Source organism: Rana temporaria, chromosome 1 (assembly GCF_905171775.1).
Source record: "Rana temporaria chromosome 1, aRanTem1.1, whole genome shotgun sequence".
Taxonomy (NCBI): Eukaryota; Metazoa; Chordata; class Amphibia; order Anura; family Ranidae; genus Rana; species Rana temporaria.
The window spans coordinates 258,579,845-258,868,202 of NC_053489.1; the positions used below are offsets into that span (position 1 = coordinate 258,579,845).

Sequence of the window (288,358 nt, forward strand, 5' to 3'; positions counted from 1 at the left end):
TTTGGTACGAATGAGAGAACACATCAGAAATATTAAAAAAGGGTTCATACACCACAGTGTGTCATTGCATTTTAAAAATAAACACAACAAAGACCCTAGTAAAATGACATTTTATGCCATAGACAAAATCGAACAGAACTGGAGGAATTTAAACCTAAGAAGGGAAGTATCGAGGAACGAATGGATCTTTAGATTGGACACGCTCAAACCCAGGGGAATGAATGTGGAACTAGACATAAATTGTTTCTTGGAAGATTATTAGCGGTTTGGGCATTTCACATTCTATTTCCCTGAGTATTTTGTGTTTAATTTGAAAATGCAGGCATGAGCACCATATGGGTGCATGTTGTCTGTGCAGTTCCCCTTTAAGAATTAATATTAGATTAATATTGGTTCCCTTTAGGTAATAATATTAAATTATCCATCACCAAGTATTTAATATAACACTAAATCTAGTGAGTATATGTATTGAGCTAATTGAAATAGCAGCATATGGACAAGACAGGCACCAGCAATAGTATACACTAAGAATTGTTCATGTATAGGAATGTTGCTGTATGAATAACCAAAACTGTATATTGTTCCCTGCTTTTATCTATAATATGGCTCTGGACTGATTTATAGTAAGAGATTCTGATTAATTTTTAGTAGGAGATCTTATTCCCATGTAAAGTGTCCCTGGCAGCGTCAACCAAAAAACGTTGACCGCTACTCAGGGATTAATGCCAGTAGTTGAAATGGTGAACGCCGCACTTCCGGTGGGGAAATGAATAGGAATAGGGAACACACATAGAATAATATAGAACGCCAGGGACCAAGATGGCGGCACGGGCATATCCGGTGATGCAGGCAAGATGGCGCCATGTGAACTTCCGGTTGTGGCGGTGTATGACAGTGGGTGGTACACAGGGCGATAAGCGCCCGTACATAGAGGGAGGGAAGCAGGCAGCAGCGCGCATAGCGCGAAAAATAACTCTGGCTGCTGGGAACACAAATAAACATTTGGCACACATAGTCGTAATGGTATACGACTGTAATGATATCAGGGATCCAGGAACCAAAATGGCGGGACTGGAACTTCCGGCGCCATTAGCCAGGGGACTTCCTGTATCCAGTGACCACAGTGCTAATTTACAGGTGATATGTAGGGGTATAAATACAGCCAAAGAATTTGTGTCCACAGCTTTCCTGATGACGCAATAGCGAAACGCGTAGAGGCTGTCTGGACACATACAAGGAGGGGGAAGCATACCAGGATCCCTTGTAGCAACGCATGAGGAGAGGAGGGGGGTATGCACACCTTCTAGGACGCTATTTAAATGCTGGTCAGCGGCTTTTAACGGTTGACACTGCCAAAGACACTCAGTGCCGGTCAGAGGCACTCCTTATTGTAAGTGCAACTTTTTATCTTTTCTAATAAATAAGTTTTAATATACTACACCATGATGAGCCCCTTGTTTTTGAGGATTTAAGGATATCTTGTAAAAGGGAGAAGGAGGCAACACCCACTGACGGACAAAGAAAAGACACCACTTTGGGGCCTATTATTATCTGGGGTCTGGTGAGTGTTGAGTTTAACCATTGGTGACCGTGTCACATCTTTGTCGGGTGGAAGAGACAGTTGCACTTTTTTGTATACAGCATTACCAACACTGAATTTTTTTAATACTGGAACCTATTGTATAAGAGCAAGATTGTCGGTCATTGGACTATTTTCAGTGCAGCTGGCACATTGCACATTTCACTGGTTTCTTGATTATTTTTTATATATATATCTTTTTGCATTGTTTGTCATTGGACTATTCACAGTGCAGCTGGCACATTACACATTGTTTGTTTTCTTGAATAGTTTTCAATTTTATATTTTATATTTTTTGCATTGTTTGTTTTCACTATTTAGTTGGCTAGTAGTAGCCACAGTAGCAATTTTTTCCTTCACAGGAGCACTATGGCATATTGATGTGTATGCCGATACACTAACCAAAACTTTTGATTTACGTTTAAAGTATTGAGACATATTGTTTGTAGGGTTGTCCCGATACCACTTTTTTAGGACCGAGTACAAGTACCGATACTTTTTTTCAAGTAGTCGCCGATACCGAATACCGATACTTTTTTTAAATGTGTCCCCAAATGCAGCCATGTCCCTCACATATGCAGCAATGTCCCTCTAGCCATGTCCCTCACATATGCAGCCATGTCCCTCCAGCCATGTCCCTCCATACCTTTGCCGCCAAAAGCCGCCGCATGGAGAAAATCACAGCATTCATTTGAATAGCTGTTTTGCCCGCGTGTATAGACACTCCCCCTTGCTCGGGATTGGACAGATCACGATCACCCATCCAATCCCGAGCAAGGGGGAGTGTCTATACGTGCGGGAACACTACAGCTATTCAAATGAAAGCTGTGATGTTCCCGCACGGCGTTTAACCCATGCGGCGGCTTTCGATGGGGCGGCAGCGGCGGGGGGGGGGCTAAGTATTCTATTTAGGTATCGGGGGTATTTGCGCGAGTACGAGTACTCCCGCAAATACTCGGTATCGGTACCGATACCGATACTGGTATCGGTATCTGGACAACCCTAATTGTTTGTATTTAGTTTATCCACACTGAATATTGGGTACACTGTGTCCCTGATATATTTTTTGTCATACATGGTGGATAGTGCACTATAACAGTCCACAGTTCACATTTCCAGAGATTCAATTATTAATTATATCAGCGCAGTAACATTTTCCTTTTATATACTTTAACATGGGCTGTCTATTTTTACACCACCTAAATAGCAGCCGTAACTTTGCGGCGACGTAAGAGAATGCGACGAACCCGCGTACCTTCGTGGATCGCCGTAAACAGCTAATTAGCATACCTGACGCGGAAAACGACGCGATCTCCACCCAGCGGGCGCCGAAGTATTGCATCCGAAGGCGTACGAAGCCGTACGCCTGTCGGATCTTAGCCAAATGCCGTCGTATCTTTGTTTGTGAATTTAAAATAAAGATACGACACGGAAAATTTGAAAGTACGCCGGAGTATCAGCAGATACTCCGGCGTACTTATTCTGTGAATCTGGCCCATATTAGCTATAATTCATTAGGAAATGTTCAAATCCAAAATGAAAGCGGTATTTAAGGATTTGTGAACCCAAGATTTTATATTTCTGATATGTGTCTGCTGTACCTTGTTCTCTTTGTATTGCTTCCTTTGTGTGAAATTTCTGGTGTTCCTTGCAGTCCCTCTGATTTCCTAAAAAAAACTGACCACACTAAGCAGGAGAACACACTGTGGTCAGTTTTCTATCTATGCCCCCGCACAGCCTTTTACTGGAAAAATCAGTGCTGTTTCTCCTCCCTGAGTTCTTATGCAGCTGAGAGCAGAGGGAGTATAATTACAAAATGATGGAAAAAAGGGTACAGTATATATAATATTTTTTCTACATATACACAAATGTTTTGCCTTTTATTTCTATTTTAAACTGAATTGTTTTTTTTAACAAAGTAATTGTTTACAATCACTTTAACGCCCAAACAAGGTGTAATATATTGCAACTTACCAATCATTAGATGTGGTGGCTGTATTCGTTTTCTTTTTTTAGGTTTTTCATTCTGTGTTTGCCTGGTGATCAGGCCAGTAACACACTTCCTGTATTAGAGTGCCCCCTCTCTAGACGAAGGAGCAAAGGGGCACCTTTGGACAGCGGCATTGTTAGTCTGGGGGGAGGGGAGTGCTAGATGGACTAGCAGATTTAGAAACGAAGAAATTCCAGTGGATCTGGTTATGAATAGATTGCTGGGAGTGAATGTGGGATAAATGATATAATTTGGGGGAAATGTGTACTATGGTGGGAGGGAGGAATGCCCAGTGATTGTAGTACCCGGGTGTGATCGGTCTATGAGAACTGTGGGCCAGATCCACAAAGAGCAGCCGTAACTTAAATATTCTGATTTAAGTTACACTGCCGCAAAATTTCTACCTAAGTGCCCGATCCACAAAGCACTTACCTAGAAATTTTAGGGGGTGTAACTTAAATTCCGCCGGCGCAAGGCGTTCCTATTGAAAAGGGGGTGAGTCCCATTTAAATTAGGCGCGCTCCCGCGCCGGACGTACTGCGCATGCTCGTGACGTCATTTTCCTGACGTGCATAGCGCGAAATTACGTTACGCCGAGCTTCGTGAATCGCGCCGGGTCAAAAAAATTGCGTCGGGAAAAAAAAAGATACGGCGGAAAAAAAATAAAAAATAACAGCGTCGCGGGTAAGAAGGGTCTACTTTTACAAGGTGTAAACAGTTTACACTTTGTAAAAGCAGCTCTAATTTTACACATGCAACTTAATACTTACGGAGAAAAAACAAAGCGTAAAAGCTTTGTGGATCTCCGTAAGTGCTAATTTGCATACCCGAAGCGGCATTTCGACAAGAAATGCCCTCAGCGGTGGATGCGGTACTGCATCCTAAGATCCGGCAGTGTAAGTCCCTTACACATGTCGGATCTTCTGTCTATCTTTTGGAAACTGATTCTGTGGATCAGTTCCAAAGATAGAAACAGGGATACGACGGCGTATCAGTAGATACGCCGGCGTATCCCTTTTGAGGATCTGGCCCTCTATTCTTGGTTTTGCTGTGAAATGTTGAATGTCATACGCTGTATACCACCTTTTCATCAATAAAAACTTTTTTGTTGGATTAAAAAAAGAAACAAAGAAATTGAAGCCAAACTCCAGATCACACTGCAGTTACACAATCAGTACAGCAACAGGTTTTTCTTTTGGGTTAAAGGTTGTACATGAATAAATAAATGCTGGTCATTGTAAGGACTCCTGTGAGTGGTAAATGATTTGTCTCAACACTATAATTGATACATTTGCAGGAAAGCCTGTTCTGTTGAAAAACAACAGACTTATGCCCCGTACACACGATCGGAATTTCAGACGGATTTTTCCAGTGGAAATTCCGACCGTGTGTATGCCCCATCGGAAATTCCGACGAATTCCACCAGATTTTACATAGAGAACATGTTCTCTTTTCCTCCGATGGAATTCCATCGGAATTCCAATATAAATTTGGTCGGACAAAGGTCCGATCGTGTGTACAGGGCTTTACTGGCCAAATCATCAGATGAAAAAAAAAGGACATAAAGTCTAACAAATAATGGAGCCATCACATCTAAGAATTGTTAAAGTGTAACTCCACTTTTGTCAAGAAAAAAACATTACCCTCTGGGTGATCTATGTACATTGCAAGGATTATAACAACCTTTGTTGCAGATTCCTACATTTTGTTATTCTGAAGAAATCCCTCTGTGTTTCTCTGTGCTTCTCTGTGCCTCTGTTCTGAGTGGGTCTAATGGGAGTGGTTTCATAAATAACTGTCAGGTGTGCAGCTGCAGAGCATGAATGAGGAAATCTGCTGTGCCTGCATCCCTTTAGCCTAGGTTCACATTGGAGTGATTTGTCATGCAATTTGAGATATCAGCCTATTGGAGGCAACGACACTGTTCCAATCAGTGCAACTCCGATTTTGCGGCGCCACACCGATTTGCAAAAGTAGTTCCTGCAATACTTTTGCTGATTTCAGGTGCGACTTCAATAGACATTTGTGCATGAAGCCACAAAGATGTCTATCAAGTAGCATCTGAAATCGAGTTGACCTTGCTACTTTGAAATCGCGCTACTTCAAGTGAAGTAACACGATTTAAAAGTAGCATCAATGTGAACCAGGGCTTAGACATATTCCTATTGAAAGTATCTCTCCGAAAATGTTGTTTCTGGGGAGTGGTCAGTACACACTCTGGGCCAGATTCAGGTAGACTTACGACGGGCGTATCAGTAGATATGCCGTCGTAAGTCCGAATCCCCGCCGTCGTATATTTAAGCGTATTCTCAAGCTGAGATACGCTTAAATATTGCTAAGATACGACCGGCGTAAGTCTCCTACGCCGTCGTATCTTAACTGCACATTTACGCTGGCCGCTAGGGGCGTGTACGCTGATTTACACCTAGAATATGTAAATCAGCTAGATACGCCTATTCACGAATGTACGCCCGACCGTCGCAGTACAGATACGCCATTTACGTAAGGCTTTTTCCGGCGTAAAGTTACCCCTGCTATATGAGGCGTAGCCAATGTTAAGTATGGACGTCAGGCCAGCGTCAAATTTTCCGTTGTTTGCGTAAGTCGTTCGCGAATAGGGCTGTGCATAATTTACGTTCACGTCGAAAGCATTGACTATTTGCGGGTTAATTTGGAGCATGCGCACTGGGCTACGTTCACGGACGGCGCATGCGCCGTTCGTAAAAATCGCCATTTACGTGGGGTCACGATGATTTTACATAAAACACGCCCACATCTTACACATTTGAATTAGGCGGGCTTACGCCGGCCAATTTACGCTACGCCGCCGCAACTTACGGAGCAAGTGCTTTGTGAATAATGCACTTGCCTGTCAAAGTTGCGGAGGCGTAGCGTAAATAGGATACGCTACGCCCGCACAGAGTTACGCGCTCCCTACCTGAATCTGGCCCTCTGTGTACAGAACAACTCCAGGTAGCCATATTGCAATGCATTCTCAGAAAATTACAGCGGCTGCAGATTGAAAAGAAAATGTAATTTTTAATAACATTCAATTACGATTGGTGTCGCAATTATATGCGCTAGATTATTTTTTCTTTATCTGCAATTTTTTTCCCCACGAAAGTGGCGTTACCCTTTAAGCTCTAATATAATAAATGTTTGCTTTTGGGTTTAATACTACTTGAGTGGTGGCAATTGTATTAAACGCATCAATAGTTGCACTGTTTCCTTCAATCCATACACTGCAGGAATAATAGAATGGACTAGGACAAAGCAATAGAAGTCTGCAATAGGAATGCAGGAGGAGGGGCACTCGTTTCCCAGTGGAACATTTGTAGAGAACTCTGCAGCAATAGGAAAGCCAAAAAATCGGCCTTATAACAGGGGAGGAGCTACTGGGCTTTAATAGAGGAGAGCAAAACAAAGCATTTGCTACACAATCATTCAACATTTCAATGTTTAAGTATATCAACATGAATCTATGCACCAGAATCAAATGTTTCATTGTTCAAAAAACTTCCTCTTTAATGAAAGCTGCAGTTTTAAAGTTTAAAATAATTTTTTTAATCATTTTAACATGTTAAAGCTTCTATAGGATTTAAGTAATTGGTTTACATATCTGTTGGTTATATGTTAAACAACAAGATACAATAGGATACCTTAAAATGTAAAGGTAACAACATTGTGAGTTCCTCTAAAGGTTTGCTGTAACAATTGTATTATTTCATTCTGTTTTCACTTTAATTATGCGTGTAAAAGACAGTTAAGTAAATGAGTAATTTCTTTGAAAGCACATATGTTTAACTGTAAGAATAAAGATGGCATAAAACCCCAGCAAGCAGAAAAGTATTAAAACTTGCTGCCATCATTATTATTATCACACCAGTGGCACTGGAAAGGCACAGTATGTTCAGTAATGTGTCCCAGAGGAAACAGCTTTTTACCATTTTCTTTTCCGGAAAATTGCATGTTGTTAAAGATTCAAGTCATTAAGTTTCATTGATTCTGAAATTAGTTCCAGAATTTTACAAATAAAGACAAATATTTATCTTTAATACAACAATCACACTGTGAATCCTCAGAGTTTTGCTGTTCACTTCTCTGTACATAAAATCGTTGTCTTGTTTAGTAAATAGAACATAAAACCTAAACGCTTTTAATAATTTTTGTGTGATCAGAATTTAAGTGAATAAAGAGCAGAACTTAAAAACGTTTACCTGAAGGACCCCTTTACAAATGTTCATATGTGCGTTAATAGTTGTACCCGTGCCCATTTATCTCCAAAGGGGTTCTCAATGAGTGCCCACGCACAAGAATTGTAGCTGGCCACTTTTCCAACTCACTGCATGTGTTTTCTGTATCTATGCTGGTGACCTAAAGGGTGAGGTACATAGGGCCAAATCCTCAGCCAGGCGGCGTAACTTAACTTTCAGCAGTTAAGTTACACTGACTTAAAGTTTTTACCTAAGTGCCTGATCCACAAAGCACTTACGTAAAAATTTCAAGCCGTGTAAGTTAAGTGCCGCCGTCGTAAGGCGTTCCTCCTCTCCGGGGGGCGTTTACAATTTAAATGAGGCGCGCTCCCGCGCCGGCCGTACTGCGCATGCGTGTGACGTCATTTTCCCGACGTGCATCGCGCGAACGTAATTGACGCCGGGCGGCTTTGTGGATTGCGACGGGACACTAAAGTTGCGACGGGTGAAAACAAAGACGCGCCGGGAAAACAAATAATTAAAAAAAAAAATGACAGCGTCGCTCAGCATGCATTCCTGAGAGGGAGAACTCCATGCCAATTTTCAAAGAAAAAACCGGCATGGGTTCCCCCCCCAGGAGCATACCAGGCCCTTAGGTCTGTTATGGGTTGTAAGGAGACCCCCCTCTGCCGAAAAATTGACGTAGGGGGTCCCCCTACAATCCATACCAGACCCGTATCCAAAGCACGCTACCCGGCCGGTCAGGAATGGGAGTGGGGACGAGCGAGCGTCCCCCCCCCTCCTGAGCCGTGCCAGGCCGCATGCCCTCAACATGGGGGGGTTGGGTGCTCTGGGGCAGGGGAGCGCACTGCGGGCCCCCCCACCCCAGAGCACCCTGTCCCCATGTTGATGAGGACAGGACCTCTTCCCGACAACCCTTGCCGTTGGTTGTCGGGGTATGCGGGCGGGGGCTTATCGGAATCTGGGAGTCCCCTTTAATAAGGGGGCCCCCAGATACCGGCCCCCCACCCTAAGTGAATGGATATGGGGTACATCGTACCCCTATCCATTCACCTGTAGGCAAAAAGTAAAATGTAGTAAACACACAACACAAGGGTTTTTAAAATAATTTATTATTCTGCTCCGGATGCCCCCCCTGTCTTCGTTATTAGCTCAATTACCAGGGGGGGCTTCTTCTTCCACTCTCCGGGGGTCTTCTTCCACTCTCCGGGGGTCTTCTCCGCTCTCCGGGGGGGGTTTCTTCTTCCGCTCTCCGGGGGGGGGGGCTTCTCCGGACTCCGGGGGGCTTCTTCCATCTTCTCCCCTCTTCCGCTGTTGACTCGGCGAACCCCGGTTCTTCTCCAGCTGTCCGCTGCCTTCTTCTTCAGCGCTGGCTGCCTGCTATGTTTGTGTGTTAGCTCAATTAGTAACAGGCAGCCGGCGCGGTCTTCTGTGACGTCAGGGTCTTCTGTTCTTCTCCCCTCTTCCGATGTTGCCTCGTCGCCTCTTGTCGCTGCAATGATGGAAGCGCGCCTTGCATCCCATTTATATAGGCATCACCGTCCCATCATGCTCCGGTAGGTACCCACGTGGTGGGTGCACGTGGGTAGGCACCCACCACGTGGGTACCTGCCGGAGCATGATGGGACGGTGATGCCTATATAAATGGGATGCAAGGCGCGCTTCCATCATTGCAGCGACAAGAGGCGACGAGGCAACATCGGAAGAGGGGAGAAGAACAGAAGAGGAGACCCTGACGTCACAGAAGACCGCGCCGGCTGCCTGTTAGAAATTGAGCTAACACACAAAGATAGCAGGCAGCCAGCGCTGAAGAAGAAGGCAACGGACATCTGCAGAAGAACCGGGGTTCGCCGAGTCAACAGCGGAAGAGGGGAGAAGATGGAAGAAGCCCCCCGGAGTCCGGAGAAGCCCCCCCCCCGGAGAGCGGAAGAAGAAACCCCCCCCGGAGAGCGGAGAAGACCCCCGGAGAGTGGAAGAAGAAGCCCCCCCTGGTAATTGAGCTAATAACGAAGACAGGGGGGGCATCCGGAGCAGAATAATAAGTTATTTTAAAAACCCTTGTGTTGTGTGTTTACTACATTTTACTTTTTGCCTACAGGTGAATGGATAGGGGTACGATGTACCCCATATCCATTCACTTAGGGTGGGGGGCCGGTATCTGGGGGCCCCCTTATTAAAGGGGACTCCCAGATTCCGATAAGCCCCCGCCCGCATACCCCGACAACCAACGGCAAGGGTTGTCGGGAAGAGGTCCTGTCCTCATCAACATGGGGACAGGGTGCTCTGGGGTGGGGGGGCCCGCAGTGCGCCCCCCTGCCCCAGAGCACCCAACCCCCCCATGTTGAGGGCATGCGGCCTGGCACGGCTCAGGAGGGGGGGGGACGCTCGCTCGTCCCCACTCCCATTCCTGACCGGCCGGGTAGCGTGCTTTGGATACGGGTCTGGTATGGATTGTAGGGGGACCCCCTACGTCAATTTTTCGGCGTAGGGGGGTCTCCTTACAACCCATAACAGACCTACGGGCCTGGTATGCTCCTGGGGGGGAACCCATGCCGGTTTGGATTTTACAAATTGCCGTGGAGTTCTCCCTCGGGAATGCATACCAAATGCCGTCGCTTGAATGGGCCTTTACAAGGTGTGACTAACTTTACACTTTGTAAAAGCAGCCCTAGTTTTACACCAGGCAAACTAACACTTACGGCGAAAAAACTAAGCACAAAAGCTTTGAGGATCGCCCTAAGTGCTAATTTGCATACTAGAAGAGGCATTTCGACTCGAAATGCCCCCAGTGGCGGATGCGGTACTGCATCCTAAGATCCGGCAGTGTAAGTCCCTTACAGATGTCGGATCTTCTGCCTAACTTAGGAAAACTGCTTCTGAGGATCAGTTCCAAAGTTAGAACCAGAGATACGACGGCTTACGCCGGAGTATCTCTTTTGTGGATATGGCCCATAGTTTATGCATTTATGTGGATCTGCATTTTTGGGCCCATTATAAATAAATGGCAGAATGCACCCTGTACAACAGAAACTGTCCTATAGTATTCTGTCATTAGATGATCATTGCCCGAACCAGCTACTAATTCTAGTCAGTGCTTGACTTTAAATCAAACAACAATCCTGTGAGATTTGGGGCAAAACTATGTCCCCCTTCTTCAAGGCTTAGGACGCTGTTATGATGGCTGCCAGAGTCTTTTTTTTTTTCAGGAAAATGTTTTCACCAGTTTAAAAGGCTAACTAGACAGAGTCCTGATTAATTATACATAGCATTCTAATCTCTGAAGAAGGTCAGAGCGTGTCCTGCCCACCAACTCCCCAACAGCCCCACCCCCCAAAAAATGCATTGGCGTGTTGTCTGTTTGAATAAAACTTTTTGGACTCAAAAGGTGTGGTACTTTTATTCATCCACTGGTTCCTTGCTTCCCCTCAAAACAAATAGTAAAGGAATAGGAATAGAACACACAGTATGGCATTGTGAAATGTGGGTGTGTATTAATGGAGATGGCTTTGCTTAATAGGGATAAATTAATAATGGCTTACAGTAAAACCTTGGTTTGCAAGCATAATTCGTTCCAGAAACATGCTTGTAATCCAAAGCACTTGTATATCAAAGCATTTTTTTTACAGGGTATACAAGAGAAGAGAGGCACCTCTAAGGCCCCGTACACACCATAGAATCTATCTGCAGATAAATCCCATCGAATGGGTTTCAGCGGATAGATTCTATGGTGTGTACACTCCGGCGGATATTTATCCACGGATATTTCCGAATTCCAGCAGATAAATATTTGTCGACATGCACAGAATATCTATCCGCTGGAATCGGATCCCACGGATGGATCCGCTCGTCTGTACAGACTCACCGGATCCATCCGTCCAAAGGGATTCCCCGCACGCATCGTAATGATTTGACGCATGCGTGGAATTCCTTATATGACAGCGTCGCCGCGTCATAATCGCGGCGAAGGGCGCGACACGTCATCGCCAGAGGATTTCCGCGCGGATTTCAATGCGATGGTGTGTACACGCCATCGCATAGAAATCTGCTGAAATCCTCGAGACGATTTATCTGCGGATACGGTCCGCTGGACCGTATCCGCGGATAAATCCTCTCGTGTGTATGGGGCCTAAGTGTAGCAATAAGTTGCTAAATGTGGTACCTTCATTAAATGTAACCATTTTGCTACACTTGGAGGCTCCTCTCTTCTTTTTTATACTCAGTTATGATATGACGCTACTCTTATATCAAAACACTACTTGTATATCAAGGCAAAATTTATAAAAACATATTGCTTGTCTTGCAAAACACTCTCAAACCAAGTTACTCTCAAACCAAGGTTTTACTGTATTTTGATTTTGATTTTGTAATGCTGATAAAGTCTTATTCCCTAGGGGTAACCCTGGCAGTTTGGTTGTCTGTTAAGCACATATATAAGAGCAGTTGTGTATTCTTAACTTGCATAAGATGCTTGAAATATGTACCTGTTACAATGTAATTTCAGCCAAATTGTTGTACTGAATGCAGGATAATCAGAACAGCATAACAATAGATTTTGTCTAGACATAGTTGAACATACAGGGCCAGATTCAGAAAGATCAGCGGATCTTTCTGCTGGCGTAACGTATCTCCGATACGTTACGCCGATGTAACTTTGGGCACAAGTTCAGTATTCAGAAAGAACTTGTGCCCTTAGTTATGGCGGCGTAACGTATGTTTTTGTATGTAATTTCAAAACTCGGCGCGGGAACGACGGCCATACTTAACATTAGCTACGCCTCATATAGCAGGGGTAACTATACGCCGAAAAAAGCCGAACGTAAACGACGTAAAAAAATGCGCCGGCGGGGCGTACGTTTCTGAATCGCTGTATCTACCTAATTAGCATATTCCTCGCGTAAACATACGGAAGCGCCACCTAGCGGCCAGCCTGAAAATGCAGCCTAAGATACGACGGTGTAAGACACTTACACCTGTCGGGTCTTAGGGATATCTATGCGTAACTGATTCTCTGAATCAGGCGCATAGATACGACCTCCCGCACTCAGAGATATGACGGCGTATCAGGAGATACATCGTCATATCTTGTATCTGAATCTGGCCCACAGTATATAGACTGTAGGTATGCATGTGTAATCTAACTATTTCCACTCTATTTAAAACTATAAAAAAATGGTATAATATACGAGTCTACAGCATTATGTCGCGTACACACGATCGGTCAATCCGATGAGAACGGTCTGATGGAGCGTTTTCATCAGACCAAACCGATCGTGTGTAGGCCTCATCGGTTATTTATCCATTGGTTAAAAAATGTGAAACTTGTTTTAAAGTTAACCGATGGATACCTAACTGATAGAAAAAAACCGATCGTTTGTAGGCACGTCCATCGGTTAAAAATCCACGCATGCTCAGAATGAAGTCGACACATGCTTGGAAGCATTGAACTTTTTTTCAGCACGTCGTTGTGTTTTACATCACGACGTTCTGACATGATCGGATTTTTAACTGATGGTGTGTAGGCACGACTGATCATCAATCAGCTTCATCGGTTAACTGATTGAAAAATCCATCAGACCGTTCTGATCGGATTGGCTGATCGTGTGTACAGGGCATTAGAGTGTATTTAAACCCAATACAAATATTTAATATGTTGAAGCTAGTCCTTAGTAAGGATGGGAGCCAAATGATTTCATTTAATGTTAGCTGTAAGCAACTGGAAATATAAATACACCTAACTTAAAGAAAGCAAATTTTCCAAGGATGAGGGCTACTCTCCAAGCCTTAGACAGGTAAGGAATATTGGCATCCACGAACACAGAACAGAAATGAGAATTCTTTAAAAAGACTGTATGCAAACTCACTGCAAATAATATTCCCATAGGCAATAAGTTTAAAACGGCCAAAGTTAAAAAAGCTATAAATAATAAGAAAAGAGCTTTAAAAAAATATAAAAAATAAAGGCACACTATCATCGTTTAAATGTTACAAAGAACATAACAGAATATGTAAAAAGGAAATCAAGGGCGCAAACATTCAAAACGAAGGACAGATTTCAAAAGATAGTAGGACAAACCCCAATTTTTTTTTCAAATATATTAATAGTAAAAAGGTCAGCCCTGAGCATGTAGGCCCTTTAGAAAATAATCTGGATTTGGGAACTAGGGACAAAGAGAAGGCAAATGTATTATATACTTTCTTCAGCTCTGTGTATACAAAAGAGCATGGGGGAGCTCATGTCCATAATGTCGAATGGCGATGGTATTAACACAGCCCCAAATGATCCACAATGGCTCAAAAGTGATATTGTCTAGAAATATTTAGACAGAAATAAGGTGGATAAAGCACCTGGACCAGATGGCATCCACCCATGGATCCTAAAAGAATTGAGCTCTGTCATTTCAAAGTTATCATTTCTAATTTTTTTGGGACACTTTAGTCACTGGAATAGTACCACTGTATGGGCATAGTGCTAATGCGGTGCCTATATTTAAAAAGGGATCGAAGTCTTTACCAAGTAACTATAGACCTGTTAGTTTAACTTCCTATAGTCAGGAAGATACTGGAGAGTTTAATAAAAGACTGCATAGATGAGTTCTTGCTAAAAAAAATATTTTAAGCAACAGACAGCATGGATTAATGAAAGACAGAAGTTGTCAAACAAATCTGAATTCTTTTTAGGAGGAGTTAAGTAAAATCTTGGACAGGGGGGTGGCTGTGGATGTGGTATACTTGGATTTTGCAAAAGCGTTTGACACAGTTCCCCACACACGGCTCATGTGTAAAGTAAAGTCTACAGGCTTGGAAAATCAGTTTGTAATTGGATAGAAAACTAGCTAAAAGGCTGAATTCAGAGAGTAGTGGTTAATGATTCTTACTCTAAATGGTCTAAGCCAGTGGCGGTGCATCCATAGTGGGTGCAGGAGCGCTGTCCCATCTCTCCTGCACCCTTCAATCAACAATAGATAGATTCATGCATTGCATAAGGGGTCCATATAGTGAACTTGGTCTTGGTTTTTCACTTTAAGGTAATCACAGAGGACAAGGGGGCACTCTTTAGGTCTAGATGAAAAGAGATTTAATCTCCAAATATGGAAAGGTTTCTTCACAGTAAGAGCTGTAAAAATGTGTAATAGATTCCCTCAAGAGCTGGTTCTGTCCAACTCAGAAGATTGTTTTAAAAAAGGCCTGGATTATTTCCTAAATATACATAATATAACTGGGTACTGACATGTATTGGTAAAGTTGATCCAGGGAATATTCGATTGCCTCTCGGGGAATCAGGAAATATTTTTTATATCCCTCTGTAGCAAATTGGATTATGTTTTGCTGGGGTTTTTCGCCTTTTTATGGATCAACTGTGGGTATAGGATTGTGTATATGGGGCTGTTTGCTTTTTTTTTGGTTGAACTAGATGAAGTTGTGTCTTTTTTCAACCTGACTAACTATGTAACTAAGTAACTACGTAAATGTTAGACAGCGATGACCATTTTCTTGGCTAATAGACAAATGGCATGAGGTCTGGGTGCTGCCCTGGGGAATATGTGCCAAAGCAAAAAATAATAAAAAATAATTTTCCACTTAAAAAATGCTTTAAGGGCAACATTACTATTGCAAAATTACTTTAAATAACATGCCTGGGAGGCATCCCTAACCTGCCTGTGAAGTGATCTATACAACCTACTGGAGCAAAACTGACATTTACAAGGAAAAGGAATGCTGTTTAAATTGCCAGCAAATGACAGCTCTGACTGCTTTATTTTTGCTTGTAAACAAACAGCTGGGATTCACTTTATTTATACCCTTATCTTAGATGAGGGTCTGATATAGATGTTAATAAAGGGCCCCCACAAAAAATATATATTTATACCCTAACAATACATATCAAACCCTTATCCTTGACTAGGGTCTGGTATGGATTTCAAGACAGAACCCCATGTGCAAAACAAAAAAAAGTGTGGGGTTCCCCCAAAAGATTCATACCAGAACCTTATGCGAGCACACAACCTGGCAGGACAGGAGAGTGGGGGGATACCAGGCCACATGTCACATACCACATGGCCACATGCCCTCAACATGGGTGGAGGGAGGACACTTTACCAGGGTGGATTAACACTGGCAAACCACCTTGTTCCCAATCCCCATGTTGATGAGGACAAGAGCTTCTTCCACACAACCCTGACCCATTGTTTTTTTGAGGGTCTGTGGGGAGGGACCTTTAACAAAAAACCTGGGACCCCAGATACTGTTTCTTCCCCTCTGTGAATAATAGGTTAGGGGTACAAATTACCCCTACTCATTCACATAAAAAAGTAAATAGATATACTTACTCAGTTTATGACAAGTGATTTATTTAATAGAAAAACCCTGAAAATGTCCTAAAATGTAAATCTATCATCAATAACCTTGTACAGCTATGCAGATCAACATCAGTCACAATGAACAATGCTTGATGCCTCCTGAAAGAAACTCTCAGCTAAAAAGGTCTCTTTCTATCTTGTCTCTAAAAGTTGAGAGGGATGGACAGAGAGAGAGCACAACTTTAAAGAGGTAGGGGCAGATCCTCGTACAATTGCATGGGCGCAGCGTATGTGAGATACGCTACGCCGCTGTAACTTACTTTTTAAATCTTTGAATCCACAAAGAATTTGCGCCGTAAGTTCCGGCGGCATAGTGTATCTCTCGCGGCATAACGGCGTGTAATTCAAATCGGGGGGCGTGTTTCATTTAAATGAAGCGCATCCCCGCGCCGAACAAACTGCGCATGCGCCGTCCCTAAATTTCCCGCCGTGCATTGCGCTAAATGACGTCGCAAGGACGTCATTGTTTTGACGTGGACGTAAATTACGTCCAGCCCCATTCACGGACGACTTACGCAAACAAAATAAAATATTTTCAAATTCGACGCGGCAACGACGGCCATACTTAACATTGCGTACGCCACCAAATAGCAGCTTTAACTATACGCCGAAAAAAGCCGAACGGAAACGACATAAAAGAATGCGACGGCTGCTCGTACGTTCGTGGATCGTCGGAAATAGCTAATTTGCATACTCAACGTGGAATACGATGGGAACGCCACCCAGCGGACGCCGAAGAATTGCATCTAAGATCCGAAGGCGTACAAAGACGTACGCCTATCGGATCTAACCCAGATGCCGTCGTATCTTGTTTTGAGGATTCAAAACAAAGATACGACGTGGGAAATTTGAAAGTACGCCGGTGTATCACTAGATACGCCGGCGTACTCTCTTTGTGGATCTGCCCCGTAATGTCATATTGCACCTTTATAAAGCTATCAGCTTCTTACCCACCTGCCCACACTGGCCCAGCTTCAGAAAGGAGATACAACGGCATATCTCCAGATACGCCGTCGTATCTCTGAGTCTGAGCGGTCGTATCTATGCACCTGATTCTTAGAGTCAGTTACGCATAGATTTCTATTAGATCCGACCGGCGTAAGTCTCTTACGCCGTCGGATCTTAACTGCATATTTACGCTGGCCGCTAGGGGCGTCTACGCTGATTTACACCTAGAAATATGTAAATCAGCTAGATACGCGAATTCACGAACGTACGCCCGGCCGACGCAGTACAGATACGCCATTTACGTTAGGCTTTTCCCGGCGTAAAGTTACCCCTGCTATATGGTGGCGTACATGCGGCGCACCAATGTTAAGTATATACGTCGTTTCCGCGTCGAATTTTGAAAAATTTACGTTGTTTGCGTAAGTCATCCGTGAATGGGGCTGGAAGTCATTTACGTTCACGTCTAAACCAATACGTCCTTGCGGCGTATTTGGAGCAATGCACACTGGGATATGTCCACAGACGGCGCATGCGCTGTTCGTTAAAAACGTCAATCACGTCGGGTCATGGTTAATTTACATAACACACGCCCACCTCTTCACAATTTGAATTAGGCGGGATTACGCCGGCCTATTTACGCTACGCCGCCGCAACTTCTTTTGAGAATATGGCACTTGCCTGTAAAAGTTGCGGAGGCGTAACGTAAATAGGATACGTTATGCCCGCACAAAGTTACGCGCATCTACATGAATCCGGGCCTCTCACTTTGTTCTGTTTGGGCAAAGTGACAGTGTTTTTTAAAAAAAAAATGGATATAACCTGATGATGATTTGTATGTAATGCCTTGTACACACGATCGGTTTTCCCAGACGGTAAAATGTCCGCGGGGAAAACCGAGCACCTGCTTGGTAGCTTTTTCCCCCTACACACGACCGGGTTTCCCAACAGGAAAACTGCCATGAGAGCTTTGGTCGGGAATCCCGGCCGTGTGTATGCTCCATCGGCACTGCCTCGCAGTGTTTACCATTAGAAAACTGCAGAGAAAAAAAACGATGGGAATCCCGGCAGGAAAATAGGGAACATGTTCTCTTTTCTCCTGCCGGGATTCCCGGCGGTTTTCCTGCTGAGAAAATTGCAATTTAGCATACACACGGCCGTTTTTCCTGGCGAAAAACTGTCATGGCAGTTTTCCTGCCAGGAAAATCAGTCGTGTGTACGAGGCTTTATTGTGCTTCTGTCCCAGTGACACCTTTTCTGCTCATTTTTTGTTGTCACAGGTATTATATGTGAAGGGAAATCCCTAATGTAGTCACAGTCAGCAATAAACACAAGACAGGCTCTAACTTTTTTTTTCCTCATTCTTTCCGGTACTTTAAAAGAAAAGAAATCACTTTAGTTGGGTATTTATTTCTCTGCAAAGAAACAATAATGTTTTGTACCGACCCATCACCTTAAAATGCCCATCTTTTTCTCATTACTATGTTCTTTGAAGATGAGCCCATGCCATCTACAAATTGTATTGCCTAATTGCCTGTTTTATCTGCCATGCCTTTGAAAGCAGTGCGGGACATTTTATTGGCACTGTAAATTTTATTTTGCCAGGTTAATAGCTATCTGCCTGTATGTTTTGTTTTATATCGGCAATCATTAAGAAAAACCTCTGTACTGTCTGTTGCATTTTGTAAAGTAATTTTGAGACTATGAAATAGCTTATAACATCCAGTGAAATTAATGTTTTCTTGTAGCACTCTCCGTAAAACTGAATTATAAAGACCTGCAGCTAGCATTGTCAATAAAGGGGTTAAACTGCCTATCCATAAATGTGAATATGTGCTGAAGTTGAAGAGAGCATACACATGTGTTTCACATTGGTGTTGCATATATAAAATACCTTTTAGAAGGGAAATATAGCCTGATTTTCTCATCTAGTCCAGCTCCTAATTGAGTGAATATCCCTGTCACGCAAGATCAAATGTGCGCAATAATATTCACTTTACTCCAGGCAACATCCTGCAACCATTACATTACCAAAACGTGAGTCCAGTATAGAACATAGCTTTTTTTTTTTTTGGTATAGACCTGCCTGAAATACTGTTTCCATTGTTAGAACACACTTATTCTTTAATATACAGTATATTCCCTTTTTCTTATAGAGAGAACTATTCATGCTGTCAATGGAAACCATATTTGTTTTTCACTCTCCCATGCTACAGTTGGGGAAGCAATGGAAGAGTCTGGTTTGTATAGTCAGCAAGCATACCAACAAAATACATAATACATTTAAAATCAGTTAAAGTGTGTAGCGCCCCCTTACTTTCAGTATGGGCACTACGCTAAAGTTAGTGGGGAATGGGAGAGTTATTTTGCTCCCATTCACAATTTGCTAAATTGGGACTTCTGTCGTTCCAGAAATGTCCACTGGGTCAGTCTGTGCTCCAGGGATGCGATGCCATCCCTGGCCGGCAGTTGGCACCAGAGGGGTTCTGGCAGAGCAAGTTTTCCCCAGCAGCCAATCAGAGGAGTTTTCCCTCGCGGGGCATGCTGGGGGAGAGTATATCTGTGACAGATGTCATGTGCTCTAAAATCTTTGCGGGGTCCCAGTTCCAGGTGCGGCATCCACCTTTAGGGTGCGCGCATCCATGGACCCCACCAGCGTGGCCCACCTGGCCAAATTTGCAGGCTACACAGAACCTCATCCAGTGACTTACTGGGTCCCCAGTTCTATTGAGAGGATCCCAGGCTGGGTGCCATTCGATTGGGGGGTCGGCTTGAGGAGAACCCGGAGGCAGATTGTCCAACAGGGCTTGAACGAACCAATCGGGGATCTGGTGACTGGAATGCTGACAGGTATGCTTTGCTGTCATCCGGTGACCTATGCTAAAACTTACTGGGAGGATTCGCTCCATTCATCTATTTAGCTCGCTTAAAGTAATAGGCCTGTGGCAGAGGCCCTAGAGCCAGGCCTGTGAGAGAGATCTGTTCCTCCCAGCAAATCTAAAGTGACACCTCGGCTGCCAGGCTTTTGATAGGTGTCTGCCCGGGGGCGCTTCACCCACTCTGGCTAGAGTGGCGACGAACCACAATCTGATACTACTGAGAGCAGGACTGCTCGGTTGATATCCAGGCCTGACACTGCAAGGTTTCTCTCTTTTCCTTCATCAAACTTTTTGTCAGGTCACCCGTAGCCAGGTGACAAGTGCACCCCGTAGGGGTCAGGGATGCACCACAGGGTGGTGAATCCTATGGCCGACTGCTGCTAGCAGAGACGAAGCGTGAACCTAAGATCACCCAGGGCGCGGAGTCTAAGACCCAGTTTTGTATTCACCAGGGCCCTTGATGGTAGGGATGGTCTTGGCCGCAACTGGGTCCAGGTCGCATCCCCGAGATTCCTCAAGTCACACTCCGCAGGGAGAAGGGGGAAGCAGTCAGCAGGACAAACAGTGGTGATGGACAGGCCGAGGTCAGGGCAACAGGCAGACAAGGATAACCGTGGAACATGCAAATAGTCAGGGGCACAGGCAGACAAGGAAGTCGGGGACAAGCCAAAACGGTACACGGAAGATGATCGTAGCACTCTGCAAACAGGAACTAGCGATTACACTGCAGACAGGAACTAAGCATAGGAACACTGTTGAACAGCACTGCAGACCTGTAGAGCAAAGGTTAATATAGGCTTCCTGGGATGGACTAGGGTGGAGCCATACAGGAAGAGGAAGTGATAAAAAGGGAAACCAGAACAGGATCTGCCTCTAAACAACACATGGAGATCAGGTAAGCGGACAGACTTGATGCATATTCATGACACTTTTCTTTTCCCATTTGATGTTGATGTTGGCCGTGTTGGCCTAGAAATAAAGCATTGGAAAACCTTTTTTTCACTGTCTGGACCTTCGCTCACTGCTCTGTTTCTCCAACTGCACCCCTAGACTGCATCAAGGTAACTTAAAAACTCAGATCCCAACAACGGATCAGTGGCTCCTTCGGGGATAGCGCTACAAGTGGAACTAAACCCTCCTCTCCTTTACAGTTAAGAAAGCTGCCATCTTAGCCTCTCTTTGATCTGTAGTTGCCATGGTGCTGCACATATGATCAGTTATGATTTATGGCATGCTTTAAATGTAACCGTTTTGGGAAACAGTTAAATCAATGAGTTTAGTTCTGCTTTAAAGCGGAGCTAAACTCTGCAATACTTACCTATCCTGCAAAGGTTTGATGTCCCTTGTCAGTGCCATTCTACCTGGCTTCTTCTGGGTGCAGGCTGTGGCCATCTACATCGGTTGGTGCGGGGTGACGTCAATCCTGTGCATGCACAGTCATCCTGGCGCACAGGCACTGTGCTGGAATATACACTGAGCTGTGCTTGTGCAGCATAGTGTACATTCCAAAGAAGAGTGTCAGCAGGCAGGTAAGTTTCTTTTACTGCAAAAGGAACGTTGCATGTCTCTTCTGCATAAAGAGCCTGCCTGCTCCCAGTTTTTAAGCGACTTAAAGCGGGGGTTCACCCTTAGAGGGCACTTTTCCCCCTTAGCTTCATGCTCGTTATTACTAGGGGAATCGGCTATTTATTTTAAAATATGTGCAGTACTTACCCGTTTACGAGACGCATCCTCTCCGTCGCTTCCGGGTATGGGCTTCGGGAATGGGCGTTCCTTCTTGATTGACAGGTTTCCGAGAGGCTTCCGACGGTCGCATCCATCGCGTCACGATTTTCCGAAAGAAGCCGAACGTCGGTGCGCAGGCGCAGTATAGAGCCGCACCAACGTTCGGCTTCTTTCGGCTACGAGTGACGCGATGGATGCGACCGTCGGAAGCCTCTCGGAAGAATGTCAATCAAGAAGGAACGCCCGCTCCCGAAGACCCATACCCGGAAGCGACGGAAGAAGATGCAGCTCGAAAACGGGTAAGTACTGCACATATTTTAATATAAATAGCCGATTCCCCTAGACCGAACGAGCAGGAAGCTAAGGGGAGATTTTTTTTTTTTTTTTAAATGGGTGAACTCCCGCTTTAAGTTCCACTTTAAGTTCAAACTAATATAATTCTAATGCTATTATAATATTGCATATATAGAGTGCACCAGCAGTGCTCCTTGCCACTAATGAGGTCATACTTGAGGTCAGAGATTTTATGTTTTTATTTATGTATAGGGAAACAAAAGACAAAATACAAAAGGCATTAGCAGCATGAGGAAAACTGGCACCAACAAACCCACCACCACTGGTCCAGAGTCAACAACAAACTATCCAAAAGAAGACCAAAAGGAAAAGAAAAATGTGTAATGTTTTAAAAAATACTGTGGGCCAACAAACAATAACAAAGCAAATTGTAGGACTTTGCCCCTGTAGAATTGACCTTTTTTCCAAATACTTAGGAAAATCTGGTTATAAAGGAACCCCCCCCCCCCCCCCCACACACACACCACAAAACATACCCCAGCACTGTACACCATCTATGGACAATAGATTTTGTCAGAGGAAAGTATTGTCCCATACACACTTGTAAAACGACAAGGGGTAAGTTCATTCATTCCTTAAGCACATTAGCCTTTTCGATGTACTACCCAAAACCATGGGGCTACCAGGGTGCACAGAACACTGTAATATAAGCACCTGGATGATTTTCAGTTTGTTAGCTTGTGGCACCACTTTACCCAGACACAGAGAGATTTCAAAGTGTAACTGCATGGGATACCTTGGTTAAGTAGATGATATCACTGATCACTTACAACAACTTTGATTATCTAAACCTCTGTTGCCCAACTTGCGGCCCAAGTGCCACATGCGCCCTTTACCACCTTTTGTGCTGCCCTCAGGCCCCCTGCAGACACTAATCTAGGTTTCACTGTAATGCCGCGTACACACAGTCGGAATTTCCGTCCGAAAAAGTCCGATGGGAGCTTTTCATCGGATATTCCGTCCGTGTGTATGCCCCTTTCGACTTTTTCTTCCGGAATTTCCGACGGACTTAGATATAGAGCAGGTTCTCTATTTTTACGTCGAAAGTTACGAGTTTTTTCCCGTTGGAAAGTCCGGCCATGTGTACGCGGCATTACTGTCACCTGAAGCATGTTCACAATCTCCAACAACTCCTATAGCATGTTCATAATCTCAGAGTCTCCTGCAGCATGTCCACAGTCTCTGACTATCTCCTGTAATATATTTGCAGTTTGTGCCCATCTCTTGTATCATGTCTGTAGTCTTTAACCATCTCTTGTATCATGTCTGTGGTCTCTAACCATCTCTTGTATCACGTTTGCAGTCTCTGACCATCTTGTTTGTAATGTCTACTGTCTTTGACCCTCTCTTGTATCATGTCTGCAGTCTTTGACCATCTCTTGTATCATATCTGCAGTCTCTGACCATCTTTTTATCTGTCTGCAGTTTCTGACCATCTCCTGTTTTATGTCTACATAACTCACCATTTCTTGTGTCATGCCCATAGTCTTTAACTATATCCTGTTGTGTGAATGTGTGTCTGACACTGAATATTTACTGAATTTTATGTTTGGCCCTTTGGTGTTCTAAAGGGCCGCACTTGAGGCTCCCTATATTAAAAAAACACCACTGATCTAAACCCTCATTGGATATCCTTTAGTCCAAGGCTTCGTCCAGATGGGTGTTGACATCCATTCTGCTAGCAGGCCACATTTGTTATTGCTCCTGCATCCACCCCAAGCTGCACGCAAGCAGCCTATAGAGGTGGATGCAGACGCAATGGCTGCACTGACACAGCTGGATGCAGCCACATGTAAAAATGTGACATGCATTCAGGAGAGGGTGCATTGATCAGAACACAGTAAGGCCCCATTTACACCTAAGCATAGCGTGTTCAGGCAGAAAGTCGTGCAATTTTTACAGCGATTTTGCCGCGATTTTTGCGGCGTTTTTTACCACGTTTTTGCTGCGATTTTGTACAGGTCAAAAGGTCACCAATGTAAAAAGCAGAAAAACGCCCAAATCTGCCTAAAAAAAGTCCCAGAACTTGTTTGAGCTTCAGGCGTTTTAGAGCTTCTGGCTTCAGGCGTTTTGGAGTGGAGATGTGAACCATTTCCATCGAGAATAATAGATTTTTTTTCCTCTGCAGCGTTTTGTAGCTTTAGGCTTCAAGCTACAAAACGCTCAGGTGTGAATGGGGTCTTAGGGTCCTTTCACACGTGCGGACCGTTTTTTAGATCACTTTTTTATCATCAGTTGATCCGTTTTTCATCCGTTTTACATCCGTTTTTCATCAGTTGTCATCCGTTTTTCATCCGCTTTTCATCCGGTTTTTCATCCGGTTTTTCATCCGGTTTTTCATCCGTTTTTTTTTTGTTAGAACTTTATTTTTATTACATATTTTGATGAAAAACGGATGTTAGCGGATCGGATGTTAAACGGATCGTCCGCTAACATCCGTTTTTCGTCCGTTCCGTTTTTTTAACAGAAGAAAAATAGGGTTTTCTTCAGTTCAAAAAAATGGAGCTTAACGGAGACGGATGTTAACAGACGTTAGCGGATGCTCATCCGCTAACGTACGCTATCCCATTGGAAAGCATTGCAGTCCGTAAACGGACGTATGAAAAAACGGACGAACGGTCCGCATGTGTGAAAGGACCCTAAGGGTGCACTTACTCCTGCATGCATGTTAAATTTTTACCTTTTCAAATTACCTTTGAAATTATATTAACCTCTTCCCATCCAACCTTGGTGTCCCTTTAACTTGTACTATTACGTCCCAGGGTCAAGAAGTTTTGCCTAATCATGGGACTGATATGATTGGCTGGTGGGACCGACTCCTGATCATTGATAGAGATCAAGAGCTGTCTTTGATAGCTTGTTCTCTGTGCTAGGAGCAAACTATGAGTGCACTCTCAGCACAGAAACCTCTGCCATCTATGGATGCATTCTGTATGTGCGGCCTAAGGGTATTAAATCTCACCCTCTTTGCCACCGCACATATAAGTTACATGGGCGGCAAGATGTTCGCATGTTAAAGAGAATGTGAGATTTAAGTGATTGGGTTTAATCTGTACACATACAGAGAAGAAACATTTCACATCTAATCTGTATTATACATTTCTGATATTTTGCTATATTGGGTGTGAGCACTGACCTTGCGTGGTCAAAAATATTAAGTGAGTGAGTGAATAATGAATATATAAGCATTATAATAAATGGACAATCAGAACAATGCTTTATTGAGTGCAAACACAGAGATTGTCCATTTGACTTTGTGGAGATGCAGGGTACACACTGAAAAGTTAATGAAAGGTGTAGTTATTCTTTAGCTTAATGCTTTCCAGGGGTAGGTCTTTTGGGCAAAGTTGTTTTTACTGTGACATGTTATACGGTAAAATTGAGCTCAGCACTCTCATTTCAGAGGCTTCCAGAGTATTTCTGAGCAATAAATAACACTCATTGTTCTGCCACTGTGTGTATACATAGATGGGGATTCATGGAGGGGTCCCATAGCTAAGAGTATCACCAGACTGTATCCATGGGTGGGCTGCACATGAAACATATTAGCATTTTTAGTACTTACCTTTTCTTTTCTATCCCTCTCACATGTACTTTATTTGGTTGCAATATGCACAAATACCTTTGTTTTTTACATTCCTGCTTTAAATCTAAGACCATACTTCAGTTTTGTACCCCCCCCTCCCCCCAAGGAGACAACTTTTATTGTGGAACCCCCATGATTACAGCTTTTCATGCTGCCTCAGTTCTTTTAATAAACATATACTACACAAGATTTAATGTAATTTTCCCAATCATTTTCTATGATGTATTACATATTAAATGACAGAATATGAGAAATAGTTTGAAGAATTAGTCTACTGCTCTAAAATGTGGCATCCGATCTGACAAGATCCGCTAAAAACAGACGTATGGCGATACGTTCACCATCCGTCCAGCGGGTGGGATCGGATGAAAACAGGCTGTCCGTGTTCATCCGATCTCCCCATAAAGGAAAGTGGGGCTCTGACAGGTTCATCTCAGCACAGTGGGTGGAGACGGACTTGTCATCCGCCTGCTCAGTAGGGATCAATGGAACAATCCCCGCTGAGCAAGTGGAATCAATCAAAATGAATCTGTGACGTGTGAAAGGGATCTAACTAACTATGCCGCACCAAATAATAGCCACAATATTTTAATGCCCACCATTTGCGACAGGTGTGTCCCAATGTGTCCTAAAATTTTCACAATCGTAGTAGTGCCCCTGGCTTCAGTTAAATTCCCCCATCCACTGCGTATATTCATCTTTCTTTTGCTTGCTTTGTTCACCTTCAGAACTTTCCCTACTCCTGCAAGGAGAGGGAATCAATCACCAGATACATTTGCTGGGGGGAGCTCTTAGCCCTGTTTAAGCTTGCACCACAAGACTTGTTCTCTTTGTTCATACATGCAAGGGGAGCAAAGGGAACGTGAGTATAAGCAGTATGTGTGGGGGAGGGGGGCATATAATTAGGGGAACCATTGCTCTGGGCAAAGTACAGATTCACCTGAGTTTACCTTCAATATAAAAATAAGAACTGAACCCCTAAAGATCATGCAAGAGTAGCAATAACATACTGCAAACTGCAAAATACTCTCCCTCTGTGTTTCAGATTACTTTATTTTCGCAGCCATCTGCCAGTAGCTCTTTGTTTTAGTTTGTACCGTAACTGGTAAGATATTAATTAAAGATGTTCTAGCATTGATGTTCACATGTAATATATGTAATCCCCCTGAATCTACCACAGATGTATGTATTTTGCACCTGTGTTTTTTTTTCAATTGGGCACCAGATTTAAAGTGCTATTAAAAGTTTTTTTTAATAACAAACCTGTTATACTTACCTGCTTTGTGCAGTGGTTTTGCACATAGCATTCCCGATCCTCGTCTTCTTAGGTCCCCCGCCAGAGCTCCTGGATTCTTCTCTTCTCTGAGTGCCCCCATAGCAATGCTTGCTATGGAACACTCATGTATGCTTGCTCCCAAGCCCCATTTTGTGGGTCTATAGAGGGTTGACTATCACCAACTAGAAGATGCATTGGACACATGTGGCTTACTGAGATAATATATGTGGTCCTAATACCGTGTACACACGATCATTTTTCATTTTTCAGCATGAAAAAAAAACATTTTTTTTTTAAAACGTCATTTAAAATGATCGTGTGTGGGCTTCACATTATTTTTCAGGTTCTGAAAAACGACAAAAAAAAATTCGAACATGCTGCATTTTTTAACGTCGTTTTAAACAATGTCGTTTTTCGGGTTGTAAAAAATTATCGTGTGTGGGCTAAAACGATGAAAAAAAAACACGCATGCTCAGAAGCAAGTTATGAGACGGGAGCGCTCGTTCTGGTAAAACTACCCTTCATAATGGAGTAAGCACATTCATCACGCTGTAACAGACAGAAAAGCGCGAATCGTCTTTTACTAACACGGAATCAGCTAAAGCAGCCCAAAGGCGAATGGAACTTCCCCTTTAAAGTGCCGTCGTACGTGTTGTACGTCACGCGCTTTGCTAGATCATTTTTTAAAAACGATGGTGTGTAGGCAACATCGTTGTAATGATGAAGTTGGGAAAACTTTGTTTTTTAGACATGCTGAAAAACAACGTTTTCTTTCATGCTGAAAAATTATCGTGTGTACGCGGCATTAGTTCTGACAAACCAGTGGCGGTTCGTCCATAGTTAGTTAGTTAGTTAGTTAGTTAGGTTGAAAAAAGACACAAGTCCATCCAGTTCAACCACAAAAAATAAAAAAAAACAAAATAAAAAACACAGTAAAATCCTATACACCCAACTCCATACCCACAGTTGATCCAGAGGAAGGCAAAAACCCCCAGCAGAGCATGATCCAATTTGCTACAGCAGGGGAAAAAATTCCTTCCTGATCCCCCGAGAGGCAATCGGATTTACCCTGGATCAACTTTACCTACAAATCTTAGTACTCAGTTATATTCTGTACATTTAGGAAAGAATCCAGGCCTTTCTTAAAGCAATCTACTGAGCTGGCCAGAACCACCTCTGGAGGGAGTCTGTTCCACATTTTCACAGCTCTTACTGTGAAAAAACCTTTCCGTATTTGGAGGTGAAATCTCTTTTCCTCTAGACGTAAAGAGTGCCCCCTTGTCCTCAGTGTTGACCGTAAAGTGAATAACTCAACACCAAGTTCACTGTATGGACCTCTTATATATTTGTACATGTTGATCATATCCCCCCTTATTCTCCTCTTCTCAAGAGTGAATAGATTTAGTTCTTCTAATCTTTCCTCATAGCTGAGCTCCTCCATGCCTCTTATCAGTTTGGTTGCCCTTCTCTGCACTTTCTCCAGTTCTCCGATGTCCTTTTTAAAAACTGGTGCCCAAAACTGAACTGCATATTCCAGATGAGGTCTTACTAATGATTTGTACAGGGGCAAAATTATATCTCTGTCTCTGGAGTCCATACCTCTCTTAATACAAGAAAGGACTTTGCTCGCTTTGGAAACCGCAGCTTGGCATTGCATGCCATTATTGAGCTTATGATCAACTAAAACCCCCAGAGGGGGCTGGAGCGCCGCCCCCTCTGGCTCTCACCGCCACTGAGTGGTGACAATGGATGGCACAGTGGCTGCGTTTAATGGCATGGCACAGTGGTGACAATGTATGGCACAGTGGCTGCGTTTAATGGCATGGCACAGTGGTGACAATGGATGGCACAGTGACTGCGTTTAATGGCATGGCACAGTGGTGACAATGGATGGCACAGTGACTGCATTTGATGGCATGGCACAGTGACTGCGTTTAATGGCATGGCACAGTGGTGCGAATTGATGGCACAGTGGCTGCATTTGATGGCATGGCACAGTGGTGCGAATTGATGGCACAGTGACTGCATTTGATGGCATGGCACAGTGACTGCGTTTAATGGCATGGCACAGTGGTGCGAATTGATGGCACGGTGGCTGCATTTGATGGCATGGCACAGTGGTGCAAATTGATGGCACAGTGGCTGCATTTGATGGCATGGCACAGTGGTGCAAATTGATGGCACAGTGGCTGCGTTTGATGGCATGTAACAGTGGCTGCGTTTGATGGCATGTAACAGTGGCTGCGTTTGGGCACAGTGAGACTGCAATTTTTTTTTTCCTTTGCGCCCCCCCAAAAATTTTGAGCACCAGCCGCCACTGATTAGGGTTTAAGCAGGTTACATGAGTGTAGTGATGTGTATGTGTATATGAGGGCTGCCACTTAGCTTACACTTCCATATGCCCTGCTGTCTAGCCAAAGGTCAATCAGCTGCTTTCAACACCTGTGGGGTAGCAGGTACTGAATAGCGGGCTGGATCCGGTGGAGTAGGGTTTGGCCAGTGGCCTCTCGCAATCTCCGGGGGGGTGACAACTGGTCTCCCTCTGTTTTTCAAGTCAACGGCAGGCCGGCAGCAGCATTCTCAACAACAATCAGGCGACAGCACCAGCCAGTGACAGTGGCATTCTCCCAAATGATCAGGCAGAAACACCAGTCAGCAACAGTGGTTTTCTCTCCAATGCTCAGATGACAGCACCAGTCAATGACCATGGCATTCTTACATAGGAGGAGATGTCTGCTACTCTGTCTCTCTGTGAACCTAATGCGGTGTAAAGGGAAAAGGGAAAAATATTGCGCTAATCTAAATACAATTAAAACTAAAGCTGCTACACTACAATATGACAAATATTGAACAGTGGTGTGAAGAAAAAATGTAGCGCTAAAATAACATAAAGACAATGATATCTCTAAGTGAATAATAAATAAATTAGAAATCACTGCACTGAAACAGTGATAAAGTGACAAAAACAAAAACAACAGTGAAGTGAATGAATGAACTGGTGCAATAAACAAACGCAACCAAAAATAACAGTGTAAAGTCCATCAAAAAACTTGTGAGTAAATGGATGGTGAAATGACCACGTAGATCCTCAAAGGCAAACAATAATTTTCTTAAACTCAAACAAGATATGAATGCACTTACCAGAAGGCGTGGATCTGCCTGTCAACGATAGCAGATCAATAAGGCATGAACACTCTCAGGGCACAATCTGCTCGGCTTCCTCGAACTGGATCAGCAAATGAGATGAATCTTCAGTGGAGGGCCAAGGATACACAGTGTCCTGGAATGGTGTCCCAAATATCCAAGATGTATAACCTCAAATAGATGAGGGGGGGGGGTGATAATACAACCCCTTGATGTATGGGACAAGGTGAAGATGGAAGGCTCCAAACAACATGTGGAGGAGAGAAGGAAAAAACACATCCCCTATGGTGCAGGTCAAAAATATAAAGGTTTTATTGTAATAAAACCACAGATATACATTAAAAGTGATCACAAATAATAAAAAGGGGCAATATGAGAAATGGTGAAAACCAAGCCCTACGCGTTTCGTCCTAGAGGGACGCCCCAGTTGAAGTCCCTCTAGGACGAAACGCGTAGGGCTTGGTTTTCACCATTTCTAATATTGCCCCTTTTTATTATTCGTGATCACTTTTAATGTATACAGTATCTGAGGTTTTATTACAATAAAACCTTTATATTTTTAACCTGCACCATTGGGGCTGTGTTTTTTCCTTCTCTCCCCCACATGTTGTTTGGAGCCCCTTAAGTTAACCCTTAAGTTACCCAAGCATCCTAAAAAATCTTACCGCTACTCACGGGTCTCATTTGTACTAAATGTGGAGGGTCTAACCTCCCTCTAAGGTTTTGCTAAACTAAAAGTAAAGCCTCCTACACACGCTCGGTTTACTCGGCAAAAACCAGCAAAAAAAATGCTGGCAGAATTTGCGAGTATACCGTGCGTGTGTATGAGGCTTTTTAGGTTTCTCATCAAGAAAACTGCCTAAAATCTTGACGAGAAAAATAGAGAGCCTGCTCTCTATTTTCTCGTCGTGATTCTCAGCAGGGTTTTCCTGCCGAGAAACCCGAGAGTGTGTATACTTACCTGTCGCATGCTCGAAATGACTTTGACTCATGCACGGTAGCGTGGTAGCTTCCTAGGCATAGGTAGGGTGCAGCAAGATGGCAAATGTGACTAACGCATGCTCGTCGTACGCAATGACGTCACCGCGTTCTTGCCATTCAAAAGAACCGCGGTTCTTTTGAATGGAGTGTCTTTACACTCGGGCGGCAAGAGATTCTTGCCAAGAATCTCCTCAGGAAAAACTAGGGTTTTTTCCTGACGAGATTCGGGCCCGTGTGTACAGGGCTTCATAGCTAAATGTTCATTGTTGTTGCCATGTGTGCCAGATCCCCTACCTCCGGGATATGCAATTAGTGGACCTCCAGCTGTTGCAGAACTACAAGTCCCATGAGGCATAGCAAGACTCTGACAGCCACAAACATGACACCCAGAGGCAGAGGCATGATGGGACTTGTAGTTTTGCAACAGCTGGAGGTCCGCTAATTGCATATCCCTGCCCTACCTGATCCATGCTTACCCACCCACACCCCTATCCTTGTCTTTTCCTGCCTTTCTCTCCTCTCCCCCTTCTTCCCCTCTTTCTTATCTCTTTTTAAAGTTGTTGTTTATTTTATTATACTTGGGTTACTCAAGCTGTTTTACTATGAACCTGGTTGTTTCTCTCAGTATGCTAACCCAACAAATTATTTTCCTTGTATCTTATTTTATTGTTGTATCTACATACCTTCTCAATAATAAAAATATATTAAACAAAAAAAATGTTGTAGTTCAGATGATTGTTTTTTTTTTTAGGGGATGTTGATGGTTTCATATCAAGTTGGTCCCTGGCCATTGCACAGGGTGGTGTGGTTCTAAATTGGGTTAAGACTACTGGCTGAATGATGTGTACTCCTACTTACTAGTTTGGCTTAACACAGTAAAGCTGTCCACGTATGTTACAATCTGGCTGTACAATTGCTGTACATTATCCTATATATTTCACAAAAACTGTATGATTGTAAGGCCTACACTACGTAGTTGTAGAAAGGATTGAGCCGGGAGTGTCCAGCTAATTTCCCTTTGACATGTACATTAGTCTGAACACTCTTCTATGTCCACAATCAGCATTAGAAAATAAATGACTTAACAGCCAATTTATAACCGGGGCCGCTAAGCCCATGAAGACAATTTTGTCTAATACGACTGTTAAAACTATGAAGTCAAGACAAGGGGATGACAGTTTCTGCCTATTCTCACAATACAACAAGGCTTTCTGAATCAAGTTTTGAAAGCTGAAACTAGAGCTCCAGGATATTTATCCAAACTGCAGCGAAGCTTCCCCATGGGCACAGACAGACACTTATTTCCTAGCTTAACAGGATGTCAGTGCAGCACCTCTGCTGTATGTTTTGGTGGGGATATTAAGCTAAATATGACAAGGACATAGTGGGCCTTTGTATGAGGAGAAATCGGCACAGCTAAATACAATGTAAACATTTTAACACTAGTGTATGAGTAAAAAAAATCAAAGAAGTTTCTCATTAAAAGAAAGTGTTATTGAAACTGTCTGTAAAATGAGTATGGGCTAAGCCTACCCCCAGCTTAAGGTCAAGGTTTTCATATGACGGAAGTGTCAAAGCCTACCAAAAACTGAAATCGAATTTAAAGTACAACTAAAGGAATCTGAATGGCAGTCTAAACAAATCCTACATCCAGTTACTACAGTATGTAATGTACAAGCATTATAAAGAAAACACGTAATCCTCCTCCAATTACATCTCACATGCTCTCACTCCCAGACACTGCAGCTCACAGTGGGAGGGTTTCAGCAGCAGATGCAGTGCTGTCAATCCAGAAAGCAGTGGGCAGGACTAAGTGTGGCCAGGTGCTGAATGACGAGCTACAGGCTTGTGAATTACCAATGACAATGCAGTTAACCACGCACAGCCTACATAGGAGTGACAACACTAAATTCAGAAGTATTGCAGCATCATTGTGTAACAGGCACTTCCAGCGCCTTAATGCATTCCATGCTGAAACGCATTGCAGCAACCGCGCGATGACGTCATCGCCCGGAGGCGCGTGCGTTCCACCGTGGAACTCGGAAGTGCGCCTCACCGCCGGCTTGAATTAGTGCTAATGCACTACACCTGGCTAACGAATCCTCAGCCTGCAACCTATGCCATCCTGGATGCCTGCCATAAGGAACTACAGGTACCATCAATCCCAGGCTGGAAACCATCTTCTCCATCCGCGCTGCACACCCTAAAGATATCTTCCTTCCTGGATCCCTACACTACAGAATCCCATAGCTGCTGAACTACAACAAGACTTCCTCTACAAACAGATAAGTAGCCATTGTTTCACTTGTAGTGCTTCAGAATCATCTGCTACGTATATTACTGCTAACCATTGCTGTATTTAACTCTGGCTTATTAGATACTCAGATACTGCTTGGGACTGACTGTTGTGTTTTGGCTGTTTGCTGCGCAGTGTCTTAAAGGGGACATACATACTCAAATTACCTGAGCTATATTTGCTTCTCCTATGTAACTATTAGTTGCTGTCATAATTTCTAATTACTACGTGCTTGACATAAGTTCTTACTTGTTAAAGGGCCCATGCCCTAAGTTACTAAACATGTTCGCTCCAAACTTTACTATGCCAAGGGTTGAAGCTATTTTCATACCTGCACCCTTAGTGGCCTAATACACTACTGTATGTTTAACTGATAATCACTTGCATACAGCTGTGCATTGGAATCTCCTGAATCGTATCTTTTTAACGCTAGCGCTTGGTCGCATGTTGTAATGCGTCCACCCCTAGTAGCTCAACGCATTCCTTTATGTGAGAGAGAGATGATGTAGAGAACCTCCAAACTCCTGTTTGTGTGGAGTGACGCCTGGGGCTCAGTACTGAAATCTCACATAAATCCTTGCTATCCGCAGTTGTGGTTCACTCCTATTCACCAGTGCCGTTACACATTGCCACACCACACTACCACCATGGGGGCTGCATTAGGTGAATTTCACTGGCAATCTTAATGAGTACAATGGATCCTCGGATTGCGAGTAACGTGGTTAACGAGTGCTTCGCAATACGAGCACTGTATTTTAAAAAATCCTGACTCGGTTTGCGAGTGTTGTCTTGCAAAACGAACAGGATTCAAGCCAAAGTGGTGTGCAGTACCGTGTTTGACCTGAGGTGGAGGGGTGCCGGAGCCTGTCATTAAAGCGGAGTTCCACCCTAAAGTGGAACTTCCGCTTATCGGATTCCTCCCCCCCTTCGGTGCCACAGTTGTCACCTTCCGGGGGGAGGGAGGACAGGATACCTGTCTTTGACAGGTATCCTTTCCCACTTCTGGTAGACTGGCTGCGGCCATGACACGACAGTGACGTCACCACAGGGCTCCCTCCTTCTCCTCCCCTGGCCGCCGGGCTAATAGGAGAGAGGAGCGGGGCCCCACGAAAGGCTACACTGCCGGGTTCCCTTACCCGCAATGGCAGCGGCTTCACGCCGGGAAACCTACTGCCGACATCATTGGACTCCAGGAGAGGTAAGTGCCCATTTATTAAAAGCCAGCAGCTGCAGTATGTGTAGCTGCTGGATTTAAAAAAAAAATCCCGGACCTCCTCTTTAAGGGGGTAAAACCCTGGGGCTAAAGTGGTAAATATTTTTTTTTATTGACAAAAATGAAAAACGCCTATAAACGAAAAGCTGCTAAACGCGGGTTACTGCGTTTAGCCGCGTTTAGTCGCGTTTGGCGTCTGAAACTTGGCAATCTTCTGCGTCTGAACCCATTTTTTTGCTTTCAAAGAAACGCTGTTAAATGCAACTGCCTAAAACGACACTAAACAAGACTGTGTACATGGTCACATAGGATAACATTGAATGAGTTTAGGAGCAGTTAAAAAAGAGTCCAACTGCCTCTGAAAGTACGTCTAGCAAAAATGGAAGCTGGTTGATTTCTATGCAGAACTGCATCAGATTTTGCACTCTACAGTTTTAGTAAAACAACCCCTGTCTGTGTATGGTGCCATGTCAGTAGTTGACCATACTGTCCGGACAGATTGGATCCAAGGAGGTATGGCAATGACATTTGAAATATAATAAAGGCAGGCAGCCTTTTTAGGAAAGCATGTCAGCATGCTATAAAGAAGGACCTGTAGTCCTGTACTCTGTGAGAAAGCAGTGGACTCTCTGTAGAAGTCCTACACAATCAGATCTAAATGAATTGAATAACGTGACACTACTGGTTTCACATGCATGCGCATTGAGTTAAAGTTAAATTATCTGTATTCTAAATAAGCTCCTGTATTTCTTCTTCCTTTGTTAACAACGTTTATGTAAGTTAATTAATACCATTGTGTCCTAACTTTATTAAAACCGTAAACTAATTCAAAGCAGTTGGTAAATTTGTTTTGAGAACATTTTTGAGGAAGTTTATGTTGGATCTTTTATAATGCTACAAATAAAATTTACCCCAAGGACAAGAATAGTTTTCAGATGTTTTCTGTAATAAATCATATCAGTTTAGACATCAATCCATGACCTTTATATGATGGTGTTTGTGGAGCTGGGTTTTACAAAATCAGTCACATTCTTCTTCAAGTTTTATTGTCTTGACTGTCCAAAATCTTAAAAACAATATAAACAGAAATACAATTTGACTTGTACAAAAAAATAATAATCTACAAACAACATTAAAGTGTAAACTCTAACAATGTATTTTTGTAGTTTACTCCTTTTTGATCTGTTAAAAATAACACTTTCTGACTGCCGACGGTATATATGGGTTATGATTTTGACGTTTAATACCAGCATTATGGCAGCAGCTAGCTGTCATAACCCTGGTATAATTTTTCTGTGTTGGCGATACAGCATCTGCAAAAAAAGTGGCAGCGGATTCGCCACAGGATCACTTTTAAGGGCGGCGAGAGAGGTACCCCTCCTGTTGCCATCTGGTCAATTCCGCATTTACCGGAGCCAATCTGATCCAACAGATGGATATGCAGGAAGTCGAGTGAGGGCAAGATGGCCCCCACTCAGCTCTATGCCCTTGAAGGACCGGAGCAACCTCTGACATCACCTCTGGTCCTCAGGCAGATAGACAGGATTTTTTTTCTTAAAGGCCCAGATTCACGTAGGAGGGCGTATCTTTGTGCGGGCGTATCGTATCCTAGATACGCTACGCCGCCGTAACTTAGAGAGGCGAGTACCGTATTCACAAAGAACTTGCGCCCTAAGTTACGGCAGGATAGCCTAAATGTGCCGATGTAAGCCCGCCTAATTCAAACTAGGCTGGTAGGGGCCGTGTTGTATGGTAATGAATCGTGACCCCACGTAAATGAAACACCTAACGAATGGCGCATGCGCGGGCATGCTCAGTATCACGTCAAATTTTCTCCGTAAATTTCTCCGTAAATAATGCCGGCTCAATGCTTACGACGGCGTAGGAGACTTACGCCGCTCGTATCTTGGCAACCCTGAGGCGTATCTGATTCTATGAATCAGGCGCGAAGATACGACGGCGCACATTCGGACTTACGACGGCGTACGTGGAGATACGCAGTCCTAAGTCCTTTGTGAATCCGGGCCAAAATATTTAACTGAAAAATTAGAGATCTGGGGTCTTTTTGACCTCAGATCTCTCAATAAAGAGGACCTGTCATGGATAAGCGAGTTAGGGGTGGAGGAACTTGACTAACGTTTTCATGCGTAGGCACCCCAACATGCTGCGTTTATGTTTGTACCTATATATAGATGCGTATATTTGGGGGTGGGGGGCCTCAAACATTTTTTTTCGGGGGGGGGGGGGGGGGGTTTATGTGCTTGGGTGTAACTTTCATTTTTTATAAGTAAAAAAATAATAATTTTCATCACAAAGGGGAGAAAAAGCCCCCCCATGTGATGTTTTTTTTCGTGACAGGTTCTCTTTAATGAGAAATTTGGTCAGTTCACCTATGGCTGATTCTGCTCAAGATCAGTTGGTCTAATGATCGACTGCTCACAAATGGGCTTGCTGGAAAACTTTAGCTCAATTGTTGTATTCTGACATTCTGAAAATCCCGCTGTCAGAATACGACACAGAAGACAGGGGGCCATATTCTTGTACATTTTAGGTGGGCGGCGCGTAAGCCATTTACACTACGCCGCCCCAACCTACAGGAGCAAGTGCTGTATTCCCCAAACACTTGCTCCGTAGTTTGGGGCGGCGTAGTGTAATTGGCCCGGCGTATCCCCGCGTAAATCCAAGGGGGCGGCTTGTATTAAAATTAAGCGCGCCCCCGATTCGAACGAACTGCGCATGCGCCGGGCTTAAAATAGCCCAGTGCGCATGCTCCAGTTCTCGGCGTAAAACGTCAATGACGCCGACGTGTGCATCATTGACGTAAAGTCGTATTCAAGAACGACTTAGGGAAACGACGTACCTGACGGGAAAAGACGACGCGGACCCAACGCCATACTTAACATGGCGTACGTGGGACTGGCGTAAGGTTACCCCTCATATAGCAGGGGTAACCTTACGCTTATGCAAACGACGTTAGCGACGGTTACGCGACGCGAATTCGTTCGGGAATCGGCGTATCAGGCTCATTTGCATAAACAAATGAGTCCTGAACGTAAACGCCACCTAGCGGCCGGCTGGGTTATTACATTTAAGATCCGACAGTGTAAGTGACTTACACATGTCGGATCTTAAGCGTATCTATGCGAAAATGATTCTAAGAATCACTCGCATAGATACGCTGGCCAAAAAAGAGACATACGACGGAGTATCCTGAGATACTCCGTCGTAACTATACTCAGAATATGGCCCAGGGTCCCCACATCCACCTCAAAAGTGTGGATGGGGGAATCGGTGCAGGTTTTTGGGCTGAACGAGTCATGTATGATCAAGGTTACATAATCTCTTTTTAACGCAACGGTGCAAGCACTGTTACTAGAACTGCTAAGTTACCCATAGAGAATAAATAAGAGTTGCCTGGTCTGACCATCTGTGACCATATTGAGTGACAAGGCTACATCCATAGGCTTAAAGTGGTTGTAAAGGCAGAAGGTTTTCTATGCATTAAGATAAAAAGCCTTCTGTGTGCAGCCCCCCCCCCCCCCTATGCCCTTATGCACACTGGACATTTTTACAGAGGCTGTCTTTGGCTTCAGAAATTTTTTTGCAGCCAGTAAACTCCCCAGCATGTTATCCTACGTGCCCATGCACACATAGGCTGTTATCAGCGTTTTTTGGCTGGGGCATTTTCTGGCTGGAAAAAAACCCAGATCTAGTGGGTTTTGAGAGAAGTTTTTCAGCTGTAAAAACGCTCTAACTCCATAGTTAGAGGCTGCTATCACCACAGATGCCCTGCATCTCCTCTTCTCCTCTTCAGTCACCCAACAGCCAGAGGGGAGAGCGAGAGAGGACACTGGCTGCTGCTGTTGTTGGACTATATGTGTAGCCCAAGTGAACCCTGCCCACCACCCAGGAACACAGAGAGGAAGAGGAAACTGAGCAGCTGTGAATCCTGGAAAGGACAGAGCCTGCTGGAAACTATGAAGCCCCGTACACACGACCGAGTTTCTAGGCAGAATTCAGACAGAAACTCGATCGGAGACGTATTCTGCCGAGAAACCCGGTCGTGTGTACACTTTTGGCCGAAGAAACCGACGAGGATCTCGTCGGGCCAAATAGAGAACATGTTCTCTATTTCCTTGTTAGTCAATGAGGAAACTTGGCTCGCTGAGATCCTCGGCGGCTTCACAGGGAACTCGACGAGCAAAACGATGTGTTTTGCTCGTCGAGTTTCTCGGACGTGTGTATGGGGCCTGAGTTGTGGGGAATGTAGTCCCAGGGGAAACTGCGCTTGTACTGCAGATTGGCTCTGGAACTACAGATCCCAGAATTAGCAGAGCTCTGCAGGACAGAAAAGGAAGGACTTTTCCTGGGCTTGGGGCAGTTGTTGGGAGGATGATGTAGAACACACACACAGGTAGGCAGTTAACATTACATTTTTTATGGTGTCAGAGACAAAGAGAGAACGAGTCGGTGACATCTCCTGGCCTGTGGGAATGCCACTGTCAAGCCTGGTGTCACTGCCTGGTTGTGGGGAGGATATCACTCCAGCTGATATTTCTGAGCCCTGGATGTAGAGCAGGAGGAGACAAGTTGTCATTCTAGGAGTCAGTAAGAAGCCACTGGCCATACCCTACTGCACCCGATTAGAGGAACAGTATTGCCCACTTGGGACACCGTTCAGGCGCCTATAGCTGGGTTTGAAGGGACATAAGTTTGATTGCTCCCATGCTGCATTTGGGCCTCAACGTACTGGCCAGTAGGAGAGGGTTTGCCAAAGACTGTTGAACCATTGCCCTTTAATTGCCCCTTAGATGGTATCCATAGTATAAGGCTTAGTCATTTTCTGCTTGTTAATTAATTTGTTCATATTTTATTTTGCAACTGTTTTTATATACTTGTTGAGGTGTTTATTGTTGCTTTCTATTCATTCAGTCTTTGAATTTGTTTGTATTGTTATAATAAACATTCCCTCCCAGCCTTAGTATGTAAGGGAATGATGAAAGTTGTTGACATCTGGAACCAAGGGACCCAAACATCAGTGACTCCTTCGGAGGTAAATGCTACAATAGTTTTTCATCATTTTGGTTTGTATAATTTTAAGGAGTGACATGTTTGGTATCTATTGTTTTGCCGCAATCCCATCTGTTACCAAATAATTGCATATTGTATTGTGTTTGTGAGCAATAAAATTAATTGAATGCTGACTACGTTGGAGCCTGACTGGGTTCAGCCTGCCCCTGCACGCAGTCCCACATCTTAGGCTGCTAAACGCACCAACAAGGTGGGGAACCCCTTCTGGTGGTCTTTTGGGGTCAAGGTGTTCTCTAATCAGAGATGGCAATCCTCTTGTGGCCTGCTGTGGGGTCCGGATCTAGTGGCTGGGACTGCATGGTGTCTGTGGCTTTTCCATGGAACTCTTTCAGGTCTGGCCCTTCTTTTTATACCTTTTAATCTCTCATGTCTCCAGTGATGCATTTTTTTTATGTATATGGGCTAAGAGGGGAGGTTGCACTTGTGCAGGGGCCCCTCTGGCTTTTTGTCTTTCTTCTTGTGGGTCCCTGGGGCTCGCATGCGGCTCTCCTTTCACTTTGAACCGGCCGCAGAGGCCTCAAGTGACTCAAGCGGCTAGGTCTTTGGAGCCCAGAGACGCCTGCTCAGGCCTGATAGACCAAAAAGTTGCGGTGGCCATCTTGGAAGAGGGAAAAGGCTTCCATCAGATGGCGTGGAACTCCTGTATAGGAGGAAGAATGGGGGGGGGGATTTTCACAAAAGGCACCCTAATTAAAGGGCACACAGGTTCTGCAATGGATGCCATTTGATTTAGGGCATCAGGAGAGGCAGCATCTTAACCACTTGCCGACCAGCGCACGAGTATATACGTCGGCACAATGGCTCGCCTCGGCATATGGGCATACAGGTATGTACCCTTTAAGAAGCAGCATTGTGGGCGCACGCCGCAAGCTCCGTGAGTCAAACCGTGATCGTCTCACAGAGAGGAAGAATGGGGAAATGCTGTAAATGTAAACAAGCATTAACCCATGCTTCCTAGTGACAGGACACTGATGACAGCTCCCTGTAATCGGGAGCGTTGATCAGTGTCATGTCACACACAGCCCACCCCCTACAGTTAGAAGCACTCCCTAGGACACACTTAACCCCTTCAGTGCCCCTACTGGTTAACCCCTTCACTGCCAGTGTAATTTTTACAGTAATCAGTGCATTTTTATAGCACTAATCGCTGTATCAATGACAATGATCCCAAAATGGCATCAAAAGTGTCCGTTGTGTCCGCCATAATGTAGCAGTCACAATAAAAATCGTTGATTGTCACCATTACTATTAAAAAAAATATATGAATAAAAATGCCCTAAAACTATCCCCTATTTTGTAGTTGCTATGGGGCAGATTCACGTAGAAATCTGTTACGCTGCGGCGGCGTAACGTATCCCATTTACGTTACACCGCCGCAGGTTTACAGCGTAAGTGCCTGATTCACAAAGCACTTACCTGTAAACTTGCGGCGGCGTATCGTAAATCCGCTCGGTGCAAGCCCGCCTAATTCGGGCACCATTTAAATTAGGCGCGTTCCCGCGCCGAACGTACTGCGCATGCTCCGTCCCTAACATTTCCCGACGTGCATTGCGCTAAATGATGTCGCAAGGACGTCATTGGTTTCGACGTTAACGTAAATGGCGTCCAGCGCCATTCACGGATGACTTACGCAAACGACGTGAAATTTAAAATTTTGACGCGGGAACGACGGCCATACTTAACATTGGCTAGGCCACCTAGAGGGCACCCTTAGTTTTACGCCGCGTATCTCTACGGAAACAACGTAAATTTAGAGCGACGGGCAAAGCGGACGTTCGTGAATCGGCGTAACTAGTCATTTGCATATTCTACGCCGACCGCAATGGAATCGCCACCTAGCGGCCGGCCTAGAATTGCAGCCTAAGATCCGATGGTGTAAGTCAATTACACCTGTCGGATCTTAGGGCTATCTATGCGTAATTGATTCTATGAATCAGACGCATAGATACGACAATCGTATCTCAGAGATACGACGGCGTATCAGGAGATACGCCGTCGTATCTCTTTTGTGAATGTGGCCCCATAACTTTTGGGCAAACCAATCTCAATATACGCTTATTGCGATTTTTTTTTTTTACCAAGAATACGTATCGGCCAAAACTAAGGAAAACAATTGTTTTTTTATATATTTTTTGGGGATATTTATTAAAGCAAAAAGTAAAAAATATTGCTTTTTTCTTTTAAATTGTCGCTTTTGGTTTATAGCGCAAAAAAAAAAAAACTGCAGAGGTGATCAAATACCACCAAAAGAAAGCTCTATTTGAGAAAAAAAGGACGTCAATTTTGTTTGGCAGTCACATCGCACGACCGGGCAATTGTCAGTTAAAACTACGCGGTGCCGAATCGCAAAAAGTGGCCTGGTCTTTGGCCAGCCAAATGGTCCGGGGCTTAAGTGGTTAAAGGAGCAGAGATCAGGTAAGTCATGGTATTAAGAACAGGGGATATGTGTGCGGAGGTGTATATATGTATATATACTGGGCCGCATTCAGGTAGATCGGCGCATTTTTAGGCGGGCGTAGCGCATCTCATATGCGCTACGCCGACGTAAAGCAGAGAGCCAAGCACCGAATTCACAATGCAAATGCTCCCAACGTTGCACCGGCGTAACATAATTTCGTCGGCGTAAGCCCGCCTAATTCAAAGTAACTGGACGGTGGGCGTGATCCTTTTAAATGAAGCGTGACTCCATGCAAATGATGGGCCGAACGAACGGCGCATGCGCCGTACCATGGACGCATTCCAGTGCGCATGCTCAGAATCACGTCTAAAATACTCCATAAGATACGTTGAATCCCTGCCTACGACGTGACGTAACCTACGCCCAGCCCTTTTCACGTACTACTACGTAAACGACGTAAAATCCGACGGCTGTTCCCTGGTCCATACCTTAATATGACTTACCCCTGGTTTATGAGGCTTAACATTACGCCGGACGTACGACTTACGTAAACAGCGTATATTAATGCGCCTTGCGCAAGTACTTCGTGAATCGGCGTATCTCACTCATTTGCATATGGGAATCAAATTTCCCATATGCCTCCAGCGTAAATATGCGCCCAAGATACGCCGGCGTAGGCAAGTTACGTCGGTCGTAAGAAGCCTATTTTCAGGCGTATCTAGTTCTATGGGCACAGCGCACAGATACGACAGCGCATCGTATCTCGAGATACGTTTGCGTAAGTGATACGTGAATCCAGGCCACTGTGTGTGTACCTGTATTTATATGTGCATATTTTGTGTTTTTTGTTCTATGGCTCTTTTTCCATTAAATTTCTTCTTTTTTCTTTCGGTTGCCATGTAGTCCCCTTTGCACCTTTCGGTTCTTCCGCCAGCATGAGCTTACCGCCACACAACCAAGGTAAGGGCCAACTTTGGGTAAGTAAGAAGATGCGGGAAAAAGAGTGCGTAAGCTCAAAACAAGTCCCTGACCCTTTTTTTCGGCGTTCAGCCATAGCCGACAATGTGTAAATCACTCCTCCAGCGAAAACCGCGGTAAAAAACGCCGCAATTTGTTTCCCAAAAAACACTTGAATGACTGCTGCGCAAATACCGTGCGACATAAAATATTGCAAAGATTGCCATTATATTCTCTAATATATAGAACGTTTGGGGGTTCTAAGTAATTTTCTAGCAAATAATATGGATTTTAACTTGTAAGCAACAAATGTCAGAAATAGGCTTAGTCATAAAAGGGATACTTTTGCGCAGACCAGTCAATATTTTTTTTTTACCAAAAACATGTAGCACAATACATATTGCCCAAAATTGATTACAAAATTAGTTTTTGTTTTTAATTTTTTTAATGGATATGTTTTATAGCAGAAATAAAAAAAAATCTAAATTATCGTCTTTTTTTGTTTATAGCGCAAAAAAAAAAAACACTGCAAAAGTATCAAATACCATCAAATGAAAGCTCTATTTGTAGGAAAGAAAATTACATCATTTTTTTTGTGTACACCATCGCACGACTGCGCAATTGTCATTTAAGGACTGCGCCGTGCCACAAAAAATATCCTGGTCAGGAAGGGGGGTAAATGTTCCAGAGGTCAAGTAGTTAATATGTTTGTGAAAAAAATGACAAAGTGGCCCCAGATGTGTGGTTCATGTGGAAATAAAGTGCTTTTTTCCATCTTTCTTTGTGAAATGACTATGTTATAAAGCCATAATTCTAGTGAGTGCAGAGGAATGGGAGATAAGACTTGGAGAGTGCAGCGAGGAGCCTCCTCAGGTCAGTCAGAACACGCTGACCCGCGCAGTACCGCTGCACAAAGAAGAGCGCGTCCAGCAGGTGGCGCCCACACTGCCCCCATCCCATTGCCTGACAGCGGTGGTTCCATGGCGGTGACGTCAGGATGCTGTTGGCAGGGGGTGCAGGGAGAAGAAGGAGCAGAGCCTGCCCACTCCTCCTACCTCCCCTGTGAGCGCTGAGTGGGATTCAGTCACTGGCACTGTGAGGAAGTTTGGTGCTGGAGGTATCCCGCTTAGCTTGGAGTGTACGGAGAGGATGGTTCGGACGAGGAGCGGAGGAGCTTTGTAGAGGTGTCTGTGGAGTTTGGTGGTACAAGGACTGCTTATAAGAAGGCAGAGCCGGGAAGGTAGAAGGAAGGAGTGAGGTGAAGAGAACTCACAAAGACTTCATTGTACAGGAGGTGGAGGAGAGGCAGCGGGCGGCTCGGGGGGCTGCCAGCCCCATCTATCCCTGTCTTCTGAACACTCCATAGACTCTCCGGACCCTCCACCTTTGGATGCTCTGATTGGTTACCTGGGGAGAAGATGAGATCTCACGGGATGGCCAGGAGGAAGGCTGAGGGGCTGATATGGCTACTGCTGGCACTGCTCACCCTGACTACAGGTAAGTGAGGACTCACCTGTATAGAGGACACCATGGTCTTCTTCTCACCCACCCCCTGGATGTGGTGCTACCTCAGCCCCTCTGGTTATTTGTATGTGATGGAGAAGTCCCATGTGGGTGGTGCCCTGTAGATCCTCATATGCCTCTCTAGGAGTGTGTGCAGGAGATCTGGGCTGGGGAATGGAGATGTGATGTTTGCTTGGAGCTCATACTTTCCACCAGTGTGTCCTGGTCACTTTACCCTCACCAATGGTGGCCATACATGCTTCCACAAATCATCCATTTCTTGTCCCCATGTACTCAACAACCCGATTGATTGCTATGCCACACACAGGGAAGTGGATATTGATCAATAGTCGGAAGATACACTTGTAAATGATCAATTGAAGGTCTGTTCCCACCACACAAAACCTAATCAATTGAAATATGTTGGGGGGCAGTGGCGGTTGGCACTCAATTTTCTTGGGTGGCTCCCCAGCCAGCCAAACACCTCCCTCACTTGATCGATCACCGCTTTTCCCACCAGCCCCGCACTTACCCCATCCAGGTCTGTGGCTCCCCCGCCCCCGCATCCCCTCCCGAGTCCCATCGGTCGCTACTCCTCCCGGCCAATCAGGACTAGTAATGGGTTCAGGCCTGTTCTCAACCCCATGTGCCCGAGCCCACTGCGCAGTGCTAATCACAGGCAGTGAGACATTTCCCGATCTGTGCAGCCGCGGATCGGGAAATGTCTCACTGCCGATTAGCACTGCGCATTGTTAGCTTCCTGGTGGGGTTGCGAACACACCCGAGCCCATCCTTAATCAGGACTTCCGGCCAGTCGGGTCTCTGGACTCGCTTCCTGATTGGCTGGGAGGAGAAACAGGAAATATTATTTTGCTGTTACACAACTGGGTGGGGTCCAGGTGCAGTGCTCTGCGCCCAGAGCTTACCCTTTTTGAAGCCAATTACAGCCTCAGCCTCTAATGATGTGCTTAAAAAAAAAACATTGCAATCCATGCGTCCAGCACCCTGCATGTAGATTAGTGGCCGGGCGCATGTATTAGGGAGGTGGTGCATGAGCGGCCGCTAACTGGTTGGGAGTCATGACCGAAGCATCTCAGTGCTGACAGCCAATACATTTCCACCATGGCTGATCGACTCCATTTAATCAAATCTGAGCTAAATTGATCACATGACCAAAGCATCTCAGTGCTGGCGATCAATGGCAGCCAATATATTCCATCATGACTGATCAACTTAGTTTGGCTGAATCTAAACTAAAACGATCACATGACCAATCCATCTCAGTGCTGGCGATCAATGGCAGCCAATTTGCACCATGGCTGATCGATTCAGTTTGATCGAATCTTAGCTAAATTGATCACAAGACCAATGCATCTCAGTGCTGGCGATCAATGACAGCCAATTTGCACCATGGCTGATCGATTATTTGATCGAATCTTAGCTAAATTGATCACAAGACCAATGCATCTCAGTGCTAGCGATCAATGACAGACAATAGAATTCCTCCATGGCTGATCGATACACCGTTTCATCAAATCTGAGCTAAATCGATCACTGGGGAAAATTATAGCTATTCGATCATTTTCTGTTTTGATCAGTCAGATGATGAAATTGAAGCGTGTTTGGCCACCATAAAGGCCTCATTCACACCTGAGCAATTTGAAACAGAAGTTCTCCAATGCTCCACACTCGGATATCCATGCTATTCTAGTGTGTCTGTTCACATCTATACATGATGGACTATTACTCAGCGTTCACAAGAAGTACAGGAGCTTTTTCTGGGCTACGATCGCTCATTTTTGGCCCTTATAGACTTCAGAGGGGGGACCTGAAAAAAGAATGTGATACTCATGGAGAAAAACATGCAAAAAAGGCTCTAAAGTCACATAAAAATGCCCACACCCAAGAGTGAGCTCTTCCATTGAAGTCTATAGGGGACAAAAAACACAGGATCACGCCCCAAAGAGGCTCCTGTACCTTACTCTCTCATACATTTCTTACTATACATGAATGGGCACAATAGAATAACATGGAAATCTGAATGTGGAGCATTGAAGAGCTTACTGGAAATGCACTTCAGATGGCCCAGGGGTGACCGGGGGCTTAATCCAAGCTGTTCAGTGTGTGTTCTCTTTTATGAGTCCTATAGGTGTCACTGGCTTCTGTCATATATTCATAATTCATGTCGTGTGTAAACCCAGCTTCAGCTAAAAGCTTTCTCTTTGTTGTATGTAGGCTGTGGCAGGGTTAGAACCTCTGTATGGCTTTAGCTGCTGTCTGTGGTCCCATTAAGGAGATTTTCACTCATTGCCTATCCCGGTAGGACAGGAAGTGAGGGGAAATCTCTTCAATAGAGACAGCAAAAAAAAAAATGTTTTTAATACAGTGATTAAAAAAAGTAACATTTCTCTTTTGCTGTCCACACCTTCCTGTCCCAGTGACCCCCACCCCCTCTTCTTTTTTCATGTTATAAGGGTGTGTCAGTGGGGGGGGGGGGGGCGGTTACAAAATCTGGTGCAGCTGTGCATATTAGCCAATCGGCTTCTTTAATTAAGCTTTGACAATAAAACCTGGAAGCTGGTTGGCTGCCATGCACAGATTTTGCACTCTCCAGTTTTAATAAAGCTCCCCCATTGTGAGTAGATTGTCCCTGGTGAACTTTTGATTGTTTGATGAGAGATCACTAGTAGATTGTGTGAAGTGAAAATGATCATCAGTATGCATTGTGGAGCGCTGGCCATTGTCTGTGCTTTTCATGTCCGATCCTTCTCCAGAGATGACCTATTGTCTCTTAATATGTAACAGATCCCAGGAGGGCATGATAGTGACAGGGTGGTTTAAGAGATTACAGAAAGATTAGCCCAGAGACATCCAAGTAGAGTGTGGGACTATTGAAGATTGGGCTAATCTTATCAGAAAAGTCCTATCTGTCTCTTCCATTCTTTACTATTGAGCTGGCTAGTGAGGAGGAGTGCTGTGCAATCCAAACAGACCTCCTAGCCATCTCTACTGCTGTAAGGCATCGTACACACGACCGAACATGTCCGCGGAAACTGGTCCGCAGACCAGTTTCCGCGGACATGTTTGGTCGTCTGTACGGCCGACCGGACAATTTTCCGGCGGATCGGACAGGTTTCCAGCGGACAAATGTTTCTTAGCATGCTAAGAAACATGTCCGCTGGAAGCCTGTCCGTCGGACATGTTCGGTCGTCTGTACGACTCACCGGACATGTCCGCTCGGCTGAAAGCCCTCGCATGCTTCGAAGTTATTCGACGCATGCGTGGAAGCATTGACCTTCCAGGGTCGCGCACGTTGCCGCGTCATCGGTGCAGCGACGGCGCGGCCACGTCAACGCGTTCGCTGTCCGCGGAAAATTTGGTCTGATGGTGTGTACAGCCATCAGACCAAAATCCACCAGCGGACATGTCCGATGAAAACGGTCCCGTCGTGTGTACGAGGCCAGGACTGTCTTAATGAGAGGGCACACCTGGGCACTGCTTAGGGGCCCCATCTGCATGGGGGGCCCCCTGAACCTCCCCCAAAGCAGCTGGTCCTTGAGCCCATGCTGCCCCGAAATTGGGGGCCCCATGATAGCACTGAGAGTGATGGATACATAGGGGAGACAGTCTGCCTCCTACCTACTTGATGTCTGTTTACCTGCACTGTCATCATTGTAGGGGCCCCAGAGCATTACTTTGCCCAGGTGCCCATGATGCTATTAAGACGGCCCTGAAAAGAGCACAAATGCATAGGGTTGCCACCTCATCCCTTTAAGGGTCCTTTCACACTAGCGGACCGTTCGTCCACTCATTACAAGTCCGTTAACGGACTTGTAATGAATCCCTATGGGAACGCGTCCGTTAGCGGATGGAGCATCCGCTAGCGTCCGCGTCAGTCGGGATCCGCTTTTCTGAACGGAAGAAACCCTATTTTTCTTCCGTTCGGCGGAGCGGAACTAATGCAGACGGACATACGGTTTGTCTGCATCAGGTTCCCCATAGGGCAGAGCGGAGCAGAGACACTGTGTGCGGGGACCGCCCTATCCGCCGACAGCTGAGCGAGGATCCCCGCTGAGCCGACGGAGACACACGGAGCGGACCCGGAAACGGTCCGCTCCGTGTGAAAGAGCCATAAACCCGAACAAGGGTTCTAAGTCGAATTAAATGCAGATAAGGCACCATATGAGTTTAATTACTACCTTAATCAGCCACAGAACCTGTGTAATTCATATGTGTTGGGGTTTAAAGGGATGAGGTGGCAACCCTACATATACAGCCCCAGCTCTAGGAAACCCTTTTCTCCCCCGATGGGTCAAACCAATGTCAATCCATTGAGCAATTTCATGAATTTGATCGTTATGTGGTGTCCTTCCCCCCTACCACCCCCACTGACCTAGGAATTCAAACATTTGAAAAGTGCATGGGGATTTGTGATCATAGCTCAGGGGAGTAGAAGCGATGTTGTATATTGGAGTGGACATGTTAATCAAATGCATGTTTTGAAAGGACTTTTCTTCTCCTGGTCAGGCTCTAATCCATTTAGCTCTCCCCAGGAGGTGACAGATGCTTAGATTGTGCACTTCCTGTTGCTCAGCTCCAGGCTCCTCTGCCTTTTCAGCCCCTCTGCCATTTGTTCCTTTACCTGGAGGAGGGGGAGGGGGGGAGAAAGGTCCTGCTGCCTCTTGTGTGATGTGGGACATTTGATCTGAGTTTTGTGGACAGCTTTTCTTTATCCTCTTTGATTTACAATGACCTTTCCTGAGAGTGCAGGTCACAATTATATTTTAAAAGCAATAAAACAGTCTTGCGGTTTCTGTAGGGTTTAAATATTACCTGCCAATTTGAGCTGCCGTGATCAGCCTACATATTTAATAGCCGCGTGAGCACGCAAAGCTGAAAATACGTTTTTTTAAATGTTAACGTATATAAGTGTATAGGGCTCTTCCATACAAAGGACAAGCACAACACAATTGCTGTAACAAATGCATTCCAGGTGTGCATAACATCAGCCTAGAGTCTTCAGAAAGCTTCAGAGAAGCTGATCAACTCATACATTTGTTTTATTGAATGTAGTGTACATATAGAATAGCAGTGATTGTGAACTTTATTACACAACCAAATTCTTAAGAAATGTATTTCTCAATGATTCTATTATTTGGATATCTTGGAGTAACAAAAGGGTGGGTTCTTTTGTTGAGTAAATTGGATATAGGTCATTGTCCTAATTATTTGTCTATAGGCTTCCATAAATGGCCTTTTGGGTGAATTGGTCAAAATCCAAGCCGTGGGTGGCCCTGCAAGCACCAACCAGCTCAACAAAAATTGCCTGAGCAGGGTGGTAAATTATCAGCTGAACAGTGACTGAATCTTGTTAGATGCTGTCACTGTCTGGCTGTGTCAGTAGCTGCAAGTGGCCCGCTGCAGGAAAACAATGGAAAATAGATAAGTTATTGTTTTTTTCTGATTTTATAGGTTAAAAGGCCAAAATTATCTATGGCTGCCTTAACCAAATATTTAAACCAAGGCCTTCACTGTCACCTCTAGTGCTCTAAGAAGATGGTCTCCAAACGGTGGCCTGTGGGCCAGATGTGGCCCTTTGCTTGCCTTTATCCAGCCCTTTGGTCACTATTCCTTCCACTGATACAAAGCACTAATCCTTCCACTGGCACCAATGATAGGACACTATTTCTTCCACTGACACCAATGATAGGACACGATTTCTTCCACTGACACCAATGATAGGACACTATTTCTTCCACTGACACCAATGATAGGACACTATTTCTTCCACTGACACCAATGATAGGACACTATTTCTTCCACTGACACCAATGATAGGACACTATTTCTTCCACTGACACCAATGATAGGACACTATTTCTTCCACTGACACCAATGATAGGACACTATTTCTTCCACTGACACCGATGATAGGACACTATTTCTTCCACTGACACCAATGATAGGACACGATTTCTTCCACTGACACCAATGATAGGACACTATTTCTTCCACTGACACCAATGATAGGACACTATTTCTTCCACTGACACCAATGATAGGACACTATTTCTTCCACTGACACCGATGATAGGACACTATTCCTTCCACTGACACCAATGATAGGACACTATTTCTTTCACTGACACCAATGATAGGACACTATTTCTTCCACTGACACCGATGATAGGACACTATTTCTTCCACTGACACCGATGATAGGACACTATTTCTTCCACTGACACCAATGATAGGACACTATTTCTTTCACTGACACCAATGATAGGACACTATTTCTTCCACTGACACCGATGATAGGACACTATTTCTTCCACTGACACCGATGATAGGACACTATTTCTTCCACTGACACCAATGATAGGACACTATTTCTTCCACTGACACCAATGATAGGACACTATTTCTTCCACTGACACCAATGATAGGACACTATTTCTTCCACTGACACCAGAGATAGGACACTATTTCTTCCACTGACACCAATGATAGGACACTATTTCTTCCACTGACACCAATGATAGGACACTATTTCTTCCACTGACACCAATGATAGGACACTGATAATAATTGGCACTATTCCTCCCACCAATACCAATGATGGGAAACTATTCCTCCTCCTACAGACCACTGGTGCTATGTCATTTTCTTTCTTACTACCACTGACAACCAAGCCTCCAAAGTCTGAAGGATATTTATCTGACCCTTTGTTTAGCAGATTGTATCTAAGATCATGACATGTATAACCCCTACAATGTAAGTACAGTATAGGAGACCAGCTTATCATCTTTGCATGTAAACATTTTCCAACTTATAAATGTGTGCCATCTCTCAGGACACCTGTACACCACCTACCTACCTGGGAACAGACACAAGAGGCGCTGTTAGAACAGTTACTACTGTACCCCACTCTGTTCTGTAGTTTCTCTTTCTTACAGGGCTCTGACCTTATGGGTAAGCTCCAACAGCTGGCACCCCCCAATAAGAATGCCTCTACTGCCCATTGAGGTAGTCTTATTGGACAGTAGAATGGCAGTTGAAGCCATGAATTCAGGAAAAGTAAGTCCACAGTAAAATGAGATGCTAAATCTGAGAGGAACATGAAAGGAGACTATCCAGTTCATAACACCACCAGTAGTCATCATGTGTACTTCTACGTATGATTTTAATGTTCATAATGTGGTATTGTTTCACTTTAAACAAACAGGCAGTGCTTCCTCCCCCATATACGGTACTTCCAGGTATGCAGGAGCATGTGACTCACTCCATGGCAGTGATGGGCCTATTACAAAGCATGTAAACTTTGACTTGAGTGACTTACAGCTTACACAGGACAGCTGATCTTGCTGGAGAATTGTTGTATTCGGCTCGTGTGTATGTCAGCTGGTATGGCTGGCTTTTGTCAGACGAGCATGCTGGAAAACTAGCAGCCGACTGGCTCCCAATCAGCGCTCTTATCCAATGGCTGAGAGTGCTGGTCAGAGTGTTCTGGCGGGGGCTGTCCAGAACACTGGGAGATCGCTGTACTAACGTTGGATTGTTAGTACAGTGACTCTGACTGGAGCTGTCAGTTTTTTTTTTTTTGTTCAGGCCAGCGCAAAAAAAAACTATTGTGTACTAGGCTTAACTGCAAAGTAGTAATCGGGGCCGCTGAGAACCAAACTGTTTTGTTTAGCAGGGGTGTTTGCATCACAAAATACAGGCTGAACATAATTACAACCCCTTTTGCATGTAAAGCCGATTATCAGCTTTAGTTGGTACAATCTTCATTAGATTGAACACCAACAATGAATTTTGAGGGCCTTCGTGAACAATCCTTTCGGTTTATAAATCTAAGGCCGTAGCTCTACCTCATTGTTGGTAAACCTAAAAGACATTGTTCTGTGTAATCAGAATACAATGTGCGTGGCTAGCTTTATGTGATAATACACCAGAAGATCTGGGTGTACAACATTGGACATTATAAGGCCAATTTGTAGCAGCTCTTTACCTATTGTATGTCTAAAAATATGCATATTCCGGAACCTCTGGATTGTGTAGTGGACAGCAGAAGTAGTTTGAGGAATGCATGCACTGACTAGGGCAGTGATGGCGAACCTTGGCACCCCAGATGTTTTGGAACTACATTTCCCATGATGCTCAACTACACTGCAGAGTACATGAGCATCATGGAAAATATAGTTCCAAAACATCTGGGGTGCCAAGGTTCGCCATCACTGGACTAGGGCATGCACCCAGATGTGCACTGACTACAGGACTTAGTTTGGGAGATACTGTATATATTTATAATACTTTATATTGCCCCCTCCATGCAGCAGTCTTTTTCCTTAAATGGTTAACACATTATAAAGTCATTGAAAGAAAAAATGTACAGACTGTAAAATAATGACTACGGGAAACAACGTAAAAAGTCATGACACCGAGCTGTCCTGCTTGCTTCCTTTGATAAAAAGAATGTCCTTGGGTTTACACACCGTGCGATGGGCTTTTGTGCAATCTGCTTTAGGTGACCTCACTTTTAAGATATTTATTACTCAGCTTTCAGGATAAAATCACCCAAGTGATCTTTATCACTGTGTGTAGAAACACATTTTCCACTTTAAATGTCAGTTCTATTCAGCTTGGGCTTTTTGTTGCTTTTATATCTTTTTTTTAAATGCCACTTTACTTATCTTATATGGATGTAATGATGTTGCTCAACTTTCTTGATCCCTTGTTTTCCAGAAACTATATTATATGTGTAGAACTGTGTTCAGTGTCTTTGTTTTCCTGTAAGTGTGCTCCTTTTTTCATTCACAAAGATCTTTCTTGCATAATAATTTATTAGGCTTATCCATGTTTTAAGCGGACCCAGTTAGGCCTCCCAGCATTTTATTTTCTTCAGGAGGTGCCTGGTAATGGTTATATCAGTTTTTTGTTGTTCAACAGGAGCAATACAATGTACACTAGACTAGAGGCATATGTAAAGTCCTCTTTAGATCACATTTGACATCCTGGCTGTTTATTGTCTAAGGCTGGCCGTACATTATACAATTTTTTTCTTTTGGATTTACCCAAACCATATAATATGAGGTCAAACCTGAACACTTTTGATTTGTATGCAATCAGGCAGGCCCTTGCACTACATAGTTGAAGGTAAATGTAAAGGAAATTGAATAATTGAGAACGATTATAGACCATTTTATAATGTATAGCCAGCTTAAGGCTGGCCATACACGGTTCCATTTTTTAAATTTTTTTGTGCAGCCAGTGGGCTGAGTGCAAAAAACTCCCCCGCTGTCAGAAATACACAAGTCAGCGCTGCAGCCTGAGGTCTGCAACACTGATTGAGTGGCTTTTATCCAACAAAGCAGTTTAACAAAACTCGATCGGTAGATCAACCTATGTTCAACTGTAATAGCCACACATGGATCCATCCAAGGCCAACTTAGGAAAAGCATCTCCAATGCATTTCCATAGTGTGATTGACCCGGCCCACAGCACTATAACAACTATTGATGCCAAAGCACTCGGCAGCATTAATTTCTATGGAGTTTATGGCCAGCCTGACCATACCATTGAAATGCATGACACTGATCCAGGATGGAGTGTTTCAGTGCCACCCTAGAATTCAGAGGAGTACCTGGTCTCCCACCCTGTGCTATGCTGCCACCATGGAGAAATTAAGGTGGGGGGCTCTAAGCCAAGGGGGATTCTGATATAATAAGGGGGCCTCTGATGTGAAAGAGGGACTCCATAATGAAGGAGGGTATTGTTGTGAAGGTATTTCTTGGAGTGTGTTGATTTATTAATTAAAATTGTATTCATTAATCCATGAAATATATATGTTTTTGTCCTCGAAGTATTTTCAAACATATGACGTGACCCGTGTATTAAAAAGTTTGGAGACCCCTGGTCTAAGTGAATATCCTATGTTCTTGAAAGTCAGCAGCTTCCTATACACAAGCCAATATTCTGAAAACAACCTTGTCTGAAGATAATCTTCTCGTATTTGGCCACCTCTAAAAGGGTGTTGCATTTTTAATAGCTGTGTTCAACAATAGTTCAATTTTTTGAAGCTGAAACTTTTTTTTTTTTTTCATCAAGATGCTTATTTTGGGATGTTCAGGACAAATTGGTGGTAGATATCCATATTATCTGTAGCCACATGATAGTAAATGTGGCAGCAAAAGATGAACACACCTAGGAAAAATGATCATGGATATAAAAAAAGTGTATGGTATACCTGAAAAAAGAAAAAATGTATGGTATACCTGTAAAAAAAAAAAAAAAAAAGTATGGTATACGTTCAAGTAGCTCTCACTTTATCAGAATATATGTTGCAGGCCAGCAATGCAGAGATGATCAAAGCCAGTGTTGTCATCAATACCAGCGAGAGAGCAGCGTTGTCACATGGAAATCAGTAATGGCAGCTTCCATATTTATTTTGTGTCAGTTTATTGATCATAGATATGTGGTATAATATACGTATATCTCCTTAAAAGCTATAGAAGGTTTGTCATCAGTTAAATGAATTTGGTCCTAGACTTAAAGCGGAGCTCCACCCTAAAATCATACTTTGCTTCAGTAGCTTCCTTTTAATAGTTTTAAAAAAGTTCTGTGTGAATTTTTTTTTTTACTTGCCTGGAACACCCTGTTGCTAGGCATAATTCCTAATCTGCCTTCTTCCTGGACCGCGGTGGTTCTCCTATCCTACCTAAGCTGCACAGACTCCTGGGCAATGAGTGTCATCATTTCGCAGGAGTCTGTGCGCTTGTCTGTGCCGATGTTTACCGCGCCATGTTCAAAAAGGGCACAAAGCCCTTACTTCTCATATATAAGAGATATTGGAAAGGGGAATCATTCAGACTTTCATTGGAGCGTAGATTGTGTTATCACTGTTGCAACGGGGCGGGACGTTCCTCCGCCGCCCGTTGCCATGACAAAAGAATAAACAAACTGCGCTGCGAGCGCTGTTCTACGGCGCACGCGCAAGATGTATGTTACCCAGCATGCACTGTAGGCAATCCAGGAAGGGAAACAAACTGGGCTTCAAATGCCCACACACATAATGGATTCGGCCAGATGAGGAGAAGAAGAAAATAAGGCAAGTGTGGACCAATATTACTTTAATGGCTGGGGAGCTTTTGCCATCTTATGGGGACTATGTTATGTGACAATTACAATCTTGCTAAAAAAAAAGTTTTTTTTTGGACCGGAGCTCCGCTTTAACGAGGTTAACAGAAACACTGAAAACTATGCTTGGCATTGGGTTAGAGAGGCCCAACCAGCATCCTCAGCAATTTCATGTGCAGCCAGCATTAGTTCCACTGTCAGGATAAGTGCATCTGTATATGTGATGTTTCACTTTTAAATAATCATTTTCAAAGTCTGCATAGTAATGTTTCGAGCTGGGCTATTTGTGTATGTGAAAACAAAGAGCGGGACATTGTTCTTGCTTGTAAATGTCATGTGACTGATGTGTGGAGGTAGGGCAGTAAACAACTGGATGACAGTAGGGGAGCATCAATCACATTAACTAATGCCTAACTGTTTGCAGGAAACCTGCTTTTCTATTACCCTTTGGTATGTGTTAATCATCACTGTCATTTGTATGGAAATGGATTTCATTACTAATTACAAACCTGCCAGCCTTTTCATTGGCAATGACCAAAGAAAGGAAAGAGTTCCTGTTTCAGTATACTGTTGATTGTTGGCCAATAACAAGTGACTGTGAAAACAAATATGTGTTTGAGCCATCTTTAGCAAATTTTAAGTGGGTTAGGACAAACCAAGTTGATACACAAGGCCATGGGGTCACCAGAGATTTTTTTTTTCAGGGTATGAATGTTTTGATCTTCAGCAGCTTTGACTTTCTGTAGTAATGGAAAAAATATGAAGTGCCAGCCATCCAACTCATTTGGGGACAGTGAGCAGCGTTGCATCCCCTATGGTGACCAATATCTAAAAGTACTGTATATTCAGCAGGAAATGAAGGAAAAGGAATCAAACTTGTTCAGATTGCCTTCATAGTATGTCCAAACCGAGCTTCCTCTTTAGATAAGTTACGTTGTGTGTGCACACTTCAAAGGCTGCCTATTCTTTTGCTCCTTTTTTCTGATGTAATTGTACAGAAACATTCCTGGACACCTCATCTCAGTGTCTATCATCAGCTGTCTTTGCTTACTGATAACCTCTCCCAACACTCTCTCTCCCTTGTAGACTTATATACTGTACCGTTTTCTACACACACTGGTTGATTTACTAAAGGCAAACAGGCTGTTCACTTTTCAAGGGAAGTTGCACTTTGCAAGGGAATTTTCCCTAGAGATTAGTAAATGAGGGGAAGCTCTGCTGACGTCCATCTGCTAGTATGACTAGCATACTAGCTCATTATGAATTACTTACCTTAGATCAAAGCCATCCTCGTGTCCCCCTCCGGCCGCAGACATCTCTCCCGGAGGTTACTTCCGGGTTTCGCTGCTCCGGCGCTGTGATTGGTCAGAGCGGCAGTAACGTCACTCTGCGCATGCGCTCGGGAGCCGTCAAAGCCAGAATTATTCATTCTAAAAACTGGCATTCGCAGTGCGCCTGCGCCGATGTCTACGGCGCGCATGCGCCATAGACATCGGTGCATTTTTCTCTGAAAATATCTCCTTAACCGTGTATGTTAAGGAGATATTTCTTGAACCTACAGGTAAGCCTTAATCTAGGCTTACCTGTAGATGCAAGTGATCAGAGAAGGTTTACAACCACTTTAATGGCATCCCAGTCTTAGCCCGTAGGGTTCAATATTGAGTTGGCCCACCCTTTGCAGCTATAACGGCTTCAACTCTTCTGGGAAGACTGTACACAAGGTTTAGGAGTGTGTCTATGGGAATGTTTGACCATTCTTCCAGAAGCGCATTTGTAAAGGTCAGGCACTGATGTTGGAGAGAAGACAAGACTCGCAGTCTCATAAAAGTTAATGTGCATGTAAAGACGTCCCAATACTTTTGACAATATAGTGTATGTTGGAATATAAGTGTTTCAGCATAACAGACAGTCAGCTAGCATTTTTAGAACTGAGCTCTACATTGGCTGCCATGGTATTTATTTATATTTTCCACGACCGAATTGCCTCCTATTGCCTGTTTCTTTAAAGACATACAATATGTGAACATTTTAAGACATATCTGGAAACAAAGAGTTTTGTTTTTATTTCATGGGAGTGTGGGGCCTGGACCTCTGCTCCCTTGTGTCCCTGAAGACCAGGGAACAGACTAGACATTTCAAGTTGTTTATCCCCTTTGGAGTTGTTACTCAATAAAGGAAGTTGTTATTAAGCTAAGTATGTCTGAGGGTTATGTAGGGCTCAAGGCTTTCAGTCAAGCAGTTAAAATTTTTTCAAGGAAGACAACACTGAGGAATTAGCACACTGAAAGAAGTTGGGTTGTTTGTCAGTCCCAGACCTTTCTCTTATTTAGCCCATTTGCAGATTATTTCAGAGTAAGTGGGAGAACAAAAGACAATGAATACAAAATAGCCCACCTCCCACAGTTTTCCATTAAGCAGTAAAATGTTTGAAGTCAGACCTGGACAAGTCAAGTGCTTACTTCTTGCGCTGATGCAGCTCACTGGGGCCCTGTATAAGGGGTTAATAGTACAGGTCTCCTGTTTTTTTAAACATAATAACTTTTGCTGACTAATTTTAGTTGACAAAAACCAACACAATTTAGGTCATCTCTTGAAAACTTGAGATGCTTATGATCCTTTACAAACAGCACTTTTTTCAAAGTTGGGTCATTTGCAAATTTAATGTTAAGGAGGGGAAGGGGTGATGGAAATTCATAGTGAGTAAAATAAAATAGAACCCTCCTTTTGGTTTAATCTGGTTAACAGCTTTATTTTCTGTTAAATGTTAATAACGACTCTATTTAGTGCGGTTGCACACAAGCCTGTGAAGGGTCTAAGTCTGACTATACATTGTACAATTTTTCTTTAGATTTACCAAAACCATATAATATGAGATTAAGCCTAAACACTTTCAATCTGTATGAAATCAGGCAGGCCCTTGCACTACATAGTTGAAAGTAAATCTAAGAAATCTACACACGGTCGGTTTGGTCCGATGAGAATGGACCGAAGTTCATTTTCATCGGACCAAACTGACCGTGTGTATAGGCCTGTCGATCTCGGTCTGTTTTCCTTCGGTCCAAAATTTTAAAACATGCTTCAAAACCGAACCGATGGACCGCCGCCCCATCGGACCAAACCGATGGTCAGTACAGAAAAGCATTGGTTCAAAACCCGCGCATGCTCAGAATCAAGTCGACGCATGCTTGGAAGCATTGAACTTCGTTTTATTCAGCACGTTGTGTGTTTTACGTCACCGCGTTCTGACCCGATCGGATTTTGGACTGACGGTGTGTACACATATCAGGCCGTACAGCCACTTCAGAGGTGAACCGATGAAAACGGTCCGTCGGACCATTCTCATCGGTTTTGTACGACCGTGTGTACGGGGCCTCAGCGGTAAAGTCCTGCTAGTTTTAGTGGCACTTTATCGTCGTTTTAGTGGTTCTTTTCGGCTGCTAGCAAGGCTCTTTGCATAAAATATCTTTTATAATTTTCTTCACACAAATATAGCTTTCTTTTGGTGATAATTAATCACTGCTGGGTTTTTATATATATATATATATATATATATATATATATATATATATATAATGTGTAAAAAAAAGACAGAAATTTTGAAAGAAAAGTTTTTCTTTAGTTTTTGTCAGTAAATTTTGCAAATAATTAATCTTTCTCCTTCACAGATGTGCGCTGATGAGGCTGCACTGATGGGCACTGATGAGGTGGCACTTATGGGCACTTATAAGTCATATGACGTCATCCCAGAATTAGAGTCGCAACGCCCCTCCGTCATCTGAAGATGGGCATGCGGCAAGCTGTTAAAGGATCTCCAGACTTCCCCCCCCCCCCCCCAAAAAATGAAAGTCAGCAGCTGTAAATACTGTAGCTGCTGACTTTTAATACAAGGACACTTATCTGTCAAGGGATTCAGGGATGTCCTTACCTGAGCCGATTTTTCAATTGGGTGCAGGGGGAAGTTCCACTTTAAATCAGTGGTCCCCAAACTGATGTGGCCCTTGTATTGCCTTTTAAAAGAAAAGTTTTTTTTTTAGCCCACTTATACTTACCTAGGTGGATGCGGCATCTGTCCAATGTTGCATCTGTCCCCTGCTGCTTCTACACCGAGTGATCGAACATTGGCGGTGGCACAGATCAAGAGCTGGTGACTGTCAATCAGTAGCTCTCCTCTCTTCTCTTCCATGCTCACTGGAGTGCGGAGCTGTGGAGGGGCGGGGAGCGGCTGTTTCAGTCTCTAAGCAGCTAGCTGGGACGGGTATCAGTCCAGGCACCTGGCTGATCCAGACTTTATTGTTGTGATGACGCTGTGTCTGGACTGATATCATCAGTGACATCAGTAGAGAGCGGAATTCAGACCGCTCTCTGCTGAAAACGGGTCACAGGAGTGCAAAATTAATTGCACTCCTGTGACCCATAGGAGAAGCCCAGCCAAACGAGACCAGGCTGGACTTCTACTTTTAATGGGCCCTTGAGGCCCTTCCATCCACTAACACCAATGATGGGGCTCCATTCCTCCCACAGACACCAATAATGGGGCACTATTTTGCCTACTACTAAAACCATTGATGGGGCATTGTTTGCTCCCACTGATGCCAGGGTGTTTTCTAATTCCACTGGCCACAGTGTGCCTCCCTAAAGCCAGAATTACAGTTTACTGGCCCTTTGCTTAGAAATTTTGGAGACCCCTGGTCTAAATTAACAAATGGTCCTGCTATACACTACTGTTAATTGAGTTGCAAGAATTTATTTTTGTGCAGTATACAAAATTATTTTAATGTTGTTTGAAGCAGAGATACAGTCAAAAAATGACAAAAAATGTAAATACCCCTCCATCCATCCATGTTGTTTAGAATCTGTTGATTTCTCATGTTTAGCCTGCCAGGTTCATGTAACTCTGTTCTATACATCTGCTTGCAGTACAACATATTTCACTAGAAAGAAAGCAGGTGGAATAATGCATCTTTGTTTCGCTTAGCTTGCTTGTTGCAGTTACTGATTCATAAATGTATCAGTTCTGTGTTTCTCTTTGATTTCCTTAGTATGAGAATTTTTAGAAAGGTGTTTGTAGTTGGAAACTGCTCAACAATGCACTTTGCTCATGCTTATGTATGTCTCCATCTTGTCTGCTGGATATATTGTGGGAAGTATCATTTATCATGCCCGTTTTTTTTTTTTTATCCTTAGACTACCCTGGTTTGATACTAATATTTAATACTTACTGTTAAAACAGATGGGCAAATAATACAAAAGGAAGACAAAAAGACATACACTTGTAATGTTTAGAATGATGCAACTGCCATTGCATTTGTCCAGACATTTTCACTGAACATTTGCATCAGATATTTTCCTTTGTTCCTTTCCTTTGTTATACACACAATTGTGTATGCTCTTATTTAATGTAATGTCACCTGGAGAGACAAGCAATACTGCATTTATCTCAAGGAAACAATAGGCTCAATGCACACTGAAAAAGTCTGCTCTCTTTGGAGTAAAAATGCTCATATAGAGCATTTTTTGTACAAAGTTTAGGAGAGTTTTTTATGTCTTTTTTTCCCACTGAGCTCCAATCAGAAATTCGAACCAGAAGTAATTTTTTCCTGCCTCTAGACTTCAAAATATGCCTGTAATGATCCCAATGTACATGGACACATAGGATAACATTGAGCTGCTTCTACAGGTAAAACACAAAACTCTTGTAGAAGCAACATTTTTTATGCCAGTGTGCATGGAGCCTAATGCCTCGTACACACGTACGGGATTTCCGACGGTGCTTGGTTCAGTCTTTCCCCTACACACGGGAAAACTGCGATGGAGCTTTGGCCGGGAATCCCGGCTGTGTGTATGCTCCATCGCAGTTTTTCCCATTGGAATACTGCCAAAAAACGCCGGGCAAAAGTCCACCGGATTTCCTGGCGGGAAATAAGAGAACAGTCGGTGTAACGAGGTTCCTGAATCAGGAGCACTCGTTACACTGGAGCAAGTAAGCAATTGCGCCGTGTAACTTATGGTTACACGGGTGCAATTGCTTCTTGAATCTGGGCCACGGCTGGGATTGACGGCCAAAAGCGCTCCTCAGTTTTCCCATTGGGAAAACTGATCATGTGTATGAGGCTTTTGGTGATGAATCCCTGGCTGTTCAATAGATCCAGAGGTAGATGTTAAGCTGGCCATACACATTAAGATTCCTCTCGTTTGACCTGAAGTCACTCACTTCCTCTATCCACACTAAAGAGTGTGACTGTACGAAGATGTAGTGCTGGCTATTTTATTCATCACGACTGGCAGAATAATTAATTACCTGACTGGATGCAAGAATTGTACAACAAAGAATTTTCAGCCCAGTTTGACAAAAAATGATTGAAAAGTCGATTTTTGTTGATCCAGGTGGTTCCTGTGGAATTGGCCGAAATTCAATCTGTCTTTGGCCACTTTAGCAGAAAAGCCAGGATTGTGAAATACTTTGAAGGCTTGATAGATGGTCTTGTGCGGTCATATGTTATGCTACTGTAGGGCTACCCAATAAGATCCATTGAAAGTGGTCAGCTGTGCATACAAAAATAAAATGTATCCACCCCCAGAAAAGATGATAAATTACAGAAGATTGATTGACAACTCCAAGAAAATCCTCAAACGTTATTAGTTGAACATATTTGTATTTGTGGTTTAATAGAGCAATCACAATTTTTTATATATTGCAAAAAAGTTTGGTGAATATTACAATACAAAAAGATTTAAACACAGAAGGTATATTACCGTATATATTAGATTCACTGACTTCTAACAGAGCTCTAGGGGTAAGAGTGGAGTGTTAGTCTTCTAGTTATCCTTTTATATGAGGTCAGTCGCTGGTTAAAAGAGGAAGCAAAGAAAGTGTCTTAAGTTTCAGAAGCGATCAACTATCTTGTAAAATGGAATCTGGCTTTAAACTAAGCAATAAACTGCAATGTGCAGTGCAAAATGATACCACTTTCCACTTAAATCACCAAATAATTCAAGCCACTGAAATCGAGTTACTATACTCTGAATTCATGTGGTCTGGCAGTAATAACACTAGTGCTGAGGTATCTTTAATTAAAGTGTATATCAAGGCAATTACAAATATATTCAGTATATCTCTGCAATACATGAATATTTCTCTGTTACTTTTTATTCTTTTAAAGATCTTGCTAATAGAGAAAAATACCTGATGATCTGCCAGAAATGCACTCAGCTCGGAATTATCTATTATAGGCTGACAACACCGCATTCTGGGGGACTGAGTGTTGTCAGGTCTGCCCATTGTCTTTTTCTAAACTATTCAGACCCTCTCACTATACACAGCATAGGGATTAATTGATGTGTTTAGCCCTCAGCAGAGAACACAGGACACCTCTGATTTCCAACTTAACAGGTATTATTTTGAACTTATAAAACAGATATAGCAAAATGCTTTGAATGGTGTAATCCAATAAGAGATGTTCATTGTTGGGGTTTACAACACTTTGCATACATTTTAACAGACAAATATAGTACTGTAGTAGTATTGAAGGTATTCTAACTAAAAACTCTTTTGTGCGCATTTATAAAGCGGGGAATATGACTTTCACTATTCACTGGTAGTGAATTCAAGTTTTCTTATTTAATTTTTTTTTATCTTAAAGTGATATTAAAAGCTTTCTTTTTTAAAACAAAAAATAATAAACAGGTTATACTCTTTGTGCAGTGGTTTTGCACAGAACATCCCCGACCCTCTTTGTTCCCGAGCCACAGCTTTGCGTGTCCATTTACACACAGAGCTGTGGCTCGGCCCCCACCCACTTTCTCTCCTCATTGGATCACTCTCTGTGATTGATAGCAGTGGGAGCCAATGGCTTCTGCTGCTGTCTCGGACAATAAGAAGGGAGAGTCCCTGGAAAGTCGAGACTCTTGTGCACATTGTTGGATCGAGAAGGGGCTTTCAAATGTTGCTCCCCCAGCCCCCCTTAAACACTTACCTGAGCTCAATCTTGATCCAGAGCTGTGCCTGTCTGCAGCAGCTCTTCTCACAGGAGACTCAGCAGCATGGAACCATTGACTCCTGCTGCTGTCAGTCAAATCTTGTGAGAAGAGAGCGGGGCTGTCCCCATAGCAAGTGATTTCCTGTGGGGCAGATGTAAAAGAAGAAGAGCACACAGCGCTGGCAGGGGACCCTAGAAGAGGAAGTTTGGTGCTGCTTTTCAAAACCATTACATAGCAGGTAAGTATGACATACTTGTTATGTAAAAAAAAAAAAAGTGATCCTTTTAAACACTTTAATTACTGTCATTTAAAATTCATGCCCCAGGAGGATTCACATGCAGTAAATGTTCGGTGAATGTCAGATTTACAGCTTTATAAATATACCCTTTTGTGTATAACTAATAATTTATAATTGTTTCCCTTCTTTTTCGGTGTAGTGTTTATATGCATACAGATATCAGGCACCACTAAACTGTATGCATCAGTCCACCTGTGATTGATCAGTGATGGAGTGACTTGTCAGCATGTTTGCATGCAGCATGCCTGATTGGTCGCAATTCATGCCCCTCCCCCTCTTACAGTGGTTGTAAACCTCAGGCCTTGTACACAAGACCGAGAAACTCGTCGTAAAAGAAACATCGTTTTCCTCGACGAGTTCTTTGTCAGGCTTGTCGAGAATCTTGTCAAGCTTTCTTTGCGTACACACTGTCAAGACAAAATCTCATCGTTCTCAAACGTGGTGACGTACAACACGTACGACGGCACTATAAAGGGGAAGTTCTATTCCACGGGCGACACCCTTGGGGATGCTTTTGCTAATCTCATGTTACTGCGTGTTAGTAAAAGTTTGGTGAGAGACGATTCGTGCTTTTCAGTCTGTTAGAGTGTGACGAATGTGCTATCTCCGTTAGGAACGCTACTTTTACCGAAGGTGCGCTCCCGTCTCATACTTTATTCTGAGCATGCGCGGGTGTCTAAGCACACACACAAACGTGTTTCTCGTCGTAAACCAGCCCGACGAGAAACACAACGAGGAAATTGAGACTCCCGACAAGAAAAAAGAACTTGTTTTTTTTTTTTCTCGTCGAGATCCACGACAGTTTTCTCGACGAAAAACATACACACGACCGTTTTCCTCGGCAAAAAAGCTCTGCCACCAAGTTTCTTGATGGATTTTGTCGAGGAAAACGGTCGTGTGTACGAGGCCTCAGACATGAAATATGAACAAAGCATGTCCCTCTCTACTATTGTGTCAATTAAGAGCACTACGTGCCTTTTCTGTCTGCTGCTTCATTCCTCTGCTATCAACATCAATCACTTCTGACAATTTTGCCTGACACAAAGAGAAAAATGGTGACGGGGAGGAACCTGCAGCCTCCGCTCTGTTCATGTGTGCTGTGTGGAGGAGGTGTGGCCCTTCCCTCCAATCAGCTCACAGAGCTCTTCACTCTGCAGTGTGTAATTTCAGCCTTCCGCTCCCTTTTTTCTGACCTTCCAGAAAAGCTTTATAAATTCTGCACTTTGAACGGATGTAGAGAAGTAGAAGACTGCAGATAAACAGGTTCAACTTATGTAGGATGATTTGTTTAATCTCTGTGTATCACCAGTCACTTCCCTGAGTATGTGGAAGGGCTTACAACTACTTTAAATAATGCGCTGCTTTACAGGAGATTTCAAGAGGCTAATATCAAGTTAAATGTATCAACCCTAGATTAATTTTTAAAAATACAGTTAAAGATGTAATGCGTGGTGTTCAGCTTTAAGAAGGACAACTTCTTTAATTTTTTTAATCTATTTTTTGCTTAGAATATTTTCCTACAGACTAAGGGGGATTTCGTTTTTTTTCAAATAATATTTCTTCCATCATTTAGATCCAAACTCCTATTTGGTACAATTACAACACACTTGAATGTACATAGTATATTCGAATATATTTCCTCCAGAAGTCTATAAGGTTAGATTAATGGACCACCCAAACTTTCAGTTAAACGTTTTTTTTTATTTATAATTTTGTGGATAAAAAAAAGGCTGTGGAAAGCTGAAGTACATTTTGCACTTGGTTAAAATATGATGAGTCTTCCCTCGCTAGAGGATTTTCTTAAAGTTCATCTGCGGCCAAATATGACTGATATATCTGGCAGCCTTCAAGCGTCTGTGTGTGACTGGAATGCAAATGAGACAAATCCTGCTATTAGTCTGTTACCTGCATTAGTAAAAAAACAAGATGCTTTATCCAAGTATTCGCTGGGTAAGTAGCTGTGAGTGACAAATATACAGTCTCTGGCTATATAATAGGATGAGGAAAATCACCTGTGGTAACTCTACCTCGGAACTGAAATGACACGTTATAAAATAAGCACTGCCCAAGAGGCTCATTTTTTTTTTTGGAACTTAGTAGAGCTTTTATTGAAGTGTCCGTCTACTAATATAAAGTAGGAGAATTTAGGTATTATACATCCATGTGTGTGTGTGTGTATACATATACCGTACATATATAGTAGGGGTCTCCAAACTGCGGCCGGAGGGCCAGATGTGGCCCTTTGCTAGCCTTTATGCGGCCCTTGGGGCACTATTCCTCCAACTGATATGAGGCATGATTCCTTCCACTGACACCAACAAGGGGGCACTATTTCTTCCTCTGATACCAATGATGGGATACTATTCCTCCTACTGATAGGAGCCCTACTCCTCCTCCTACTGACCACCAACTCTGAGGCCACATTTATTCTTACTGGTGCTGGGCCCGGGACATTTTCTGCACCCACTGGCCACAATCCGGCCCTTTCTAAAGTCTGAAGGACAATAAAGTGGCCCTTTGTTTGAAAAGTTTGGAGACCCCTGATATATAGGATCTGTTTCAAGTTGTGGTACATAGAAATTTAATGTAAAAACAATCTTTTCTCTGAGCGTTCCACCTCTTGAACAGCTTTAATTTAATTGGGATTCTTATAGAGAATGTAAGGCCTCGTATTTTTTTGCCGAGGAAACCGGTCGTGTGTACATTTTCGTCGAGGAAACTGTCGAGAAACTCGACGAGCCAAAAAGAGAGCAAGTTCTCTATTTCCTTGACGGGAATGGAGAAAATTGGCTTGTCGAGTTCCTCGACAGCCTAACAAGGAACTCGACGAGGAAAACGATGTGTTTCGCCCGTCGAGTTTCTCGGTCGTGTGTACGAGGCTTCAGATGTAGCACCAGGTCACTGTTCATGAGTTGTGGGCCATGTTAGTGAAGGAACATAATTCTCCCATCTCACACTCTTTGAGTATATGCATGTGCTCTTCTTACATCTCCATTGCCTGTCTCAGGCAGTTTAAGTAATAATGTGGAGTAAGGTTCAAAACTTTTTGTAGAAATCATATTGGCTACCACTGAACTGAGAAAATTGTCTACATCTGATGCTTTTCCATGTATTCGAATAGTTCACATCAAATTTTGTACCTTTGAAAATTTCTAGATTGCTGCCCCAGGAGTCGTTTGCCAAACCATTCTAGGCAAAGAATAAAGGCTTACTGTGCTGAAGCCTAGGTTCACAATCGGCGGCTTTAGCCAGCAAAGGCACCATCTGAATCGGTGTGATGCCGCATTTGCGGTGCCGCACCGATACCCAAAAGTAGTTTCTGTACTACTTTTGGCAAATTCAGGGTACGATATGTATAGACATATGTGCAGCAACCCACACAGATGTCTCTAAAATCTCCCCCGAAGTCGGACTGGGATGCGGGAATGAAATAGTGCGAGTTCAGCTGAACTCGCACTATTTCAATCCTGCTGTCAGTGTAAACCTGGGATTAGATGTTCCATATTTAAAAATGTGCATCTAGTGCTCTTGAGATTTGCAAATCATTGCATTCTGTTTTCTATGTAGATTTTACACAGCGTCCAAACTTTTTTTTGGAATTGGGGTTGTACAACAGAACTGCTGTGCAGTGTAGCACTGTAAAGAATGAGGCATAATAAGCAAATATGACTATTGTCACATATATACAGTAAATAATCACAAACTATGCATATAAACAATAGGTGGAATTGTTTACCTGAGAAAACAGCAGTTCCTGAGTCTAATTAACTAAAGGAATAGAAGCTCTTTGTTATTAGATGTGAACTGCTTCCTGTTGTGTGCTGTGCCTGTGACAGACACAGCACAGAGGGCAGTACAGCTGAAGCTGCATACGCCTATATTTCTACCCATTTCTCCCTCTGCTTAGCATGTGGGAGAAAAAAGGAAATGTGTTAAAGAGGTTGTAAACCTCCGAAAAAAAATTCCCCCCAAAAAAAAAAAAAAATGCAAGACAAAGGCATAATGAGCTAGTATGCATCGCATATAAGCTTATTATGAAATGCTTATCTTAGAACGATGCTCTGCAGTGCCGCCCGCACTCCGCTCCCATGGCCGTCATCTTTCCCAGAGTTACTTCTGGGTTCGCGGGCTCCAGCGCTGTGAATGGCCAGAGCCAAGATGACGTCACACTTGCTCATGGCACTGAAGAAATGTCGCATGCGCCGATGACATCGGCGGCAGCGTATATAGTAAATATCTCCTAAACTGTGCAAGTTTAGGAGATATTTACAGTATCTACAGGTAAGCCTTACTATAGGCTTACCTGTAGGTACAATTAAAGAGGAAGACTTTACTTCCTCTTAAAATCTGTAGGCTCTGCTTGTGTAGTGTATTTACTGCATGGGCAGATAGAAGTATGTTAGCTGCCTGAAGACAGCTTACATCCCCTACGCTAGGTCTGACCTGAGGGGGATCTGCGTCAGTTTTCTATACTGAAATTCCCCTATTGCCTTTGTTAATTAGGCATGGAACCCACACCATGCCTAACCCACACCATGCCTAACACCATATTCTACGATAAAACCTGGCACTGGTGGTGCAGATAAGCAAATAGACCTTAAACAGGTCTATCAGTGGTGTTAATGTGGTGCACGGCACTTGTGCCAGTTTCCTGCATCACTATAATGGCACAGGTAGTTTTAATTATTTACTATTGTTATTATTTATTATTTTTAAAACATTAATAGCATCTAAACTGAAATTAGTTTGACATTTCACCACCAGTGTAAAGAAGCCTGAAGAACCCCTTTTATGTTTTTATATGCACTGCCAATTTTATTCTATATATTTTGTTAGCTTTTGCAAGCATTTGGCAAGAATTTATTTGTTCTCTCTAAGGATTGCATGTTGGCAAACTAACAAATGACCCATGATCATTTCACATTTTCCTCAAAACCAGTTGTGGTATATAAATATAAGTTTATATATAGTGGTATTAAGAGGATCCTCAGCAAGCCTACCTTATTAGGCAGCATAGAGAAGAAAGGGCCAGCTCCTGGGTATCTCAAGATTACAGTTCCCAGGGGAATTTGTATGAATGAAGTTTCCATTATACTGTTGTGCCAGTGCTTGGCAGATGCATGCTGGTATTTGCAAAGTAAAAATGAGGTGTGTTGCTTTCCATGGGAAGTCATCTAAATAAAACATGGACTGCATAAACAAGAGTCCATCAGTAGTTACTTTGAAAGATTTACATCTTATAGGTTAATTTTGTTTCATCTTTCTTTTCTCCCATTTCTAGATCATCCCTATAGTCTTTTCATCATTTGACACTTCTGGAAGTGTTGGATGCCTGTGTCCTCCGCTGTGCACTGTGGTGATTCCATCTTTGGACAGCCTACATAACTACAGGGATACAGTGGCTTTGACCTACATCACTGCTGTGTTCTGTACTTGTATTATGCATCTACTATGGAGTATGTTCTTTTCTGCACACCATACTGGTATACCTTTTAACCATATAGTTAAGAGTGCTGCCACAAATTCCGACTGGTACATCAACAAACTTGTTCCAAATTGTAAAGCTCTTTATTCTTCTGTAATTGCATAGAAAAGCTGTTTTGGGACTGCGCAGAGACCCGACCTCAGATTTGTGATCAGACACCTGAGGAAGGGTTCCTGAAATATTGCTTTCCTATGTGATCATACAAGAGTAAAGAGCTATGCACTTTGAAACAAGCTTGGTGGTGTGCTGGCAGTATGTTTATGTTGTACTCTCTTGACTAGTCTTGAATTGTTGCAGTACCCTTTTAACCATACGGTTGATACCAGTATGGTGTGTAAAAAGGAATAACTACAGAACACAGCCACAGCTTTCCATGGGGGACACCAGCATCCAACACTTTTCAAAGTATTAAATACTGAAGAGTCTGCAGTGCTAGAATGGAGATAGGACACACAGGCTGCCACAGAGGTGAATATAAGGCCTCTAGCTCATGGAAGCCTACAAACCTGACCTCTTTATGCATTCAGTCTTTTATTTACTGATCTAAGGCAGCTAATTGATTTTAATAAGTGTGTATAGATCAGTAAGAAAAAAAAATCTGTGTTGCTGGTCAGTATCTTTACTTGCATTTACGTGCATATACAAATGTACGCCACACTCCATTCCTTTGATTAAAAAAAGCTAGAAGATTTTTTACACATATGTACATGTGCAAATACACGCATGTGCTATGCAGCCCATTCTCATCCCAGGAATATCTGATGTTCATACATCAGATTCAGTACTGTGTGCAAGTACCCTAAGCTATTCTGAACTTTCAGCTTGTAATATAATATATTTAGAATCGTTACAAAGCCTCATAATTGCATTATGTATATCATTTAAAGACATCTATGGAAGGTTATCATATATTGTTTGTCTACCCAGTCAGTACTCCTTGACTCTATTCACCCCCTATTGTGCAAGTGAGGCAATCATTTATTTTGGTTCTGGGCATAAGTTAGTTTACAATGTACCCAGTGTTAACACCAGTTCCCTTCGCTTCAAGAGACGTGTCATGGTATCATTTACCATAATGTGTAATGAGGCAATAATTTTCTCCCTAAATAAGTTATTTGATGCCAGAGCTGTTAGTTAATCTAAATAGTGGGCCATTAGTTCCTAATATGGCAGAGTGACTAGATTAACTGTAACCACCTGCCCAGAATGTGGAATTTTCCAATATGTCACCCTAAATATACAAATTTAACACCCATCACTGAGCATGCTGTTCTAGTGAGATCTTTAATGTAAATTCAAAGCCACTCATATTTCTGCAGCCTGGGATGGAACAAAGACAGCTAGAGTAATTGTAATGCAATACAGATCCAAGCTGTTAAGCCCAGATTTTTGGCTGACATAAAGTATGGAGTATCACACTGTTTAACAATCCACAACATGATTGATGCATCCACTTTAAACAATACAGCATTCAGGCTTAAAATGTTTTATTGAAATTTGGCTTTCCTGCTTGCACAAAAACTATGATGCTGACCTTGGGTTGCTTACAGACGTTGCCATTTAGTTTGCATATTAAGGGGAGAGCATTAAACAGCAGCTGTCACTGTGCTTATTTTGTAGAATCGGGCACAAGGCCTTGCCACTTTATGATGTTGAATATTCACTGAATTAACACCTAGAAAAGATAAGGCAAGCAGCTTGACATATCACTTAGATACCCCTCAATAACAGTAGTAAGCTCTGCTTTTTGACTTGTATCTTCAGGTAAGCCTATAACAAGGCTTACCTGTAGGTACAGTGAATGTCTCCTAAACTTTCAGTGTTTAGGAGATATTCGCACTTTAAAATGGTCAGTGACGTCACTGGCGTATGTGCACTCTTAATGGACAGCGCACCGCACTGAGTCTGCCATCCATTCATTGAGCTGTGATGCGACTTTGACTCCTGTGCACATGCACAAGAGTCACGTTATCGCGGCCTGGCCATGTAAACCACTGTAGAGTACAAACCTAGAAGGCGAAGATAGAAGCGCCGACAGCAGTGACAGCACACAGCTGAAGGGCCTCGTTTTAAGGTAAGGCTGACATAATGTGTTGGTATACCCACATTCTTTTGTTTAAATTCAGGAGTTTTCTACCGCTTATTCTTATTTCTATCTTAGTGTTTTTTGTTTTATGTTTACATAAAATTAGATCAGTTTCATGGAAAAATAATTATCAGTATTTCTTTGTATTTTTTTTAGTCTGAATTTTCCATGTTATAAACATATTAAATTATTACACATTTAGGCACTGCTGTTTTGCAGTACTACATATTGTTAGTACTTTACTGCTCCTTTTATCATCCCAGTCTATTCAGCTATTCATTGAAATGTATGCACTCGCTATGGCTGATATCTTAGCAGTTGTTAGTAAAGAAACTAGTAAGTAAATAATATGTAATTTAGGAGCTCCTTTTAGTGATAATATACTAATCTTTATATGTATAAAATAAAAAGTTATGGAAGTGCAAATATATTTGAAAAAATGCTTGTTGGTTAAATTCTGCAGTATTAATGATCTAAAGGTGAGGAATTAGTTCATAGCACTGTGTAAGCTCCAGGGCTAACTCTGTTTTGCTCTTGGGCCAAATGGGAGGAGGTGGGAAGTGAAGGCAAGGCATAAATAGATGGCGTGCAAGCTCACTTTAAAATTGTGTTTTTTTCTATTCAGATTTTAAAATTTCATGATGATAACTGACAACACAGATAACTCATTAATACAAATGATAGTGCTTAAAGTTAAACTCCAGACATAGCCCATCCTCCTTCCACCTTAACTGATTGCTAGGTAAACTAAGCCTAAAAGCCCAAAATGATCACCTAAATCCATGGTCACATGACACACTGGGCCTCAAGTCTTTTACCTTCTTCGGTGAGGAGTATTAGGTTACTTTTTCAGGTATCCACATAACTACCTGGGTGATTTTACTCCTCCTATTGCCGGTCATTGGAAGACCTAAGTCTATGCATTGCTTTAATAAATTAAGGCGGAAAGTACAATTACAATACAGTTCTTTTACAAAGATTTATTAGCAAGTTAGCCAACTTATCAGGAATACAGATAGACGGTTACATAATGTAATGAACAAATGACAAAAGGAAAATAATAAAAATGCAAAATTATAAGGTATCACTGATCCTATTAGGATCATTCCTGTCTACTTGACAGGGATATGCAGTCAATACAGTAAACAATATAAACTGGAAAAAAGAAAGCAACCAATATAAAAAGAACGAGTCTGGATGGAAAAAGGGAAATAAGAAAGAAAAAGAAGAAGAGAAGTAGAAAAAGAGAGTCCACGGGGTGTGAGCCAGAAGAGCCCTAAATTGAAAGGAGCGTGCTATCATACTGGGAAGGCTGAGAATACGCAATCCATGGCCGCCAGACTCTAAGAATTTTATCGTGCATGTCAAGATAGCTGTTAATTTCTCGTTCACCATGACATCATTCACACGATTTTTGACCGCCTCATAACCAAGCACAGGGGTTTTCCAAGCCCTAGCAATTGTCATCTTAGTTGCAGTAAAAATATGTTGTGCCAGCTGCCTCAATTACAATACAGTTTAATACGGAAAGGACTAGGATGGCCCTGCTCATGGAGCTTACAATCTAAAGATGCGACATGTAAATCTGGTGTGGCTTCTGTAAGTTGCAATGAGCGAGTATAAGTGAGTATAAAGGATCATCTAAAGGGATGTGAGTGAGTTGTCTCATGCCCACAGATGTGGTTTATTTATATTATCAAAGAGGAACTGTAGTCTGCTCACCTCATTTGTAATAAAAACATCTTTGCCATTCTGAAGCTTCCCTCTAACCACTTTGCATATTATTTTATATATATATACTGTGACTCTGTACTTGCTAAATATGCTGCAGAAACCTCCCTCCACTGAGTCTGGCTGCAGCCATTTTAACTGTGGGCAGCTGAAGCTGCAGCCTGTTCACTTCCTGGACACACACAGAGGCACACTTTCAGCGCTGCAGTCCTGCAGCTCTCATTGGCCCTTTTATGCCTCATCTGCCCTCCCTTTCTGGCAAACTTTCATGAGAGTGAGAGAGTGCTGTACATGATGTCATAAGCCTAGGCTTTTTACCAGACAAGAAACAGGAAGTATAAGGTATTTACTGGCAGAACAAAAGTGTTTTACTATCCAAAGTTAAAACAAGGGCAGAAGATTTAAGACATAAAAGTTGAATAAATGACTTAAGTTCCGCTTTAATCGATTTACTCATCAGTAGTGTGATGGGTCTTTATTTGACTGGAATGCAGTGACATATGTAGACATAAACTGTGTTCTTTTTCAGGTATAGACACTCTTCTGTAAGTAGCACCTAGGGTTAACATGGAGCTTCCTGTGAATAAGCTTCTTTATACATAAGCAGTGCTTAGAGATTTACTCCCTGTTGTGTTACAGCCATACTTTGTTAAACATTGGATAAAACAAGCTTTTATTAATTGTATGCACCATTTATTTATCCTACAAATTCAGACAAAATGCCAAGTTTGCAGAACTTAAAATAAACCAGACTCAATAAATTATGCTTATGACAGCTCAACAGCTCTGCATGATTCATGATTAAACGTTATCATGTTCAAATACTGACTCTGGCAATTCACATTTTACAATGAATAAAGTGCTGTCTTGCCAAATTGTAATTATCAACTCTTCTGGCTATCCGCAGAGATTTTAAAATATAATTTAAATGTAGTTTAGAATCCAGGGATAGTAACAGTTTTCCTGCATGAAAACACCTGTTTTCCCTATACGGAGCCTAACCTCTTACACTAAGACTACTACATTATTAATTCAACTCTTTTGTTATCCCCTCTATTGTATAAGACTTGTTCCATTATGCAGAATTTACTGAACAAATGGAGGATCAAAAAGATATAACTAACCGTTTGGCAGTTCAGAAAAGGATAAAAAAACTAGACAGTAAGTACCGTAGTTTTCAGTACTTCTTAAAATCAATTTGAACTTTTATACGATTATAATTGTGCAGTATGGCTGTTTAGGTAAAGTTGATAAATGGAGCAATATTTCATTCACATCTGGTGGTCTATTTCCAGCCTTTCCAAGTCATGCTGAAGTCCCTTTCTCTACTCTAGTCTTTCTATAGATCTGTCGGCTTGTGTCTTTTCCCTTACTATGTAAAGTTTTAAGCCAAGTAAGGGACAGGAGTAAATACCAAAAAGACACAGAATATATATCCAGTAAAAACAGATATCTTAGCTATTATACGATTTATTCCTCTGGCTTTATTATCTCCCTGGGATATATAAAAGCCAGCTAGGTATTCCCACCATTGTTCGTGTCTGGTAAAGCAAGAGAAACCTCATCACTCTTGTTGCATTTTACATATTGGAAGACGATGAAAGATTCAGTAGGAGAAATGAGACCCATTATATTGGCAAGTATAAAGTGTGAATTTCAGCACATACCATTTTAGGGTTGAAAATATATTTATTGGTAGTGTAACAATGCAAAAAAACACATACCAATTTAAACAAGACATAGCAGAGCAGAAAATAAATAAATGGAAAGTACACCTAATGCCGCGTACACACGATAGGTTAAACCGATGAGAATGGTCTGATGGACCATTTTCATCTGTCAAAACCGATCATGCGTGAGCACCATCGGTTATTTAACCATCGGTTAAAAAAAAGCAAACTTGCTTTAAATTTAACCGATGGATTCGTTAGTAGGCACAACCATCGGTTAAAAATCCATGCATGCTCAGAATCAAGTCGACGCAGGCTTGGAAGCATTGAACTTCGTTTTTTTCAGCACGTCCTTGTGTTTTACGTCACCGCGTTCTGACATGATCGTTTTTTTAACCGATGGTGTGTAGGCGCGAAGGACCATCAGTCAGCTTCATCGGTTAACCAATGAAAACGGTCCATTGGTCCGTTCTCATTGGATGGACTGATCGTGTGTACGCGGCATTAGTGAACATTCGAGAAGGATTAAAGTGTTACTAAACCCACAACAGTAAAATCAGTCTATATATGCTGTAAACTAGCATGCTTGTTATAATCACTGTGGAACCTAAGGGGTTAATCTTGCACATTGTGTAAAAAGGCTGTTTGATCATGTCTTCTCTAATCCTCCTCTCCTTCCACTGTCCCCTAATAATTTCCTGATAACAGAGAGTCTATGGAGTCAGGATGCACATGCTCAGTTTGGTGTGTATTTCTTGAGAGCTCTTTTTTTTCTTCTTGGGAGGATGCATCTGATCAGCACAGGGCCAATCAGCACTGTCCAGTAAGAGGGTCAGGGGTCCCACAGCCTCAAAGGACAGTGAGAGTGGAATGAAAACTCCTCCTACAAGCGTTAACCAGTGCTTGGCTGGACACTGATAGAAGTCACAAGACTGCTATATACTGCTGATAAAAAAATATATATTTAGCAGTTTATATTTACAAAAATAATTGCATTGTCATGTTCTGTGTACTGTGGGAGACCAGATATAGGAAGAAGGAATGTCTTACTCTGGAGGAGAACTGACAGGTATTGTTGATAAGAGTGCAATACACACTGGAGATGTAGCTCTACTATCACATTCTAAGATCTGGCCCTGGTCCACAAGGCATGTAAATTGTTATTTTAATGTTATATCGTATCAGTATAGTGCCATAACTTCCAGCTAATAAGACAGCTTTGTCCACTAGAATGTTGCTTGTTTTCCCGTAATTTTAAAGTAATGGCATATAAAATGCTGGCATTTTCCTTGTTCGGGGGTTTGACTAAAGTCAGGAGATATTCTTCCCAAAGAAAGAAAATAACTCCTTGGAACGTTAAGGTTTTGACATTGAGGAATTTCCATTGGTTATCAAAAATCATAACACAGCCGCTGTTGGTAATCTTCTGGCAAGCCTGCTGAGAGATGTCATCTTAGAATCAGTCAGCGTCCTTACATTTTTGGAGAAGGATCAAATTAGAGACACTTATCTCAATGAAGAAATCATTATTTTCTCATGTTCATATATTGTTTTAGTAGATACATTGTTAACACCATATGGCATACTGTAGCTGTTTTTTGTCATTGTAGCGTACCAGAGGGGAGCTCACACTGAGTTTGTGTTTCTTACACTCTTCATTATGTATTGCCCATAGAGAAGTTATCTGGCATAAACACCATTCTGTACTTTATAGGGACAGGGAGCTGCTTATATCTCCACTTATTATTTATTTCTGTAAATTATCTTACCTCAACAATTTATTGTGTTGCTGATGTACTTTGAAAATAAAAATGTTGCACCTGAACCCACCATTACTTAAAGCCTTAGGCCCCATACACACGGGAGGATTTATCCGCGGATACGGTCCAGCGGACCGTTTCTGCGGATAAATCCTCTCGAGGATTTCAGCAGATTTTAATGCGATGGAGTGTACTCACCATCGCATTGAAATCCGCGCCGAAATCCTCTGGCGATGACGTGTCACGCCGTCGCCGCGATTATGACGCGTCGCGCCGTCGCCGCGATTATGACGCGGCGACGTACGCGACGCTGTCATATAAGGAATTCCACGCATGCGTCGAATCATTACGACGCATGCGGGGGATCCCTTCGGACGGATGGATCCGGTGAGTCTATACAGACCAGCGGATCCATCCGTTGGGATGGATTCCAGCAGATGGATTTGTTTGGCATGTCAGCAAATATTCGATCTGCTGGAATCCATCCCAGGGGAGAAATATCCGCGGAAACAGATCCGCTGGAGTGTACACACCATAGGATCTATCCGCTGAAACCCATTTGCTGGGATTTTTCAGCGGATGGATTCTATCGTGTGTACGGGGCCTTAGCTTCTGTATTGTACTAAAATTGCTTACTTCAATTTTACTGCATACCGTGAGGCTCTCAGTGTGCATTAGAAGCTGCAGGAAATCAGATAATACCCACCTTATTTCTTGGTGGGAGGATATACAGCCTAATCTAGCCCTTTCCTCCCCAGCCTGACTATTCCTTGCCTGACGTCTTTATTAATTGAATTTTAGCTCTTTCAATCATGGAAACTCAGCATCACATGTGGGAGTTACCACAGCTTCTTAGTTCTATATAAAATATATGTATTATTGAAATGTTTCAAAGGGAACTTTAGTCCCAGCGTGGAGAGGCTCTGCACCCCTCAGACACCATTATTTTTGTGCATGTGCAGCTGTGCCCACTGGGATCTGCCTGGCCTCCGGGTCCTGGAAGAGCGTGGACCCTCTCAAACATTGCTCATCATCTTCATGGTAAAGCATTGGTGGTGATGCGCAAGATGTCTGCCAAATACAGTACAATTTTAGAGGGAAACCATTTTCATGTGTAGATTTATTAAATCTTCCTTCACTTACTATATGCATTTCAGGCACATTTTTAAGGTCTCTAACCAACTCCCATAGAAACAAAATCTCAGCTACATAGAGAGCATATTGTTTTCATTCAGTCACTAATAGACGTGCACTGAGAGAGAGTAACAGTATAGCTTAATTCCTCTGCAGCTCTACACACCAGAAAGAAAATATGTAAGAAGCAGATATGGATGCCTATTCAGAAGCAATAAGGCTCTTTTCACATTGAGCTTCTGTTCAGTAAATATGGCCACCTATACACAAGCAATTACTGTAGGTTTTTGAATTGAAGCTCAATGATAGTCTATGGGTTTTCTAAGGTAAACGTGACAAATCAGAGGTACAGTGCTGTAAATGGATACATGTCTGTTTACATTTGCCTGCCTGTAAGGGCCCTTTCAGACGTGCGGACCGTATGTCCGCGTTTTCATCCATCCGTTGTGGATGAAAACGGGACATACATTGGTCCCTATGTGATTGCGGGTGTCAGCGGATGACCATCCCCTGACACCCGTAATCGTCCGCCTCCGCAAAGATCTGATTTTTCGGACGGAAGAAAATCCTATTTTTCTTCCTTCTGGCGGATCGGATCGGATGAACACGGACATACGGTCCGTGTTCATCCGATCCCCCATAGGGGAGAGCGGAGGAAAGACAGGGCGGTCCCTGCACAGTGTGCGGGGACTGCCCTGTCAGCCGACAGCTCAGCAGGAATTTTACAGAGGATCCCCGCTGAGCAAAAGCGGACACACGGAGCGGATCATTACTGATCCGCCCGTGTGAAAGGGCCCTAAAGCTAACATGAGTCCGTTCCATTCTTCACTCCATCAAAAGATGGAGGAAAACACAAAATGGATATGAATGTCAGATGTATGTAGCCCAGTGTTTCTCAACTCCAGTCCTCGGGGCGCACCAACAGGTCATGTTTTCAGGATTTCCCTCAGATCAAACTGCTGTGGTAATTACTAAGGCAGTGAAACTGATAAAATCACCTGTGCACAATAATGGAAAGCCTGAAAACATGACCTGTTGGTGCGCCCCGAGGACTGGAGTTGAGAAACACTGATGTAGCCTATTCTGTTTTGCTCCAATTCAGCCAGTCTGTTTTACAGATCCCTTGCAGTTTGGAATGGACGGCGCTCATGTGAAAGAGGCCTAACCCATGTTGGTTATATTTTTTAGCAGCTGATTCTGTTCCAGTTACTGCTGCTTTCTGCCTTGCTCTACATGTACTATTCCAGGAACTTGAATACACTCGTTCACTTTGCCCGTTCAGGGCAAAATTACAGATTCTTTAACACCTACCTCCGACCTATGTACACTAACCCTCACTGGTAACCCTCATTGGTTTTGTTGCTCTTTTGGAGCTGCTACAAAAAACGCAGAGATTACAGACCTGCAAGAGCATGTGACTTCGTTCTGTGATTCAATGTTCATGCCTGAGTGTCCCAGATCACTAGGCCCAAACACTGCAGCCTGATAGAGATGGTGACATTAATGTGTTACTAAACCCAGGACCCTGCATTCACTATATCTGGTCTCCCACAGTACATGGAAATGCAATTATTTTAGTAAATACATTTTCTTCTCGGCAGTTAGAGCAGTCTTGTGACTTCTATCAGTGTAGAGCCAAGCACTGGCTAAAGCTTGTAGGAGGTGTTTTCTGACTGACCTAGGAGACTGCAAGACCCCTGACACTATCTGGACAGCATTGACTGGCCCTGTGCTGATCACATGCATCTTCCCAAGCAAAAAAAAAACTCTCTAGCAATACACACCAAACTGAGCATGTGTGGTCTGACACCATAGACTCATGTACTGTATTATCAGAAAATTATTAGGAGTCAGTGTAAAACCATTGTGTAAAAATAGCCTTTTTACACAACCAGAAGATTAACCCCTTAGGTTCCACAGTGAGTATAACAAGCATGCTTTACTGCATATACAGACTGGTTTTACTGTTGTGGGTTTAATAACACTTTAAAGTTCTTATAAGATCTAACACCATTCAGTTCAGAGCTTATGTGGTTAGGGCTGAAGAGTAATGTGCAGTGATGGGGTATGGGAAGGTGAGTGTAAGTGGGTTGGGGGGTGGCTTTAAAGACACTCTGTCACTTTACCCCAATTGGAATAAATGACAAAGTGTATGAAAGTCAGAAAAACTCTGTGAACTGCAGATAATCAGGCTGTGCATGAGCAGGCATAGTAAGCGTCACAGAAGGTGGAACTTAGCTCAGCGACTTGGATCCAAGCTGCAATAGACAGTGGCTGGCATAGGAATCAGTTTGACCCTATTTGTAGTGGCGCCAGCCTCCATAACCATGATAAATGACACTGCTTATATTAACATTACATACAGAGACATGACATTAAAGAGACATTTGAGTTGTGCAGAAAGGAAAGGCAGACAGTCTGTTAGGGACTACATATGTAAAGCAGACAGTGGCAGCTTTATTTATGCTATTCACTTGGCCTGTCTAATGTTAACAGCTTTACATGGCTTTTCTCAAGTGCCAAGGCTGCAGTGAGGGTGTGTCCGAGGATTTGGCATTTCGCAAAAGGATGTGTGAGATTATGGAGGTAAGAACAGAATTAAAGAAGAAAAATGAATTCTGTTCTGCTGCACTGTTATTTGTATTACAGAAAACAAACTTTTTATTATATCTCAAAACAACTTATTTTTATATTTGATCTGTATGTAGGCCAGTGGTTATCATTGAGGGTATCGACAATGAATAATTTTGGATAACAATTTCAAGAAATGGAAATATGTTTAAAAAAAATTGAATCCTAGAGCCCAACACCATGAAAATAGAGTACGGTAAAACCTTGGATTGCGAGCATAATTCATTCCGGAAACATGCTTGTAATCCAAAGCACTTGTATATCAAAGCAAATGTTCCCATAAGAAATAATGGAAACTCAAATGATTTGTTCTACTACCATTTATTCATAAGTCCTTCAGTTTATAGTCCATATAAAAAGATTATAGCAATATGATGATAAGCTGTGTAACCATAAAATGTCCATCCACAAATGGAAGCCCCCCCAAGGGGATTAGAAGCAAAATCCAGCAGGAGCTACAGATTATAAAAGAGAAGAGAGGTGCCTCTAAGTGTAGCAATATGGTTACATTTATCGAAGGTACAACATTTACCAACTCACATGGTTGAATAAAAGAGGCACATCTAAGTATGCAGGCATCCGGGGTAATGCTGTCCACATAGACCATCCTCCGCACCGCCGGCTCTCTCTGCTGTCAGTCTGCAATCGTGACTGGGAAGACTACCCTGCAGTAGAGCGATCTGAAAGTGAGGCTTGAACCACTCGTGGAAGGGACGACATCAATGGTGGTGCAGGGGGACGGTCTATGTGGATAGTATTACCCCGGATCCCTGCATACTTAGATATGCCTCTTTTATTCATCAACCATGTGAGTTGCTAAATGTTGTACATTCATTAAATGTAACCATATTGCTACACTTGGAGGCTCCTCTCTTCTCTTTTATACACGGTTGTGACATGACGCTACTTGTATATCAAGACATCGCTTGTTTATCAAGTCAAAATGTATTAAAAAATGTTGCTTGTCTTGCAAAATGCTCTCAAACCAAGTTACTCTCAAACCAAGGTTTTACTGTATATGGCAAAAGGAATTCATCACTGTGTCCATACAGTCCTATGTGAGTATTCAGAGAATTCCCAAGTACTGAGAGCTATTGTATGTTATACGTATATAACATTTAGCCATATACTGTATGTTTAACATTACTAACAGTGTGAAGGTAATGACAGACAGCAAAACACTGTATTTCAAATGTTAATGTACCATCAAAGGGTGTCCATGGGAGATGTAAAGAATTATGCCACCTACAAAGGACAAGTTCTGGCTGCAAAATCAATTCCTCTAAATGGAAAATACTTTTTTTAAAAACAGGCATTGTTGCGAAAATGTACTGTTGAGTACAAAGTACTGTATAAGTGACATCTTGTTGGTCAGGACGCCATCATTTGGCCATACAACTATGTTTAGAAAGCTTTTAGTTGGCTTGAATTCTCTCATTGTGTAGTACAATTTATGTTAGGTTAACAATATACATCCAGCGCACAGTGTTGGCTGATGCTTGCCAGTGAGAGAGAACAATGAGTTTGGTGTCTGACTATAGGAAATATGTAAAAAATGAACGCTCAAGGAGCACACATTGTTTGTGTCACATTCCCCCCAATACTTACCACTTCATTTCTTACCACTCTCTCATCTCTGTCTCACCTCTTCATCGGCCAGTTTTCTACTCTTTTCCTCCATTACCCTGTCATTCATTCCTTCTCACCTCCAGCATAGCTCAACTATTTCCTCCATTTTGGGTACAGCTTTTTGGTTCTCTCCTTTCCACATCACATCACTTTATTTCTTTCCCTTGTGTTATTCAGATCTTTACACTAATGCATCCAGCAGTAGTCTCTTGCTCCTGGCAAATAGGTTTCCACTAGAAGGTTGGGATGATTTGGTCATATTATTTATATGAAGTTTTTAAATTGCGTAAAGAAATACGTGGCCCTCCTAGATACTTGCTGAGGTTTCAAACACTGCTATGCCAATCAGACAATTAGATAATGAGTAACTTTGGTGTATGATTTTTTTTTCTCATGCCTAGAATAATTATTACCATACAGGTACTAAACAACCTTATATGTTGTGATAACTAGTCAATAAAAGAACATCCTAATTAATGTAGCGCTTCATTTTCATCTTTAGCTTTGGTTTAGCAGAATTTACATTGGCTACATTTTTAATAATGGTGTCCTTTCAGAACATGTGACTTCAGGCTTGCTATTGTTGGAAGGTTTATTAAAAACATGTGAACGTGGTTGGAAAACACTTGGTTTAAAAGAAAATGTCTTTGTGTCTAGTGAAACTTCTGAACATGTTGGATGGTTCTCTGGAAACATCTATTTAAAAAGATAAGTTTTGTAACATATAAAACATCTAAAATCTTTTAACTACTGAGATGTTGCCAGATGATCTTTTACTGGAGATTTGTGGTTATGAGGTTGCATTTGCAATACATACTTGCCCTGGGTAAGTGTATTCTTAATCATGTTTACTGCACATCTCAATCATAACCAGGTAATGAATTACTATAACATTATTGTAAGCAAGTTACGCAAACACAATTCTAAACCAAGCATTCGATTTGCAGCTCTTATTGCAGTGGGAAATCTCTTAAAAAAAAAATTCAAGTATTCCCTCTGCAGGTATATGCCATAATGTGCTAGTATGCACTGCATACTAGCACATTATGACAGACTTACCTGTTATAATGTGCCATCCAGCGCTATGCTATCACTGATCCTGTGGGACCCAAGTGCTTCCATATGTGCTCAGTCTTCCTTTCCGAGTCTTGTCTCTTCAGGTGCTTGAAGGACCAGACCATAATAATGATGTGTCATGGGAGTCACATCACCATAGCACAACGAGGGTGCCATTAATGTGGTCTGAGCTGTGCTGGCACAACTTACATTACATTACTGCTGAGGTATTTATGACAGGAGAGACCACTAGGGTTTCTTCTGTAATACAAAACCCTGCCTCCCTTTTTTTTTTTTAAAGTATATAGAGTCACAATTTAATATTGTCTAATAAAATACATTTATAACTACAGTAATTCATGTTTTATGTCTTTACCTGCAAAGTAAGAGGTTTACTTTACCATAAGGACCCTTCAGCCCCTTTCACACGATCGGACTGTTCAGATCCGCCTGTCAGTTTTGACGGCGGACCTGAGCGGCCGCTCTATGCAGCCATATGGAGCGTCGGATGTCAGCGGAGACATGTCCACTGACATCCGACCCGATCCGATCTGCCAAAATCAGACGGATGGCGATACGTCCCCATCCGTCCATGGCAGATCGGATGGGGTGAGATCTGATGAAAACAGACATGCCGTCCGTTTTCATCAGATCTCTCCATAGGAGACAGCGGTGCTGCACAAGTCCCTCCCCGCTCAGTGAGCAGAGAGAGACTTATCTCCTCTGAGCCGGCGGATGACCAACGGAGAGATCTCCCGCTGGGCCGGCGGGAGCTGGCGGACTCCGTAGCGAGTTCGCCTCGTGTGGAAGAGGGCTTAAAGTGTTCATTAGGCCAAAATGTTTTTTGCTTAAGATAAATAGGGGGAAGGATTAGAACCCCTATCTCTTTTTTCATTAGGATTTGCCAGAAGTTTTACCAGACAGGAAATTATGGATAATCTAATCTGTATCAGGGACACAGACAAGAAGAAAAAAAATTAACAGGTGTTCTAGCCTTCTCTGTGCTACCTGTCTGGTATGTTGTCAGACACACAGGAAGTGGGGGAAATCTGGTGTATACAGTCACATGTACCTATTACTTTACCTACCATAACTGCATTAGAATTATAGTGAGTGGTCATAGACGTTTGTGGAAGAGCATTCTTGGTTATGTAGCTCGACATGTCCTTTAACATATACTAGGAAATGTGTAATTCATATTATTAGACAGTGGGGTGGTTTCTGGAACCTTAAAGAAAGAAACGTTTTTTTTTTCAGGTTACAGGGCTGGTCCAGGGTTTAGGCAGAAACACTGATCTGATTGGCAGGCTATTATGTGTGAAGTACGCCTCTCTGGTTTTGATGATGTGATCAGATGATGGCTTGTTGGCCAGCATTTTTTTTATTTGGAGAAATGGTGACCAGGGTTGGGTTTTATTGAGAAGAATATTTAGAGTGAAGGTGGTCTTATTACACTATACTTATTTAATTGGTTATATTTCCACACCCTGAAGGAGAAAGTGCTAATGTGTGTGTGTGACATTTTTACAGAAGATGCTGCATTTATTTATTTTTCCTGCTTTTATTCTCTTTTCAAATGTTATTACATGATGTTTGTTACATAATCATGTATAAATGTGCTCATGTTCTTAGATTAGATTCTCATCATGTAAATGTTTTTATTTTTTGGGGTTTTGTTTTTTGCTCACCACTTTCTCTGAACAGCCTGCATTAAATACATAAAGGGGGTAAATATGCAAGGAAAAGGTTGATGTTGAGTACAGTGCCAGCAGCATCTGCTGGACAGTGTCTGATTTCACTTAATGTATACGTTAGCAAATTAATTCTTGTTCTGTACATGTATGACCGCTAACTCAACTCTGTTACAGCCATTAACAAGGGAAGAATTAAGAGCTGGATGTTTCTATAGAAAAAAAACTATTTTCATGAAAGAACAACATCCTAACACCAAGTGCCAGTTATAGAATTCTGGGAGTGCTTTAAAAACAGAGCTTACTCCATAAGACTGCAAGCAGCAGAAATCACTGAAAAAAATGCAGTCTTTATTGTATCTCTAGGCTAATGGTAATTTTTTGCTTTTAAATTGGACATTGCTGTGTACATTCATTAAATCTCTTCTCTTTATATTTCCTAGTTTTTGACTGTTCATACAGCCAGTCCTTTCCAATACATGCGATTTCCTGCAGACGGCTGAAAACAATGCTGTAATTACAGCAGCATTGGCAGTGCTCCATGCTGCATCTCTCTAAGATGCTATGGCCATGCAAAGATGTAGTCATACATGGGTGGAGGGCGTCTCCTCTCATGACCCATAGCGGTTAATTTACAGCTGCTCTCTGCAAGTGTAGTTGCTCCAGAGCTTCGTAACCGAGGTAAAGTTTCATGTTACAAAGAATACCCAATCACATGCAAGGAAAAAATAAAAAAATGTTTTTCATGCACATGATTGGATGATGGAAGTCAGCAGAGCTTCTGCTTATTTACTAAGCTCTGGAGCAACTGCTCTTGCAGAGTGCAACTGCATTTTGCAAAGTGCGCAGTCTGCCTTTTCTAAATCAACCCCGTAGTCTTTACCTACCAGCCACACAGTGGAGCATGGCTGGCGGCTGCACATGGCACACATTACTACCAAAAGCACCAGAAACAAAAATCGGAATGTCAAATCATTTCTTATAAAACAGCATGGGTAAACACGGGTGATCTCTGCACACAAGTGGCAGCTGAAGTAACTGTACCTGGGTATAGTTTTGTAGCTCACAACGATCTCAGCACAAGTAATGTTTGTAAGAACATCTGAGGTTTTTCTTGTCTAGCCCTGCTCACATAACCCCAGAATCACTCATGGAGAAAAATGATAAAACGTCAAAGATAATGTTCAAATAAGGTATCTGTATATAAAAGGGAATCAACATGTATGTTTTCTGGGATTCAAAAAAAGGTGACTGTTCACTAGACATTTCCGACAACCGGTAATATGTTTATGAGAACCATCTGATACCAGCTTAGGCTTGGGTTTGGTTTACCAGTGTCCCGGTAGTATTACCATTTGAATAGATTGTGTTGAAGTCTACTTTATATGTCTTGACCAGTTTAGAAACCACCATGTGGTTAGGGAAAGGTATTGAAATGAGGTATGATACTCAGAGGAACAGGGAAGATTTAGAGAACAACTGTGAGTGCTGGGCGAGTGCCAGCTTATGAGCGAATGTACGTCAGGACTTATTAAAGCAATTTTATACTGTAACAGAACAGCCTTTCTGGTAGCTTTTAATCATTAGACCATAATAAGGACAAAGCATGATTAAACACATAACCAGAATCATTTCATCCTATAGTTCTATGTCACGTTACCTTTTACATCAAAGCTGATTCTTATAATGTAATAGCCTATTAGTCTGTAAATGATCCCTAGTTACCTCATTGTGAATAAATTGGCTTATTTTTTTGGTAAGGAAATGGGCAGTAAACAATACTGACTATGCCTAATTGGAGTTGTTTGGTTGCTATAGGTTACTGTGATTTGTAATGATCAATTCATAGTTCATTTACACAAGAAGAGAAAATGCAAAAGCAAAGTCGGTGATATCACTGCTGATTATAGGTTGCAAACTGTATCAGAGTCATGCTTACTTTCATACATCTACTCTTCTTGAAAGCAATGCCTAGGATGTATTCGCATTCTCATGTATTAGACTTTTATAGATGATAACAGTATGAAATAATTGTGTGCCAGCTGGAAGGCAGACCTGGAAGAAAGTCTAATCCGCTAGGCTTCTGATATTAATTTCACTTAAGAGTTTGACTCAATGGTGGAGAAAGAGTTTTCCTTGAAAGTTTACTGCAGGCAATAAGAGTTCAAAGAAATAACACAGTGTACTGTAATTGGTAAGGCCTTGTGCAATCCCCTACAATTCAGAGATTTGTGTGAAAGGTAATACGCCTGTTCTGAGAGGTGGGGTGGGAAAAACATAGAGGCTTAAGAGATGTAAAGTCGGAAAGCCCTGTCATTTTAATCTATAATGAACTATGATTTTAAATGCACCATGATAATTACCATGGTCTTACAAAAACATAGCCATGGTATCATTTTAATTTTCAGTCCATGTTTATAAGTGACGACAGTAATGCCAGAGATAATGACTGAATGTAATGTAATACTGCCCTTCCTCTCTTTATATCATAAGGATCCAAAACTACAGAAGGACCAAGAAGATTCTTATTAATTTAGGCTTATTAAGGAAACGATGCACAGCAATACTGTGCAAATTACACTGATCCAGAACAACCAAACACATTTTATTTTCCTGCTGTTAGATCAGAAGAAAATTGGGTTAACTTTGTATTTTTGCACCTCTGTATCCTCTAAAGCAGGGGTGTCAAACTCAATTTCATCATGGGCCGCTTCAACATTATGATTGTCCTCAAAAGGGCCGGTTGTATCTGTAAGATTAGATGTCCAGCGCATCCCTCCCCGTATATTAGATGTCAAGAGCCACCCCACCATCAGAAGTTGAGTCCCCCACTCTCCCTTACATCACAGTGCACCCCCTTTCCTTATGCTGCTGCTGGGAAGAAGCTGGATGCATTGCTTGAAAGTAGGGGTCTGGAGGAGGACCAGAGGAGGGCTGGAGCTCTCCTGCAGCTGCAGGAGAGGTGCGAGAGCCACATGAAATGGCCTGGAGGGCCGGATTCGGACCACGGGCCTTGTGTTTGACACCTGTGCTCTAAAGATACCAGAGCCAATTAGCCACCTACATGCCCTGAAGAAAAGTGCAAAGGCTGCTTGCTAGTCAGACCTCACCAATCCGAAACATTCACAAATGGAAAAAAACATACATTTCCTTTTTTCAAACCTGTTCTTCACTTATGAGATTTGCATGGACCATGAGGATTTTCTCATCAGTTCCGTTCCCTTCATTGAAGGATACATAGGGCAGTATCTAGGTGACATAATGAAATGTCTTTGTTTTCCTCTTGTTCTGAAAAACTGCATTGGCAGCCGTGGTGTTTCATAATTTGTGTCTGTTTTCTTTTGGCTTTGTTGTCTGGAAGTTGTACAAGAGGACTTATCTACATCTGGTGACCGCAGCGGCTTCTTCATAATGTTGAATATATTGCAGCTGTCCGTTGTAAACCTACCTAACGCAATAATAAAGTAAAAGTTTAGGAATGTCTGCTAACATATTAAATATTCTGTAACAGCAAAATGTTTACCTACCTTTCAGCTTTAACTATGGGCATGTCTTGCGGGGTTACCTAGGTTCTCACGCCGCTACATGTCAATGAAAAATACTAGACCAGGGTTACTTTCAGTGAATAAGGCATGTCAAAACAACTAGTCTATGCAAACTTTTAGTTTGCTGATGTTATCAGTGCATATACTGTATGTCCCACCACTTAGGCTGCATTCACACCTAGGCGTAGGCAATAGCGTCGTTTTCCGGCGTTTTTTTTAGGCGTTTTTTTCGCGCGTATTCATGCTAATATGCGCGTTTGCATACAGCGTTGTCCGACGTTTTTGTACTTAGACGTTTTTTTTTTAGCCAATAGGAAAAACTATCATCTTTTCATCACTTGTTGCTATGTTGGTAGATTTTTTTAATCTTCTGCATGGGCGACAAGTTCTATTGACAAAACGCCCGTAGCAAACGCTTGTTGTCGCGCAATACACGCGTATCTGGCGTTTTACATTGATTTCAATGGAAAACCAAAAACGCTCAAATACGCGCATATCGCGCGTATTGCGCGACAAAAAAGGGTCCGGAACTTCTTTTGACTACAGGCGATGCGCGTTAGGCGCATCAGCGTGCAGATGTGAACCATCCCCATTGACTAACATTGTATTTTGTCCCTCTGGCGTTTGTTCGCGTCGCGCTACATGCGACAAAACGCGAAGGTGTGAATGGGGTCTTAAGTTTCCCTGTTGGTTGTAAAATATGATTGTGGGCCTCACTGATCAAAAGGGGGGGGGCTGGAAAGGGAAATGGTTGGGACAGCCAAGGTTTGCATATCACCCTAGTGGCCTATATTTGCTGGATTTACTGGTTGTTTTGACATGCAGTCATGGCATGAAGGTGACTCCTAATTTTTTTTATTGTCTTCTCAGGTACTTGCATGCAGTTTGTACTGCCCAGGTTTGTTAGGAGAGAAATATGAAATTTGCCTAAGCTGACTTAATTAAAAACTGTAAAGAACTCAAGTCTATCACCTTTATCGTTCTGGGGCCACCCAGTGAATCACTGACTAGCATTCAGCCAGTAAAATCTCCAAAGTTTTACCTTGAAACCTCCATGTTTGCTTTAGGTCATTGACTCACTAGGTATTAGACATAGCATAAGGATGATAGCTCCTGAGCTTACATCTTTTAAAACAAGTCAGCAATGACAGCTCCCCTACTAACACCCTCACAGTTTCACGATATGTATTTTGTTACAAAAAGAAGAATTAAGTACGCTATCTCACCAAGCCAGTATGTAGGAGGTTTGATTATATAAAATAACGATGACTGATATGAGGTAAAAAATCTTTTAACTGTGATTACTTTACATGACCGTACAGGTTTTAAGCCATAATGTAACTTTCTGTTTATAGTAATTGAGCTAACCAATGAACTGGAGTTACTGTACTTCTTCCAGCGTGCCACAGAAGCCCCTGAATACTTCATTGGCTTATGGAAGCTTCAAATTCTGACTGCAGATCTCATACACACCCATATTGCACTTCTCCAACCAACAGACAGGCATACTTTAATCTCTGTTGGCCCATCCAACAGAAAAGGTGAAGCAACTCTTGGTCCTCTATATTAGCTAGCTCAGTTTTAAATGTTTAGTATCAGCACAGGCATAAGCCTACACAAAAATAAATAAGGGCTGCCATTGCTGACCTCCTTCTAAGAATGCTAGTTGCTTAGCTAGCTAATGAGCTAGATAATATAGAGGGCCAAGGGTTGCTTCCTCTATTCTGTTGGATGAGCCAACAGAGATCGTTAGGGCTTAAAACCTCTCTTTGGCTTCCATATGCTCTGAGTCACTGGCCCATGAAAAGTAAGCAGATAAGAAGTTCAGAATGAAGTCAGAGCTTCTGATCTTCATTCTTGTTCCAGCTCAGTGTCTCAGAAAGTAATGAAGATAGTGACTCAGTCAACATAAAAAGTTGCCTTTGTGTAAAAAGTCTAATGGAAGTAACTATCCCCTAACAGAGTACAGCTAATAAATCCCCAGAATAGGTTTACCTTAAAGTTCCCCTTACATTTGGTGTTTTGGGATGTTGGGCAGAATTTCAGCAATTCTCTGCACGTTCTCAAAATGCACTACATTTGCAAAACACAGTTTCATGTGCCATTCTTTTCAATGGCACCTAAAATGCAGTGCGGTTTTGCCATGTGTGTTGCACAATTTAGGGCGACAAGCTTCACGTGACTTGCTGGGATTGCCGCGCAACAATAACGGCAAAACTGTACTGCCATTGAAAATAACGTGTTTTGCGCTTGTAGTGCATTTTGAAATTGTGGGCAGAAATGCAACGATTGTACTCAAGATCCCAAAACGCCAATGTGAATGGAGCCTAAGGCCTTATGCATGTGGGCAGAAAACATTATTTAATTATTTATTTTTAATGCCTCTGAAAGCAGCTCTATTTCAGCCACTGTATTTATTTAGATTGTGGCATTTGGCCACAATTTAGCCACTTATTTTGATGCAGCGTCTGAGTTCATAGAGGAGCATACTGGCATAATGTACACACATACTTTGGTACATGCTCTTATGCCCCGTACACACGATCGGAATTTTCGATAGAAAAAGTCTGATGGACTTTTTCCATCAGGTTTTGCGATCGTGTGTAGCCCCATCAGAGTTTTTTCATCTGAAATTCCGATGAACTCCATCGGACTTTAAATATAGAACATGTTCTATATTTTTCCGTCGGAATTCCGATGTGATTTGGCCGGGCAAAAGCCGATCGTGTGTACGCAGCATTAGAAACACATAAATGTGGGCATATACATATATATTCTTTCTAGTGCCCAGAATAAACTAGAGAATGAGTATATAAACATATGCTTCTTAACGCCATACACTTGTAAATGCACATAAATAAATAAATATGCATAATACTGCGCCAAATCAAGCATTTTTTACACAGGATATTTTGCCAGCTGGTAGAAAATACTCAGAGTAGATCGGAGTATTTTATTACACCATCGTGCATGAAGCCTTACTGTCACAGAACTAGCATACCTTCTCGCATAGGCATATAGTTTCACCAAGGATTCTTTTGTAAAGTTTCCAGGACTACAAATAATAATAATATTAAAGTATATAATTAATAAGGGATCCCATAATATTACAATTTATTTCAAATACAGTTCAGTCTAGAGGATTATTCTGGCAAAATAGCATTCTTTATACTCAAACCCAGCTTTTCGCTATAAGGCCTCATATACACGGTGTGTAAAGCCTCGTACACACGACCGAGGAACTCGACGGGCGAAACACATCGTTTTCCTCGTCGCGTTCCTTGTTAGGCTGTCGGAACTCGACAAGGCAAGTTTCTCCATTCCCGTCGAGGAAAAAGAAGACATGCTCTCTTTTTGGCTCGACGGGATCCTCAACGGTTTCCTCGTCGAAAAATGTACACACGACCGGTTTCCTCGGCAAAAAAAAAATCCCAGCAAGTTTCTTGCTGGTTTTTGCCGAGAAACTCGGTCGTGTGTATGAGGCCTTAAAGGCGTACAATGTAAATTCTGGCCCTGGAAGCCCAGGTGCTGCGTTCAGACGCCCATAGACATGAATGGCGGTACACCGGTACTGGTGTACATCCAGAACACAATTTTCAGGCACTTTATAATTTTGGTTTCTGTAATCAGTGCATTAATTCTGTATTTCATTTTCATAGATATAGAGATAAAAGCAGAAATGTCTGCCACAAAATAAAGTCGTGTGAACTATTGTGAATAGTAATAGTTCCCCACCCTCAATGATAATACATCTCCATAATGTCAGATTGCCTGTGGTACATTATTGTAATCCAGGGATGAGTCATACATATCTTCCTGTATTACCAGGTGTAGTTTTGCAGGCTGTGACCTATCTCTTTACTCTGTACAGAAACGACATTACGAATGCTTGGCCCTCACATTCACTTTCTTCACAATCTTGCTACATATTACATCATCATGACACACACCGATCATTTTCTGGTGCCTCACAAACCGCTTTGATGGGAAAGTGAAGTGTTTTAATGATCACACATTTTGAGTTATTTTTATAAAGTATACCTTAATTTGTACATGACCTTGAAATTTACATTTAAGTTTTGTGTTCCATATTTTTGTGTTGTATTAACTATAGAGACTTAAATACCAGTAGATGGCGCTCTCAACAGGAGCAATTACTCTGTCTCCCTTTTTACCAACTGTTGAGATAGATCTGCCAAACAATACATTGTTCTTAATGAATTAGCTGACTCGTAGAAGTGCATTGTGTGCAAGAAGAGAGGGACTGGTGAGCTGGGTCAGCACAGACAGTAATTGGACACTCCCAGAAGAAAAAAGAGGTCCATGGCATATCAGGCATAAAGGGGAACTGTGCCCGTGCTAGGGAATCGACCATTACTAAAGTAGTCGAATTTCTTGGTGAAGTCAAATGCACGTTGCTAGTGAATTAAAAAATGTTTATGAAAAGGAAAAACGTTGCAAGTAAGCATTTTCATATGTGCTTTTATCTGTTTTTTTTTTTTAATTGATGACAGGGTCTCTTCAAAAGTAGGATAATCTAGGCTAGTCATAAACTTGCAAATGTTACTGACATCTAAATTTTTCACTGTAGAATTGGAAATCCAGATGTGCAGTGAATGGGACTTGACCCAGCAAACCCGTATGGGATGAATGCACTTTATAACTATAGTGACAAATCCTACAGTCATTTAGTGGCAAAAGAGCAGTGACCCAATCATTTGTCGCTTAATAAATTCAACCCTTTGATATTTAGTAGCAGCTTATTAAACATGCTGATATCTGCTGTTCTCACGGGTGTGCACCGTAATCTGATATTGTCTATGCATTGGAATACATTAAAACATGTTTGGTTAGCTGTTCATAAATAGCAAACATGTCATACTTACCTGCTGTGTGCAATGGTTTTGCACAGAGCAGCTCCAATCCTCTTCTTCTGGGGTCCGCCATCGGTGCTCCTGGCTCCTCCCCCCTGCAAGCCACGTGCAATGAGGGCATTTGTGCATGGACCTGGCGCTCTGTGTGTACATAAGATACACTGCTGTCTTCAATGGCTCCCACTGCTGTGTCTGAGCCAATGAGATCGGGCTCAGGTGTTTTTTTTTACCTTCATGCATAGAATGCATGAAGGTAAAAACCCTTCAGCATTCAGAACTACTTTTAAAGACGTTCATAGCTCCTTAAAATAAAGATTCTTTATACCTAATATGTCAGGTTTAAACTGTATAGTGCAGCAGCAGCAACAGCAAGGTAATGAGCACGCCAGCACTTCCTTGCAGGTTATAATTGTGGAGATTAGCAGGCAGGAAGACCTCTATGTTTTGAATAAACAACAAGCTGAGAGCCTTCTTTTGTCTCTGTATGTCCTCAGGATGGCTCACTTAGGATACAGCTCAATTGCTGTAGGCCGCAAACCTCTCCAGATGCAGCTATTCTGACAGGAAACTCCCTCCTTTTTTTTGGCTACTATTTTTTATAGATTAAATGTTCCCTTTTATTTAGAGGAATTTGCTTTCTCCAGACTTCATAGACCTCCAAACCAACCACATCATGAATGACACCGGTAGATGGATTTCATAATTACTCTCCAACATTCATAACATAACTAGAGAGGCCGGTTTGGAAAGGCCCGAGAAAACCTTTTTTTGAAGTAGATTTTAGTGAAGATTTGCCTACAAACAACAAACAGTACAATAACAAAAGCATAACACATAAACAGAATTTTTTCATTCGTGTTCAACTTTTTAGGTATTGGTTACGAATAGGCAACTGGTAGCACTGATAAAATTAGGATCCAAATGAAAGACCCTGGGGCAGTAAAACATCACGGTTGAGCCACGTTTTTACTGCCCTCAATTTCTTCCTCTATAGCTGCAGAGGCATCTTCCGAAGGCTGTACACATTTTGCATGTAGCCGCAATGCTGTGCTTTGTGACCATGGCAGAAAGGATGTCCCCTGTCCTTTTGGGTGGGCATTCAAGTGAATAGGGTTAATGCTGGTGGTGGCAAGGTAATCCAACCCCTTTTCTACACCTGTCAGATGCTCTGATTTGGATGCAGATCGCTCTTCAGAGATCAATGCACATATGAATGAGCCCTTCTGGCCCATACACACGATCCGAATATCGGACGAAAACGATCGTCCGAGGAAGAATCGGACGATTTTTGGATCGTGTGTACACTACTTTCGAGAGCCGATCACGACAGTCCATCCGATATTATTCGATCGGACAAGCACGAAAATTTTCCACGTACGATGTCAGATCGTACGATTTTCGTTTAGTCAGTATAGTTGTCGTCCGAAAATACAATACAAATACATTACAACACATGACATCACTTCCGATTATTTTTTTCTGTCGTACGAAAATTTTCGTGACTTTAATAACCTATTTAATTTTACTTGCGACTATTAAGCGAAAAAAGTCATACGATCCGTCGTACGATATTCGGATCGTGTGTATGGGCCATTAGTAAATCAACCTCATTGTGTATTATTTCACTATGTATATAAATAGTTTAATCTTGCGTACACACGACCGTTTTTAATGTCATGGAAAAAAACAAAGTTTTTCTCGACGTGATCCTTGTCAAGCCTGCCTGCATACACACGATCGTGAAAAAAAAATGCTCGAGCAAAGCGCGGTGACGTACAACACGTACAACGGCACTATAAAGGGGAAGTTCCATTCGGATGGCGCCACCCTTGGGGCTGCTTTTGCTGATTTTGTGTTAGCAAAAGTTTGGTGAGAGACGATTTGCGCTTTTCAGTCTTCGTGCTTTTCAGTCCGTTACAGTCCGTAACGAATGTGCGTAACGAATGTGCTATCTCCATTACAAACGCTAGTTTTACCAGAACGAGCGCTCCGTCTCATAACTTGCTTCTGAGCATGCGCGTTTTTTTCCCCGTCAGTAAAGCCCACACACGACCGTTTTTCACAACATGAAAAACGACGACGAGAAAAATTAGAGCATGTTCTAAATTTTTAATGCCCATTTTTCACGTCGAGAAAAATGCTCTGGAGCCCTCACACGATAGTTTTTTTATGACCAATTTAAAAAATTGCATTTTTCTTGTCATGAAAAATGGTCGTGTGTACGCGGCATTAGGATTGCTGATTTGGTCACTGTGGCAACACCTGTATACCAGGGTTTGCAGGAAAAAAAAAGATCCAAAAAATCTCCCTAGATTAGAGTGGAATGATTGCAAATACTGTAGGTTGTAAATGTTACATCGTTTCATGTTATGTGAGATATGGTGTAATGCATGGCGTGAAATGATGGTACTTGTCCTGGTGGTAGTTTTGTCTTTGTAAACACCAGGGTAACAGTACAGAGTGAAAGTTCCTACAGATGTAAAGAAGGCAGCTGACATAGACATACCAGAGCGTAGAATGGTGTTCTTGATGTGCCAAAGGCATGTCTTAACACCTAGCAGTCCAGATGTCCTTGTCTGCATAAATAACATCTGTCAACGGATGAGCCTTTATTATAGTGGGGGGGAATAAGTAGCGTATGTCCCAGGTTAGTGTCCCTTCAACTCCACAGAAGACACAGCCCATGCATTAACGTGTTCAGGCGCATTGTGAGTGCAGGGAGTGCCTCGGAATACGTATCCATTAAGCTTGTAATTGTGTCAAGCACAGACATTTCAATTTACGCACATATTTACACCAACACAATAAAAGGCTGCTTTTCTGCTGACATTTTTTTTTTTCATTCCCATACAATTTTTGTAATACTTTTGTTCTATGAGACAGGGGGTTAGTATTGTTTTCTTAACTAGCAGATGAAAGATTCAGATTCATGAAATAAAGAATAAACATTTAGGAGAATTTACCCAAACTGGAGCAGTCAGAATCTGGAACAGTTGTGCATGGCAACCAATCAGCTTCTTTCTTTCATTTTTAAAGCCCAACTGAACGAGCTGAAGATGGAAGCTGGTTGATTTCCATGCACAACTGCTACAGATTCTGTCTGCTCTACTTTTGATACATTCTCCTCATTGTATTTTTGTTGAAAGGTAATATAAAAACCGCCATGCATACCAATGACTCCATTTTTGCTGGGGAAAAGAATTGCAAATAAAGAAAAAATAATATAGCGCATATAATTGCGACACTAATCATATTGTAATGGAATGGTATTAAAAATGGCCTTTCCTTTTCAATTTGAAGCTCTGTAATTTTCTGAGAATGCATTGCAATATGGCTACCTGGAGGTGTTCTGTACACAGAATGTGTACTGACCACTCCCCAGAAACATCATTTTCTGCTTGTCTGATTGGCTCACCAATTTTCCCAGAAGTCTACACTAAGATACAAGTCAGATTTCAGGCATCCCATGCAACAAAAATTATATTTTTGGTGAGATACTTTCAGTAGGAACCCGTCTAAGGCTCCATTCATACTTTTTGCCTGCGCAATAGAGCCGAGCCAACCCAAGCTTCTTTCGGGAAGTCGTGACGCGCTGTGTGCGCCGTCATTTAGCATGTCAATCAATTGGCATGTCAATAGGAACGCCCACTCCCGCGGGATTCCCTACCCGGAAGCCGCGGTGAATTCTAAGGCTAAACGCTATCTACGGCAAAAAAAAAGGTCAGTGTAATTTTATTTGCAGAACTGGGCTGGATGTAGTGTTAGAAATTTTTTATAGGGTGAACCTCCCCTTTAAGGAGCAGGGGACCACTATCAGACACATCCGAAGGTGCATCTGATGCTGAAGATTCCAACAGATTCCAACAGCAGCATAGATTCTTCAGTAGAAGAATAATTTACCCCCAAAAATCTCAAAATACCCAAATCAATGTGCCTGTGGTTTTTAAGGTCGGAAATGTATTCAAGGTACAAAGGTACAAAGGAACATAAAAGTAGGAAGGGATCCATACAGACAGCATTAGCAGTGAGAAAAGATTTGTTATTGAAGAAAAAAAGTAGCGTACTATGCTTAAAATTATCCAAGGATAAATGGATTTTGTTAGTTTACTTGAATAATGTCAAAGTAAACGTCATTATCTTTAATCTATACTTCTAACGTTATAATCTGCTAAAGAGTTATCCTCGGTTATAAAAGAACTCCTTTATCCCCAGTAAACAGGAAGTCATTGCAGAGTTCATTGTTTCAAATGGAACTTAGACATATTTTTTCCAGGTGTGCACAATATTAACCAAGCACTTGAGTACAGGGTTTAACTCCTACCATCAATGTAGCCAGAGGCCGAGCCTCCTAAAGTAATGTGCTCCAGATTGATCACAAACTCATGATGCATAGAATGCACTATTATTTTCAGATCTCTGGCAAAAGTGTTTATATGTAGCTAGCAATCATATATGGCAGTCCTTAAAGTCATAAAAGGGTAACGATTCCCTTGCTTCAAAGGCAGATGTTTGATTAGTGTGGTGGTTGCTAAGCCATTCTGTGTGCATCATGGGAGTTTTATAGTCCCCAGAAGAACAAGCTGGACTCGAAGATTTATCAATCCAATGCTTGGAATGCAACATATATATTTTGGCAACATTTTTCTCTCCATTCACTTACTTTTATTATTTACTTGAACTCGATTTATTACCCCAAAACACCAAGAGACTTCACAAAAAAGAATATCATGTCTTCTAGCTTGTAACATGCAGGTGAAATTGCCTATATTAGTCTGTTCTTGGATCTCTTTAATTGTAACTGTCATAAGAAAAATATGGGGGCTTCCATTGCTTGCATTCATCTGAAGTTGAAACTAGTCAACTGTTTGTTTGGCTTCAGTAATTTCAGAGTTCAGCAACAAGCATTCAGCAAATGAGCTGCAAATTTGCAGCAGGCAGAGGCAACAAAGTCAGCAATTGTATCCTACAACTTTCCATTGGGAAGGATTTCCTTTATATGCCACAAATAACATTTTATTCTTTGCAGTAAAAGAAGACTTAGATCATAGGCTTTCATTTTCTTAGAGGAATTTTTGATCAGGCAAGTAGAAAAATGTCCTAATGATTTTGATTCCCCCTATTTATGTTGGTTCCAGTGACCCACTCCCCAATCCATCCCATTCCATTTCCATTAAAAGTATTTGCAGTCTTACTTAAAGTGGTTGTATAGTCCCAGAAATGTTTTATTTTTTGTCACCTGTAAGGCAAAAGGCATAATTAGCTAGTATGCACAGCATACCAGCTCATTATGAAATACTTACCTTAGAACGAGGCATCGGTAACTTACCTGTGAGTGGCTGGAGCCGCGATGTCATCACTCCCGCGCATGCGCGCGGGAGACTTCTTTCTGGCAAGGTCCGGCGTCTGCCGGGCTTTCAGCTGAGAATCCCCTGTGCGCATGCGCCGCTGCAGTCAGCGGCTCATTGCGAGGGGAATATCTCCTAAACCGTAAAGGTTTAGGAGATATTTTTTGTACCTACAGGAAAGCCTTATTATAGGCTTACCTGTAGGTAAAAGTACAAAAAAAGACCATACAACCGCTTTAAAAGTCTACATAGTGAGTCCTTTATGGGACATCAAATACATACTTAGATACAGCCATTAGGCTGGTAAGGAGGGAGACTGCTGACACTGCCGTTCAGATGACTGTGCTTGTCACAGACACTGCTAGATATACAGTATATATTTTTATATATAATCCTCCCCTGCTTGGAAGACAATAAATATGTGAAGTGTGTTTTGCTGAAATATAGGAGAGTTTATATTGTATGGGAAAGCTTCAAAGTGCTCTTTCATGTGTAAGGACAACTTGGATTGCAAATGTCAGTTGGAACAGGGGAGTCTTGATAAACTGCAAAAATAATATCGGTAACATCTCATCCGATTCAGACTGCTGGCCTCACTGTAATTTGGGTGTAGTCCTGACTGAGCATCATATCAGGTTTCTTTATTATAGTTTTTTTTTCTCAGTTCTAATCAACATTCCAAATTCCTAGATTCACCATGATACAGAAAGGCTAACGTACAAGATTCATTTAATACTGCATGAAAAGATTTGAAAATGCACAAACTGATATTATTGAAGCCTTTTTATTTTAGCCTAACAAAACCTATGTTTAGGGTCCATGCACACTGGGCTTACAAAAATAGAGCCTTGGTGTGTAGGTGCTTAGGAGTGTTTAGAAGCATTTAGGAGTGTTTACAGCTTTTCTTCCAGAAAACTCCTCTCAAAAATGTAAACCAGAATGTTTTTTGGCTGCCTCTAAACTCTGAGCTTAAAATATGCCTCTAAATGTCCTAATGTGCATGGACACATAGGATAACATTCAAAAAGAAACATTTGTTTTTGAAGGCTGAAGTTTTTTTTTACATCCATTCTATGCATGAAGGTAAAAAAAACCTTCTATGTGCAGCAGCCCCCCCCTTACCAGCGATGTGCACAAGAGCTCCCCAGGAACTCTCTATCCAGCTTTACAAATAGGAATTAGACTAATCAATGATCTTCCTAATTAAAGAGGTTGTAAACCCTTAGGCCCTGTACACACGATCAGTCCAAACCAATGAAAACGGACTGAAGTTCAGTTTCATCGGTTAACCGATGAAGCTGACTGATGGTCTAATGTGCCTACACACCATCAGTTCAAAAACCGATCAAGTCCAACGCGGTGACATAAAACACAACGACGTGCAGAGAAAAATTAAGTTCAATGCTTCCAAGCATGCGTCGACTTGATTCTGAGCATGCGCAGGTTTGGAACCAATGTTTTTGCGTACTAACCGTCGGTTTTGACAGATCGGTTAGGCGTCCATCGGTTCAATTTCAAAGCAAGTTCTAATTTTTGCGACCAAAGGATAACGGGCCGATGGGGCCAACACACGGTCGGTTTGGACCGATGAAACTGAACTTCAGTCCGTTTTCATTGGTTTGGACTGATCGTGTGTACAGGGCCTAACAGACCACTTTGACCTACAGGTAAGCCTCGGTTTAAGGCTTACCTGTAGGTGCAAGAAATATCTCCTTAACCCACACGGTTAAGGAGATATTTCCAAGAAAGATGGCACCGGTGTCTACAGTGCATGCGCCGCAGAGATTTTCAGAGATTCGAACCACGTGTGGCAGGCTGAATGTACCAAGTTGATTGATCAACTTGGGTACAACCAGCCTGCCAGATTCACTTGCAATTATCACTAGCGGCTGCTATAGTCCAGAGGCAGCCCGTCCATAAGGGGCGCAGGGGCACTGTCCCCCTAATCTCCATGCAGAGCGCCAAACGCATAGAGTTCTACAGGTTTTTATATTTTTAGAGAAGAACAGGATTAGAGCCGGAAGCACCAGCCCCCACTGCTATAGCCGCTAGCAACAATCTCTGGCTTCCCCTGCCCACCCCGGCATGCATGCTGAATCGGTGGACAGGAAGACACTGGACCCCACGCTGTGAGCCATGGCTGCACATATGTGACCAGAGTTTTTTCCCCTATCATACTAATCTAGGTGGATGCAGCTTTGGACCAGATGCAGCATCGGTCCTATGCTGCATCTGTCCCCCGGCGTCTCTGCACTAAAAACCGAGCGATCGAACACCACTGATGGCTCGGTTTTCACAGATCCCTGAGCAGAGAGCTGCTGACTGTCAATCGGCAACTTTCTGCTCTGCCCCCCGCACTCACTGGAGCGCTGAGCTGTGGAGGGGAGGGATCGGCCGTCTCAGGCTCTCAGCTGCTTGCTGAGAGGCTGAGACTGGTATCAGTCCAGGCACCTGGCGGATCCAGCTTTATTGTTGTGATGACGCGGTGCCTGGACTGATTCCAGTAACGGTCTTCAGACCACTCTCTGCTGAAAACGAGTCACAGGAGCGCAAAACATATTGCACTCCTGTGACCCATAAGACCCCTTTCACACTGAGGAGTTTTTCAGGCGGTACAGCGCTAAAAATAGCGCCTAAATACCGCCTGGAAAAACTCCTGCTCAGCCTTCTCAATGTGAAAGCCCGAGGGCTTTCACACTGAGCGATGCTCTGGCAGTAGAGAAAAAAATCTCCTGCAAGCAGCAGCTTTGAAGCGGTGAGAGGAGCGGTATGTATACTGCTCCTTCCCATTTAAAACAATGGGAAACCGCGGTAAGGTGCATTGTGGGCGGTATTAACCCTCCATCGGCTGCTAGCGGGGGTTATCACCACACCGCTAGCTGCTGAATCCCGCTGCAATTCCGACGGTATAGTGCCGCTATTTTTAGTGGCACTATACCGCCACCGCGCCTCCCGCCCCAGTGTAAAAGGGGCCTTAGACAAGCCCAGCCAAACAAGCTCAGGCTGGACTTCTCCTTTAAGCAAGAAACCTGAAAATGCTCACATAATTGAAAATCTCTTGCTCTGCAAATAAAAATCTGCTTAAAAATAAGCCACTGTCTAATGTAATCCTGAAGTACATTTTACAGACTACATTGTATTATTAAAGCATTACAATTTTGCATCTCTGTTTTGGACATTTTTCTTCTCTATGGTTTGGCTGCTTTAAGGTTTTATATCTTGGAGGACTGTTAATTTTTTTTCAATACTTTGTGCCTGGCTTTTCTCTTTGGGTCATCCTGACAGGCCAGAACCAACTCTGCAATTCTCGCAGCCTTTCCGGAGCAAACAAGTCTCTTAGGATATTCCATAATGTACTTTTCTGTTTTTCTTTAGCCAGAACTAAAAGAAAGAGCCCTAATTTTGATCCCAGCAGACAAGCTATAACCTTACATGCAGACATTGTTGAAGGAGGGCTGTTTGACATGAAGTTAAACAGTCATGGTTTATGGTAGGTGTGATGGCTAAAGAGCTGATATATTGATTTAAGGAATGCACCACACATATTTGACATAACCTGCTCACCTGCCTTAGCTTTGTCTGAGGGGAAAGTGGGACTTACAAAAGAAATATCTATTGAAAAATCTTTGTCTAGAAGTTTATACCTTTTTTTTTTTAGTTTTGAAATAAATATATATATATATATATATATATATATATATATATATATATATATATATATATATATATATATATATATATTTATGTGAGAATGCCTCGCCATTGGAAACAATCCCTACAATGTGTCTAATTTGTGTATTTCCTATGATCGTCGTCTCCATCTAATGACAATAAAGAAATATCTTCCTGAAATTCCTCAATCAGGAATCGCTTTTTGGGGGACGGTATAGCAGCGACAACAGGCATTCAGGAGGTGCTACTGTTGCCTCCTGAAATCTATTTGTTTATTTTATCTTAATTTTACATTGTGGTATCACGACACAACTGTGAGCCAAGCGTTTGGCCCATGATTGCTGTGCAGCCCCATTGATTTTAATAGGCAAGTTTGACAGGCAGTGCCACCTGTCAAACCAGAGTCTGAGTTAAAAATGCCTTGGCCTCAGCATGTGTACAGCCCCGGCAGACTGTAATGTTAGAATTACGGGGTGGGGAGGAGAGGGGTGGGTGGTAAAACCACGGCTTAGCCACCTGTCTTTGTGGCTGAAGGGCTGAGAAACATGTTGTATAGTGTGGAGATAAATTTTTGAGGCTTAGTACCATATAATATCTCTAACAGAGGAATAGACACAAATGTTGGGTAAGTAGTAGAGAATTGGGTTCGTAGGGCATGATAGAATTGTAGGTAGCAAAAAAGTATTTTATTAGGAAGTAAGAATTAATCCTTAAGTATTTAAGGATTAGGACACCCTGCAGTGACCAAATGGTTTAAATAGAAAATGTGCTTAAGCCTCGTTAGTCGTTTTTTTCATTAACCAAAGAAAATGAGAGCTCTGAAGAAGCCGCTGTACTAACCATGCAATGTTAGTAGAACAATCTCCCTGTTGTGTTATTGCCATTGGCTGAGAGTGCTGATCGGAAGACCTTTTTCAGTCACGCCCCTTCGACAGAAGACGGCTTCTGTAGGACAGACCGCAGTACACACGGACCAAATGTCAGCTGGTTTCTATTGAGCTGGCTGATGTGTGTACTAGTCTTTAGAGGCCCACAATTCTAAGTTTAGGATCGTAAAAAGTTTAGGTAAATGTTTGGTATGTCATAAAGGGGCATAGGAAGATTCAGATTTGTCAAGGCCAAGTCCCCATTCTTTTAAGGCGATCTAGGAGACCTGTGCAAGTTATCACCCACAGCGGAGCCCTGGAGACCATGCATTATTGCACATATGGTGTGTGGTGTGTGTGTGTGTGAGAGGGGTGCAAATTAATCTTTGGTTGCATTGATGATCAGATTTGTCTATGTGATAGATGTGGAATAATTGAGCAGCAAGATAATATAATTAAGATAGGGTAAGGCGGCTCCACCTCAGGTTGATTGGGTTTTTTAGGGTTCACCAGTGAAGTTTATGTTTACTGGTTCCCCACACAAAGGATTTAAGGATGGAACCCATAAGTTTGAAATACTTCAATGGTAAATACACAGCGGAGTTCCACAGGATGTATAGGATGCATGACAGCTTGTTGAGATAAACCCTATTGGCTAAATTTAGGCAGGATCCAGTCAAAATATCTTGTACTGTGCTATTCCTTCTCATGGGAAAATGTCAAAGAAAATAACTTATATTTGACATAAATGAATTTGCTGTATGAAGGAGCTATATGACTCCTGTGTGACTAAACCAAAAAAAAGGTTTCCGCACACATCACATAATAATTCACAACCCTGATAACAGTGACTGAACGGTACATTTATAGCTGCTGGCAGATGTTATAGTGAAGACAACATGAAAACTCAGCTTCCTGTCTACAAGTAACTATTGCAGAAAACTGTCAAAAGATGACCTAGAGAAAAAATGATATACTGGTCTGTAAGGCATGTCCTAATCCATTCATACCTTACATTGCTATTTCATGTCAGAACCAAAAAAAAGGAGCAACATGAATGCTAAATAATCCCTCTGAGTGCAGCTCTGTTCAGACTTCATTCAAGACAATTGCATTCATAAAAAAAGAAAATCATAGTTGGTAAGGTTAAATAAAGACACTAGTCCATCCAGTTCAGCCTGTCTACATATAACATATATCTTATACCATATATTCAAAAGTACACACATACAATACATTGAAGTGTACTCTGTATGGAAAGTGCTAAAAATTTCTATGCAAAAATATTATTTGTGCAAGTTGCCTACATTGCCATTCACTAGTAAATCTTAAGTACAGCCAACCATGTCTAGCATTTTCCTAAATTTTCTCTAATGCCACGTACACACGATCGGTTCGTCTGATGAAAAGGGTTTTCATCAGACGAACCGATCGTGTGTGGGCCCCAACATTTTTTTTCCCATCGGTGAAAAAACTTAGAACCTGTTTTAAATTGATCTGATGGTTAAAAAAAACGATAGAAAAAAACGATCGTCTGTGGGGAAATCCATCGGTTAAAAATCAACGCATGCTCAGAATCAAGTCGACGCATGCTCGGAAGCATTGAACTTCATTTTTCTCAGCACGTCGTTGTGTTTTACGTCACTGCGTTCTGACAAGAACAGATTTTTAACTGATGGTGTGTAGGCAAGACTGATGAAAGTCAGCTTCATCGGATATCTGATGAAAAAATCCATCAGACCGTTTTCATCGGATGAACCGATCGTGTGTACAAGGCATAACTTATTGTTCCACCTCCTGTATATACACATCACCCAAAATGTGTGCTCACCTTCTAAGAAGGACCTCATCACTAAGAAGGCTCTTTATGCTTTTACCCGCTTAGGGGTTAACCGTACTCTTCTGCTGCCTACATGCTTGAGCCATCACATTATGACCATTGACAGGTAAAGTGACCAAGGTCCAAGTTGACTTTTAGATATAGTGAGACAAGTCTTCCTGGAATAGTTTTCCTGAGTCACAAACAGATGAAGTGGAGTCATAGTTCACATTATCCTTGGGAACTAATGCCTTGTACACACGATCGGAATTTCCGATGAAAAAAGTCAGACAGAATTTTTTTATCAGATATTTCGACCGTGTGTGGGCCACATCAGACTTTTTTCTGTCGGAGTTTAGAAATAGAACATGTTTTATTTTTTTCCGATGGAAAAAAATCCTATCGACAAGTCTGATCGTCTGTGTAGAATTCCTGACAGAGAAAAAAACATGCATGACCAGAATCAAGTCGACGCATGTTCAGAAGCATTGAACTTCATTTTTCTCGGCTTGTCGTAGTGTTTTACGTCACCGAGTTTTGGACGGTCGGAATTTGGTCTGACCGTGTGTATGCAAGACAGCTTGAACGGAATTCCGATAGAAAATTCCATCGGATTTTATCAAATTCCGTTCGTGTGTACAGGACATTAAGGTGTTGTGGTATCCTGTCTTAGAGATGATAATAGTAATACAGCAATAAAATCTTGCTAATATTACTGTTTTAGCAAATAATACCATACCTATACTATTATTACAATCTTTTTTTTTTTTGCATTATTTTGATATTCATTTTTTCCCAACTGGTCATCAAATTTGGTGTTGTGGCTTTCAAAACGAATGAAATCGGACATGTCCGCTCGGAGATTTCGGTCTGATGGCTGTACACACCATCAAACCGAAATCCGCGCGGACAGACAGCGCGGTGACAAGGCGGTGACGTTGACGCCGCCACGTCACCAAACCGGGAAGTAAAATACTTCCCCGCATGCGTCAAATCCATTCGACGCATGCAGGAAATATCTGTCCGCTGGTTAGGTGTACTAACCAGCGGACATGTCCGCCGGACAGCTTTCCAGCAGACATGTTTCTTAGCATGCTAAGAAACATTTGTCCGCTGGAAATCTGTCTGCTAGCCTGTACACACGATCGGATCTGTCCGCTGACACTGGTCCGCGGACCAGTTTCAGCGGACATGTCCGGTCGTGTGTACGAGGCCTCATTGTTATCTGTGCCTTTGTTAGGGAGATTCACCACCTCTACTTGTCCTGCTTACTATTATCATTGAATGTCAAAGTAAAAGAAAATCCCAAATTTTGGGTTGTCCCCAGAAAAGTAATAGAGGGGAAATCTTGCTTGGTTCTCAGTCTTCAGTCTGCAGAGTGATCGCCAGTCACCAGCTCTCTGCTCTGCCCCTCCAGCACTCACTGGATCACAGGGCTGTAGGAGGGGGGGCAGGAGAAAGGGGGGCTGGCTCAGTCTTTCAGTGAGCCACTGCCAGTCCAAGCATTTTCGTGGATCCTGACACTAAAGTCAGGATCCCTCCAAAGCCTGGTTCGGATGAGTAGCTTCAGCCAACAACCGATTTTTCGCCCCCGCTGTCTGCTGAAAACAGGTCATAGTTCTGTTATTTCCTGTTTTGGCTATGGAACAGGAAGTGAAGGTAAATATTCCCGTGGGATGCAGATAACAAAAAACAAACTGACTCATGTTATAACCCTCCCTTAAGCCCTGTACACACGATCGGTTTGTCCGATGAAAACAGACCGATGGACTGTTTTCATCGGACAAACCGATCGTGTGGGCCCCATCGGTTTGTTTTCCATCGGTGAAAACAAATAGAACATGTTTTAAATTTTTCCTATGGATAAAAAAACAATCGCCTGTGTGGAAGTCCATTGGTCAAAAATCCATGCATGCTCAGAATCAAGTCGACGCATGCTCGGAAGCATTGAACTTCATTTTTTTCAGCACGTTGTAGTGTTTTACGTCACCATTTGACTGATGGTGTGTAGGCAAGATTGATGAAAGTCAGCTTCATCGGATATCCGACGAAAAAATCCATTGGATTAGATTCCATCAGATATCCGATTGTGTGTATGAGGCTTTACTTTATTTAATATGAAAAAAAAAAAAATATTGCCTATAGTTTTTTACTTTTAACTATTTTTTGTTTTTGAATGACAACATTTTTTAATAAAGATCTGGCTGTTTATACATTGCCATTAGTACCTGGACTGTGTGCTTGATACACATTGTATGCTGATGACCCTTGCTTTGGTCAGAAATTAGATCCTTTTTAAAAGTTTAAAACACATTGAATTTTAGATCATTATAAAATATGACAACACATGCCATTTTTTTAATTAAAGATAGCAACATTTTGGCTATGTGCAATCATTTTTTTTTTTAAATCACTGAAATGGTTGACTTGACTAAGAGGTTCCTGTAGTGCACGTTTAGAAATACAATGTGGTCAGTGGTGGGTGTGCTGTGGGAAGCAACTTAAGTCATTGTGCATGCTTTAGCTCTTCTACATGGACTGTAGTGGTAGCAAAAAATAGCCCTGACTGCAGCTTTCAAGTTTGTGGTTTGCTTCATGTAGGCTGTGTTCCAGGTTCTTCTCCCTACATACACCCCCCTACTTGGAGTTTTGTTGCTTACTTAAAAACCACTGCCCAATATATACAATATGTCCAAATACAGCTTTGAGATGACAAGGGTAGTTTTATTTTATGTAAATATTATGTAAAAGCTGAAAGTGCCAAACACTTGTTATTTCATCTAAAATGATTTTAATATTAACTCCTAACTTGCAGTTATTGTAAAAAAAATAAAGACAATGTCCTATTATGGTGCATACACCTAATTACACGTGAATTCACAGAGCCTCTGGCTCTAATTATATGCTTTAAAAAACACTCTCCCCCCCACCCCCATTGGAATCCATAGTCTGGCACCCTGATATGTAGATTAGGAGGGCGGCGCCCGTGCACCCTCTATGGATGGGCCGACACTGGCTAATATATCCTACTCTCCCTCACTCCCAGTCTAAATTGTACTGCGATTTGTTAGCAGAATATTGGGCCACTTGATTCAGAGCACAATATCATTATCACAATGTCATATCCCTGACATATCAGTATCCTTTATAATGGTAAGGCTAGATTATAATTAATTTTGTTGGGTTTAGCTATAGTAATAACTACCTGCTAATTATGAGCTATTCACAAAAGCAAAAATGCACTTGTCGTTGTAAGTCAATGAGAAAATTTGTCTAATGCTGATAATAGTGAAAAATTATCATTAATTACTAGATCCAATCTGTAGAAAAAAATATTGTTTCATTGATTCGTTAGATCAATAGGCTTAAAGCGGAGGTTCACCCAAATAACATCTATATAAGACCAAATTCTTTATACTTCTAACATGTACAGTGGGCGCGTCACGAGAGTAACGGAGTTTCCGAACGTAACATGTAGAGCCGCGAGTTAGCTCTACACGGCGCCTGCACGCGACTAGGAGCCGTGTAGAGCTGACTGCGCAGACGCCGTATAGAGCTGACTCGCAGCTCTACATGTTCGGCTACTATCGCAAACTCCATGACTCTCGTGACGCGCCTACGCAATACGGGGGGGGGCCTTATCCGCCGGGGGAACTTTTTCTGAATGACATCAATCATCTGGGCGAACTCCCAGATTACATTGCGGCACAGCATAGAAACGCCTACTCCTGTGGGTTAGCCGCGGGGGAGTGAGTACCCGGAATCCGGATTGAAAATAGCGATAATAAGGTATGTACAGCCTAAAAAAAATAAAAAAGTGCCCACTGTACATGTTAGAAGTATAAAGAATTTGGTCTTATATAGATGTTATTTGGGTGAACCTCCACTTTAAAGCCAACATCAGACAGAACAATGAAAAATATATAAAAAAAATTGATGACCATCACCAGAGAAAGTTTCTAAAACTAGAACTTTCCTTCTGATATGGCTGTATGATATAACCACATTTTCACAAAAGAGTGGTATCTATCAAAATCAATAGGGTGATTCGATCAGAAAAAGTTTTGTTTTATTAAAAAGGGAAAACCAATTCCAGCAGGGAAATAATGAACTTACCATTCGTTTGTTTGGTTTGAATAAGAGAAAGATCACTGAAACCATCAAGTCTATTATAAATTATTTATCAGTGTTTGTATGGTGAGGATAAGGTGCCCAAAGACATAAGTTCAGTAGTCACCCAATGCAGCAGTTATCAAGGTCAGGTGATGATCTGTTGTCTGCGAGCCCAAGTCTTTTGGACGGCCACTGGACAAGATAGTTCCACCCTGATAAGTAGATCTTCAGAGGAACATCTTCAGAAAAACTACTGTCTAAAGACCTCTATGTAAAAACATATTGTATTCTGGTGATAGTATGGGGTTATACCTATAATAATAATAATAATAATAATAATAATAATAATAATAATAATACTATATGAATTCCTTTTTTTTGTTTTGCAGGCTTTTGTTTATATTTTTTCCACAACTGCTTGCAAGCCAAAATGTTACGCAAATGTGACACTGACAAGGGGACAAACTAGTATATTGACAGGGGTGCATACAGATGTCCTTCTAGTACATGCCCATTTAGGACAGGGGTGCCCAACCTTTTGAAGAGTGAGGGCCACTTTATTGACTTGGTAACTGGTCGTGGGCCACAATAAGTGGAGCGGATGGATCCGTGTCCGCTCTGCATATGTGACACAGCCCACTCTACTCTATCGGCCCTCCAATCTGATCCAACCAGATGGAAGGGGACAGATCCCCTTCTGCTTTTTTCTTTTTTTTTGTGGATCAGATTGGAGGTAGGTGGGTGCAAATGGACACAAGTCCCTCTACATCTGCCGCTCCATAGAGATGAATTAGGGGTCTGATTGGGTTGGACCAATCATGTCAAAGGGGCCTAAGGCTGCTTTCACCCTGATGTGCTTCAGTTTACCTGCACCACAAGTGCAGCCCAATGCACCTATGGCTTTCCTGTGGGTTAGCTGCACTTTTCCATAGACTTCTATTATATTCTGCAGGTTTGGTGCACTTTCTGAAAGCACATCAAACCCGCAGGTAAGAACAGAAGTCTATGACTCAGTGTAGGTAACCCGAAGGTGCACTGTGCTGCATCTGTGTATCAGTTTGGAAGTAGCCCAGTAACCACTGCAGAACAGATATGCCCATATATACACTGAATTTAGTAATCAAAACTTCCATTCAGGTACCTCCGGTTATTGCTGTCCCAGGCGGAGTACATTTGGTATCACTCTGCTTGTGACAGGAGTCGGTGCTATACAGGAAGCATCAGCATATGTGGCTCTGCTCCCTCCGCAGCCACTTGCTTCCTTTTACCGCGGCTTCATTCAGAACACTGATGCGCTAGGATGGTGGGTTGGCAACCTGCTATCATAGAGCAGGAGGTCGCGGGCCACATCAGAGGGCTCTGTGGGTCACTGGTTGAGCACCCCTGATCTAGGGCTACCATGTTCACAGGCTGACAATGCTGTAGTGTCTTCGCTGAGGAATGAACAGAATTGTCACCCTGAATTGCAAAAGTCAATGGATATACTGGCAGGAACAGTTAAAAAAAAATTGTTACATAGGGACAAAATGCTTTTCTGTTAATTGTATGGATGGACTGCAACATTTATGTAAGATGTGATTTTGCCCATAGTTCTGTTCCTGCCAAAAAGGAATGTGATTAGCAGTTCCACTCACCAGTGTGTGTGTGTGTGTGCGTGTGTAGAGAAGGAAAGCTAGACTTCCCTAGCTGTGGTCAGTATTTGCATAACCCACACTGACAGAATTCTATAACTACATGCATACACCCCTAGTCTGCTTTACAGGCTTGGGAGGCAGTTCATTTCCTTTTGAGGTAACTACTGGCTTACTTGATAGTAAAATAGGTACAGCAAGGACATTTGCAGTTAAAGTGAATGTAAGCTGTCTGGCTGACGGCTGCCCTCTCTGTAGTGATGAAGTAACATTTCCTGCAGTACAAATGTAGTCTTGGCACTTACAGCGGCAGAACCTGGAATCTTCCCGACAGTTCTACACTTGTGGTTCCTTTACTCAACCATCGGCGCCAGGACTGAATCCAGGCAATTTTTATTTTTTAAAGAACATAATATTTTGTTACGTTATTAGAGCTTTGAGTGCATTTGTTCCAAACAGAGCTTATTAAAGGATTTTAAGTGTGCACTTGGATGGGACACAGCACATTTCCATTATTTGATATTGTTCCGTTTTAAATTCTTTCAGTTTCATCGTGTATACATTTAATTTTTCTATTTCGTTTGTCAACACAACTACTGCCGTGACTTCCATATTCCCCACACTTGAATACATTTAGTTTGGAGGTGGAAAGAAGCCTACTAGGATCTGGGCCATGCAAAATGCTTAAGAATTTGGAAATCATGAAACCGTATCTATATAAAGAATTTTATGGCTAGGCTTTAAGAAAAGCACTGTACTTTTGCAGGAGTACTGTGAAAAAGCCCACACAAAAGCACACAAGGCATTTGGTAATCTCTTCTTCTTCAATGGATTTATATCTGAATGATTAGGTTGTGATATCAGAAAGGATGTTTTAGGAGCTGTCTGAAATTGTAGCTTGCAATAAGATTTTAAAGTTTTTTTTGTTTTTTGTTTTTTAAAGCGTGAATGTGTAATTCTGAAGCATTTTTCATTTATTTAAAAAAAAAATTGTTTTTGGCCAGCAGTATCATCATAAGGTTGATTTACTAAAACTGGAGAGTGCAATATCTGGTGTAGCTGTGCATGGTAGCCAATCAGCTTCTAAGTTCAGCTTGTTTAATTAAAGTGTTACTAAACCCACAACAGTAAAATCAGCCTGTATATGTAGTAAAGCATGCTTCTTATACTCACTGTGGAACCTAAGGCATTAATCCTCTGCATTGTGTAAAAAGGCTGTTTGATCCTGTATGCACAGATCCTTCTCCTCCTCTTCAACTGACTCCAGAACAGGTCTGGATAGTACAGAACCTTTGGGGTCAGGCTGCACATGCTCAGTTTGGTGCATTTTTTTTTTTGGGATAGTGTATGTGATCAACACAGGGCCAATCGGCACTGTCCAGACAGAGGGTCTGGCGTCCTGGATCCTGATAGGACAGCTCTGTGCAAAATGAAAACTCTTCCTACAAGTTAGAACCAGGAACTGATAGAAGACACAAGAGTCCTATATACTGCCGATGAGAAAGAGTATTTAGCAGTTTATATTTACAAAAGTGTGATTTTGCCCAGGGAAAAACTCATGTAATTTTAACATGACAAGCGGGCAGCATGGCGTTCATGTGTTAACAGGAATACATTGAATGTAATGGGAATCTTCATGTTGAGAGTCGTGTTGCTTTAGTAAAGTGACAAATCGCTCAGGTATGAATAGGGGCTAAGTGTTTATTGCTACACAGAGTGGTCAAAGCTGATTTTTGTCCTTTTAGTAGTACTGTAAAGGCCCATACACACGATCGGACAACAACGGTCCGGTACTCGTGCAAATGCTCCGATTCCTAAAACTGATACCTTTGTGTTACGAGAATTGCATGTGATTTGATCAGGAATGCGGTGCAATTCTTGTCCGAATCACATGCGGTTTCCCCCACCACTCCTGTGTGAACCTAGGCTTGTCATAGTGTCATAGTCATAGTGACTTCAGCCTGGGTTCACACAGGAGCGGTTTGGGAGACTGCATGCAATTTGGATAAGAATTGCATTGCACTCCTCTGCAAATCGCATGGGATTCTTTGCAGTGCAATTTGAGCCTATTAATTTTGTATGGGCTCAAATCGTTACTCAGTATCAGTGAGTACTTGAGCACAAGTATCGGTACTCATGCTCGCCAATTTAAAAAATGGTATTGGTGCTGCCCAAGATGATAGTGCTACATTCTGGAAATACACAGGCAATAGAAGGGCAATTGTGGCATTTCACAGGCAATTTGAGATGTACAAAGGCAAGTTTTTTTAATTCCAAACCAACTGTGACAGTTGGCAATAGTAATGATACCCAAGCAATTTTGGCAATACATGGGCACACAAGCAGTATATGTCATGAAAATTGCGGCAATAGACACGTAATGGGTGGGAAGCTGTGGCAGTATACAGGAAATATTTGGCAGGGCCTTTGAGGCCATACCCAGACAGCCTGTCCTGACTCCTGCCCACACTCCCCACCTACATGTTTTTCAAAAATGAAAATGATTACTTGAAATTCCACCCATTTAAATGGGTGCTCATACATGGTATAAAGAGAAATGTAGATTAAAGACCTGAAGCCCATCCACACATGACTCAGCCTAACTGTACTCTTTGTGGAAAAACTCAGCAATCTTCAACATATTTTGGTGCTCTGATTTATTTTTTCAACTGATGTTTAACATCTGGTTTTGCAGCAGATTTTAAGTCAGATAATAAGAGACACGTCTTCATGTTGCCTGTATAAATCTTTCTTTTTAGACGGGGCTTTCAACAGCTGAGCTCTCCTTTCCGTATCATAGATCAAGAATCTCTGTGATGGGATTGTGTGGGTAGACATATAACTGCATATTTTTGCTATTGTCCCCTCAATGAAAAAGTATTGTGCAGGCTTGTGGTTTAATAATTAAGTGCTGTGTCCTCAAATGAGATGCTACATATTCTAAATGCTAGAGATGTAACAGAAATGATAATAGCCACTTCCAAATGACACCACTACTTCACTTTTAATGTATCTGCTGCTTTAAATAGAACCAAGTAAATGTTACTTTGGCAGCATACTTGTCTGGGAAAGAGAGTAAAAACGAAAGAAATGCTTAATGTCCTTGCAATAATTCAGCGTGCATGATCCCCAGCAGCTGCTCCATGCATTAAATGACTTTACAGAGCTCATTCATCTAACTTCAAGAGATAATGTTGTCAATTAGTCAGCTAATTAATATGTATTAAATTCCCCCTGTGTATGGTTTTCTTGTTAGTAAAATGGTAAAGATACCTGTAATGTAGCCTTTAGCAGCATATGGGTAATACATATTTCTCTTTCGTTCATAGACGGACACAGCCTTCTTTGACATTAGGGTTATGCTTCTTCCTACCAGGAGGTTTAGGCAGAATTTTACAGCACTTAAGGTGTTAAAACCTTTCCTTCATGCCGCTCCTCCCAGGGGGCGTGGCTCCCCCAGGCATAACCCACACCCTGCTCTAGCAGCCCTCACCAAGGCCCCCTATATGGTCATCCATCAGGATAAGGCGGTGCTGCGCCCGCAGCCCTCTTTTCTTCCAAAGGTCGTTTTGGCCTTTCACATTAACGAGGACATTGTTCTTCCATCCTTATGTCCTCAGCCGAAAAACCCGAAAGAGGCCGCTCTGCATTCCCTCGATGTGGTTCGGGCCCTTCGAGTTTACTTGTCGGCGACGGCTCCGTTCCGGAAGTCGGACTCACTGTTCATGTCGGTTCATGTCGGTGTCCGGTCCCAGTAAGGGCCTGGCAGTCTCGTCGGCCACCATTTCCAGGTGAATCCGACAGGTTGTGCTTCAGGCCTATGCCCTGAAGGGGCGGGCGCCTCCTTTTCAGGTCACGGCACATTCGACAAGGGCGTTCGGGGCTTCTTGGACTTTCTGACATCAAGCCTCTGTGTTACAGGTGTGTAAGGCGCCGACCTGGTCGTCGGTCCACACTTTTTCAAAGTTTTATAAGGTGGATGTGAGTGCATCTTCTGATGCCTCCCTCAGCCGCAGGGTGTTACAGGCGGCAGTTTAAGGTTGGAGTTCCTCCGTTGAGTAACTCCGGTTTTGTTTGGGGTGTAACCTGGTTTGCTGTGTTATTTTTCCCACCCCTCGAAATTTTTTGACACTGCTTGGGGACGTCCCTAATGTCAAAGAAGGCTGTGTCCGTCTATGAACGAAAGAGTACTCACCATAAAATCCTTGTATCCGAGTTTATAGACGGACACAGCACCCACCCCTCCTTTGTTTGTACTGCTTGTTACGAACTGAGGGCTGCTAGAGCAGGGTGTGGGTTATGCCTGGGAGAGCCGCACCCCCTGGGAGGAGCGGCATTAAGGAAAGGTTTTAACACCTTAAGTGCTGTAAAATTCAGCCTAAATCTCCTGGTAGGAGGAAGCATAACTCTAATGTCAAAGAAGGCTGTGTCCGTCTATGAACTCAGAGAAATGGATTTTACGGTGAGTACAAAAATCCTATTTTTTCACATAATATTCAGAGGTAATATTAAAAAAAAAATTTTTTTCTTTTGTTGGAACTTCAAGTGATTTCCATAGTTGCGGCTCAGTTTATTTTAGGCCTCATGTACACTGATGCTGTTAAACTGATGTTTAGGAGCAGTTGGGCAACTGCTCCTGAACTCTCCTCTGTGTTATATTATCAGTACATGTACACAGGGTCGTTTATAGTTGTTTCTAGGCAGTTGTGTTTAGAGGCTTTTTCTTGAACCCCCAAAAAATGCGTTTAGAGGCAGTTGAAGCGCCAAACGTGGCAACGTATAGCAGCGTTTCGTTTGCAGACGTTTTTCATTTTAACAAAAAAAAAATATATATATATACTTTTTTCAAATGCTTCTAGATGCAAACACGGCTAAACGCAGCATGTAAATGCGGCTAAACAGAAGTTTTTAGACACTGGTTTCTAGCTATCAAGTTAAATCGTTCAGGAGAGGTTGAACGACGTCCCGTGTACATGAAGTAGCTGTTATTTATCCCTCACCAGTGTCAGTATTTGGGTGGGGCTGTTATAAATTAGGATAGGCATGGCTTTCTATAAGAATAACCTGCCTGGAGTAAAGCCGATCATAGACGTGTGATTTTTCTTTCCTGTAACCACTGTCGGTGTTAATGGGAGAATCGCTCCTCCGAAAACTATAGTGTTCTCCCGGATAGGGGATCGCTCGTGACAGAGCAGGAACGTGGATCTGTCCTGTGAGGGGAGAGGAGACAGATTGTGTGTTCCTAGTATATAGGAACAACGATCGGTCTCCTCCCCAGTCGGTCCCACCCCCACACAGTTACAATCACTCCCTAGGTAACACATTTAACCCCTTGATCGCCCTCTAGTGTTAACTCCTTCCTTGCCAGTGACATTTATACAGTAATCAGTGCATATTTATAGCACTAATCACTTTATGAATGACAATGGTCCCAAAATAGTGTCAAAAGTGTCCAATCTGTCCATCGCAATGTCACAGTGATGATAAAAATAGCAGATCACGCCACTAGTAAAAAAATAATAATAATAAAAATCCATAAATCAATAACCAATTTGTAGGTGCTATAACTTGCGCAAACAAATCTATGCGCTTATTACAATTTTTTATTTTTTTTACCAAAAATATGTAGAAGAATACACATCGGCCTAAACTGAGCAAAAAATGTGTTTAAAAAAAAAGGGATATTTATTATAGCAAGAAATATTGTGTTTGTTTTTTTTCAAAATGTACACTCAGAGGTGATCAAATGCCATCAAAAGAAAGCTCTATTTGTGGGGATTTTTTTTGCGCAGTGTTGCATGACTGCGCAATTCTCATTTAAAATGTTACAGTGCTGAAAGCTGAAAATTTGCCTGGGCAAGGAGGGAGTGAAAATGCCCTGTATTGAAGTGGTTAATGAGATGATTTTATTGGTTGGATGTACTCATTTTCTAATCTCACCTGACAAAATATTATTGCATGCGTTGTGCTGCCAATACCGTAAGTTGCTCATATGTCAACACCTCCAGCAAAATGATGCTCGCTGCCTTAGATTCCATACCAGCAGGTACATGCTGTGTGCTGGTAGCCTGGGATTATAACAAGGAGGAAAGCTAGAAACCACAGAAAACTAACCTGCAAGAGAGAACATAAACAAGGATGCTTTCATCAACTGACCATGGCTGATGAAAGGCAGAAGACGAGATATCAAACAAACTTGATGTATGAATTTCAGATGTCACAAACATGTTTCTGTTATCAAATTCCTTGTGTGTGTAGAATGTCTGCAAATCATTTCATGGCTGGATATATATATAATATATATATATATATATATATATATATATATATATATATATATATATATATATTAAAAAAACAGATGTAAACCAGTTTAATACCATATAAACTTAAAGTGGTTCTAAAGGCAGAAAGTTTTTAACCTAAATGCATTCTATTCTATATAGTCCCCGCCCCCACCTTTTACTCACCGGAGCCCAATCCGATCCAGAGATGTACACGAGAGCATCTCTGCTCTCTCCCTCCTAATTGGCTCAGACACAGCCAATGGCAGCAAATAATTTAAATTGTCCAGAATCTTATAAACTAAGACCTGAAACATATTTGGTTGCTATGGGTTATTGCACTTTACACCTATTATCCCTACAAGTGGGCAGAATTGAATATCAAGATTTGCCCCTATGGTTCGCCGAAAGTTTGTAAACTTTGAGCACCATTTGCTAAACTGTTTGCAAAGTGAACCCAGGCAGATTCGCTCTTCCAAGTACAGTCCGTCCCCAATAAAAAAACAGCAGTACTAAGATTTGTAGGTATAGTTGATCCAGGGTAAATCCGATTGCCTCTCGGGGGATCAGGAAGGAATTTTTTCCCCTGCTGTAGCAAATTGGATCATGCTCCGCTGGGGTTTTTTGCCTTCCTCTGGATCAACTGTGGGTATGGAGTTGGGTGTATGGGATTTTACTGTGTTTTTTTATTTTGTTTTTTGTGGTTGAACTGGATGGACTTGTGTCTTTTTTCAACCTGACTAACTATGTAACTATGTAACTATGTAGCATGAAACTACCAAAAATGTTACCGTAGCCAATCCTTTCATCCAGTGTGTAAATCATTGCATTTGTTTTATTGAGAAGCCGACAAAAAGGCCAGGGAGGTATGAATATGCAGGCATTCACCTGAGAACATCTACAGAGGTACTGCAAGCTCTCTCGGGTATGCATTTCTCCTCCCTTCAGCACTAGGCCAGAGAGATGGTGGCCATGCACATGGTGATGGAGCATTATTTTTCACAGCAATGTAAATAATGGTATTGATGCATGGTGTATTTGTATATAGTTTCCTGTCTGCTGGTGTCCATGACTACAAATGTCCTGGGCTTTTTAAAAAACAGATGTGGGTACTCTGTTCTGTTCCCAGCATCTGTTGTTTGTCACAGTGTTCAACGGACTCCACAATGCCTATGTGCCACTACCTTCTCATGTGCAAGCTCCTAAAATAGAAAGCAGCTGAGAGCCTACACATCCGCTGTAAACTTCATGCCTTCTATACTGATGTCTACCATTCACCCAATGTGTTATTACCTTTCTAAAAATGTTTTTTTAATTGGGCATGGAAGAATGTAGTCTGGAAGGCAGCACTGGGCAGACAGTCATTTTTTTTCCCCTGAGAGAGTGACCATTTTAGCACTAATTGAAGACAAATGGGAGCATTTATCTTGAAGGGGATGGGTCGATGCAATGAGCGATCAAATGTTTTCATCCAATGTATACACACAGCAAATAGTTTCTGTGTCCTGCTTCTTGTAAGATAATTAGGGTGCCATGTGTACTGACACTGCACAGCTGTCTTTGGTGCATCAAACCACTGACAGGCAATGTACCCCTAAAACATTTACACTGAAGAGTCTTTCCTTGTTGATCATTATATGTAATAAAGTCTGTTTTATGCTAAGCCTAAAGGAAAAAATCATTTTATTCTTGTTTTATTCCAGTGATCTGTACAGCATTATATTCCCATTTGGCTTCTTCAGGGGTATAGTTGAGATCATATATCCAGCTCTACTGAAAGAGTAGAGCTGGATATATGATCTCAACTATACCCCTGAAGAAGCCAAAAACAGGCGAAATATATTGGGCTTTACCAACTGAGTTGTGATCTTCTCTTATACATCCTGCTATTCATGTCCCAATAGGACATATGTATAAAAACTCTCTAATTTACTGTGTTTAAACAATTGTCTAAATCATATGTCCTCCATTCAAACCATGGGGTAGATTCAGGTAGCAATTGCGTCTGCGTAACCATAGTTACGCAGCGCAATTGCTTACTTGCCCCGGCGTAACGAGTTCTCCTGATTCAGAGAGCTCGTTACGCCGACTACAGCCCTTAGGCTGCATGACTTTCTGAAGCATAAGAGCCTTATGCCACGCATATCTTAATATGCGTGGCATAAGGCTCTTATGCCCTCATATCTTAGGCTGCATTCTTACGTTGGCCGCTAGGTGGCGTTCCCGTTGTGGTCAGCGTATAGTATGCAAATTGCATACTAACGCCGATTCACAACGTTACGCGAGCCCTGCGTACGCAGTTTGCGTACGTCGGTTTTCGCGTAAGGCTGCACATGCTAAAAGCAGGGGCAGCCAATGCTAAGGATACCCGTCGTTCCCGCGTCGCGAGGTTTGAAATTTACGTAGTTTGCGTAAGTGAATCGTGAATGGCGCTGGACGCCATTCACGTTCACTTTGAAGCAAATGACGTCCTTGCGACGTCATTTACCGCAATGCACGTCGGGAAAGTTTCCCGATGGAGCATGCGCTCTACGCTCGGCGCGTGAAAGCGCCTAATTTAAATGATTCCCACCCCCTACGGGATCATTTACATTAGGCGCCCTTACGCAGGGAATTTTTGATGAGCGCCCACGCAAATTACGTGGCTACTGCTTCATGAATGAAGCGTAGCGCAAATAATTTGCGTAGGCGCAGGGTAAAAAGGGTACACTGCGCCTCCGTAAGGAGCGCGCAGCTGTACCTGAATCTACCCCCATGTGTTTTTGTGCTGTACTATGTGATTTGATATTTCCCCTTTTTTAATAAATAATTACATATATCTTTGCTATACTGTTTTTTAAATTGCACCGCTATAGTCCCGCTACGTTCTATTGTTGTTCTCCATATTTTCTGGGATGAGGTGCGTTGTTATGCGTAGTTTCTAAATCTAGACCCATCAGATCATTTCCACCATTTCCACTGTGCATATTAGCTGTTCCACCATTACAAATTATGTGATATGTTCATTAGTTAAATCTAGTAATTTAGACTTCTCCTCAATTTAACTCAATAGCCTACTATTAATTTAGACCAGAGTTCTTCTTTGAAACCAGATGACGCCCCTGCATAAAAATGTACTTGCTCAGACCATCATTGAAGTAGGCTGTATGAAGGAAACCCTGTGATTAATTACAACATAAACATTTGTATGGTATGGTAGGCATGTGTTGTGCACACTAGATTGATTCATTTTGCATGGGATAATGTCCAAAACGAGTAGAACATTTGAGAACTACTAATAAAAATATACACATGTGCACTTATTACAAATATCATTGCATTTGATACATATTATATGCATAGTATACCATAATCATGATTATTATCATTTCAAATAAAATATCTATACACTACTGTGCAGTTTTAGGCAGGTGTGAAAAAATGCTGTAAATTAAGACTGCTTTACAGAAATAGAAGTCTTAATCAATTTATTTCTATCAAGTAATAACATGGAAAGTAAAGGAACAAAAGAGAAAGCCAAATCAATATTTGGTGTGACCAACCTTTGCTTTGAAAACGGCACCAATTCTTCTAGGTACACTTACACACAAGTGTTGTGGCTGGTTTAAAGTCAAAGGGAAGTCGCATCAAGTATTGATTTGATTTGGATTTTTCTTCTGTTCACTCCCTTTGCTTTTTGTAAATTGATAAAAATAAACAATTAAAATATATATTTTTGAAAGTATTGTTACCTTACAGAATTTCTTCACACCTGTCTAAAACATTTACACAGTACTGTATGTATATTTAAATGTTAAAAAAAAAATGTGTTTTTGATTTAGGTCATTTGACATTTAGGGCTCTTTTTTCTCTCAGCAAGCTAGTGGGAGGAAAGTAATGGTGCCCCTAGATCTCACACTAGAGATATATCCATCACTTTTCACTTGAAGCTTTGTTTATGGAGAGGGTGGGATGGGGAGTGTTTATGGGCATTACAAGGATCAATCTGAGAATACTGCCACTGTTTGGATGACACTGTTGCAATGATAAAAGTGATACTAAATTCAGAAGTGTTAATTGCCATAATTCATTCACATATATTTTTAAATCCTCTAAGTACCTTATTCCTGCAGCGCTGTGGTGTGGTCACATGATCGTTCCCTGTTCTTTGACATCTGCAGGGAGAGATCCTTGGGAGGGGCTTCTAAGGGCCCTTTCCCATGTACGGATCCCGTGAGGATTCGTACATGTCTTATCCGCGTGCTCAGCAGGGATCGCTCCGTTGATCCCTGCTGAGCTGGCAGATGACACACTGTGGAGGGACCGCCCTGTCAGATCTCCGCTATCCCCTATGGGGGGATCGGATGAACACGGACCGTCTGTCCGTGTTCACCCGATCTGCTCGGCAGACAGATGGAAAGGATTTTCCTCCGTCTGAAGATTGGTGCTGTGCCAGTCACATGACTAAAAAAAAAAAAAAAACAGTTTTAGAAGTGTAATTTTAATTCGATTATACGTATCATAAAACTGTTTTAGAACTCCCAATAAATCTTCAATGAACAGTAAATGTATATTTTTGTGAATAATATGGTGTAGGCGGAGTCAGAGATGATGACACTAGCTTTCATTTTGTTTAGATTGCATTTGTATCTATGTTTTTTTATTTTTTTATTTATGGCATTAGCAATTACATTTGATAAATTTGATACTGATTTATATTAAAACTTAGCATTTTCGTGAGTTTAGGTAATCAATCAGCGTACAATATCCTACCCCCCATAGTATTTTGCAATAGGACATGGAGAAGGAGGAAGAGGAGTGTCATTTACCACTGTGTATACGCCTACATGTGTGACTCTATAGTCATGTAAGCTGCACAAATGAGGAAAAGAAGAGCTCGAAAGATAACTGAAATTGAGCATGCTCCGTAGAGGAGGCTCAACCTCCGGGGGGACACCGAGAATATGGGAGGGACAGCTGAAGGCACAACCAACCAGTTATATTTCAGTCTACACAAAAGGGACGTTTTAATGGCTTTGTGAGTATGAACACTCTTTCATATAACATATGAGAGTTTTTCATAGTTTGGGTTAAATGATACTTTAATCATACAGTCTTTATCCAACCTGAATGATCTACCCTACATTTTATTATCATTATCATGCCATCACAATTTACAGCTTGACCCATATATGGGCAACTGTTCAGAATCAGAATACGTTATTCATCTTAACAAGGAATTGTCTATCCATTAATTAATTATCCATTAACTTATCCAAACCAACTTTTGATGCTTAGGATGTGCAGCGGAGCATTATTAATTTGTAAGCATGCCAATTAAGACCTGCACAGTATTATGCAGCCAGGGATTTTTGACCCTGTGACATACATTAATAAACGATTGCGCTTGGGCTCATGTTGGCACATGTATCCAGGATATATAGTATACAGTTTTCCTTGAGCTTTTAAGTTAGTCAGCTGAGCCTGCGAGTTGATTTGGCCAGGTTCATTTCATGGTCATTCACTGGATGTATGTCAGAGATCTTGCTCGCCTGAGTAAATTAAAATCCTTAATACTGCCACGAGTTAAACTGATTTAGTTTGGCAGAAACTACAAAAACAAACATGCATTAAAAAGGTTAGAAGATAGAGTGATCTCAAATTTGGCTCAGTTGGAAAGGAAATGCTTAATAACTTGCATAGGCTGCAGAGTTCAGTCTTTGACCTCAGCTAATAATTAATATTATCTGGCACAGCTGTACTGCAATGTGACAAACCGGTCATTTTAATTATCCTCCAAAATAATTTTGCATATAAAAGAGATTAAATGAATGTCTGTCTGCTCAGTGCTCATAAAAAATGATATATAAAAAAAACATAATCGACTAGCGTAATGGCTTAGGTTAGTGTGTGGATGCTGTCTTTTACACATTCTGTATATCATACATTTTTGCACTACATCTTAAATTGATACTAGTCTAAACCTTTTTTTTTTTACCTCAATACATTCTCTACATTAAGGTAAAAAATGCCCCTTCTGTCCCTAAACACTTACCTCTCTCCACTTTAACACTATATCTGGCTCCAGCACTCTCCCTTTACTTCCTGTTTTCACAGAAGAAACTGAGGGCAGCGGGGCTATAGGCTCCTGCTGTGGTCAGTCAAACTGTTTTGAGGAGGGAGCAGGGGCGTGGCTTATCAGCACTGTGTGTGTCTGTGAATGCACACAGCCTGCCTTAGGACACAAAGGGAGCATTGCACCCAGCTTGCTCCCAAAGAGGGAGAAGGGGACAGCACCCGAAGAGGAGGAAAGTGACCTTTCAGTGCACTATTGTTGCACAGAGCAGGTAAGTATAACCTCATTTTTATTTTAAAATTGCTCTACAGGCAGAAGATTTTTTAGCTTACTGCATTCTATGCAGTAAGCTAAAAAAAACTTCTGTGAAGCTCCCCTAGCCCCTCATTATACTTACCTCTCTCTCTTCTCACTGGCTCAGACACAGCAGCGGGTGCTGTTGTCTCCTGCTGCTGTCAATCACAGCTACACAGCTAGTGAGGAGGATACAAGGGGGAAGTGTGTGTCAATAGATACATACAGCACAGCTCAGAAGTGAGTCTGCTTGAGTGCCCCCGTAGCAAGCGGCTTTCTACGGGAGCACTCAGAAGAGGGGAGGAGCCAGAATCACCAACCAGAGGCCCATGAGAAAGAGGATTGGAGCTGCTCTGTGCAAAACCACTGAACGGTGTAGGTAAGTGTAATATGTTTGTTATAAAAAAAATACCTTTACAATTACCTTAAAAAATGTGCCACTTTAGTATCACGTTAAGCCTGCCATTGGATTAAATATCTGACAAAACAATTTTCCAGTCCTCAATAGTCAAGCACTAAAATGCTTCTTGGGTCACTGTGCATTCTTCTGCTGATTTGCAATGGATAGCAGATATACCCAGTGAGGCCATTAGTGCAACACTGCCCTATATAGACAAAATGATGATGTATTGTGCAGTGCAATATTGGTCTTTACCCCCCACAGCTGTTTTGTAATGAACTGCTTTTTTGTTGCGGCACTCCAGTAGTGGATTCATAGATGAGGTGTTTCTTTTCAATTCATTGCAAAGCTTTGAAATTGTTGCAGCAATATCTATAAAAACAATGTTTTTTTCTGACTGTTAAGGGAATTTTGTGTATGTAAAACACACGCAGATACAATATAATATAAAATATAATCGAAAAACACTTCTATATATATTTTTGTTAATCGTATTCACATTTCACAGTTTTTCATGCAAATGTTTTAGGTATAGTTACCCTTTAACATAACATTACTAATTATAAAATAAAGAGATTTGTTGTGGCTCAGTTACACTTTGGACGTTTGTGATGATGGAAATCATATTTATAAACCTCTCCAAAGTAACTTTTACCTAGCAACCGGTAAGATAGTGCCTCATCCATAATATTGATGAATATATAATAAACCTTTATTTTGCCTATGTAGGGCAAAGTAAAAGTTTAAAGTGGATGTAAATCCGATTCATGAAATTTGAGCTGGGCACATACTGTATATCTGCAGTGTTTTCTTATCTCTCTTCAAAGCACTATGTTCAGTAGCTTTCTCTTGCCCCTTTATTCTGTTATCAGCCTGATAACTTCTGACAAGCTTTCCAACACAGGAGATAAAAGCAGCCAGAGTTTGTGTTGGGGAGGATGCTATAAATCGATTAGCAGAGCCCTGAACCATTCAACCAACAGAACTGAAAGTCTCTACCTATGAGGAGAGGGGGTGTGTGCCTTTCCGCCAATCAGCTGCCTTGGCTGTATGCCCAGGCTTCACAGCAGTGCTAACCAGGAACAGAAAATCTCCTAACATGATCTGAACTTTCTAAAGAATATACAAATCTGAAGGCAGAAGATATACATGTAAAACCTATGTAGGGAGATCTGTTTCGTCCCTGTGTATCATCTGAGGCTGTGGGTATATGTGAGGGCTTACATCCACTTTGATTTACTTCCCCTGTTCCTCAGCAGCATATAATTACCTTTCCTTACACCCTCACCACTCTCCTCAGCTGCTGGAACCAAAAACCTTTTTAAGCTCCAAACTGACCTGTCAGAGCTCATATAGGACTAAATCATCCTTCCTGGCTCCATGTGACAGCTCCGGGCAAATCACAAGGCACTCCGCATAATAAAAGGGGAAGGAATCACATGCTCACCCATACCCAGGTGTTTCCTTTCACTCTCTTCTCTTGAATGGAGCTAAGTGAACTCACACATGGGCCGAAGAATGATTAACTTTAAGGCAATTACACAACCTTTACTGACCCAGAACACAAGAAAACTTACTTGTGCCCAGCACATGTTTCATATTAACAGAATTGCCAACATTTGAAAATAATTCGGAGGGACATCTATGTATGAAAGTAAAATGTGCCCGGTGAACACATGGTGGGGTGGCCAACAAAGTGAATGTGGCTTCACAGCATCTGGCTTTTAGGGTTCTCCTAGTTTGTCCCTGTTTAAAACAAAATATGTCCTTTGCTAAAAAGATATATGCATATAAAACAAGGTCTCATCATCACAGGGAGTAAAATAATTCCCACTGTAAGCGAAAGGAGTGAGTAAAATAAGTCCGGTCTTTGTTGCCAGTAGGAGTGAAGTAAGTCCAATGATTGGTATAAGCAGGATTAAAAAAGTTCCATCATTGGGGGGGAAATAGGGAAGAAGGACTAGAAACTTATAGCCTGGGGAAAAAAATACCAGTATACAGCATTAGGCAGATTGTAATAAGGAACATGCAGCGAAGCATACAGAGTTACATAGTTACAAAGCTGGTAAGGTTCAATAAAGACACCAGTCCTTCCAGTTCAACCTGTGTGGGTGTGTATTTGTCAATACCATTTCCCACAGCCCTGTATATTGCCTTCACTAAGATGCCCATCTAAGAGTTTTTTTAGCCCCAGGGGTCTAAACAGACCTCTGATGTTTCACCTTCGAGACAGAGAAAGGGGATTAAGGACACGGTCCTCAGTCTCAAGCTTTGCAGCCTCAGCTACACAGAATGAATGGACAGGAATAGCTCTGTACAGAGCCTTCCCATTCATTCACAAACTGAAGCAGAGTAAACACAGTTTACTCTGCTACAGTTGTGAATGGCACATAAGTGATCGGTAGCGACTATTCACTGTGTCAATTCAGAAAAGGAAGAGGCCGGTAAATTACATTTTTACCAGCCCCTTCCCCTGCTCTCCTTTCTGACACATCCCCCACAGCATCCGGCAGGAGAGGGGAGGGGAGGGGGGAAGCTGCCAGTGCTCCTGTGGGATAAAGGAGGGCCAGGGGAGGACACTGGGGCCCAGAGGCAGCAGGAACCTGGATAGGAAGGAGGCATAAAAAGGGAGCCAATGCCTCCATTTTCCTCCTGCAGCCGCTGAATGCCTGCAGGAGGAAGAAGAGGAGAAACGGGCTTTCAGTGCCTGCAGGAAGAAAATAGAGTGCATTGGTTCCTGTATATGCCACCCCTCCTATCCAGGTGTAGCGCTGAGTGTGAAAGGGGAGCCACACAAATCCCCTGGAGCATGGGGCTGGACTGCAATTGCAACCCCTGCAGCCTCTGCAGTCACGCCCCTGCTCTGTTGCTTCCTATTTTAGTTTTAAAGTGGTTGTAAAAAAAAGACATCACTTGAGAGGTGTGTTTGAACAGAAAAAACACATGACATAAGCGTCTTTAGCGCTTGAACGTCCATTCAATTAGTTCAGTGACCATAATAAATTAATATTCTGCCTAATGGAACAATGGAACAGCTAAACGCTTGACGCGCCTAAACGATGTTTCCAAACGTAGCTTTAGATGCGTTTTTTTTAAGCTGCTTTTCTTCTGCCAGGAGCAAAGTTGTTTATCTGGGCAAAGGCCCAGTGTACATGAGGCCTAATGCTTGTGACTGAAATGTGAAAGTGATAGAAGGTAGCTTTTTATATGTATATTTTGTCTCACTGCCAAAAAGAGAATTTGATGGTAATGTTCCTTTACAATCTCTGAGCTTAAGTTGAGCACCGTATTGGGAAAAATAGAAAAATAAAGAGGTGTCCATGCATCAGTGATATGTCTTTCCATGTGTTATTATTATATTTGAGAGGGGCAAATTAAATAAAAACAAGCCCTGACCCTTTATGAACGACTTGAGGGATTTGTGGATTTTTTTCTGTGGTAATGAATCTTTCTTCAAGGAGTATAACGTTTTTCTGTGTTTGACTATGTGGCCTGCATGACTTTTAATGTGTATGTTAGTAGGTACAGATGTGAGATTAATAAATTAATTTCGCTTTCTGGATGTTATTGGGATGATCATTTCAGTTGTGTTGTAACCACTGGAGCCCTCGAAGATTTTATCCCTTTATGACCAGGCCACTTTTTGCTATTTAGCACTGCGCTACTTTAATTGGTAAATGCACGGTCATGCAGCACGGCGTGCAAACAAATTTATATAATTATTTTCACACAAATAGAGCTTTCTTTTGGTGATATTTGATCACCACTCTTTTTTTTTTTATTGCGATTTAAACAATTTTTTTTTAACTCCAATCATTTCTACTTTCTACAAATCCACTAAAACAAATTTAAAAAACAAATTTCTTCATAAATTTTGTCCAAAATGTATTCTACATGTCTTTGTTAAACAAATATTCCAGTAAGTGTATATTGTTTGGTTTGCGTGAAAGTTATCGTCTACAAAGTATGGTATAGATGCTGTAATTTTTTTTTAATACCAGTAATGGCGGTGATCAACAACTTATAGTTGGACTGCGACAAGCAATCTAACACTAACTTACACTGGGGGGGAATTGACTAACTGCCACTGAAATCATCAGTGACACTAATGCAGTGATTGGTGCTAATAATATACACTGTCACTGTACTAATAACAATGACTTTGAAGGGGTTAACATCTAGGTCGATAGGGACCTGCCTAAATGTACTGCGGCGGCTCAAAGATAACTTTTCCTAAGGGAATCATGGAGTTTGGCATTTGCTGACTTTCAATCTTTAAATTCTAGTTGATTTGCTGTCATGCTGACACTCAGGTACAAACCTAGAACAAGTATACATATCAGGAGTTCTCACTTGTCTCTTATTTTCCTGATCTGCATACTTGTCCCAGAAAGTCCATGCAACAGCCAGACAGCAAGAATTTTTGAGGGCAGCAATGTAAACCCCCCCCCCCCCCTTTCTCTAAGGAAATGATTACTTTAATATCCTGGAAGCTTGGGTATATTGTGCCCATAGTGATTAATATCACCTGGAGTGTTATTACTTACTATATATAATGCAAACTTGATATCTCAGTAAAGTGATTTGTAGGTTCATGTTCAGACAGATAGATGTCTCACTTAGAAGGATATAGAAAGTTTCTGAGACATCTGCCTGTCAAACCAGCTGTGATCGACTGCAATCGTCTGTGACCCAACAAACATTGTAATGCAACGTAGACACATTTAACAACCTCCTTTCCTTTTTTTCATAAAAAGAGACAGATTGATGCCTGACGCCTAGACATTTTTCCAACTAGCGTTTGCTGCTAAGTGCTTGCAATAGTTGTAAAGGCCTAATGTTTGCCCTATGGAAGCCCTTTTATTGTCAGATTTGCTTGGTTATCAGCCATGCTTTAAACAGGTTGGAGTCAGTTGTGTATGGCCATCTTAAAGAGGACCTACACTTGCCCCTCTGTTTTTTTTAAATGCAGTTTAGTTATACATTATTGATTCACCAAAATATTCTTGCGCTCACCCCACCCACAATATATAAACTAAACATATTCGCAAGCATAATGTATAAATAATTTAACTTCTAAATCCAGTGCAAATAATAAGTGCTAAAAGGTAATTGTAAATCAAATAGAGTCCTATTCTTCAACAGTGACCATCCAACATGAATAAATGGAAATAAAGATGCAAACGTGTTCACTCCACCACCATCAACTCTTTAGACAAACTCTCACCTTCCGTGTTGGACCTTAAAAATATAAAAGGTCAAAAAGGCAGGGGCCCTTTAAACAGATTTAACCTCCCTGGCGGTATGATTATGTCAGATTTTTGATGCTGAAAGCGGTACATTGTACAAATTTGGCGTTTTATATTGTAGGCCTGTAATTCTTATAACTCACTTAAATCTGTCCAAACAAAAGTCTAGTAGACATCCTGGGTATGATAAAGTTTGAAACACGAAATTATAAATTATAATATAATAAAAAACTATAAATAATTATAAAAAAGAATATAATATTTAATAAATTTTATTCAATAATCAAAAACACAAATTAGCTTTCAGTGTTTGATGACAAATTTCCCCATGAATCACTATCGCTCAATTCTGCAAGTGGTTCTAATTCACTATCACTGTTTTCTAGCTGGTCTAAAACTGCTTTTGACGTAGGACGCTTTTTGGATGCCATTCTGAAGTTTCCAGGCAGAAAGAACAGGATATATAATATAAAAGTGCATGCAGGGCACTGGACAAAGCACTAGGGACTAAAGAGGGGTGAAATGGTTTGATACAGTAATGTAATCTGTAAGATTACTGTGCATTTTTGTATGTGTTATATATGTGTACTTTTTTGAATTTGCCACTGGGCTCCGCCCCTAATATGCTGCGACGCTCGTAGGGAATGGATCCCAGAACATTGATGTATCGGGTGGAGGATACAGTGGGGGGACATCGCAGGATCCTGGGGACAAGGTAAGTTACCTGTACCAGGATACTGCGATGCAATCCCGAGTGTGGCTCGGGGTTACCGCTCTTGGTACTGAAAATTCACCCTAAGCCATACTCTAGAATACCGCTTCCCAGATGGGGTTAGCTCTTGCGGGGAGGAGCCGAGACAGCCAGCCTGGGACCCCAGAAGAGGACGTTTGGGACCACTCTGTGCAAAACGAACAGTATAGGTAAGTATGACATCTTTGTTATTTATAAAAATGAACAAATGAACCTTTAGTGTCCCTTTAAAAGAGAAATATGTTTTTTTTTCCCCCCATCGGTCCCCTGCTGCCTCTTCACTGAGAACCAAGCGATCTAACATCACTGATGGCTTGGTTCTCACAGATCCCGAGCAGTGAGCTGGTTACTGTCAGCTATCAGCAGCTCACCGCTCTGCTCCTCCATGCTCACTGGAGCACTGAGCTATGGAGGGATGGGGAGCGGCCATATCAGTCTTCTAGCAGCTTGCTGAGAGGCTGAGACAGGTATTAGTCCAGGCACCTGGCAGATCCAGACTTTATTGTCGTGATCAGTCACAAAATATTCCAACTGCACACCTTCCAGGAAAATGGCCAATAAGTAAAAGGGTGCTGAAACGATCACCAGCTGGGAACCGGAAAGCAAATCATGTACACATATTCGCCAGCACACCAAGGATCATTGAAAAAACGTCCAAAAATGTAATGCATAATAGCGATCCAAAAAGCAACGTTTGGAGGTCACGCAGGACCTCTTTGTCAGGCAAAAGATGTCGTGATGACGCGGTGCCTGGACTGATTCCTGTGACGTCAGTAGAGAGCGGACTTCAGTCTGCTCTCTGCTGAAAATGGGTCACAGGTGTGTAAAATGAATTGGACTCCTGTGACCCATAGGAGAAGCTCAGCCAAACGAGCTCAGGCTGGACTTCTCCTTTAATTGAACAAGCTGAAGTTAGAAGCTGATTGGCTACCATGCACAGCTGCATCAGATTTTGCACCCTCCAGTTTAGTAAATCAACTCCTTTATGTCTATAAAATTTTTTCGTCAATGTACCTATGGAGGGACCCACAGATGCCACACAGACCAGACATGCGTGTTCATCACCATTACATGGATGGTTGATGCGACAAGTAGTCTACGCAATGAAGGTATGGATGTTTTATCAGTTCAGCTCATAGGAAGTGATAGGGACCCTACATTTGTGGTAAGATTACCAGTTATTGTCTTTACTTGCTAAAATGTTTTTAGCCTGAAAATTGGAAACCAATGCAGTGACCACATCTAATGATTGGTAAACTGCAATTTATTATATTTAAATTTTTGCGTTTTAGATATGTCTTAATAACATATGTTTTCTTATGCACATACCATTGATCACAACTCAAGACAGTGTAAGCTACAAAGTTTCTCTTTTGTTGATGATGAGGTGGCTTTTTTGAAATGTTTCATTTCCCTGGCATAACCAATTAATTAGTTTAATGTTCTTTAAATAGGCCCCTGATAATGCATTCAAGACTAAATGATTTGTTTGCTATTACAGTATTAATTTGGGGGTAAGGGAATTCTTGAGTTTGCGTAGGGTTGAGTAATTCTTGCCTTCTAAGTGCTTTTATTTATGAGGTGGCAGGCCTTCTCTGCTAGCACTTTACGTAAAGGAGTTTTAGCACTCCTACAAATCAACATATGAACTTAAATAGACATACTTTAAATATACTGTGTTTTTTTTATAGCCATCAGAAACAGATGCTTGGTATATAAAAGTCAAGGTCCTGGTTACACAGGTTTGGAAGTGAGAACTGTAACTAGCTTCATTTTGAGAATTAAAATTTTCTTTGTATTTTGTATTAATGCCATATGCAGTATATTGCTATGGAAGTTGTTCTTTGTATGCTATATTAATGCCATATGTGATATGTTGTTATGGAGGTTGACAGAGGTTAAAATATGTTATTGCTATTTTTTTAAGCCCCAAATAGCTCAAGGTGGAAGTTACAAAATTTAGTACGATAGTGAAATATTTCAGTAACTGGTAAAAAAATGTATATGACCCGATTATTAGAAGAAGAGTCGGCTGCTCTGAAGTTCTGCCATTGAGACAAAACTCTGTTAGATTTGCATTCAATCCACAGTGATACGTGGATGTTCTTTTAGCAGATAGGATGGATTTAGCTTGTTTAAACAAGTGCTTTCATTTCAAATGAAGCATTACTGTTTACATTAAACATGATCAAATAAAAGATTACAGTTCAAAAATCAGAGGAGTCTGGTGAGCACTACTTTTGATAGAAGATTAGCTTACTGTAACTTTATCTTTTTAAATCACCTAAGACAGACAGGCATACAAAAGTCCATTATAGTTCTCATGATTACCGATACGTAATGCTTAATGTGGTCAATGGGTTGTCGGAATCCAGTTTAGAAGTTACTCTACAGAACTTATATCTCATGAGACAAGGTAACCACAAATGCCCATTCATGCAACAGATCAGTGCTCATAGCAGCACAAGTTCACAACTGACTGTAATGTGTTGTTGTCATGCATGAAAGAAGTGTTTTCTAATGCTTAAAGTGCATGTTCACCCTTAAGAAGGACTGTCCTATCCACCCCTCTTTCCCCTCCGCTATCTGATTGAGGGGGCGAACCTGCCCCCCCCCCCCCTCAAACACTTCATTTTCCTAGGTAAATGGCATGCACTGTCCTCCCTTTGTCTATTGGAATATGCATGCCACTGCATGCCACATATCCCAGTAGGCAAAGTGCTTCATTCACAAAGGTGGAGAAGGGATGGGCCACTGCCGCTTTATCAGGAGGTGTGCAGACTGAACCAGGAAAAGCCAGTAGGTCTCTTGATGAACAATATGACCAAGAGGTGGCAGAGAACCAGGGGATCTCAGTGCTGAATCTTCTTGGCTGGTGAGTATCGGTAAGGGAAACAATGAACCACCTGGTATGTAGGTGGGTGGTTGGCAAGCAACGATCTTCTTTAATGGCTAGGTTCACCTTATTTAGGGTGGAACATGTGACATGCTCCATCTCCCGCTGCCATTTTCCCCTAAGCCACCCTCTCTGTGTAAGCAGCCAGGGGATCTTCTCCCCTCACCGGCTGTCACAGTTTTAAAAACCGCTTCCTGTGAATAAATTAACTTAAAGTACCGTTAGCTACCCATGTTTGTTGGCTACAAGATTTATATTGTTGACTGTTATGTAGCACAGTATTTTGTCCCTCCTTGTGTTAATCTACAATTTCCATTCTTAGAAGGTTGGTTACAGAGACCAAATTACGGTAGTAGTATAAGTCAGGCACATGGTTCTCCTAGACAGTGTTTAAGGGTATCGATTACAAATAGTCTTCCCGAGTCAGTTCCGAAAGAACACACTGGTTTCCTAGGATATTTTCTCTGGATTTCATCCTTCTTCATTCAACCCTGAGGAGCCTCCTTGGGTTATCTTTTTTGGGTACAAACTAACCTCCCTCCCTCTGTGGAACAATAAAAGAGTTGCTCACTTTTGTCTCCACAGGCTTTCCTAACTTCTGTTACTGTCTCTCTCTCTCTGTGTCTCAATACTGATGCTTCATGCTTGTTCTCAACTGTTTATAAATGTGCAAGCAAGTACAGCCTATTCCTTCCTAGCTTGGTGGACCACCACTGGTGCCACCTGCCTCCTAAGACGAGATAAGTATGTACACCTGCATTGGAACTGTCATACTGACTCTCTTTCCAAAGAAATCAGACACATTAGATCTTTTTCCGTATAAACAACGACATGTCATGGGTAACAATTACAACGAGCAGCTGCTCTCCTGATGAAGGCATTAGGAGAAACTATATACAGAAACTTCCCTTCAGTGATAGAGGGGTGTAAACATTACCTCCAACAGAAGGTCTGTGTTTATTTTTAAAATCTGTTAGCCTCATATTTATATGTGATTTTACTATTAACTATTGATGTGTCTGCATTTTGTTAAGGTCTGCAAACCATAGATTATGGCTGGTCAAATACACTGATATTTCTTCCAAATTTCACCCCCAAGGCTATCTATTATGATCACAATATATTTAGCAACAAAAATTTGTAGAAAGTGCAAATAATTTTTGTAGTGGCTTGCAACAGCCTTGAGTATTTTTACATGTTGCACACAGCAGTAGGTAAGAGTTTTAGTATGTAAACTGTTAAAGAAAATATTTGAAGGAAATACCTAATATCTCCTTGTAGGAGCACTGAGAGGCTGAGCCAGCTGCCGGTACAGGAATCTTAGCCCTCTGTTGGCAGAAAATGGGTCACAGACGTGCGGAGAGAACTTCACTTCTGTGATCCATGGGAGAAGTATAGCCAAAAAAAGCTTTGGCAATACATTATCTTCTGCATAAAACTTAGTGAATTAAAGATGTAATATTAGAGCTCCTCATTATTCTGCTTTCACTTGCAGATGTTTTGTTAAAAAATGCACATCACGCTTGACTTTTTCACCACCTCTGTAAGCCATGCCTAATATTTACACTGTTTGACTTGATAGCTAAATTCTTCATCAGTTAAGTGCTCTAAAACATAGGTGCAAAGCACTGTGCACGTCATAACAAATCCTGTGTCTGAGCTCTCTCGATGTCTGAAGAAATACTTACACCTGAAGCAATGTTCTCCAAATATAATCTAACATTTATGTACAGATATGAACAGACTTTAAAACTTGGGATGGATATCATATGTCTTTGGGTATTCCTGAAGTAGTCCAAAATCTAATTTCAAAAAACATTATTAGAGACTGGTTTAAAACTATGGGATTGCCTTTAATAAACAGTAGGGTTGTCCTGATACTAGTATCGGTATCGGGACCGATATTGAGCATTTGCACGAGTACTTGTACTCACGCAAATGTTCCTGATGCTTCACCCGATACCTTTTTTTTAGGGTAGAGTCAGTGGCCGGAGAGGGAGGGAGGAGTCAGTGGCTGGGGAGGGCGGGCGGAGTCTGGCTGAAGAGGGCGGGCAGAGTCTGTGGACGGAGAGTGCAGGCGGAGTCTGGCTGGAGTAGAGGAGACGGTGGATGGAGACGGCAGGCAGAGACTGAGTCCTCACCTGCAGTGAAAATTGGTAAGCTGGCAGGGGTGTAGGGCGCAGCCGCATCAGGATCAGGGACCGGTGCTGTCACATTCGGTCGCCGTCAGCGGCTGAATGTCCCTTTGCCCATCTTGGTACACCCTGCACTCGGCTGCAGTAAGCCAGCAGCGAACATCTTGTTACCCCCAGCACATATAGCTCGGGCTGGATGTAACAAGATGTCTGATGCTGCTTACTGCAGCCGAGTGCAATGTGTACCAAGATGGGCGTTGCAGCATAGTTTTTTTTTAAATAAATACTTTCCTTGTGTCATTTTTCACAGCATTTCAGTGCCAGCCACCTATCAGTGCTCACAAGTGCCACCTATCAGTGCCACCTACCAGTGCCCACAAGTGACTGCTATCAGTGCCCATAAGTGCCACCTATCAGTGCAATCAGTGCCCACAAGTGCCACCTATCAGTGCCATCTATCAGCGCCCATAAGTGCCACCTATCAGTGCCAGCCACCTGTCAGTGCCACCTATTGGTGCCCATCAGCGCCAGTCAGGGCCCATAGGTGCCGCCGATCAGTGCCAGCCTCACTGTTTAGTACAAAGTTCGTAAGAAATTTTTGGTTGGTTGGTTGCTGGTATTATCCAAACTGACCCAGCAGTGTTTATGCATGCAAGTCTATATGACTAGTGGTGGAAACATTGAATAGTAAGCTCCTTTGAATGTACGGACTAATGTGAATAGCGCAAAGCATTCTGCAAAGAAATGTAGACTATATCAGTGCTGTAAAGAAATGAAATACATAGATAAGGAGTAAGTTATAGTGTGTCAGCACGTGTTAATATTTGTAAAACACACACTATTGCTCCATATTTCGGAAGTATTTCTGCTCAGTCCCTGTGTCCTAAGAATAAATCTTTGCATAGATTGCCAGTTCTGTGTCTTCCTGGCTTCCTTTAATTTATCAACAAATCTACCAAAAAGTTGTTCTCGCCACATAGAACAAATAGAGTTTGAGTGAAGGAGAACTGTTGTTTTTGGAGTAAGAATTTGAGGCATTTAGCAGATTAACTAAACAATGTGAACTGTGTACATAAGGGATCAGGAGGCTGACAGAGGTGAATTGTTGGGCAATGTAATATATACTGCGCATTGAACGAATAAGTAAAGCTATATAAATAATGGCATACAAAACAGCAATTGTACTTCTACAAAAAGTTAACAGGATTTTAAATAAATGAAATCGCAATGTTACAAATGAGCACCAGGATGACCACGTTGGCATTATCTATAAACAGTGCTTAGTGAGGGCTGGTATTATTAAGTGGGATGAAACTTAGGATGGCAGCATTATAGGAAAAGGCCGACTACTCCTTGTATTGGGAATTGGTGCTTTAATACAAACAGAATATGCTACATCATACAGAACAACCAAAAAGAGGCACACACAGTCTTAAATACACATACGTACTGTAGCTCTTTTCTTTGCTAAAGTTTCTATTTTTGCATTGATTTTTCAAAGCTTATCTTTCCAAAACCTGAGAGATTTAGATTGAACACTTAGGGCAAAAGATGTATTAGCAGGTGTTCTGTTCAGTGAAAACTTCATGTGAAAGTGGTCAGTAGTTCCAGATATATAGGCAGCCAAATTTATGTAGAAATCTTTTCCTGTTGTCGAACTTGGCTTCTCTCCTCCTACCCCAAGCCGCCCTAATTGTCAGAGAGGTCCTCCATCACCAATGTGGGGAGCTTTGGGAACTAAGTTCAACTATTAGGCCTCATGCACACTGGGCGTTTTTGAAGATACTGCTAGGGGCATTTTTCTTCTACTGCCTCTAAAGTCCCCTGTCCATGCACATGTAGGCCTTTAGCAGCATTTTTGGCAGGAGAGTTTAGTTCCAGAAACAAAAAACACTGCCAGGGCGTCCTGAATCGTTTTGGATGAAAAAACGCCTGATGTGCCTAAACGCATGTAAACACACCTTAAATCTATGTGCGTTTAGCACTTGAGCATTAATTGATTTCAATGGCCAGAATAAATAATTTATTCTGGCCAGTGAATTTAATGAACATGCAAACGCTTGACGCAGGTAAATGCGTATAAACGAGTATGCAATTTTACAAGCGCCAAGTGTTTTTTGTTATCAATTTACCTTATGGAAAATGGCTGAACAGCAATCGCACATGCGCAGTAGCGTATGTACGTGACTCCTCCCGTTGCGTTTCGTCATAGGTGACATCATCAGGGGATCCTCACTAGAGCTAAGCCTCCATCTTAGCTCTGGTGATGACTTTGTCCCACCCCCTGCTCCCTCATCATTTGATTAAAAGCAGCAGGAGCCAATAGCTTACGCTACTATTAAACTGCTCTTGGAGGAGGGAAACAGCAGAGATGGCACTGGCCTCTTGTGCACATCTCTGGATCGTAGTCGGACTGAAGTATAAGGAATGGCTGGCGAAGGATCCTCATTACAATTTTTTTTTATCTTAATGAAAATGCATTAAGGTAAAAAAAAAAAGCCTTAAAAGAGAAGTATGGGTTTACAGGTTATTTGAGATTCATACTTACCTCGGTGAATGGAGATTCAGACCGATGTTCCATCTTTCCCTCGCCGTCTGTGCACTGAGAACCAAGTCTTCGAACATCACCGCTGGCTCGGTTTTCACAGATCCCCGAGAGGAAAGAGGCTGACTGTCAGTCAGCCTCTTCCCTCTCTGCTTCTCCACGCTCATTGGAGAGCTGAGCAGTGGAGGGGTGGGGAGAGGCTGTCTCAGCATCTCAGCGGTTTGCTGAGATGCTGAGACTGCCATCAATCAGGGCAGCTGCGGGTCCCGACTTGGGAAGTCGTGATGACGTGCTGCCCCGACTGATGGCAGTGACGTCAGTGGAGAACGGACTTCAGACCGATCTCCGCTGAAAACGGGTCACAGAAGTGCAAAACAAATTGCACTCCTGTGACCCAGAGGAGAAGCCCAGCCGAAAAAACTGAGGCTGGACTTCTCCTTTTGAGGCTTTAGAACCATTTTAAGAGGTTCTAAGCAGTTCTAAGCATGCATTAAGGTAAAAAACCTGCACGCAGTGCCCCCCTATACTTACCTGAGTCTGATCTCTCCTTTCTTATTGGCTCAGAGACAGCAGCATGAGCCATTGTTTTTTTTCTGCTGTCAATCAGGGCCAGGGCGGAGCCAGGAGCACCAGCAGGGACCTGTGAAGAGGAGGATCAGGGCCGCTTTGTGCAAAACAATTTTAAAGAAAAAATAAATTAATCACTTTAGGGCTGACATTTATATAACACTAGCTAAGAATGATTGGATGTGTGCTGAACCAGACAAAAAAATATATATTCAATAAAAATTATACATACGTTATATCTAATGCTACCTTGTTAAAAACCTTTATAACTATACAAATAAATCTTTCATAGCAATAAAGTAAAAATGGCCTTTTCTTTTCATGCACCTTGGTTTCTGATTACACACAGGGCCTGCTTTACTTAAGGGAAATGAACAAGCATGCATGCGATTTAAAAATTTTATTTTTAAGAAAGGTTGCCCTCTAAACAGGTTTAAAATGAATATAGCCAGGATGAAATTGTGGCATAAAATGTTCAAACAGCATGCCAGGATGCATCAAATTAACCATAACAGAGTAAATGAACATATGGATTTGCCTTTCGCTTTGTAAGCTGGTTACCACCTCCACATAACTGCCAAACCCTCTGTGCCATCAGTTGCCAGGAATACTGAGGCTACAGGAGGGGGGAGAAAGGCCACATTGCAATGAAAGAACTTGATTCAGCTAGCTAAGTAGCCGGGTTCTCTCACAGCCAAAGTAATCAACTTGGCAGCTAAATCAAAGTGTACACTAGGCTTATTGTCTAAGGTGCACTAAAGGCTGGACTTTTTTTAGGAGGGCAAAAAAGTAAATTTTTATGAAGAAAATATTAGAAGGGTTTTACAGAAATAATGTGTTCTTTTTGTGGATTTCTGTTCCTAATACAGGGTGTAAAGTTTTAACATCTGGCATGCCTGCAAATCTTAAGAATATGTTCTTTATTGGTTTAGGTATAATTGGGCATGATTAGTCCAAGTGGTATTTTAAATGTTAAATAGTATTGAAGATGTTAGCGATGGTGAGATTGTTTCAGAACCAGTGTCCACCAACATGTGTGATACATTGTAAACATCACAATCTCTGTTAATCATGGCATCATTAAAAAGTAGCAATTGCGCACATGTACTTTGCAGTGATGGGTCAGAAGGTCAATCTTCCTACCTGATTGGAGCAGCAGGCTGAAGTAAATCAGCCATAGACTGAAGTAAATAGCGAGTGGCTTTTTAGTTTGTTACAAATTTTGATTCAGGGACATCTGGAGAACATATGCAGTTAATGGTTTTGATTTTTGTATAGACATTTGTCAATCTCATGTGAACTTCTGTTTTGAGGGAGACCTATTTGAATCTCCTTGTTACATTGGTTTAAACACATTACACATAACATGTAATCTGTAAGACACACACACGTGCTCTAAAAAATGCTACATATCTTTCTTTTCAGGGCAAATGTATCCTCCAGTAGAGCAAATTCAAGATCTGATTAGGGACATTTCCTTTTATGAGGTGACTATGCTGCATGGTGGTCTCCCTGGAGCCCTAGCATAGCTATCCCTACACGCATGCTCCTGAGTGGGACTGCAGCTGCACAAAAAGTGTGCAAGCACGGACAGGCAGCTCCTTTACAAGATGGCTGCTTCGCTTATGATTGACAGCTTTTTGCCTGATTTGCACCCAAAGGAACATGGTTACATACAAATCACAAAAAGCTGTGAACAAACAAAAGTTATCCACACAACTTTAAAAGGTAAAAATGCCTTTAGGGCCCTTTCGTATTGGGTGATCCGATCAGGTCCCCCTGTTAGTTTTTCAGGTGGACTTGATCGGAAGGTCCGTGTATTCCTATGGATCAGTGGGTGTAAACAGATTTAAGTTTGTTTACACCCGTCTACCTCTGGGTCCAATCACTAAAACCTCTGGGTGCGATCAGGCCCACTAAAAAAAAAAAAAAAATGGAGAGGACTGCGTCTTCTACTGCTTGGGTGGAGGCACCTGGATGTAAATGGACAGCGGAGTCCATTTACACCCAGCTGCCCATAGAGCAGAGCAGGCTCTCTGTCTGCTCTGCATTAACTGAGATGTGCTGCATTTTTCCATACTGCACATCACACCAATGTTGTGGTGTGAACAAGCACATAGGAAACAATAGTTTTCTATGTGCCCTAGCGGTGACCTGCATTTATCCAGTGCCAAAAAAGGCAGGTCACTACACTTGTGCAATTGAACAAACAGTGAGAGCCGGTTCACATAGGGGCGACTCAGCCGCCTGACAAGTCGCGCTGCGCTCTATTCAATAGAACTTTTCTAATAGGAGCGACGCAAGTCACTCCGACTTAGAAAAAGGTTCTTGTATGACCTTGGGGGCGACTCGGGGCGACTTGCATTGACTTCAATACAGAAGTCATTTTGCAAGTCACCTCTCAGGTCGTCTTGAAATCGCCTTGCCGAGTCGCCCCCAAAGTCGTGCCGCCCCTGTGTGAACCGGCTCTGATGTTGTTTGTTTACAGTTTTCAGTAACTTACAAGTTTAATACACAGTAAAATCAAGCTATTTGTACATAGAAACATTTTACATTGGCCCTGGTTCACACCAGTGAGGCTTGTCATGTGACAGTTCAAAGTCGCACCCCAAGTGCGACTCAAGTTGCAGCAACTTGGAAAAATGTTCCTGCACTATTTCTGTGCGATTTCAGTGTGACTTTGACAGCTGTTAAATAAAGTCACACCAATGTCAGCAGGCTGCACTTGAAATCGCACTGATAGTCGGCTTTGAAGTCATGCTGAAGTAGCGCCACTTCAAAGCCACACTGGTGTGAACCAAGACTTATACTACGAATGCAGACTTTCATAGCTTTAGACTGAAGGCCACATTTTAGGCATTCTGGCAATTTTTTTTCCGAATACATGTGTAAATGAAACCTCCCCAAAATATTTAGCATTGTGAGAGCCAGAAGAATCTTTACATGTGCAGGCATGTATACGCACATATACGCATATACATGTGCACACTATGCCATTCATATATCAGTGTTTTGTGCATAGTGCTAATGTACACGTTGGTTGATCTAGAGGGGGATACCAGTAATAATAATTAATATTATTTTTTACATTTTGAAAGATTGTTCCAAACGGTCTTTTTTTAAAAAAAAAAGGCTAATTTAATAAGCACTGAAGTGGAACTGAATTGCATGACTTAAATTAAGCTCAGTGAATAAATAGGAACTGAATACACTTCTTTGAATGCCAAGAGGGTTTTAATCACATGCATAGATGCAATTATCTGGGCTTGTCTATTGTGGAAGCATGGTGTTAGCACTGTGACAGTGAGACAGCTGCATTCATTGCCACTTAAAGGAGATGAAATGAATAACATGACCCCTGCTCAAGTGTTCTGTTAAGTGAAGATTTATGCCAGGGGATTGTCAATGTACTTCAGGGTCAACTAGATAAAGATAAAGTGACTTGTGCAGTAAAGCCTCTGGTGGGATCCTTTTTCTTTAAAGGGGTGATAACATTTGAAGCATGCTGGTGAACAATTAAAAGACAGGAGTTAGGTTTTATGCATACTGTATATTGTGGGTATGTAAATTGAATCACTGAAAACAAAACTGTTAAGCCTCGTACACACGACCGAGGAACTCGACGGGCGAAACACATCATTTTGCTCATCGAGTTCCTTGTTAGGCTGTCGAGGAACTCGATGTGACAATTTTCTCCATTCCCGTCAAGGAAAAAGAGAACATGCTCTCTTTTTGGCTCGTCGAGTTCCTCGACAGTTTCCTCGTCGAAAAATTTACACACGGCCGGTTTCCTCGGCCAAAAAAAAAACCCAGCAAGTTTCTTGCTGGTTTTTGCCCAGAAACTCGGTCGTGTGTACGAGGCTTTACTGACAGAAGTCTACTAAGCAGTACAAGTTTGAACTGTTCAGAATAGTGTGCCTTTTTGTTCCAGTCTGAGTGCTGCTCTATGCACATCCCTGGTTATGGGAGGACGTATTCAGATACTTATACTCCATTTTATATAAAAAAAAATACACAAATATTTTAATGAAAAATAATCTGTATTAAATGTTGTGTCTAAGGTTTATATTTAAAATGTATTTGAACCCCTCAAAAAATGTATATATTGCTGCTTTTCAGTCCTCGGATGAGGTAGCAGTATTTATATTTATACTGTAGTGAATCTTGCAGTTATAATTTTTTGTGTGATAGGGTGGCTATGCTTATTTATCCACTGTATCTATAGAGGGAGCTATGGTTGTCACCTAGGTTGGACCTCAAACATCATCCTCTTTCGCCATGCTTACATCGGGTAGGAGGGAAATAGTAGCTTGCAAAAGGAAGATAACATTGTTTGTGCATTCAGTTCATAGGAAGTGACAAGAACACTTAATTTCTGGCAGGATCAGCAAATTTATTTGCTGTACAAATGGAACCTAATGTAGCCCAACAATCTAGATTGCTAATAAAAAAAACTGCTGCAGTATAGTGCATTTTTGTTCTTGGATTTAGATAGCCTTTAAAGATGATTTTATTTTTACAAACAAGTACAGTCATCCTCTTTCTCTAAACAACCCCCGGCAAAATCCCACTCAAGCTTCCCTTACACATACCTGTACTTACCTTAATATCGGTGCTGAGGCCTCTGCATTCCCTCACGCCCATAAAGAAAAAATCCCTTTAGCGTTGGCTGTGCTTGTCCACTCGCTATCCTTGAACTTCTAAAGGTCTACCAAGAAATCACCCCCTGCATTGGTTGACAGGTCAATAGAAATCCATTGGAAGCAAGTACACAGGCTTGGCTAATGCAAGGAAGATTTTTACTGCCAGGAGGGAAAGCACTGAGGAACAGTGATAATAATGTAGGTGTCGTGGGAAGGTAGGTGGGATTTTACTCATACATAACTAGTTTAACGTGTCACTAAACATACATCATAAAAAATGTATCAATAAATGGTGTATTACATGCTGTTCATACTGACTCAGTCACTATGAGATTTGTTTTCTGTGTTTTTCAAAAAGCTGGTTGATCATGCTGCTCACAATCTCCACTTTCTGTTTATGTCCCCAGTTCAGGTAGGGATTTTGCAGCTGTGGCAACTCTGCACATGCTCAGTTTTCAGTGAGTTTCTATGCTGATCATTTCCTTCCTATCACATCTGAGCAGCCCATGTTACATAGTTACATAGTTAGTCAGGTTGAAAAAAGACACAAGTCCATCCAGTTCAACCACAAAAAAAATAAACAAACAAAATAAAAAACACAATACAATCCCATACACCCAACTCCATACCCACAGTTGATCCAGAGGAAGGCAAAAAACCCATGTGATTATAGAGTCACACATGTGGGCGAATACAGAGTGGTAAATGACAGCCTACTCCCTCCCTCCTCCTTCTTCATGCCCACTAACCAGTTAAACACAATAGGGGTGTGATATTACATGTAGATTAATGGTGGTTTCACCTCAATCTTATTTTAAGACACAGTCTGGAGGAGTGTGGCACAGCCTGTGACTGCCAGAAATTCGCCCACACCATGTTATTGCCAAAAATAATAAAGATTTGATTTTAAATACAGTAAGGGAAAGTATTTGATCCTGTGCTGATTTTGTACATTTGGCCGCTGACAAAGAAATGATCAGTCTATAATTTTAATAGTAGGTTTATTTTAACAGTGAGAGACAGAGTAACAACAAAAATATCCAGAAAAATGCATTTCAAAAAAGTTATAAATTGATTTGCATTAATGAGTGAAATAAGTGTTTGATCCCCTATTAATCAGCAAGATTTCTGGCTTCCAGGTGTTTTCTACATATTTCTAACATACATATATGTTAGTTTTTTTATAATTAGTGCCATCCTCCATATACAGGAATAGAAGGGAAAATGTAAATGAAACAGTGTGTGTTTAGTATGACTTTAAGCAAAAATACAGTTATCCTTTAAAAATATTTAATATTTAAAAAACAGTGTACTCTAATAATTTTCTTTAAGGAGAGCTGCTTAAATGTGTCCAGAGCTTAATGAAAGCATCGATATATATAGTACAAGCTCTTTATATAAAAGTTATTTCTTTTTGCTAATCATCCATTGGATGACTACACTATTCACCACTAAATCCCGCCTTGCATGCATCAATTGTTTTTACGTTCTAGCCAGATTTTTTTTTCTAGAGAGTGTACCCATGGGTACACAGAATATATATTTAAAGCAGCACTTATGAGTATTCGTCTGAGTGCACAATGTGCCCATTGTAGTTATGCTGGAGCAAGTCAATTTTTCCTTAGTACTGTGCCATTACATTGTGAAAATAAACATTTTGTAGCTGGCCAAAGAAAGCAATCCTGAAATTGATTTCAAATGTTTTTATGTAACAGTAGAACCCCTTGGCCTGGCCAACGACAAATCTTGAACTTGAAGGGCGCTATAGTAATACGTAAATTAGTGGATGCACAAAATGAAATTAGAATGTGAATAGACGTATGTTTAACAGGCCGGATTGGTTTTAATGAGGCTGAGCAGGCATTCCAATCCAGATAATGTGCAGCAACTCCATAATGGTTAGAACTCCTCAGCATGAAATCTGCATTTATTCAGATCCCCGTGCAAGGTTTTTATATGGATGTAAATGAACTCTCGCTATTATCATGCGTTGCTTTCCTTTCAGTCTGGGACATTTCTAGGAAAGTCTGAGCAATAGGTATGTCAAAGGCCTCTTGTAACAGTAACCTCTGCAGTGTTAAGGGTCAGCTTTGTAAAACAGTACTCGCAGTCTACGAGGTGTTAGGTTACAGCAGTGATTAAATGGCTAAAATACAGCAATTTCATTGAAGACACTTACAGGGTCATTTACCTAGAGCAGCCCTGTCACATCTCTGTGTGACTCCCCTTCTCTGCTTGATGTCATTGTGTCTGGATGTGTACTCTTTGTAGTCGCTGTGTGCCCAGAGGGGGGGGGGGGGGGGCAGAAGGTTACAATCAGCACTGAATGTTTTCAAAGGTCACTGAATGTGACAGTGTTGTAAAGAGATTTTCAAACATGTGCTCCAGTAGGGCAAAAGAGCATTTGTGCTATATTTTGGTATTTACGATATGTTACATGGGTTTAAAACTTTGAATTCAACCAAAAAAATGTAATAATAATAGTAAGAAAACATTTAAACCTGCATCTTTTATAAACTTTAAACTCTACGCTGATCCAGAAACATAACAATAAAACCTTATAATGTTTGGTATAACTTACTCCATTATTCTTATTATACATGATTTATATAGCGTCAACAGTTTGCACAGCGCTTTACAACATGAGGGCAGACATTACAATTAAAATACAGTTAAATACAGTAGGAATCAGAGGTTCCTGCTTATTAGAGCTTACAATCTAAATGCCCGTACACACAAACAGAAAATCGCACAAAAAAGACTGCTTTGGAAATGAATGTAAATCGCACAAAAAATACTGCTTTGGAAGTGAACGTACATTAATCTGATCATAATTATCCGTAGGGAAAAACCTGAATATTTTTCTCGTACGATACCAGATCGTACCGTTTTTTGTTTAATCAGTACAGTTTTTGTCCGACAATACAATACATTACAACACTTCCAAATTTTGTATTCTGTTATACCAGAATTTTCATACTTTAGTAACCTTTTCATTTTTGATATGGAGACTAGCATGCAAAAAAAAAAAAAACAGACAATCATTCATCCGATAATAATATTGTGTGTACTAGGTGTATGAGGGAGAGTCAAGGGCTATAAAAGGTAATAACTGGGAGGGGATGGGCTGATAAATGTGCAGTTGTTACGGTAGGTGAGGGCTGGATAGGCCTCTCTGAAAAGGTGAGTTTTCAGGGGTCGTCTGAAAGTGGACAGAGTAGAAGATATTCAGACAGATTGGGGTAGAGGGTTCCAGAAAATGGGAGAGGCTCTAGAGAAGTCTTGGAGGCGAGCATGAGAGGAGGTGACTTTTTTTTTTCCTGGCTCAACCAACCACAGTGTTATTTCTCATAAATATTAAATTATCGATATATATATTTTTACATTTAGGAAGACATCCAGACCTCTTGGATTGAACTACTAGCTCTTTTTTGGAGACTGTTGCAATTTTTTACAGCACTTATTGTATATAACCCTTTCCACATGCAGAATTTGTATTTTATTTTCTAGGAGCAGCGTACCCCATTGTCTTTTTCAGTGGCTTTAAAGGGAACAATTTTGTACCAGGTTTACTTTTAGGGCCATTTTTGCATTTATACAATGCCCTTTTATCGCCTTCTCTAAGAGGGAGAACAAATTCTGTTCAGTTAATCTCCTCGTCCATTTCCCTTATTAAAAGAGAAGTATGGACAAAGCTTTCTAGGCAATACTTCTCTTGTGGGTCACATGAGCTCACTTATTTGTGTTCTCTTGTGACTCAGAATCAGCCGACAACATGCTAAAGTCCGCTGTCAGCTGACGTCACAGACTCACCCCAGACTCTGAAAGTATCCTAACAAATTGGAACAATAATGTCGGAATCCTCCCAGATGCCTGATTGTCAGCTTGCTTAGCCTCTAACAGCCTGAGCCAGCAACTCCTGCCCACTCCCCAACCTGCCGCTTCAGTGTGTGCTAAAGGGGCAAAGTGGGAAGCACTGGCATACACTGTTCTGGGAACACCAATAATCAAATGATCGGCGGTCATGATCTTAAACAGCCCATTCCAGTGGGTTAAACAAAACAAAAGACTTGATTACCTTCTAGATTGTAAGCTCTAACGAGCAGGGCCCTCTGATCCCTCCTGTATTGATTTGTATTGTGACTGTACTGTCTTCCCTGATGTACAGCGCTGCGCAAACTGTTGGCGCTATATAAATCCTGTATAATAATAAATAATAATTACCTAATCCACAGACGAAAGGTGGATGGGGGAATCCTCCCACTGTGCCTTTGTATTCTAACAGAGGGGAGACTTCATCATCAAAATACACTGACCAGTGTTGTCAGCTATAGCCAGTGGCGATGATCGTGTGGATCAGGCTGGTTGTACAGAAGTTAATTGGTAGATCAACTTCTGTACAAACAGCCTGCCCATACATGGATCGAATTTAGGCTGGTCCCTGCTGAATTTCGATCCATGTATATCTGGATTTAAAGCCAAAGGCAGACCGATTCTGCACCATGGAGGTTAAGTTTTTGGTCACCCCAAACTTCTCCTTTAATTTAGTTGCACTACTCTAAAGCAACAATATTCCTGTGCTCACCAATATATCACACATTTTCTGATGCATCATTCCTCTATGACCAGAACACATATTAAGTTGAATGGTTATGTAACTAGATTTGTCTTTGATCTGGTGAAATTGTAATGATTATTCAATATATTTATTTTTATTTATTTTTTTGTGTTTGTTTTTAAAAACATATAGGATATATGGATGTGTCTAGGAAAGGATGAACCCTATTAAAAAAACACTCGCTCTTTAATTAATTGACATCCTATGTTTATTTCAGGTGAAATGGATTTGTCTTATTCAAATGAACCTTTGGGTCAAGTTGATAGTCAAGAAAGGCTTGTGCCAACTCCATCTGGTAAGTCGAACAAGTTGTTTTTTTTCCTGCTAAGCTCTACTTATTTGTTTTTCATTCTCTTCTTTTGCAGTATGCTTCTGTTTTCGTTGTTTTACAGTAGTGAAAAGGGTTTCTTATAGAGTTCCCCAATGGCTTTGAGTATTTGTTTTAGTTTTGTTTGTTTTCTTATATGTCTGATGAGTAACTGATGAGGACCATCAAGTCATTCATATTAACTGCCAACTCCTTTCAAGACTGGTATTTTTATGTTTGGATATTTGTTGGCAAGTTCAGTCCCTTCTGCTTCTTGAAGCCTCCAGTTGTGAAACATTCCAACCAAAATTCTTAATTTCGTACAGCCGTTAGCAGCATTACAATGTCAAATGAGGGTGTCATGCTCCTCTTCGGGACTATCCATAATGCTCAAATTGTGGGTAAATACCATTTTCAGCAGCCTAGGGAGAAAGACTGGTACAAATGAATTATGGCTTTCTCCATGTCATTAGTACGCATCAGTTACATCTCTTTGTACTTTGTCTCCTGCTTGGTCATAAAAGTAATGTGATGTTCAGAACCCAGCAGTGAAAGTCAGCCTGTGAACACTTTACATTTACTGGCATAGCAGAAAGCAACCCAGCTTCCAAAACAATTGGATTCCAACCACACTGAGCGCTATGAGGCCTCCGCTTCATTAACTCGGATGCAGATGAATGCAGGCCAACTTTTTAACACTCATAACCACAAAGTTTTGAAACCAAACATCTAACCCCAAATATGTTTCTACACGCACTACTTACCATGGAATGCTTTCCCTACATGTACACTGTAAAATGTAAACACTCAAATATGAAAATGAGAATCTAGTAAACGGAGATCGTACGCACCATTTTCAAGTTATTAACCTTTATAGACGTGGAAATTAAGTTAAATTACCAGACTTTAAGGGTATCACAGAGTTTCCTTATTCAGTATAAAAATAGACTTGAAAATATGGAACAGCAAACAAGTAAAAAGTCACAGCAGGAATTATTTCTTGGGAATGTACAATAGTAACTAAGGGGTTGATTTACTAATACTAGAGAGTCCAAACTCTGATGCAGCTGCGCATTGTAGCCAATAAGCTTCTAACATCAGCTTGTTTAATTAAGCTTTGACAATAAGCCCTCGTTCACATTGACACGATTTGACATGCGATTTTTCAAGTCAAATCGCATTTCAAATTGGAGCCTATTGGCAGTGTTCTGTCGTGAAGTGCCCGCTATCGAGAAGTGCCCAGGATGTAAGGCGCATGCGCCATAAGGGACTCCACAACAGCTGATTTGCTGATCAGCTACCCTGACGCAACCATGGCGCATGCGTACACCATAGGAGGTATCTTTTGATGGGAGATACCATTTCATGGGCACAATTGAAATCTACACAAAGAGCGTGGGGGAGACTGTAGTTCTCAGATTATGCCTCGCTGTTACGGGGCAGCTTTACAGTGTGCTGATGGTCCGGTTTTGTCTGTGTTGCAGGACAGATGGGTTTGCTGTGTTGAATGGACGGTTTTGCCTGTGTGAAAGGGCTGGTTGCAACACAGACAAAACCAGCCCTTCAGCACATCCACACCTACTAGCTGCCCTCCAGCAGCAGCGATGCACAATACGAGAACTACAGTCGCCCCCCCTCCGCTGTTTGTATAGGTTTCAATTGTGCCTATGAAATGGTATCTCCCATCGAGAGATACATCCTACGATGTGCGCATGCGCCATGGTTGGGTCAGGGCAGCTGATCTGCAAATCAGCTTTTGTGCAGTCCGTACGGCGAATGCGCCGTACATCCTGGGCACTTCTCGATAGCGGGCACTTCTCGACAGAACATCAGCAATAGGAACGCCCCAATCGGTGCCATACCGTTGCAACTCGCTGCCCCGGTTTCCAAAAGTAGCTCTTGCACTACTTTTGGCTACTTTGGGGGTGATTTCAATAGACATCTGTGCATGGACCCGCACAGTTGTCTTTCAGGTCACACCTGAAATCTGACTGAAATGCGCCTTTGAAATTGTGCGAGTTCAGATTTCAAAGCCGTGTTCAGTGTGAACGAGGGCTAAAACCTGGAAGCTGATTGGTTTCTTTGAACAGCTGCACCAGATTTTGCAGTCTCCAGTTTTAGTAACTAAACCCCTAAGTGTCTACTAAAATATCTGTAATTTACCTGTAAAGTGTAAATATACTTTTAGCATGGTACACTTGTTTTACAAATGCAATGTTTGTACTCTGAGAGTCTGGCATAGGATTGAATGAAGAATGCAGTGTGGATGAGTGAACCCATTGGGCACAGCCTTGATAAGTGGCACAGAATAGAATTTATTGGAGGTCTGGTGGGGTGTGGTTTGGAGGTTTTGGGGCTTACTGAGGGGGGTTGTGTTGTCGGGGCACAGGGACCCTTCAATTGTCCACATTTGTTAAGGGCAAATCTTGTTTTTGCAAATGCTCTTGTGCATAACTAGGAATTAATGGTGCACACAATTTCACCAACCTGTTTTCTTAACCGTTAGTAAACGCTCTATATACATACAAAGTATTGTTTTCCTTTAAGATACAAATTAAGGGGGTAGGGGGAATTTGAGAAGACAATTGCTGATTGACCTGTCAGCACTGTCTGTGTTGATGGGGGAATCGTGCAATTTTTTTCCTGCATTCTGTGGTTGCAGGATAGAAATTTCAATCGTGTGTGGCTTGAGACTGTTTATTTTTCTCTGTTTTTTCATTCTTCTTTTTTCATAATAGTGTCATGTTTTCCTTCCTTTGATATGATACAGAGAAAATATAGTTAATTCTTTAAAAGTAGAATTAAAAGTGTCTGAAAATTCTTAATGTTTTGGCTAAATGGCATAATTAGTATAAAATCCTAATTTTAAGAGATTTTAACGTGGTTAACTAACGTATTTGTTGTGTTCCTGTTATTTTGGTCTGTTACTTTAACAGACCTGTCTAATGCGCCAACCACAAACCAGACCCTGTGTCTTGGTCTGGATCTGTATATGGCTGGGTAGGGAAGTAATTAGTCAAGACTGTTTTCCAGGAGTATTTTGTTTATGCTCTGGAAAGAGATGTTGTACTCCTGCAAGTTGGCATTTTTCATTCTGCTTGAGGATCTTACTTTTTTCTTTTTGAAGAGAGAGCAAACGAGCGCATTTTGCAAAGAGCTTTAATGCAGATATGGTATTTGTTTGTAGGTTCTTGCAGTCATTTCTTTGCTTAATTCTAAAGCCTCGTACACACGGCCGTTTTTCCCTGCAGGAGAACTGCCATGAGAGCCTTTGGCCGGGAAAACCGGACGTGTGTATGCTTCTTCAGAGTTTTCCCATCAGGAAAACAGCCGGGAATCCTGGCGGGAAAATAGAGAACCCGCTCTTTATTTTCCCGTCAGGATTTCCGGCATTTTTTTTTTTTTTTGTTTTTCGCCAGATCTATGGAAAACACTGCTAGGCAGCGCCGATGAAGCATACACATGGCCAGGATTCCCGGCCAAAGCTCCATGGCAGTTTTCCTGCCGGGTTCTCGGCGTTCCCCTCGGTTTTCTCGGCTGACTTTTACCGCTGAGAAAACCGAGCGTGTGTACAGGGCTTTAAAGTAGAAGTCTGGCCTAAACCTATCCAATCTTAAACTTGCTCCCACATATTGATGCGTGACAACAACCCCCCTGCCTACCACAAAAAATAAATAAAAAATAAATGCACCTCTATGCACGTGCATAGATCTACACACATTGCAATTTTCTAAAATGCATGTGTCCAACTTTCTGATGAGATGTTTTAATTTCAGTGCTGCTGTGTATATGACACATCAATCTTTTTCTGCATTTTAGTGCATAAAGAGGCCAAGGCTATGGCAGTGCATCAAACTGCATATACAGTAAAATGCATTTTGAAGCTTTGGCATGAGGTATTAACAAGCCTTGATCAATGACTGATAACGCTATCCACTCCAAGTTCTAAATTCAAAGCCACACGGAAAACACATGTCAACGTTGATGCGTGACAACCCCCCTGCCTACTGCTACAAAAAATAAAAAAATGCACCTTTACGCACATGCATAGATCTAAATTGGCCCCTAATGGATATATAACTACATTAATTTGTTTTATAACAGTGATTAGGAGTTCAGCATTTATGATATCCATTTTGTAAAGATTATCTCAAAGTAATTTTTTATTTACACAATTGTTTCATTTTTCCTATTTACTGTTCTAATGGCTATTTCCTCATTAATCATCCCAGTTAGCATCCTTATACACTGACTGCAGAGAAAAAAACAATTGTAAGATAAGTCAGCCAGTGTCCAGTTCAGTAAGCTGTACTATTACATGGTAGAAGTGGCATAGCAAACAATATTATCACAAGTGATAATAATGCTTGATTCATAAAAGAGGACGTTTTGTGTGTTATTAAGCTACACATTTTTCATGTGATTTTAACACCTTATTCACAAAGAATTTTCACTAGGTTGAAGAGCTAGCTTTCAAGTTAAGAATACTTTAAAAAGCTAGTTAATGGATGGCCCGGCAAGGGTCCTGTCATAGTACAAATAAAGAACACATTTAGTATACACATGCTTTTAGTAGTCCTAATTGCAGATTCTCCTGATCCATGCTCCCAGACCTGGCTGGGCTACGCAAACAGGAAGCACAGGCTCTGCCTTCCTAATCACCACCTGAAATGCTAGTTGTAGAGCAGTTTTAGGGGCACAGGGGACTCTGGGGAGATGGCTCACTCAGTTTCCTGTGACATTACTACAGTCTAATAAAATATTAAGTCTAGCAATGCTGTTGAGGAGTCTCTTAAAGTCTTACTAAACCCAGCACCCTGAATTCACTATATCTGGTCTCCCACAGTACACAGAACAGGGAAATGCAATTATTTTAGTTAATACAAACTGCCAAATACCTTTCCTTTTCTCATCATCTGTAAATTGCAGTCTTGTGACTTCTATCGATGTCCGGCCGAGCAATGGTTAAAGCTTGTATGAGGAGTTTTCATTCTCCTCATATTGTCCTATGAGGCTGCATGACCCCTGACCCTCTGTCTGGACAGTGCGAATCACAGGCACCCTCCCAAAAAAAAACCTCTCTAGCAATACACACCAGACTGAGCATGTGCAGAGTGCCTCTTATCCTCATAGGGCTCTGTGCTATCACCAAATGGATTAGGGACAGTAAAAGAAGGGGACAATCAGAGAAGACATGATCAAACAGCCTTTTTACGCAATGCAGAAGATTAGCCCCTAAGGTTCCATAGTGACTATAATAAGCATGCTGTACTGCATATACAGACTGATTTTACTGTTGTGGGTTTAGTAACACTTTAAGGGGCCTTTTCAACTGCAGTAATAAAAATGGCACAGAAAGTGCATGGCAAAACGAATGAAAAAGACAGGTCTTGACAGAAAAGGAACATCTTATTGGCTGCGTTGGTTCAAATTACACATCCCCATACATTTTTAACAACCAAATGCAATTTTCAGCCTGAAGTCTTTGTACCCCTGGGAGTCTTCCCTATAGAGCTCCCTCATGTAGAGTTTTCCAGATGTCTCATCTCTTACCACATGTGTGCATTGTCCAAGTATCAATATATCAAAGTATTGTGTGCATTCCTGAGAGCTCTGTTATCTAACCTTTCTTAGTAGTGGCAATTGTAATGTAAAGTCATTTACCCAGTGGGAGCAAACAGCATGATTGTTTACTACTAGAATGCCACAAGTCTAGAGGTCAGGGACTGTTGCTACTAAATATTTGCACTTTACATGCCAGTAGCCAACAGCTGTCACATAGTGTAAAAAACAATGCTAGTTTACTATACTTCTCTTGAACAGGTCCGGTCCATAATATAATCATTCTCCCCTAAGTTAGCTCAGCCTTACAAGGTTCAGTACTTTGAGCAACTACAACAGATTCAAGCACCATTTGTAATGAATGGGTCATGTAGGATAATAAGCCCCAATATCTTGAAAGTCATACAACACTAGAAATATAAGTTATTATAAATCATTCTTTACTGCATGAGATAACGGGTTTTTACACTAGAAAAGTCATCTACAGCTGGGGCTAATCCCTCAAGTACGTCTCTCGGTTTCTAAAGAATAGTGTGGGTTATGTTATCTTTAGATTGTAAGCTCCAGGAGCAGGGCCCTCCAACTCCTTCTGTATTGAACTGTAATTGTACTGCCCTGCCCCCCCTGTATATTGTAAAGCGCTGCGTGAGTGAGTAAATAACTTGTATAGCGCTACAAATGCGAACTAAATCACCTCAAGGCACTTATTTCCATCCAGTGTCGTCCTGATTCTTCAGAAGAGGTGGGTCTTAAGTTTTTTCCTGAAGGCCCGATGGTTTTCCTCCATGCGGATGTTTGTGGGAAGAGCGTTCCATAGCCGTGGTCCTTGGACTGCAAATCTTCGTTCTCCCTTCGATTTGAAGCGGGACTTGGGGATGTGGAGGAGGTTTCGGATGGTTGATCGGAGAACACGATTGGGGGTGTAGTGTTCTATTTTCTTGCACAAGTATTGAGGAGCGTTTCCTTGTGTGCACTTGTGGGTGAGACAGAGGGTTTTGAATGTGACCCGATCCTTTACGGTTAGCCAATGAAGGGTCCTCAGGGAAGGAGTGATGGACTCCCAGGTTTTTTTCCCGTTACCAGTCTGGCTGCCGTATTTTGGACGACTTGTAGGTGCGAAATCTGGTATGAGTCTACGCAACAGGCGGAGGAGATGGTGAGATACGCTCACTACTGATCCTATTTGTGCATTCATCGACATCTCAGAGTCAAAGATGACTCCGAGACTTTTGGCTCGGGTAATGGTGTGTCCAAGGATGGTGGGTGGTGTCCATGAAGTCCCAGCGTAAACTGTTGGCACTATATAAATCCTGTATAATAATAATAAGATATATAGAGGGTTCCTTCCCTACCCAGAGACTGGCTGCTAAGAAAGACCGTGCACCATGTTTACCATTCAAGCTCTTCTAGTAACTGTGTTGGAGTATATTTAATAATAACCACTTTAGTAAAGAGCATTTGAAAAGTCAATGGGCCATCAACTTTCATGTACAGTATATCTTTTGTGTTCTTCAGAAGGAAATGTTGTAAGAATCCTACAATTTAATTTGTGGTCCAGTAGATAGTGCGCTTTCAGGACACGTTTCATGGTATTCAGAGGGAGAACGGTCCAATAATTGCAGCATTGGAAGTTGGTGTACAACATTGCCAGGCAGCGATGTGTAAAGAAACATAACTTTACATTTTGTATACTTACACTCAGCACACACTTGAGCTAACAGTAAGCTTGTCTTGTTATGATTTGCACTCATACCAGCAGCGTTTCTTGTAAGTAATGTGTTGTAAAAAAGGGTGCTGTGCAACATGAGCACACTGCAGCCGAAAATTCATTCAGTTTAGTGACCGCAGAGCACTGAGAATACTCCACTTGGCTGCTGTGGGTAACAGTAGTTTAATTAATTAAGAAAGTCCAAATGTTTATTACATACATCACAATGTCAGCTATTGTCTGCGACTCTCCCTGTGGAATCCAAAAGGTCATATCATACCACAACAAATTTAATATACATATGTGCAAGTTAAAATGCTAAGCTGTAGAATACTCTTGGCTCTTTGATTGCTGTCTCCTTTTAAAGAAACATATCCATGGCATTTAAACAGAGTATGACAAAGAACAGAGAAATGTAAATATCCACACCATGGAGAAAAAGAGTGCTCCTTTCATGTGTCACGTGTGCAGTCCCTGACTGAACCCTGCTGAGATTAAAGAAATGCTTTATGTGTGCAATATAGGGATTCTGTAGTGGGACAAAGCTAGGAGTTACTGATCATAGGTTTTGTGGAATGCTAAACAATTTATTTTTATACCACTTTTATAAATGTGATGTTTAAATTAAAAACTGGCATTTGTGTAAGCATCACTCCCTGTTAGTAATCAAACCTAATGTCATTGCTACTTCCATGTTCTGTTTAACTATTTTAACTTTCAAAGCCCATTCATGAAGCCACCCCTCTGATTCGACACCGTGCACTATGAACCCCAGCTGTATGGAAACTTTGTTTACCCTATTACCATCACACATATACCTTTCAGCTGCTTTTGGCACCCCCTGTAGCTCTCCGGGCTAGGAAATTTCCACAGTGTTTCCAAGAGTGCAGCAAGCATTTATATGGAATACTTCCTAAATTGGCATTAACCCCAAAAACAAAAAAATATATCAAATTGCAGTTGACCAATTCTTAGATGCGGTGGCTGCATTTGTTTGCATTGTTTCTTTTATTTTCACCCTTCTAGTGTTTGTTATCTAAAAACATCCTAAATGTCTCAGGCAGTGCTGACATAAGTTGCATCTTTTGTGAGTTTCAAGCTGATTTAAAGACTCATGGCCAAATAGATCTTCCATTGGAAAGTGCTAAAGCTGGCCATGCAGTGATGGAAAATGTGTCGGGTTCATCAAAGAAGGAACATACTTGAAACTCTTATCAATCATCAGCTGCCGGCAATGATCAGTATATTCTGACAGGATACAAATGTCCCAAAGGGGTATATTCCTCCATTTACTTTGTTTGTGTGGATGGAAGTATCAGTCTGTGGCCAGCTGAAGAGCTGGCTGTGGTCAGGTCTGCAAGTTCAAGTCCTGGCTCAAACAATAATCGCTGTTTTTGTGAACATTAAAGGTATTTTACAGTGTGCTACTGTTTGCTAAAATGCTGATTTTTCAAGTTGGTCATTCATACTTATACTGTAGTGTTGTAAAGGAAGCTCAAATCTATCACATATCCAAATCATAGTATATGGCTGGATTTGATGTGTTGCCCCCAACATCTAAGGCCCCATACACACGAGAGAATTTATCCGCGGATACGGTCCAGCGGACCGTTTCCACGGATAAATCCTCTCAAAGATTTCCGCAGATTTCGATGCGATGGAGTGTACACACCATCGCATTGAAATCCGCGCGGAAATCCTCTGGCGATGACGTGTCGCGCCGTCGCCGCGATTATGACGCGGCGACGGGCGCGACGCTGTCATATAAGGAATTCCACGCATGCGTCAAATCATTACGACGCGTGCGGGGAATCCCTTTGGACGAATGGATCCGGTAAGTCTGTACAGACGAGCGGATCCATCCGTTGGAATGGATTCCAGCAGATGGATTTGTTGTGCATCACAGCAAATATCCGATCTGCTGGAATCCATCCCAGAGGAGATTTCTCCGCGGAAACAGATCCGCTGGCGTGTACACACCATAGGATCTATCCGCAGAAACCCATTTGCTGGGATTTATCTGCGGATGGATTCTATCGTGTGTACGGGGCCTAACTGTTGTTTTAGGGCCCATGAACACTGGGCTTAAAAAAAAAAACACCAGTTCTTTTGCTAGACGAAGTTGCTCATATAGCGTGTTTTTGTACAGGCGTTTAGGATCATTTAGCGTTTTTTTTTTCTGTGAAAAAACGTATTTTCTCAAAAGCTTTTTTTAATTCCTGCCTTTAAACACTGAGCCCAAAATGTGCTTCTTAGGGCACTATAAGAAAATCGGGTGAGAATTTTCATCGAAAGAACTTTTATACAATTTTCGTATAGTGTGTACACAACTTTCGACAGCCGATCCGGAATTTTCGTACGAAAATTCCCAAAGGGACAAAAGCTCAATTTTTTCTTGTATGGGAACAGAATAAACAATTTTAGTTTTAACGTGTGCTGTTTTTGTATGGTTTTCGCACAAGAAAAATCAGAAAAAGACTGCGATCAGAACCAAAAAAAAAGTGTTTGTCGTATGAGAATTGTCGTTCATCGGTTCAAATTTGCTGTGAAATGACTAGGAATATCGGACGATCATTCGCCCGATTTTCTTATAGTGTGCATGCTACTTAAGGCTCCATGTACACTGGCTTAAAAATCACTGCTTTTACATCAGTTTTGTGTTTTACCTGTAGAAGCAGCTCAATGTTATCCTATGTGTCCATGTACATTAGGATCATTACAGGCATATTTTGAGCTCAATGTTTAGAGGCAGGAAAAAAAAACTTCTGGTTTGCGTTTCTGATTGGAGCTCAGTGGCAACAAAATGCAAAACTCTCCTAAACTCATCTAAACTTTGTACAAAAAATGCTTTTCTGCCAAGGGAACAGACGTTTTTTTAAGCCCAGTGTGCATGGAGCCTAAATGTCCTAATGTACATGGACACATAAGATGACATTGAGCTGCTTCTACAGGCAAAACACCACTCCTCTAGAAGCAGTGATTTTTTTTTAGTCAAATAACTTTTTATTTGGACAAATACCAGGGTACAAACATACATGATGACATAAATGTGAGAGACTTTCCATAATATGTAGCAGCGTGTACATGGACCCTTAGCTGTCATATTTTCCACTCCAGGTTATAAAATGAGACCTGGAATATAGGATTGTTTGTTGGGGAGCCACAGGCCATTTCCTTTCCTGCACATTTCCCAGTTAAACCCCTGTACTAGGTGGATCATGGGAATTTTGAACTTTTGCAATTACAAAAACTGTCCTTTTTTTAGTCTTCAGTGAAGAGGGGCAAGTTTCTTTCCTGTGGGTAACAAATTATGGTGACTCCCATTTTAGGTGATCCTCAATGTGCTCAAGGTGAATGCATAATAGGGGAACAAATGCACTCACAAAGATTTGGGAGCAGGGTTGTGTTACTGGGCAAAGGAATAGCACAAATATCTTACACTGTTTTCTGCTGTCCTTCTGTTTGCAATGTGGGTGGGCCCTTGCTGTCCTCACATACAATGCAGGGGTGTTGATCCTGCATTGTAAATGATGACCTCGGAGAGCTGCAACCCGCTAGGCAGCAAAGTGAAAGAGGTTTGGAGATCCTTTTGCACAGGAGGAGGAAGTCTGCGGGAGGGAGGAGTAATGTGAGTATTTCTCCTTGTTCCTACCCCCTGCATTTAACCATTGCAAAGAGGGGAGGGCGGTACCTCACCACATGGGTAAATGTACCTGAAATTGTGCTTTACGCAAAACAAAAATAGAAACTGCTCAATTGATATCTAGCTTTTTAAAAGTAAGGGGCATATTGACAGAGCAGTTCTCAGAACTATATGAAACAATACAGAACGCAGGAAGTTTCTACAATGTTTTAACAATATGCATTGGGGTTTTAGTTCCAAACTTTTGCAAATATATGTGATGGGCACATTGCCTCACTAAGGCCGCATGCACGCTTGAGTTCAAAAACAACGCTTTTACAGTTGTCCGCTTTTTTTTTTTCTTTGCCATTAAACTTCCCTCCATGTTAACCAGTGTCCAGGCACATACAGAAAAACCATAGCTTGTGCATTTATGTTTAATTTAGAGATTCATAAATATTAAAACAGGATGCAGCCTGCTTGGACTTATATCACCCCTAATACCTGGCAAGTGTTCGGTATTCAGCAGACTGACACATCTTATCTGGACATTTTACAGGCTGAAAGCTGAGCTGTATTGCATAAGAAGAGCATGAAACAATATTTAATGGATTTCAACAGTTCATATAAAATTACATCCTGAAATACAGTTCAGCTGACATATAGATAACAAACTCAGTCCATCGGTTGGACAAATTAAGTCAATTCGTTATTTTGTTGGCAAAGCAGGGATTTTTGATTTACCAAAATATGTACAGTTGTGATTCTCTGCTCTGTGAATAATACATTTGTAAATCGGATTTAATTAATAGCGTGATTCTCCACAGACTGAACAATTTTGCATGTATATATATTATTTTGGGGAATTGAAAACGTGTGATTTGCTGAAAAGTTTACATCTCTTTAAATGCACCGGGGGGGTGGGGGGGGGGGGGGTGTCAGGACAAGTCTGATCATTAGAGGAGAGCAGGCTGAGTTTCGAGCATAGCTAGAGAACTGACCATGGTGTGCTCTCCTGCTTAATGCGGTCAGTTTTTAATAGGAAAGCAGAGGGACTTTCAGAAACACCAATGATTTCATATAAAGGATGTAATACAAAAATTAACAGGATACTTTCTCATACAAGTACATGTTACAGCAAGCATATATCAGGAATATGAAATGTTGGGGTAGCAAACGCTTTAATGCCTTATTTTAGGGGCTTTGTTCATTTTAAGGTTTGACTAAAATCAGGGTTAACATTTAGGCCGGCCATAGACGAATCGGACAAATTTTGAACCATCTATGGGCAGGCTGCTTGTACTGAAGTTGATCCATTGATCGACTTAAGTACAACTAGCCTAACGTTTCATTTTTACCAAATCACTGCCGGCAGTGATAATTGTATTCTGCCAGTGGGAAAGGCTTCCTGCTGGCAGAGCTCAATAACGCTGTGGGAGGGACTCTCCTATCAATACTGATTTGTTCAAGGAAGGAATGGGTGACCCCTGGAAGTCGCACATCTATGGTGTCCTGCTACGATGAATGGAGTGGCAGCATCAGCCTGGACTCCGACCATGCCACGCCCCTAACACATTTCACTCCGCCCCCGGGATCTTAGTCATGGGAATCTGACTGTGTTGATGGGGGAATCAAGCAATTTTCCTTTCTTTAACCCATAGACAAAAGAAAGAAAATTTCATAATGTATGAATGCTTCACAGGAGTAGGTCTGGGGTTTGATTTGTTTACTTGTTTTTAGCCCTGAAAGCCATGTGCTGAGAATAACTGCTCTGAAAAGAAAAAATGCTGTGTGACAATATACGCTGCGTGACCTGGCTTAGCAACAAAGACTACCCAGTGGTAGAATCCATCACCAAGGTCCATAGCTCTTAGTGGTTCTCATGTCATCCTGATATTAGAAAGCTTGCATGTAAACCAATGTAAACACAGTTGTGGTGTTTTCATGAGTTAGAACACAAGATGATCCTGTGACAACAGAGGTATAATGAATTGTCACTTACATTGTAGTCTAGGTCACCTTGAGTGTCAGAATGCTCAGTTTGTTTCTCTGTAAAGCACCAAGAAACGCTGGAACAGAAATGGTATTAGCTATCAACATTTGGGGGCGCCAGCTGTGCCTGCTATTACTTGCTTCTTGTTGACCCGTCACTGTGATGCCTTGCTTCACTAATAACAAGGAGCTAAAGTGATATGGGATGGACAGTGTTGCTAACCGGGAAGCTGCTTGCATCTCAGAGTGCCCTGATTTTCAGGGCTACCAGGCACTCAGCAAAGAAGCAGAACATATCAGAGCCTCCAAGTATTGAGGTCAGAGGCAGCCAAGCAACTGGCATTTTCAAGCAGGAAGCCAGGAAGGGCAGTGTCTATATTTTTCTAAGTATGGCAGTACTCAGGAACTGGCTGAAATGAGCTTTGTAGGTGGTTGTGTCAGTAATCTCCCGACAACTTTCAACTGACAAACCCAAGGAACTAGACAGAAAACTGTTGGCCACACAGAGACTGCATCCAGTCAGATGCATCCGCTGTTCGGGTGTTCTTCCAGCTGCTAACACCAAGTGGGGGAGCCCTTGTCAGGTTCTAACAGGGGAGGGTGTTAGAAAGGTGAGACTAGGGTAGCTACAACTGAACAAGCTTTAGTATGCAAACATTGACCCAGTGCTCGTTGACTTCTCTGTGATTTATTATCTGGCTGGGCAGGAAATTATCCTCCCTTTTTCTAGTTTCTTTACAGAGGAATTTAAAAGATCCATTTAGCATGCCTCTTAGCCGGGCTACAAATCATGGCAATAATACTGAACAAATAGCTAACGTCCTGGGACAGGGCAGTGGCGAACAGCGGTATTGCAGATGTCTGGCCTTGACTCATGGAAGGTCAAGGGGAAGATACAGTAATCCTTTTTCTGGCAGGTTAATACAAGTTTACCTTTGAGTACAATAATATTCAAGATGCTTATCTTTACCTTACATGAGATGTCAAAACTTAGACAATCAACAATTTAATATACTGTATGTTTCATAGTCTTCTGTTAGATAGAAGCTTCTTATGTGTTTTTCTTACTTTTGTTCTCATTTTTGGAACTGCCAGTCTTCAAGCACATCAGTCATTACTTCTATGTATTACATTCTAATAAGGCCATGGATGGGCACTGTTACTAGAACTTGATCCGCCATCAAAAGACTCTTTAAGTGCCAGACACATACAATATATTCATGGTTATGTATGGAAAGAGGTATTACTCAGAATCACATTTTATGAGATCGCTTCCACATTGTAGAATCAATTGAAAATATTCAGCATAGCCAATCACATTTCTACCTAACTTAATAAGGCAAAGGAAGTTCACAGTATCAAACGGAAATATCTTCCATCTGTGTAGAAATATTCCATTCCAGTCTCCGCTATTCTTTTTTCTGAGATAAAATTTGTGACATTGTCTAGACAGGGCATGATAATTTTAAATATGAAAAACAAACAAACAAACAAACGTGTATTAGATTGTCCTCAAACTGCGAAACACCTCTTGCTTATATTATAAATATAGGGCATATGAACACCTATTGGCAGACACTAGCCCAGTATATCTGCCGAGCCTTGTAGAAGTCTTTGGGATACTTTGGATGTTTTTTCATAAATGTGATATATAGACAGGTGTGAAAAATACTGTAAATAAGTAATGCTTTCCAAAATAGAAGTGTTAATAGTTTATTTTTGTATCAGTTAACAGAGGAGTGGAGAGTAAATAAATAGAGAGAAATCCAAATAAAATTAATATTTGCTGTGATCATTCTTTGTCTTTAAAACAGCATCAACTCTTCAGCCTCGTACACACGACCGAGAAACTCGACGGGCAACACACATCGTTTTGCTCGTCGAGTTCCTTGTGAAGCCGTCGAAACTCGACAAGCCAATTTTCTCCATTCCCATCAAGGAAATAGAGAACATGCTCTCTTTTTGGCTCGTCGAGTTTCTCGACAGTTTCCTCGACGAAAATGTACACACGACCGGTTTCCTCGGCAAAAAAATATCTCCCAGCAAGTTTCTTGCTGGTTTTTGCCGAGAAACTCGGTCGTGTGTACAAGGCCTTATAGGTACACTTGCACACTTGTAGGTAGGTTGGTCCAAACATCGGAACTACCCATCTTCTGTGGATGTAGGCTGCCTCGAATCTTTCTGTCTCGCTATCCCAGACAGGCTGAAGATAGTTCTTAATTACATTGGCTGTATGTTTGGGGTCGTTGTCCTGCTGCAGAAAAAATTTGGCGTCGGTCACAATTCTCCCTGATGGTATGGCATGATGGATAAGTAAAACAAGAAATTAAACTCAGAGCTGCTCCTATAGACTATCATATATATATATATATATATATATATATATATATATATATATATATATATATATATATATATATATATTTAAAGTGCTCAGTGCCAAAAATAGTGCAAAATAAAGTGCAATCAATAAAGTCCATGTAATATGTGATGATGAGCTGGTGACATGTTCATATATATTCTGGTGACTCTCTGTGCTCCCCTCCTGGGTCCCCACTCACCAGATGGATATGATATGAATGCCTGTATCAAGATGGTTGTATCCATCCACAGAATGGGAGGGGCAAAACGCGTTAAGCAATCTGTGAAAGCTGTATGCCAAGGCGGCAATCTCTGCAAGTTTTTTATCTTATTGATGTAAGTGTAATGATTTTTAACCTTTTTAAATAGCAGTTTTACACTATATACTCTTTCCTCCGTTTTTGATGATACCACACCATTATGGATTGTTGCTAATCAAGTGAGCCTGAAGGATTTGGATCACTGGGTGGAGGCCAGTTAACATCCACACTTAAGGGCCAGTCGCAACATCCCATTCTGTGGACGGATACAACCATCTTGATACAGGCATTCATATCATATCCATCTGGTGAGTGGGGACCCAGGAGGGGAGCACGGAGAGTCACCAGAATATATATGAACATGTCACCAGCTCATCATCACATATTACATGGACTTTATTGATTGCACTTTTTTTTGCACTATTTTTGGCACTGAGCACTTTAAATATAGATATAGATATACAGGGAGTGCAGAATTATTAGGCAAATGAGTATTTTGACCACATCATCCTCTTTATGCATGTTGTCTTACTCCAAGCTGTATAGGCTCGAAAGCCTACTACCAATTAAGCATATTAGGTGATGTGCATCTCTGTAATGAGAAGGGGTGTGGTCTAATGACATCAACACCCTATATCAGGTGTGCATAATTATTAGTCAACTTCCTTTCCTTTGGCAAAATGGGTCAAAAGAAGGACTTGACAGGTTTAGAAAAGTCAAAAATAGTGAGATATCTTGCAGAGGGATGCAGCACTCTTAAAATTGCAAAGCTTCTGAAGCGTGATCATCGAACAATCAAGCGTTTCATTCAAAATAGTCAACAGGGTCGCAAGAAGCGTGTGGAAAAACCAAGGCGCAAAATAACTGCCCGTGAACTGAGAAAAGTCAAGCGTGCAGCTGCCAAGATGCCACTTGCCACCAGTTTGGCCATATTTCAGAGCTGCAACATCACTGGAGTGCCCAAAAGCACAAGGTGTGCAATACTCAGAGACATGGCCAAGGTAAGAAAGGCTGAAAGACGACCACCACTGAACAAGACACACAAGCTGAAATGTCAAGACTGGGCCAAGAAATATCTCAAGACGGATTTTTCTAAGGTTTTATGGACTGATGAAATGAGAGTGAGTCTTGATGGGCCAGATGGATGGGCCCGTGGCTGGATTGGTAAAGGGCAGAGAGCTCCAGTCCGACTCAGACGCCAGCAAAGTGGAGGTGGAGTACTGGTTTGGGCTGGTATCATCAAAGATGAGCTTGTGGGGCCTTTTCGGGTTGAGGATGGAGTCAAGCTCAACTCCCAGTCCTACTGCCAGTTTCTGGAAGACACCTTCTTCAAGCAGTGGTACAGGAAGAAGTCACCATCCTTCAAGAAAAACATGATTTTCATGCAGGACAATGCTCCATCACACGCGTCCAAGTACTCCACAGCGTGGCTGGCAAGAAAGGGTATAAAAGAAGAAAAACTAATGACATGGCCTCCTTGTTCACCTGATCTGAACCCCATTGAGAACCTGTGGTCCATCATCAAATGTGAGATTTACAAGGAGGGAAAACAGTACACCTCTCTGAACAGTGTCTGGGAGGCTGTGGTTGCTGCTGCACGCAATGTTGATGGTGAACAGATCAAAACACTGACAGAATCCATGGATGGCAGGCTTTTGAGTGTCCTTGCAAAGAAAGGTGGCTATATTGGTCACTGATTTGTTTTTGTTTTGTTTTTGAATGTCAGAAATGTATATTTGTGAATGTTGAGATGTTATATTGGGTTCACTGGTAAAAATAAATAATTGAAATGGGTATATATTTTTTTTTTGTTAAGTTGCCTAATAATTATGCACAGTAATAGTCACCTGCACACACAGATATCCCCCTAAAATAGCTAAAACTAAAAACAAACTAAAAACTACTTCCAAAAATATTCAGCTTTGATATTAATGAGTTTTTTGGGTTCATTGAGAACATGGTTGTTGTTCAATAATAAAATTAATCCTCAAAAATACAACTTGCCTAATAATTCTGCACTCCCTGTATGTATAAATGTATGATAGTCTATAGGAGCATCTCTAAGTTTAATTTCTTGTTAAATTTTTTGGGGGTATTTACCTTTCACTACAGCAGCAGCCCTTTATATTATTTATCACCATCATTGTTTCACCATAGCGCATGGATGCTGTTTTATTACTGATCAAAAAAATCTGCTTTGTGATATGAATTGGCCCTTAGCCTGGGTTCACACTGAAGGCGCGTTTGAAGTCGTTTGAGTTCAGCTAAACTCGCAAGATTTCAAACCCGCATTTTAGTCTGACTTCGGGAGCGATTTTAGAGACATTTGTGCGGGTTCCTGCACAGATGTCTAATGAAATCGCCCCCGAAGTCGCCAAAAGTAGTGCAGGAACTACTTTTGGGAATGGGTGCGGTGCCACAAAGTCAGTGTCGCACTGATTTGGACAGTGCTGTTGCTGGCAATAAATGGCGATTTGACATGTCACGTCGGCCCCATGTGAACGGGGGCTAAATCTGGGGCCAGCATTCTCAGTGATTCTCAACACTGCCGTCTTTAGTTCATAGAGTGGTTGCATAATTATGTCTAAGAAAACCTGCAGTGCTTCCAAAGAGCACTGCATAAATGTTGCGGATTCTCTCCGTGCTGGAATATATAAAATTCTGAAAAAAACTAGACGTACTGATCTTTTTATCTTCAGCACAGTGGCAATGTTTCCTGGGTTATCCTAGCATTTTACTGGTAATCTTTATGTCCTTTGTGTTATTAAAGATAATGTCTGAAATATGCTTGCCACCGTCTGTACAGAAAAAGATGTGATGCAGCAGACCTGGCACTTAGCTTTGCAGTTTACATTATACACAAGCCCTTTTTTGTTATCAAATGCTTACCGTCTGAGCCTTTTTTCTACCCATTTCCTTGTAAGGCAAACTTTCATTACTGGATGTGGGTAGTTGATTTTATGACCAACCTAAAAGCTTTCAGTCTCCTGGCAGTATAAACAATGGTTCATCTTTTTATATGTGCTGGATATGGCCTCACTCTGACCTACTGTGTGTATTCCTAATAGATATTCACAGATGATGGGTTATTACCCATCCTCCCCACATCAGAGTTGCACACTGCATGGGACAGGCATCCATTTACAATCGTTGTATGCAATGCAGAGTTATGAAGCAGGAAAAGGACTACAAGTCATAGACAGTTGTGGGTCCTACTTTCAGTTGCTTAGAGTTGGATGCAATCAATGCCTTCCAATAGTTATAATATTTCAGACACATTTGTCAACAAAATCTGCTGTGCATAGTTTTTTCTTTACAGTACTATTGCAATTCCTGTTGCAGACCAATAAATCTCCAGTGCTTAGAAATGGCTGTGGTTGGCTCAGGCAGGCTTGGACAGACATACAAAGGGCACAGTTTGAAGCCAGCATAATACTTGTTTTGTTACTTGTCTGAACTGCTGTTTTATTGCCTCCGTTTTAAGGATATTCTTCTGTACCCCTGTGCGGGAATACGACAACTTCTTTTTTTCCTCTGATTATGTGTGGTATAGCTGGTATTTAATTGCTTACCTTCTATAGGATGACAATGTTTAGCAATAGTGCGTGCATGTACAGTATGTATGTATCATATATATTCAAGGCAATTACAAGTATTTTATATAATTTTATATATATATGCAGTTAGTACTTATTCTGTTTTTATAAATATCACAGTCAATATAAAGTTTGTAAGAGCCCTTCATCACCACCTAGTGGTCAGCTAGTTTTTTATTTATTTATTTTGTTAATTTCTATATTCTATATTATTTCTATACACATCAGCTCCAACCTGTGGAAAAACTTACTACATCCAGTACAGGGGCCAGTGCATCAAAGTGTATTCTGGTCCAGTGCATTCAAACGAATACAGTGGCCAGTCCATACAGCCGACAGTACTACAACGGTTCTCCTCTTCTGTAAGACTGCTTTGAGTCATTGCTGACTGCAGGAGATAAAAACTTGGTTACTGTAGTCTACTTAAGGTGATTGGGTCACTCAGTCTACCTCTGTATCCCCTCTGGTATACAACAAGCTATGCTGATTGTGAGTAATTAGCTCCATTGCCTATAAAGGGGCATTGCATGTTTTGCACCATCACATACCTTGTTTCCCCAAAAATAAGGCCTCGTACACACGACCGAGTTTCTTGGCAAAAAAACAGCAAGAAACTTGCTGTTTTTTTTTTTTGCCGAGGAAACCGGTCGTGTGTATATTTTTCGACGAGGAAACTGTCGAGGATCTTGACGAGCCAAAAAGAGAGCATGTTCTCTTTTTCCTCGACGGGAATGGAGAAAATTGGCACGTTGAGTTCCTCGACAGCCTAACAAAGAACTAGACGACCAAAACGATGTGTTTCGCCCATCGAGTTCCTCGGTCGTGTGTACGAGGCTTCAGACTGGGTCTTGTATCAATTTTGGCTACAAAAAACACACTAGGCCTTATTTATTTACGGGATGTACATTAAATTTCCTCCCCCTGTCAGCTCAGGAGTCAGCATTGTGAAATTCTGTCATCACAAAAATAAACCTTAGTTAAAGTCCTTGTAAAATCATGTATTCCGTTCTATAAAAAGATTATATAATGCGCTGGGTGTCTCCTTGTGTAACTTTATTGTAACTTTATTAACTTTATTGAGAACCCTGCTCCAGACACTGCAAAGGGAGTGGACACTGACATCAGGAGGAGACGAGAAGAGCTCCGCCAGGTCACATGAGCGCCCTGCAATGTTGAAATAAGGTATTTTCAAAATTAAATTTACACAAGGAAACACACTGCACATTATATAATCTTTTTACAGAATGGATTACATGATTTTACAAGGTTTTTAACTAGGGCTTATTTTTGGGGTAGGGCTTATATTGCAGCCATCACAGAAACTCACACTAGGTCTTATTTTCGGGGTAACAGGGTAGTTGGGTGGTCATACTAATACAGCTTACTGTTGCAAGTAACCCACAAGCTTGAGACCCAATTTTCTCTGTGTACTAAACTGAGATTGGTGCTGTAAACACTGTGCCTTTTACACGTTTTACTACTCTGTTACTTATATCTCTGACTCTCTCTTTTAGTGGAGGACATTTCCTTTCTAATTTGGGATTTTAAAAATGTAGAGGATTCCATGTTGTTTCAAATTAAATAGTGTCTGGGCAGGGTTCTAATAGACCCAAAAATTTCTCCAAGGGGGTCTCCTTTTTGACCCATGCTCACCTTTGCTTTCATTTTCCAAACTTTGACTGATCAATTCCCTAAGCAGGGACCTGGTGATAGTTGACAGCTCATTGATTGTGTGCCAGATGGCTGTCCTTTCCAACTTTATCTGCAGCGCAGCGCTGGATGCTAGCCAATGTTTCAGGTAACCTCTTCTCTGTTAAAATCTGAAGGACAGATGCGGTGTGCGGGGAGGTTTGCTGGGGGCCCATGAGTGCCCCCCTCCTCTCGCGCCCGCCCATTCGGTTCAAATCATAATCTATACGCTACATGATAATTCACTTATTGTCTGTGGTACTGGTTGGCCCGGTCACGCACGACAACTCTTCTTCGGGAGACACCTCAGTTTTACAAACAAACCACCAGGCGGTCGGGGCTTACCCCACTCACTGCGTGGGGGAGGCCTGGCCGTTGACCTACTACCTGAATATTGAACCTTCTGCACTTTCCGTTGAAATTACTGTTCTACCGTTATTATCTGTTATGTATGTTTATTTTATTTTAATTTGTTATACTTTTTTGAAAAACAGACTTGTGCAGCACTTGTTGTATTTACCTTTGGCTACATTTATTGAGATGTACTGCCTTGCCTCTTACAAATAAAGATTTTACAAAAAAAAAAAATCTGAAGGACATTCTGAAGCCCACACCAGACTCTTTGGTCTGGTATGGATTTTGAGGGAAACCCCATGCCAAAAAATTGTGTGTAGCCCCCCCCCCCCCCAAAATCCATGCCAGACCCTTCTTGGAGCATGCAGCCCGGCAGGTCATGAAGTGTCCCCCCCCCCCTGCTGGACCATACCAGGCCACATGCCCTCAACATGGGAGGTGAGTGCTCTGGGGCAGGGGACTTTGGCTCTGGTGCAGTATTGGGAAGGGGGCCCGTGCCGTTTTTGTTTTTTTGGCATGGGGTTCCCTTTCAAGATCCAAACCAGAGTCAAAAGGCCTGGTATAAATCTGGGGGGGGACCCTACGTCATTTAAAAAGAAAAGGGGGTTCACCTTCAAGATCCTCAGCGCACAAGTCGCATACCTCAAGCCGGATTATGATGACCCGACTTGGATGCAATCTCCATTCAAATCAATGGGCGGAAAGTCGAATCAGTTAAGATAGTCTCATAGGGAACCATTGATTTTGACATGTAAAAAAAAAAAAAAAATGCTTGATGTGGCGTTTTTAGGCTGCAAAAAAAAAAAAATATGCCTGACACTCCTAAAAGTAACTGTAGGGTGTCAAACCAGCATTCCGCACCTGACAAATGCCATCTACCAGTATTGAAACAGGCACCTCTCAGGCAGCAATCGAATGGGCCAAAGGAAAAGCATAGAGCCTACAGTATACAAAGTAATTCAAGCAGTAAATCTCCCAGGATACACCATAGCTAGTCAGGCACTAGGACCAGGTCGAGAACCCTCCTGCTTGTAATGAAAAAAACACTAAAAACTAACCCAAAAAAAGGAAGAGATACATTTTGTCTCTTGAGGTGCCAGAAGAAACCAAAAATAAGCACAGCACTAAATAAAAGCGTTACCTTTGCACAATTCCTATTTTGATGACAAGCTGGCATATTTAGTTAACAGACCTAACAATTTAGGCAAGCCTACCATCCAAATGTTAATCTACCTAAAATTTTATATACGGTAGTATTCATGTAAAGACTGTATATTTTTTTAAGTTGTGGGATACTGTATGCCATAATTAAAAGAATGTAATGAGTTTTTGTAGGATAAATATTTTGAGCTACATTTGGTGTGCATGAATCTTAAGTGGGCCATTATAAATAAGCATGCAGTGTCAGTTAAATAAGCATTCTCTCCCTGCCTTATTTATACAGCTTGCAATATAGGATTAAAGGGAGAGGTAAGTGGCAAAATCCACACTGCACAATTCCCTCGAGTTTGAAGTCTCTTGAGTATGTGTGCAATGGCAGTGAGTTTTTGTTTGACTGCCAAATCCGTAACAAGCGAATAATTACTCCTCAGCTCCTGCTTTTTAGCCAGCAAAGGCTTACGCCAGACATATTTTGTGTTTTTGTATGTGTGTGTACTCACTGAAGCACAGACAGACACACACAAGCATTATATGCAAGGTATTTCCCCTTTAGGTCTGTTGAAGAATGAAACGTGATTGTGATTAATGTGTAAAATCGTTCACAATCTCTTGAGACTCTAAGCATCTTAGGCACTTACTTCACCAATGTTGTTTTCAGCATTACTCAGATTTTCCATAGCCTCTCATCGCTGAGACCTGATGTATGGAGCTATGTAAAATGTTAGTAAAAACATTATGTAAAAAAAGAGAATTTAAAACAAACCTAGAGTCTCCTTATAATTGAGAAGTTAAAAAGTACCTGCGCTTCTCTTCTTATCTTCATGGGTGCTCAAACCCAAGGTGCTCCATATTCACACATCGCATTCCAACTGTCCCACCCGCCTCTCTATTAATCAGAGAAGCATGGCTTGAGGCATTTGAGGTTGTCATATATTTGAAGCGAAATCTTCCATTTTAGGTCAGAGGATAAACACGAGTATATCAACAGCAGCCCATAGCTATGAGATCACTGTCTCCGAATCTAGCTATTTACAATGTCATGTTTATTATGGCAGTATGATGCACTTCTGCAGCCAAGCGCCAATGGAAACATCGATCAAACATGTTGATCATTATAGATATACCCAGAGATAAGCAGTGCCTGCCCACAATGCTTCCTCTCCTACTGTATGTACCCTACATGATAGATAAACATGTTGTGACAGCATAACATCCTTGCTAGCATCTCCAAACCTGATTAGGTTAGATAAATTATGTGAGATTGTAAAAGAACAGGATTGCAGAGTTTCCAGCACAAGCTCTAGCATACCTAATTATTATTCTTCACCTACACTCCAGGACACACTTTGAGCCACCTCATTTAATAACTGTACTCGGAGTTATCTCTGACTTCACTGCTTGGGTACAGATCCTGCCCCACTCTTAAATGTAAAAACGATTCTAGTAGCAACATCCACACATGTAGGACACCCAACGTTATAGGTGATTTACCAAAGATATGTAGCAGTACATATATACAGCACTTGCAGAGATCAAAATGCATATGCCAATATAAAGTGCTTAAAAAAAAAACACATTCAGAAATATTAAATTCAATGATAATAAACAGTCTCTAATATTTTGCTGGGTGCTCCAAACAGATAAAGTGCTTTGGTGCGCCAATGATAATTCCAGGTTCTGTGTGCTACACTCCCCTCTTGTGACCCCACTCACCAAAAATAATGGACCCTCAGCTTTGCAGTCTGTGGGTCATAAACGCTGTGATCTATTGATCTATTTTTTGGCCAAAATGTATGAAGAAAAATGACTAATTTGCAAAAAACAGAAACAAAGAAAAATGCTTTATTTTATACAGAATTTTTGGTCTTTTTTTCATTCATAAAGCAAAAGATAAAAAAAACAGCAGTGATTAAATACCACCAAAAGAAAGCTCTATTTGTGTGGAAAAAAAAAGACAAAAATGTTGTATGGGGACAGTGTTAAATGACTGGGTAATTGTCATTCAAAATGTGAGAGCATGAAAGCTAAAAATTGGTCTGGTTAGGAAGGGGGGTTAAAGTGTTTGTAAACCCATACAGACCACTTTAACCTACAGGTAAGCCTAGATTAAGGCTTACCTGTAGGTGCAAAAATATCTCCTAAACCTACATGGTCTAGGACATATTTGCAGAAAAGACTGCACCGATGTCTATGGCGCATGCACGCCGTAGACAACAGAGCAGGCGCACTGAGCGTGCCATTAGTGAGGGCGGTTGTGCCGTCACTGACGGCTCCCGCGCGCATGTGCGGGAGTGACGTCATCGCGGAAGTAACTCGGGTGTTAATGGCGGCGGCGGAGGTGAGGAACGAGAGTCGCTTCAGGGGCTTCGATCTCAGGTAAGTAATTCATAATGAGCTAGTATGCTATGTATACTAGCTCATTATGCCTTTCTCTTGCAGGGGTTTGTTTTTAAAGAAAGGATTTAGAGGGTTTACTTCTTCTTTAGGTGCACATTGGGTAAGTGGTTAAAGTGCAGAATTTACTTTAGACCCATCAGTGGCCCTTGTTGCTGACAGAAAATATAAAAAACAGACTCGACCCCCTAATGGCTACCTATCTCCTCCAGTGGGGTTTCTCCTGGGTCCAAACGGATGACATTCCTTCTTCTTTGCAGCTCTCAGTGATAGGTAATTATTTGGGGGATTTAAAGTGGTTCTCCTAACACCCTACTTGACTCTTCTCATCCATCCAGTCCTGTCCCGGCTGCAGCACCACTCTCCCCTCTCATTGTTTTCACAGACTCAGACTTTACTGAGGACAGCAGGAGCCATTGGTGCCACCTTCTGTAAGTTAAATCCTGTTAGGAGGGAGCAGGGGGTGTGGCCAAGCTGCACTATATGTGTCTATGGGCACACACAGCCCGACTCTGGAAAACACAGGTGCCACACAATGCAGCAACAATATAGTGGGAATAATGTGACTTTATGAGATGAGTCAAGTGAATCCGGCAGAAAGTAGAGGAGATATTGATATTGCTGGAAGTGGCAGAGGAGCTGATATCGTCTCCTTTGCATGGGCCTGCAAACTGTGCCTCAAACCCCTTTCCGGATTGACTGCTTACTGCACCATATAGCTTGACCAGACACTTTAAGTCTTTGGAGGAAAAGGCCCTGGCTGGGTATTGGACACAATTTTCTATATTTGTGCAGCTGGTAAGCGTGCACTTTGTGTGGTGGGGGATTCACTTGACTCGTCTCATAAAGTCACATTATTTTTACTATATTGTTGCTGTTTGTTCATAATTCATTGGAGGAACTTCCGGGTTTCAATATTCACTGGAGGACTTTACACAAGTTTTATGATTCACTATTTGGGACTTATTTTTAATGTGATTTTTTTTCATTTATTTATATTTTTTTATTTTTGTATATTTGGTCAATATGTCACTTTAAGAGCGAAGCTTATTGTTATTTTTTATGTGTATATCTCACTTTGAGTTGCTGCTGTGGTTATTAGGTTTGCATCCAGCGCAGTTTTTCTTTTTTTATAGCTATAAAAACATGTTTACCAAAACCAGGGGAAAAAAAAGTTTTGTCTTTCATACACTTTGTAGATTATCCATTGCCTGTGGAATAAACCCTATAAAAAGTCAGCGCATTCCTCTCTTGTAATAAACCATCTGCTCCTAATGATAAGTTTGCCCTCATAATAGTTATAATTCGCTCTTGCAATACAAATGAAAATGTACTTTTTACAAGTATTTACAAAGTGTGTTTGTGCATGTTGATTTGTCTAAATTATAGCACTGGTTTTTAAAGGTGTATACAAAAAAAAACCTCTGCAGTCTTGTTAACAAGCAGTTTGTTAGAAATGTGCCTTGAGGCTTTTTGAAGAATTGCAGTTTGATATTTTGTGACCTCTTGTCTCCTCCAGGACACTTTCTGACATTTCTGGAACCTGTAAATAATATCACAATTGTCCAGGGTCAAGCAGCCACCCTTCATTGCAAGGTGGCCGGAAATCCACTCCCAAATATGAAATGGCTGAAGAATGATGCGCCCGTTGTGCAGGAGCCCAAGAGAATTACCATAAGGAAAACCGAATATGGCTCACGGCTAAGAATACAAGACTTGGACACCACAGACACTGGATACTATCAGTGTGTTGCCACAAATGGAATTAAAACCATTAGTGCCACTGGGGTTCTTTATGTCAGACTTGGTAAGTATTACATTTCAATTTTAAAGCTGAATTTTAGTGTTTAATAAACCCCCATTCCCTACTTGAACCCCCCTTTCACCCAACACGCAAAAAGCAAAATACATGCATACCCTTTTTCCAAGTATTCAATGACATCACAGGCCCTTCCTTTTCTGCTGCAGTAGCAGTGAGGGACTGAGCTGGTGGCCAGGTAATGAGTTCTGTGCTGTAACAAACTGAGCCCACACTGGGTGGCACCACCACCACAGGGGGCAGGTCAAGGGCAGCCTGGGCTCAGAGGAATTTGTGGGTTGGATGAGGAAGACTGAGGGCATCTAACGACAGAAAAGTTATATGGGGAAAAGCTCCTGAATGAAGAGAAATATTGCAGGATAAGCTGTTTTTATCTTCAACTGGCTGTTATTTTTAAATAGTTCTGCTTTAAGAAAACCTGTCAACAGCCAAGGCAATTCAACCTACATATATGAATTAATATTACATAAACAGAGATCACCCTCAGTTGAAAATGTATATCAAAACCATAAATAGTTCAGAAATGTACAGTAAATTATATGTCATATGTTTACTTTTCCTTTACAAGTTAAGCTGGACCTATCATCTTTTACCTCCCAGTTCTTTCTCTTGTTGGTCAGTAGCACTGCCAATTACATTAAAGATACACTGTCACATTGTTTTGAATAGGCAGCATATTTCTATAGGGCCCCCTCTGCCTTAGCTATACTCACATTGTTAGCAACCCCCCAGTCATATGATAGTGGTGGGGCTTAGCAATTGGCTACTTAACCTGTTCTGTAAGTGGGAGTAGGTCACATGACCCCTATACCCAGAACCTCCATCCAGCAGCAGTGGAGATAGGCTGGATCACTAAAAATGTGAATATAGGGCCAGATCCACGTAGACCGGGCGCAACTTAACTTTCCCGATTTAAGTTACACCGCCACAATTTTTCCAAGTTAGTGCCCAATCCACAAAGCACTTACCTGGAAATTTGCAGCGGTGTAACTTAAATCTGTCCGGCGCAAGGCGGGCCCAATCGAATGGGGCGAGTCCCATTTAAATTAGGCGCGCTTCCGCGACGGACGTAATGCGCATGCTCCGTCGGGTAAATTACCCGACGTGCATTGCGCTAACTGACGTCGCACCAACGTCATTTGCTTAGACGTTAACGTAAATGGCGTCCAGCGCCATTCACGGACGTCTTACGCAAATGACGTTGATGTTTAAATTTTGACGCGGGAACGACGGCCATACTTAACATGGCTTAGGAGAACTAGGGCTCAGCCCTAGTTTTACGCTGCGTAACCTGACGGAAACTACGTAGATTTAGATCGACGGGACGTTCGGGGATCGCCGTAAGTCTTCATTTGCATATTCTACGCCGGCCGCAATGGCCTCGCCACCTAGCGGCCGGCCTAGAATTGCATCCTTAAGATCCGACAGTGTAATTCAATTACACCTGTCGGATCTTAGGGCTAGCTATGCGTAACTGATTCTATGAATCAGTCGCATAGTTAGAAACAGAGATACGACGGCGTATCTACTGATACGCCGTCGTATCTCGTTTGTGGATCTGGCCCATAAAACACACTTTCACTTTTCCTTAAATTGGCAAAGTGTCACGGTACCTTTTTATAACTCCTCTCTGGGCAAATGTGTACAGTAACAGATTCTATATTACTTTATTAAGCATGTACTTCTTAAAATATAAATAATCCTAATTCTCACTCTCTTTTTTTAACAGGTCCAACACACAGTCCGAATCCTAACATGCAGTAAGTATGAGTATGCTGCCTACGTTTTTTTTTGCTTTTTCCTTCTTTAACAACTTAAGGACCAGGCCTATTTTTTAAACTTGTTGTTTACAAGTTAAAATCAGGTTCTTTTTTGCTAGAAAATTACTTAGAACCCCAAACATTATATATTTTTTTTCAGACACTCTAGAGAATACAATGGCAGTCATTGCAATACTTTATGTCAATAAATTTGAAAAAATACACTTTCTTGAATTAGAAAATGGTAAAGTTAGACATTTTTGTTCTTTTTCTTTTTACACTGTCCCTTTAAAAAATTAAAATATCCTTTGTAATAGAAAAAAAGCATGATGTGAGATCTGGGGTCAAAAAGACCTCGTATCTCACATTTATACTTAATTACAATTAAAATAAAAAAACTGTGTTTGTTTTTTTCCCATTAAAAAAAAATTCCCCTTTAAAGCCATTTGGCGGAAGTGACGTTTGTTGTGGCTTCCTTCATCCAGATCACTGAGTTGAGTGGGGGTGGTCACCGCTCTGCCGCCAATAAAAGTGATCTTGTGGCGAATCCACCGCAGAGACCACTTTTAATTTAAAGAGGACATCACTATTGGTGCCCTCTGTGGGTGGCATATTGCTCAGCTTTATAACTGAAATCTAAAGACAGTTGTACTTAGAAAGTGTGTTTTGTAGCAGCCCTAGTTGCATCAATCTTTCTATTTTGCATATTAGAAAGTTCTGTTTGCATTAATGGAGTTGAGAGTGTATAGGACAAATTCTGCTTGTCTCTGAGCAGTAATGTTTCCCCCTTTCTTTGGAATTTGTTATAAAATCCATACAGGAATCCCTTTAATACAGAGGCTGCTTTAATAGTGTATGGGAACTGAGAGTGTTGTGTGTGGTCTAGAAGGATGTAAGGTGGTGGGCCCTGGATTTCTACACAGCTAATGCCTGTCTGTTACTATCAGGTTTCGGAATAAAATAGAGGATTGGAGTACTCTTCTAGATTAGTGTTAACCACACTTCTGTGAATAGTCCTTGACCATGCTGAAAAGTATTAGTAATTTCTTTAACATTCTTTCGTTGCTTTTTGGCAGAGGTGATAAAAATGTGTCCAATTAGATTGTGTTGGTGTATCTACAGAACTCCTTTCCAAGGTGTAAATCCATCTTCTGCTAACAGGCCTGTATATTAACATTTCTCCTGAACACGTGTAACCTGACTCTCTCTGCAAAGTACCTTACACATTATTATATGCAGTAAAAAGGTGACTGCATTTCACTAGACTATCATGGGAAATGGCCCGCTTCTATAGTCCGCTGCCTAAGCTGTGGGCTTTTATTAGAAACCTGTAATGAGAATGAATAGTAACTGAGTGCATTCGCTTTAGGTAGATCTTTTTATGTGCTGGACTAAAATAATAGATTGTGTGAATAATCTGACCCCACTGCTTCAAACGTTATCAATTAGATGCACAATATGAACATCTCTTATTTTTACACCTTTCTCACAAAATATATTTAAATATTTTGACAAAACCCCATACATATACTTTAAAATGAAAAGTAAGTAATAGACTGACATACCTACTTACTTCACTCCCTCTCCTCTCTTCCTTGTCTCACAGGAGACACAGGCAGCAGCGGAAGCCATTGGCTCCTGCTTCTGTCAGTCATACTCCTATGAGGAGTGGGAGGGGGGATGACTTACCACCACTGTGTGTGTCTATGGACGCACACAGCCTGATTCAGAAGCACTCCTGCGTGAGTTCCCCCTTAGCACCGCGCTTGCCGAAGGGGCACCTGGAGGAGAAGGGAATGGACAGCGCTGGTGGGGAATCGCCAAAGAGAGGAAGGAAAGGACCATTCTGTGCAATATTGTTGCACGGAGCATGTAAGTATCTTTTTATTTTTTTAGCAAAAACAAATAAATAAATCAAAAAAAATAATGTTACTTTAGGCAGGGTTTGGCAAACTGGGGCTCTCCAGCTGTTGTGGAACTACATTTCCTATGAGGCATTGCAAGGCTGGCAGTTACAATACTCCCAGAGGCATGATTGGATGTGTAGCTCTGCAACAGCTGGAGGGCCCTGCTTTAGGGCATTCATTCAGTCCTTTGCTGACAAACAGTCATTTGAATCTATGTGTTTTTATCCATTGCTTTCCATTCCAAATTCTTTCCAAACGTAAACTATAACATTGGGACTTTTTAATAAACTATGAGGTTGATTTACTAAAGACAAATATAGTGTGCACTGCAAGCGCACTTGCTCCAAAGCCTAGTAAATAAGGTAAAGCTTCACTTTGCAATTAATACTAAATCACATGCAAGGAAAAAAAATAAAAAAAAATGCATTTTTGCTTGCACATGGTTGGATGATAGAAATCAGCAGAGCTTCCCCTTCAGAGTTCCCTTCAGTTTCCCCTTGCAGTGCACGGTATATTTGCCTTTATTAAATCACCCTCCATAACTGTCATGAATCTATTACAATCAATCATGTAAGGTAAACTCCCATACCTGCCAAGCCCTTTGCATACAGGGACATTTACCGACTATCATTTCATATAAACAGGTGCAGACCAAATGAAACTCAATTTGAATAAAAATGACATCAAGATGGATCTGGGCAGGTTTAGCAGGGACCTGCCGGGATTCGATCCATCAATGGGCAGGCTGATTGTACTGAAGTCGATCCATCAATTGACTTCAGTATACCCAAGCCTGTGATATTTTTTTTCATGCTTTTACCGCTGGCGGCTATACCTGCCAGCATTTATATTTGTGTTCTGCCGGCAGGGAATACTCCCCACCCCCAGAACACAATAGCACTGTGGGAGGAATTCCCCCACCAACACTGAATGTGTTGATGAGAGAATCCAGCTATTATTGCAGGAAAGAAAACTGAATCATCTAAAGCTTGCCTTAGTCCCATCAACACTATGGCCTTTGGCAATAGTAACATGTATGACCTCAATTTGTTTAGTGTGTATAGCCCTGCCACCTGTGAACTGTTAAGACACATGATGTTGTTGCTGTGATTGTTGTGCCAGTAGATTTTGATAAATGCCTTCTTATTTCAAATACAAATTGTATTAAGTAATTAGAAAGCAAAATGCTCTGTTGAGGTATTTTCTTTCCATTAATCTTGACCTCATCTGTAATTATTTGGATACAGAAGAATTTAATGGGCTGTGTTTTTTTTTTTCTTTGTTGAAGCATTCGGTAATGACTGTTAGTTTTAGGAAGAAGTTTAGTAGTCTTTATTTCGTGTTTTGGCAGATTCAAAGGAAACATTTTTAAAACAAATTACATTTTCCCTACAGAATTGCAAGCCTCCGAAAGCCTAATTGCATTTTGAAGGAAAGAAATGTGCAGTTTTTCACCTAATTTGTTTTCTGGGCATGGAGTTGTCCTCTAATGCTTTATTTGTGCTAGAACACATTATATAGTTAATGTTCAGTTTTATATGTTGGTGACGATGATGACATTAGTATTTCTGCTGACTAGTAAGGATTTATGATAAGTTACAGAAGGTGATTCCGAAACTCAGAAGAAATTGTTGAAATCAGGTTTGTCTAGTGACAGCTTACTCCTATGTGTGGAAGGATAGAGAATGCCAATGGCTATGTAATGAATAGAATGCAGTTGTACATCATAGGCAGAAAATAATCATATCCTTAGGCTGTACATTTCATGTGCCAAAATGTATGTCATATTGAACACACATGGAAAAATTATAATATGAGCTTTAAATATTTGAAGGGTGAGTAGAGGCAGATGTGTACATATGACATAATGACACATACACATTCTCTTCTCTGCATTACTGTAATAGTCTCTGCCAAGTGCTTGCTTTCAAACTGTGGTGCGGCTAGCCATAGGTGTTCTCACACTCTATAGCTGGTATATCTAAGGGCTGGTTCACACCAGAATCGCACAGGAATTCAGTGAACGTTCCTGTGCGTTCCCCTGCAATGTGATTTACAGTCCATTCATTTGAATGGGCTGAAATCGCACCAGATCACTACTGTGATCTATTTTCAACTGACAAGCCTGCTGTTGACTGATGTCACAGGTCCAGTCCAGGCTATGAAAAGATCCCAACAATATGGTCAAGATCCACCCAGAACCCTGGACCGTCATCTAACTCAAGCCTCGTACACACGACCGAGGAACTCGACGGGCGAAACACATCGTTTTCCTTGTCGAGTTCCTTGTTAGGCTGTCGAGGAACTCGACAAGGCAAGTTTCTCCATTCCCATCGAGGAAATAGAGAACTTGCTCTCTTTTTGGCTCGTCAAATTTCTCGACAGTTTCCTCAACGAAAATGTACACACCACCGGTTTCCTCGGCAAAAAAATATCTTGGTCGTGTGTACGAGGCCTTAGACTCTCAGTAATCCGCTAAGAGCCTGAGCCAGCCTCTCTCACCCCCTCCGAAGCCTGGGGCTCCAGTTAGTGCTGGAGGGGAGAGCAGAAAGTCGCTGACAGTCACGGCTCTCTGCTCAAACGGGAGGGGAAAAAACTGAGCTCGAAAACGTTCATGTAAAAAACAATTGTTTTCAATAAACCTTGTTCACATCTGAGCTTCCTGTCGCTTGTAGCAAAACGCCTGTCGCTTGAAAAAGTACATAAGCTACTTTTCAAGCAGAATTGAGCGTTTTTGTTAGACTTCAATGGAAAGGACAGAATAGTGCGTCATGAGCGGAGTAGTTCTCCGCCTCTTTTACAGCAGCACTCCACACATTTTAGTTGAAAAAAGACAGACAAAAGTGGAAAAATGCAGCAATTCTGTTCCAAGAACCATTCAAAAAGCTTGAAAAAAACATTGAAAACAAACATAAGATTTGTGAAGATGAGGTGATTGCAACGCACATCACTGAGTATGGTATAGAATTCACAATTCATGATTAAAATGTGATTTTTAAATGGATTTGGGCTTTAAGGAGAAACTGTTATAGGATTTGAAAGTTACGTAAATAGATCACCTTTCAGATAAGTTATATAGTATATAGTTGTATACATTTTTACAATATTTTCATTCTTACAAGCGGCAATTAGTGACGTGAAAACAGCCTTTTCATGGCACAAGTGACTTTTTTTTTATGTCTAATTTTTGCTGTCGGAAATTTTGACAGAAATAGTTCGAAGGGGCCTATACATGAACGGAATTTCCGTAAAGAAAAGATCGATGTGAGGTTTTGGTCAGAAATTCCGACCGTGTGTAGGCCCCATCTGACTTTTTCTGTCGGAATTTCCGACAGCAAAAATTTGAGAGCTGGTTCTCAAATTTTCCGACAGGAAAAGTTCTTGTCGGAATTTCCGATTGTCTGTATGCAATTCCGACGAGCTAAAAACACGCATGCTCGGAATCAATTTGACGCATGCTCGGAATCATTGAACTTCATTTTTCTTGGCTCGTTGTAGTGTTGTACGTCACTGCGTTCTTGACAGTCGGAATTTTGTGTGACCGTGTGTATGCAACACAAGTTTGAGCCAAAATTCTGTCTGAAAAAAATCCACGTTTTTCTTGTCGGAATTTCCGATCACGTGTACGCGGCATAACTCCTATGTCAGATTGTTGCTGTTATGCCTTGTACACACGGTTGGAATTTTGACCGTGCAAAAGTCTGCCGTGGGTCGGTCGGAAGTCCGACGAAAAGAAAGAGAACAGGTTCTCTAAGGTCCGATGGAGGCTACACATGATCGGACTTTCCTAGAAAAAAATCCTGTCTGACTTTTTTTCTCAGAAAATCCGACCGTGTGTACGAGGCATTACAGTGTGCTGGATGGCTAAGTGGAGGTTGGTCGGGTACTGCACATCTGCTTTTTCTATGGCAGTTTTTCTCTTTTGGGGCTAGCTTTTTTTATGCTTTTTGAATTAGTTATCCGACATGGAGGTTACTCTCATTTCCACACAGGCAACAGCAAAGTATAGAGATTTCCAGAAAAAAATTGTTCTTTATAGCCTGTCAAAAAATAAATCTAGCTTTAGATAGTGGCTGTTACCTAATATATTTTAGACAAAAAGTACAATATCTGTATATACAGTATGTCACAGTATTTCGATAGTGACAACAAAGTTATTGGAATTGATATTACTATACAAGGACGAAGACCTTTTAGAATTTCACTACTGCGTGTATAGTTATGTTAATGGTGGCTGGCAACAGTTGCTTTTCCATTATCATAACATGTTAACCCTTAAGCATCCTTTTATTTTCCATGGTCCTTACAAGGGACCAAGCAACTGTTTCCAATTACCAACTCAGCAGCACATCATGCAAGGTGACCTTGTAATTCTGACCTTTTGCATACCATAGCAGAATGGTTTTAACATTACGGATTTTTCCCCCCAAAGACAATAACTTCAACATGGCCATGGGGAAACAAAATGAACACAAGCAATATCTTATGACAGGTTGTTATTACAGCTTGCTTTCTTTCCAAATCCTTGAGTTATTCAAAAATGTAAAAAAAATTGCATCCCAAAATATCGTACCAATCAGGTAGTTATGAATTTTCCAAGTGCTGTAAAACAGCCCCTGTCAATACTGTCTGTTCTTTCAAGACTGGGGAGAACAAGCACATAACCTGACGGAACTGTTGCACTGTATGTGCCATGTGTAGATCCACTTGAGAAATAAATGTCATTTACTGGAGATGATTTACGAAGGAAAATATTGCATTAGTATCATAACATGTTAAAGATTTTGTGGATTATGAGCTTGCTTGTTCTGAGAGCTTTGGTGGCCATCATGTTTATCTTAATATTGTACTTTATTAGCAAGTACATTTTTGGCATATGCCATAGTTATGTATTTTAAAACTGGAAATCTAGGCTGTGTTTGCTGACATTTTAAACTGATCAACACTAATGCAGAAATGGTTTATCTTTTGGAGGTAGCATCATGCTTTGTAATATGGCATTACAGTACTTGGGTCCAGATTTTACCAGGAGCAAAACTATGGAAAATGCTTTTTCCTTGTGTGTTGTGAATTAAGACTGTGTATGCCAGTTCACTGCCACAAACGCATGGCTCAAAACTGTCCCTGATTTTAAAGCCCCTTTCACACTGGGGTTTTAACCCCCGCTAGAGGCCGAAAAAGGGTTAATACCTGCGGCAATGCGCCTCTGCAGAGGCGCATTGCCTGTGGTATAGCCACGGTGTCCCATTGTTTTCAATGGGAAGGAGCGGTAAACACACCGCTCCTCTCACTGCTCCAAAGATGCTGCTAGCAGGAATTTTGGAGCGGTCCCGCCAGCGCATCGCCTCAGTGTGAAAGCACTCAGGCTTTCACACTGAGACTACAGGGCAGGAGATTTTCAGGCAGTATTTAGGTGCGATTTTTAGTGCTAAACCACCTGAAAAACTCCTCAGTGTGACAGGGGTCTAAGGACTGTCCCTGAAATCACATCTGTCCCTTGTTCCTCTACAGTTGCCCCTCCTTTCGGACTGATGTATAGACCAGACTTTTTCAACCAGGGTGCCTTGAGATTTCTTCAGGGGTGCTTTGTTTGCCCCTCTCCCTGAACGCTGCGGTGGCATTAGCTGACTGATGGAGAGAAATTGAGGGAGAAGAGCAATACTGGAATACTAGTCAGTACTAGTGTGCAAAAGTGTATCTGTTTTGGAAGAATAAATCAACTCTAACATTGGGTGTCCTACGTGTGGATGTTGTTGCATTGTGTTAAGCTATTAGAATTGTTTTTTTACATTTTAGATTTCAATATCCTGTATAGATACCAAACCCTTTTTTTCAACCTCTAAATGTTGCATTTTCGCAATTATGTTATTCTAAAAAGCCAGTATAAAGGAAAGTAGGGATGAAAATATGCACTTGTGAGTGTTTCCAACTGTTTTTGCATCCTAAAGCTGGAGGGGTCCCTTCACACTGCAAGTGTTAAACGGAAATTTACTCTAGCGGTGCAGGGATAAGGCCTTGTACACACGGGCCAGAATCTTGTCAGGAAAAAAACGTAGTTTTCCCAACGAGATTCTTGGCAAGAATCTCTTGCCGCCTGAGTGTACACACAGACCTTTCAAAAGAACCCGCGGTTCTTTTGAAAGGCAAGAACGCAGTGACGTCATCGCGTACGTCGAGCATGCGCTCATCACATTCGATGCCATCGCCGCCATCTTGCTTCACCCTACCTATGCCGTGGAAGCTGCCGCGCATGCGTCAAAGTCATTTTGAGAATGTGCGGGTTTCCATGGCGACAGATAAGTATACACACTCTCGGGTTTCTCGTTGGCCGACAAGAATCCCGACGAGAAAATAGAGAGTAGGGTCTCTTTTTTTCTCGTCGAGATTCTGGCTAGATTTCCTGATGAGAAACCTGAAAGCCTCGTACACACGCTCGGTTTACTTGCTGGTTCTTGCCGAGAAAACCGAGCGTGTGTACGAGGCTTCAGGTGCAATACTTGCCTTACTCCTGGTTTTGGCAGGCTCTCTCCATGTCTTCATCTATTAATGCGATGAGTTCAGCACTGCTACCTCTCTAAGGTGCTTCAGACTCCAGGCTTATGCTTGTCTGCTCTCGAACAATGCAGAGTACATAGCCCTGTGCTGCTTGTTATGACCATGAGGGCTTGTTTACAGGCTGGAGCTTTGGGTAGAAGAGAACGGTGCTAGAGCAAAGGATAGGATAAGTAATACAACTTAGCCCTGCACCCCTAGACTGGACAAGCATTTAACCTTTGCAATGCAAGAATGGGAGGGGAGGGCGTGATTGTTACTGCATTGGTAGAGTTGATCTAATTCCCAAAATTCAGCTTTATTTCTTCATAGTCCACATACTGTAACTGAGGGCATGGCATGGCAGAGGTGTGCCTTTTGCCTTCATGCTACTAATGCATAGTGTTCAGGGGTTAGGTCAGGAGAAAGTACCTTACAGACTGTATGGTAATAAATGCAGCTACAGTATATTTAAATAGATTACACTTTCTTAGTGGTTGCGCCTGGTTTTCTCAAAGGCAAGGCCTTCAGGTTCAACTTCGCTTTGGTCATTTGCAGCATAGTCCCTGGGAGGCATGCAGTGTACAGTAAACATTTCAATAAACAGACTCCAACTCAATTCACACTGCACAAATGTCAATTCATAATGGTGCAGCATGGCCGGTCTGCATATGTGCGGCACCATGAATCGCCGTTAATGCTGGTTTGCACACCGCCATGTTGAGTCTATGGTGTCTGTCTCCTGGGGACACATTTTTCTGTGGACTGTCCCCAGGAAACGGGGACAAATGGTAACCTTAAAGTGGATGCCTACGATAGGGTTATAGTAGGAGAAGGTTTGATAGAAAAGTATCATTATCACATGAGCTGCCAGACACATGTCATGAAGGTGGAATCTGGCTAAGGAGACTGTGTGGCCATGCTGTACTTTTCTCTCTCTCTTTATCTTGTAGCCTTGAAAGCATGTTTACAAAGCTGCCAAGAATCTGTGTTTGATTTCACAAAGTGGAAATGTACATTTTCTCTCATTCGAGGTTTACTTGCTAGTCATTGTTAGCTTTTAAATGTTGCTGTGGGGCTATGAATCACATATAAGTCAAACCGTAGCCCCACTATTCAATATCCACTGCAAACAGCTGAAAGCATTTATATTTCATTGTAACAAATGAGCACACTTTAAGCGCAGTTCATTTTCCAGTAAGCAGTGCCATTCCACTTTGCACTCCATTTTACAGAGGTGAGCACTTATTTTGTGTATATACCCTGTACAGTCTATGTCTCAGATAGGGAGGCAAACTAAAATCTATTTCCTTCCTGACTTCTTAGACTGAAACTGCAAGAATATGTTACAGAATATGATTTATCTACAACTGGTTGTATGTATTTTTTTGTTCTAATACCCATCTCCGCACTAAGCCTGAAAGTCTAAAATCAGATTTTTTATAATGTACAATTAATGCATCCATAGCTAATTAACTATGAATTTGACAGAAAGTGGCCATGGGGAAAGTAGAATTTGGGGCACGTTAACAACCTGTGATTAGTGTGTGTGGAATGCCCCATGGCCATTCAGCATTCCTGGACTCAATGAACACTTGCATGCCCCCAGGATATACATTGTGTCCTGCAATATGCAGCTGTGCTATAAATGAGCTAGGCATGACCCCAGCACATTTAAGGCTGCTGTATAACAGCATTACATGTTAACCATTTGGCAACCAGAGCTTGACAGAAAAAAGCCCACGTAACAGTAGCAAGAAGTCTTGAACCATTTTAATAAAGATATCATTATTTCATGCTTCAGACGAACGTATATGCAGTTTTTATCATGGTTTAATCATGACCTTGAAATGTACATTTTTATGTAGGAGTATGTGCATTGCACTCTGCAAGTTCAGCCATTGTTCACAATCTGCACTTCTAACCGAAGTGTCAAAGATACCCATTGGCAAGCTCAGTACAACCTAAAAGAGGAAATGCCATAGATCTAGGGTAAGATGGTGATGGGTAAACACCCCTTCTTCTTCTTCTACAGCAGGGATATGCAATTAGCGGACCTTCAATGAGGGCAGGGTAGTTGAGTGTGTGATGAAATAGGGATTGTGGGGTGGTAGAGTTGAGATGGAAAAGGCTGTGATAAGGGGGGGAAGAAGATGGGGATGAGGGGTCATTTGGAGACATGGGGGCAGAGGAGACTGCTGGTGGAGGGCAGGAGGATGAAACATGGGGAGGGCAGGAGGACACAACATGGGGAGGGCACAATATGGGGGGTTAGGAGGGCACAGTACAAGGGGTCAGAAGGGCACAGTACAGGGTGTTAGGAGGGTATAGTATGGGGGGGGTGAAGGGCACAGTATAGTGGGTCACTGCTGGCAGTGCACTAGGCAGAGCTCTGTTTCCCATTCATGCATTGTACACAGCCTGAACACAGGCAGAGCTCCTACTCCCCACACAGCACACATTGGAGCTGAAATCTGATTCCCTTACAGCTACAATGTGCACAGTTTATCGCTAGCTACTGGTTGCAGTTCCGACCTGTAACATTCCATGGTAGGAACAGGGATGCAATAGCTAGCTATACACTATGCACATCATAGCTGTAAGGGAATGGGATAAGGGGAAGGAGCTTCTGTGCTCAAAGATTGCGCCATGCAGGGATGGGAGACTGCCAGTAAGTGTCTGGGTTGGGGTTGGTGGAGGGCTTGGAAGGAGGGACCTCACCTCCTCCCTAATACCCCCTAGTTTGAGGCATGATCTTGCTTACCTCTGCTACTTGTGCTGGAGCTGGAGTTGTACTGCTCCGATCCCCACTGCCTCTCCTCTCCATGCCCTGTGATTGTACCACTACAGATTCGACCTACATAGACAGTGACCAGGTTGGCCCGTGCTTCAAGATGGCCATGGGTCAGAGTAAACAGCCGGCCGGAGGGGAGGAGGAGGCGGTGGCGTTTCACTCCCAAGCTGACATTACTTCTGGTATCGGTTTTCGGGTATCGGAGCATTTTCGCGAGTACCGATACCCGCGAAAATGTCTAGCATCGGCACTGATATCAGTATCGGTGCAACCCTATAAAAAACCTACATATGTATTTATTGACATAACATTAAAAACAAATGTTGATAAAATTCAGTATAGGATAATCAAAGATCCAAGATTTATACTCTCCTGTACATAGGTGTATACAATTATAATGTTTAGTCATCCAAAATATAATACTAATGACCAAATGAAAGTCCCACGTACCCACATTTTTAGTTTTGGTCAGGACTTTACAATACAGAGTATTTGCTCCTATGCATATTGGTATCTTTAAATGCACTGTATATGTGTATTGGGGTGCAATTAAGAGTCCACTATTAGTATCATGTACTGTACATTTGCCTTTTCACATCACCTCATTCTGTAAGCTTCACTGTATGTTTATTCTTTTGTATGTTTCACAACACCTTTTTCTTTACACCATGCTGTAAATTCCCTTTTCCACACCACATCATTCTGTATATCATGCATGCATTCTCTATTCTATGCTGCCTTTTTTACAGTTTTGTACATTCCACATCCCCTCGTTCTGAATGTTGTACTGTACATTTCCCATTGGCTCATTCTGTATGCTGCACTGTATATTCCTTATTTCGCACCTCCTAATACTGTACATTCCCTGTTCCGCACTACTTCATTCTGTATGCTGCATTAAACATTCCAGATCCCACACTGCCTCATTAATACTCTGCTCTGTACATTCCCTGTTCCACACCACCTCATTCTATACGCTGCACTATACATAACTCATTCATATTGCCTAATTCTGTGCACAGTGCTGTACACTCTGCATTTCACATTGTCTCATTCTGAATGCTGCGCTATACATCCCCTCTTCTGCACCACCTAATTCTGTACACAGCTCTGTACGTTACCTATTCCACACTACCTTAGTTTGTACACCATGCTGTACATTACATATATCACACTTCCTCATTACTTACACGACCCTATACATTCCCTATTCAACACCATCTAATATCGTACACTGCGCTGTATGTTTCCTATTCCACATCACTTTGTTGTGTACCCCGTGTTGTACACACATTCTCTATTCCTAACAATCTTATTCTAAATGCAGTACTGTATGTTCCCCCTTACATTGCCTATTAATTCTGTACCCGGCACTATACATTCCCCATTCCACACCACCTAAATTCTGTTTGCTGCACTTTATGCTACCCATTGCACACTGCCTTATGACCCCAATGATGGACTTATTTTCCTCCTATAGACACCTATTAAGGAGTTTATTTTACTCACACAGACACCAGTGATGTCTTCTTTTACTTTCACTGGCAGCAATTATGGTGGGAATTGATGATGGGCCTTATTTTACTCTCACTGACTAACAGTGTGACCTATTTTACTCCCAGTGACATCAATAATGGGACCCTTTTTATTCCCACCTATTTTATCTAAAAATAGAAAACATGGGGACAATACAAGCCATATGTCGTGAAGCCAGACTCACTTTATTGGCCCTGGCCCCTGTGTCCAGCAGGCCACTTTATTCATATACACAGATGTCCCCCCTAATTATTTTCAAATGTTGTGAGTAGCCAGGATACATATTTATAAAGCCTAGAGTGGGGAAGCATTAACTTTTGTTTCAGGGTTTATTTCTGTCTGTGACCCCTTTAGGGAGATTCTCTCTCACTTTCTGCCTATGATTCCCATACAAGATCTAAGGGATGTGGTTGTCACTGGAAAAGGAAGGTGCAGACAACAATACAAATATTGTCAGTGGTTTTCACCCTCTCACTCTAATAAAATTGTATTTTGGTTTTGTCTTGAGTATATGTTGGAAAGATTTCACATCACTTCCTGTACTGACAGGAAATTATGTGAAACATTCCCAACAGAGACATAGATGGCAGAAAACAGCTCCAACCCTACCCTGCTCACGTTTATGTGCATTGATGCATGTTCGCACGTTTAGTGCATCCTATTGATCAGAATATTAATTCAATATGGCCATTAGAATGCATTAACATACGAGCATGCATAAACAATTTGCTTCTGAATGTGAAAGTGATGGGTTTTTTTTTCAGCTTCACAAAGGTTCTTGCCTCTAAATGCCTGTAAACACCCATATGCGCATGGACACATAAGCTAACATTGAGAGTAGTATAAAGGAAGAAAAAAAAAGTAAATTGCCAGTAAAAGTGGCTTTTTTTTACGTGCTGTGTGCATGAGACCTGATGTGAATTACACCATTGATGGCATTGATTCTTAGTACTTGAAAACTGCATAATTATGAAAGATATGTAAAGAACACCGAAAATGTCTTTTCATTACCTTCTGCTAGTGTAACATCTCTAACTTCATGTATGGGCATACCTCTGTATCCCAGCAAGAAAGATCTATCCCTGCGTCTTCTGCAAGACTGCTTAAAGGCATCACCTGGGTAGTTAATTCAGTCCAGGTCTAGTGCACGCATACTCTTCTGTGGAACATAATTGTGGTATTGTTTGACAAATAGACATCTGTAATGTTACGTAAGGAATGCTGTTATGAGTGTTTTCTTTCTCCATTCAGAGATGACTACCAGGAAGATGGGTTCTGTCAGCCCTACAGGGGCATCGCCTGTGCCAGATTCATTGGAAACAGAAGCATTTATGTGGATTCCCTTCAGATGCAGGGTGAAATTGAAAATCGAATTACAGGTAAAAATTACAAATCACTAGATGGGCTTTTTTTTATATTTCATTAAACTATATGGTTTACAGAAACATATAAATGTTATGATCATTACAAGTTAACTCAGTGATCTCCAAAACTTACATCAGGTAAGGTTTGGACTTGATCTTGAAATTTATAGGCTGCCATTGCTGACCTCTGCTTTTGAAAATACTAGTTGCTTGGCTGACATGCTTATCCAATGTCTAAAGTATTTACCAAATCACTGACCCAGAGCAGGATGCACATCAGGAGTTCTGACTTAAAGGGGTTGTAAAGGAATTTTTTTTTTTTTCATAATAAGCATCCTTTACCAGCAGACATTCCTCTTTTCATTTCCTCATTGTTTGTTTTTGCTCAGAAGTTGCTCTATTTCTTCTCTGTTCTGTTCACTTCCTGCTTGTCTGATTGTTACTCACCACTGTGAAGGGAGGCTTTACTGCGGTGGTCAGTAACGTGCTCACCCCCTCCTGGGAACTACATCTGTGCGACAGGGCGCTCTCTACGTGTTAGAGACTTCAAGGAGGTGTGAATTACTGGGCGTGCCGCAATTCATACTGGGAAATTTAGTTCTTACATGAACGAGCGATGCAAACCAGGAAGTGAATGAGAGAACAGAAACTAGAATCCCGGAGGTGATATAGATGAAGGAATTTAATAGGTATTTACTCGTTTTTTTTAACAGAATCATTACACTATTCTGTCTGTCTACCTTGCAGACATTAATTTTAGGCAAAAAATGTTTTCCTTTAGTGACCCTTTAATTTACTGAACGCCTGTAGAAACGATTCAAGTCAGAGTCATCTAGGCAAAACACATTTTTAAAAGGAGGTCAGCAGTGACCGCCCCATAAAGGTTTCTATTAGGATGGATTAGGCGGCACTGCACCTGAACTGCCATGCCTAATAACGTATGTGCGTTGTGGTGCTTCTGTAGTCACATGTTGGCAGCTCATTCTACATGATATACTGCACATTAATGTGTGTGTGCAGTAAAACACCACACCAGAAAAGTGTGAAGGGGACTTTATTTTGAAGCGTGTCCCCTGGTTGTTTCTAGTGAATTCTGTAAGTTGTTCGAGCTGTCCCTTAAATTCCAAAATGTAAATTACCAGAAAAATACACTGTACTAGTAAAGACATATGGACACAGGGAACTGTACATTTTACAAAAGTGGTTTCATCTACTAAATAAACCTGACAAAATTCTATAGTATTTCATATAAAGCTGACAGTCTGTAAAATTTGAAAGACCCAAGAATTAATAATTTACAAGATTCAGACAAAGTTACCCACTTTTCCCTTTTTCTGTTTAAATTCAAACACTAAATAATAATATGTTCTCTTTTCAGGACAACTAACTTCTGTTATTTTTTCCAAGCAGCAGTTATGTTTCACTGTGGAAGTTAGTATAGTCAGGCACGGCACCATCCTTTTCCTCTGTATTTGACATGATATAGAGCTATTGTTTGGCGCCCTCTAATGTTAGTCAGCTAAAACACCATTTTTACATGGCCATGTATTTCTTTAGTACATTATATTATACAGACTTAGCTAAAACACCATTTTTACATGGCCATGTATTTCTTTAGTACACTATATTATACAGACTTGGCTAAAACACAATTTTTACATGTCCATGTATTTCTTTAGCACCCTATATTATACAGACTTAGCTAAAACACAATTTTTACATATCTATGTATTTCTTTAGTACCCTATATTATACAGATTTAGCTAAAACACAATTTTTACATGTCCATGTATTTCTTTAGTACCCTATATTATACAGACTTAGCTAAAACACCATTTTTAAATGCCCCTGTATTTTTTTATTTTTTTTGTGAACTCTGTTTTACAGATTTGATATATTTTTTGATGTTATAAAACATTTACATTTAAATGTTACGTGTATTTTAATAGTTCCTGCTTTATAGATTATCATTCTAATTCTGTAGCTCTATATAATTAAAAAAATACATCCTTAAGCAAATCACATTGTAATATGTGAGAAGTTATGTCTTTATATTAACTACTCCACATAAAATGTAAGCAGTTGATGATTTATTCAATTGTTTACATGTTATAGTAGCTCAGATACATTTGGTGTCCTATTGTAATAAAGATCTAAATATATAAATCTATGTATAAATATTTATTTTCTTTAGTATGAATATTCACTTATTTATTTTATAATTTAGACAATTGCATCACATGTACCTGATAACAATATTCCAGATATAGCTCTACACCAATGTTATACTTTTTTTTTTTTGGCTAAGTTAATATTATAAGCCAAGACCCTGGAATTTAATTGCATAGTTACCTGTTTTGTTTAAAATGCTTGCATATTGTCTTGACATTTCTGCTATGATCAAGCATGTTCAAATTTTGCATGTTGCCACTATAGAAATGGTCTAATGCTGTGGCTATAATAACATTGGAGACCACAAGGAGTATATCTTATGTCTATGATATGTCAATGTATATACATGAAGTGGAACTCCAGAGGGAAACATTGTGACTTGTGTGTAGAAACAAGTTGCCTTGAGGTCCAGATCACTGCTGTGAAAGGTACAAATCATAGTTTTAATTTATGTTTGAAAGTACACTTTGTGCTGTTCTTCTGGCACTGCAGGTATGAAAGTTATAGAATATGGTTCTCTCATACAGTGAAGAAATCAATTATGGGTATGCTCCCTTTATTCTCCCCTTGTGTAATCACAAAACACTTTGTATTCTGTTCACAGAATAAAAGGCTCCTGTGAATAGACAAGGGGAAATTCTGTTGTTTACTTGCCTTTCCTCTCCCCCTGAATATTAACATAACACCTTGTCAAGTAAAGGCGTTTTTTTAATGGACTAGGTGAGAGGAAGCACAGGATCCCTTGTTCTTGTTGAAGACTACAGTACTCATAACACAGGCATTGGGAGTACATCATTCCTGGATTTCTGCTTTAAAGCTATTTTTTTTGATAGAGTAGAGAAGAGTTCAAATTATTGTCTGGATTTTACTCCTGCCAGTGCTACACCCAAAAAAAGTAAATCAGGGTTGAGGTTGTCACCAAGAGAGCAAGGCACAAATAGCAAATAAATAAATTGATGTCTGTGTCTTCAATGGAAAGGGATACAAGTAACAATAAAAACCTGGCAGAGGCTCCAACCCCCAGTGTGTCCTACCCAGCACAAATGCAAAATTCTTGGCCGAAGTTGGGCTTTAACATTGTAACAAGCACCATTTTTTAGAGCAAACTGGTTCACTGCTTTGCTACAAAGGATCATATTTGTCACAAAGATATAATTAGAATTTAGGAATTCAATCTAAAAAGGCTTTTGTTTTCTTTCCAGCGGCATTCACGATGATCGGCACATCTACCCATCTGTCAGACCAGTGCTCGCAGTTTGCCATTCCTTCATTCTGCCATTTTGTCTTCCCGCTTTGCGACGACCGCTCTAGAACACCAAAGCCAAGGGAGTTATGCCGGGATGAGTGTGAAGTACTGGAGAACGACTTATGCCATCAGGAATACAACATTGCTCGCACCAATCCTCTTATACTCATGCAGCTCCACCTCCCAAACTGCGAAGAACTGCCCCTACCAGAAAGCCCGGAGGCTGCAAACTGCATGAGAATTGGAATCCCAATGGAAAGGATGAACAGATGTAAGTGGCTGTTTTTTCCCAGTTTGCAGCTCTGCGTGTGTGGCTGTAAAGCATCTTTTTTCCATTATGAAGTAGCCATATGAAGTGTAGTAAAGATATGTGGTCTGGTTGTGATTTGCAGTGTGTGCGGATCCTATGCATTGGTATAAGGTCATAGGTGTAATGGGACCATTCATAGAAGTGCTCTCTCCCAACATGCTCTGCTGGATGTCAGTGAGGCCCACTTAGAAATAGTTTCACTGATTAGTATGAGATAATGGCTCATGTTACATTTAAGACACACATTATCTGCATGTTGTTTGTAAATACTCTTCAAAGACAGCTTGGCTGATGTTTAACATTGCCTGTTTCTGTTCTGTAGTTAGTCTTCATGTTTAGCATGTGTAAATGCCGTGACACTAGCACCAGATGTGCAGGGCCAATACACAATCCAGAACTAGCTGCAAGAAGAACCAGAACACATGCGTTCAAAACAGCAGCATAAGGATCTGTCCTGGGGCTCAATGGAAGTCCATTTGATCATTTTATCAGACTAGATTGCTTTCAGTCACATCTGCTACTAGCTCTCCTTAGTTTTGAGATATTTTTCCAAATGAGACAAAACTTTTTACACATCTTATTTATAGGGATTTCAAAATCTTCTGCTTCTTAATGCCCCAATGTGGACCCCTAAATAAAAAAATGCACATATGAAATTGAGTGCTATGTGCTGATGAAATCTTATATTGTATCAAGAATATAAAGTATAGTGGTCTACCATGCAACATATTCCACTATGAGACAGGAAGCCTGGTATTATTTTTAAAGTAGATTGGTCACACAACATGGACAATTCAAACTGATCAATTGATGAAAAAGTGGGTAGGCAGAGGTTACCAATGGAGACATCATATCAAAACAGTCAGTAGATCAAGAACAATAAACAGCTAAAATAGTATGTATATCTGAATTTCTCCTGTAAAAGCCTAGCCATGTTGGTCAACCACTATTGACAATAAAAAGACAAGTACAGGGACAAGAATGGCCAAGGAGGCTGACAGTGATCATTTCAGTGACCCATTGGAAATCTGTATCCAGCGGGCCTTTTTATGACCTGTTATATTGCTTTTGCCATTGCTCAAAGTAGAGGTGAAAGTTTATCCCTTTGTCCCACAGCATGGAGTATAGGCTTATCCTGATACCAATCCAGAGGGCTAGTAGTTGTAAAGAGGAAAAGATTGCCGATGCTCCTGATCAGCCCAGGTAATCAAAAGATAAGGAGCAGCCCCAGCCTACATGTCTCAACCACACCATACCCTGATGTATTTTGCCCCGCCCACTGGGACTTAGTCACCCCTATGACTACTCCCTGGTGGGCAGGGCAAAATGCATCAGCGCGAGTGCTGGAAACGTGTAGGCTGGGGCTGCTCCTTATCGTTTATTCACCTGGGTTGGATGGTAGTAGCAGGGATCGTTTCCTCTTTACAGCACCCCTGTTTACTTGTGTTTGTATATCAACTAAAGAAAATAAAAATCTCCAAAAAGTAATAGTTCAAATATTCAACCAGAACCCTGTGTATCAGATTACCTCAGACCCCACCAAAAAAATAGTGATTGATAGTACAAGTCATGCTAAAAAACATTATAAAACAGATACAGACATGTCCTTGAAATCAGATCATTTTTGGCAGGTAGTTCACAAATACTCAATATGCCATCACTGTCATCGGCATGCTTAAGTAATAAAGTCTTCATGTACAAGTCTTAAAATAACACTATGTACACATATTCGCCAGCACACCAAGGATCATTGAAAAAACGTCCAAAAATTTAATGCATAATAGTGATCCAAAAAGCAACGTTTCGAGGTCACGCAGGACCTCTTCGTCTTTTGCCTGACGAAGAGGTCCTGCGTGACCTTGAAACGTTGCTTTTTGGATCGCTATTATGCATTAAATTTTTGGACGTTTTTTCAATGATCCTTGGTGTGCTGGCGAATATGTGTACATGATTTGCTTTCCGGTTCCCAGCTGGTGATCGTTTCAGCACCCTTTTACTTATTGGCCATTGTCCTGGAAGGTGTGCAGTTGGAATATTTTGTGATTAAAATAACACTAAACTCCTGGTTAAAAAATATCTATTCATGTATTCCTAAGTGAAAGGAGTAGCTTTTAGTGCTCTCAGTCTCCTCCAAATTCCTTAATTATATTTTTTTGGTTGCTGTGATCCGACTTCCTGTTAGAAGGTGGCTATGTTTGTTCTCTATGGTCCTACAGTATGCAGGTACAAAGTCACCCTCTTGCTTTACTCCCAAGATGGACTATGGGGTGTGCATAGAGCAGTACACACGACCTCAACTAATGTGCACTGCTTGGAAGTGAGGGGGAAAAGGAGACCGTACAAGGAGGCAGAAAAACACAGTAGGAAATAACTTCATGAAAAATAGATTACAGGGTAATTAGGTAGTGGCTGTGTATGGATTCATTTTGGAGAATAAGGATATTGTTTAGAGTCACTTTAAAGTGTATTTAAACCCTAAATCTATTTTTCAGTGTGTTTGGCATCATGTCTCACTTTAAACAGTTGTTTTAGAGAATATTTTTTGTGACACTGTTGCAAAGTTTTTTTTCAACTCCCTCCTGCCAGTAGCTGCACTTCCTGCTACAGGCTGGCAACGCTAATGCCGCGTACACCTGGTCGTTTTTTGTCTTGTAAAAAAAACGTTGATTTTTCTCATGAAAATAAACGAAGTTTTTCAAACTTCATTATAAAAAACGACGTTGCCTACACACCATCGTTTTTTCAAAATGCTCTAGCAAAACGCGGTTACGTACAACACCACTCTGTTCCATTTAAGCTCACGTCATAACTTGCTCCTGAGCATGCGCGGGTTTAACCTCTTCCATACAGGGCAGTTATACACACTTCCATACCAGGCCTATTCTGGCACTTCTCTCCTACATGTACAAATCATAATTTTTTTGCTAGAAAATTACGCAGAACCCCCAAACATTATATATGTTTTTTTAGCAGACACCCTAGGGAATAAAACGACGGTCATTGAAACCTTTTAGTTTGCACGGTATTTGCGCAATCATTTTTCAAACGCCTTTTTTTTGGAAAAAAATTGTTTCATGAATTAAAAAAATTAAAAAACAGTAAAGTTAGCCCAATTTTTTTGTAAAATAGGAAAGATGATGTTACACCGAGTAAATAGATACCTAACATGTCACGCTTTAAAATTGCGCACACTCATGGAATGGCGCCAAACTTCGGTACTCAAAAATCTCCATAGGCAGCGATTTGAAATTTTTTACAGGTTACCAGTTTAGATTTACAGAGGAGATCTAGTGCTAGAATTGTTGCTGGCACTCTAACGCACGCGGCGATACCTCACATATGTGGTTTAAACGGCGTTTACATATGTCGGCGGGACTTGCGTGTGCGTTCGCTTCTGCGCGCAAGCTACCGGGGACAGGGGCGTTAAAAAAATAAATTTTATTTCTTTTTTTTTTTATATATTTATTTCTTTTTTTACACTTTTTTTTTTTTTTTATCACTTTTATTCCTATTACAAGGAATGTAAACATCCCTTGTAATAGGAATGTGTGTGACAGGTACTCTTTATGGAGAGATGCAGGGTCAATAAGACCCCACATCTCTCCTCCAGGCTGGAAAGCATGAAATCGGTGAAAAAAAATTCACCGATCTCATGCTTGCTGTTGCTTAGCAGCCGCAATCGCGGCTTTGTTTACTTACGGGGACCCGGGCGTGACGTCATCACATCGCGCCCGGGTCCTCCGACGGTCACAGAGATGACTGGTGACCATCTGGTCACCAGTCATCTCTATGCTTCCTGCGCGCGCCGGACGATTCGTTCTCCGGGCCCCCGATGGCACGGGAGAGCCCGGAGAAGCACCGGATGGCGGCGGGAGGGGGGGACGTCCCCTCCCGCCGCCTGTAAGAACGATCTAGCGGCGGAACCGCCGCTATGATCGTTCTTACGTTGTGCAGAATCGCCGGCACAAGAGAAGGATATCTGAATGATGCCTCTAGCTGCAGGCATCATTCAGATATCCCCCCCACAAAGCCCAGGACGTCATATGATGTCCACTCTGAACGGCAGAGGTTCTTTGTGGACGTCATTTTACTATGGGCCGGTAGGGAAGTGGTTAAAAACGTTGTTTTAAACGTCGTTCTAGCCCACACACGATAATTTTTTATAACGCAAAAAACGACATTTTGAAAAACGACATAAAAAATTGAAGCATGTTCGAATTTTTTTTGGTAGTTTTTTAGAAGACAAAAAACGACGTAAAGCCCACACACGATCATTTTAAATTATGTTTTTCAAAACGTTGTTTTATTTCATCACAAAAAACGACAGTGTGTACGTGGCATAAGCCGCTGCTTTGCAACTAGCAGTGGTGTTATTAGCCTGCTGTGGGCACTTCTTCAGTTGGCTGTTGGGCTGCCTATTGCCTCGTACACACAACGAGAATCTCGTCAGGAAAAACCTGTTGTTTTCCCTGACGAGATTCTTAGCAAGAAACTCTTGCCGCTCAAGTGTACAGACTTTCGTTTCAAAAGAACTGTGGTTCTCTTGAAAGGAAAGAACGCAGTGACGTCATCGAGTACGACGAGCATGCGCTCGTCACATTCGATGCCGTCGCCCTACCTATGCCGTGGAAGCTACCACGCGTGCGTCAAAGTCATTTCGAGCATGCGCGGGTTTCCACGGCGACCGGTAAGTATACACACTCTCGGGTTTCTCGTCGGGAAACAGGCCGACAAGAATCTCAACGAGAATAAAGAGAGCAGGTTCTCTTTTTTCTCGTTGAGATTCTGGCCAGATTTCCTAACGAGAAACCTGAAAGCCTCGTACACACGAACGGGAATCTCGGCAAGAAGCAGTTTTCTTGCTGTTTTTTGCCGAGAAAACCGGTTGTGTGTGCGAGGCTTTACTCATAGATCTGGTAAGGAAGTGTGTATTGCAGATTGGCAATGCTAATTCAAAGGAAGTGACTTTAAGCTGTCAGCCTCCAACTGAAAGAAAATGTAAAACATATTTACGAAAAAATGTTTTGCTTAAGAAAATTGTATACAATGAGGGATGGTGCCAGACAGTCTGACAAATATGGTTTACATAAACTTTAATAAAGACTACAGGATACTGTTAAATGGGTTTCTTTCTGAATATTTGTATTACTGGCAGACTCAAGACCTTGGGTGGAATCTGAGGGTATTTGATTCAAAATAGATGTATAGATGAACTAACTTAAAAGTTATAAATAACAAATCTAAGGTAATGACTAAGGATAACCTCTTTTAGCTGTGCAATTGGGTACATTTATTAAACCTGGAGAGTGCAAAATCTGGTGCAGCTCTGCATAGAAACCAATCAGCTTCTAGGTTATTTTATCAAAACTTAATTGAACAAGCTGAATTTAGAAGCCGATTGGTTTCTATGCAGAGCTGCACTAGATTTTGAACTTTCCAGTTTGAGTAAATCAACCCCAATGTGATCACTGAGCTATCATCTGAATCATGTGGCAGCTGTTAAATGTCAGTGTCCATTTCTAATGTGCAATAAAAATAATGCAGGGTTCTCTATAAGCTTGTATTATATTTACAATAAGTGCTTTTGCTTCTTTCTTCAGATCAGCAGTGTTACAATGGTACTGGTACTGATTATCGAGGGTCAGTCAGTGTAACCAAGTCTGGACACCAGTGCCAGCCATGGAACAGCCAGTTCCCACACAGTCATCAGCTTTTTCCTGCGGAATATCCAGAAATCGGTGGAGGACACGCATATTGTCGTAACCCTGGTGGCCAGATAGAGGGTCCTTGGTGTTTTACACTGAACAAGAATGTGCGCACAGAGCTGTGTGACGTGCCTGCTTGCCGTATGTATAAGACTGGACAAATGTTTGTAAACTTCATTGGAAAAAATGTTTTTTTATAGCATTTAATTGTTTAGTTGAGAGGATATGGAAGCAGTCTGTTATTTTGACATTTACAATGCTGATCCAATGCCTTGCAATCAGCCATAGCATTGTCAGTCTGCTACGTATGCTCCTTCAGTTGGCTATTGGGCTGTCTATCTAATTGACCCAATAGGCAGCCCAGCAGCCAACTGAAGGAGTTCACAGGGCAAGCTGACAACAAGCCTGCTAGTTGTAAAACAGTGGCCTAGTGATGTCAGCTTGAAACAGGAAGTTCTGTTTTCAGGCTGACACTTTTTTTTGTTTGTTTAAGAAATTTGTATATAGTGAGATAACATTCCAAATATACTGAAAGAAATACATTTTAGGGGTACATACACTTTTTGTCAGCCAGGGACTGGTCAGTATTCTCTTTAGCTTCACTCTGCTTTTACTGAGGTGTAAAGTCCTGTACACACGATCGGTTTGTCTGATGAAAACGGACCGATGGACCGTTTTCATCGGACAAACTGATCGTGTGTGGGCCCCATCGGTTTGTTTTCCATCGGTGAAAAAAAATAGAACAAATTTTCCTATGGTTAAAAAAACGATCGTCTGTGTGGAAGTCCATTGGTCAAAAATCCACGGATGCTCAGAATCAAGTCGACGCACGCTCGGAAGCATTGAACTTCATTGTTCTCAGCAAGTCGTAGTGTTTTACGTCACCGCGTTTGGACACCGTCGGATTTTTGACCGATGGTGTGTAAGGCAAGACTGATGTCGGATCGGACATCCGTCGAAAAAATCCATCGGATTAGATTCCATCAGATATCCGATCGTGTGTACAGGGCTTTACAGTGGGTATAGGAAATTAATCTTTAGTGAAGTTTCAACAGAATTACAATTAGGATCAGGTGCCTTTACCACCAAAACGTAGGAGCGTCACTTCATGCATTTAGAGAGCACAGTATAGGACAGGTTTCCAATAAACATACTTGTTTATTTACTACACTGTGCTCTCTAAATCAATTTTAGAATTTAGTGATTCATTTCCTTCTACTACACATTAAAATTATTCTAATGTACTAGTTTTTCAAATTTATTTTATTTCCATTTGCTGTACTAAGTATTGTAATGTTCACAGGTACCCGTGATAACACAAAGATGGAAATCCTGTACATATTGGTTCCCAGTATTGCTATCCCATTGGTCATCGCCTGTCTGTTCTTCCTGGTCTGCATGTGCCGCAATAAACAGAAAGCATCAGCTGGTACACCACAGAGACGTCAACTGATGGCCTCACCTAGCCAGGACATGGAGATGCCTCTTATGAACCAGCACAAGCAACAGGTAAATCAAAATATTCTTACAGCTAATGAGGACATTTAAGGCCTGGTTTACACTAGTACAATTTCAAATTTGACTTGAGTCGCACAGAATCACATAACAAGAGAGACAATGTTTTTTTCAATGGCACCCATTCACATCAATGCGGTTTCATGCTGTGCAATTTTGGAAAACAGTTCCTGTGCTACTGTGGTGTGATTTGCCGTGCAATTTGGCCCCACAGAATATGCAAACCTCAACCAAATTCACATCAAAGTCACACTACATAATCGCACTGCAAATCAAGTCAGAATCGCATCACAGTAGTGAAAACTGAGCCATATAAAAAAACTGTGCAGGCAACATAAGCATGTTGATTATTTCCTTATGTATGATATATAGTATAATAGTGTTAAATATGTTTTAATATTTAACCAGGTAAGTAATTAACAACATGTAATGCTTTTATTAGCGTTTCAGAAATGTTCATCCTTTTTAGTCTCCTACAAGTTAAAACCCAACTGATCTGTCAGGAAAAGCGAAACTCTAGAAACTCCATTTTTTTCAAGCTTACATTGGTCCAGCATGGCTCAATGTAAGTATGCATATCTGAAATTCATAAGGATGCTGAAAATCATGTAGTAGTCAATGCTACAGTGATAGCTGTAATGCATCAGGCACTGCTCCAGCGACTTTTACTCTGCAAGCTGAATACAGGGGATGGCTCGCTTGGCACTGCTGCCATTCAGAGGACACTTTTTTGTTTTTTTCAATCAATAAAAGGCATTCTCTGATTGACAGAGGTGGAGAGGAGGGGGAAATGGTGTCCTTATCTCCACCTTGTCCAATCAGATAACTCCTTGATGGTCTTACAAGCAGTTCATACTAAACACTGCTTTCCCCAAAAAATGTACCCGATTTGTAAAGTGAAGCAGAGAAGGGAAGTAGTATATTACTAAAAAAAAATTAAAATGGCTAACTCTATGAACGTGAAGACCAAAAGGGTTTACATTTAAAGCAGGTCATAAGTCATTTTGGGATGCAGTAAATCCCCCTCCTATTCAACCTAACCTGATTGTGGGCATTCTCTAGCCATGTTAATGGTGTGTACACTGTAGTACATTGTAGCATCTGTGTGCAGAAAGTAGTACTGCTTAGCTACTCGGCCGAAAGCAGCCTGCCGGTATCACTGCTGCACACAGGTAGGTTGGTGGTTCCAGCAGGAGGGGGCCCACAACCACAGTCAGGTAAGTATAAAAGGTTAGATAACAGAGGTAGGGTGAGAAATAGACTAGGTTAGAAAGTGATTTTAGGTCCACTTTAACAATATTTTTATATATATTTTGATTTTCTTATGAAGGCAATCTAAAAAGGTAATGCGTGCATTTGGTTATTAATTTGTTTCTTTTTTATTCTTAGGTCAAAGTAAAAGACATTAATCTGTCTGCTGTGAGGTTCATGGAAGAGCTGGGTGAAGATCGTTTTGGCAAAGTATATAGAGGTCATCTCTTTGGTACTGCTCCTGGTGAACAGACACAGACAGTCGCTATTAAGACCCTGAAAGACAAAGTAGAAGTTGCTCTTCGAGAGGAATTTAAACATGAAGCCATGATGAGGTCCAGGTTGCAGCACCCAAACATTGTCTGTCTTGTTGGTACTGTGACCAAAGAACAGCCCATGAGTATGATATTTAGTTACTCTCCGCTCAGTGACCTTCATGAGTTCCTTGTCATGAGATCTCCACACTCTGATGTAGGCAGCACAGATGATGATAAGACTGTAAAATCTAACCTGGAGCCAGCTGATTTCCTCCACATTGTTACCCAGATAGCTGCAGGAATGGAATTTCTGTCAAGTCACCATGTTGTACACAAAGATTTGGCTGCCAGAAATATTTTGGTCTTTGATAAATTGTCTGTGAAAATTTCTGATCTTGGCCTGTTTCGAGAAGTGTATGCTGCAGACTACTATAAGCTAGTGGGAAATTCAATGCTTCCAATAAGATGGATGTCCCCAGAGGCAATTGCATATGGAAAATGTACCATTGATTCTGATATCTGGTCCTATGGTGTGGTGTTGTGGGAAATCTTCAGTTATGGTTTGCAGCCATATTGTGGATATTCCAACCAAGATGTAATTGAAATGATAAGAAACCGCCAAGTGCTTCTTTGCCCAGATGACTGTCCAGCTTGGATATATTCGGTCATACTTGAGTGCTGGAATGAGTTTCCTGCCAGAAGGCCTAGATTTAAGGATATTCACACAAGACTAAGAACATGGGAAAATATGACTAACTATAACAGTTCTGCACAAACGTCTGGAGCAAGTAACACAACACAGACAAGCTCACTTAGTACAAGTCCAGTTAGCAATGTCAGCAATGCTAGATATGTTGAACTGAAGCCTAAAGGGCGCCCATTTCCACAACCACAGTTTTTACCAATGAAAGGACAGATTAGACCAATGGTACCAACCCCTCAGCTCTACATTCCAGTCAATGGCTATCAACAGATGGCTGCATACTTTTATCCAGTCCAGATACCAATGCAAATGGCTCCTCAGCAGATGCCACCACAGATCATTCCAAAACCTGGATCACATCACAGTGGGAGTGGTTCCACAAGCACCGGTTATGTAACGACTGCACCATCAAATAACTCCATGGCCGACAGAGTGGCTCTTTTAGCTGATGGAAGTGATGAGGCACATGTAACAGCAGAAGACATGTCTCAGAACCCTGTTCAAGAAGAAGAAGGCTCCGTACCAGAGACAGAATTGCTGGGGGATAATGATACCTCGCCATTAGATGAAACAGATATTCAATCAGAAGCTTAAAACTCCTTGAAGGCTTCATCTTGACTTAAATAGTCAGCTAAATGAGTCAAAAATTTCATGTGGTGCCTATATTCCAAGCTAAAGCTGGAGTCATAATTTTCCTTAGTGTTGGCAGCAGCAACACACAGGATTCCAAAAGGTACGCCATTTAAAAATAAAAATGTACTGTTGCTGTGCAACATACGGCCAAGTACCAATGCACAACATGTGTAATCGAGACTGTGATTGTAAATTTAATAGAAAGTACCATGTTCTTTTTTTAGGAAAAAAAAAGGAAGAGTGCAAATGAAATGGACTTGCTGCATAAACTGTATCTTTTATTTTTTTAATATCCTTGCAACATATCTTTCGGATTGAGCTTATCATTTTTAAACGGGAGCCACAATGGGTACTAAATATCTACAGAGGGTCGCAAAGTGTGACGAGATGGAGTCTGTGTCACATGACTTTTGCGCCAGTATGGAGAGACTATTTCTGCTTTTGGTTTCTTTACATCACATACAATTCATCTGTATACATATTGGGAAAAGAGGAGGTGAAAAAATGTACTAAGGACGTTCAAAAAGCATTACTTGTAACCAGAAATAAGGGTCTGAATTTATTTCTTTTTTAGATTAGTTTCTAACTAGATTTAAAAACTGATTTCACACACTGCTGACGCAGGTGTCGAGAAGGTTTTGTACTTTGAAAATAAGGGCCTTTGAAAGAAATCGGCTCTAGTTATGGCCCACAAATCTTCAGTTTTTAACTGAGGCTAAACAGTGTTTTTCAGGTTGCTGTTCCGGTTGTGCCATTTTGCAAATTAAATCATGTACAGTTTTTAAAATGTAATTTATGTTTTATCACCTTTTTTATATACCTTTTTTTTTTTTTTAAATGGAAGTTTTTTGATCCAAAAATACTTTTTATAATTTAACTGTTTACATTTTCCACCCTGGATACAGTTTAATTTGGAATCGCTGTGTTTTTTATGATATAAAAATGTAAACAGGTCAATTCATTTCATGCCTTTGTTTTTGTTAAAAACGTACAAGCTGCACCTTTTTCTGTATCAACGTGCATATTAGAATTGTTTTTTGGAAGTTCAAAAACAAAGGAGTTTTTAATAAAGGTTGTGCAAAAACGGGATCTAAAATGTTGTTCTAGTTTTTCTGACATACAGAAGAGATTACAGAAACTATGCAGAAGTATAGAGGTTCTCCGTTACAAAAATTACATACATTTCAAAAGGATAATACTAGCTGTCTTGGTGCCTGCAGCCAGCAGTAATGTCTCCCTACATCTGGCAAGTACCACACACTAGTCATCCTAGAGGAAGCTGGCACAGCCCTGGGTACTTTCAACTGCAGTTCAGCACATTTCACAAAAGAGGAGACTGCTATTAGCAAGTCTATTTTTATTTGACTGGAGAGCATTTTAAATGGAGTTTTAAAGAAAAATGCAATGTTTACAGTTCCCTATTAACCACTGTGTCTGAACTACATCTTGCACTGAAATCTGACATATTCTTCTTGTAGGAAATCAATAGTTTTCAAGTTATGCCATTTCTTGGGAGAGGGGGTACACCACCCATATTACTATATAGAGAGGCCCTAGGGCTGATGACAAAAGGGCGATTTTGACATGGTGATTACATCCCGGCTTTGTTAAAATTATTTACTGCTAAAAAAAATCATAGGGATTTTTAATACAGTCTTTAACCACTTGACGCCCAACGATGTCATATGACATCATTTACAGGCATAATTCAGATATCATCTTTTTCAGACGGCGATTCCCTGCACTGCAAGAACAGTCATAGTGGCAGTTCAGCCACTTGATTGTTCTTACATCGGCGAGGGATGTCCCCTCCCGCCGCCTTCTGGTGCTTCTACTGGCTCGCCCTTGGGATTGGCGAGCCAGAGAAGGAATCAGTTAGCGCCGTAACTTTGCCATAAAGATTTCCGTGACCAGATGATCCTCAGCAGTCTCTATGATCTTCGGAGGCCCGGGCACGGTTTTATGACGTCACGCTCGGCCTGGGAGTTGTAAATACTGCCGTGTACTCGGCAGGAAAGGCCAAGATCGTTTTTTTTTTAATCTCAGCGTTTCCAGCCTGGAGGAGAGATGTGGGGCACATCTCTCCATAAAGAGGACCTGTCATGCCCTATTCCTATTACAAGGGATTTTTACATTCCTTGTAATATGAATAAAAGTGCTTAATTTTTTTTTTTTAAAGGGAAAGTGTAAAAATAAAATAAACAAAAAAATACAAATTTTAAATGGCCCCATCCCCGCGTGCTCACATGTAGAAGCGAACGCATATGTACTTTGCGCCCACATATGTAAACGGCATTCAAAACACACATGTGAGGTATTGCCGTGAACTTTAGATTGTGAGCAACAATTCTACCACTAGACCTCCTCTGTAACTCTAAACAGGTACCCTTTAAAAACTTTTAAAGGGTGGCCTATGGAGATTTTTAAAGCACCAACGTTTGGCGCCATTTCACGAGTGTGCGCAATTTTAAAGTGTTATATTTAGGCATCTATTTAACTTTGTTTCACATTATACAAAAACAATTGGACTAATGTTAGTGTTTTTTATATTTTTATTATTCGTGAAACATTTTTTTTTTCCCCCAAACAATTAGAAAAATTGCTGTGCAAATACGGCCGCCATTTAATTCCCTAGGTTCAATGCTAAAAAAAAGTTTGTATAACATTAACATATATAATGTAGGAGAGGCGTGCCAGAATAGGCTGGGTATGGAAGTGGTTAATTATTATGTGTTAGGGCCCTTTCACATGGGCGGATCAGTAAAAGCTCAGCGGGGATCCTCCGTAAAATCCCCGCTGAGCTAGCAGCTGACAGGGCGGTCCCCGCACACTGTGCAGGGACCGCCCTGTCTTTCCTCCGCTCTCCCCTATGGAGGATCGGATGAACACGGACCGTCTGTCTGTGTTCATCCGATCCGGCAGACGGAAAAAAAATAGGGTTTTCTTCCATCCGCAAATGCGGATCTTTGCGGAGGCGGACAATTACGGGTGTCAGCGGATGGTCATCCGCTGACACCCGTAATCACATAGGGACCAATGTATGTGCCGTTTTCATCCGCAAACGGACGGATAAAAAAGCGGACATACGGTCCGTACGTGTGAAAGGGCCCTTAGAAGTGATTTGTTGCTCAACAGTTCACACCACAAAAACGCCCTACAGATCTGTTCCGGATGCGTTTCTGTGTGCGCGTCTTTAACACTTTTTTTTTATGCATTTTACTGCATTTAAATACAGTTCTGTGCAGAAAAAAATCAGCATGTTCTACTTTTTACCAGGAAATTCAAAGCACTGGAATGCACTGCACTGGTGTGAACCCATATAACCTACTTTACATGCTTTTTTGATGCAGAAAGAAAAATCACTGCACTTCATGTGGTGTGAATGGGCCCTTAATGCATGTAGCATATCTCCTTGCAAGATATGTTGCATGGTGTGTTTCTCAGATTGCTGAAGGAGAGTGATTTTTAGCACAACCCAATGCTATAGTACTAATGGCAATTATATTATCAGCAGTGACTATAGTGAATAAATTGCTAACTGCAAATCACTGTAATCATTAGGCAGTCCTGATTTTTGTAGCTGTAATTATTCTCTGTGAAAAGATTTACCTGCGTGTCATCAACATTAAGGTTTCCTCTGGAAATAAAACACACAGAAAAAGTTTATAAGTTACAATACATTTTTAAATAAAATATCATTTCTGAACAAACTAATGCAGATGATTTCATTTATGAGCAGGATTTGCACAGTTATATCCTTGTGGCCTTGAAGCATTTTTCTCATTATAACAGAGAAAAGTAGCATCAACAAGTATGAAAATAAATAATCTTAAACTAAAAAACACACACGAAAGTCACATGTTAAAGCAACACAGAGATAGCATTTAGCCCTGGTTCACACTGGTGCGTTTTGACATGCGATTTAGCATGTCAAATCGCATGTCAAAACGGCGGAATTTTCCCGCAAACCTGCACAGATGTCTCTATAATCGCGGCCAGAATCGGGACTGCCAGCGGGAGTGAAATCGTGCGACTTCAGCTGAACTCGCACGGCTTCACTCCCGTAGCCCAGTGTGAACCTGGGCTGAGAGATAGAAGACCATAAAAAGCATGTGGCTAGGGGTAAAGCAGGGTATACACATTTACTAAAACTTCAGAGTGCTGTTAAAAACAAAAAAACTGCAGAGTGCAAAATCTGGTGCAGCTGTGCATAGAAACCAATCAACTTCTATGTATTGTTTTTGTCAAAGTTGTAGGTGTACGTTTATCAAACATAGAAGAGCTGAGATCCTGATGATCATGGCTGATCTCTCAGGTGTGCCAGTTTATGAAGCTGAGATGAGGAGAACATGTTTTTCACTTCTCATCACAAGACACACCCTTCTGTCATTCACTTTTACACAGATGACCAGTTTATGAAGGTGAGATCTGACTATCTCTGTAAAATATCTCCTTCCCAGATTCGAGCCCAGTGGCGGCTGGTGCTCAAAATTTTTAGGGGGGCGCAAACAAATGAAAAAAAAAGAAAAAGACAATTGCAGCCTCACTGTGCAATCACTGTGCCATGCCATCAATTGTCACCACTGTGCCATCAATTGTCGCCACTATGCCATCAATTGTCACCACTGTGCCATCAATTGTCACCACTGTGCCATCAATTGTCACCACTGTGCCATGCCAAACGCAGCCACTGTGCCATGCCATCAATTGTTACCACTGTGCCCACATCAATTGTCGCCACTGTGCCCACATCAATTGTCCCCTACTGTGCCCACATCAATTGTCCCCACTGTGCCCACATCAATTGTCGCCACTGTGCCCACATCAATTGTCGCCACTGTGCCCACATCAATTGTCCCCCACTGTGCCCACATCAATTGTCCCCACATCAATTGTCCCCAGTAAAATGCTGCCAGTCAGATTGCCCCCCCCCCCGGCACTTACCTTTCTGGGGTTCGCCATCCTCCTTCCACGGTCCCTCGATGTCTTCTGCCGCCCTTGATGACGCTTCAGCCAATCAGGTTACTGATAACCAGAATCAGTGAACCTGATTGGCTGAGACGGCCATCAGTCTTATCCAAGGGACGTAGCCCACTACGTTCCGAGGATAAGACATCCGGGATCTGAAGGGCTGTACTGGGAAAGCCTATCAGAGCCGCTGGCTCTGATAGGCACTTCCGCACAGCCAACCAGCTGTCCTTATTCAGATAATCGGTGCCCAATGTCCGGTTATCTGAATAGGCTGGCCACAATATCATACACTTATGCAATGCATGAGTGTATGTTATTTGCGCGGCGCTGCAAAACAAATTTTTAAAAGCCTTAAAGGGTCCTTTTTTTCACATACACAGTATAGTTATAATGTATTTTCTTTTAGGACCCATTCATATCTGAGCAATGCAGAATTGTGCAATTCTTTCCACGTTTCCAAATTGCTCTAAACTTCTGTCAAAATACGCAATGTGTTTTTGGGTGCCATTTATTGTTAATGGCACCCCAAATTCAGTTAGCAAACATGCATTTTGCCACACATTTTGTCATTTGACAAATACTGTAGCAACTTACCAAAATGCACAATGCTCCATGCCCAAAAAAAATAAAATTTGACTTTTTGGGCCTTTTTTATGTGCATTTTGGTACTGTTTTTGATACACATTTTGCTGCTTTTTTCAGCAAACATTTTGGCTTGTTTTTTTGTTTGTTTTTTTAACAGGGAAAACTGGCTTGTTTTTTAAAATGCATTTTAGCAATTTTTTTTTTACATTTTGGTGCTTTTTTTAACATGTATTTTGGCTCATTTCTTTACCTGCGTTTTGGAGTACGTTCCAGAAACACATGCAATATGCATGATATGCTTGCGGTGTCATTAATTGTTAATGGCATCCCAAAAGTGGCTAGCAAATGTGCGGTTTGCCAAAATACGCATAAAAAGCAAATCAAAATGCACGTTAAAAAGGTGTCAAACTATATGCTAAAAGAAGCGCCAAAGTGTGCATTACAAACCACACCAAAATGCATCTTAAAATAACCTGTGCCAAAATGTGTGCTAAAATGCCAAAATGTGTGTTTATAAAAAGTGCCTAAATGCTTAATAGAAAAACCTACGGCCAGATGTGTGTTAAAAAAATACGGCATGTTAAAAAGAAACGCCAAAATATCCATGAATAATGCCAAAATTAGCAATTAAAAAGGGCCAAAACACACATTTAAAGAATGTGCCAAAATGTTTGTAAAAAAAACTGAGTTAAAAAAGCGCTTATTATGAGATTGCAGGCCACACCCGCCCAAACACAACTTCCCCAGATAACACAACTTCCCCAGATACAAATATTTAAATAAACACTTGAAATAATTTATTTTGGCAAAAACTTGGCTGCGACACCTTTATTGTTTTTTCACAAATAATTTTCCATAACTTTTATTTATTCACTCAAAACTTCATAACCATCATTTAACATATTTCTAGCTGCTCAGTTATTAGAACTCGAGCAGTAGCACAACTTCAAATATAAATAACAGTCCCCTGGATCCAGGGTGACCCACCAAATAAAAGCGATCACGACTGGGGCGGGAGGGAGTTCACAAACGTCCTTGCTGTTCACCGGGAAAGAGGAAGAGCCCCGGTACCTGCTGGCCCTTATATAGCCTATCCCAATACTTCCAGAAAATTCCCTGGACCCCCATTGGCTCTTCCTGACTAGCTCCAATCTGGCACCTTAACCACTTAAGCCCCGGACCAATATGCAGCCTAAAGACCCAAGGTGTTTTTACAGTTCGGGACTGCGTCGCTTTAACAGACAATTGCGCGGTCGTGCGACGTGGCTCCCAAACAAAATTGGCGTCCTTTTTTCCCCACAAATAGAGCTTTCTTTTGGTGGTATTTGATCACATCTGCGGTTTTTAGTTTTTGCGCTATAAACAAAAATAGAGCGACAATTTTGAATAAAAAGCAATATTTTTTACTTTTTGCTGTAATAAATATCCCCCAAAAACATATATAAAAACATTTTTTTTCCTCAGTTTAGGCCGATACGTATTCTTCTACCTATTTTTAGTAAAAAAAATCGCAATAAGCGTTTATCGATTGGTTTGCGCAAAATTTATAGTGTTTACAAAATAGGGGATAGTTTTATTGCATTTTTTTTTTTTTTTTTTTTTTTACTACTAATGGCGGCGATCAGCAATTTTTTTCGTGACTGCGACATTATGGCGGACACTTCGGACAATTTTGACACATTTTTGGGACCATTGTCATTTTCACAGCAAAAAATGCATTTAAATTGCATTCTTTATTGTGAAAATGACAGTTGCAGTTTGGGAGTTAACCACAGGTGGCGCTGTAGGAGTTAGGGTGCACCTAGTATGTGTTTACAACTGTTTGGGGGTGTGGCTGTAGGAATGACGTCATCGATCGTGTCTTCCCTATAAAGGGAATGACGCGATCGATGCGCCGCCATAGTGAAGGACGGGGAAGCCGTGTTTACACACGGCTCTCCCCGTTCTTCAGCTCCGGGGAGCGATCGCGACGGAGCGGCTATAAACAAATAGCCGCGCCGTGGTCCCGGATCACTCCCCGAGCGGACCCGACCTCCGCATGTAGCGGGGGGGGTCCCGATCGGACCCCCCACCCGCTAATAGGCGAGGACGTACGTGTACGCCCATGTGCCTGTACGTGCCATATTGTGGACGTATATGTACATGCGGGGGTCGGGAACTGGTTAAAGGGGCACGTGCTGCCTAAAGTAACCCTTTGCTAACTAACTAACCTAATTACCCAACTTGGACTAGGGAGGCCGCAATCTCAGGAAAGTGGCCACATAATGTGACCCCTTTTTTCATTTTCATGTAATAACACAGCCTTTTTAACTTTGGTTTCCCTTTTAAAACTCAGCTGCTCTGTAATCACACAGGTTTCTCAGGAGATCACAGGCAGCCACTCCCTCTTCTACTCAGATCTCAGGTGTTCTCAGAGGAAAAACTTCTCCTCTCATCTCCTTCTGATGGCTACCATGCACAGCTGCACCAGATTTTGCTCTCTCCAGTTTCAATAAATCAACCCCAGAGTTTTTCTTTTGTTCAACCCACAGATTCCTGCATCCATACAAATTATGTAGATACAGGGATCTCCCCCACTGCTCTATTGTATTCTGATTGCAGAGACTGCCCCCCCCCCCCCCGTCCCTCCCAAGACCATTCAACAGAAGAGTACACACCAAAATAAATAAATGTTGTTCGATTAGCACTGCTGGAGGAGGCTGGGGAAGAGTTTTGACCCCAAGACTTCAACACACTTGAAGTTGCAGCTTCACGCAATATGCTTGCCAGTGTGGATATGCTCACTTCTGCTGTGTGCAAAAGCCTTGGTATTTCCATGCCCCTTTGGGTACAAGGAGATCTGCCAAATCTAAAAATACATTCCCTGTTTATGAACCAGTAGAATGGGCAATTTATGATTGGGTCAATCCAGAAAAGATTTTCACTCGTCTGAAAATCATTGCCAAGCTCCTCCATTGGAAAAAAAGTTCATTTAATAAGTGGTCTGTTCCCGTAGCTGATTTTGCCATCTTAGTCTACAGCTGCATTAAACCCAAAAGCAAACATTTATTATACTGCAGTTACCAATTCTAAGATGTGGTGGCTGCATTGGATTTCTTTTTTAGGCTTTCTTTTTTTTATTTTCACCTGGTGATCTAGCCAGTAAGTCTGTTGTTGTCTTTCAACAGAACAAGCTAACCAGTAGATGTAGTAGTTATAGGGTTGAGACAAACAAGTTAACACTTCTAAGGTTGCTTACATACAACCCCAATTGTAAAAAAAAAAGTTGGGACAATGTGTAAAATCTACATAAAAAAGAATGCAATGATTTGAAAAATTCATATTTTATTCCCAGTAGAAAACATATCAAATGAGAAACTGTACCATCATTTTAGGAGACAAATTAAGTCATTTTGAAATTGATGTTAGCAACATGTCTCAAAAAAGGTGAGACAGAGCCATGTTTACCACAGTGGAGCATGCCCTCTTTGAACAACACTCTGTAAATGTCTGGGAACTGAGTAGACCGATTGCTGTGGTTTTGGGAGAGGAATGTTGTTCTATTCTTGGCTAATATAGGATTCTAACTGTTCAACAGTCCTGGGTCTTCTTTGTCATATTTTGCGCTTCAAGATGCACCAAATAGTTTCAATTGGTGAAAGGTCTGGACTACAGGCAGACCAGGTAAGCACCTAGACTATGAAGCAATGCCATACATCCTAGATGCAGCATTATCCTGCTGAAACATGCAAGGTCTTCCCAGAAAAAAGAAATTGTCTTGATAGGGTCATATTCTGCTCTAAAACTTGGATATATCTTACAGCAGGGGTCTTCAAACTATGGCCCTCCAGGTGTTCAGGAACTACAATTCCCATCATGCCTAGTTATGTCTGTGGATGGCAGAGTTTTACAATGCCTCATGGGAAGTGTAGTTCTACAACAGCTGGAGGGCCATAGTTTGAGGATCCCTGTCTTACAGCATTGATGGTGCCTTTCCAGATGTGCAAGCTGCCCATTCCATACACAGTAATGCACCCCCATACCATCAGAAATGCAGGCTTATAAATTGAGTGTATGGGGTACATCTGTTACAGTTTGCTTCTCTCTGCGTCAGAGACATTTATGACCCATAGGTTCAAAAGTTTAAAACTCTTAAATCAACCAAAATCTGCCCGAGAACAGTCAGATTTGCAGAATGCCCTGAAACCATCTCTTGTCACATGGAGTAGTTATGCCAGTACCCTCAAACTCCAGGATCAAAGGATTCTATTCAAACCTCTTTGTGGTACCAAAGCCCAGCAAAGTATTCATCCTATTCTGGACCTAAAATCCCTCAACAAATACCTTCAGATTCTAAGGACAATATCTATCTATCTATCTATCTATCTATCTATCTATCTATCTATCTATCTATCTATCTTCATATTCCTATTTATCCACCTCATCAGTATTTTCTATGCTTTGCAGTGGAAGGCTATAACATCCAGTTTTTCACACTGCCTTTGGGGCCTATCCTTTGCAACCAGAGTATTTACAAAGGCCCTAGCACCTCTTCTTGTCCTTCTATGAAGTCAGGGCATCTAGGTCACAACTTATCTAGAAGACCTTCTCCTGAAGGACTCCTCTCCAGCTATCTGCAAACATCCAAAGGACTATTCAGATATTACAGACTTTTGGTTGGGTAATCAACTTTTAAAAAACTGCTCTACAGCCTTCTCTTTGCCTGGAATATTTGGGTCTAAACCTGGACACATTACAAGCAAAGGTTTTCCTTCTAGACAAAAAAGGAGTTGAGGTAAAAGAGACATTCTTCTTTGAGCATCTTCATTAGAGTTCCAAGGCTCATGGTAGCTTTCTTCGAGGCTGTTCCATTTACCCAATTTCATTTGAGACCACTCCAGCACAACATCTTGTTAACCTGGAACAAACAGGCTCCCTCTCTTGACCTTTCTATGCTCCTGTCCAGCCAAGCAAGAAGTTCTCTTCTCCCGACCAGTCTTAGCAGTGGTGGAATTTTTCCTTTCTTATCACTCAAAAATTATAACAACAGATGCTAGTCCTTCATGTTAAGGAAGAGTGTTCCAGTCCCTGGAGGACAACTGAAAAGCAGATTACCTCAGATGCCACCTTCTGGATCGTGAGGAATAGCCCCCCACCCCAACATCTGTAACCTATGTCAGATAGGAAACCCCAGATGTGGATATCCAAGCATCCAGATTCAGCAACAAGATACCTCTGTTTGTTGCAATGACCAAGGATCCTCTAGCATTGGCATTGGATGCCAGGATAATCTATGCCTCGCTCCACTGTGAATTCTACCTTTATAAGGCCGCCACCTGATCCTCTGTTCATACCATTTTAAAGTTTTTTTTTCATGTGGACATCTGATCTTCTGCTAATGCAGCTTTCGGCTGAAAGGTTCAAGAAAAGGGCCCTCTGAAGTTGGGTTTGTTGAACCTTTTTGTTGTTGGTCTTGTAGGTACAGTTCTGTTTGTCTAGCTGTTTGCCCACCATTATCATTCATCGTTGGGAGAATCCTTGGGTCTATGAATACTGAGTGTTTATTGTACGATTAAGATAAGAGGAATTTTGACTTGCATGTACTGTAAATTCCTTATCTTGGAGTACAGGACAGAGAAAAGGTCTCAATACATTATATTTCTTGGTTAATCCGCATTGCTTGCTACAGGACTCACAGAGTGGGGTAGAGTTACAGAGGAGTCAGGGTAAGTCATCAAAAGCTTTTGCCAGTGTCCAATCTCCTGAAGGTAGGTAACGAATAACACAGGGTCTATTAATACTCAGCCTGTGTACTGGAAATTGCAGGTAAGTCAAAATTACTCGTTTACCAGCTTTGGGATGCAGACTGGGAGACAGAATTGATTGGAGACTGAGAAGGTTGCCTTCTTAGCAGGTAAGATACACATTACCTGCTTTTGCAATTATCTTCAAGCTCCCATAACTTACACAAACAAAAATGTAGACTTGTGTATCTTTCCATAGCTATTTTGCTCTGTAAACACAATCAAAAAAGAAATCCAGAAATTAGAACTCTATGCCTTGCTTCTTTTAGTTTCCTAATGGGAATAATATTTTATCTTTTTGCATTAAAAGTGAGACAATTAAAGTTTCACTGTGTTTGGCTTTGCCTTTCCTACATAGCACACCTACCATAGCAATGAATAGTAATGCATGCACTGTACAGACAGGACGGCGGTGTGAAAGTAGACTAATTAAAATATTTGAGAGACGAGTCAGGGATTTCACATGTGAACATGAACTATGTTACTTTTAATCCTCTTTTTTCACAATAGACCAAAATAAATCAACAGTAGCTTGTGCAAACAATTTACATTTGGTAGCAGCTGCTGGCAAAAAACAATCCTACATGCGTGGCTCCTTCTACAAAAAAAAAGTATTTTGGAAGGGGTAGCTATTAAAAGAGAAGTTCAAAATAAAAAAAATATAAATAAACATTTATATTTATCTAGGTAGATGCAATGTCTGTCCTCCCTTCTCCTCTAAGACCAAGAACCAAGCAATCAAAAGCCCCTGATCGCTCTGTTTTTGGTCTTTCAGTGAGCAGAGAGCCAGTAAATGTCAGGGAAAATTGCAACATGACTGCAGTTTTCTGTACCGCTCTAAAACCTAATTTGACAGGGAGGCTGCACAGGGCCCCTGGAGCATGGGCTGGGTCGCAATTACGACCCCTGATGCTACACCAGTGAAGACCAGCAAATCTGCAATGTTCAAATAAAACACAAAAACAAAAAGATAAACAACATATAACCTACACATATTACTCTATTCCTATGTTTGCTACCTGTGCACCGAAGGCCCATTAAAAAAACTGGATGTCATGTCTAGAACTCTCTCGCAGGGTGAGCATGGGGTCACAAATGCGGAACAGTTCTGAAAAGGAATGATGGACCACAGTTGAACTGTTTGGGCCAGATTCAGAAAGCTTCTACGCCGGCGTATCTCCAGATACGCCGCCGTAATTTCAAATGTGCGCCGTCGCATCTTTACGCCGACTCACAAAGCAAGATACGTCCAAAAACATGGCTTCAGCCGTCCGACGTAACTTGCCTACACCGGCGTATCGTGGGCGCATAGTTACGCTGGACGCATCCGGCGTTCCCATTATAAATATGCAAATGACCTAGATACGCCGATTCACGAACGTACTTGCGCCCGGCGTATTAATATACGCTGTTTGCGTAAGGCGTACGACCAGCATAACTCTACCCCTCATAAAGCAGGGGTAAGTCATGTTAAGGTATGGACGTCGGAACGACCGTCGAAATTTACGTTGTTTACGTAAGTCGTACGTGAATAGGGCTGTGCGTAAGTTACGTTTACGTTGTAGGCATTGCGCCGACGTATCTTAGGGAGTATATGCAACGTGATTCTGAGCATGCGCGCGCATGTCCAGTTCGACCGGCCATTAATTTACATGGGGTCACGCTTAATTTAAATAGATGACGCCCACCTGCTTCCTACTTTGAATTAGGCGGGCTTACGCCGGCCAATTTACGCTACGCCGCCGCAACTTACGGAGCAAGTGCTTTGTGAATACTGCAATTGCCTCTCTAAGTTGCGGCGGCGTAGCGTAAATAAGATACGCTACGCCCGCACAAAGATGCGCCCAGGTACGTGAATCTGTACACGCATATCATATATTAAGTACTCCCTGGTTAGCTAAATTAATCAACTCAGGGGCACTGAGACATCGATTCACTTTAATCTAGTTTAATTTAGATTTACTAAACTCGCTACTCCTTACCGAACAGAGTTTTTTTTTTTCATTTTTTGCTTTAGTAAATGTTCCCAAGGGCAGTGCTCAGGTCTTCATGCAAGTTGTTTGACTATCCCTTTCTTGTTTTAACATTCAGCCCTGGTTCACACTGGGTACGATTTGGAACGATTTGAGATGCGATTTGACATGTCAAATCGCATCTCAAATCGGCGGCAATTGTCGGCAATGGTACTGTCCTAATCAGTGCGACGCCGCATTTGCGATTTCAAAAAGTAGTTCCTGTACTACTTTTTGCGATTTCGGGACGCGATTTACATTAAATTGCGGCCGAAATCGCGGCAAAATCGCAGCTGCAAAATCGCGGTTTTACCGCAGTTTTACCGCAGCGTTTTATCGCAGCTGCAAAATCGCGGTTTTACCGCGATTTTTACCGCATTTTACCGCGATTTTGAATTCGCAGCAGTGTGAACCTAGGCTCAGGCCCATTGACTTCAATGGGTTTCCAATTTGGCACCTGGACCTTAGTATTGTTGAATGAACCCCAGTACATTCAGCTTATGTGTATTCTGCATCTATTAGCGATTAGAAGACTGACAGGTGGCCACTTCACTACTGAGAAGCAGTAGCAGAAAAATAAAATTAAACTAAAAATACTTTCAGCAGAGAGGATGAATTACTCCATGCAGCTACAAAGGTCAGTGAGGGCTTGTTTTAAAGCTTATTTAACGCTTGTTTAACCGCATGCCACCGCAGTTATACTGCGTCAGGGTGGCTCTGCTGCGTGAATCGCCATACTGGTACGGCTGTCCCTTTAACCACTTAACAACCTGGCCAATTCTGACACTTCTCTCCTACATGTAAAAATCATAATTTTTGTTGCTAGAAAATTACATAGAACCCCCAAACATTATATATATGTGTTTTTTTTAGCAGAGACCCTAGATAATACAATGGCGGTCATTGCAACTTTTCAAACGCATTAAAAAAATTAAAAAAAACAGTTTCATGTTTTAAAAAAAAAAAACAGTAAAGTTAGCCCAATTTTTTTGCATAATGTGAAAGATGAAGTTATACAGAGTAAATAGATACCCAACATGTATCATGCTTCAAAATTGCACACGCTCGTGGAATAGTGCCAAACTTCGGTACTTAAAAATCCCCATAGGCGACGCTTTAATTTTTTTTACTGGTTACATGTTTTAAGTTACAGAGAAGGTCTAGGGCTAGAATTATTGCTCTCGCTCTAATGTTCGCGGCAACACCTCACATGTGTGGTTTGAACACCGTTTTCATATGTGGGCGGGACTTATGTATGCGTTCACTTCTGCGTGCGAGCACACGGAGACAGGGGCACCTTAATTTTTTTTATTATTATTGTAATTTTACTTTAAAAAAAAATATTTTGACACTTTAAAAAATAAAATAAAAATTTTGATCACTTTTTTTTCCTATTACAAGGAATGTAAACATCCCTTGTAATAGGAATATGGCATGACAGGTCCTCTTTACGGTGAGATAAAGATGTGGGGTCAATAAGACCCCACATCTCACCTCTAGGCTGGGAAGCCTAGAATAAAAAAAAAAGATCAATGCTTGACAGCCGAAGCAGCGCCGTTTTTTTTTTAATGCAGAGGCTGGGCGTTATGTCATTACATCGCGTTCGGCCTCCGACGATCATAGAGACTCCGGCAACCATCTGGTCCACCGGAAATCTCTATGATCAACATACGGGGCTGGCAGTTTCCTGTCTCTGACTCACCGATCGCACAGGTGAGACGGTAGAAGCATCGGAGGGTGGCAGGAGGGGGGGACGTTCCATCTCGCCGCCTGTAAGAATGATCAAGCGGCGGAACAGCCGCTATGATTATTCTTATGTTGTAGGGAATCGCCAGCTGAAAATAGCTGCAGGCATCATTCAGATATACCACCACAAAGCCGAGGACGTTATATAATGGCCAGCGGTCGGCAAGTGGTTAAAGATAATAGCCGATGCGCGTGGCCGGCGGCTGCGATGTCCGGCAGCCATCCGTGATCACTCCACAGAGAGGCAGAAAAGATATCTGTCAATGTAAACAAACAGATCCCCATTCTGACAGGGGAGTAGAGAGATCATCCCTAGTTATTAGGAACAGCAATCTCTCTCCTCCTCCAGTCAGTCCACCCCCACCACAGTTAGAAACACCTCCCAGGAAACACATTTATGTTGACATTGACAACCCTTTGATTGCCCCCTAGTGCTAACCCCTTCCCTGCCAGTGTCATTTATACAGTAATCAGTGCATTTTTATACCACTGATCGCTGTATAAATGTTACTGGTCCTAAAAAAAAATGTCAAAAATGTTCGATCTGTCTGCCACAGTGTTGCAGTCTTGCTAAAAAATCGCTAATCACCGCCATTATTAGTAAAAAAAAATTGATAATAAAAATTCCATAAATATATTCCATATTTTGTAGACGCTATAACTTTTGCGCAAACCAATCAATATACGCTTATTATGTTTTTTTTTTTTTTTACCAAAAATATGTAGAATACATATTGGCCTAAACTGATGAACTTTTTTTTTTTATTTATTATAGCAAAAACTAAAAAATATAGTTTTTTAAAAATAATTGTCAGTCTTTTTTTGTTTATAGCGCAAAAGAAAAAAAAACGTAGAGGTGGTCAAAGACCACGAAAATAAAGCTCTATTTGTGGGGAAAAAAAGGATCGCAATCTTGTTTGGGTACAGTGTTGCATGACTGCGCAATTGTCAGTTAAACCGATGCAGTGCGGTATCGCAAAAAATGGCCCAGTCATTAAGTGGGTAAATCCTTCCAGGGCTAAAGTGGTTAAATGTTCAAGTATTTGAATGCTAACAGCTTAGACACAATTCTACTTAACCTCTTTAACCTCTTAAGGACCCCTTAACGCCGATATACGTCAGCAGAATGGCATGGCTGGGCACAAGCACGTACATGTACGTCGCCTTTAAGAGCCCAGCCGCGGGTCGCAAACGCACTGGCGGCGGCGCGCTCGTGACCTGGTCCTGTGCTCCATGACCGCGCCCGCAGGACCCGATCGCCGCCTGTGTCCCGCGATCGGGTCACAGAGCTGAAGAATGGGGAGAGGTAAGTGAAAACAAACCTTTCCCCGTTCTTCCTAGTATGACTGCCACTGATCGTCTGTTCCCTGTCATAGGCAACGACGATCAGTGTAATCATCAGTAGTAATCACTCCCTAGGAAACACTTAACCCCTTCAGCGACCCCTACAGGTTAACCCCTTCAATGCCATGGGAAAGTAGAACAATGGCGGGACTATAGCGGTGCATGCAGAAACCAATAAAGAAAAATAGAACAAATAATGTAAATTTTAATAATTTATTAAAAAACAGAGTAGCGTCAGGTTGTAGAGCATATCATAGACTCTACAGGAGCCTACTACACAAATCAACAACCTGATCAAAGGTAACAAAGTTAAAAAGTTCCCATGACAGACATTAGTACTGTAACAGAGATCGCAACCCGGTTGGTAAACCCTATATATTTCGCCCGGTTAGGCTTCTTCAGAGGTGGTTGAGATCAGAGTTTGGATTCTGATAATGACATACAGAAAAAAGAAAATTTAATGATTTGTACATAAATACATTAAATATACATAAACAATAAATAAAGTCGCTCTGCCAGTGTATATCACATAATGCCCACCTGCTGGTCCGTAGTGGGAGTAAAAAAGACAACAGGGTGTGTATATACCCTGATACCATCACATGCCTAAAAAGTCAGGCCGGATGAGCACAAGTTGACAGCCACAAGGATACCCTAGGCAGGAAAAAGTGAAGAGCCGCTGCAGATGGGATCCACACAATCCCCAACCATCGGAGAGGCAAGGGGCGGCACCCAGAAACAAGGTGGCCAACTGTGGAGAAAAGTAGTAATATCAATATCTATTGTAGAATACTTAAAAAAATATTTATAAAAAGTAATAAGATAAAGTGTACACTCACAGTGCTTAGGTAAACAGGTATAGCATCTGTGGAGGCATACGCCTAGCTTGAGACCGGAGGCTAGTCAGATCTGTAACAAGCTAATCCAAATATTGTGTCAAAAAAATAAAAAGGAAGAAAACAAATAGGAATCAAGCAGAAAAATAAAGAAAGGAAAGAAAAGAGAAAAGGGAAAGAAGAGAGAAATAAAACAGATAGTTTACTTCTGTATTGTATATTTAAATATAGCAATTGTAGTGATCTTAAACAAAAAGCTGTTCCATACTAGGATAAAAAGATCCACTCATAAAGAAAAAGTTTGGTAGAGAATAATAGCAAGCCAAAAGATTATAAATGATCATTTTTTGAAGCAGATAAGAGGACAATTAATAAGGGACATAAGTAAGTGTTTGAGCAAACAGAGGAGACAGGTTTATATATTAAGCAGCTTTTAGGCATGGTAGAGAGAGTACCTGGTCAATCAGTCTCAGCAGCACGAGTTAGCTCCACAGGAGTGTACAACACACTGACGCTCCACAGCAGGACAGAGTCCTGATATACCCCTCAGCCCCTCCCACACGTCCGTGCGTCATAGGAGGCGCGGTCGGGCGTGAGCGGACACATAGTGTCAGTGCACAGACGCCCAAACTGATGCTAGACAAGAGGCCTACAATCCCCAGCAACCCCTGGGTTGGGAAGCGTGGACGGCCGAGTAATCGGCCAATCACAGCGCGCCGGGGGAGGGGCACCGCCGTGCAACGGAGCGGCCCATAGGCAAGGAGAAAAACCATGTCCAAGAGCCGGGAGTGGCCAAATCGCCGATGGAGAGGGAGGAAATCCAGCAATCAGGAGGGAGAAAGACAAACACTGACAAAAACGGGCTCACAAAGTGAAGCCCTTGGGTGTCCAAATGGAAGGGGACAGAAGGTGAAAAATCAACCGCAGCAGCATCAAAAATCCTGCAGAATAATATAGGATTATCCAATGGGCAAAGGAATAGCAACTCGGTATATTAAAAGGATATGTCATGGCCCATACCTTAAAAAGGCAGGGTCATTGAAAAAAAACAGCATGGATGTAGGCAGGGTGGCAAGGGCATATATACAATAGCAGAGCGATTCACAACAAAGTTCACACAGATAGACAGTGTTCATAGATCAGAAAAATGGTTAGGATCAAACATATCTGGGGCAATCATATACAGAGCTAGTATTTTTTTGCATATATATTAGTTAGCAAAATGCCAAAATAGCCAGAGAAAGAAAACAGACAGGGAAAAGGAAGAAGGAGCAGAAGAACAAGGGAAAGATAGGGGGAAAGGGTAGAGCATATGAAGGGGAGGGGTGACAAAAGAAGAAGAAGAAAGGAAAAGGGGAAAACCGAAGATGTAGGAACATCTTCGGTTTTCCCCTTTTCCTTTCTTCTTCTTCTTTTGTCACCCCTCCCCTTCATATGCTCTACCTTTTCCCCCTATCTTTCCCTTGTTCTTCTGCTCCTTCTTCCTTTTCCCTGTCTGTTTTCTTTCTCTGGCTATTTTGGCATTTTGCTAACTAATATATATGCAAAAAAATACTAGCTCTGTATATGATTGCCCCAGATATGTTTGATCCTAACCATTTTTCTGATCTATGAACACTGTCTATCTGTGTGAACTTTGTTGTGAATCGCTCTGCTATTGTATATATGCCCTTGCCACCCTGCCTACATCCATGCTGGTTTTTTTCAATGACCCTGCCTTTTTAAGGTATGGGCCATGACATATCCTTTTAATATACCGAGTTGCTATTCCTTTGCCCATTGGATAATCCTATATTATTCTGCAGGATTTTTGATGCTGCTGCGGTTGATTTTTCACCTTCTGTCCCCTTCCATTTGGACACCCAAGGGCTTCACTTTGTGAGCCCGTTTTTGTCAGTGTTTGTCTTTCTCCCTCCTGATTGCTGGATTTCCTCCCTCTCCATCGGCGATTTGGCCACTCCCGGCTCTTGGACATGGTTTTTCTCCTTGCCTATGGGCCGCTCCGTTGCACGGCGGTGCCCCTCCCCCGGCGCGCTGTGATTGGCCGATTACTCGGCCGTCCACGCTTCCCAACCCAGGGGTTGCTGGGGATTGTAGGCCTCTTGTCTAGCATCAGTTTGGGCGTCTGTGCACTGACACTATGTGTCCGCTCACGCCCGACCGCGCCTCCTATGACGCACGGACGTGTGGGAGGGGCTGAGGGGTATATCAGGACTCTGTCCTGCTGTGGAGCGTCAGTGTGTTGTACACTCCTGTGGAGCTAACTCGTGCTGCTGAGACTGATTGACCAGGTACTCTCTCTACCATGCCTAAAAGCTGCTTAATATATAAACCTGTCTCCTCTGTTTGCTCAAACACTTACTTATGTCCCTTATTAATTGTCCTCTTATCTGCTTCAAAAAATGATCATTTATAATCTTTTGGCTTGCTATTATTCTCTACCAAACTTTTTCTTTATGAGTGGATCTTTTTATCCTAGTATGGAACAGCTTTTTGTTTAAGATCACTACAATTGCTATATTTAAATATACAATACAGAAGTAAACTATCTGTTTTATTTCTCTCTTCTTTCCCTTTTCTCTTTTCTTTCCTTTCTTTATTTTTCTGCTTGATTCCTATTTGTTTTCTTCCTTTTTATTTTTTTGACACAATATTTGGATTAGCTTGTTACAGATCTGACTAGCCTCCGGTCTCAAGCTAGGCGTATGCCTCCACAGATGCTATACCTGTTTACCTAAGCACTGTGAGTGTACACTTTATCTTATTACTTTTTATAAATATTTTTTTAAGTATTCTACAATAGATATTGATATTACTACTTTTCTCCACAGTTGGCCACCTTGTTTCTGGGTGCCGCCCCTTGCCTCTCCGATGGTTGGGGATTGTGTGGATCCCATCTGCAGCGGCTCTTCACTTTTTCCTGCCTAGGGTATCCTTGTGGCTGTCAACTTGTGCTCATCCGGCCTGACTTTTTAGGCATGTGATGGTATCAGGGTATATACACACCCTGTTGTCTTTTTTACTCCCACTACGGACCAGCAGGTGGGCATTATGTGATATACACTGGCAGAGCGACTTTATTTATTGTTTATGTATATTTAATGTATTTATGTACAAATCATTAAATTTTCTTTTTTCTGTATGTCATTATCAGAATCCAAACTCTGATCTCAACCACCCCTGAAGAAGCCTAACCGGGCGAAATATATAGGGTTTACCAACCGGGTTGCGATCTCTGTTACAGTACTAATGTCTGTCATGGGAACTTTTTAACTTTGTTACCTTTGATCAGGTTGTTGATTTGTGTAGTAGGCTCCTGTAGAGTCTATGATATGCTCTACAACCTGACGCTACTCTGTTTTTTAATAAATTATTAAAATTTACATTATTTGTTCTATTTTTCTTTATTGGTTTCTGCATGCACCGCTATAGTCCCGCCATTGTTCTACTTTCCCATATATAAATTTGGGATGAGGTGCTATTGTTAAAAATACTATTTTTCAGTCTAGACCAGCCAGATCCTATCCCTCCTTTCCCTTCAATGCCAGTGTCATTTTCACAGTAATCAGTGCATTTTTATAGCACTGGTCGCTGTAAAAAATGGCAATGGCCCCAAAATAGTGTCACAAGTGTCCGATGTGTCCGCCATAATGTCGCAGTCACAATAAAAATCGCTGATCGCCGCCAAACCAATCAATAAACGCTTTTAAAAAAATGTTGTTTATATATTTTTGGGGAATATTTATTATAGCAAAAAGTAAAAAAATATTGTATTTTTTTTCAAAATTGTTGCTCGATTTTTGTTTATAGCGCAAAAAATAAAAACCGCAGAGGGATCAAATACCACCAAAAGAAGGCTCTATTTGTGGGGAAAAAAGGATATCAATTTTGTTTGGGAGCCAAGTCGCACGACCGCGCAATTGTCAGTTAAAGCGACGCAGTGCCGGATCGCAAAAAGGGGCCTGGTCCTTTAGCTACAAAATGGTCCGTGGCTTAAGTGGTTAATACCCCATAATTACCAGGCCATTTTTCAGTGCTGAGATAGCTTGACTGATACATACACAGTATGCAACACTGTAGCCAAATTAAAGTGAAATTAAAAGGGACAAATGGTTCCTGCCACCGTCATGACAATACTGCGGTAGGGAAGTGGTTAAGTGAGGCCGGTCTCTGATTAAAATAGAGGCACAAACAGTATATAAAAATGACAGTCAATTTATTATGGAAAAAAAATGAACCAAACATATTGTTCTCTGGGTACTGTTTGTACCTCTATTTTACTCAGAGACCGGCCACAATTTTTTGTATAAAAAGTAATGATAATTCACACTCCATTTTTAGCAATGGAACAGTTCATATCATTATGATTCAAGTCTCATCGACTATGAAAAGGGTTCCTGCACTACTTTTTTTGCAATTTCATGTGGAAATATGGACATGAGGGGTGGCTAATGTGCATGATAAAGGAGACTATGGCATTAATATACATGTTAGAGACAGGATGGAGATAAGCTGTACAGCTTAATCTGAGAGGAGAGGATGGGGGTTTAAAGTGGGTTAAACAAATGATCCTAAAAATTACTACCCCCACTTTGAGTTGAATCTGCTGCTAAATACCATCATTTATTAAATCTTCATTAATAAATACTCTTTCCTATGTTGTGAGAGGAAGGGGAGAGCCCAGTGTTTACATTTGTCATTTGTGATTGACCATCGCAGTAATCACACAACACAGAGCCATTCTGATTGGCACTGTGCATTTTACCTATGATTTGCACGGTCTAAGAACAATGGCACAAACAATTCTCCAAAACAGCACCTCCAAAATTACCCAAAAGTGGAACTTCCACTTATCTGATTCCCCCCCCCCCCCCCCGGTGCCACATTTGGCACCTTTTGTGGTGGAGGAGGGAGCAAGTACCTGTTTTCTTACAGGTATCTGGTCCCCACTTTCGGCAGAACGATCCCTGGCGAATTACATCAGCAGCTCGGCCCCCTTCCTCCTCCCTCCCTTTCTGCCAGGCCAGTAAGGGAGTGCAGCGCACTTCGTGCATGCGCAGTAGGGACCCGGCTGTGAAGCCGAAAGGCTACACCGTTGGGCTCCCTTAACAGCGATGGCGGCGGCAGCACCCGACCAGCTGATATAAACATTGGCTGCGGTGCCGACATCCCTGGACTTCAGGCAATTTAGGCCCGCGCTGTGGCCGTCTTTCGGCTATAATGCGGGCAGCAAGAGGTTAATATTGGTAATTTATTTAGGTAATATGTGCAATGGCATTACAGCCAATAGAGTTTACCGATTTTTTTCTTATATCTTAAAGTTGAACTTCTGTTTGTCAAAAAGCAATTTTTGTTTGTTTGTGAAACTCGGTTTTTGAATATCACAACGACTAAATCTGTGAGCATGTTATTAGATGTTTACTCCAGTAGTATACAATGAGTTTGGCAATTCTAGAGATATGCCTAAATAATTAATTTAATTGTGTAACTTAACCCATTAGATTCTAGTTGACTAAAATACGACTAAAACAATTTAGATGACTAAAATACAACTAAGGGCCAGTTCACACCACATGCAGTCCAGTGCGGTTTTTTTCCTGCATCAAAAACACATGAAAAGTAGGTCGTATGGTTTCCAATGGCATATATCATACCAGTGCAGTCAGTTCCAGGTCTTTCCAGTTCCATTAAAAAAAGTAGACCATGCTGCATTTTTCCTGCACTGGACTGTACTGGAATGTGGTAAAACGCATGAAAAACACACTGGAATGCATCAAAAATGCACCAGACCCCTATATAAAAAGCATCTGAAATGCACTCAGAAATGCATAAAAAATGCACCGGAACGTCCCAAAAATGCGTTAAAAATGCATCCTGAACAGATCTGGAGTACGTTTGTGGTGTGAGCCAGCCCTAAAACTAAAATGCCATTTTAGTCAAAAGACTTTGACTAAAACCAAAATTTGATATCAAATTTACACTAGTAAAGCCATAGTGCTACATAATATATGGACCACTCCATCTAGTGGCCAAAATGTGACCACTGAAATACGGTACCTCAATTAGGAAATATACTGCATTTTGGCCACTAGATGGAGCTGACAGTCATATAAAGTAATTGTATTTGAGAAAATACAGGGAAAATAATGCAGTCTGAATGAATGCTTGTGACATTCTTCCAACTAATGTTTTATAATTAGACCCCTAAGTATTCTTACAGTATCCAGACCATTTCAGATGCTGAATTATATTGCTGCTTAAAGTGCCCCTCATAAGTAATCTATTGTAAATGTAAAGATATTTACACTGCTGCTTTCATCAATATCTTACTCTCTTCTCAATATTTCATTTAATATATCTACATTTATTATGCTGATGTGACTTTATTATGTTTTTTTTGGGGGGGGGGGTGGGGGGGGTTGAAATCCACTATAACATTATCACAAAGATACAATAATCTAATTTTTAAATAAAGTTCTGTTCCTCTAATCATTTCATAGAATAATTTTACAAAGAGCCTGACAATAAACTGAGATATAACAGGGTCAGTATAGTATATAGACACGGTATACCTCAGCCTCAACAATCCACAATTGTCCCCAGATTCCAAGACTCAACACAAGAAGTCTACATGTATCTAATATTTGTATGAGGTGTCCGAGCGATAAGCAGGCAACAATTGCCAATTGTCCCCAGGCTTCCAAGAGTCACCAAGCAGTTTCTCTATATGTGAAAACTCACAATCATCAAATCATTGAGTTCATAAAAAAGTCCAAAATAATGTCACCATAAAAACTGTAACCACAGATAGTATTGTGGTGATCTTATTTGGGACTTTAATGATAAAGCGATTGTGAGTTTGCACATATAGGGAAACTGCTTGGTGCCTCCTGGAATCTGGGGGCAATTGTGGATTCTCTTTGAATATATCTATTTACAATAAGGGGGCTGCATCAACTGATTTTTTAGTTTAAAAAAAAAGGTTTGTTTTATTATACATAAATTGATTATATTTTTCACAGTAGTGTGCGATGTATTCATACAGTATATATCGGGCACGATGGTGATTGAATGTATGGCATGGCAAATATAGGCTTGCCCTGCAGCTCACCTTCAATGATCAGCAAATCTAAGCACAGCGCTTGTACACCAGAAATGGCCTCTGATGACTAGAAGATGCATGATATGCATAATGGGTTAAAGTTTTTTTTTTTTGTATGATATGACCTTCAGATCCCCCACGTTAAAAGGAAAGGATAAATGTGCAGATGTGTAAGGAAGTAAGTTTGGCTGTAAATCTCATGGACAGTCTGTGTTTAATTACTGCACTATTAAAAGGAAATGGGTGGTTTGACATAGTTACTTCCCATTTCCACCCCACTGAAAGCGGAACTTTGCTTTATCTGAAATACAATGCACCTGATGGTCTAACTGTTCTTGACAGTCTTGAGATTTGAACTGGAATGTCTAGTCACTGGATCCTCTTGATTTCAGTACACAAACAGGTCTTATATAAAGTAAAGTAAATAACATTTTGTTCATTGACAAATGCAGTTAGTGAAAACATCTTCAATTCACGTGCCTGTGCAAACAATTTACATCTATGGGTTGTACAATCAAAGGGAATAAGAATAGAAAACACTTACCCACCTGTTTTACATAATCTACTTCAAAGCAAGCCTGTGGGCAGAAAAAAAACAAAACAAAAAAAACTGGGTTCCTGCACACTAGAAGGTTTACGTACATAAAAAAAAAAAAATCATTCACAAAGGCACATCAAATTATCACCATATTGTTTTATTTTGACTCCATCTAGTGACCATAATGTGGTATTTTTCTGAATTGCAACAATAAAAAAATAAAACAATACAGCATCGTGGCCACTAGATGGAGCTGATGATCATAGGAGATAGTAATAATACAAGTAATTCAGTGACAATTTGTTGTGCCTGCACAAATGCTATTGACATCTGCATTCCCATACAAATAAATACAAATAAATATCTGAAAAGTGTGGCGTGCATTTGTATTCAGTCCCCTTTACTCTGATACCCCTAACTGAAATCTAGTGGAATCAATTGCCTTAAGAAGTCAACTAATTAGTAAATAGCGTGCACCTGTGTGATTTAATCTCAGTATAAATACAGCTGTCCTGTGAAGGCCTTAGAGGTTTTTAGAGAACCTTAGTGAACAAACAGCATTATGAAGGCCAAGGAACACACCAGATAGGTCAGGGATAACGTTGTGGAGTAGTTTAAAGCAGGGTTAGGTTAAAAAAAAATATCCGAAGCTTTGAACATCTCACGAGCACTGTTCAATCCATCATCCGAAAATGGGAAGAGTATGGCACAACTGCAAACCTACCAAGACATGGCCATCCACCTAAAAGGGCACTTGAAATTGCACTGAAAATGCATTTGGAGGTGCAGTCGCTGTAGATCCGAGGGGGACATGCAAGGAAAATAGAAAACAGCATTTTAGCTTGCACATGATTGGATAATAAAATCAGCAGAGCTTCCCCTCATTTCAGATCTAACCCTCAGATTTACAGCGACTGCACTTCCAAGTGCACTTTTAGTACAATTTCAAGTGCACTTTGTAGTGCAAAGTGGATTTGCCTTTCGTAAATAACCCCCTATGTGTGGCGGAAAACTAACACTGCCCATCACACCATCCCCACTGTGAAACATGGTGGTGGCAGCATCATGCTGTAGGGATGTGTTTCTTCAGCAGGGACATGGAAGCTGGTCAGAGTTGATGGAAAGGTGGATGGAGCCAAAAACAGGGCAATCTTAGAAGAAAACCTATTAAGCCTTGTACACATGACCAAGGAACTCGACGGGCGAAACACATAGTTTTCCTCATCGAGTTCCTTGTTAGGCTTGTCAAGGAACTCGACAAGCTTGCTTTGCGTACACACTGTCAAGACAAAATCTCCTCGTTCTCAAACGCGGTGACATACAACACATACAACGGCAGGGGAAGTTCGATTCCACTGGCTAAACTCTTGGGGCTGGTTTTGCTAATCTCATGTGTTTGCGTGTTAAGTAAAAGTTTGTTAAGAGACGATTTGCACTTTTCAGTCTGTTACAGCTTTAAAAATGTGTTATCTCCATTACAAACGCTACTTTTACTCCCGTCTCATACTTTATTCTGAGCAAGCGCGGGTTTCTTAGCATACACACGCTCGAGTTTCTTGTCGGAAACCAGCCCGACCAGGAACTTGACGAGCCAATTTGAGACTCCCATTGAGGAAATAGAGAACTTGCTCTCTTTTTGGCTCGTCGAGTTTCTCGACAGTTTCCTCAACGAAAATGTACACACGACCGGTTTCCTCAGCAAAAAAATATCTCCCAGCAAGTTTCTTGCTGGTTTTTGCCGAGAAACTCGGTCGTGTGTACGAGGCCTCAGAGTCTCAAAAAACTTGAGACTGGGCTGGAGGTTCACCTTCCAGCAGGACAACGACCCTAAACATTCAGCCAGAACTACAATGGAAAGGTTTAGATCAAAGCATATTCATGTGTTACACACGACCGTTTTCATTGGAAAAATCCATCAAGAAAATTGGTGGCAGAGCATTTTTGCAGAGAAAAACGGTTGTGTGTATGTTTTTCGTCGAGAAAACTGACGTGGATCTCGACGAGAAAAAAAGAGAACATGCGCTCTTTTTTCTCGTCGGGAGTCTCAATTTACTCGTTGTGTTTCTCGTCTGGCTGGTATGCTTAGAAACCCGCGCATGCTCATAATAAAGTATGAGACGGGAGCATGCCTTCGGTAAAAGTAGCGTTCGTAATGGAGATAGCACATTCGTCACGCTGTAACAGACTGAAAAGCGCAAATCGTCTCTTACCAAACTTTTACTTAACACGCAGTAACATGAGATTAGCAAAAGCAGCCCCAAGGGTGGCTACCGCAGGAATTTAACTTCCCCTTTATAGTGCCGTCGTACGTGTTGTACGTCACCGCGTTTGAGAACGACAAGATTTTGTCTTGAGAGTGTGTATGCAAAGAAAGCTTGACAAGATTCTCGTCAAGCCTGACAAGAACCTCGGAAAACGACGTTTCTTTTACAACGAGATTCTCGGTCGTGTGTACGAGGCCTTAGAATGGCCCAGTCAAAGTCCAGACATATATTCAATTCAGAATACATGTACAGATGTTCACTCGTTTAACCCAGGGATGAATGAGAAAATATCACATCTGAATGCAGTTACTGTTTTGCCAGTAATTTTCTACCTGGCTCAGGCTAGAAACTGCTGACAGAACCACCTATTGCTCAAATTATTGCCCATTTTTTTCTCCTGTGTGGGGCACCCATTATCATCTATACCAGACCATCATCTAGGAGAGGGTTTCTCTTCTAGGATTCCTCCAGAGGTTGCTAGGGAATACTTGAGCAATGAGCAATTTCTGCCTCTAAAGCCCTCTACACATTGGTTTGTCTGATGAAAATAGACCGATGGACCGTTTTCATCGGACAAACCGGTCGTATGTGGGCCCCATCGGTTTGTTTTCCATCGTGAAAAAAAATAGAACATGTTTTAAAAATTTCCTATAGATATAAAACTGATTGAAAAAAATGATCGTCTGTGTGGAACTCCATCGGAGAAAAATCCATGCATGCTCAGAATCAAGTCGACGCATGGTCGGAAGCATTGAACTTCATTTTTCTCAGCACGTCGTAGTGTTTTACGTCACCGCGTTTGGACATGGTCAGATTTTTGACTGATAGTGTTTAGGCAAGACTGATGAAAGTCAGCTTCATCGGATATCCGACGAAAAAATCCATCGGATTAGATTCCATCAGATATCCGATCGTGTGTACAGGGCATCAGATACGTTCCTACTAACATTAATGATCTTTTTAATTATCTATAAGGGGGTACAGTAATTCTTCCTTGTGACCACAAGGTAAGGAGCATTCTTCCCACTGACTAACACATTAATGTATAATGAGTTATAGATACAATCATTTTTAGCAGGGGTTCCCTGAGACTGGAAAGTTATTTCAAGGGTTTCTCTGTGTTAAAATAGCTGAGAAAGGCTGATCTAGGATAAGAGTCTGATATAGATAGAGGAAATCTTCTGTTTTGTTTACAAATATAATTAAATTGACTCAGAACTGTCATTTACCTGTAATTTAAATGGAATTTTTTTTGTAAATGTACCTGATTGGAAACATCGTACAGATGCTCCACTTCATAGACCATCCACCAGTCATGTTATTTAACTTTGCAACTATAATGTTGCCCTTTATGCATTATAAAAATCGCTGCTCGTGGCCATGTCATTTTTTGCCCTTACCTCTTAGGCCTCATTCACACGACGGGCCGTTCGGGTCCACCTGTCACGGACCTGAGCGGCCGCTCAATGCATCGCTATGGAGCGTCGGATGTCAGCGGAGACATGTCCGCTGACATCCGACCCGATCCGCTAAAAAAAAACGTATGGGGGCCACGTCCCCATCCGTCCATGTGGATCGGAGCGGGTAAGATCTGATGAAAACGGACATGGTGTCCGTTTTCATCAGATCGCTCCATAGGAGACAGCGGTGCTTGACAAGCCCCTCCCCGCTCAGTGAGCAGAGAGGAGCTTGTCATCCGTCGGCTCAGCGGAGATCTGCGGACAGATCTCCCGACGGAGTCCGCCTGTGTGAATGAGGCCTTATTCTAGCACAGGGGTCTCCTTCAGGCTTTAGGGAGGTTGGACTGTGCCCAGTTGGATTAAACAATGCCCAATATTTGGTATTGGGGGCAGAAATAGTTGATGTCAGTGGGAGGAATAGTGCCCCATTTTTGTTATCAGTGGAAGGAATTATGCCTCATTCTTGGTGTCAGTGGAAAGAATTGTGCCCCATTGTTGGTGTCAGTGGCAGGAATAATTCAGAATAAGTTCAGATGAAGGCAAGGAAAGAGCCATATCAGGCGCCAGGGCTGCAGTTTGGTGACCACTGTTGTAGAAAATTACTATTTTTTAACATTTGGCTGTTTCATTTCATGTTCAGATCATCACATTGAATGCCTGGTCTACAACCAACTGAGTGACCACCTCATTAAGAATAACCTACTTGATCCCCTTCAGTCAGGATTTAGCAATCAACATTCCACAGAAACTGCTCTCCTATAATTCACAAACTATTTACTAACTAACACTATTCTGTACTCCTCCTTCTGGACTTTTCCGCTGCGTTTGATACAATGGACCACCCCCTCCTCTTCAAAAAAACTTTACTCCTTTGGTTCCCATGAGTGTGCTCTTCTTTGGCTCTCATCCTACCTATCCCACTGCACCTTCAGTGTCACTTACAGTTCTACTTCCTCCTCTTCTCTTCCTTTCTCTGTCAGGGTGCACCAAAGTTCTGTTCTTGGACCCCTCCTATTCTCAATCTACACCTCCACCCTGGGTTAGCTGATAACTTCCATGGCTTTCAATATTATTTCTATGCCGATGACACGCAAATGTATCTTTCTACCCCTCAGCTCACAACATCAGTCTCCTTCAGGCATGGGCCCCCTGAAGCAGAAAACCGGGGTGGGGGGGGGGGTGGGAAGCGGGGGCTGCCGTGAATTGAGAAGCAGGGGGTGCCACGAATTGGGGGGGGGGGGGGTTGCCCTGGGGACCTCTGGGCCTTTCAATAAATAAAAAAAATAAAAACATATATTAAAAAAAAAATTTAAAAGGGGGGTTGCTATCCGGGGCCCTGGGGAACTCTGGGCCCTTTAATAATAATAATAAAAATATATATATATATAAAATGATATTAAAAAAAGGGGGTTACCATCTGGGGACCTCTGGGCCCTTTAATAAAAAAAAGGAAAAAATATATGCCCCCCACCTGTGACACTGCCTTACACCTGTCCCGCTGCCCCCCACCTGTGACACTGCCTTACACCTGTCCCGCTGCCCCCCACCTGTGACACTGCCTTACACCTGTCCCGCTGCCCCCCACCTGTGACACTGCCTTACACCTGTCCCGCTGCCCCCCACCTGTGACACTGCCTTACACCTGTCCCGCTGCCCCCAACCTGTGACATTGCCTCCCACCTGTCCTGCAACCCACCTGTGACACTGCCCCCCACCTGTGACACTGCCTTACACCTGTCCCGCTGCCCCCCACCTGTGACACTGCCTTACACCTGTCCCACTGCCCCCCACCTGTGACACTGCCTTACACCTGTCCCACTGCCCCCAACCTGTGACATTGCCTCCCACCTGTCCTGCAACCCACCTGTGACACTGCCCCCCCACCTGTTCCGCTGACCTCCTCCCATGACACTCCCCCTCCAGTTCTGCTGCCCCCGCCTGTTCCGCTGCCCTCCTTTCATCAGGCTGCCTCCTCCTGTCATGCTGCTCTTCTCCTGTGACCCTCCCCCCTCCTAACCCACTGCCCCCCACCAGGCCCCCTGCTCCGTTCCTGTCCCAATTCCCCCCCTTCTGTGGTAGGAGAAGATGGGACTGGAGAAGAAGGAATGGGATGGAGGAGATGGGACTGGAGGAGGAGGAGGACATTTGAGTGGAGGAGGAAGACATGGGATGTGGGAGACGGGATTGCAGGAGGACAAAGAGGACATGGGATGGAGAAGGAGGAGGATGTGGGAGTATTCCTGGGTCCGGGGGAATGTGTAATTTCTGATGGCTGCCCTGCCCACAGTTATTACCTTTTGTATCACTTGACCCTCCCTTTTAGATTGTAAACTCTGACAAGCAGGGCCCTCTGTTTCCTCTTGTACTGATTTGTATTGTAACTGTACTGTCTGCCCTTGTGTTGTAAAGCGCTGCGCAAACTGTTGGCGCTGTATAAATCCTATATAATAATAATAATAAATAATCTCCAGGCAGAAATCAAACTCTAGTGGAAGTCCAGCAAGGAGAGCTGACCTCTGGAGCCCTGACTACAGACCATACAGGAGCTCAGCTAGAAATAAAATGTTGCTTATGAATGGAGCAGTCCCTTCTAAATAGAGAAGTTGGGTTGCTCAGAGAGTGGGATTGCTGCTGGAATGAGTGTGACACCCATTTAGAGGAGTCCTGAGTGCATGGTGTTAGTGACAGGGGAGGGGTCATAGAATGAGCAGAGTATATAATGACCTGGCTGCTGTCATTGTCCCATGACTTATGTGACCCTGTGATATAGGTGCACCCCTTTGATCATGGACGCAGCACTCTCAGACGCAGACAGGACTGGTCGGCAGCAGACACAGGCGCCCCTCCCCCCTCTGCGCCCCGATGACAGCTCCGCTTACTGGCTGCGCAGGAGGCGCAATAACGAGGCGGCCCGGCGGTGCAGAGAGCGGAGGAGGATGGAGGAGATATTACTAGAGCTGCACGCTACTGAGCTTCTGCGAGAGAACCAGAGACTACGAGCCGCCCTGTGCGCCCTCTACCCCGGACCACCAACTTCTGAATGGCCGCTCACAACTTCCACGTGTTCGGTCCAACCTGGGGACAGCCGCCTTCCATACAGAGCCTGGACCCTGCCGCCCGTGTTCCCAACTCCTCCTCCTCCAGACATGACAACTCTCCACTGCCACTTTCTGCCGTCATCCTCCCCGGTGCCTGTGCCAGGACTCATGGTGTCTCCTTCACATACTGCACCTTGTACCAGTGCTCCGGTGCCCCCCAGCCAACACACTGCTAGTCCAGCTAACCCTATGTCCAGTCTGCCCCACAAACTGAGACTGAAGGGGGCCCGGGCACTGCTGAGCTATGGGAAGATGGGCTGCCCCAACAAGGGGGGAGTATAGGAAAAAGCCCCCACTCAGTTGGGACAGCTTTATACAAAAGGACCATTGCTGGTCACACAAGGAACAGGTATTGGTGGGAGAACTTTGTACAGAAGGACCATTGCTGGTCACACAAGGAACAGGTCTTGGTGGGAGAACTTTGTACAGAAGGACCATTGCTGGTCACACAAGGAACAGGTATTGGTGGGAGAACTTTGTACAGAAGGACCATTGCTGGTCACACAAGGAACAGGTCTTGGTGGGAGAACTTTGTACAAAATGACTATTGCTGGTCACACAAGGAACAGGTCTTGGTGGGAGAACTTTGTACAAAAGGACCATTGCTGATCACACAAGGAACAGGTCCTGGTGGGAGAACTTTGTACAAAAGGACCATTGCTGGTCACACAAGGAACAGGTCTTGGTGGGAGAACTTTGTACAGAAGGACCATTGCTGGTCACACAAGGAACAGGTCCTGGTGGGAGAACTTTGTACAGAAGGACCATTGCTGGTCACACAAGGAACAGGTCTTGGTGGGAGAACTTTGTACAGAAGGACCATTGCTGGTCACACAAGGAACAGGTCTTGGTGGGAGAACTTTGTACAGAAGGACCATTGCTGGTCACACAAGGAACAGGTCCTGGTGGGAGAACTTTGTACAGAAGGACCATTGCTGGTCACACAAGGAACAGGTCTTGGTGGGAGAACTTTGTACAGAAGGACCATTGCTGGTCACACAAGGAACAGGTCCTGGTGGGAGAACTTTGTACAGAAGGACCATCGCAGGTCACACAAGGAACAGGTCCTGGTGGGAGAACTTTGTACAGAAGGACCATTGCTGCTCACACAAGGAACAGGTCTTGGTGGGAGAACTTTGTACAAAGGACCATTGCTGGTCACACAAGGAACAGGTCTTGGTGGGAGAACTTTGTACAGAAGCACCATTGCTGGTCACACAAGGAACAGGTTTTGGTGGGAGAACTTTGTACAGAAGGACCATTTCTGGAGACAAGGTCTGGTGGGTGCACATCATATAGAAGGGCCATATTTGGCCATGTAAGGGCATGTTCTGGTAAGAGAACATTGTACAGAAGGATCGATTCTGGTCACACAAGGGACATGCAAGGTTTGATGGGAGAACATTGCACAGAACCACCATGTTTGGTCACACAAGGGACATGCAAGGTCTTGGTGGGAGAACTTTGTACAGAAGGAACAGGTCCTGGTGGTAGAACTTTGTACAGAAGGTCAATTTCTGGAGACAAGGTCTGATGGGAGCACATCATATACAAAGGCCATATTTGGGCATGTTCTGATAGGAGAACATTGTACAGAAGGATCGATTCTGGACATGCAAGGTCTGGTGGGAGAACATTGCACAGAACCACCATGTTTGGTCACACAAGGGACATGCATGGTCTGGTGGTAAAACATTAAGGGAAATTTATGGCCACACAAGGGCAAGTTCTGATGGGAGAACATTAAACAGAAGGATCAATTTTGGTCGCACAAGGAGCATGGTTAGTCTGGTGGGAGAACATTGCACAGAAGGACTGGTTCTGGTCACACAAGGGGCATGTATTGTCTGGTGGGAGAACATTGTGCAGAAGGACCAGGCTGTAGAGAAATATGGAGGGCAAAGCCTTTTCTGCTGTGATAACATAGTATAGAAGGGTCACTACTGGCCAAACAAGGGCTGTCTGTGGAAGAGTATAGAGGAAGCTGACACTTATGCTTTGAGAACATTGTATAATAGGACCATTTCTGCTGACTGTGAAGAGGTAAAGTAGGCAAAACCTCCTCAGTTATGGGAAAATTGTATAGGAAAATTCCTTGGCACACAGAGGCTGAATGAGTGAAATTAATTTATTCTCCCATCCACACTAAACAGTGGAGGAGATTTACTAAATCTGGGGCGCACATAATCTGGTGCAGCTATGTATAGTAACAAATCAGCTTCTAACTTCAACTTGTTCAGTTACGCTTTGACAGTAAACCTAGAAGCTGATTGGTTACTATGCAAAGCTGTACCATATTCTGTGTGCTCCAGTTTTTGTAAATCTCCCCCATTGTGTACAGAGGAATCTACTCTGCTGTCTAATGTATTCAGGCAGTTGCAACACCCTGAAAACCTGAACAGTGTCTGCATCTGGTTGGATGAAGTCACTGTTCAACTGACAGTTTTCTACCCTAGTCCTTTAATTTTGAAATTGGAAATGCTGACAGGCTTACCAACGACTAAAATTTTGGTTGATTCAGTAGAAATCACCCAAGACTCAAGTTGTGTATAGCTAGCAAGGGCCAGTGTTGGCCACACAGGGCTGACTGTGAAGGGTTTTAGAAGACATGGCCTCTTCTGGTGTGAGAACATGGTATATAGGGGAGGGGAATGTTGTATACAAGGGTCAGCGCTGACTGTCCAAGGGTGACAACTGTCAAAGGGTAAAGAGGAGAAAACCTCTTCAAGTGTGACAACATTGTATATAAGGGTGACTTCTGGCCATTCACTGAGAAACATTTTATTGATATCACTGAAAAGTCTGTATTGGCTCATTTTGAAAAACAATATGTATCCATAGTGTAAAGCTTTACCAATTAATCCTTTTATTACTGACATATACAAATGATAACGTTTAAGTTGCTCTTGGGTTCCATTCCTTACCTTAAAGCGGTAGTTCCCCCTCCAAAAAATTGTTACCCTTAGATTGAGGCTCATTTTGTCTAGGGGAATCGGCTAGTTGTTTTAAAATCGAAGCTGTACTTACCATTGTAGAGAGCGATCTTCTCCGCCACTTCCGGGTATGGGTCTTCGGGACTGGGCATTCCTATTTTGATTGACAGGCTTCCGACAGGCTTCCGACGGTCGCATCCATCGCGTCACGAGTAGCCGAAAGAAGCCGAATGTTGGCGCGGCTCTATACGGCGCCTGCGCACCGACGTTTGGCTACTTTCGGAAAATCGTGACGCGATAGATGCGACCGTCGGAAGCCTGTCGGAAGCCTGTCAATCAAGAAGGAACGCCCAGACCCGAAGACCATACCCGGAAGCGGCGGAGAAGATCGCTCTCTACAACGGTAAGTACAGCTTCGATTTAAAAACAACTAGCCAATTCCCCTAGACAAAATCTAAGGGTAACAATTTTTTTGAGGGGGAACTACCGCTTTAATCACAGATTCTGTTAATATTGACCTGATATTTCAATCCAAATATACACAAATATATGTTTTTTTTAAATCTGCATTCAGTTAATAGTACGATTCCTAAAGTTTTGTAGCATTAAACCTAAACACACAAGTACAATGAACAATCAGATTGTAATGTGTGTAGAGAGGTTTTCTCAGGCATTAGTAAAGAAAGACAGTTCACATCCCTATTACTTGTCCAAGACAAACTTTTTTTCATTGGACCTGCGTTGAAGAATCATTACCTTCTCTGGGTTAACCATATTTTTTTCTAAATTATTTTACATTCGAATTACAGACATGTTATCATTTTTTTTGGAAGAATTATTTTAAATGCAACATAATTTCATTGGTTTGTATAATTGACCTTCACTTGTTACATGCATGCTACTTAATACTTAAAAAATAAATTAAAAAAAAGTTGATTCTTAGGCCGGGTACTCACGACCAAACATGTATGGTGAAAGCGGTCCGTCGGACCGTTTTCACCATACATGTCTGCCAGAGGGCTTCTGTACGATGGTTGTACACACCATCGTACAGAAGTCCGCGCGTAAACAATACGCGGGGCGTGTCCGCGGTGTCGCCGCGTCGATGACGCGGTGTCGCCGCGACAATGACGCGGCGACGTGGGCGGCCCGCCTTTAAAATGCTTCCACGCATGCGTCGAAGTCATTCGACGCATGCGAGGGACGGCGGGCGCCTGGACATGTACGGTAGGTCTGTACTGACGACCGTACATGTCCGAGCGGGCAGAATTCCAGCGGACTGTTTTAAAACAAGTCCAGGAATATTTGTCTGCTGGGAAAAGGCCCGGCGGGCAAATGTTTGCTGGAATTCGGCCCGCTCGCGCCCACACACGACCAAACATGTCTGCTGAAACTGGCCTGCGGGCCAGTTTCAGCAGACATGTTTGGTCGTGAGTATGGGGCCTTAGTATCATTTTGCAAACTATTGGTTAATATATAAGCCGTTTGTGTTACAAAGGGAATAAACAGCGTAAAGAAGTTAGTAGACAATAATAATATACACAGAATATTATACCACAAACTCAGAACACTTTATGTATACCAAAACCATATATCTATAGAAAAATGCTACTTTGTGAATAATTACCCTAAAATTATATTGGGTGAGATTTACTAAAACTGGTGCACACAGGATCTGTGCATAACCAATCAGCTTCTAACTTCAGCTTGTTCAATTAAGCTTTGACAATAAAACCTGGAAGCTGATTGGTTCCTATGCCCAGCTGCACCAGATTTTGTGTACACTAGTTTATAAGGTGAAGAGAAACATCTGAAGAACTTGTTTGGCACTTGCTACTTTGTGCCTAGGTTCACACTGCTGCAAATTCAAAATCGCGTTTAAATGCGCGATTTTACCGCGATTTCGCGGCTGCGATTTAGTAAATCTCCCCCCAATGTATACATCTCCATACAGACATCAATACAAAATTATTACAACATATAAAATGTTCATGTAGAAAACCTTTTCTCTCTGATAAAAAAAGAGATACAGCCCTGGTTCACACTGGGTACGATTTGGAACGATTTGAGATGCGATTTGACATGTCAAATCTTATCTCAAATCGGCGGCAATTGTCGGCAATGGCACTGTCCTAATCAGTGCGACGCCGCATCTGCGATTTCAAAAAGTAGTTCCTGTACTACTTTTTGCGATTTCGGGCCGCGATTTACATTAAATTGCGTCCGAAATCACGGCAAAATCGCAGCCGCGAAATCGCGGTAAAATCGCGCATTTTACCGCGATTTTGAATTCGCAGCAGTGTGAACCTAGGCACAAAGTAGCAAGTGCCAAACAAGTTCTTCAGATGTTTCTCTTCACCTTATAAACAAAAACAGTGCTTCAATCAATCCTTCTGACATAGATATATATACTTTGAATGTGTGGCATAGTTTTCTTACATTTCTTTGGAGCATCAAAGTGAAACCTTTTAAATATATATATATATATATATATATATATATATATATATATATATATATATATATATATATGTATATACAGGAAAAACCTTGGTTTGTGAGCATAATTCATTCCAGAAATATGCTTGTAATCCAAAGCACTTGTATAACAAAGCATTTTTTTTACAGGGCATAAAAGAGAAGAGAGGCACCTCTAAGTGTAGCAATATGTTGCTAAATGTACCTTCATTAGATGTAACCATATTGCTACACTTAGAGGCGCCTCACTTCTCTTTTATACTCAGTTGTGACATGACGCCACTCTTATATCAAGACATCACTTGTATATCAAGGCAACATTTATTAAAACATTTTGCTTGTCTTGCAAAACGCTCTCAAACCAAGTTACTCTCAAACCAAGGTTTTACTGTGTATATATATATATATATATATATATATATATATATATATATATATATATATTAGAAGACAATGCAGTGTTTGATCGAATATTCCCAGGATATACCGTATTCATCGAATGTTGTTCTTTTAAAGCTGCTCTCCAGTTTTCCTCTTCTAGGCTTTCTCCCCTTTATTTACACCTGTTCAATAACACTTCCTGTCCCTTTTGCTTCTACACACATTTTTCCACTGTATATATGGAGGATGTCATGGTTGCCACACAGGCTAGTTTTCAAACATATCTTGTTCATTTCCATTACATGGTGAAATAATGCTGCTAATAGGTTACACAAGAAAGAGAAGGTTCTTTGGGCTGTCTTTTCAGGATGTGACAACAACACTGCATCTCTGGCAAGAGTAAATGGTATTTTCTGTACTTGCTGAAAATGTTCCTAGAATAAAAAAAAAAAAAAACGATTGCAGCTGCAATATCTTACATTTTTTCGGTTTAGATACTAAAACTGAAGAGCGCAAAATCTGGTGCAGCTCTGCATAGAAACCAATCAAATGTTTTTTTTTTTTGGCAAAGCATATTTGAATAAGCTGAACTTAGATGCTGATTGGCTGCCGTGCACAACTGCACCAGATTTTGCACTCTCCAGTGTTAGTAAATAAACCCCAGTATGTTTTAAAGAAAGTAAATAGATTTATTTGTTCACCAATGTCAAAGGCTGGGACCCCCTTTTAAACTCTTGCTAACCAGCTGCTTCCCTTGTGTAAAGGAACACATGAGAATATGAATGTGAGAGCTGTCATTATAGGAATTGCTTATGGTAAGTACTTTCAGAGTTCCGTGGTTAAATTCTTGTCTTAAGTCGGTGACTCAATAGACAGTGAAAACAAGATCAGGATCTCAGCACCAAAGCCTGCACCTTAAAAAGTCACCAATGACATTGTACTTCCTAGCATGGCATAGCTAACTATTACTTTTAAACAGGTTTGTGAGCCAAAGAACCACTTCACCAAAGCTTGGCCCAGTTCCTTCCATGGGGAAAAGTACTTTTCAGTTGGGTTTACTAGCCAGAACTTTATGTCATCAAAACATTCTAGGTACCATGTATAGGCAGGCTTGTTGTACAGAAGGCAATGAGTAGATCGCCTTCTGTACAACCGGCCTGTTGAGTTTTTCCTAAATGATAGCTTGCAGTGTTGATCAGTGTATTCGGATGGTGGGGAAGTCTCCCCACTGTCAGAACATAATAGCACAGTGGAAATTATTCCTTCATTCACATCAAATGTGTGGATGGGAGAATTGAGCAATTTTTCTTCATTCAGCCAAAAAAAATATTAATGTATAGCCAGCCTAAGAATGTAGAGCCCCTATCAGTTTACATGGGTTGAGGGGTTTCCACACATTCTGTTATTAGAAGTTAAACTGGCAAAAATATCACTAGTACCACTCCAAAATGCCTCTAGATATTAACCTTAAAGCGCCCAAAAAAATTATTAAAAGTCAGCAGCTACAAATACGGCAGCTGCTGACTTTAAATATATGGACACTTACCAGTCCTGGGCGCCCGCGATGTCGGCACCCGAATCCGATCTGTCCCTCGGCTCTCAGGTGCTGCCGCCGCCATCTTCGGTAAGGAAATCAGGAAGTGAAGCATTGCGTCCTCACTTCCTGGTTCCCTTACGGCGACCTATGCCCAGAAGTAGGAGTATTAAACAGGTATCTGCTCCCTTCTCCCCCCTGAAAGGTGCCAAATGTGAAATCGTAGGGGGGGGTTCTGAAAAGCAAAAGTTCAACTCTTGGGTGGAACTCCGCTTTAATAGAGGTATTTGGTATTACCTTTATGTTGCCAACATCACTAAAGTACTATTACCTTAATAGAAGTAGAAACACTCTGGGATACTATAGGGCTCATTAACACATAGGTGTGAGACACGTTTTATTGAAAGCAATGGATGTTCCCTGCAAAACACAGAAAAATGTATCACATTAAAATGAGCCTATAAAGTAGAAAGTTCCTTCTTATCAATGATTTAGTAAGGAAAATCTTCTTCATGTTGCTTTCCCAAACCAATATATGCCCCAAAAACAGATCAGGTTAGTGGAAATTCAAATAATGGATGGTCTCAAGAAATCTGACTAGGTGATTAAAGCGATCATATATTGGAGTAAAATCAATCTTCTTTAGTCTACCTTATATTAATGTAAACCTTAATTCTTAGTATGGAAACTACACCAAAAAGAGGCATTGGTCTACTAAAGGAGTGAAGACTGTTGCGTTGCTTGCATATAAATAATTGCGTGCACAAAGTGAAAATATCTTTATGAAGCAGCGCGATTTTAAAAGTAGCAAGGTCAGTGTGATTTTAGCTGCTACTTGATAGACATCTGTGTGGCTTCATACACAGATGTCTATTAAAATCACATCTGAAATCTGACAAAAGTAGTGCAGAAACTACTTTTGCAAATCGGTGTGGCGCTGCAAAATCTCCAATAGGCTGCAACTTGTCATGCATGACAAATCGCTCCGATATGAACCTAGGCTTGGTGGTTGATTTACTAAAATTGAGAAGGGCAAAATCTGTTGCAGTTGTGCATGGTAACCTATTAACTTCTTAGGCCCCGTACACACGAGAGGATTTATCCGCAGATACGGTCCAGCGGACCGTTTCCACGGATAAATCCTCTCAAAGATTTCCGCTGATTTCGATGGGATGGAGTGTACACACCATCGCATTGAAATCCGCGCGGAAATCCTCTGCCGATGACGTGTCGCGCCGTCGCCGCTATTATGACGCGGCGACGGGCGCGACGCTGTCATATAAGGAATTCCACGCATGCGTCAAATCATTACGACGCGTGCGGGGAATCCCTTTGGACGAATGGATCCGGTAAGTCTGTACAGACGAGCGGATCCATCCGTTGGAATGGATTCCAGCAGATGGATTTGTTGTGCAGCACAGCAAATATCCGATCTGCTGGAATCCATCCCAGAGGAGATTTCTCCGCGGAAACAGATCCGCTGGCGTGTACACACCATAGGATCTATCCGCAGAAACCCATTTGCTGGGATTTATCTGCGGATGGATTCTATCGTGTGTACGGGGCCTAACTTCAGCTTGTTCAATTAAGCTTTGACAATAAAATCTGGAATCTGATTGGTTTCTAGGCAGAACTGCGCCAGATTTTGCACTCTCCGCTTTTAGAACATAAACCCCTTAGTGTAACTGCAATGCAGATGCAGAAACATTATGCAATACCTAATATATATCATCTACAGTGTAACCTATTTTACAGTGTGCTTGTAAAGTACTATACTAGACTCACTGCCAATTTCCCTATCTCCTTTTGAATATCTTATTTTAAGAAATGCTCACTATGAAACAGCTTAAGAGCATCATATTCTTTTATGTGTTGAGATAATATATATCTTGGCAATTTGTTTGCCAAAACTTCTTTGTAAGATTTAGTATATCACCTTGTCCTGTTTAGTGTTCTTTTATGTAAGGAAAGAGATGTCTTGTTAAGGTATATATGTTGCTATTATATATTCTAAAATTCTGCAATTTCCATCAACATTCGCTCTTTCTTTTGTGTTGCTCTTTACACATGGTTTTTAAATTGATATTAAATACTATAAGCACTAAGCAGTACTTTTTAACTTGTTCATATAACATTTTTGAAGTATGCTCCTTTTATGGCGGAACGGATGTGCTACATATATAACACATTTATAAGTAGTTTTTATAATAAATATCAATTATCACAAGCAAACCTTTGCATTCTACGACAATTTTATGCATTCATATTGTTTGTAATTGTATTATAAGTTCTAATAATATGAATTTGAATACATGATGTGTGTGTGTGTATATATATATTACATTTGTACAGTGAGCCACACGTTAAACTCTCAGGTGCTCTCCTATATAGTAAAAAGGAAAAGATTACCACTACTCCCAACCGCCCCAGGTGAACAAATGACAAGGAGCAGCTGATTGGGTGTAGTATAGATCCTTTCCTCTTTACATTTATTTGTCCTATGGGTTAGTATCAGAATGAGCCGGCACCCCATGCTCTGGGACACAGGGATATACTTTGATGATAAGCCGGCACCCCATTATTATTATTATTGAGGTACTTATATAGCGATGTCAATTTACACAGCACTTTACATGTACATTGTACATTCACATCGGTCCCTTCCCTCAAGGAGCTTACAATCTAAGGCCCTAACTCACATTCATATACTAGGGCCAATTTTAGACAGAAGCCAATTAACCTATCAGCATGTCTTTGGAGTGTGGGAGGAAAGTGAAGTACCCGGAGGAAACCCACGCAGGCACAGGGAGAACATGCAAACTCTAGGCAGGTAGTGTGGTGTTTGGGATTCAAACCAGGGACCCTTTTTACTTCTAGGCGAGAGTGCTACCTGCTACACCACTGTGCCACCTACTACACCACTGTGCCGCCCAGCCCATGCTCTGGGACACAGGGATATACGATCACCTCTACTTTGAGCGGAACCAAAAGTAATATACCAGCACTCCTATATAGTGCCATGTACTTAGAATATTAGGGATGCGACACAGGTATTGCTGTGAATACTTTTTTTCATTTTTCATTACAATTCTGTACATTAGAAATTTTGATAAAAAATTACACACAGTAATTTGAGCAATGCTCCAATCCAGTGATCGTGCCACATCTCTATTATTTCCAAAGGCGTGCACACAGGGTGTGCCAGGTGTGCCTGGGCACACCCTAATCACCCTGTGTGGTGCAGATTACCCCTGTTTAAACCTCTAAAAATGTTGGCAAAGGTCCTCTAATTGGGGCTCATAAACAAATTGTAAAAAAAATTATAAAAAAATAAAATTGTAATAAAAAATTGAATAATAAAAATAAAAAACGATGACACCATCCACTGCCCTACTGACACCAATCTCTGCCCTACTGACACCATCATGCATGTGTTTGAGTTTTAAGGTGCACACCCTAATGCAATAGGCTGGGTACACCTATGATTATATGTATAATATATATATATATATATATATATATATATATAGTCCATATTGTATGGTATGGTATGACAGTAATGTGTACTGGTTACTGTACTTGGGATACATACATATGGGATACATAGGGAATGTTTTGTGGCTAAAGGCTTAAATAGAACATAAAAACCACAGAGGAAGCCACAGCAGATTGCTTCAATCTGACTGAACAAATAAGCTCCAATTCTTCTATAAGAATATATAGTCAATCGCAGACAGTAAGGTTTTCTAAAATCTTTGATGACTCCTCGCATTTATTACAATGATCACAAATCATGAGTAATCCAGAGCGCACTGGTGCATGTTTTAGCATTTTAGGATTCAGTAAAGTATAATAGAGATGTAGTTCAATGCAGGCATTTGGGTCAAATAAGGTACTTATAGTAAAATGTGCTGTGGTATTATCATCGATCTTTGGTAGCTAAGTGAAATGTCCAAATTGGGCCAAAAGTGACAATATTTTGTGTGGTCACCATTATTTTCCAGCACTGCCTTAACCCACTTGGGCATGGAGGTCACCAGAGCTTCACAGGTTCCTCTTCCCCCAGTTCCATGATGATATCATAAAGCTGGTGGATGTTAGAGACCGTGGGCCAGATCCACAGTGAGAGTACAGTGAGAGTACGCCGGCGTATCTACTGAGTTTGAATCCTCAAACCAAGATACGACGGCATCTGGGTTTGATCCGACAGGCGTACGGCTTTGTACGCCTTCGTATCGTAGATGCAATACTTCGGTGTCCGCTGGGGGGAGTTTGCGTAGTTTTCCGCGTCGGGTATGCAAATTAGCTATTTCTGACGATCCACGAACGTACGCGTGGCCGTCGCATTCTCTTACGTCGTCTCTAGTCGGCTTTTTCCGGCGTATAGTTAAAGCTGGTATTTTGCGGCGTATAGTTAGACTTGCCATGTTAAGTATGGCCGTCGTTCCCGCGTCGAAATTTGAATTTTTGTTTTTGCGTAAGTCGTCCGTGAATCGGGATGTACGTAAGTCACGTCTAAGTTTAAAAAATGACGTCCTTGCGACATCATTTCGCGCAATGCACGGCGGGAAATTTCGAAACGGAGCATGCGCAGTTCATTCGGCGCGGGGACGCGCTTCATTTAAATGAATTACGCCCCCTAATCGGCAATTTGAATTCCGCCGCCAGAGATACACTACGCCGTCGTAACTTACGGCGTGAATTCGTTGTGGATTTGAAACAAAGCCAAGTAAGTTATGGCGGCGTAGCGTATCTTAGATACGCTGCGCCGGTGCCGATCTATGTGGATCTGGCCCCTTGTGCTTAGAGGTCGACCGATATGGGATTTTTTCTGCTTACCAGTAAAAGTGGTTTGTAAGCCCTGCTCCCACTTCACCATGTACTTCAGAGGTGAGAGGTTAGCCGGATGTGTTAACATACTTTAGGCCTGAGATAAGGTATTTGCCCAAAAAATTTCAGAGAGGCAAAGCTTCTCAAACTAAGTGAGAGTAGCTAGGGATCCTTACCTTACCCCAGTTATGAGATAGAAAATGTCACAGGTGCATGGTTTTCCAGAAGGGGAGCGTGGGATCGAACATAGTCTGAGTATACCAGAAACGGACTGCCAATAAACGGCTAGCTAGAAGTCATGTTCCCAAAACATTTGTTCTCATAGCGTAGAGAAGAAGGTCCTGTTTACCATTCCTGGTTAGAAAAACAGGTGGGAGATTACAGGAGTCATACAGGGCAGACCGGAGGCTGCCAGTATGGAGCCCTAGAAAGACTGGCCTACCTGGAGGGTAGCCCTAATCGTCGGTTCAGTGTAAAGGGATCGGCGAGTGTCCTGGAACAACCAAGGCAAGTCGCCCAATAAGCAAGGTGAGAAGGTGAAAACAATTTTTAATGAATTTACATCTATCCTAAAATCAGATCATGAATCAATAGCACCCACTAATAGCACTATTAACAGATGAATCAATAAACACATCACTCATATCACCATCTACAATCTAGTTCTTGGTTCCTGTTATTCTTTATTGCTAGAATGCTTGATGGAAGCACTTGTACTGTCTGGACACCAGATGATACTGTGGAACAAAACACATTAATGCTTATTGTGTTTGATATATTTAAATAATGAGAGCCATTTATCCACATGTTCATGCAGCCTGTACATAAACTCATAACATTACCAGATGTCAGCATAGACGTAATATATATGACAAAGATCCAAAAGAGATTATTTCTTAGCCTTTCATGTTTTGATCAGTGGATACTAAATACATAGTTTATGATAAGTGAAGAAACAAACAAAGGAACAAAAGAAATCTGTTTGCCAAAACCATAAAAGTGAATTTGTTTAGAATATACGTTTTTAAGGTTATAGAGTGAGGTATTACAGTGACAGGAAGGTGGTTAGAGCTGAAAAGAAAAATTAAGATATATATGTGTGTGTGTGTGTGTGTATATATATATATATATATATATATATATATATACACAGTGCCTTGCGAAAGTATTCGGCCCCCTTGAACTTTGCGACCTTTTGCCACATTTCAGGCTTCAAACATAAAGATATAAAACTGTATTTTTTTTTGAAGAATCAACAACAAGTGGGGCACAATCATGAAGTGGAACATTTATTGGATATTTCAAACTTTTTTAACAAATAAAAAACTGAAAAATTGGGCGTGCAAAATTATTCAGCCCCCTTAAGTTAATACTTTGTAGCACCACCTTTTGCTGCGATTACAGCTGTAAGTCGCTTGGGGTATGTCTCTATCAGTTTTGCACATCGAGAGACTGAAATTTTTGCCCATTCCTCCTTGCAAAACAGCTCGAGCTCAGTGAGGTTGGATGGAGAGCGTTTGTGAACAGCAGTTTTCAGTTCTTTCCACAGATTCTCGATTGGATTCAGGTCTGGACTTTGACTTGGCCATTCTAACACCTCGATATGTTTATTTGTGAACCATTCCATTGTAGATTTTGCTTTATGTTTTGGATCATTGTCTTGTTGGAAGACAAATCTCCATCCCAGTCTCAGGTCTTTTGCAGACTCCATCAGGTTTTCTTCCAGAATGGTCCTGTATTTGGCTCCATCCATCTTCCCATCAATTTTAACCATCTTCCCTGTCCCTGCTGAAGAAAAGCAGGCCCAAACCATGATGCTGCCACCACCATGTTTGACAGTGGGGATGGTGTGTTCAGGGTGATGAGCTGTGTTGCTTTTACGCCAAACATAACGTTTTGCATTGTTACCAAAAAGTTTGAATTTGGTTTCATCTGACCAGAGCACCTTCTTCCACATGTTTGGTGTGTCTCCCAGGTGGCTTGTGGCAAACTTTAAACAACACTTTTTATGGATATCTTTAAGAAATGGCCTTCTTCTTGCCACTCTCCCATAAAGGCTAGATTTGTGCAGTATACAACTGATTGTTGTCCTATGGACAGAGTCTCCCACCTCAGCTGTAGATCTCTGCAGTTCCTCCAGAGTGATCATGGGCCTCTTGGCTGCATCTCTGATCAGTCTTCTCCTTGTATGAGCTGAAAGTTTAGAGGGACGGCCAGGTCTTCGTAGATTTGCAGTGGTCTGATACTCCTTCCATTTCAATATTATCGCTTGCACAGTGCTCCTTGGGATGTTTAAAGCTTGGGAAATCTTTTTGTGATATAAAGTGTACCTTATTAAATGTGAAGACACATTACAATATGATTCTATAAGTGTCTGAAGGGAACTCACATAAGTGGGTTCCAAAAAAATTGATATCCCTACAGTGATATAGGGTTAAACCATAAACAATAAGTACTGTATACTCCAATGTGATTCTAAGTGTCCATAAACAATAATAAAAGTGATGAGACAATCCCTGTTAGGTCAGCGTGGAAGGTTCCCCTCCAAGATGCAATTCTCATAAACCCAAGGAAGAGGATGAAATACCCTTACCGGATGGAGTAGACCCACAAACACACCAAACGGCGGGGGGTCACAAATGCATAGTAGGCCGATTGCCCAATCTGGTCGCTGTCACGGTCCGATTTCCTGCTTGCGCTAGGCGTTGATCTTTACGATGAAAGACTTGATAAGACTGCTCCCAGATAAGCGACTCCAATCCAAATTCCAATGGGAAAATTCAACTGTGATCAGACAGATGGACTCCAAAAGGTGAAAGAAAGGAAAAAATGGGGAGAACACCTCCTCATAGTGTAAAAATGCTGAAATCCAGAAAAAATCACATCCAAATCCACATCAACCAAAAAATAAATAACGTAAAAAATGTAATGAATTCATACAGGTTGCACAGTATTAAGATGGATAGGACCATTGTATGTGCCCGACCGATTTCATCTGCCAAGACTTCTACAGGGGCATACAAAGGACCACCACCGCCACTGCGCTTAAATAGACCCAAATAGTGCACTTACGTGAGACCCCACTCGTTGGTACGCGTGCAATCCCGCATGCGTTTCAACCTGCTTCCTACTTCTGCAATCGTGTCTGGAACGTGCGCTCCAAGACCCCGGAAGTGGCCGCAATGGATCTGTCCCAAGATACATCAAAACATTCTCCACTGGGATCGCCGCAAGCCCTAATCCTGTGCGCACAAGAAGGTCCTCATAAATCTCTACACTCACCAGTGATGAGATCGGGGAGGAAGAGGACCGTGGAGCGCACCGTAAAAGCGTGTGCTCGACTTAAAAGGAAGCGCAGCCAATCACCTTAGGGCGGCATGGGGGCGGAAACCACCGCACGTCACAGGTCATATCCTAGCGGTGGAAATGGAGGACACGCCCACACACCCAATAAAGGAAGACAGACATCTCCCATTGGGAGGAGGGTAATGTCACTCAGCATCACAACAAAGACCTCCCATAACAGAATATAGAGAGCAAATGGAAGATGCAGATTGGATGCGCGCAAAAATCGCAGATTTGGAGGATCGATCAAGAAGGGAAAATCTTAAACTGAGGGGGCTACCCGAATCGATCACTCAGGCAGAATTACAAAAATTTGCGGGTGACATGATAGGGACTTTACTGCCAGACATATCCCCTATTGAAAGAATGATAGATCGCATACATCGCATCCCTAAGCCTAAACACCTAGAAGCATCCATCCCACGTGACGTTCTTATGAAGATCCATTTTTTTCCCACTAAAGAGAAGTTATTGGCTAAAGCTAGATCACAACCGGAGCTTCCTGCACCTTATAATGAGATCCATATATACGCAGACCTGTCACAATACACTTTCAATTTGAGGAGACAGCTAAAATCTACCACAAAAGCCTTGAACAACCATAAAATTCCGTACAAGTGGAGACATCCGGCCACACTGCTGATAACCTATAATGGGACTACCACCACCATCTCTAAACCTTTGGACGGACTACGACTACTCCACTCATGGGGCATCATCCCTGAAATTTCTGCTGAAGAAAGAAAGGCTTTGGAAGGAGCCCGCCTAGGGAAAGGAAAACACACAGGATATCATAACCCCTCTGCAAAGTGACACAATGGAAAATGTATTTATTATACCTGTTATTTTACATTGCAACAATATCCCCTGGATACTTGTCTTGCACACTTTTACTGTTTGAAAATTACCCACCATTTCTGTCGGTTTGATTTTTACACCCAAAATTTGTTTTTTTTTTGTTTTTTTCACTGCATATGATATTGCATTGCTCATCGTCCCACGGATGTGGGAAGTATTTTTATTTTTTCTGGTAAACATAAGTTGCTATAGGAAAGCAACATTTTTTTTTTGTTTTGTTGTTTGTTTTGCTTTAAGCAACTTTCTGCTACAGATTTTGTCTTTGTTTTTGTTTTTCCTTTTGCTTTGTTCCACTTCCTTCCTTATTTGTTTTTTCTTTATATGCAGAGGTGATATTATATAAGTAAATATTTTCTTCATAAACCTCCAATCTCCAGAGTTTACCAACATATAATTACCTTTTTCTCTACAACTTATTTTCTTGGAAGTGAGTATTTTCTCATTTTACAATACAAGTTATTCAATTAATCCTTGAAATGTCTATTAATTTTCTAATGTTAAATGTAAAAGGGTTGAACCACCCGGCCAAAAGAAAATCACTGTGGAAAACTGCTATCTCCCACAACAGTGATGTAATTTGCGTACAAGAGTCACACTTTATTCATGGAGCAGCTCCTCAATGTTGTCATAAATCTTTTCCACACATTTTTAAGGCTGACTTTTCCAAAAAAACAAAGGGGAGTCTTCATTGCTATCCGTGACACTCTATCTTTTCAGCTACTGTCTTGCACCACTGACCCTGGCGGTAGATATATTATTTTGGTTTGTATGTTGGACAATGTCCTCTATACTATTGCTAATATCTATGCACCAAACCACGGTCAAATGAAATTTCTTAAATCTTTACTTAAAAAAAATTATGAGGTACAGAAAGGTCATTTGCTAATTTGTGGGGATTTTAATTTGGTTCCAGATGTGACTATTGATTCATCCTCCAGTTCTAAAAGGCTATCATCTCCACTAAACTCCTTTTTTAACGATAATGATCTGTTTGATATATGGAGATGTTGTCACGCGACAGAGAAGGATTATACGTTTCCTTTCTTCACGTCACAACACTTACTCCAGAATTGACTTGTTCGTGTCTGATAAATGGTTGTTACAAAACATATTAGAATCCCGTATCCAAACTATCACCTGGTCGGACCATGCACCCGTTAGTATTAAATTGGCTAATAACACTTCTAAACAAAATTCATATTTATGGCGTATCAATAATTATTTAATGCAAAATCCGAACAATGCTTCATTTCTTAACCAAAAATTGGCCAATTTTTTCTCTGACAATATTGGATCAGTGTCCGACCCGGCAGTGGTGTGGAACGCTCACAAGTCTTTTATGCGAGGCCTTTTTATCCAACTTGGATCACGGGCTAAAAAAATACGAATTAAAAAACTGGATGAACTGACTACCAAAATTGCAGACGCTGATTTAAAAAATAAAACTAACCCATCGCAATACCTTCAATCCCAACTATTTAAACTTAGGCATGACTTACTATCCCTGCTCCTTGACTCTTATCAGTTTAAACTGAGAAAATTAAAAGCCACCTCATACACTGCCAACAATAAAGCGGGTAAGATTATGGCCAACCGCATTAGAGGTCTAAGATTCAAAACTAGAATAGGCTATCTCTATCACCCATTATCAGGAGATAAACTTATTAATCCTCAATCTATTGCTGATGCATTTAGCACATACTATAATGACTTATACAATCTCAAACTGGACACTGACACACACCAACCAACATGCGAGGAAATCAATTCTTTCCTCGATCATATTAAACTTCCTACATTATCGAAAGACCAACTTGAACAGTTGAATGCCCCTTTTACGGAAACCGAGATTCTTAAGACCATAGACAATCTACCTCCATCCAAATCTCCTGGCCCAGACGGCTACACTGGAGAATATTTTAAGTTATTTAAAAGCTTACTAACCCCACATTTGACGACTTTATATAACTACTCAGTCTCCTCCTCTTCCTTTCCGAACGAAATGCTTTCAGCCATTATAATAACTTTACCCAAACCCGGTAAAGAACCCACCTCCCCCTCCAACTTTAGACCAATATCCTTACTAAACGTTGACTTGAAAATATACGCCAAATTGATCGCAAATAGACTAGTTCACATTCTCCCAGGACTGATTCACACGGACCAAACTGGTTTTACCAAAGGACGCCAAACTTCAGACGCTACTAGAAGACTAAAAAATATAATACATAATGTGGAACTGACCGGAACGCCTTCTCTGCTTCTTTCTTTAGATGCAGAGAAGGCGTTCGACAGAGTTAATTGGGATTACCTGAACCTGACCCTTCAAAAATTATATACTATACTGGCCCTTTATACCACTCCCACAGCCCGAGTCTTTACTTCCGGCCTTCTTTCTAAACCTTTCCATATCTCTAATGGTACCCGACAGGGCTGCCCATTGTCCCCTCTAATTTTTAATATGATGATTGAACCCCTGGCTGAGCACATTAGAACTAATGACAACATATCAGGAATTCATATAGGAAAACTGGCCCATAAAATTTGCTTATTTGCAGACGACATAATCTTGATGTTAACCGATCCTTTTTCCTCTTTAACTGAAGTTCAAAAAATGTTATCCTGGTTTGGTGAGGTCTCTTTTTACAAAGCGAACGCTTTAAAATCATCCATTTTGGACATCGGAATTGATGCTGTGTCCAGAAATTTATTACAGCACCAGTTCCCTTACATCTGGGAGGACACTAAAATTCCATATTTGGGTATCAACCTCACCAGAACTACCAAATCACTATATGAATATAATTACCTTACCCTTAGGCCCCATACACACGATAGAATCCATCCGCTGAAAAATCCCAGCAAATGGGTTTCAGCGGATAGATTCTATGGTGTGTACAATCCAGCGGATCTGTTTCCGCAGATTTTCCTCCCATGCGATGGATTTCCAGCAGATAAATATTTGAAGACATGTCTTCAAATCTATCCGCTGGAATCCATCCCAACGGATTGATCCGCTGGTCTGTACAGACTCACCGGATCAATCCGTCCAAAGGGATCCCCCGCATGCGTCGTAATGATTCGACGCATGCGTGGAATTCCTTATATGACTGCGTCGCGCACGTCGCCGCGTCATCATCGCGGCGACGGCGCGACACGTCATCGCCAGAGGATTTCGGCACGGATTTCGATTCGATGGTGAGTACACTCCATCGCATCAAAATCCGCGCAAATCCTCGAGAGGATTTATCCGTGGAAACGGTCCGCTGGACCGTATCCGCGGATAAATCCTCCCGTGTGTACGGGGCCTTAGAAGTAAATTACAAGCAGACCTTCAAAATCTGAGCAAGCACGAATTCTCTTGGTGGGGCAGATTATCTGCTTTCAAAATTATTCATCTTCCACAGGTGTTATATTTTTTTCGGAATTTACCTATTCCTATTCCCAATATTTTTTTTAAATCCTTGCAAACGCTTTTATCCAAATTTGTTTGGAAGGGAAAGAGGTCTAGATGTGCTCATAACAAATTAATTAAACATCGAATGTCTGGAGGAGTGGGATACATTGACTTTCAAGATTATTATCATTCCTCCATTCTAACCCAAGTGAGAGAGTGGTTTAACACTACTTCTACTACTCAATGGGGTAATATTGAATCCAGTTACTGTACGTATGGCCCAACCAATATTTGGTTGTATGGGGCCATTTTGGGGGTTAAAATCCCAACACATCTACCACCTACGATGGCTGTTTCCATTAAAACATGGCTTAAATTCTTGACCTCTTCTGAACTAACAGATCCCAGCATTGATATTAAGGTCCCTATCCAAGCTTTATACCTTCTTATTAGTCACATTCCGATTGCTTCCTGGCACAAAAAAGGCATTAATTATCTACAAGACTTTTACTCGATTGGATACATTAAATCCTTCCAATCTATTCAATCCGAATATGACCTACCTCACATTATATATTCTCAATATCCACAAGTGGTACATTGTTTATATAAACTAGGCCATTTCTTTAAGCTCATTCACACTTCGGCTTGGTCCTATTTGACATCACCAGTACAACAAAAAAGAGGCATTTCCTTATTCTATAATTTAATGCAACAAAAACATACTTTCACTAAATCTTCTTCTCATCTACAGTGGGAAAAAGACCTTAAATGTTCCTTTACTGATTACCAATGGCATATAGCTTGCAAAGCCAATCAATCTGCTTCTAAGTGCACCTCCCTATGGGAATTATCTACCAAAATTACTCTACGTTGGTATTATACTCCAGCAGTAATGTCCAAATTTAATTCCCAATCCCCCAACACGTGTTGGAGACTTTGTACTGCTAAAGGGGACATATTTCATATATTGTGGAGCTGCCCTAAGCTTAACAACTACTGGACAAAAATTTTCCAAACAATTTCTGATTTGACACAAACACAAGTAACACCCGATCCGGCATTGGCTTTGTTATCCCTGGGAATAGAAAAATTCCTGGCTAATCTACAAAGAATTGTAACTCACTTCCTCTTAGCGGCTAGACTATCTATTACTAGGAAATGGAAAGATTCTAATCCGCCATCTCCCGATGATGCTGTTGACCTTACCAACCTTCATAACTCCTATGAAAAAATACTGGCATCATCCTTAGGCTTACTTCATAAATATACGATCCATTGGGCTACTTGGAATCTATGGTACGATACCCTGACATGATTTGCTTCATTTAATTTAATACTATTATTTACTCTTTTTGTTTAGCTAACATTTCTTATGGAAGGATTGCCTCCCGGCACTGTGAGTCCCCACGGGGGTGTTCGGGGGAGTTCAATCCTCCCTTCTACGATTGAAATTCGATTTTTGTTTCAACATTAAGTATCACTAGGAATTCTCTACCTTATTTAAACAGTATTGTATATACTCAACTTCCTAACTAGCATTGTATATGTGCAATCGAAGATGTATGCTATTTCACCTCTTGTATACTGTAAAACATTGTTATTTTATTTGCTACTATTGTAAAATTTTGAATAATCCAATAAAAATATATTGAAATAAAAAAAAAAAAACATCTTTGGTTGACAATGGCGAGGCCTGTTCTGAGTGGAGCCTGTCCTGTTAAACCGCTGTATGGTCTTGGTCACTGTGCTGCCTTTTTTTCAGATCCTCAGAAGAGAGTTATTTGCCATGAGGTGCCATGTTAAACTTCCAGTGACCATTTTGAGATAGTGAGAGCGATAACACCAAATTTTACACACCTGCTCCCCATTCACACATGAGACCTTGTAACACTATTGAGTCACATGACACCGGGGAGAGAGAATGGCCACTTGGGCCCAATTTGGACATTTTCACTTAGGGGTGTACTAACTTTTGTTGCCAGCGGTTTAGACATTAATGGCTGTGTGTTGAGTTATTTTGAAGGGACAGCAAATTTACACTGGTATACCACTGTTATGAAAGCTGTTATCATTCATAACCAGCCAACAGTAAAATTCAAAGCAGCAAATGACAAATAAAGGATTGTTGCTTTTGAACCCCCCTAAAGGCAATCGTCTCTTGACTTGTTAGATTATTACCCAAATAGCTAATCCGAGGGTATACAAAATCACATCCAAGAAGGATAAGAATTGAAAGACAGGACGAAAGAGAGTATATAGAGTATTTTTGTGCAATGAAAAAAGCTCCACACCACGGTTCCAGCAACGATTTCGAACTCTACGTGTTTCCTGATCTTTTCAAATCGATCCATTAAGGATTGAGTTCCTTGCTGACCATTATTCAAGAGAGTTTGGTCCCAACCATATCAAATGGTATTATGGGAGATTTCCACAATCTAGCTATCATTACAAGCTGCTAAGAACACAAAAGAAATCAGCCTTCTTACATGCCGTGCTTTGAATTTTTAAATAATTTTTATTATATTTTACAATGATTTTTTTAAACTTTTTCTTTTTTTCTTTTCATTATACTTTACTGCTATCGCAAGGGAGCTAATAAGACCCTTACATGATAACATTGGGCAGGTGATAGGTTCTCTTTATGGAGACATTGAGGTCTGTTAGACCCTGCCCTTCACTGCAGCTTCTTAAGCACAGATTGTGTTTGATTAGCTGTTTCCACGGCCACAGCAGCTGGGGAATGACAGTTCTGAAACCAGATTCAATCAGGGCCGAACACTTCATTGACATTAATTTCCTGATCTCCTCCTGCACACCATTCTGAGTACATTTGCTATATTTAAAAACATTTTTTTTTTAATTCTGTCTGTGCTGCTGTTGGAGATTTTGACAGTAAATTGAGAAAAACACCTTTCTAACTAACCCTAACTAGGTTAATAGGTGTATTTTTCTGTATTTTTTTTATTTATTTTTTATTAAAAAAAGGGTTGAGATTAAAAATGTATGATTTAAATAAATTACTCTCAAATGAATGGTCAGGCTATATAATCATATAAAGATATGTAGCGAAAATGCAACACAAGGCACATGGATTCTACCTTTGGGGCACAAGGTATAAATTATACCAACTGGATGGCTTATCCAGTCCACTCACTATGGTGACCAAATGAGAAAAATTAGCTGCACACCAACATCAGTCCAACAGGTTTATTGAAAGACTGCCACCGGGACTAAAACAACAGACCAAGGGGTGACGAAGTTTCACACATACATTGTGCTTCTTCAAAAGGGTTTCACGGTTGGCGAGCCGGAGCTAGCACCCATCCTTTCCTTTTTGGTGGATTATTATACTCACCTGGAGCAGCGATCTGTCTCATTTCTCCACTCACTATGGTCACCACTTTCACATTAACATGGCACTCCATTCAATAATTCTCCTTAACATGGTGCTCCACCCAATGGTTCTCCTTTTACATGGCACTCCACCCCATAGTTCTCTTTTTACATGGTGCTCTACCCTATAGTTCTCCTTTCTTGTAATTCTACCCATCATGGGAAATTCAGTTCCAAAATATCTGGGGGGAGGGGGGGGGGGGGTTCACCATCATTGGACTAGGGTGTGTCTATAGAATACTGCTCTTGTTAACAGTAGTGAAAAAAACAGGAAGAAAAAATATTTATTCTTTCAAATACATTTATGCATGAGACCTACTGAGTTTGGGAATATTCATTGTAGGGAGAATAGCTGAAAACGTGACCTTCTTGATATTTAATATTTATTACCATCATTATTCTGTGAGGGTCACAAGTATGATTATTCATGAAGTTACGTATCAAAAGATTTGTTACAGCAAAAACATGCATTAAACCCACTCACACATACATTTCCCTTACTATGAAGGTCAAAGAATGCAGCCTGCATTCTTATCACTAACTAGCTCCAAGCTGCATAATCATCATAAAAACAAATGCACCCATCTTGTGTTGCTTTATTGATATACACACCACAGGATAAGTATCTGGAATGATTAAAGCCAGATTCCTGGCAAAATAGTCTTTCTTTATGTCAGGTCACTATACCACAGTTAAATTGGTACCACTTTTAAAAATACTATCTTTGATCTAAAAGTCAAAGGGGCAGATCCACATACATCTGCGCTGGGCGCAGCGTATCTAAGATACGCTACGCCGCTGTAACTTACTTTTAGTTGATTTGAATCCTCAACGAATCCGCGCCATAAGTTACGGCGGCGTAGCGTATCTCTCGCGGCGTAAGGGCGCGGAATTCAAATTCGGTGGGTAGGGGGCGTGTTTCATTTAAATGAAGCACGTCCCGCGCCGAACGAACTGCTTATGCGCCGTCCATAAAAACTCCCAGGGTGCATTGCTCCAAATGACGTCGCAAGGACGTCATTGGTTTCGACGTGAACGTAAATGGCGTCCAGCCCCATTCACGGACGACTTACTCAAACAACGTAAAATTTTCAAAATTATACGCGGGAACGACGGCCATACTTAAAATTGAGTACGTCACCATATAGCAGCTTTAACTATACACCGGAAAAAGCCAAACAGAAACGACGTAAAAAAATGCGACGGCCGGTCGTACGTTCGTGGATCGTCGGAAATAGCTCATTTGCATACTCGACGCGGATTACGACGGGAACGCCACCTAGCGGACGCCGAAAAATTGCATCTTAGATCCGACGGCGTACGAAGACGTACGCCTGTCGGATCTAGCCGAGATGCCGTCGTATCTTGTTTTGAGGATTCAAAACAAAGATACGACGTGGGAATTTTGAAATTACGCTGGCGTATCAGTAGATACGCCGGCGTAATTTCTTTGTGGATCTACCCCAAAATATGTTTGTATGACTATGGCCACCTGTTGAGAATGTTGGTAAAAAATAAGTTCTTCGCGAGAAACTTTGCACAGTGACTGATCACTATTATAGGCAATCAGCGACCTATCAGGTGAACAGGAACTGCGCTTACCTATTCCTGATCATCAGTACGAAGCCTGGGGCTCCTGGTGAGAGCTATGTTTCTGTGTTGGGAGCACGTTCCCAGCAAAAACACACATATATGCAGCCCCACGGGAGATGACCTGTTTCTGTAAAGCCTCATATACAGTACTGTGCAAATGTTTTTGTGTGAATAAGGTGTGAATAAGGTGTGAATACAGAGCCTTTAAAAAGTATTCATACCCCTTAAAAATGTCCACATTATGTCATGTTACAACCAAAAACGTAAATGTATTTTATTGGGATTTCATGTGATAGACCAACACAAAGTGGCTCATAATTGTGAAGTGGAAAGAAAATGATAATTGTTTTTCAATTTTTTTTTTACAAATAAATATCTGAAATGTGTGACGAGAAGTTCTATTCAGCCCTCCTGAGTCAACACTTTGTAGAACCACCTTTGTAAGTTTTCCGCCACACATAGCGTTTTGCTTTTAGGCCAAAAAGTTAAATTTTAGATTCTTCTGACGAAATCAACTTCTTCCACATGTTCGCTGTGTCCCCTACATGGCTGCAAATGGAAGCCATGTGGAACTTATGGCTTTCTTTCAACAATGGCTTCCTTCTTGCCGCTGTAGCACCCTCTAGATAGGTGGGTGCTAAAATCGTTTTTTTTTTTTTTTGTAGGTTAGGTACATTTAGGCAGTTTGTTTTAATTTGGTCTGGGCTGGGAGTGGCTCAGGTTAGCAGCTGGTGACTCACAGTCAGCATCACTGAGACCTCCGTCTTGCTTCTGGAAAGCACTGGAAAGAGAGGAGGAGAGGAGAGGTGGAGATGCCTGGGGTATTCTAAGGAGCCCTGACCAATCCCCAACTGATCTGTGGTTAGTTCACCAAGATATTTGCAAGTGTACCTAGAAGAATTGATGCTATTTTGAAGGCAAATGGTGGTCACACCAAATATTGATTTAATTTTGATTCCTGTTCTGTTCATTTACTTTCCATTTAGTTAATTGATAAAAATACACTATTACCACTTCTATTTCTGAAATCTTTCTTAATGGGCAGCATTTTTTTCACCTGCCAAAAATGTTGCACAGAAGTGTAGGTGTACATGAGGCAGGAAGGGTTTAGGGATATTCTGGTATGTTATTAAGAACATTTTCCCAATGCAAGAACCTGGAGAGTGGGGTTGTTGGTTATAGAGTAAAAGAAGGGGGGGGGGGGTTTGGGACTTTAAATGAGATGCGTTTTAAGCAATAAGTAAATATAAATAAAGTTGTTTACATAATAACCAGGCTCAAACTTACCATCCAAACAGCAAACCAAATTCAACTGTCTAACTGTATGCATTAAAAATAGTTCAGTTAGACTGCAGTATACAGAGAGCCTTGACGAGGCCTGCAGCTTAACCAAGTATTTGCAAATGCGTGCGTGTAAACCTGTTTTTAATGCATACAGTTAGACAGTTGAATTTGGTTTGCTGTTTGGGTGGTAAGTTTGAGCCTGGTTATTATGTAAACAACTTTATTTATATTTACTTATTGCTTAAAACACATCTCATTTAAAGTCCCCAAACCCCCCCTTCTTTTACCCAATAATAGGGATGGCGGCGTATGTTTATCATATGCCTCATTTAAAGTCCCAAACCTATTCTCTTTGTTGGTTATAGAGTGGGCTCAAAGAGGTGGTGTACACTAGGTTGACTTTGTCTCACTGGAGGCTTCTGATGTCCCTGCAAGGTGGGGCAATATGTTCATGTACGTCCACTGTGATAGCCATGAAAGTGTGGGATACTCTATTTAAGCTTCCCTCAGGGATCAGAGAGACAAGCCTTACATTTTGGGTAAAATGCTTCAGGTAGCCCTGGACAGTTGAGTTTTGGAAATCAATTTTAATAGCATCAAAACGATGTCTGTGCTGCAGAAGTTGGTTCACACGGAACCCATGCTACAATATAATTAGAGAAAGCTAGAGGCTGCAGATGCTGATGTTTTCTTATCAAAATGCTAGTTTCCTGGTAGCCATGTTAACATTCTTGCTTGAAATCTTTGAGTCAGGGACATGGAACAAATTAGCAGATAAGGAGTACCAACTTCACTGGCGTTAATGATCTGTATGCTTGTACCATGTCTGTGACTCAGAAAGTATCAGAAGCCAGAGAGTGGGTAAAACTAAAGCCGCGTACACACGATCAGATCTGTCGGAAAAACCTTGGATGTTTTTTTCCGACGGAATTCTGCTTAAGCTTGGCTTGCATACACACGGTCACACAAAAGTTCTCTGAACTTTCGTCCGTCAAGAACACAGTGACGTACAACACTACGACGAGCCGAGAAATTAAGTTCAATGCTTCCGAGCATGCGTCAAATTGTTTCCAAGCATGCGTCGGAATTTTGCGCCTCCTTGCATTTTAGGGCACTGTATCACATGGTAATGAACTTACCATGTGTTGTGGTGCACTGCACTAGTGAAAATGCATCAGGCCCTATATGGTGCATTAAATTAATAGGTTGCTTGAACATAATTCATACTAAGGGCCAGAACAACATTTGTTAACACATCTGTACTGTAAATAGGCATTAACATGGTAAAGCTTATATAAGATTTTAGTGACTGGGATTTATTTTGATGCTCATAATCATGAATTTAGCAAACTGTAGATTTGGAGTTAATGTAGTTATAGAAAATAATACAAGCAGCAATATTCAATAACATGTATACCCTTTATACTGTATACAGCATCAAAGAAATTAACAGTTGTGCTATTTTGAAGTAAGCAAAGAGCAATATTGTTTTGGTTTTGTAATACCACTTCATTCCACAAGATGGCATGCCTATACACACAATTATTTTTCTAAACTAAAACCACGCAATTTCAAATTCATAATAATTTGTATACGAATTCCAATGTGATTTGTCAAGTAATTTCAACGGAGATCATCATCAAAATACTATTTTAAAATGATAGGAATGATGGTTACTTCTTTTCAGTGATTAATATATTTGTTTAGTTTGTAATTCGTTAAAAAAGTAAACGGATACAAATGTTCACATGGAAAGCCAATTACAATGGTACAGTGGTACTGGCTAAGCCAGTTTGAGGCAAAAATAAAAAGCAGTATGCAATATCATGTGAGTTTACTGATTTCATATCCCTATGATTTGATTTATATTGAGAAGATATAACCTTAGTGCATATCTATGAAAAACACACAAGTATTGGAAAGGGCTTGACGTTCATGCAAATCCTTATAAGGAATTGTTTTTGCTCTGTTTGGTCTATAAAATAAGCAATTGAAAGTGTTTAATCCTATCTATTTCAATAAGGGCAAAATATACCCATAGTTGATGGCATAAATCTAGTGGGTTTAAACACATTTTAACTACTGTGATGCATGACCCATAACATTCTCTCACTCTGTCTATGACAGTGGGGTAGGGATGTAGCCTGGACTGATATGTACACAACCATGGCAAATCTCATGGACATCGGCCGATTCAATAAAAACAGGCTGAAATTCAGCCTGTGTGTATGTCAGCTGGTCAGACAGAATCTTGTCGGTTTGGCCAGCTTCTGTCAGATGAGCATTGAGGAAAACCAGCAGCTAAATGGCTCAGAAACAGCACTCTCAGCCAATGGCTGAAAGCTCTGTCTGGAGTGTTCTGGCGGGGGGCTGTCCCCTTGTCAGAACACAACAGCTCAGCGAGGGTAATTGCTGTAGTAACACGGGACTGTTAGAATAGCGGCTCTGACTGAAGCTGTCAGTTTTTTATGTTCAACCTGCTGTAAAGCCTCGTACACACGATCAGTCCATCCGATGAGAACAGTCTGAAGGACCGTTGTCCTAGGTTAACCTATGAAGCTGACTGATGGTCCGTTGTGCGTACACACCATAGGTTAAATAACCGATCGTGTCTGAACGCGGTGACGTAAAACACAACGACGTGCTGAACAAAATGAAGTTCAATGCTTCCAAGCATGCGTCGACTTGATTCTGAGCATGCGTGGGTTTTTAACGGATGCTTTTGCATACCAACGATCGGTTTTGACCTATCGGTTACCATCCATAGGTTAAATTTTAAAGCAAGTTCTCATTTTTTTAACCTAAGGTTAAATAACCTATGGGGCCTATACACGATCTGTTTGGACTGATGAAAACGGTCCTTCAGACCGTTGCCCTCTGGCTATCCTATCGTGTGTACGAGGCCTTAGTGTTTACCAGGCTTTGGATTCCATATTTTATGGAGCCAGCTACTAGTAAAAGGACATATATCACTCCCTCCTCTTGCTATTGCTACTTCTTGCTACTCCCTACTTCTTGCTACTGTTTAAAAGCTACATCATCTGAAATACTGGAGTGGCTACAAACCAGTTGCTTTACGTTCCCTTACCCTTCTGTGGGTTGAATCAGAACTCAATGCATAATGACTGCTAACTACTGGCACCTTAACCTTTAATCTTTTGTTAAGACAGACATTGTTCAAATCTAGTACAACCAAGACTTTTTTTCTGGAGGAACATGATGGGTCACCGTTCCAGCACCTTTACCAGACACAGTGTGGGAGCAAACCACTCTCTTTGGGTCTGTCTGTAGCAAAGCAGGGTGGCCGTAGAATAAGCATAAGGTGATACAAATGAGTTTCGGCTGTTCCAGCTGCAGCCTGAGAGAACAGAAGACGGAAGGATATTATCTGCACTCCGCCTCTCCCTGCAGACCGGATACTTATTTTGTAGCCAGTCTGCTCAGCTGTGTGGAAGAGTTGCAGTTCGATCGTGTGGGTAGCCTGTCCTCCTGACTGACTAGTGACTGCACTCAGTGTTCACTGTGGAAACTGCCTGGAAAAAAGTTTTTAAACATTTTCTAGCAAATTAAATTGCCAAATCTCCCGAATGGGGCTGTGTGTGCACTGTCTAGTAATGCTGCTGAGATGTAGACCTGTGCTGTGACTTTCTCTTTGCTAGATTGGGTTGTCTCTTTGCTAGATTGGGTTGTCTCTTTGCTGAATATTTGGGAATGTCTTTGCTGGATTGGGCTGTCTTTTTGCAGAATATTTGGGGCTGTCTTTTTGCTGGATTGGGCTGTCTCATTTCTGAATATTTAGGGATGTCTCTTTGCTGGATTGGGCTGTCTCATTGCTGAATATTTGGGGATGTCTCTGTGCTGGATTGGGCTGTCTTTTTGCAGAATATTTGGGGCTGTATTTTTGCAGAATATTTGGGAATGTCTCTGTTGGATTGGGCTGTCTATTTGCTGAATATCTGGGGCTGTCTCCTTGCTGGATTGGGCTATCGTTTTGCTAAATAAATGGGGCAGTCTCTTTGTTGCATTAAGCTGTCTCTTTACTGAATATTTTAAGAGGGAATTCTAGGGGCAGTCCTAGGGCTGTTCTAGGGGGTGGTCCCAGGGGCGGGTAGGGGCAGAGACAAGCATGACCTAGGAGAGGGGCATGAGTTTCTGCACTTTTTCTCTGAGAAAAAAAGCCATGAGTACTACAGATGAAATATCTGCCTTTTGACTGAATAAATTATGATAAACACCGCTTCCCAGATCCCCTTAATAACATTTAGAGAACTAAGTAGAGTTTTCCTTGCTGAAAGTTCCAAAAAAGGGCATCTAAAAAGGTTATGTTTATTGAATTGAAACATGTAGCAAATATTAGGTACTGTATTTGCTGGCGTATAAGACTACCTTTTACACTTAAAAAAAATGGCCAAAAAGCAAGGGTCGTCTTATACGCCGGGTCAGCTGCTCGGATGCCTGCTGGATGTGCGGTAATACTGTATGTAGCTTCGGCTACATACAGTATATACCGCTTAGCCAATCCCGGTGAGCAATGTATTCAAATGAATACAGAGCTTGCTCGGATTGGAGTAAAAACCTCTGCCAATCCAAGTAGGCTACATACCGTAGCCTGCTCAGATTGGCTTTAAGAGTCAGAGAGGCGCGGGCTGATGATGTTACAGCCTCTGCCAATCCAAGCAGGCTTTGTATTTATTAATAGAATACATCGCTCGCCGTGATTGGCTCCAGCTACAGCAAGAATGAAGAAGAATTTGGCTCTAGAAGGAAGAAATATGAAGCGTCAGAAGCCTAGGAAGGGGGGTCGTCTTATATGGTGAGTACAGGCAAAAAATCTTAAAAAACCTGTAAAATTAGGGGGTCGTCTTATACTCCCGGTCGCCTTATACACCGGCAAATACGGTCGGTATTATGCCAATTTAGTTGCAATTGGGAAAATGCACCTTAAATTCCTCTGTGTGCAGGTGAGCTTTTGCCATAAAATCCAAGTATGCAGATTATGGCATACTTAACCCAGTGGTGTATTTAGGTTTTGTGCTGCCCTAGGCCTGACTAAACTCGTTCAACCCCTAATTTAAATATGATCCACCCCTTCCTGTCAAGGTCACACCCCTTCCTGTTTAAAACCTGCCCCGACATTTTCCAGTGGGGACACTGAGTTCTGAGGGCCTTGGGGGGGCGGGGGGATTCCCTTAATCTGCAGAGATTTCCTCTCACTTCCTGTTTGGATATGGGGCAGGAAATTAGGGGAAATGAACGGATGGCAAAAAAAAGAAAGATTAAAAGGGGCTATAACCATCCCTAAAGGCCCGTACACACGGTCGGAGTTTCGTCCAACAAGCTTCAAAATCTGCAAGTTTTCACGTGTATGCTCCATCGGACCAACTTTTTCGGGTTTCATCGGACAAAAAGTTCGGTCTGCAAATGGACAAACTTTACGACAACAAAAGTCCGATGGTGCCTAGTCCGACCGTGTGTACAGCAAGCCATCGGACTTTTGTCCGAAGTACAAACACGCATGCCCAGAACCAATGTTAAAATCAACCAACAATAGCAGAAGTTAACCAAAGGGTGGCGATAAAGAGCAGAAAAGAGCAGAAAAACCACGTGATGTTGGGAAAGTTTTAGAAAAATTTTCAGAAAAGTCCGAGCGTGTGTATGCTATGGGTGTGACCGGACAAATCACTTCGGACAAAAATCCAAGGGAAAGTTTGTCGGATGTCCGACCGTGTGTATGAGGCTTTACTCTATCCAAAATGAGAAAACAAAATGTTGCCTATAGTTCTACTTTAAGCACACATTTCTGTTAAATGTATGGAGGACTAAGAGGATATAACCTTGCCAGTGGTGCAGCAGAAAACATGTAGCACAGTGATGAAGGTATGTGGTCCAGGCAGTGAGCAAAAGAAGTATTGGGGGCAGGAACAAATAAATCTGCAAGGAATCTGTTTATTTTTCTCATCAGCAATCAACAGAAATTTAATTTAGATTCCTTAATATGTACAACTGACACAAGCAAAGGAATGCAGGAGAGTCCTACTACCTACTTGCCAGGTATAGGTGACCATTTCAGTGTCCCTTGTGTCTGTGCCATCCCTTACATACTGTCAGTAGTGCGGCCGCTTTATGGGTGCTGCTCTAGGCCTGGGCCTCGTTGGCCTAGGCCAAGATACAACGTTGACTTAACCATCAGTATATCCTCATCCAACTATGACAGGTCAAGGCTGTGATCGTAATTCCTTCTGAAATTCTTTTGAGACCCCATGGCAATCCTCTTCGACCATTGAACGGCCACTGACGATAACCCAGGCACATGCAACCTGCAGTGTACACCCTTGAGGAAAATTCGCTAGCAGCTTTGGGAAGGTTTTTTTGTTCACAGTAGAGAAAAATTAGCTTTGTCAAAATTTGATGCTCCTAGCACTTTTTCAAAGTTGGACTTTTGTTATGCTTTAAAATAGTTAGGAGGCTGTTAAAAACTTGTAAAAATGGAACACACTTTTTAGATACTTTTTAAATTGATTTGTTCATTTCTTGTTACTGCTGTGCACCTTTGTTCCCTTTAGTTTCTCTTGTTCTTGTTATTCGTTTCCATATATTTACATGTCACTAGGTCACTAGCTCTGGCTAGACACACACAGGCATCTCAGAGTGTCATGGGAACATTAGGAATGAGCTAAAGGTAAAGGGGTTACTAAAGTTCTACTTATTCCAGTGTGTAACTTAACTCAAATATTATGTAGCCTGGCAACCATCTGTAATTCACTTTCATGCCACAGTCATTTTAGCAAGAATGCTGGAAAAAAAATGAAAACATATGTATTACAAATAAAAGGTAAATCTAGAACCATGTCTATTAAAGGCAATGATAACATCAAGACAATAATCATCAGCTTATATATGTTCACCTGATATTCATTTGTTTTTATAAACCTGTAATGAAGCTTAACATTCTTGCACATTTACCTACAAGCAGCTACTGTATATCAACGACCATCATTGTAATTGATTAGATCTATTTTTGGCTCAAGTCACTCAGTCTTTGACCTCTACTATAATTATACAGTGCCTTGAAAAAGTATTCATACCCCTTGAAATTTTACACATTTTGTCATGTTACAACCAAAAACATAAATGTATTTGAACGCGATTTTATGTGATAGACCAACACAAAGTGGCACATAATTGTGAAGTGAAAGGAAAATGATAAATGGTTTTCAAAATTGTTTACAAATACAGTTGTGCTCATAAGTTTACATACCCTGGCAGAATTTATGATTTCTTGGCCATTTTTCAGAAAATATGAATGATAACACAAAAACATTTCTTTCACTCATGGTTAGAGCCGGTTCACACTAGGGCGACACGACTTCCAGCACGACTCGAACATGAACCACAGGGCGATCTGGGGCGATTTACAACACAACTTGAAGTCGTCTCCAGGACAGGAGACTTTCCAGTGGCCAATAAAACAACAATCAGCTCTGGGAGAGGGAGGGGGGCAGGAGAGATTTGCCTGAGAAATGTATGTTATCTTCCTGGAAAGTAGCTTCAGATAAGACAGTGATCCGACTTCTGAGGCGACTTCCATTGAAATCAATGGGTACAAATCGCCTACAAGTCGGATTGAAGTAGTACAGGAACCTTTTCTGAAGTCGGATCGCCTTGAGTCGTGTGTATTAACACCGCTCCCATTCACTTCCATTGTTTTTCTCTACAGCGCGACTTGGGACGACTTGAGGCGACATGAAGTCGGATCGCAAGTCGCCCCAGTGTGAACCGGCTCTTAGTGTTTGGCTAAAGCCATTTATTATCAATTAACTGTGTTTACTCTTTTTAAATCATAATCTCAACAAAAACTAGCCAAATGACCCTGATCAAAAGTTTACATACCCTGGTGATTTTGACCTGATAACATGTACACAAGTTGATACAAAGGGGTTTGAATGGCTATTAAAGGTAACTATCCTCACCTGTGATCGGTTTGCTTGTATTTAATGTGTGTGTGTAAAAGGTTAAGGAGTTTCTGGACTCCTGACAGTCCCTTGCATCTTTCAGCCAGTGCTGCACTGACATTTCTGGATTCTGAGTCATGGGGAAAGCAAAATAATTGTCAAAGGATCTGCGGAAAAGGGAGTTGAACTGTATAAAACAGGAAAATTATTCCAAACAATGGCTTTTCACAAACTGCAAACAGGAATTCTTATGGTTTTCTTTCGACAATAGCTTTCTTTCACTCTTCCAGAAAGGCCATATTTGTGTACTACATGACTAATAGTTGTCCTGTAGAACAAGAAAGGCCCCCCCTTTTAAAGCCACAGACACTAGTGTGTATCAAAAATATATATAGTTTATTAATACATATAAAGATAAAAAACGTCAAGCGTTTGGTAAGATGTACATGTGACAAAAAACAACATAAAACAAAGTATAACAATTCATGAAATTGACAATGTTACTCTCCGATTGATGATGGTTCCCAATACCAAACGCTTTTTCCAGTTTCACACCTTCATCAGGGGTATATAGGATGGGGAACAGTGTAGTCATAAATTGTTTAGCTTGGTTAGAGTAATATCATAGAGAATGTGACAAAGGCATCTGTCAAAAAAGAAATGCAAGAGGACGCCAGCCCAAAAATACTAGGAGTTGCAGGGTACACAGATCACAAATGTGTGTAAACCAGTGAGTAGCGGCACCTTGAGTTCCTGCAGTTAGCGGACAAAGGCGCTATAGAAGATCTGGACAGGGGTTAACCAGAACCTTCAATGAAATTCCACCGTCACTTGGTAACACCCGATGGTCCAGATCTTCATATATTGCCCATATATATGTGGGTCTATTCCTGTGTATGTTGTGTCTCCTCTTGGGAAACGCCATTGTCAGCAGCTAACCGCTGGAGTTCAAGGTGCCGCTACTCACTGGTTTACACACATTTGTGATCTGTGTACCCTGCAACTCCTAGTATTTTTGAGCTGGCGTCCTCTTGCATTTCTTTTTTGACAACTGCCTTTGCCACATTCTCTATGATATTACTCTAACCAAGCTAAACAATTTATGACTACACTAATCCCCATCCTATATAACCCTGACGAAGTTGTGAAACTGGAAACGCATTGTCAGGATAGATTCTCCCACCTAAGCTGTGGATCTCTGCCACTCCTCCAGAGTTACCATGGGCCTCTTGGCTGCTTCTCTGATTAAGTCTCTCCTTGCCCACCTGTCAGTTTAGGTCGACGGCCATGTCTTGGTAGGTTTGCAGTTGTGCCATACTCTTTCCATTTTTGGAAAATCTACTGGTGTATAGTCAGTTTAAGTCATTATTGTATTTGTCTGCAGTTGTCCTTTAAACCTCAACAAATACTTTTCTTTATCTTTCAAAACAAAATAACAAGTTTTGGCTGGTCCCATTTCTTTACATACTACTAGCATAAGTACCTAAATATGTCTTTATATATACTTCCTGTATACTTGCACAGCAAAACTCTGTGAGAGGGAGTGCCAGTAGAAAGAGCCAATCAGGATCTGCTGCATACACATGTGCTGAAAAGAGGGAGAGTAAGCAGAGTTTATGTGTTATAAGTGCACCTCATCACATAAGTGCCTGAATAGGACTACAAATACAAATACAGATTCTCAAAGGCGTTACGACGGCGCAACACCATTTGCGCCATCGTAAGTCCTAATCTGGCCCCGGGTATCTATGCGACTGATTCTTAGAATCAGTTACGCATAGATACCCCTTAGATCTGACAGGCGTAAGGCTCTTACGCTGTCAGATCTTAAATGCAATTTTTTTTTCCCGCCGCTAGGTGTCGCCGACGTCGTTTTCCCTGTCGCTTATGTAAATTAGCCAATTACGACGATTCCCGAACGTACGCGCGCTTGACGCAGAGAATTTACGACGTTTCCGTAGCCTTTGCGACGCGTAAAGTTGCCCCTGGGTCTATGAGGCGCAGCCAATGTTAAGTATGGCCGTCGTTCCCGCGTCGAAATGTAAAAAATCTACGTCGTTTGCGTAAGACGTCCGTGAATGGCGCTGGATGCCATTTACGTTAACGTCTAAGCAAATGACGTCAGTGCGACGTCAGTTAGCGCAATGCACGTCGGGTAATTTACCCGACGGAGCATGCGCAGTACGCTCGGCGCGGGAACGCGCCTAATTTAAATGGTGCCCGCCCCATTTGAATTGGGCGGGCTTGCGCCGAGCGCTTTTACGATACACCGCCGCAAGTTTACAGGTAAGTGTTCCGAGAATCAGGCACTAACACTGTAAACCTGCGGCGGTGTAACGTAAATCACATACGTTACGCTGCCCAGGAGCAACGTAATTACCGTATATGTGAATCTGGGCCTTTGTCTTTAGCCGTTTGCCTGGAGTTCTGCTTTAACTATTAATGTTGTAAGCGTAATGGCGCTGCAAAATTAGCCTAGAAACCACGATTGCTGATCCATCCTTCACTGTGTTGTGGCCTTACCATGACTTCATGCCACAAAGATAATTTATTTAAATTGTCCTAGGTTTATTTTAAATTGTACAGAGCTCTGTGCAATTTTATTTTCTTCCATTCTAGCAGGCATATTCAATAATAACAACTAGCAACTGTGATTGTCAAGAATTTTTTTTTTTATATAATGTAGCATAATAGCTCAGATAATTGAACACCGTTTTTGGGACGGTGTGTCCCACTGTACTATTTAATCATATATTTGTTTTAACTTTAATGACATAGTAAATCTTACTCAATGACTTCTTTGTGCGTATAAATGGAAAAGATCATTTGAGACTATTATAAACTTACAAAAGCCTGAATGCCTGACTCACCTATTCAGTAAAGTTAAAAAGATTTCATGAAGATATCGTGCTGTTTTTTCAGCATTGAATGACAAACTACACGAGCAGCTAGAACTTACAGTTGACATTTCAGGTTGTTAGGGAGACTGGTGCACACGCATACATGCGTAGCAAGGAACAGCTGCAGACATGTAGGCTGATTCAGCATCCGACTTCCAACTAGACAAATGCTAAGAACATCTTTTATTATATCAGCAGGTGGATGGGAGAAATGGAGAAATGTAGCTGTTATTACAGAGCAATATCATTGCAATCCATTATAACAGGTTTATGGAAAGCTATCACCACATACAGATAATTGTTATGCTACATGGGGATTCCAGTGTATGCAATATTGTTTTTAGACAATACAAAGTGCAAAACCTACGTGTTTGTAATGTATATGTTGCTGCCAATTCACCTTTAAAGAGCTATAAGTAGAATGAAAATTTTCTTCATAGACCAATTCCAGACCGTCTTCAATTTGTCACTCCCTCTATGGGCCTTTCTAAAATACTGAAACAATTTAATCAGTTTCTTTGCTTTGTGTTGATAGGTCTGTTTAAACATATACTTTAAAGCGGAACTTCTCTGAAAAAGTTCCACTCTCATCCTCCTCCCCCCTCCTCTTCTACTTTTGTTGGGGGGGGGGGGGGTCGGATACCTAGTTTTCACAGGTACCTCACCCAGGCAATTCCATCAGACGTTCGCCCCCCCCCCCTCTCTCTGCCCACAGCCATCTGGGACACATCATAGATCCCAGGAGGCGGTGGGACCATTCACACAGCACAGCATGGCTTCCCACACTCAGCATGGTGGTATCCGGGACCCAAAGACTGATGAAGAACCGGCCCGAGTGAGTACAGTGCTGGATCCCTGACCAGGTAAGTGTCTTATTATTTAAAGTCAGTGATTAAAGTATTTGTAGCTGTTGACTTTTTTTTAAAGTGACTGGAGATCCGCTAGAAGTTGGGAAGCTTTTCAACCTATCCATACACAGCATACAGCGCTTCCAAAGTTGTGCATTCCTGTTCTCCCAACAACAAAGTTGCCAATTACATCAGCAGCAGTTTCTCTTAAACTTTGTGTGAATGCTTTTTCTGAACATCTGTGATATCCTAATATGCAAGGGCCTGAGAGGATTTGTCTATCCAGGTCTCAAAATCTTCCTCACCAGTTGGGATGTGTATCTTCCCTGAGAAGCAACACAGCTTCCAATATCCAAAGTTAACAGACAGAGAGGAATTGTTCACCAAGTGTTCTACCAATTATCCCACATCAGTTCAGAAAGAGAGAATATTGATGGAGTACTGGTGGACAAGCACCGGGGGCAGGAAGGACTTGTGCTTGGTACTGGCTGGAATCTCTTGAGCTGGTTGCTGAAGGGCTCTCTTCAATTAAACTTAAATGTTGCCATCTGGTTCTTCAGCCCATTTGGCACAGTGACTGGGCCAATGTTGCTGGCCTAGCTTATTCATGTGATCTTCTCTCCTCTGTGCACTGGTCAGAATGAAAGCCCTATCTAGGAGAATGCCTATGTGAGGCTTCTTCTCCCAGCACAGTGCAGCAGCAGCCCTGTGGTGCACTTGTCTCAAACATGAGCTGTCAGGTCCCCTGCTTTTTTCCTCTGCTCAACAGTCCCCAGCTCCTGGCTAGTGTTCCCTGCTTCTCTGCTCTCCCGGCACCTCATAGTCCCTGTGCCATTAAGGTGCAGAGTCATCCGGCTCACTCTACCAGTGTAGACTCCCAGAAGCCTCACACAACATCCCTGAACCCTATCTTAGGCTCCAGGCCGGAGGCCAGCAGAACACAAACAGGATGATCTGAGTAGATTTCAAATTAGCTTCCCAGTTTCTGTCACAAACATTTTGATTTGCTATGTACTTTCACTTATAATATATATCATTGTACAGTATATTATTGTAGTATTTTTTCTTGTGTGGGATAGAAGTAGTACTTCAGAGTCACCACCAGATGTCAGCAGTATTTGGAAAAATATGGGTAAAGTACCATTACATATAAAAATATTATGTATATTGTACATGTAGTAAAGAAGAACTGGTTATATTGCTCATAGTACACAATCAAGTTCACTACCTTATTTTGCCATTCCGTGAAAGGCATAGAAAAAGACAAATATAATTGTTTGCTATATGCAGAATTGGCAGATTGTTAAGGTACTGTTATACAGGGAACAAAATAGCTTACATACACTAACTGATGTACTGATACACTAATATTTGAGGATACCTATTTATTTAGTGCTGACATGTTCTGAAACAGATTCCAGGGTTCACAACAGGGCTATACTGAAAGGTCTTTCGATATTATATCCATATAAAAGTCTTATAACACATACAGAAGAAGGTAGTTAGTTTACTGTTATGTTTTAGGTATGTGGGAAGAAGAAGACACCCATACAGATTCTGTGCAGGCAATATCCATGGGAGGCATTCAACCTTATGCAATACCTAAGACGGGATTATCATTAAGCAATATATTTCCTTTACACAGATGACATTCTTTTCAGGAATCCAACTGTGTGAGGCAGCAATCATCCAGTCAGTGTCCTGATATTGAAATGCACCTAAATGCCTAATAATGTAATGCCCCGTACACACGTGCGGAATTTCCGACAGGAAAACTTCCCATTGGAAATCCAGAGGGGAAAGCCGAGAACCTGCTCGTTGGTTTTCCCCCTACACACAAGAGGTTTTCCCAACATGAAAACTGCGATGGAGCTTTGGTCGGGAATCCCGGCCGTGTGTATGTTCCATCTCAGTTTTTCCCATAGGAATATTGCCAAAAACTGCTGGGCAAAAGTCCCGGTTTTCACGGTGAAAAAAAAAAAAGCTGGTTCTCTTTTTTTGTCCGGTGTTTTTTGGCCAGTTTTCCCTTTGGAAAAACTACGAGGAGCATACACATGGCCGGAATTCCCGGCCAAAAGCTCTCCTCGCAGTTTTCCCGTCGGGAAAACCGGTCATGTGTACGAGGCATCAGAAATGTATTTGCATTTAGTTACATAACAAATGATACATCAAAAATCCAAATCACCGTATTTCAATTGTAGTAAAGATTTAGGAACTTTTTACATTTTCTTTATGGCTTTCTTATGTAAACACTTGTCTTGGTTAATATAAAGAAAGGGTTTTGCGCAAAAACTGAACAGTATCAAATAAAAGAGGTAACGGTGATGTTTGGCAATCAATCAATAATCATAAACATGTTGATCAATAAATAAAGTAAATATAAATAAATAGTGGTACGTGTCCAGTGTATAGTATTGCAGTGAAACTGCCAAAGGGGAGAACAAAACCGGGGCTGAATGTCCACTGGGAGAAAATGTATGAAGATGGCAATGAAGAATTTGATCACATCCATATACGGGCTCCCAGAACTCTCACCTCAATACCAAGTGTCAAAAGCATCCAGGGTCTCTTTGCATCATACACCTCCTCACAGCCACAGATCTTCCCACCTGCCACACTTCACTGGTGCTTCTCCAACCTCTCCAGCTGTCTATAGCCTTCCCTCTATGGTGCTAGTTTACTCGGTGCACACCTCCTCGATTAATCCCTAATAAAGCTCCATTCAGGGGGAGGGGGGAGAGAGAGAAAACAGAGAGTCTCCAATAGTGTAGTATGTAAAAAGCAGGGGGACGTTTATTAAAGAATAACCTGCGCTTACATCAATAATAAAAACGAGTGCAATAATTCAAACAGCCAGCGGCGTCCTCAGCGCCTTCTTACTTCACTCCAGGTGTACGTCTGCCCATATGCTTCCATTTCTTTTTCTACATCTTCCCGCACCTCGGGAATCTGTAGCAGACTTTCGTTCAGACGCCACCGGTACCCCGTGGAGAGAGCCCTGCCTAATATGGATATATATAGTGTCACTGGCGCATGATCTGACCATGTTATATTCCCGCGTTTTCACACCGCTTAAGCACCAGTGAGAGCCGTGTGAAACGCGATCAACAAGTAAAAACAGAGGAAAAAAAGAACAAAAAGAAAATAAATAACTGGTAAGCTGCAATATATAACATTTTTGGCTTTGGGTTTGATATCACTTTAATTATATATACATCTGAACATTTAATATGGGGTTATATTCCGCAGTCTCGTTACGGAACCTTTTTGCGGACCCAGTGGGGGATTTTAACACATGGCTGACCAAGTCTGTTACTCATGCTCCTATTTTGTAAGTGATTTGGTAGGACCATGTCATTTGTTATTGTTTATAAATAAAGATATAATGAAGAAAATCATATATTTCAGATATGCACTATCCCCTCAGAAAGAAATGTAACGAAACTCATCTGGTCTCCACACAACAAATATTATATATTGTACAAAATCTCTTGAAGTTCTGTGTATCCTCTTGTATGAGGATTAAGCACTGTTTTCAACCTTGCTTTTACATATTTTTTTATTATTTTTTGTATGATAAAAATGTGGATGATTACCTACATATACGTATGCAATGGTGCCAAAAAAATCCCCCTCCACATATCTTTGTTTGTTGGTTAATCTTATTATTGGGGATGTTGCCATTTTTCTCCACCTACCGTGTTTCCCCCGAAAATAAGCACGGGCCTTATATTGATTTTGGCAACAAAAGACACAGTGGGGCTTATTTTCGGGGTAGGTCTTACCATGTAATGTGCTGTCTTCTCTCCTCCTCTCTCTCCCTGCCTGACAGGAATCCCCAGTGTGAACCGAATTATAATGCTTGTAAAATTCTATAATCCACTCTATTAGAGTAATATATAATGTACAATGTGTGTGTTTCTGTAATATAATTGTGCCTAATACCTTCGTTATAGTACTGCTCTGAGCTTCTGTGACCCACCGGAGCTCTCTTTCCTGCAATTATATTACAAAAACACACACATTTTACACATTGTACATTATATACTACTGTAATAGATTATAGGATTTTACAAGCATTTTAAAATATGGCTTATTTCGAGGTAGGGCTTATATTGCAGCCCTCCTGGAAAATAATGCTAGGTCTTATTTTTGGGTGTAGGTCTTATTTTCGGGGAAACACGGTATTAAAGTCCTCACTTGGTCCAGCACTGTCCCCTTCTGTAGTAGCTCTGTGCACTCTCAGGCCTCGTACACACGACCGTTTTCCTCGACAGAATCCATCAAGAAACTTGGTGGCAGAACTTTTTTGCTGAGAAAAGCGGTCGTGTGTATGTTTTTCGTCAAGAAAACTGTCGTGGAAATCGACGAGAAAAAAAGAAAACAGGTTCTCTTTTTCCTCGTCGGGAGTCTCAATTTCCTTGTCGCGTTTCTCGTCGGGCTGGTTTACGACAAGAAACACGTTCGTGTGTATGCTTAGAAACCCGCGCATGCTCAGAATAAAGTATGAGACGGGAGCGTGCCTTCGGTAAAAGTAGCGTTCGTAATGGAGATAGCACATTCGTCACGCTGTAACAGACTGAAAAGCGTGAATCGTCTCTCACCAAATTTTTACTTAACACGCAGTAATATGAGATTAGCAAAAGCAGCCCCAAGGGTTGTGCCAGTGGAATCGAACTTCCCCTTTATAGTGCCGTCGTACGTTTTGTACGTCACCACGTTTGAGAACAACAAGATTTTGTCTTGACAGTGTGCACGCAAAGAAAGCTTGTCAAGATTCTCAACAAAAGCCTAACAAGGAACTCGTCGAGGAAAACGATGTTGCATTTACGACAAGTTCCTCGGTCGTGTGTACGAGGCCTCACAGGCTTTGCTGAGGCATTGGGAGCAAATTGTCAGTCAAATCCTGTGATGAGGGAGCGGGGGGCTGAGCTTTGCTATCTGTATCATTGAATGCAGGCAGCGTGGCTCAGGAAGGAGCGAACCCTCAGGTGGGCTTCCATAGCAAGTGTTTTAAAGCAGTGGTCATCATCCCTGTCCTCAGGGCCCACTAACAGGCCAGGTTTGCAAGATAACTGAAATACATCACATGTGATATCATTTGCTGCTCAGTGATTGCAGTATTCTAGTCTGCATCTCCCCAAGGTAATACATAAAACCTGGCCTGTTAGTGGGTTAATGACCACTGTCTTAAAGGGTTGGAGCAAGGCCACTGTGTGCAGAGAGCATGTAAGTATAACCCTGTTTGTTATTAAAATAAATAAAAATGCTTAAAATCATTTTAAACTCCAATCAGCCTTAAAAAAAATAAGTTTTACTACTAACTTCTTACTGTTTTTAGCTACTATTAGACAAGACAGAGTTCCAATAATGGACACATTTTTAATTATCTGGATGAAATAGCATGCTTAAATGAATGTCCCACCCAGGTTACTATACCTATTTGCTATAATCAGCAATTCTTGCATTCTTGGTGTTGTTTACAAGCTTTCTCTGGGACAACAAATTCCATAGAGTGCATAGAGGTCTGTATTCACTAGAATTACATCTGCAGGTGGTATAGGTTTCCCAGAACGACTTTTATACCACAGGGAGGATCATATGTCCAAAGTACTTGATTACAGTAGAAATGATGACTCCAGGCGGTAGATCCAATTAGAACAGAAACAATCCACTCTGCCCCTCTCACAACCTTCCATGGATAGGAAATGAGATCCCAAGCACACTTAAATCAAACCCACTTAACCCTGAAAACTCTCCTACAGCTAGGACTGCCTTTACTGAGTACCACATACCCAACTACCCTAACCCCAGTAGTCTTGGATTTGTGCAGAATGAAGCATTTCTTATCCAATAAGACAAAAAACCCAGAGAAGAAGCAATTATACATAAAAGTTTACATACTACGTGCACTATAGCATTATGGAGCATCATCATTTTGTGAGGGGACAAAATGAGCAAAGCTTTAACTTTTGGGTTATATAGTGAGTATTACACTGATGGATTGATATGTATAGAATGCCATACTGCGTGTAACATTAAGGCTGGGTTCACACTATCTCCGCATGCGACTCACCCACTGTTTCAGGTCCGATTTCAGCCCAACTTTTTGGCTGAATTCAGACCTGCAATAGACCAAAAGACGCACAGGGCTCCTGTGCAAATTTGCACCGGAGCCGCAGCAGAGATATGTGAACCGGCTCCAACAGTGTGAACCCAGCCTAAGGGAAGGTGAGAATTCAGGATAAGACCAAAAGTAGGGACATAGGGCATTGTTTCTGAAGAGCTCCAAGAAATTAAAGCAGAACTACACTGCATCTAAATGATGAATGCTATTGGATTCATTTTTAACATTCAAAGCAAACTCACCCGTCCATCCATGGAGAAATCACTTTGAAAACCACCCCCCCCCCCCGAAATTCTGGCAGTGGCTATCTTAGGTAAGGGCAGATGATTTACCCACTTAAGGACCACCCACCGCATATATACTGTGGAAGGACAGCCCCTCCAACTGCCTATGCATGCAGAAAGGTGTGTTTAGCTGAAAAAACTCATCCTCCCCTCCTGAAGACTCATGTAATGTATGACATCATATGACATCATTTGCCTAAGCATGGAACCAGAAGGTAACTTAAAAAAATGTTAAGAAAAAAAAAATAGTAAACTTTCCTATATATTTACGAATTCTAAGATAGAGTGAAGTTCCACTTTAATGAGCAAAAGAGTCATGAGCATGAGAAAAGCAGGGAAAAATATAAAAAAAGAAAGCAAAGACAGCAAGAAGAAATCTGCAAAAGGAAATAGAAAGGAGAGGTAGTAGGAGAGGAAACTAGTTACCCTGTGATTTGGTTAGGAGTAGGATATTCAGTGGGACCACATTTTTAGCAATAGGATGGAACATTTCTTCCACTACTACTGTCCAATTTGACCTGCCATTTATGAACCGCTCGGGATGGAAATCGATACAGGACATTCAACTAATGTTCACCTCTACTTTGCTGATATGGCGTCACTCCAAATCAGTCACTTTATAACTTGCCATTTTCGAGGCTGATGGAATAAACATGAGTAATCAATGTCACATACCCTACTTGTGACTTCACCAGAATTGTTCCTCCCCACCTAACTTTTTAAAAGTGATTGAGACTTGGGAATTACATTTTCTCGGGCACTATGGGAACATATCCTACTCTATGCACATAAAGCCTCTGTAGCAAATAGGACACAAGTGATTAGCTTTAAATGTATTTTCTGATGGGCATAGAGTACCTGCCCTTCTTTACAAAATCTATTCACAGAGTTCTTCCCTCTGCTAGTGTTGCTAACAACAAATCGGTAATCTCTTCCACATTTTAGGAGGTTGTCCTGCTCTCTAGTCATCCTGGAACAAATGTATTTTCATTATATTTAACCTTACTAATTTGAAGCCATGTAACTTATTGCACATTCTAATTTTGGAGTATTCAAGAAAAGTGCAAACTTATTGTGCTTCTGAATAAAGGCCTCATACCTTTTAAAGCGGGGGTTCACCCGGAAAAAAAATTTAACAGTAGATTGAGGCTGAACGTCGGTTCGGCTACTTTCGGAAACTTGTGACGCGCTGTATGCGACGGTCGGAAGGCTGTCAATCAAATAGGAACACCCAGTCCCGCAGACCATACCCGGAAGCGGCGGGAGAACATCTATCTCTAAAACGGTAAGTACTTCATTGATTTAAAAAAAAAAACACCCGATTGTGCTTACCGTAATTAGCCTCAATCTACTGTAAAAAATTTGTTTTTCGGGTGAACCTCCACTTTAAGCGTCCAATTTTAAATGATTATGTGAGTTTCTGGGAATACACAGATACAGTATGTTCCTAATGTCAAAGAGATAACAGATACATTGCCATCTACTGTAGCTTTATTACTTTTCATTATGTTGATGCAGAAATATAGTCAGATACAACAGAAAATAACAATTATAAAAATAACACATTTTCTCACATTTAAATACAATGCAAAAAAATCAAATACATGTAATCCTTCTGTATATGTATTTACATTACTATTCAAACATTTATTTTCTTGTACATAAACCTAAACTTCCAGATTTAACTCTCTAACCTGTGTTCACTTTATAACTTTAGACTGGGAATTTAAAAGAACTAAGGTCACACTTTGCTGCACCATTCTGAATTTGTCCATCATTAGCATTGACTGTTTTACTGCCACATTGTCAGGCACATGTGGTGGTGGGACCAAACTGAATACTACAGTTACTTGCACAGTAGCGAGCCTAGGGCTTCAAATATTTGTGGGTGCTCTATAAGGTATATGGGTATAGGTGCCACGTTAAATGTCTACTTGTGGTTTGGAAGCTTTAACATAATGTGTTGACTTAAAAATAAAGGTATGTTCTCTGCACCAGACTGGTTAATTGAAATAAAAATGGACAGATTTACTATCTGTTTATATTTCAACAAGGATGAGCAAAGCTTTTTATATACTTTGTAACTGATACCTATGCAGTTGGTCAGAACCCTGCAATCTTGTAATATGCATTGTAATTTTTGTAACTCCTCTCTGAAATCTGCATGTGCTCTGCTGTAATACATTTTTCTACATATATCCCACCAAAACATATTTGTAATCAAAACTAGATTATAGATATAAAGGTACTGTAAACGGTATATAGACCTAAGCTGGCCATAGATAGATAGGATTGTAAATTAAAATTCTTAGGTATGCTGGGCTTGGTTGAAGATCTAGCCCCAGTGGTGTCAGAACGGACACTACTGGACTCCTATTATTTTACGCCAGCAAAGCCATCACTCTTACTTGGAAAAAACCTTCCCCTCCAACGATCATCTTTCTGGCAACAACTAGTTAAGACAGCCCCACCTTTGTTTAAAGATACTTATTGCCATAAAATGTATTGTTTATTGTGCTACTGTATTAGTGTTTTTTCTGTGTTTTGTTAACACAGACAATTTTCTTTCTTATGATTCCCTGATAGCTGTGTATGTGTACAACCATCTTCTATGTCAGTCTCACTCTCTCTGGTGAGATTTTTAATACAAATTATGATTTAGGGCATTTTAACTATTTCTGCTACTGCTTGGTTGCTGCCTGCATGTGGTATTTACCACGGTCCCCCGGGGCACCCTATTCTCCTTCCTTGTTTTTTTTTTTGCTTCTCGCCTTGTTCTTCGTTCCTCGTGTTTTTTTTTTTCTTATTTTTTCCCAGTTTTTGGCTGTCTCCGCTAGTTGCCATTACTTTTATGCCCATTAAAGCTGTCTAATTCCAGTGTGGGCATTGACTCTTCAGTGTTCACAACTGGAACCATGGGCGCCACCATTTTGGGACCTTCTGCGCATGCCCGACGCTTATGCGCCTATTGCGCACGCGCGTGCGCGTTTGTTGCAATTGTGTCACTTCCGGTTCCGTCGATCTATTTCCCGTGGCGTTGCCTTTTTAAGATGGCTGCTGCCATGGCTTCATAGCTGCACATGTCTGGTGCGACACTGACACCATATACTCCTTTTGGCTCCCGTTCGGACCGGTTTTCCATGCTCTGCTGGATATTAAGGTAATTTATACCTTTCCAACTTCATCTTTCAAGATCCTCTATTACCATTTTTGACTTCCCGGTCTTTTGCACAGCCCTCATTGTATATTTCTTACCACCGTATGGGCCTCTCGGCCCCCCCTTTTTTCTTATTCCCTTATTTTATGAACTTAAGGGTTAGGTTGGGTCATTTACTATGCATATGATCATTATGCTATCCTTTACATGTGGATCTTCTCTCTATATTACCCCTCAGCCTACAAGCTATCCAGATTCGTTGGCTACCCATTCTGGATTCGTTACTGGGACCCCTTTTGGAGTATTTGTTGTCGCCTGACATAAACCGTTTTTTACCTTTATATTTTTGTGCACTAGCCCAAAGCTTTTTACATGCATATATCCTGGTGAGCCACTTTTCCATTTTTCCTCATTCAATAATAATTGCTCTGACCTTATCTTTTTGTAAGCTTGATGCCTCTTATACTCCATTTCTACCTTTTTTTTTTTTTTTTTTTTTTCTCTTCCATTTCTGGTTTCATACTCTTTGCCCTCTCTGTTCCCCCCCCCCCCCCAATTCCCTTTCCCACTTCATTACCAATCGCAAAAGTCTTATGTCATTAGGGCAATGTTTTTTCTTTCTATTTTTAAAGATGTTTTAAACAACCTGTCATTAGCCTACCAGGCAGGCCACGTAACATCACTCTATATGCCATTTGACTATTCTCGATGGTTTGTTTCACACATTCTTGCGGAGACTTATCATATTTGTAAGTTTACATACTAATTCTATTTCCACTATTTCTATTCTTCTATATATAATTCTCTTCTTCATTCTTATCTTCCTGGGTGCTCTTTATTACCTTTTTTGGAGGGGGTCCTCTGGTCTACTATATGCTACCAGTAATTTTTTCAGCAGTTTTTATTTTCCACACATTTGTTCTGTTATTGTTTTGTTATGCTTTAATGTCTGTACTAACTGATATGTTTTTTGATGTTTTCTTGTTCGTGTTCATGTACTTGTTCATGTACTATTAGACCGTTATGCTCTTGATGAAGCGTTTTTTCAACGCGAAACATGTTGAGTAAAAGCGAGTAAAAGCAATCCTCATCACTCCGCATATTCAATACAGTCCTAAGGATCTAAACGTTTTTATATCATGTCTGGTGCTGTATGATTTCTGTTCCTTTAACATACATGCATTAGTATTAACTTTTATGAAATCTCTCCTATGTATGTACTGTGAATAATATGCCGATATTATAGTATCATGTTCACGAAGTTTTGTATATAATTTCTTGTTCTGTAAATTTTCTACTTTTATAAATAAATATATCCATAGTATTTTTACTATATTCACGTGTACCGTCTAAAGTCCATCTCATTAGCCCAGCTCTATTCCTAGTTACTTATTGCCATATGGCTTCCCCAAAAAGTCTGATAAAGTCTAGTCCTAGTGTCTTCAGGATGACTTTCCTGCTCATATGTAGATGGCCCTCAGCCTGTGGGACACTATGTTATCTCTTTTACCTCTTTAAAAATGTTCTATGGGACACGGTAGCTTTTTTTTGTTTAAACATCTTCATTTTGGCATGTTTTGTAACCTGCACTATGTTGGTAGATGTTTGTGGTCAGCCAAATTTAGCCCCTGCTTGGGTTTTATTTTTTGTAATATTTTTGAAAATTTATATTAAAAATAATTTGAAATTAAAAAAAAAATATTTTATAGAAAAAGTCTTACAAAAATACTCAAAACAGAATCAGAATTTTCAAATGTCGTTCACAAGATTTGGTTTCCTTTTAACATTTGATTTTGGAATGAATGGACATTACAATTATTAAATTCTTCTCATCTATGGCCAGCTTTACTCTGGCATAGCACCATTGGGATCAACTCAAAAAGCATCAATAGATGGGAGCATCCATGCATCAAACTTGGGCTGTATTGATATCTTTGTATTTTGGAGTTACTGTTACTGTCTTCCGGGTTAAAGGTTGTCTGGATAGTGTAAATTCTTCAAAGGGGTTTCTCTCTATTTTTTATTCTATATATGCAAGAGCTGTATCTCAATTTCCGATACATACTATTTGTTAAAAATAATAATGTCACCATTTTAATCACTAGTCATTTTTTTGAACTTCACTTTCTTATTTCTTCAGTGCCATGCCATGCCATGCAGTGCCTTAAGCTGGCCATACAATATTGTTCAAAATAGTTTTTTTCTGATTTTTTTAATACATTTTTTTATTTAAAGATGTAAATGTTTTACAATGCAAGAAAACCAAATATAAGCATGTTCAACAAGAATAGTAACATATGAATAAATGAATAACAGAAAAAAAAATGTTCACAGTATTGGCAATGAGATGAAACAACATAGTGTTATTATAAACATAGCATATGATGAGATAACACAAAGGATGTTGAAACAACATACTGTATAGTAGGGGAATGGGAAGGAAAAAGGGATGGGGTGTGGAATGGGGGAAGAAATGGGTAAGGAAAAAAAGGAGGAGGGGTGGGACGGAAGTGAAAATTGTTAGTTTTAGAAACATTCCTTCCACTTTGTAATCATTATTGGGTTAAAATGTATGTTCATTTTCGACCATGGCGACAAGCAAATTCTAAGGAGTAGGATTGAAATTTTTTCTCAAACAAACAAATTTCAAACAGTGTAGGTGTTTTTTCGTTTGCAAAATTTTGAATGTTAAAAGCAAATAAAAAATATAAAGTACTTTCGAACAACATTTGTCAAATCATTGAATGTACTGAGAATTTTCTACAAATGTTCATACAAATATTCATGTTTGAGCAGTTTTAAAGAGGTTGTAAACAACCTGCAATCAAAGGCATAACGATCTAGTACTAGTATGCAGAGCATACTGGCTCATTATGAAATGCTTACCTTAGATCAAAGCTGTTGCAGCAGTCCCGTACACCGATGTGGCCGGTGACATGTCTCCCAGAGTTATTCCCAGGTTCGTGGGCTCTGGCACTGCGACTGGCCGGAGCCGCGATGACGTCACTCCCACGCATGCGCTCGGGAGCCACCGGTCACAGCACAGCTACTGAAGAAATGGCACGAGCGAGATGTTTCTTCAGTGCTACAGTGAATATCTCCTAAACGGTGCAAGTTTAGGAGATATTGGCGGTACCTACAGGTAAGCCTCATTATAACCTTACCTGTAGGTAAAAGTTGTAGTACAGGGTTTACAACCACTTTAAGGTGCTATTATTTACAGTGCTGTACATAAAGACATCTGTTGGACATTTGTTAGGTGACATCAGTAGGTTTAAAGAGGACCACACTGCCATGTTATTAAAGGCTCATATTGAAGTTAGTAAATTCACAAATGGAGGAAATGTCTGCAATGTACATCTATTTGTGAAGGTTTCTGGAACAATTTGTTCATGGTATAAAGTAGTGAAAGCCTTCTTTCAAGGCACATGAACGGTCTAATGGACTAGTCACATGCTGTGTACTGCATAGTGTTTTGCTCGTGTTTAATCTTGCTATGTGAGTGCCCTGTTTCCTTGGATACAAGGCCTTGTTTCTGCTGCTGAAGTTGATGTGTATCTGTAAAATAGAAGGAGAGTAGGCTGCTTCTTTCCAAGAATTGAACGTGCTCATAATGGTATTCCTGGAATCACATAAATAGTAGTCAGATAAAAATAGGTCTTTACAGACACCAGGTTCAACATTCCTCACATGAACTCATGGGAGACGTGACTGCAGCCGATGTTAAAGCAAGCAGTCAGTGCCCTCTTCATCCAGTTATTGTTGATGTGTTGCTGACTTCACCTTCTGCTCTAAAGGATAAAACTACACATACAAACAAGAACTACTGTACATACCTCTAATAATTGCAATATTTTTAATACTGTGTTAAGTGCATAAACATTTTATTATTAACACATTAAGATACTAAGTAAATATAATTTATTTACTCAATTTTGTTTTGGTAAAGCTGTGTGGAAGCCTTACAACTTTTTTCGTGAGAGTGCACCAATTTTTGCAGGTCAATAAAATAATTATTGTATATATTTTAAACAGAATTATTGCACTATGGTACAATTGTCACACCGATTTGCCACTTTAAACTTTTTTCAGATTTGTGTTTACAGTTGCTACATGAAAATTTTACCAGGAAAAATAGTACCAGTGCAAGAAGTACACATAGATACATAAATAAATATTCTGCATATTAAGATTATCTCCAACTAAGCTTGATTACCCTGAATTTTGAGTTAACGCCTCTTCTTGGCAAGTGAAAACCACTATTTACCAACACAATCTGCTTATTATATGAGCTAAATTAGTTGCCAGGCATACAAAATTTCAAAAATCTGCATTCTCAAAGCCAAGTAAATCATGAGTAATTCTAAGCAATGTTTGGGAGTCCTCCCATAATCCATATTTAAGGCACTAGGGGCCAGATTCACGAAAATTTGCGGCCGTGTAACGTAACCCATTTACTTTACACCGCCGCAAGTTTTCAGTGTAAGTGCCTGATCCTCAAAGCACTTACCTGGAAACTTGCGGCGGTGTAACGTAAAGTCGTCCGGCGCAAGCCCGCCCAATTCAAATGGGGCGGGTACCATTTAAATTAGGCACGCTCCCGCGCCGGACGTTCTGCGCATGCTCCGTTCTCAATTTTCCCGACATGCTTTGCGCGAACTTACCGCGGCCCGACGTGTTTGTGAATCGCGACGTGCGTAACGTACTTACGCCGAAAAAAAAAATCAAAAGCGACGCGGGAACGACGGGCATACTTTAACATGGTGGAGTAATTTTACACCATGTTAAAGCACACCTAACTTTGCGACGGGAAAAAAAGACTTGCGCCGACGTAACGACGGGAAAAACCTTTGTGGATCGCCGTAACTGCTAATTTGCATACCCGACGCTGGAATACGACGCAAACTCCCCCCAGCGGCGGCCGAAGTATTGCATCTTAAGATCCGACGGTGTAAGTCAATTACACCTGTCGGATCTTAGGGCTATCTATGCGTAACTGTTTCTAGGAATCAGCCGCATAGATATGACAGGAGATACGACGGTGTATCAGGAGATACGCCGTCGTATCTCCTCTGTGAATCTGGCCCATGAAGTGTTTCTCTTATTTAACTTCCAGTTCAGATTAGATCAATAAAATAAGCTAGTGAAGCCCAAAGTTATTAATGATTAGGCTCCTTTTAATCAAAATATTGCTGAATCAGTAATATCAGCACTCTACAGGAACAATAAATTATGAAAATGTAAAAGAAAAGACAATTTAAAGGAACTACAGTATGTGAAAAATTGAAAGAACACAAGTGAAAAAGTTACCTTTAATGAAGAATATGCTAGGTCCACTGCTGATTATTGTACAAATCACAGGAAAATAGGTGTATAGGCACTACAACCTTCCCACATAACCGCTACACATGGTGCTCAGGCCTGGAGCCTGCTGACACCTCCAATGTACCAGAGTAAGAAAAGGGATGGTTGACACTTCGAATGACATCCAATTTTTTTTCTTTATTTATTAAGTAAACATGTAAAATGCTGTAAAAACATCCTACATGTTTCAGATGTCAGTCCTTAGTGTTTTCAGGAATCAGCTACTGTATACATGCATTATAAGTTATAACTCATTGTACATCACTGGAAAACAAAATACTGGCTTTATGTCAATGTATTTCTTACAATGTCTAATATAAATTTATTGAAATGGAAAAAACAGCCCTGGCATATCAAAAACAGAAATCTGTATTTGTA

The 288,358-nt window shown here is 41.5% G+C and overlaps 1 protein-coding gene across 1 annotated transcript; it reads left to right on the forward strand.

Annotated features, from left to right (window-relative positions):
* The first annotated feature begins 43,998 nt into the window (after window positions 1-43,998).
* ROR2 (receptor tyrosine kinase like orphan receptor 2) lies at window positions 43,999-204,676 on the forward strand. The gene is made up of 9 exons (XM_040354812.1): window positions 43,999-44,482; window positions 147,289-147,366; window positions 173,597-173,884; window positions 175,626-175,656; window positions 189,676-189,803; window positions 193,163-193,477; window positions 199,117-199,362; window positions 200,525-200,730; window positions 202,126-204,676. The coding sequence occupies exons 1-9, from the start codon at window positions 44,404-44,406 to the stop codon at window positions 203,539-203,541; spliced, it is 2,787 nt and encodes a 928-aa protein (XP_040210746.1). The 5' UTR covers window positions 43,999-44,403; the 3' UTR covers window positions 203,542-204,676.
* The last annotated feature ends 83,682 nt before the right edge of the window (window positions 204,677-288,358 follow it).

Bases quoted from the DNA above. Each gene is read 5' to 3' on its own strand.
- ROR2 (XM_040354812.1), top strand. From the start codon at position 44,404: ATGAGATCTCACGGGATGGCCAGGAGGAAGGCTGAGGGGCTGATATGG. The intron at 44,483-147,288 runs GTAAGTGAGGAC...TGTTTATTTCAG, and splicing joins ACTGCTCACCCTGACTACAG to GTGAAATGGATTTGTCTTAT. The intron at 175,657-189,675 runs GTAAGTATGAGT...TTCTCCATTCAG, and splicing joins AGTCCGAATCCTAACATGCA to AGATGACTACCAGGAAGATG.